Here is a 243,408-nt window from a genome sequence, read left to right as displayed (position 1 = left end):
CTTTTATTCCAAGTAGTATAATGAAATTACACTCTCAGAGATTACTGGTAAGGATTTAAAGTCAAAAGCAGAGACTGTTTCTCTGTCTTCAGTCTCTTGACTTTACAGTAACATATGTCATGCCTCTGGCAACTGTTTCCTATATTAACTATGATATTTGGTCACAAGTGACCAAAAAAAAACAACTAAAAATTGCTTTCGCAAAAAGAGTGTATTGGCTCATGGAACTAGGAAGAACAGGGGTGTGTCTATTCTTAGTCAAACTGATTCTATAAACTAATAGAGTTCTTGTCATTCCGCCATCTTTTCTGAAGTCAGCTTCCTTCTGTGTGTCACTCTTTCCTAACTAGAAGGGATACTGTCCATTTGGTAGAGAATATGACTACTCACAGCTTAAGTCATATTCTTACAGTTGGTGACTCATAGGGAAAGAGAATTTCTCTTTTCTAGTAACTCTGTAAATCTCTAGGAAGGGCTCTCCTTGGGCCTAACTTTGACCCATCAAAGCTCACGTCCATCCATCCCTATGACCATGCGGCAGTGCGCAGTGATTGGAAGCCCCAACAGAACCATGTAGAGTTGGGAAGCAGGATGTCAGTCCCCAAAGGATTCGGAGAGAGAAGGTGAAGGGTGTCGGGAAACATTTCTTTGTTCCTAATTCCCCTTTGACATCTCTGATTTCTTTTTCCCAACTACCGCATTGTCTTCTCATCTTCTTCTTACCTCCTGCCTCTCATTTAGACTTAACATTCTACTCTTTTAAAAATCTATGTTCTCTCCCACAAATAGCTCATCTTAACACACAGTTTCAACTAGTGTCTACTGAGAAGCATTGTAAGTTTATATTTTTACACATCAGTACAATCACCTTCTACTTGTCACACAAGAGCATAGGTGTGTATTACAAGTTTACCCATCCTCTAGAAGATTATATGCTATAGAAGAAACTCAAATAGGCAACATCCATGATAAGGTTAATTTTTAATTGATTTCTTAAATCTTAACAGAAAATTTTATGAACCACATTTTACTCTTTCCCAGCACTGCTGAGACTTAGATATGGAATTGGCATTCTTACTAACAGTTAGGTAAGAACTGTTTTTCACATATCAGAAGCATTAAATGCATATACCTTCCCAAAAAACATCTGGGAAAACTAATCTCTGAAGGAGAAACCTTTGCAATATATTCTACACTTATCAAGTTTCCTCATTCCAGCACTCTACTGAATCTAGTGACCCGAGTCCTTTTCACTGTCTACGTTAGTCACATCCTCAGTTCATTCCTTCATACAATAGAAGCAGACAGAAAATCCCTTTTAATATATCAGCAAAGTATAACTTTGAGAAACCAGCCTAACTGTTCTGCTAACAGATACTGCTCATACCAGTGTCTGTACAAAAATGGACCACCATGGGGGAATGAAGCCTGCATTCATTTGATTCAAGGTGGTCAACTTGACATCACGTGTATCAACCTTTACAGGGCAGCTAGAGGCAAAATGTGGCAAATGCCAAAAGAAAGGAAGCAAGTGTAGGGGAGTAGAGAGGGAGGAGAGATTATTCTTTGAAGGGGCAGAATAGATGGAAAAGCAAATTAGGGAAGAATATGTTTGTTGAACATTTTCAACTTTGAGAAACATCCATCCAGGAATTGAAAATTGGAATTTAGGTTTCAGGAAAGATTTCTGCTGGAGTTTGAAATATGGGAAGCATTTAATTAATCAACTTCTACAAATGTTTACCCGTGTGAGTGAGCAAATAATTTCTCAGCTTCCCAGTTTCCCTATCTTCAAAGTGGGGAAAACAATGTATAATTATTAGGATTTCTGTGGGGATTAGGAATTTATGCAGGAAAATGTTTTTGTCCCGTTCTTATTAACTAGTAAGCCACTGTTATCAGTATCCCACTTGCCATTAACAGTGTGCTTGTCTCTGTCATGCTGATGGGAGTGAATAAAGTTGTCAAGAAAGTGAGTTTAATAGAAAGGACCACCATATTTGACCCTTCTGATGACTGCATTCGCTGGCTATTTTTCACTTTGTCCTGACCCTCTTTTGTTCATCTCCTAGGACCTTTATTCTTTGTGATTCATTCCTTCACTTTTTTTTGGATTATTTATTTATTATAGTTTTATTTATTGTTTTTGTTTTATTTATTTTTTAATTTATATTTTATATTGAAGGATAGTTGATTTACAATGTTGTTAGTTTCAGGTGTACAGCAAAGTGATTCAGTTATATATATACTTGTTTTTTTTTTTTTTGAATTCTTTTCCCATTTAAGTTATTAGAGAATATTGAGCAGAGTTCCCTGTGCTATGCAGTAGGTCCTTGATGGTTATCTATTTTAAATATAGCAGTGTGTACATGTCAATACCAAACTCCCAATCTATCCCTGACCCCCACCCATCTCCCTTGGTAACCATAAGTTCATTCTCTAACTCCGTGACTGTCATTCTATTTTGTAAATAAGTTCATTTGTATCATTTTTTTTTAAGATTCCACATATAAGCGATATCATATGAAATTTGTCTTTCTCTGATTTACTTCACTTAGTATGATAATCTTTAGGTCCATCCATGTTGCTGCAAATGGCATTATTTCATTCTTTATTATGGGTTAGTAATATTCCACTGTGTATATGTACCACATCTTCTTTATCCATTCATCTGTTGATGGATATTTAGGTTGCTTCCATGTCTTGGCTATTGTAAACAGTGCTGCAATGAATATTGGAGTACATGTATCCTTTTGAACCATGTTTTTCTCCTGATATATGTCCAGGAGTGGATAGCTGGATCAAACAGTAGCTGTATTTTTACTTTCTTAAGGAACCTCCATACTGTTGTCCATAGTGGCTGTACAAATTTACATTCCCACCAACAGTGTAGGAGGGTTCCCTTTTCTCCACACCCTCTCCAACATTTATTGTTTGTAGACTTTTTGATGATGGCCATTCTGACCAGTGTGAGGTGATACCTCATTGTAGTTTTGATTTGCATTTCACTAATAATTAGCAATGTTGAGCATCTTTTCATCTTCCTCTTGGCCATCTGTATGTCTTCTTTGGAGAAATGTTTATTTAGGTCTTCTGTCCATTTTTTGATTGGGTTGTTTGCTTTTTTCATATTGAGCCACATGAGCTGTTTGTAAATTTTGAAGACTAATCTCTTTTCAGTTACATCATTTGCAAATATTTTCTCCCATTCTGAGGGTTGTCTTTTCATTTTGTTTATGGTTTCCTTTGTTGTACAAAAGCTTTTGAGTTTAATTAGGTCTCATTTGTTTATTTTTGTTTTTACTTCTGTTTCTCTGGGAGATGGCTTGAAAAAGATCTTGCTGTGATTTATGGCAAAGAGTGTTCTGCCTATGTTTTCCTCTAACAGTTTAATAATATCCAGTCTTATGTTTAGGTCTTGAATCCAATTGAGTTGATTTTTGTGTGTGTTGCTAAAGAATATTCTAATTTCTTTTTTTTACATGTAGCTGTCCAGTTTTCCCAGCACCATTTATTGAAGAGACTGTCTTTCCCCCATTGTATAGTCTTGCCTCCTTTGTCATAGACTAATTGACTGTAGGGGCGTGGGTTTATTTCTGGGCTTTCTATCCTTTTCCATTGATCTATATTTCTATTTTTGTGCCAGTAACAAACTGTTTTGATGACTGTAGCTTTGTAGTATACAAACTTTAGTATCTGAAGTCAGAGAGCCTGATTCCTCCAGCTGTTTTTCTTTCTCAAGATTGCTTTGGCTATTTGGGATCTTTTGTGTCTCCATACAGGTTTTAAGATTTTTTGTTCTAGTTCTGTGAAAAATGCCGTTGGTAATTCTGATAGGGATTGCACTGAATCTGTAGATTGCCTTGGGTAGTATAGTCATTTTGAAAATATTGATTCTTCCAGTTCAAGAACAGGGTATATCTTTCCATCTGTTTGTGTCATCCTCAATTTCTTTCATCAGCATCTTACAGTTTTCAGAGTACAGGTCATTTGTCTCCTTAGGTTGGTTTATTCCTAGGTACTTTATTCTTTTTGATGTGATGGTGAATGGGATTGTTTCTTGAATTTCTCTTTTTGGTCTTTTGTTGTTAGTGTATAGAAGTGCAACAGGTTTCTGTGTTAATTTTGTATCCTGCAACTTTACCAAATTCATTGATTAGCTCTAGTAGTTTTCTGGTGACATCTTTAGGATTCTCTATGTATAGTATCATGTCATCTGCAAACTGTGATAGTTTTACTTCTTCTTTTCCAATTTGGATTCCTTTTATTTCTTTTTCTTCTCTGATTTCCATGGCTAGGGCTTCCAAAACTATGTTGAATAAAAGTGGCAAGAGTGGACATCCTTGTTTTGTTCCTGATCTTAGAGGAAATGCTTTCAGCTTTTCACCATTGAGTATGATGTTAGCTGTAGGTTTGTCATATATGGCCTCTATTATGTTGAGATAGATACCCTCTATGCCCACTTTCTGGAGAGTTTTTATCTTAAATTGGTGTTTAATTTTGTCAAAAGATTTTTATGCATCTATTGAAATGATCATGTGGTTTTTATTTTTAATTTGTTGATGTGGGATATCACAATGATTGATTTGCAGATATTGAAAAATCCTTGCATTCCTGGGATAAATCCCACTTGATCATGGTGTATGATCCTCTTAATGTATTGTTGGATTTGGTTTGGTAGTATTTTGTTGAGTATATTTGCATCTATGTTCATCAGTGATATAGGCCTGTAGTTTTCTTTTTTCGTAGTATCTTTGTCTGGTTTTGGTATCAGGGTGATGATGGCCTCATAGAATGAGTTTGGGAGTATTCCTCCCTCTGCAATTTCTTGGAATAGTTTCAGAAGGATAGGCGTTAACTCTTCTCTAAATATTTGATAGAATTCGCCTGTGAAGCCATCTGGTCCTGGACTTTTGTTCAGAGTTTTTTAATCAGTTTCAATTTCAGTACTTGTGATTGGTTCATATTTTCTTTTTCTTTCTGGTTCAGTCTTGGGAGATTGTTCCTTTCTAAGAATTTGTCCATTTCTTCCAGGTTGTCCATTTTATTGGCATAGAGTTGCTTGTAGTAGTCTCTTTTGGTCCTTTGTATTTCTGTGGTGTCCATTGTACTTCTTTTTCATTTCTAATTTTATTGATTTGAGCCCTCACCGTTTTTTCTTTGAGTCTGGCTAAAGGTTTATCAATTTTGTTTATCTTTTCAAAGAACCAACTTTTAGTTTCGTTGATCTTTTGTATTGTTTTCTTTGTTTTGGTTTCATTTATTTCTTCTCTGATCTTTATTTCTTTCATTCTACTGATTTGGGTTTTGTTTGTTCTTCTTTCTCTAGTTGCTTTAGGTGTAAGGTTAGGCTGTTTGTGATCTTTCTTGTTTCTGGAGGTAGGATTGTATTGCTATAAACTTCCCCCTTAGAACTGCCTTTGCCCCGTCCCATAGGTTTTGGGTCATCGTGATTCCATTTTCGTTTGACTCTATGTATTGTTTTTTTGAATTTTATTTTTTTTACCGAGCAGGTTCTTAATAATTATCTATTTTATACATATTAGTGTATATATGTCACTCCCAGTTTCCCAATTCATCCCACCACCAGCACCCATACCCCCGCTTTTCCCCCTTGGTGTCCATATGTTTGTTCTCTACATCTGTGTCTCTTTCTGCCTTGCAAACCAGTTCATCTGTACCATTTTTCTAGATACCATATATATGAGTCAATACACAATATTTGTTTTTCTCTTTCTGACTTACTTCACTCGATATGACAGTCTCTGTGTCCGTCCATGTTTCTCCAAATGACCCAAGTTCGTTACTTTTTATGGCTGAGTAATATTCCATTGTACATATGTACCACATCTTCTTTATCCATTCGTCTGTGGATGGGCATTTAGGTTGCTTCCATGACCTGGCTATTGTAAATACTGCTGCAATGAACATTGGGGTGCATGTGTCTTTTTGAATTATGGTTTTCTCTGGGTATATGCCCAATAGTGGGATTGCTGGGTCATATGGTAATTCCATTTTTAGTTTTTTAAAGAACCTCCATTCTGTTCTCCATAGTGGCTGTATCAATTTACATTCCCAACAACAGTACAAGAGGGTTCCCTTTTCTCCACATCCTCTCCAGCATTTGTTGTTTGTAGATTTTCTGATGATGCCCATTCTAACTGGTGTGAAGTGATACCTCATTGTAGTTTTGATTTGCATTTCTCTAATAATTAGTGACGTTGAGCAGCTTTTCATGTGCCTCTTCACCATCTGTATGTCTTCTTTGGAGAAATGTCTATTTAGGTCTTCTGCCCATTTTTTGATTGGGTTGTTTGCTTTTTTAATATTGAGCTGCATGAGCTGTTTATATATTTGGGAGATTAATCCTTTGTCCATTGATTCATTTGCAAATATCTTCTCCCATTCTGAGGGTTGTCTTTTCATCTTGCTTATGGTTTCCTTTGCTGTGCAAAAGCGTTTAAGTTCCATTAGGTCCCATTTGTTTATTTTTGTTTTTATTTCCATTACTCTAGGAAGTGGGTCAAAAAAGATCTGGTTGTGATTTATGTCAGAGTGTTTTTCCTATGTTTTCCTCTAAGAGTTTTATTTTGTCCAGTCTTACATTTAGGTCTTTAATCCATTTTGAGTTATTTTTGTATATGGTATTAGGGAGTGTTCTAATTTCATTCTTTTACATGTAGCTGTCCAGTTTTCCCAGCACCACTTATTGAAGAGACTGTCTTTTCTCCATTGTATATCCTTGCCTCCTTTGTCATAGATTAGTTGACCATAGGTGTGTGGATTTATCTCTGGGCTTTCTATCCTGTTCCATTGATCTATCTTTCTGTTTTTGTGCCAGTACCATACTGTCTTGATGACTGTAGCTTTGTAGTGTAGTCTGAAGTCAGAGAGCCTGATTCCTCCAGCTCTGTTTTTCTTCCTCAAGATGCTTTGGCTATTCAGGGTCTTTTGTGTTTCCATACAAATTGTGCAATTTTTTGTTCTAGTTCTGTGAAAAATGCCATTGGTAGTTTGGTAGGGATTGCATTGAATCTGTAGACTGCTTTGGGTAGTAGAGTCATTTTCACAATGTTGATTCTTCCAATCCAAGAACATGGTGTATCTTTCCATATGTTTGTATCATCTTTGATTTCTTTCATCAGGGTCTTATAGTTTTCTGCATACAGGTCTTTTGTCTTCTTAGGGAGGTTTAATCCTAGGTATTTTATTCTTTTTGTTGCAATGGTGACTGGGATTGTTTCCTTAATTTCTCTTTCTGATCTTTTGTTGTTAGTGTATAGGAATGCAAGATATTTCTGTGCATTAATTTTGTATCCTGCAACTTTACCAAATTCATTGTTTAGCTCTAGTAGTTTTCTGGTGGCATTTTTAGGATTCTCTATGTATAGTATAATTTCATCTGCAAACAATGACAGTTTTACTTCTTTTCCAATTTATATTCCTTTTATTTCTTTTTCTTCTCTGATTGTCATGGCTAGGACTTCCAAAACTGTGTTGAATAAGAGTGGCTAGAGTGGACATCCTTGTTTTCTTCCTGATCTTAGAGGAAATGCTTTCAGTTTTTCACCATTGAGAATGATGTTTGCTGTGAGTTTGTTGAACATGGCTTTTATTATGTTGAAGTAGGTTCCCTCTATGCCCATTTTCTGGAGATTTTTTATCATAAATGGGTGTTGAATATTGTCAGAAGCTTTTTCTGCATCTATTGAGATGATCATATGGTTTTTATTCTTCAGTTTGTTAATATGGTGTATCACATTTATTGATTTGCGTATATTGAAGAATCCTTGCATCCCTGGGATAAATCCCACTTGATCATGGTGTATGATCCTCCTAATATATTGTTGGATTTGGTTTGCTAGTATTTTGTTGAGGATTTTTGCATCTATATTCATCAGTGATATTGGTCTGTAATTTTCATTTTTTGTAATATTTCTGTCTGTTTTTGGTATCAGGGTGTTGGTGGCCTCATAGAATGAGTTTAGGAGTGTTCCTTCCTCTACAATTTTTTGGAAAAGTTTGAGAAGGAAAGGTGTTAGTTCTTCTCTAAATGTTTGATAGAATTCACCAGTGAAGCCTTCTGGTCCTGGAGTTTGTTTGTTGGAAGATTTTTAATCACAGTTTCAATTTCATTACTTGTGATTGGTCTGTTCATATTTTCTATTTCTTCCTGGTTCAGTCTTGGAAGGTTATACCTTTCTAAGAATTTGTCCATTTCTTCCAGGTTGTCCATTTTATTGGCATAGAGTTGCTTGTAATAGTCTCTTAGGATGCTTTGTATTTCTGTGGTATCTGTTGTAACTTCTCCTTTTTCATTTCTAATTTTATTGACTTGAGTCCTCTCCCTCTTTTTCTTGATGGTATATCAATTTTGTTTATCTTCTCAAAGAACCAGCTTTTAGTTTTATTGATCTTTGCTATTATTATCTTTGTTTCTATTTCGTTTATTTCTGCTCTGATCTTTATGATTTCTTCACTTCTACTAACTTTGGGTTCTGTTTGTTCTTCTTTCTCTAGTTCCTTTAGGTGTAAGGTTAGATTGTTTATTTGAGATTTTTCTTGTTTCTAGAGGTAGGATGGTATTGCTATAAACTTCCCTCTGTTTTTGTTGTCATTTGTCTCTAGGTATATTTTGATTTCCTCTTTGATTTCTTCAGTGATTTCTTGGTTATTTAGTAATGTATTGTTTAGCCTCCATGTGTTTGTGTTTTTTACATTTTTTTCCCCTGTAATTGATTTCTAATCTCATAGCATTGTGGTTGGAAAAGATGCTTGATATGATTTCAGTTTTCTTAAATTTACTGAGGCTTGATTTATGACCCAGGATGTGATCTATCCTGGAGAATGTTCCATGTGCACTTGAGAAGAAAGTGTATCTGGTATTTTTGGATGGAATGTCCTATAAATATCAATTAAATCTATCTGATCTTTGTGTCATTTAAAGCTAATGTTTCATTATTAATTTTCTGTTTGGCTGATCTGTCCATTGGTGTAAGTGAGGTGTTAAAGTCCCCCACTATTATTGTGTTACTGTTGATTTCCTCTTTTATAGCTGTTAGCATTTGCCTCATGTATTTAGGTGCTCCTATGTTGGGTGCATATATAATTGTTATATCTTCTTGGCTTGATCCCTTGATCATTATGTAGTGCCCTTCCTTGTCTCTTGTAACATTTTTTATTTTAAAGTCCATTTTATCAGATATGAGTATTGCTACTCCAGCTTTCTTTTGATTTCCATTTGCATGGAATATCTTTTTCCATCCCATGACTTTCAGTCTGTATGTGTCCCTAGGTCTGAAGTGGGTCTCTTGTAGACAGCATATATATGGGTCCTGTTTTTATATCTTTTCAGTGAGCCTGTGTGTTTTGGTTGGAGCATTTAATCCATTCATATTTAAGGTAATTATTGATATGTATGTCCCTATTACCATTTTCTTAATTGTTTTGGGTTTATTTTTGTAGGTCCTTTCCTTCTCTTTTGTTTCCCACTTAGAGAAGTCCCTTTAGCATTTGTTGTAGAGCTGGTTGGGTGCTGCTGAATTCTCTTAGCTTTTGCTTGTCTGTAAAGCTTTTGATTTCTCCATCGAATATGAATGAGATCCTTGCCAGGTAGAGTAATCTTCGTTGTAGGTTCTTCCCTTCCATCACTTTAAATATATCATGCCACTCCCTTCTGGCCTGTAGAGTTTCTGCTGAGAAATCAGCTCTTAACCTTATGGGAGTTCCCTTTTATGTTTGTCATTTTTCCCTTGTTGCTTTAAATTATTTTTCTGTGTCTTTATTTTTTGTCAACTTGATTACTATGTGTCTCAGTGTGTTCCTCCTTGGGTTTATCCTGCCTGGGACTCTCTGTGCTTCCTGGACAGGGTGGCTATTTCCTTTCCAATGTTAGGGATGTTTTAGACTATAATCTCTTCAAATATTTTCTCGGGTCCTTTCCCTCTCTCTTCTCCTTCTGGGACCCCTGTAATGCTAACATTGTTGCGTTTAATGTTGTCCCACAGATCTCTTAGGCTGTCTTCATTTCTTTGCATTCTTTTTTCTTTATTCTGTTCCACAATAGTGAATTTCACCATTCTGTCTTCCAGGTCACTTATAAGTTCTTCTGCCTCAGTTATTGTGCTATTGATTCCTTCTAGTGTATTTTTCATTTAAGTTATCATATTGTTCATCTCTGTTTGTTTGTTCTTTAATTCTTCTAGGTTCTGGTTCTTTAATTCTTCTAGGTGTTTGTTAAACATTTCTTACATCTTCTCGATCTTTGCCTCCATTCTTTTCCTGAGGTCCTAGATCATCTTCACTATCATCATCCTGAATTCTTTTTCTGGAAGGTTGCCTATCTCCACCTCATTTAATTGTTTTTCTGGGGTTTTATCTTGTTCCTTCATCTGGTACATAGCCCTCTGCCTTTTCATCTTGTCTGTCTTTCTGAGAATGTGGTTTTCATTCCATAGGCTGCAGGATTGTAGTCCTTCTTGCTTTTGCTGTTTGCTTTCTGGTGGATGAGGCTATCTAAGAGGCTTGTGCAAGCTTCCTGATGGGAGGGACTGGTGGTGGGTAGAGCTGGGTGTTGCTCTGTTGGGCAGAGCTCAGTAAAACTTTAATCCACTTGTCTGCTGATGGGTGAGGCTGAGTTCCCTCCCTGTTGGTTGTTTGGCCTGAGGAGACCCAGCCCTGGAGGCTACAGGTTCTTTGGTGGGGCTAATGGCAGACTCTGGGAGGGCTCACGCCAAGGAGTACTTCCCAGAACTTCTGCTGCCAGTGTCCTTGTCACTGTGGTGAGCCACAGCCACCCCCTGCCTCTGCAGGAGACCCTCCAACACTAGCAGGTAGGTCTGGTTCAGCCTCCTATGGGGTCACTACTCCTTCCCCCGGGTCCTGATGCTCACACTGCTTTGTGTGTGTCCTCTAAGAGTGGAGTCTATTTACCCCAGTCCTGTTGAAGTCCTGCAGTCAAATCCTGCTAGCCTTCAAGGTCTGATTCTCTGGGAATTCCTCCTCCCCTTGCCAGACCCCGAGGTTGGGAAGCCTGATGTGGGGCTCAGAACCTTCACTCCAGTGGGTAGACTTCTGTAGTCTGATTGTTCTCCAGTTTGTGTCACCAACCCAGTGGTTATGGGATTTGATTTTATTGTGATTGTGCCTCTCCTACCATCTCCTTGCAGCTTCTCCTTTGTCTCTGGATGTGGGGTATCTTTTTTGGTGAGCTCCAGTGTCTTCCTGTCAATGACTGTTCAGCAGTTAGTTGTGATTCCAGTGCCCTCGCAAGAGGGAGTGAGTGCACGTCCTTCTACTCCTCCACTTTGAACCAATCTCAGTTTCTAGGTTTTTTTTAAAATTTCATCTTTGATTTCTTCTGTGATCCATTGGTCGTTTAGTAACATATTGTTTAGCTGGCATGCGTTTTTGTTTTTCATAGGTTTTTTTCTTATAGTTGATTTCTAATCTCATAGTGTTGTGGTCAGAAAAGATGCTTGATAAGATTTCACTTTCCTTAAATTTACTGAGTCTCGCTTTGTAACCCAGCATGTGATCAATCCTGGAGAATGTTCCATGTGCACTTGCGAAGACTGTGTATTCTGCTGCTTTTGGATGGAATTCTGTCTAAATATCAGTTAAATCCATCTGATCTAATGTGTCATTTAAGGCCTGGGTTTTCTTATTGACCTTCTGTCTGGATGATCTGTCCATTGAGTAAAGTGGGGTGTTAAAGTCCCCCATTGTTATTGTGTTACTGTCGATTTCCCCTTTTATGGCTGTTAGTATTTGCCTTATATATTGGGATGCTCCTATGTTGGGTGAATGTATATTTACAATTATTATATATTCTTGTTGGATTGATCCCTTGATCATTATGTAATGTCCTTCTTTGTCTCTTGTAACAGTTTTTGTTTTAACATCTATTTTTTTTGATATGAGTATAGCTACTCCAGTTTTCTTTTGATTTCCATTTGCATGGAATACCTTTTTCCATCCCCTCACTTTCAGTCTCTATGTGTCCCTAGACCTGATGTGGGTCTCATGTAGGCAGCATACATATGGGTCTTGTTTTTTTATTCATTCAGCCATCTATGTCTTTAGGTTGGAACATTTAATCCATTTACATTTAAGTTAATTATTGACATCTATATTCCTACTGCCATTTTCTTAATTGCTTTGGATTTGTTTTTGTAGGTCTTTTTTCTTCCCTTCCTTTACTTTATGTTTGCCTTTACCAGTGAGCTTTTCCATTCATAATTTTCTTGTTTCAGTAGTGGACTTTTCTGCTTAGGGAAGTTCCTTTAGCATTTGTTGCAAAGCTGGTCTGGTGGTGCTGAATTCTTTTAGCTTTTGCTTGTCTGTAAAGCTTTTGATTTCTCTGTCGAATCTGAATGGAGCCTTACTGGGTAGAATATTCTTGCTTGTTGCTTCTTTCCTTCCTTCACTTTAAATATATCATGCTACTCCCTTCTGACCTGCAGAGTTTCCTCTGAGAAATTAGCTGATAACCTTACGGGCGTTCCTTTGTATGTTATTTGTTTCTTTTCCCTTGTTGCTTTTAATATTTTTTGTCTTTAATTTTTGTCAATTTGATCACTATGTGTCTTGGCATGTTCCTCCTTTGGTTTATCCTGCCAGGGACTCTCTGCACTTCCTGGACTTGTGTGACTGTTTCCTTTCCCATGTTAGGGAAGTTTTCAGTTATTATCTCTTCAAATATTTTCTCCAGTCCTTTCTCTCTCTCTTCTCCTTCTGGGACCCCTATAATGCGAATGTTGGTGTGTTTAATGTTGTTCCAGAGGTCTCTAAATGGTCTTCTTTTCTTTTCATTCTTTATTCTTTATTCTGTTCCATGGCAGTGATTTCTAATATTCTGTCTTCCAACTTCCAACTCACTTAATCGTTCTTCTGCCTCTATTACTCTGCTATTGATTCCTTCTAGTGTATTTTTTATTTCAGTTACTGTATTGTTCATCTTTGTTTGCTCTTTACTTCTTTTAGGTCTCTGTTAAACATTTCTTGTACCTTCTTGATCTTTGCCTCCATTCTCTTCCCTAGATCTTGGATCATCTTACTATCATAACTTTGAATTCTTTTTCCAGTAGATTGCCTATCTCCACTTCACTTAGTTGTTTTTCTGGTGTTTTATCTTGTTCCTTCATCTGGGATATATTCCTCTGCCGTTTCATTTAGTTTAATTTTCTGTGATTGTGGCTTGCATTCTGCAGGCTGCAGGATTGTAGTTCTTCATGCTTCTGCTGTCTGCCCTCTGGTGGATGAGGCTGTCTAAGAGGCTTAAGTAGGCTTCCTGTTGGGAGGGACTTGTTGCTGCCCCCTGGTGGGTGGACTTGGATCTTATCCCTCTGGTGGGCAGGGCTCTGCTCAGGAAGACTTTAAGCAGCCTGTCTGCTGATGGGTGGGGCTGTGTTCCTGCTCTGTTGGTAGCCTGGAGTCTACAGGCTCTTGGGTGGGGTTAGGTCTTGGGAAGGGAATGGCAGCCTCCAGGCAGGCTCACACCAATGAGTACTCATCAGAACTGCTACTGTCAGTGTCTTCGTCCTTGCAGTTAGCCACAGATGCCCCCTGCCTCTGCAGGAGACCCTCCAATACTAGCAGGTAGGTCTGGCCCAGTCTCTTATGAGGTCACTGCTTTTTTCCCTGGGTCCTGGTGCACATGATACCTTGGGTGTGCCCTCCAATAGTGGAGTTTCTGTTTCCCCCAGTCCTGTGGAAGTCCTGTGATCAAAACCTGCTGGCCTTATAAGCCAGGTTCACTGAGGTCTCCTCCTCCCATTGCCAGACCCCCCAGGTTGGAAAGCTTGATGTGGGGCTCAGGACTTTTACTCCCATGAGAGAAATTCTGTGGTATAATTATTTTCCAGTTTGTGGGTCTCCCATCCAGTAACTATGAGATTTGATTTTATCACCATTGAGCCCCTCCTACCATCTCATTGTGGCTTCTTCTTTGTCTTTGGATGTAGGGTATCGTTTTGGTAGGTTCCAGTGAGATTTTTGTCGATGGTTGTTCATTGACAAGCAGTTACTTGTGATTTTGGTGTTTTTGTAAGAAAGGGTGAGGTCACATCCTTCTACTTCACCATCTTGCCAGCAAACCTCCAAGAATTTGCCTACATTCTTTCACTTTTATATCTTGAATCTCTCTATTCACCAATACTGGTAAGCTATCATATCACAGATACGATTTTGTTGTATTACTAATAATATGAAGCATAGTTTACATTTACTAAGTGCTGACTAAGTAATCCTTGTAACCACTCTATTAGGAGAAAATTGAGCCAAACTCATATCAAGTAACTGACCCGTGATGCAGAGGGTAAGTGACAGAGACAGACTCTGAGCCAAGATGGTCTGAATTAGGGTCCCTTGGACTTTACCACTTCCTTAAGCTGCCACTCTTTATAAGGGAAGTAGTTGCACTCAGTCATCTCTGTTCAAATTCTGCCCATTATGTGATACTTATTTCCAGTCTCAGAAAAGCATTTCCTGAACACAGTGGCCACTGATGGTCTTCTCTATACCTCAGGGTTCACACACAACATCTTCCCCAGGAATATGGTTCAGAAAGTTGAAAGTTCTATATGAGATACAGTGATTGTTGAAAATAGTAGGATAGTCAGAGTTTGCAAAGGTGGAGAGAAGGAAAAGAATCTATTAGGCAGAAGTATGGCACAAGCCTGGGTACCACTCAGGAGTGAGCATGGAAGGCCATAGGAATGGTGAGGATCCTCCTGAGGTAGAGGAAAGCAAAATAAAGGTAAATAAAGAGAGTGAGATCAGAGTTGTGAATGACAGGTGGAGGATTTTCAATTTTATCTTAAATGAAGTGGTTAAACAGAAAATTTTAGAAAAGAAACTACTAATAATTCAAGGTTTCAGAAAGACCAAATCCATGCTTGGTTTTGATAATGGATTGTAAAAGAATACAAAGCTAGGAAAACTGGTAGAGAAGATTTTGCAACAGTCCAAGTGTAGAGTGTGAGTGCCTGGAATGTGGTGGTAGTGGGGAGAATGGAGAGAAAGTGTGTGGATTCACAAAACATTTGCAGGAAGACACTAAGGAGCTTGATGAGTCATGGCTTAAAGTCAAGAGGATTGGGAAATAGACTAATTCACATCCACTTAGGCTGGTCAAATCTATTTGCCTCTTTGAATTATTTTCCTTTCAATGAGGAATAAGCAACTGAGGAATTTTGTATCATTATGTCCCTCTTGACTCTGCTTCTTACCCTGAGGTGTGGATTTATTCTAGTAATAAGAATTGTGATTTTGTCAGTTTTTGAAATCTTACCCATCCTTGTCCAGCATACTTTTTGCCAGCTGTCTTAATATTAGAGGATCATAGAATTACTTTAGAATTCTAGCCCTAACAAGTCTTCCCTGGGTGTTCAGTGAGGGAAAAGAAAACAGGGGAAGGAGAATTAGGGCGTTTCATGAATTATGTGATATTATTTATTTTCCAATGTTTAGCCCAGTAAGGTGTAAGCTCTGTGTTCAGGATGCCTCTCTAACTTGGAAAAGCATGGGTCTACTTTGACTTAATCCTATGCCTCCCCAGGCAGAAGTAATTGAGTCTCTCCTTAATTGTTTCTTTCTATTATTTCCTTATTATGACTTTTACCAACATTTCTTCTTAATGAGGTACACAATTGCAGTCACTACCATTAAGTTTTGAGTCCTCAGGGACAGTATTTACACCTGGAAGCCAGACTTTCATGGTTAGTTTCTCAAACTTATTTTAAGAAGGACATGGAGAAAAGGAAAGAGGAGAAAGAGAAAAAGGGTCTGGATGTAGGAAGATACAAGTGTTTATATAAGTATAAATGTGCACAAAGAAGAGGAGACTTTTGTAGTAATTAGTAGGAATTGCACATAGTTTATACACTATGCACACACAGACACACCTGTCTATTAAAAGCTTGAGAAATTATCTATTAAGCATGTTTTATTTTTAAAAATGTGCCAATACATCTAGGGTATTGACAAAGTTTGAGCAATAACTTTTTGTTGCTTTTTTTTTTGCTAGTTTTAGACATAAGCAGATTCCTCCTTGAGCAATATGATATTTTTTTTATCAGGAATAAAGCTGATCATGAAGTGATCACTTCCTGTAGGCTTAATGACTGAGCCAGGAGACAGTGACTGTAAGGCTAGAAATGAGTTACTGGGTGAATAAAATATAACTCTTTTAAAAACATTACAGCCATTCAATGTTTTTTGTTTATGGGTATTTCTGAGACACCCCAATATTTTCTGTGTATATAGATGCCATTTTACATTGCATGGTTTCTCTCTTATGACCCCTTATGAACTCTTGTGCTTACTGTTAAATAATTCAAGGCAGAATTATTTTTTATTGTTTTGAAATTCCTCATAGTGCTTAGTTCAATCCCTAACAGCATGTATTTTTATATAATTAATAAATATTCATTGTAGGTACTACCAAAAATCTGTTGTTTTCTGGGTTTTTTTCTTTTCATCATTTTTGATCAACATGTACTAACAGAATACATTTGTCCAATACTGAGATAAGTTCTAGAAAAGTTTTTTTAAATGATTGAAAGAAATACAAGAAAACATGGTCCCTACTCTCAAGGAACTAACTCACCTGTCATATAATGTCAATGCTATCTCAATTTTTATTTGCCTAGTGGGTTTCTACTTTCAAAGACCATTTGTCTACATCTGGTTTTTCAGACTTTTATTATTCTCTACAGAGTGGAAACCTAACTATTTTTGTAGGAATTGAAATATTTGCCTCCATCTGTCATTTCTACTTTCATCCTTTATTTCATCTTTTCTATTTAAAAGAAAGATGCAATTGAATGATATCTTTAAATACTAAGATGACAAGTGAAATGATGAAAATTCAGAAGAAGCAATAGTGTATGTGACAGTCCATAGTACCAAAGCTAAGGTGTCAGTGTCTGAGAATATTTGTTTCATGGATCCGCATTGCTTCTATACCTCAGAATTGTATAATGGCTTTAAAGAATAATTTAGGGTATCTATTTAAGATAGATAGTCATCAATTAAGAAAGAATTCATAACATTTGAGTTTGTACTACTATTTGAATTTTACTGCTGAAAAGAACTCATGAGCTAACCAATTCTGGTTAGATACTTTTACAGATGAGGTAATATCTGCACACGTCCCAGTGACAAACTTACAAGGTAAAGGCAGAACTTTGCACAGAACCCCAAATCCATGACTCATTCAATCTGGGGATCTTTGTTTTAAACTATGTTTCTGAAAAATAGTGTGTGATATATTTTACCATTTATGCCACATACATCTTACTGTCATAGCAATTCTAACACAATTGGATACGTAAGGCTTTGTCCACATGACACTAGATGAGCTTACCAAAAGGAACAACATTTTAAAGTATCTATTTCATTCATTCATTCATTCAGAAATATTCAGAGTGCCTACTATGGGCCAGGCACTTTCAAGCTATAGGAACCCGGAGCTCTAAGGTAGACATAGCCACTGACCTCTGAGTGGTTCTTGTACTGTTTCTCAAACTGATTCTTAAAAACCTGTAGTTTCATGAAAGTATATCAAGGATTAGGTAAAAACAAAGGTTTCCACAAGTCAATAAAAAATTTTAAAGTGAACTATTCCTTGATACTTATCTATTTTTCACATGGTGTATGGGAGGATTTCACTTGAACAAAGAATTCTAAATCTAAACCAGCAGAATCACGTAGCTTATAGAAGACAGAATAAGCTCTATTTTGGATAAAAGAAGAGTATGTCACCATGCTTCCATAATAATAGGCAATATATTAAAATGTATTGTAAACAGATTTCTGATTTCACCCTATATATGTCCCTATTTTCTTTTTTTGTAAATTGAAGTATAATTAACATATAACATATTAGTTTCAGGTGTACAACATAATAATTCTACATTTATACATATTGTGAAATAATCACCATAATAAGTGTAGTTAACATCTGTCACCATACATAGTTACAAATATGTTTTCTTGTAATTAGAACTTTTAAGAGCTATTCTCTAAGCAACTTTCAAATATGCAATACAGTTTTGTTAACTATAGTCACCATGCTGGCATTACATCCCATGATTATTTTATAATTGGAAGTTTGTACCTTTTGACCACCACACATTTTGCCCACTCCTTACTTCCTGTATCTAGCAACCACCAATCTGTTCCCTGTATCTATGAGTTCAGTTTTTTTGTTTTTTTAAATTTCTATATACAGTTGAGATTATATGGTGTTTGTTTTTCACTGTCTGACTTATTTCACTTAGCATAATGCCCTCAAGGTCCATTCATGGTGTCACTAATGGCAGGATTTCCTCTTTTGTGGCCAAATAATATTCCTGTGTGTGTGTGAGTGACAACTCTTTTATAAATTCATTCATTGATGGACACTTAAATTGTTGCATATCTTGGCTATTGTAACTAATGCTGCAATGAACACGGGGGTGCACATATATTTTCCAGTTTGTGTTTTCATTTTCTTTGGATACATATCTAGAAGTGGAACTGCTAGATCATATGGTAGTTCTATTTTTAACTTTCTGAGGAACCTCCAAATTGTTTTCCATAGTGACTGCACCAATTTACATTCCAACCAACAGTGCACAAGTGTTCCCTTTTCTCCACATCCTCATCACCATTTGCTATTACTTGTCCTTTTGATAATAGCCATTCCATTCTGACAGGTGTGGGGTGGTATCTCATTGAGGTTTTGATTTGCATTTCCCTGATGATTAGTGATGTTGACCACCTTTTCATGGACGGGGTGGCCTTCTGTATGTCTTCTTTTGAAAAATGTCTATTTAGGTCCTCTGTCTAATTTTAAAAAAAGATTTTTTTTTTGCTATTGAGTTACATGTTTTCTATATATATTGGATATTAACTCCTTGTTATATGTTAAATCATATGATATATGATTTGCAAATATTTTCTTTGAATTTTTCATATTTTTTCGATTATAGTTTATTACAGGATATTGAATATAGTTCCCTGTGCTATATGGTAGCACGTTGTTGGTTATCTATCTTATATATAGTAGTGTGTATATGTTAATCCCAACCTCCTAATTTATCCCTCCACCACCTCTTTTCCCCTTTGGTAACCATAAATTTGTTTTCGATGTCTGCGAGTCTGTTTCTGTTTTGTAAATAAGTTCATTTGCTCATTTGTTCATTTCATATTTTAGATTTCACATATAAGTGACATGATATGATATTTGTCTTTCTCTGTCTGACTTACTTCACTTAGTATGATAATCTCTAGGTCCATCCATGTTGCTGCAAATGGCATTATTTTATTCTTTTTTATGGATGAGTAGTATTCCATTGTATGCATACCACATCTTCTTTATCCATGTTGAGTTGATTTTTGTGTATGGTGTAAGATAGTGGTCCATTTTCATTCTTTTGCATTTGGCTGTCCAGTTTTCCCAGTAGTATTTATTGAAGAGACTGTTCTTTCTCCATTGTATATTCTTGGTTCTGTTATTGTTAATTGATTGACTACATATGCATGGATTATTTCTGGGCTCTCTCTTCTGTTCCATTGATATATGAGTATTTTTATACCAATATCATCCTGTTTTGATTACTATAGCTTTGTAATATCATTTGAAATCAGAAAGCTTGATGCCTCCAGCTTTGTTCTTTCTCAAGATTGTATTGGCTATTTGGGGTCTTTTGTGGTTCCAGACAAATTTTATGATTGTTCTATTTCTGTGAAAAATACTATTGGCATTTTGATAGGGATCGCCTTGAATCTGTAGATTACTTTGGGTAGTATGGATGTTTTACAATATCAATTCTTTCAATCCATGAGCATGGAATAAATTTTTGTGTTTCAATGCCTTATCAAGTGTCTTATAGTTTTCAGTGTATAGGTCTTTCACCTCTTGGTTAAACTTATTCCTAGGTATTTTATTATTTTTGATGTAATTATAAATGGGATTTTTTTCTTAATATCTCTTTCTGGTCATTATTAGTGAATAGACACACAATGGATTTTTGTATGTGGAATTTGTATCCTGCAACTTTACCAAAGTTGAATTTTACCAAATTCATTGATTTATTCTAACATTTTTTGATAGTCTTTAGCATTTTCTATATATATTATCACTTCATCTGCAAGTAGTGACATTTTGACTTCTTCCTTTCTAATTTGAGTGCCTTTTATTTCTTTCTTGCCTAATTGCTCTGGCTAGGAGTTCTAATATTACTGTTGAATAAACATGGTGAGAGTGGGCACCACTCTCTAAATATTTTCACTATTTATTCCCACAGATATTTTTTATAATTTTAATAATTTTGATACTCATCTGATCACCATGTTGAAGAAAAAGCTAATTCTCTATAAATGTAAAGTTTTGCATTTAAGAGAATGCCTTCTTTTTGAATGACATGACAGTTTTATTTTGCAGTTGATAAAGGGTTAAAGAATTAGGCATTTGCTATTTAGGCCTTTGATGTTAATTACATGAGTGCATATTACTGAACATGTTGACTACTGGCTGAAGCAACATTATTTAGACTATGAAGTTACTTTGGTACACTGTACATAATTGGAGTCTCCTGACAAGATGTCTTAGAATTCATGCTCTTATTAACACACTTCCTGAGTGGAGAGGTCTCTCTCCTTCATTTTGTGCTATTGTGAAAATTGATTCCTTTTTTCTAATGGGACATAAAATATTCTTTTCTAGAGAGCTCTTGAATTTCTCAGCTACATAAAGTCATTTAGCTTATGGCCCTGCAACACTATCCAAGGTATTTAAAATCACACAAAAACTCACAGGTCGTATTGCTTTTATTTACTTGGTGACTAGCTGACCTTCAAAGATTCATCAGGAAAGTAAATGACATCTTGGGTTTATATTATGAGACTAGGTAGTTTTTCATCAACTAAAAGAATCCAGAAATTATCATACCATATGATTTGTTAAAAGGCTGTAAGTTTAATTTTATTTACATCTTGCAGAGTTGGGGGAATTTCAGTAGATTATTCAAATTTTGCATCTATTACAGGCCTTTAAAATAAGAGCTAAGCAATGGGCACAATGAAAATATGTTCATTATAACTATAATTGCTAATTCTTTGACCTATATAGACTGTATTCTGTTGATGATATCAGCAGAAAGAATTTTGTTTAAAACTTTTTGATTTGGTTATGTAGTCCTTTGAAAACCTAGGTTTTCTGTTATTTTCTGCTACAAAACTTAGAAATAACATTTGACTTAGAAATAACATTTAAGGAATGGTAGAATAGCAAGTAATGTCTTTAAGTAAGTCAATAGCTTTGAATATTATAACTATTTAAAGAAATTTTGCTATGCATTCAATATGATAAATTCATATTCTGCAAATATGTTCTACTGTTAATAAGCATTCACAGTGTACATGGATAATGGTTCCCAAGGAAATGTTATAAGATATGCTCTGAATATGTATGAAGAAAAATAGACACATGTATAGGTTCAAAAGGGTCCTATAGTAAGGGTCCAAAAGGTGGAATGTATGGTTCTATTAATACTCATTCACTGAAAATACTGAAGAAACAAAAAAAAGACACATTACAGTAAAGTCTGAATACATATTAAATGTGTACCACAAACTTAGCAAGCCTTTATGAGTCCACTGATTCTACACAATGTGATGGTGGTATTTTTTTTTACAAAACATTAGCTCATCCATAAACATAGAAAATGATTTAGATTGGATAATACAGCTCACATTTTAATAAGATTAAGTGCTTAGAAGATATTTGCACCTGTGTTCCATTGATCAAAGTATAGGCTTGGTGGTTTTGCTACCCTTATTGGGGAATAAACTCCTGAGAGGCTGACCCTCCCACAGAGTAGAGCTATCAGTTTTGGAGAAAATACAAAAACAAAAACAAAAACAAAAAACCAACTACCTGAAGGCTATGGATAAAGGCAAAGGACAAAAGCTAAGAAATTTTGGGGGGGAGTCAAAACTTGAATGAAAGAAATGGCATGGTTTGAGTTTCTGGGTTTTGCAAGCTTTGGATTAAGGGCAAAAAGTTGAAGCTCCAATAGAAAACCCATGATATTTTTGGTCTAAGGAATCAGGAGACAGCTCAAGGTGGCCACTGCTATATGAAAATGACAAGTAGCTCTGAAAATAGCCAGAGAAGGGTAATCTCAGGTTCTATGTATAAATTCTGCCCCAGTCCCTGAAGAATACATAAGGACCAAAAATTAAACTGAAATTTGAGATGCCATAGATGAAGCAGAGTTTTCAGTTTGAAAATCAAATCAAGGTAATTACCTGCCAAGACAAAAATAACAACACTCTTTAAAGGAATATAAAGGTATCTAGTCTCCACAACATAACACTCACAATATCCAGCATACAACACGTATAGAAAAAAGAAAAAGATAAGAGTAGAATTCAATGAAACAGACAAGCAATAGGGAAAATCTAAAAGCCAAAAGCTGGTTCTTTGACACAATCAACAAAATTGGTCATCTACTAGATAGTATATCAAGGAAATAAAGGGGAGGTGGGGAGGGACGGAGACACAGATCAAGACTGAGTAATGGATGGTCATGGCATCTCCTACAGATATTAAAAGGATAACAAAAGAATGTTAAGTATGACTTTTTGCCAACAAAATTAACTCCTATAAATACAACTTACCAAAATTGACATAAGGTAAAACAGAAAATCTGTAACCTCAGTACAGGCAAACATTTCTTAGAACATACACACACACACACACACACACACACACACACACACACACACACACAATTATACTTCAGGGAGGTTGTTAAATAAAATACAGGTTTGGGAAATAGATACTTGGCATTGTATTTTCTAACTATAGTGCTTTAGAGTCTTTGAACATGTGCATAGGGAAAACACTAGAGAAATGTTATTATGCCTAAACACACTGTAGTAGGAAGCTTTTGACATGGTTCACAATGAGCTCTATCTCTTGGTATTCACTCCCTCATGTAATCAACTTCCATTTAGTGTGGCCTGGGCCTAGTAACTTGCTTTTAATCAATAGAACTAGGTGACAAAAGACCATGTCTTCTATCTTGCTAGCACCCTCTGTCTTGCTGGTACTCTCCTGCCCTCTTGCTTGCTGGCTTTGATGAAGCTAGGTGCCATGTTGTGAGATATCCTATGAAGAGGTCCAAGTGGCAAGGGATCTTGTAAGGGCTGTAGTAGATAGCACACGAGGAACTGACACATTAGTCCAACAGCCCACAAGGAACTGAATTCTGTCATCAGTCTCATGACTAAGCTAGGAAGTGAATCCTTCCCAGTGGATCCTTGAGATGACTGAGACCTTTGGAAAGACCCAGAGCCAGAGGATCAAGTTAAACCATTCCTAGTTTCCTAACTTACAGAAACTATTAAATAATAAATATTATTTTTAATCTGCTAAATTTGGGGGTAACTTGCAGCAACAGAACTGATACACACAAACATACAACTACCATACGTTACAAATTGGAGGATAAAAGAAGAACGAAACAGGTTTCTAATTCTGAATATTCATGAGTAGAAGTTATAGAATTTGGAAATTTTAGAGAAAGTGGTCTTAAAAATCACTTCCTGAAGCCATTTCCTTTTATTCGCATGAATAGTAAAGTCAGTAGGTGATTTTTAAGACCACTTTATCATTGGATTTATCATTTCTATCTTTTAAAAAATCATTAGTTTGTCTTTATTTAAGTCTATCTAATAGTTTAAAAGATTTGTCGTCTTTAAAGTTCCTTAAAACGAACACTGTTTTATTTTTTATCTTTTAATTTTATTAATAAAGGCATTTAAGGCTACACGTTGCCCTCTGAATACAGCTTTTCCTATATTTTCTAGCTTTAGATTCAAAATGTTCTTAATTTGTGTTCTAGTAAGTTCACAATCTCACTTTTGATTTCTTCTTTTATTTAATGATTTCCCAGGAGTATGTTTCTTAACTTTAAGGTAGTTTGGAAAACTTTGATCACTGTCTTATTACTTTTTTTTTTTTTACTACATTTTAATCAGTTATTTATCTACATAATACTAATGAACAATGGGAAATTGAAATTTTTAAATTCCATTTAAAATAACATCAAAAAAAAGTAATATTGTTGGGAGACAATTCTCTATTCGTTTCTCTCATTTCTGCATGTCTCACCAGTTCAGACACTGCCTGTCTTTGTTCTGGACCATCTTTTCAAGTGTGCTTGTGTCACAAAAAACATTGGAAGACAAAGATAGTGCCTCCCTACAGAGCAAAGGGTAGGCTTGCTTATTGTTTATTATAAAATGTTTAGGTCCCTAAGCTTGTGCAGTTATCACAAGAACTTTTTTGCATCATCCCATAGGAACTGGGGTTTGGGGACGTGGTGCAAATGCTGATACTCTGGCTTGTGCTATCTCTGTGAGTACTAAACTGTCTTTTGTCTCTGAGCCATAACTCAACTGTCTTCTGCCACCACCCATGTAACTGTGACAGGCTAACTTGTTAGCTTGCAAGTAGGGTAAAACTTCAGAAAGATCATAGTTCTTGACAAAAACACTTAGGAATAAATCTAACAAAACATGTGTTAGACCTTTACATTCAAATTATAAACATCAATGATATTAAGGAAAACAACTAAATGGAGAGAAATAACATTATTGTTGATTGAGAGACTCAATATTGTTATGATGTTCATTCTTCCTATACTAGTTTATAGATTCCATGAAATCTTTTTCAAAATTTCAGCAGGTTATTTTCAAGATATATGACAGGTTATTCTTAAATGTATACAGTAATTCAGATGATTTAAAATCAAACCAGTTTTTACAAGGAACACTGTTGGAGGACATGTACATATGATTTCTAGACCTAAGATAAAAACTGCAGCTATAGTGTAGTATCTGGGTAACACCAGGAAAACAAGTTGATGGAACAGAATAGAGAGCCCAGAAAGAGACTGACAGATTTATGGTCATTTGATTTTTAATGAAACTGGCAAATTAGTTGAATGTGGAAAGGAAAGTCTTTTCAACAAATTGTGCTGGAACAATTGGATATCAATATGAAAAAAAGTGAATCAAGATCACTCTTTCACTCCATACACAGAAAGAAGAATTTGAAATAGATAGTAGACCTAAATTTAAAACTCAGAACCATAAAACTTCTTAAAGCATAGAAACCCACCTTTGTAACCTCAAAGTAGGCAAAAATTTCTTGGACAGGTTGCAATAAACACAAACCATAACACTTTAAAAACAATAAATTGAACATTTTCAAAATTTAATATTTTGGCTCCATCAAAAGGCTCCATTAATAATATGAATAGACAAGCTGCTCTCTGGGGAAAAAAATTACAGCAAATATATCTAACAAGGGACTTTTACCCAGAATATAAGTACACAGACACACACATACATGCAAAGTAACAAATTCAAGCAACTCAGTATAAAAATGGGCAAGATATATAAATGGTTAATAAATGAAAAATGTACAACCTCATTGATGAGCAGAGAAATTCAAATTAATATCACAATGAGACACCACTTTTACCTACTACAATGGTTAAAATTTTAAAAAATGCTGACAACATGAGATGTTACCAAAGATGTTGAGCAAATGGAATTATTCTGTATTGTTTATTGGATTGTACAGTGACATAAGTTCTTTGAAGAACTCTTTGGCAGTTTTTCATAAAGTTAGCTATATGCTTACCCAGGTATCCCACTCCCAGGTATTTACCCAAGACAAATAAAAATATATGTACACACAGACTTGTATTCAAATGTTCATAGTAGATTTATTCATAATAGGCAAAACTTCAAATAACCCAAATATCCATCAGCAGTTGAATGGATAAATAAATTGTGGTATATCCACATAAATGAAATAATTCTCAGTAATTATAAAGAAGAAACGACTGACACATGCAACAATATGGATGGCTATGAAAATTATAATGTTAAACTAAGATAACCCAGACAGAACAGAATACACAGTGTCTAAATCCATTACTATGAAATCCAGATGAAGGTAAAACTAATCCATGTCAATAGAAATTAGATAGTTGATGAGGCGGGTAGTAATCAGTGAGGAAGAATAATAACAGGAAAAAGGCAGGAAGAATATTTCTAGAAGGATGGAAGTATTCTATAGCTTGTTTTGGGTGATGGTTACATAGATATACCCAATTGTTAAAACATCAAATTAAGCATGTATAATCTGTGCATTTTATTGCATATTATATATCTCAGTTAAAATGTCAGAATATCTGATGCTTTAGGGAGGTAGAAGAATTCACTTATTTACCCATAGGTATGATAGAAAAAATTCAGACACTAACAGAATAGGCACACATTTACCCTTTGTCTGAAGGACAACGCTTGTGTTTATTTGCGTTAAGAAGCAAACAAACAATGATCCTGAAACATCAGCTTAAGTGCTGGGCACTAAGGCAATTGCCAAGGCTTAAACTCTCTCTTTATAGTTCTGAATGGTGTTCTTTTGTACTCTGTAGCTTTAGAAAGAAAAAAAAAAAAGCTAAATGATTGTGTTAGTTATCTACTGCTTCATTACAAATTACCCCAAAATTTATTGGCTTAAAACAACACCCATTTATCATCTCATGGTTTGTGTGGTGAATGAATCTAGGCAAGGCTTAGCTGGGTTCTCTGCTTCAGAGTCTCTCACAGGCTGAAAGCAAGGTGACAGTTTGGGCTGTGGTCTTATCTGAAGGCTCAAGTGGGGGCAGATCTGCTTCTAAGGTCACTCATACAATATTTTGCAGGATTTGGTTCTTCAGGGGCTTCTGGCTGGGGGCCACCCTCAGTTTCTTGTCATAGAGGGGAGAGAGAGAGAGAGAGAGAGAAGGTGCTAGCAAGATGGAATATTCAGGCTTTGTAACCTAATCATGGAAGGTGTATAACATCACTTTTGCCTTATTCTGCTCATTGCAAGCAAGTCACTTGGTCCAGCCCACACTCAAGGAAAGGGACTACACAGAAGGTGAGGATCACTGAAGGTCATCTTAGATTGCTGCCTGCCAAGACACTTACTAAGGTGTCTAGCATAGGGGATACTAAGTGTAAGGTACTATTTTATAGAAAGTTGTATTTTCTGGTCTTCAGTATGCATCTTATATTATTTAATAATATTGAGAAATTCACATGATGCTAAACATAAAATATAACAATCGTTAAATATACTTTCATAGTGTATAGTTCTAAGTGCATAATACAAACATTGATTGACAAGATAATGAAGTAATCTTTCAAAGTTATAAGTGATTAAATTTGCATTACAATTTGTAAAGTATCAAAGGGAATATGGTTTAAATAATTATTTTAATTCAATTTTGCTAGTCAACTGGTCGTTTTCAGAAATGTAAATTTGTGCCTGGTATATATTTTTTTCTTTTTTTTGGCGATGCTGCACGGCATGTAGGATCTTAGTTCCCTGACCAGGGATCAAACCTGCGCCCCCTGCATTGGAAGTGTGGAGTCTTCACCACTGTACCACCAAGGAAGTCCTAATACTTTTTATAATATGGTAGCTATAACCTGATTGTTTAAACAGTTGATTAATTATTGGCTTGATATTTCAATGACAGAACTCATCCTAAACTATCAAAAATAATTATTTAACTTTAAAGGTGGCTTTCTAAAATACTGATTTTTAAAAATTTATTAAGCACACTATTATTATTCATTTAAAATAGCTAGGGAAACAAAATGATTCAAAAATATTTCTAATATCAGAAAAAACTCTCTTTTATTCAATATTTTGAAATTACCATTGATCTTCTACTGAATACACTGAACTACATACACATAGACATGTAAAAATTTTTATTGGTATATTTGAATCAAGCTTCTGTATCATACAGAAGCAAGATTCTTATAAGTAGCAAGATTCTTATAAGTAGAGGAAGCAAGATTCTTATAAGTAGAGGTTATCACTTTTTGGAGAAATTTTAACAAACCAAACGAATGATGTTAAGCTTGTCAAAGACCAAAAAAATGGATTTCTTTCATTTCATCTCGCTTAAAGAGTGCAGTTTTTAATGTATCTGTTGCCCTGGGTCAAAGACAACTAGGGAAATGTTTCAAACTGCTGGTTGTTTTACTATAGTTTTTATCTTTCTCTTGGATTAAGGTTTCAAATTCTCTAATTGAAAGTCTTCTCTTTCCCCCCTTGCCCTGTTGTCTATCCTGATTTGAGTGAGGGGCGGGGGGAACATACATGGCTCCTTGACTTAAGAACCTGTGAGTCTTGGAAAGCATGACTTTAGCAGAGCCCAAGAAGGGAGTGACTTAGCTTCTTTATGCTGAACTAAACATCAGAATCATAATTTGAGTTATTTAAGAATCTTCCATAGCTTCATTTCTAAGGTAGTTTTGCTAAATTTGGGAATTATACTCAGTTTTTTTAATGGCTTTTAAATAGTGATGCTAAGAAAATCCCAGGCTCTCTCCAAGGATTGATTTATCAGGAAAAAAAAAAAAAAATGGTCCTAAGAAGTTGCTTCCTTCTGGTTGTGCAAATATTCACATCCTTGTGTGAAAGAGGTTTAGTGTCTGTAATGCTGAATGATCACAGACAATGTCCGTCAGCTAGTATCTAAGGAAAGAGCACTCTGGGTCCCAATGCAGACTAAATGAAATATTCTAATGTTATTCCAGCAATTTTAAATGTCATGATTTCATTTTGTAATGGTTTGTTTCAACCTTACCTTTCTTATCATCTTTGGCCTTAATGATTATGTTTTACATGATTCAGAGATTTCCTTTTATTTTCAAACTATTTTATAATCATACCTTTTATAAGCACCATTCCCTCTTTTTTTTTGTTTAAAAAATTAACTTTAACTTATTAGTAGGATTTCCAAGTACTGCCTTCTTGATTACAGAGACTCAGGAGATAGTTCTTCAGAGTCTAAAAATTAAAGACTCTAAGATGAAAAGAGACAGATGACACCAAAGGACTCCAGCCAATGTCATATTCCAGCAACACTGTGGGCAAGATTATTCTACTATTGGTGGTATTGGTGGTGCAGTTTATGATATAAATACAAGTGAGCCTTCTAAGCATACTCTTCTTTTTTTTTTTTGTGGCTGTCAGGTGGATTTCTTTTAAAATTTTTATGGGGGTATAGTTGATTTACAATGTTGTGTAAGTTTCAGGTGTACAGCAAAGTGAACCCGTTATATATATACATATATCCACTCTTGTTTAGATTCTTTTCCCATGTAAGCCATTACAGAGCATTGAGTAGAGTTCCCGGTGCTATACATGTCATGTGAATTTCTGCCAGCACCACATAGCCAATAGCATCTTCAGCATACTTCAAATGGGTTTTTGTTTGATCAGCTGGGGGAAATGTAATAAAGAGTCTCATTGTTAGAGAGGAGAAAACTCAGTCTAGAAATCCCTCTAATAGAATTCTGAGAAGAATAAAAAACTTCTGGAATGTATAAATGAGATCCTAATTTGATATAGGCATATATGTTGTAAGAAATGTGGTAGAACAGGTATAAGGTTTGGCGTTCTCTGAATGCCCACTTCACCTTCTCCTGTAACTTTGCACTTGCTGCTTCCTTTCTCTTTCCTCCTCACCTTCCTATCTATGGTTAAGTCCTTCTCATCCAGGCTCTTCTCCAAACCCATTTCAATCTTCAGACTCCTCTCTCTTAGGATTGGGTTTGTTGCTGCCTCTTGTGTCCCATCATGGGGCCCAATTCCTACTTCAAAGTATAAATCCCATATATTTTATTCTTCTCTTTACTTGATCCTTTCCCTTACTCTACTTTTAAGTTCTTTTAGAGCAGGGACTTTGTCTCTAATTCTGTGCCCCTCTTACACACACTCACAGCATGCCATTGTTCTTTACTAACCACAATTTGTACTTAGATACTTATATGTGTGATTATTTGACTAACGTCTACCTGTCCTAAGACTAAAACTTTGTGAAGACCAGGACACGTGTTTCACTTTTCATTTTATTCCAGTGTTTAGCAGAGTATTTGACATCTTGTAGTTGATTAAAAAAAAAATGCTGCCAGGACCTAACTGGAGACCTGGGGTAGAGCTTATATTCAATAAATATCTGATGAATAATTACATGAAGATTTCAGTTACAGTCTGAGCTTTTCAACTTACTACTTAATTTTTCTCCGTTGAAACTCTCTCAAACATTGTTTCCTTATTTTTATAGAATGGGGATTATAATATTGTACATTTAATACATATCAGAAAGGGTTATCCCTAAGATAAAATTGAGGATGCATGGTAAAGAATGTGTAAATTTTAAAGGACTTGGTATATGATAGTCGTTATAATCAATTATAAGCGATGGGCTATACTTCTGGAGGTATTGGACATATGTCAACCTGGAAAAGGCTTTTGATAAAAGAGTTGAGTCCCTTCAGGGATTCAGAGTAGATTGCTTTTCCCTTTGATAGTGAGCGAATAGAAAACATCAAATAATTAATAGTACACTGGGCCTAAAGAGCTTCAATTTCACTTTTTCTAAAGACAGTTGTATTAGTTTTCTGTGGCTACTGTAACAAATTACCCCAAACTTGGTGACTTAAAACAACAAAAATGTATTCTCACAGTTTCAGAAGCCAGAAGTCTGAAATCAAGGTGTTTACAGGGCTGTATTTCTTCTGGAGGCTCAGGGCGAGGATCTGGGCCATGACTCTTTTAGTATCTGATAATTACCACCTTCCTTAGCTTGTGGCCACCTAACTCCAATCCCTGCATCCATCTTCATAGTGCCTTCTCTTGTCTGTGTGTCTGTTATAAGGACACTTGCTGTATTAGATAGGATTCTCCAGAAAAACAGAACCAAGAGGAGATATATATGACTTATTGTAAAGTATCAGATGGAGGCTGAGAAGTCCCAGGATCTGCCATCTGCATGCTGGAGACCCAGGAAAGCATGTGGAGTAGTTTGAAGGTTGAGAGCCAGAGAGCCAATAGCACAGATTCTAGTTTGAGACTGAAATCTTGAGAACTAGGAGTGCCAAATGTGACAGAAGATTGATATTCTAGCTCAAACAGTCAGAGCATGAATCCAATCTTCCTCTGCCTTTTTGTTCTTTTCAGGCCTTGAAAGTTTTGGATGGTGCCCATCCACACTGGGGAGGCTCATCTGCTTTCATCAGTTCACTAATTCAAATGCTTATCTCTTCCAGAAACACCCTCATAGACACCCCCGGAAGTAATATTTAACCAGCTATGTGGGCATTCCCTGACTTAGTCAAGTTGACACCTAAAATTAACCATCACACCTGCTGTTGACATGAGGGCCTACCTGGATGATCCAGAATGATCTCTTCATTTCAAAATAATTATGTCTGCAAAGGCCCTTTAACCAAGTTAACCAAGTAATGTAACATTCCTAGGTTCTGGGGATTAGGATGTGGGCATATCTTTTTAGGGGCCAATACCAGCAGCCTACAACAGTCTATATGAGAGTGAGTAAGAAAACATGGCTTTGTATAGATGGGCTGTTGTAACCAAAGTGTTCTGGTGTTGCTGTGTTATCTTTAACACAGGTAAATTAGGTAATCACCTCTGTAGTGATTTTAGAGATATATGTAAGATACGCCTCTTTCAATATATATCCTGTAACATCTTCATTTCTTGTCATTTTATTGCATTGCCTGGTAATAAGACTTGCTTGAATTTTTGTTTGGTAGATTATTATTACTTTATTTATTACTTATTTATTAATTAATTATTGGCAGTAATAGTTGTCATGGTTTTGGACCTCTAGAGCAGAGAATTGAGTTTATCAGCCCCTTGGTACATGGCACGTTATCATGGTCTGTCCAAGTCCCTTTTCTTGTATGTATGCTTGTCTGCCTCTATGTGTTCTCTCTGATTCCTATTCTTTTTTTTTTTAAACATATTTATTGTAGTCTAATTGCTTTACATTGTGTTAATTCCTGCTGTACAACAAAGTGAATCAGCTATACGTATACTTATATCCCCATATCCCCTGATTCCTATTCTTCACTCTTTTCCTTCCTCCCATTACCATTCTAAGATGTTTATGTAAGTCCTTTTTCTTGTGTGTGTTCTTATAAACTGTGCTCTGTTGTTTTGTGTGTATATAATTTTAATTATTAATTGGTGCTGCACTAAAATCACATTGTTTCTTACTCTTTTCACTAAATACAATGTTTTAAAGATCCATTTTGTGGCTAACACGTGCATATAATCTGTTTCTTCTAGTAGCTACACAATACAGCATCCTCTGCCCCCACCCCATAAACTTCCTGCTCTCCCAGGGACGGCTGCCCAGGTTGACTCCGACTCCCTGCCACCGAAATAATGTGGCAACAAATAACCTAGGTCCCTTTATGGGCCTGGATAACATTTTAGGGGGACTATGAACATGGGAACAGGTTTGTTGCTCCTAGAATTAGGAACACTATGAGTTACTAATATTTTCGTGTTTAAGGTTGGAAACCTGAGTCAGCAAGAGAATAGAATGGGGATCCAGGTGCCTGGGGAGGAGAAACTGTTCAAAGTAGGAGAGAGGAGAATAATGGGAGGTGGGAGAATATTCAAGAAAACTTTGCCTTTTTCCCAGAATAGATTATAGGTCCCAGGATTGAATGAACAATATAATCAATCTGTAATCCTGCATTTTTTATTTAGCGTCTATTTCTTAACAGAAAATTTGGAGAAATAGAGGCATTGGTTTAAATCCCAGAGTTGAAAGTTCCTCTCTTTACCTGAGACGTTTACCTATAAACGAGTTTAGGGACCATGGTGACAGAAAGAATCCTCATCTTCTACATTATTTCAAATATCTTTGTCTGGATCATCATGCTAAGATTATTTCTAATTGTGATTTTAACACATCAGTCGTCATTTTCAAGGACCTCTTGTATTTACTACTTTTCCACAATACCTTATATATCCAGGTTCACTATCTACATACCTTCTTGTTGGCTGCATATGATAGAAGCACATTTTCATTTCTACCTTCACTCTACTCGTTCTCTGACATGTGCCACTGTCTGCCTTAACCTCTCCCTCCCTTCCTTCAAAACACAAGCAGCAAAGTACAGTGACAGCAAGGAAATACCCGAAGGCCAGGGCCCCAGGCCAGAGGAGTCAGACAACCGAAAGGGGCACTAACTGAGAGCTTGGAGGGAAGGACAAGTCAAGCTAATTCAGCAACAGGAGATTCTCTGCTGCATTCTTTGGTCACACATTTACAACAGAAAATCGTTGGAACTCCTGAATGGAAGATCAGATATGCCCTAGCTTCACCATCACTTAGAAGTGATGGATTCATTTACGCGGCTTATCCAGATAATCAATCAGAGCAAGAAGCCTGGACGTTTAGAAACTTAGCTCTATAGCAAACCTACAAAAAGGACCTTTGCCGAGTCATTTAACTTCTCTGGGGCTTTCACACTTCTCTGCTTTGTAGGCATTATCTCTTCAGTCTGGAATTCCCTAAGCATTTTGACAAGCAAACTTTTACTCATCAGCAGTACTCAGCTTGGTATCGTCTTCTTTCTGAAACATCCCCTGGCTCTCCCCGCCCACGCTCGAGCAGTTAGGCGCTGCTGCCTTCAAGTTCCTGCTGTATAGTCATTATTGACGTGAATGGCCCTCTCCCACTCTGCCCTCTGCCCATCTCTTCCCTCACACACTCTGAGCTCCCAGTCTTTCCTCTATCTTTGAACTTCTGATGCCCAGCATGTGGTTTGGCATATAGTAGATTCTAAGTATATGTTTGTCGAACCTAATGAATGAACTTTATGTCTTTATATTTCTTTATATGTTAAATGAAGGAGCTGGGCCTTTCGGTAGTTTTCAAATGTTCAGAAAGTGGAAGAACCAGTTTTCTCAGTTAAATTTAAGGGAAGGGCCTATGCATTATGGAGAAAAAGAACAAAGTGCTCTATTTGAAGTAAGGATGGAATTCCAGAAATCTGTCCACTTGACCTCTCCTCTTCAAACAGAGCACCAGGAGGTGGAGAAATACAGTTACAACAAATTGGCCTAGAATCATGATTGCTCATTTCCCTGGCAGCTATAAAAATGTAATCCTGTGAAAGTTATTCTTTCAAGTAGCAACATTTTCTTATGTGAACTTTTTTTTTTTGGTGGAATTTTTCCTAAAACGTAAAAATACTGACCTGCCTCCTTAAAAAACAGAATGCAGCGCTAACATAACTGAATCCTTCCTTAATGACTCAGGCCCTCATTAGGAACAGTCCATTTCACTGAGTTGAATTCACAAAGGCATTGTTATGACGTGTTTATTTCCCTGTATCTTCTCTGTCTGTCAGCTGTCATTTCTTCTGCTGTCACTTTTTTCTGACCTAATAGCTCCCTGAGCTAATCTCTTTTCCTCAAAGCCCCTGCGCCCTAAATCTTCTGTGAGGTAAAACAATAGAAAATAAAGTTTGTTGAAAAGTATATGTGCACCAAAAAAAATGAGTAGAGTTTGAGAAAGTCGATGGCCATTGTGTTGGCATTATGTGAAGGTCATGGAGGTTACCTGAGGGTACTAAGAGACTCAGTTTGTATGTTTGTATGTCCTTGGGTTTGGGGATTGCTAAAGTCATGTTTCTACCTAAATGAGGTAGGTATATATGTTTTGTAAAAAAACTAACCTTGGTACAATCTGGGTGAATGTACTGACTGAATGTACCTTAAATGATATAAAGCATTTAAATCATTTTTTAACCAAGTAAGCAGTAAAATACTTTTAAGCGTGAACCCCTAATTTATATTTATTTATAAATTATACATACTTTTGTACTAATACTTTGTATAAGTTTTAAAACATACTTGAGAATTGAAATGACAAATGATGACATAAAAACAAATATAAATACTCATTCTACTGTTTCCTCCTCACATTCCAGAGAATTGTCCTGTCTACCCCCTGGGAAGTATGCACAATAGCACACCCCAGTTGTAGACCTCTGCTTAGATAACTATGCAAAGATACTAACTTCGACGTTTGCTAGGCAGATAGGTCTCTACCCAACTGAAAAGTAACTTAGCTGCTTTTCAAGACATTAAATCAAACTAAAAAAAAAAATCTCCAGAAACTAACATGTGGCCTAGAATATAATAGGTGCACAATAACTGTTTGAATGTTGACTGGGTGATGAAGATGTGGTAGTCCACAAGGATGCTTTATAAATCCTTTTAATTAGTTCATTTCATTTGCTTAGCTCATGTCAGATCTCTTTCACAACGTGTTTACGTATCATTACATCATCATCAGTGTGTACATCACTAGGCAGGAATGGTTGTAAGGCACATTGGGATTTCAGTGGCAGAGGGCTTTGAGCCAGGGCTAGGGTATTTAATTGTAAAGGAAGACTGGTCCCCAGGGAAGGTTTCCATCTATCAAGATGACTATAGTTTGAGACATGATCAAATCCGGTTTAATCAGGACCATCAGGTGATACACCTGGGGCATCTGGGCTGGTGGAGGGGCACAGGCAGTAGTGGTACTAAATAATGGTGATTCTCGAAGCTAGTCAGATAAAAGTATTATCGCATTGAGAACGGTTTGGAGAAACGGAGAGGGGCCAGTAAGGACACATTTGGATTGAGTTTCAGGGCATAGCTGTGTTTTAGGCCTTCTCTTCTTACACAGCATGCTCACCTTGGGTACTCATGACCTCCTTGCCAGTAAATACCATCTATGCGCTTGTATTCCAGACACCTATCCAGCAGCCCACTGGATGGTTCCAATTAGCCACTTCACAGGTTTCTCAGACACTACATCATCCACATGACTAACTCAGCAGCTTTTCCCCAAACCTGCTTCTCCTGAATGTTTCCATCTCTGTAGGTAGTATTACCCCCATCCATCAAGATGCAGAAAACTGGAAGTCACCCTTGATTCCTCTAGCTTCCTTATCCTTTATCTCAGCCTATTTGGCTCCATTCCCACTTCTATCATCATCCCTTGCCTCCTAATCGGACTTCCAAGCTCCAATCTCAGTGCCTCCAAATCATTTTACATATTATACCAGAGTGGCTTTTGTAAATAGAAATTTGGAAAATATATCCTCCTTGTTCAAAGTTGCTAAGACCTCTTCTCTTCATCTTCCATCTCTCTCCCCCTCGCATTGGGTTATCCTCTTATACTGAACTTCTCTCAGTTCTTCATTGATGCTAGGCCGCCCTCAAACCTCTGCACTTCCACCCACACTGCCTAGACTGGTCTTTTCTCTCATCAATTTCTTCTTCTGCTTCCAGGAGAGACATAACTTTTTCCAGAAACTTTTCCCTGATTCCTAGACCAGACTGTATCTCCCTGTGAAAAAGAATTATCATGGCATTCCAGAACTTTCCCTGCCATCCCATTCAGCGACTGTTAAGTGGTTGTGTGTCCATATTTCCTTCTAGACTGAGTTCCATGAAGGCAATGGCCATGTTGATCATCTTCACTGCTCCATCCCCAGCACTCATGACAGTGCCTCCCACTTCCATACATATTTGTTGAATAAAAGAACGAGAGGATGAGGGCACTGGAGTGCTCTTCAGGAACCGAGCTAAGTGATGAGTCAGAAAGACTGAAATACAGCAAGGGATGGGGTAAATGGACAGCCTGGGGAACACTTAGGAGCCCCCACTTAATTGCTGGTATATCAAATACTAAGCTTATGGACTTCTAGGTGCTCCTAGAAGGAAGACCTGAGTTTACCTAAAGACACAAGATAGGCTTTCAGTCAGACAGACTTGAGCTATAAATCCTAGCAGTGTAATCCTGGCAAGGTACTGGTAGGGCTGATGTCAGAAGTCTTTGAGATAATTTGTGTAAAGTATAGATTGCACATGTATACCAGGCATGGTTACCTGGTATTCTCATGTGGCTCCTGTGATATAGGCATTATGCCATGTTCAGCACTACCCATCAAAATGCTTCTGCTGAATAATAATAATAGTTAATATTTTTGAGTACCTTTCCTCATAGCTGATATTCTTCTGAAAATTATCTTATTTGGTCCTTATGGGACCCTGTGAAGAGTTTCTTTTATCATTCTCACTTACGAAGCAACCAAGGCATAGAGAGATTGACTGACTTGCTCAAAGTTTTGCTGAGCAAGATAAAGCATTTGACTATCTTGGTGATTCTACCACACAGTCTCTCATTTGTTCCTAATATTTTTATTTGAATCTTATTTCTTCACTGTCAAAGAGTAAGATGTTTACATTTAATTCAAGGAGTATTTATTGAATCACCTACCATGTGTGCAACATTAAGTACTGTGTGAAATTAAATTAACAAATATTTACCACTGACTATGACTTTCTAGAAGAGTGCTGTAATTTCCTAAATATTCGTGGAGTTTAACATCTTAGTGAGGGTACATTTTTTAAAAAGGCAAGGCAATATATAAAATAGGGATAAAATAGTATCTAGGCGTGAAGCTTCCTCAAATGTTTGCTCTCTAATGGTAATGCAGTTGCCCTCAGAATTGATCTGTTTTCATCAAGCAGATTCCAGATAGTTCAGGCCCCCAGACAAGTTTTCAGAGAGTTAAGGCACTTTTATACACCATTCCCGAAATCGCTAAATTTAAAAAAAAAAAATGGCATTTGTTAGTCACAGGTCGTTGGGCAAAATGTCATTCGTCTTTTGGGGCAGAACATGGTCTGAATAACTGTCAGCAGAAACTTCAAAGGCTGTGTTTTTCAGGTTTAATTGAAAGTAAGTTTGGTTGCACCAATTCTTTAAAGGTAAGAAATAGGACTTCTCAGTCAATTGGAATCAATTCCAGTTGGTTTTTTGAAGAGATGCAATTCTTGGGATATTATTGATACCCCTAGAAGGAAGATGTATCCAATGTACATTTTCTCCAATTTTGAGAACATTACTGTCATTACTCTTTTTAAAAATTAATTGATTAATTAATTTTAATTAATCAATTAATTTATTTATTTTTGGCTGTGTTGGGTTTTCGTTTCTGTGCGAGGGCTTTCTCTAGTTGCGGCAAGCGGGGGCCACTCTTCATCGCGGTGCGCGGGCCTCTCACTATCACGGCCTCTCTTGTTGCGGAGCACAGGCTCCAGATGCGCAGGCTCAGTAGTTGTGGCTCACGGGCCTAGTTGCTTCGCGGCATGTGGGATCTTCCCAGACCAGGGCTCGGACCCGTGTCCCCTGCATTAGCAGGCAGATTCTCAACCACTGCGCCACCAGGGAAGCCCACTGACATTATTCTTGTCCTAGAAAGTCAGAGAATGAGTTTGTTCTAGCTTTCTACAAATTTTGCATTTCATTCACAATGAAATAAAGAGCAAAAGTTATCTGAAATACTTTACATCTGCAAATTATTTTATACTTGTTATTCTTGGCTCATCAGATTAAATTGCAATCGGAACATCTCCTTTATAAATGGAGAGCTGATCAGCTTTTTACTTCCCACCACAAGTTTATCTCACCACAGAAGTCATCTGTGGAGGAGGCATTCCGCCTGTAACAGGCTGGGCCTGAGGCCCTGGGCCAGCGCATCCTCAAGCGTGTCACGCTTGCCTGCCTGGACGCCTCCAGGGTCTTCATGCAACTGCAAAAAGTTTTTCCTTATCCGGGATCCTGTTTGACCAATACAAAGAAAGAAAGAACTGAAAAACAGAATAAAGGTTACTTTAGAGTCAGAGATGAAGAGATTAAACACTGAGCTAGGGGTCAAGGTTTCAAAACCACCCTGACTGTATTCCCCCAGGAAAGTCTGATACTTTTTTCGTCTTGCATTGTTCACCCTAAAGGCTTCTGCTTTCCTCAGGGCACCCCCAGAATGTCAGTGGGTCTGAGGCAGGGCTGGGAAGAGGAGTAGGGAGAGGGGATGCGGTGACTCTCTGGGTGGGGGGCGCTCTGGGGCAGCCAGGGAAGAGCCAGCTCCCTCCTTTCCCGCCCCGGGCGGCGTCCCCCCTGCCTCCCATCCTCCCCAGCGCCGGCCCTGTAGGGCTTTGGCCTCCTGACCCAGACAGAGCCGGGCGCTAGGGAGCCTGCGGCCGAGCCCGGGTCGCGCCGCCCCCAGCCTCGGGGCCGAGAGCCAAGAGTTCGAGGCCTCCCCGATCCGGATATGATGAAAAGGAGCCACAGAGGGAGAAGAGTTTCTGGAGTATAGGCGCGCTGTAAGGGGGAAAGAGAGGCAGAGGGGAAAGAGTCCCCCTCGGAGGGGAGCCAGCGGGGCTGAGCTGGCTGGAAAGAGGAGGCGGAGAGCGCCGAGCGAGAGGAGCGGCGGCCGCCGCCGTTGCCGCCACTGTGGTGTACGCTGAGCGGGCGGGAGGAGGGGAGGGACACCCAGGGGTGGCCGCCGTCGGGCCAGCGCGACCCACGGCCCCTGCCGGAGCCTCGCTAGCTTTCCGAGGCGGAAGAGGAGGAGGAGGAAGGGGCTTTGAGTGAGTTGGGGGGATGCCGAGGTAGGTGGCGGTGCCCCGGGCGGGAGGAGGATGGGTTCTGATCCCAAATCCGATCTCCCTTCCAGCCTCTCCCCCTTGGGTCCCCCCGCCCCACTTCGACCCCCTTCGACCCCCTAGGACTCACTGCTGTCAACTTGCTGGGTAACAGTTTTCCTCCCGGGTTTCAAGTCAAAACTTCCCCGGGGTGGGGTTTGGGGGAGGGAAGCAGAGGGGGAGGGAATGTCCTGCAGGGGTGGTGTGCTCTTCTCTCAAAACACTTTTTTTTTTTTTAATCCCCGCCAGGAGCGGTCAGTTGCCTGCACCCAACATCTCCGAGCCCTTAGTGCGTCCGCCCCGCAGGGCGGCGAGCTAGGCGGAGGCGCGGCGAGGGCTCCGTGAAGCGGCCCATGTCCGGCGCGGGTGAAGCCCCCGCTCCCGGGCCCCAGCTCGGGGCCGAGGCGGGCGGTGGCCGGCTGGGCGCCGCGGCCCAGGGTGAGTGTCGCTTGCACGTTGCAAGCTCCTTTGTCATTGTTGCATTTTAAAATGTGTTCGCACATTTGCTGCTTGGGGTCTGTGTGTGGGGAATCGGTGCGAGGACCGAGCCAACCTCGTCCTTGTGAACTTTTGCATAGTTAGCATTACTCGAGCAAGTTCTCCAGCATTGCAGCCCTAGATCAACAACCGGATAAGAGGGCGGGATCCGTTGGTCCCTCCACTCCCCCCTTCCTTTGGCTGCGGAGAAACAGGATGACAGGATCGCTTCTTTCTTAAGCATATGCATTTCAGGGCCTAAGACCCGACAGTGTGGGCTCTGAAGCATTTCCCCACTACTTCTCTTCAGTTCCGTGCCTTCATCAGATCAAGGACTGCCGCAGCTTTCTGAACAAGCCTGCACTCTCCCTTCATCTTTCTGTTTCTTGTGGGCTCGTCTGCAACTCTGATAATCCAGGTTTCTGTGACCAATTGCTTTGGGATGGCTCATGCATACGTTTTCCATAACTGTTTTTGTTTTGAAATACACAGGCTTCAAAAGAAATGCTTTTCAAGAATGAATTAGCTCTTTGTGTTCTTCCAAAGCGTAAACACATTCAGCCTGTAAAGAAAATACTTCTGTTTCTGGGAAAATTCCACTGTAAGCTTATTAACAAGTCAAACAGTGTCTTTTTTTCTCTTGAAGGTAACATACTTCAGGTTTTCATTGGTGACAGAGAGCAGGGATCTTAATCTCCTGATGTATTTTCCTCTTAGGGTGGTTCTGATTTAAAGAGTTCTGACACTGATACAAACTAAATAATTTTCCAGGGCTCCAAAACCTAGTTTACTTTTTCTCTTGATTTTAAGCCTATCTGATACACGCCCCCCGCCCCCGCCCCCTTTAGCAATAATGTAATGAGCTTCTTGGGATTCTTTTTGTTAAGGCAGTAAAGAGTGGAAAAGAAGAAGTTAATGTCGAACCCACAGTAGGTAAAAGCAGAAAACATCCATGGCTAAATTAAAATGTGGCATTCAAGGGCTGTTAAATTGAATTATCATTGGTTTTTTTTTTTTTTTTGCTTCTAAACAGTGAGTCATATTTTCTAAACAGAGAAAATCAGAAAATCAGAACTAGAATGATAAACACGTTTTCCCAGAAGCAGCCCATGTTCCTCACACTGTATTGCCAAGGCAATCATTTTCTTGTCATTAGGCATGCCCTCAGTAGTCATATCAACTCCTTGATGGGATGTTTAGGTTCACACTTGAGGTGTTCATCACTATTGTTAACAAATGCTTATGTCAAAAATCAACCTCAAACACACTAGAAAAACGATTTAGAACTAGTGATATCTACAATGTCCAACTTTAATAATACACATTTTTAAAGTCAGTAGAAGCTGCAGTGATAATGCACTGTACAGATGTAATGCTGTAAGGTATCACATGATCTGACTTTAAGAAACCAGCATCTAGAATGGTCTGAAGGAGAATGTGGACTGCATACAACACATTATCAGTGTGGAAACTCTTGGGTTATGTTTTACCTGAAAATTGACTTAACCTCAGCAACATTTTTTTTTTTAGTAGTTTAACTTTGACTCACCACATCCTCTAAGTGGGCATCAATTTAATTGTAAATGTAATATAAAGTTAAGTTTTTAAAAAAGAAAATCCTCAGAATCTTGTTAAAAGATTGTGTCTCGAACAAGCAGATTTCATAAGTTGAAAGAAAAAATGTTTTGGAGCAAGTGGGTAGGGAGAAAGCTTCAAGATGTAGCTGCCATGGTTAGGGTGGTTTTATTGGTAAAGACGTTAGCGAAGAACCTTTGCCCGCAAGCCACTCTCCTCTTAAGCTCTTCCTCGAGTTCTTTCATCCTCATCCTTCTGTCCTTGGGTTATTGATCACCTTTTCAGAATAATAGTTGAATAGTACTCTGGTAAGATAAGGCTGCTTGGTTAATAGAAACCTAATTTTAAAATTTTATATATTAAAATCAGTGAGAAAAATGGAATGCTCTATGAAAGTTAACAGAAAATGTCTTTTCATGAAGGGGAAGGATAACATCAAGTCTTCCGCTGTGAACAAAGCACAATATATATGTGTATTAATATGTATGTGCATATATATACATATTATATCACATAAAGACATACGATATAATCTATACATATATTACTGTGTTGTGATGCACTATCTGTACTACTAACCAAAGGCATAGAAAGTTAAAGATGAAAGTAATTTTAGGGGGGTCTCTAGTCTGAACTCCCCATCAAATCTAGAATTTCTTTCTACATTCTTTCAGGTGGTTAGTTAAGACACCTACAGTGTAATGCATTCTCCTTATCAGCATTCATAGTTATGAAAGTTTTTCATATTGAGAGCATAGCTCTCTCTCTTTACAGCTTCTCCCCTTTGGCTGTGATTCTGCAAGCACAACTCTGTTGCTCTGAAAGCATTAAAAGTCTTATTTGTGCATTCTGAAAATTGTTACAGATCAAGGACTTAAGCTCATATGCCCCAGGCTGTCAGAAGGAACCAGCATGGGTGTGGGAAGGCAGGGAGCAGTGGGGACTGTGGCCTACTGTAGAGCTCAGGCCCAGGAGACGGTACTTCTCAGCTCCAGCTCATTGTTGCCATTTGGGTTAATATCTTCCGGTATTTCAAGAGATACTGGAAATACGGATTTTTATGTATCATTGCTCCCTTTTAAAAAGTTGGCAACTAATTAAATTCAATTTTTATCCAGGCCAAACAAAACAACCACACCTGCAGGCTGGAAATGGCCTGTATGCAGCTGATTTGTGATCTCTATTATAGAAAATAGAAAGTAAACCTGTGATTTAAAACTATTTCCCTGTTTATGACAAACTTGTGAAAGATTGACTTGATCTGCCTTCTCAAGCAAAGTACCTGTATAAGTGTCTCGATAAGTGAAGGACAATTTGGGCCAAACTTATTTTTGTTTTAAGAGAGAATGGATCTTGTATATGGGGTTCACCTAATTCTCATTTTTTTCTTTTTTGGATCAAGCATCTTAAAATTCATTGTGTTATCAACCCTGATAGGTATTTGCTTTTTTGTGCAAAAGTTATTAGAATCCATGTGGTCGAAAGAGCCTTTTAATTAAGTGCGTCCATATTTGTGACTTGTAACTAGAAGGTTCTTTAGAAATAACTTAGTCTAACTGGCTCACTTTCTAGAAGGGATGTCCAAAGACTTTAAGTGACTTGCCCAAGGTCTCATACACAGTAGAAATCAGGGTGTTTCGTGGTAAATGTGGTTGAAGCAGAGAATGAATACAGCTTTTTTCCTGTGGATGGATGAATTGAAGATAATCAGCTTTGGATACTGCGAATCGCTTGAGCCTGTTCCGGCCCCTGCAGCCCCCCTCCCTCCCCCATTGCATTTGCCAAGATTTAGACTGTTGGACTGTGTGCTGGAATATTCTTTAATGTGATAATGTGTGATTTAATGCACTCTTCTCTCTTGGGGGAGTCCTCTGAGACTATTAGGCGGACTTTTCATAGCAGGATGCAAAATGCCAGTAAAGTTAATTAAAAATAATTTAAAATAGAAGCTAGGGAGAAGATGTTCAAGTTGAAATTACACAAGAAGAGCTTTGACTTAGAAGCTTAGCTGATTTGTCAGGAATTTATAGTGGCTAATCAGGTTTCCTGTATGGGAAGCCTGTTTATTTCAATTATACCACGTATGCTCGTAATATCCATATTCTTCAACTTTTATCATATCGTTTTACCCTTTTGATTAAGAATGGCATTTCTCAAAGTGTGTCATCTTTGGGCAGCTTCTATCTCTGGTCCTCAATCGGGGACGATAGTGCCTTCCAGGAGACATTTGGCAACCTCTCAAGACGTGTTTGGTGGTCGTAACAGGGGTGGGGTGGCTACTCTGGGGATGTAGTGGGTGGAGGCCGGGGATAACGCTAAACATCTGACAGTGCACAGGACAGGGCAGCCCCTCGCAACAAAGAATTATCTGGCCCAGAATGTCGATGGTGTTGCCGTGCTATCCTAGTCTCTCAAGGCTACTGACATCTTTGGCTCCACTCCAGAGTTGCAGAATCAGCATCTTGAGAGTAAGACTCAAGAATCTGCATTTTTAACAAGCTCCAGGTGCTCTTTATCTCTAGTTGAGAATCATTGTTTTTAGAGGCTTTTATCTGTAGAAAGACATGCTATATATGTATATTTGGTAGAAAGCCTTAAAAAAATCTTGAGGAAAGTCCCCTTTTCAAATTCCAGACTTTAAATCATATCACTCCACGTGTACCATCTCTTAGAGCTCGCCAGCATTTTTATCCCGTATCCCAATTAAGAAAACTAGGCCTGAGTATTCATCCTCAAAAAAGTTTCCTGTCAAGATTATATGTACTATAGTACAAATATATTGTGAATATTAGAAAAGAAATATATGAATAAAAATTTAAAAGGATGAGATAAAAATAAGTAAATAAATAGATCTTTTAATACTTTCTTCTGCCACCTCAGTAGATATTTTTGTCCCACCACCCTACACTTATCTCTGGGGATCCCAGCATTATGCAATAATAAGGAAAGAAGTCTCTAATTTGCATGTGAGCTGTATTCACTTGTCAATTGGATTTTTGGAATCTGAATTATCTTTTCTCATAGACACAGAACGATAAGTTATGTTTACCTCCATAAGCTCAAAAGATTGTTGAAAATTTTATTACATTTTATATATTTACAATGATAAATTGTAGAGAACATACTCTTATGATTCTGGCAACCACATACAAATAACCAAGAACAAAATTGAGTGAAACATTTTGAATACAGATGCTTGAGAAAGAACAGGCTTAACTGGAAAACTATAAGGAAACTTGTCTAGATTTGGAAGAGGATTTGGGGGCATTTTCAAGCACCTTGGACTTTATATTCCCAATTCTTTTTTTATGCCTAAAGGAACTCATGTTCATTTTACAAGTTTAGTTAGAGAAGTGCAAGCCTTACCAGCTAGGCATAGTCATTTTCCCTCTGCTAAGTAAAAGAATCAAATGCGTAAGAGGAGGATGTAACTGGGAAAAAAACTAAGAGGGGAGGGAGGAAGGAAGTGGTTAAAAAAAGGTACGACTAAAAAGCGTTTGGAGAGGTTGAAGTGTTTGAGTTGAGAACTGCGATTAAAGCTCTAAGGGATAGCATGGTATGAACTGAGCTGGAGGGGACCATGTTAACAAACAAGACGGTGGCACAAAATCTTGAGAGAGGGAGCACTGCTTACCTTGAAGTAGGGCCCTAGTGTATATTTGTGGAATAAACGATTGGGTAAATGGAGGGCTTGATTGCTGTCCAGAACAAGTGTGAGTCATGGCAGCAAAAGGCAATGAACAGCATCGGTTTGGGGGTCAGGGTGGAGGATGGGACTAGGGAAAGCTTTTATATGTTTGTGTTTATAATTCAGGATACTTGTATAGAGGATAAATTTTTTTTAAAATTATTTATTTATTTATTTATGGCTGTGTTGGGTCTTCGTTTCTGTGCGAGGGCTTTCTCTAGTTGCGGCAAATGGGGGCCACTCTTCATCGCGGTGCGCGGGCCTCTCACTATCGCGGCCCCTCCCGTTGCGGGGCACAGGCTCCAGATGCGCAGGCTCAGTAGTTGTGGCTCACGGGCTTAGTTGCTCCGCGGCATGTGGGATCTTCCCAGACCAGGGTTCGAACCCGTGTCCCCTGCATTAGCAGGCAGATTCTCAACCACTGCGCCACCAGGGAAGCCCGAGGATAAATTTTTAATACCGATTTTCATCTCTACCATAGCCTTTTTGTTTGTCTTCACATTGTTTATTTCTGCCTTACTCAGGTGCTCTGTGAATGTTCCATCATATACATATATCTATATATAGATATATGTATATGATGCTATATGACAGATACAGAGAGAAATAGATTGACGAATGAAATCTGGGACTTGCAGGGTGATGGGAGAAATAAATAAGTTTACACATACCTATAATATAAGGTAGATGGAAAGGTTATAACAGAGGCACAAAGAAAATAAAGGCAGAACATGGGAGGGAGAAAGCATCTCTAGCTGGGGCATTTGGAAAAACCTCAAAGAAAACTTTTGATTTGAGTTGGACTAAGAAGTATAGTCAAACTTGCCTTTGTGGACATGGATGTGAAAAGGAAGACTTGGAAGGGACTGTTACAGAATGTGGAGGACTTCACTAAGACCATTGTGTGAGCTGTATTAAGGAGCTGAGAAAAAGGTAAAGTTGTAAAGATAAGCTAAAGTAATTTTGAGGAGGGCCCTGATTTTCCTGCTGAGGAATTTGTATCTCCTTTCTGTAGGCAATAGAGCCATTGAAAGTTCTTGATAAGGGTAAGGATAGGACCAAATTGGTGTTTTTAGGAAAATAAATCTGGTGGCAGTTCAAAGGATGATTTTGGAGGGAGAGGCAAGAGTGAAGGCAGTGATTTTCCAGGAGGCTATTATAATAGCCTGGCAAAAGATAAGAGGACCTAGGGCAGTACCAGTGGGAGTAGAATTGAGAATATGGATTTAAGAATGATAGCAAAAGTAGGATAGAGCTCTATCTTGCTGTGAGAAATTGTTCAGGGCATTGATTTTTACTTATTCATTTTTTTTTTTTAAAGTATAGTAGTTTTTTTTTTTAAATTTAATTTATTCATTTATTTATTTATTTTTGGCTGTGTTGGGTCCTCGTTTCTGTGCGAGGGCTCTCTCGTTGCGGCAAGCGGGGCCACTCTTCATCACCGTGCAGGGGCCTCTCACTGTCGCGGCCTCTCTTGTTGCGGACCACAGGCTCCAGACGTGCAGGCTCAGCAGTTGTGGCTCACGGCCCTAGTTGCTCCGTGGCATGTGGGATCTTCCCAGACCAGGGTTTGAACCCGTGTCCCCTGCATTGGCAGGCAGATTCTCAACCACTGTGCCACCAGGGAAGCCCACTTATTCATTTTTGAATCTCCTAAAACCAGGCACAGTGTCCAAATTTTGTTCAATGGAATTGATGTGGTTGGGCAAAATATTTAATATGGGAGAAGGTGGAAAGGTAGAAATTTAAGGTAATCCACAGTTTTGCTTTTTAGCCTGAGTGGAAACATGGGAGGAGCTGCTGAGTCTTCTTTAGATCATGTTGGTTCCATGGAACTCATCCTTAAGCCAGGACAGCCAGTAGGCCACTGAAAAAGAGAATTTGTTACTAGGAGAGTGGTGAGGGTCAGGCGCACAGACTGAGAGTTCACCACCAAGTAGCTGATGGATGGGCACAAGAACGAGAGAGAGAGGGCTGAAGACAGATTTGGGAGAATGGCTGCCCTTTTGGGAGGAGAAGGAAAAGAATACAGAAAGAGAGTCCATAAGGATTGGTCACAGAAGTGTTAGGTGTTTAGAGGTCATGGAAGATGAGAAGAGTTCTGGTTTGTTAAGGGAGAAGCAGGGGGTATAGAAGGCTCCTTTTGGATGGGCGGATTTTGAGCATGTCCACCACACACTAACGGAAAGAAAGCCAGGGGATAGAGAGAGAAAAGATGAAAGAGCATGGGGGTGGAGCCGTGCTGCAGTGGGTGTTTGTAATTGAAAGAGTAAAATTGTAGGAAGGAAGGAGATGATGAGATCAGTCTTAGGAAAGTTGGGAATGTTCCCCTTTGAGATGGGGATGGGAGAAAAGGATGAGTGATCAACTAGAGAAAATTGCATGTGAGAAAGAGATTATTGAAGGCCTAGATGTTCTCAGCAAAATAGATGTAACATTTGCTGAGAGCAAGGGGTGGGGGGTGTTAGGATGAGTCAGGAAATTTGAGATGTGTAGAAAAGATTGGGAAGAATGAAGAATTCAAGAGGGAGTCAATCTGGGGCAAACAAAAGAACTGCTCAGTAACACTGACGGCTTAACAAAGAATGAACGGCATGAATTTTTAGTGGACACGGTCAGCATGGTTGATTGCCTTTCTCAGCAAGAAGCATTCGGGACCTTGGGAATAGAAGCAGATAGAATGGATTTTTGGAATTAGCGTAGGGTTGGAAGTTGGTAGAATGGAAGCAGTGGAGGGCCTGGGGCAAGGGAGGAGGATTAGGCATGTATGGGAAGAGTGTCTTTGTACCAACTGATCTTGTGTTCCAGGCTGTATGGGGAGCTGGAGAGACCAGCAATGCAATTAGCAGGCTATGATTTCTGGCCAGCAAGAATCATGCCTGTTGGCTTTGTTTGGTCAGTTCACATACAAGGATTTAATATACATAACTGAGTGATCTTTACAGGGCTGCTGGGGAAGCTGTGGTATTTTTGGGTGTGTAAGAGCCTTTCCTGTTTCTTTGAACCTCATTTCCTGGATCTTGGTGAGGTGATTTCATGGAAAGTTCTAATAACAGTGTGCAATTATTTTACTAGCATTATATTTTTATAATAAAAGATTTTGGAGAAAAGGAAACGCATACATTGTCACAGTCTAAAGTTAGGCCATTTGCAAATGGAAAATTAGTTAGAACAACAACAAACAGAGGAGGGAAACAGTTCAACCAAATTGTTTTTCTGAGTCAATGTAATTATTCTACTGTATAAAGGCATGGGATGTGATTTTTATGTTTCTATTCCGAAAAATCTTTACTCAACTTTTATTAAGGGGGGATTGATTCTGCACTGGCTAGAGTCTAGATGTTTGGATAGGTGAACTTTGGTGATTCATTGGAGCAGATAAAGATGCTGCAGCCCTTCCTGCTATCTTAATCAGTCCTGGGTTTTAGATGATTTTCCCTCTCTGTCTTTACCTTTTTCTCTCTGTGTCTCTCTTTTTCCCCCTCCTCTCCCTCTTGCCATTAACACTTTACTGAAGTTACTTAAACTTTTCATATTTTCTTTTGACATTAGCATACACATCCTGAAGGAGGTAAGCTTTTTTACTGTAAGTTTTTGAAACTGAGTTGTATTTTATAGATTCTAATCGCTTAGTTCACTAAGTAGGAACTATGAAGAGTTATTTTAACATTAATTTCGTTTGTGGTTTCTACTTGAAGTCCACTTCTGTTTTCAGATTCACACCCACATGATCTGAAGTAAGATGATTCATATGCGTGTGCCCGATTTTTAAGTAGTTTCAGGAATAAAGTCTGAAATACATTTTCATGCTAGCATATATATTTTATCAAATATATCGACATATTTGAACAGGAAACCCTGTCAACAAATATGTCTTGTGTGGCTACTAGGTAGAAAATCCTGTGACGATTGAAAATGTATAACACATAGTTCTGCCCAGAAGGAATTTGTAAACTAGGTGAGAGAGAGGATGATGTTTACATGTGTGCCAAATTAAATTGTAATCCCTTGTCTAAATATCAATTCAAGATTACGACAAGCACCATGTGACAGATGAGTTTATGGGCAGTTGCCAGCTTACTGGTACAGTTCTGGCTTCTGGAGGTTGAGAGCGAATCTCAGAATAACGAGTCAGTTTTGTCTGGGTTGGGCTGTGAGTGACCCCAGCTGAAGAAGGCACAGTTTGTAGGTCTTCTTGGTTTGGATTATTCAGAGTTGAGCACCAAAAATAAGGCACCTTGTGGTTGAGCAGGTGACAGGCCCTCTGAAGGCAGGTGGCAGAGGGCAAAGGAACCAGCTTCCTCTCTTCACTTTCTCTACTCCAAGAAATGGTCCTCCTACTCTTTTTCATAGGGGATCAGTCTTTAATCTTCTGGGTCTCTATGAATATAGACCTACCCTGTTCTTATTTTTTCCATCACATCATCCAAGCAACCTGTAGGATTTTAGGAAAAATTTCTGAGGGGTTTTACTCTTTATTTCTTACTGAGATACAAGCTGAAATTATGGAGCATGGGAAAGGTGTAGGAGTTTACAACCTTAAAATATGTACAATGTTAAAATAACTATCAGTTTTTCATCCATATGCAAAATGAATTTAATTCTTACTGAGCCAAGGAGTAGCATGTTCAATCTTTATGTTAGAAAAATATTTCTGATTGGAGCAGAAAAAGATGGGAGGCCCTGGTAGTGGGTATGGGCGAGAAAGTAGAGATTTAAGAGAAATTGGGATGCTGTAACTAACAGGATCTGGTAATTGATTGTTGGGGCAGGGGAAATAAGGGGAAAATAGAGAGCTAAAAGTGATTCCGTGAATACCATTGACCAATATACAGACTACAGTTGGAGAAATAGGCGGGGACTGAAGAGAAGTGGTGATGAATTTTGGGAAATGTTAAGTTTGAATTGCTAAAGATATAGTCGTGTAGAGTTGAAACTCCAAATCTACAGGTCAGGGCAGGAATCAGGGTGAAGGTAATGGATCTACAAGTTATCCTCCTGGAGGTGACTGAGACTGTGGAAGTTAATGAGATTGCAGAGGTTGTAAAGCCAAAATGGGTTGGTGGTCTTAAAGGAGAATTTAAAGTAGGCAGTGCCCCAAAGAGATGGTCCAGAAGGTCAGAGGCTGTGTTGGTGAATTAAATGAGAGGCTCCTGGTTTTGTCCTTTAGGAGAATTACCAGAGAGGAAGCATCCCCTGACTTCTAATTCATATCCGTCATTCTAAGTCCAAGAAATCAATTTCAATATACTGCAAATTCTCTTATTATCTTATTTGTGGCTTCACCACTATTTGAAATGCTCTTCTCCATCCTCTCTGATTTATTTCAAGATCAGGCTCAAATCATAGCTTTGAAATGCCTTTACAAATTAAACAACTTCCTTTGGTTCACTTTTGACTTCCATTGGCCTTCCTTCTTGTAATAGTGCCAAATAAAGGTTTATTCCTTAACCAGAGAGATTGGGGCAGAAAGTGTTCTTGATAAAATCACTCAGTTTAACTGAGAAGTAACAGAAAAGTTTTAAAAATTGTGGCACTTAGAATAATGATGATGCTAAAAAACTAAAGATGGGTGTGTACCCTTATTTTAAAAAAGGGGAAGAAGGTAATATCCTCAATTCCTTTTTATATTGTAACAGGGTTAATTGACTGCTGAGTAGAGGAACTGCTATAGATATGGTATCTCTGGATTTCAACAGTCAGTAAGGCAAATTCTTTCATGATAGCTTTTTAGATAAGAGTAAGAAGACTATCGTGCTTATAAAAGTGGATAGAATATGGAAGAGGGAAGATTAGGTTTTGATTGCAAAGAGCAAAATATGATGAATCAGTGAAAATTATAAGTAGATTTTAGACAATTGTGGGGAAGTCTTTGAATAATTAAGGCGTCCTAAGTTGAAGTAAGCTGTCTTCTGAGGCCGTTTCCCTATCCCTGGAAGTATTCATGCCTACTCTCCTTGGCTTATTCCTGGCGATGCTGGATGTTGATTGTTTTCAACTGAATTCATGTTTTCAGGTTGGGCTAAGAGATCTTTATGAGCCCATGTCACTCCAAATTCCGTGAGCCTATGAGAGTTTGGCTTTAATATGAGTATATTTGCTGGTAGAAAGAACACAATTGAACTTGTATCTGAGGAGGCAGGAGTCAGGGGTCAGTTATCCTGAAAATACATTTTTAGGATGAGGAACTTTAGATTTAGATGTAAGAGGTGCAGGAGATTAAGATGACTGAGATAATGTGTCCTGGTCCCCTGTATCACCCTGCCTTTATCTAACCTCCCCACTACTTTTTTTTTTTAATGGAAAGTGTCTAATTCTTTCTCCCCCCATTTATTTAGAGCCCAGATTATTGAGAGATTATTTGCACTACTGCTGCATTTTGCACCTATTCATTTGCGTGTCTGTATTCAATTGCATATTCATGTAATTTTTTTGTAATTGTTTTCCACTTTGCTGTGTATAAAACCTGTTGTTCTCTACCCACCCACAACCTGTAAACTAGTTGAGTCAATGTCATTTTTCTCATTCTTTTGAATCGAAACACCATAAGCTTCTAAATGCGTAAGAAGCCCTTTGAAGGAGTAAATTTAGATTTTGCTCAGAATCTTATTATTTTTCAAAGTAATGGTAATAACAATTAGTTGATTAAGTTGATTTAAGCATTTAATTCATTCAACAAACATAGTATATCTGAGTATATAATAACATAAAATTACGAAATTTTGTGCATATGCTCATTCATCTGTTAAAGATGCTTTGGTTATCTTAATATGTTGTTTTGGACAATGAGATTTTAATCTGTGTTAGAACATTAGGCTAAGCAGGTAGGTTTTGCAGTGTTTCTTAAAGGTCATTAAGCTTGAGGGATTTTTTTTTTTTCCTTTTTTTGTATCAGTGAAGAAGTAAAATTCCAGAGCCTCAGGTCTTCCTGAAAGCTGCCTTATCTTTGGTTTTTAAAGGTTACATTTGGGAAACATTTGTAGATTTCCACATTGTTCTTAGCCTCTGGGAAATAGAGACCCAGATTTTTTTTTTTTTTTTTTTTTTTTTTTTTTACTTTTCCCAGACATTTTAGTCTCAGATTACTTGAGATTTCATAATCCGGAATACACATAGATGATCTGAAATAATGCTGGTATTTGGAAGAGTAAAAATGAAATGGTTTAAAGTTTACAGATAAAGGAGGTATGAATATAGATTGCATAGCAGTAAGAACATACATATTATATAGATTATAAATGATTTATCATAGATTAAAGTCAAATATTTAATTGAAGTAGATCTAACATGCAACAGTCCCAAATTTTAAGCATGAAGAAAGCGGCTAACGCTCCTTTCTATAAGAACTGAGTGAATTGTATACTGATTAAGTTTTATGAGGTTTTATAAGGATATCTGCCAAGGACCATCATTTATATTAGTTCTTCGCAAAGTAAGCATATAAAGTACGGATAACAAGTAGACCAATGTACTTGATGATTGGCTCGTGCATTTACACCTACCTCTGCCTAGTTCAAAAGAACATTTGAGGTAACTTATAAGAGTACATTTTTAAAAAGAGATTCAAACAGAATAATGGGAAGTATGGGTAGCCCAGGAGATCCAAACCTGAGGGAAAATAGAAATGTACAGGTATAACTGTAGGGTCCAACCCGGTTACTCAATTTTGTCTGCAAATTTGAGGCAAAAAGAAAACATTTTTCCCTCATATGATTTTCATTGTCCATAAGGAAAAAAAAATAACATATAGCTTCTCAGAGGAAGGAATAGTTTTCCTTATATTCAGTCTGGAAACAGATTTCTAGCACAGTTTCTTACATAGGGATTACTGAATAGATAGATACTGTCCTCAACAGTATCCCTAAGGTTTTAAAAAGGTGCTTATTTTAATGACACTTAATGTAATACTAATAGCAAGTGTGAATGAGCTCTTATGGTATACCAGACATTCTGCTTTCCAGGCATGGTTTCATTTATTTCCGCATCCACCTTCTGATGTAGGTACTGGTGTTATTCCCATTTTAAAGATTAAGAATCTGACAAAGGTTATGTAATTTGCTCAGGATTCACATAGTTAGTGGTGGACCCAGGCACTCTGATTTTAAATCCTGTGCTCTTAACCATTTCTCCAGTAAAAAGTACAGTTTAAGGATAGTATTTCTGTCCCAGAGAACCTAATGAGAGTCTTTTTATTTATCAGGAAGGATTCAAATATCTGGACTTTTAGGTGACAATACTATCTCTATTTCTTGGAAAACCATGGCATGAACAGTATTGTACATGTTTTAAAAGTTCATTAGTAACTTTGACAAACTCATTTCATCCTCATACAACATTACTAAATTCTTCTGTTCCTCTTATTTGTTAAAACCATTTAACTATTGAGATAATAAATGTGCTTGACTACAAACTGATGGAAAAAAAATCCCTCTTCAATAATTTGAATGATTGTCTTATAGAAGTAAGTTTAAGTTTATTATTTCTACCTACAGTGGGCAGAACTAGAACTAGTTAAAGATCACCTGTCGCTGTATTTGTGCTCAAAATAAAGAACAACTTACTACTGAATCAAACTGACGAAGAATAGAGTATGTTCCTTTATGGGATATCATTCCTTGGAATTTTGGAGAAAGACTGAGAATTGCAGGGGGCTTTCTATCCTGGGAGGGATATGAAATTAGCTGAGCTGCAAGATCCTTGCCAACTCTGCATTTCATCATTCTATTTCCAATTGAATATCTATTTCTGAGACTTACTCTGTAGTCTCATCAGTAAAATTGAGCTAACGTTTTCTTTATTGTATGGTTGATGGGTTCTGAAGATCAAATAAATATTATATATTAAAGTCCTTTGAAAATTGCTAATACTGTAACTATAATAATTCATTAATTCTTTCAAGAAAAGGAAGCATTTTTTTCTTTTCTTCTTTTTGTCTTATTTAATGATTTCATACCAGCTGAGTGGCCGTTATATAGCACATATAATATTTTACATATATTATTATCCAATTGACTTATTTTTAATACATTTAGGTTTTTCTCTCTTGTTAATCGCCATTCACTTATTTTATTCCCCAACTGCCTGAGATAAGTGAAACTCTCAAAGTTTTAAATTTAGATAATGCCAACTAGGTAAAATACTGTACAATTTTAAATCAAATGGAAATTCTGTTTACCTGAATCTGTCTCATTGTCCTTTAGCAAGAAAAATCAAGATTGGAGACGGATTGCTTCTCACCATCATGCCCTTCTTTAGAAAAATAGCAAAAAATAAAGAGTATTGATCCTGTAAGGTAGACAGTCATTTCTGAGTAGGACATATTATAGTTAAATTGATCCTTTAGAACTCTTACTTTTTTCCTTTGACTCTTTGGTGTAATTCATGCTCATCATTTTCTTTGAAAATTAACTCAAATCCAGTGCTTTATAGAGGGTTTTCTAGGTTTTTCTCCACTTCATTCTAAACACCCTACAGTGTGTATATGAAGTTTTGGCTCTGTTGCTTAGCCCTTGCGCAGACTCAGATTTACAGATTTTTAGAGCCAAAAAAGTTCTCTGCAACCATCCAGCTCAGTGCCTTCATTTCTGGATAAAGAGAATGAGACCCAGCCCCAGTCACACAGCTGGTCAGTTTTTGAGCCAGAATTATGACCCAGGGCAGTTTTCATTCCCTTCTGTTTTGTAGTTGTTTGATTGTTTTGTGTGTATGTTTGGTCTCCCCAGCTAGAGGATTCGTTGTCAGGGGCCAAGCTTTTTTCCCCTCTTCCAAAGATTCTTCTGCATTGTCCCTATTCAGTGGACGCGCAATAGAATGCTGGGAAGCTAGCCTTTTGGTAGCAGATGCCAGTGGTATATGACTATCCTTTGCTCTAGTGCTATTTTTAAACTGTCTTCAATTTTTGTATTAATATTGAAAGCATATTTCTTATATGTTTATCTATTAGTGGGACTGTTTAGTGTTATATGTAATTCAGGTTTGGTATTCTCAGAGTTGTCCTGACACAGAGACAGAACTAAATACCTCTGTATTAATTACTGATTAGATAAAATTGTACTTTCTGATAACTTGGAATACTGTGATAAAGGGGATGAGAAGCAAGGTCTGTGTCTCAGTGTTTGATGGGCTCTTCTAAGTTTTCTCTAAGTTGTATAGTACAGAAGAGCTTACCTAGCACAGTGCCCCTCAAACCTGGCCATATATGATAATGACACCCCCCTCCCCCCATACCACCTGAATTGGGACCCCTGAGGTTGGGACCTGTGTATCTTTATGTTTAAAGTGCCCTGTGGTAGAGAACCATTGGCGTAGAAGAACAGCATCATTGAGATAAGGTCCCCTGTTAAGAAAAAGTTGCTAAGTTGGGAAGGAGTGCTTGTATATATATAGTTGGAGAAGAATGGATGTGTATATAGAAATCTTGTAGAAAGATACAGATTGATTTTTTCCATCATTGAAATTACTTGATTGCTTTTGGGATATGTCTTTTGGGCCCACATAGCAGTTGAATTGCAACTACAAACCTTCATAAAGCCAGAAAGGAATTAACTAAATAAGGACTATGGCTTCTGCTGCTGCAATTCAGAAGTGATAGACAATCTACACTGATAACAGAAATCTGTTATAAGAAACTGCTATTTTGTCATCTTAATGAGTAGTGGCTAACCCAAACCTATTGAAAGTTGTAGTAAGATTGGTTCTGTGGCTGGACATCATGGGGCCCATTTTACAGTTATCTGTCAATTAAATCTCACTTTCATTGCATTTATTCAATATTAGATATAACTGCACACCATTTATGAGGCTTCCATATTGGTATTCCATTAAATATTAAAGAGATGTTAATAAAATAAAAATAGATATGTTAGGAAATCACAGAACACTCAAGTGGTCACAGAAGTTTATAAAAGTGGAGAATTGGCAGGTCAATTTAAACTTGGAATTTTTTCTGAGCCTTGCTTTGGGCTGGGTTCTATGGATTATAGCAAAAGCCTGAGACCAACTTTTTTTTGTTTTTTAATTTAATTTAATTTATTTTTTTGTACAGCAGGTTCTTATTAGTTATCCATTTTATACATATTAGTGTATATATGTCAATCCCAGTCTCCCAGTTCATCCCACCACCACCACCACTTTCCCCCCGTGATGTCCATACGTTTGTTCTCTGCATCTGTGTTGCTATTTTTGCCCTGTAAACTGGTTCATCTGTACCATTTTTCTAGGTTCCACATATATGCGTTAATATACGACATGTGTTTTTCTCTTTCTGACTTCACTCTGTATGACAGTCTCTAGATCCATCCACGTCTCTACAAATGACCCAATTTCATTCCTTTTTATGGCTGAGTAATATTCCACTGTATATATGTACCACAACTTCTTTATCCATTCGTCTGTTGATGGGCATTTAGGTTGCTTCCATGACCTGGCTATTGTAAATAGTGCTGCAGTGAACATTGGGGTGCATGTGTCTTTTTGAATTATGGATTTTTCTGCGTATATGCCCAGTAGTGGGATTGCTGGGTCATATGGTAATTTTATTTTTTAGTTTTTTAAGGAACCTCCATATTGTTCTCCATAATGGCTGTATCAATTTACATTCCCACCAGCAGTGCAAGAGGGTTCCCTTTTCTCCACACCCTCTCCAGCATTTGTTGTTTGTAGATTTTCTGATGATGCCCATTCTAACTGGTGTGAGGTGATACCTCATTGTAGTTTTGATTTGCATTTCTCTAATAATTAGGGATGTTGAGCAGCTTTTCATGTGCTTCTTGGCTACCTGTATGTCTTCTTTGGAGAAATGTCTAGGTCTTCTGCCCATTTTTGGATTAGGTTGTTTGTTTTTTTAATATTGAGCTGCATGAGCTGTTTATATATTTGGGAAATTAATCCTTTGTTAGTTGATTCATTTGCAAATATTTTCTCCCATTCTGAGGGTTGTCTTTTTGTCTTGTTTGTAGTTTCCTTTGCTTTGCAAAAGCTTTTAAGCTTCATTAGGTCCCATTTGTTTATTTTTGTTTTTATTTCCATTACTCTAGGAGGTGGATCAAAAAAGATCTTGCTGTGATTTATGTCAAAGAGTGTTCTTCCTATGTTTTCCTCTAAGAGTTTTATAGTGTCCGGTCTTACATTTAGGTCTCTAATCCATTTTGAGTTTATTTTTGTGTATGGTGTTAGGGAGTATTCTAATTTCATTCTTTTACATATAGCTGTCCAGGTTTCCCAGCACCACTTATTGAAGAGACTGTCTTTTCTCCATTGTATATCCTTGCCTCCTTTGTCATAGATTAGTTGACCATAGGTGTGTGGGTTTATCTCTGGGCTTTCTATCCTGTTCCATTGATCTGTACTTCTGTTTTTGTGTCAGTACCATATTGTCTTGATTACTGTAGCTTTGTAGTATAGTCTGAAGTCAGGGTGTCTGATTCTTCCAGCTCTGTTTTTTCCCCTCAAGACTGCTTTGGCTATTCAGGGTCTTTTGTGTCTCCATACAGATTTTAAGATTTTTTGTTCTAGTTCTGTGAAAAATGCCATTGGTAATTTGATAGGGATTGCATGGAATCTGTAGATTGCTTTGGGTAGTATAGTCATTTTCACGATATTGATTCTTCCAATCCAAGAACATGGTATATCTCTCCATCTGTTTGTATCCTCTTTAATTTCTTTCATCAGTGTCTTATAGTTTTCTGCATACAGGTCTTTTGTCTCCCTAGGTAGGTTTATTCCTAGGTATTTTATTCTTTTTGTTGCAATGGTAAATGGGAGTGTTTCCTTAATTTCTCTTTCAGAGTTTTCATCATTAGTGTATAGGAATGCAAGAGATTTCTGTGCATTAATTTTGTATCCTGCAACTTTACCAACTTCATTGATTAGCTCTAGTAGTTTTCTGGTGGCATCTTTAGGATTCTCTATGTATAGTATAATGTCATCTGCAAGCAGTGACAATTTTACTTCTTCTTTTCTGATTTGGATTCCTTTTATTTCTTTTTCTTCTCTGATTTCCATGGCTAGGACTTCCAAAACTATGTTGAATAATAGTGGTGAGAGTGGACATCCTTGTCTTGTTCCTGATCTTAAAGGGAATGGTTTCAGTTTTTCACCATTGAGAATGATGTTTGCTGTGGGTTTGTCATATATGGCCTTTATTATGTTGAGGTAGGTTCCCTCTATGCCCACTTTCTGGAGAGTTTTTTTATCATAAATGGGTGTTGCATATTGTCAGGAGCTTTTTCTGCATCTATTGAGATGATCATATGGTTTTTATTCTGCAATTTGTTAATATGGTATATCACATTGATTGATTTGCGTATATTGAAAAATCCTTGCATCCCTGGGATAAATCCCATTTGATCGTGGTGTATGATCCTTTTAATGTGTTGTTGGATTCTGTTTGCTAGTATTTTGTTGAGGATTTTTGCATCTATATTCATCAGTGATATTGGTCTGTACTTTTCTTTTTTTGTAGTATCTTTGTCTGGTTTTGGTGTCAGGGTGACGGTGGCCTCGTAGAATGAGTTTGGGAGTGTTCCTTCCTCTGCAATTTCTTGGAAGAGTTTGAGAAGGATGGGTGTTAGCTCTTCTCTAAATGTTTGATAGAATTCACCTGTGAAGCCATCTGGTCCTGGGCTTTTGTTTGTTGGAAGATTTTTAATCACAGTTTCAATGTCTTGTGATTGGTGAGACTAACTTTTGAGCCAAGACTTTTAGTTTTCAAAGGAGGCAAAGTTGGATATACATGATTGTGATTTAATAGTAGTTACGTATTTATAATTTCTTGAATATAATGAGACAGAGGATGATAATTTTTCTTTTCTTTTTCAACTTGAGGACTCCTGGGATCATCTAATTCTAGAATTTCACGGATAAGAAAACTTAAAAAAAAATGTGATAACTGTCTCTTAATAAGTATTCAGAGCAGGAAGAACTTTATTTTCCTCTTAGTAGTAGGTCACTACTAAGTTATGTGTGTACGGATCACACGGCATTTTCATTTAGTCAATGGAGAGTTGAGAGGGTCTGTGTTTTAGCACTTGAATATTGGACATGATTCAAATGTGAGTCAAGTGTGTCTAGAGGCTTTATTCATACGTATTTTCTTTTAGTCAGCAATGCTTCATAATGCCCTGGTTTCATGAATTAATTTTAATGGAATTAAACTTGAACAGCTCAAAATTATATAATTAATTTCATTCAGCTACAATTAGAGTTACTAATTGAATCAAGCCTACTAGCATGACACCTGGCGGCAGTCAGCTACATGACAGTAGCAGCAAGTATGTAGGACTCTGCGGTGAGAGAGTTCCTGTGTACTAGTGAGTTGGTAGAAAAAATCTTTTCTATTGATCATCTCAGGAAGGCGTTGGGTTGACTGTAGCGGTGGAAAGATTTCTGGAGTTGTTTAAAAAAGTCAAGATTTTAATTGAAAGTAACACATCTCAGGAAGATTACATTTTCTCTAGGATAATGCTGAGTAAATGTTACATAAATCTAGAACATATTGGTTTAGCATGCTTCTAATTTATATTTTACTGCTATCTGAATATGGTTTTGCTTTCTAAAAATACTTAGCATTGAAGACCCTATTTTTTCAGAAATCTTAGCCTCTGGACTTATTCCTGAGTGTCCGTCTATTTTCATGTGTTGAAATGTGTTTTATGGCAGAACTTTTCAATTGTGAAATCCCCATGGTACATGAGAAATTTCTGCACATGCAGAAATTTTTTCCTTCCATTGGAAATGTTAATACAGTTGACTAACAACTTCTGTTTGAATCTCTTTCCTTTCCTTGCTTCCATGGCCTGACATTATCTAGTTTTTCTGCCTTCTCTGACTCCTTTCTAATTGTACAGACCCCCCCTTGATAGTCTTCTTTTAATATACTCACTCTTTTGGTGAGTGTATTCATTTGAATGGCTTCAGCAATCAGGTTTAGGAAGATGACTGTTTCTCGCTATATGTTATTTGTGACTTGCAGATTCAAATGTTCAACACTAAACTCATCCACTAGACTGTAAACTCCATGAAGGCCTGGGCTGTGTCTTGTAACTGATTGTATCCCCACTGCATAGTATGATGCCCAGACATCTACCATGTACAAATATATATTTTAAAAATTATTCTCCTGGTCTCCAGGTTTTTCCAGTCGACTGCAGACTAAGAGAACTCAGTCAGCTCCAATCCCATCTTCTCTGATAATCTGTGAATCCTCTAGTTATTTTCTCACAATTACCGCCTCTCCCATTTTTTATCCAGTTGTTGAAACTCTCATCAACTTCTGCCTGGACTGTGCTAAGTTTCCCTTTTAGTTTCCCTTACTCTGCTCTCCCTCTTAGATGCATCCATACTCCAGTGATTCTCAAGGATGTAAGTATAGTAGAATCACCTAAGCCCCCTTCCCCCAAATTAAATTAGAATTTTAGGTCATGGGGCCCAGGAATCTTTTTTAAAAAGTCCCCTGAGTGAGTTAAAGTACAGTCAGGATAGAGAACCACTGGTGTGTACAAGTTCGTTAATTTTTCTTATGTGTGGCTTTGATTAGGCAAGTCATAAAGATTCCGTGGCTACTGTCACTTATTTATCTCACTTTGAAATAAGGTTCAGATTTTTCACCTTGGTATTCAAATATCCATAGCATGTCCCCATTCAAACTTTTACCATCTTATTTCCTAATATCCCTCTTTAAGTACTTCACAGTGCAGAAAGTTGGAACTTTTGCACAGGTGTCTGCTTTTTGAGTTCACCCATGCTGTTTTTCCACTTGGAATGGCCTTTCTCCCATCTCTACTTTGAGAATTCCTGCTGATCTTAAAGACCATCCAACGTGCACCATTTTCTATAGCGCCTTTCTTGAGCTCTCAATCCTGATGAGTTTCTTTTTCTTCCTTTGAACCTTTTTTTAAAGTGCTCTAGACCTCTTATAATGTTAATTTTACCTTATGTTATAATCTGCTTTTTGCCTGAGTTATGTTCCTAATAAGACATTACTTTTCCTTACTTCTTGGCTTCCCCCTTGAGAACCCATAAACCCACATATAAATCTCTCATCTTCTTTGATGCTTTCCCTGCCACCCCTGCCCTCTGCGTGTATGGACTCACTTCCATCCTTGATGTAACCGTTCCACATTTTTCTATTATGGCAGATCATTTGCTGTTTCAACGACTTCTTTACAATAATCTTAACATAATTTTTACAGTAAAATCTTCAGTGCTAGCCATATAGTAGGTGCTCAGTAAATCTCTGCTATTGAGTCAATAACATATGCAACAGTTACTAGAGATACTAGTTACTAGAGATACTGCTCCCATTTCTTTAAATTATGGCAGATTTAGAAGCATTTAGAAAAAAATCTATAAAATGAAAAAATAGAGAAAAATATGTAACATTTAATGATAATAAATATATATGTATTTTTTTTATTTAGAAAAATGTGATAAAGAAAATACTGAGAGAGATATAACTCAAGCCACTGATAGCTGCTTCACACATGGAGAGATGCAAGACCAGTCCATTTGGGGAAATTGCTCGAATGACGAACTCATCAGAAGTAAGTATTTTTGGAGAAAATTGGAGTGCTTTGGGGACATGACTATGATACTATGCTCTCAGTTAATCGTCTGATATAATTCTGCTAGAAATCTGTAAATCAACAGAGTTCATCTGAAAGTGTTTTTCATGAGTCTTTTAAAATGCAGAGCTAAAAGTAGGGTATAAATAATACTATCGGTCAGCTTTCATCCCATCTTTAAAAAGGAAGAATTGACCTATACATTTTGGACTCCATCCTCAGAGGGATTTAAACAAAACTTAATACCTTCTTGAGCAGTGACTAAGTAGAAGTCAGACAGTTCTAAGTATGAACAGACTGTGAAACTAAAAAGATAAAGACGGAGGTAAAGGACAATGAGTAGTACTTTGGTAATGCCATGTGGTCCCTGTTCTTCTGGCCAAATGATTCCAAACTGTTTTTTTACAGTTAACACTTTTATCACTACTTGGCTTCTTTTTATTCTCTTTCTCTTCTTAAAATTGCTCTGTAGAATATATAAGAAGCTTTGGTTTAGTTTTGTTTTACTCTGGGAATGCACTGAAATGTCAGTATCTTTTGAGTGCTATTCAGAATGCCTGTCAATGTCAGGTTTTACTTGTTCTGGTCGCTAAATTCCCCCAGGTGGATTCAAGATGAATTTGCCATATAATGAACAATTTTCTGTAGTGAACGTGTAAGTAGAAAGAACACTACTATGCCACACCTGGAAGGGCATAGGAGTACTACATCTTTTGAAATTCTCATTCATGGTAACAGAATTATCGTGTCACTTCTCAGTTTTCCAGAGAAGACAGAGAAGAAGTTTTATTCTGGGAATCAAGTGTTGTTTTACTTTATTTTTTAAAATTTAATTCTTCAGTTCAGACAACTTCATAATACAGACCCTTTTTTGTGTTACATATTACATTTACTTTGAATCTTGGAATATTGCCTTTCCTCTCTAGAATGCCCAGTATCTGTCCCTAACTGAAACCAAACAGAAAAAAAGCAGATAGAAGGAAAAAGCCAACTTTGTAGAAAACAAAAAATAACAATAGAAACAGTACTGAAGGAGACTTCAAATTTTCAAACAAAAGTTCTAAAAGTGAGTGTGTGTTAGTTTAATTTTAGAACCATTTTGGTTTTTTACACTTTTCTATTTGAGAAGGGAATAGAAAGGAAATGAAACTCAGGAATTTGTGAGGAGCGAGATTTATATAGCTTTCTCCAAAGCATCAAATAAACATTATTTCAAGTAAACATTTATCGCCGAAACATATATTGGTTGTCTTCTATCTAAATATTGGCTCTACTGTTGTGAAACTTAAGGTTTTGTGAGATACTGGCATATTTTATCTGTGATTTCCCAAACAACCAGAGAGAGCGAGAAGGGGTCTTAGAGACAATTTTAACTTCACCTTTCGGGAGGCATGATTGTTTGCTCATTTTTTTTTCCCCATAGTCACAGAATTTTAAGTGTGTGTGTTTCATTTAATTGATTTACTTCCCTAATCTCCCTTCCCAGGGCCCACACTAGGAAAACGTGAGTAAGAACTCTTAGGACAAAACCCAAAATATAAGTACTGTTGTGTAAGGATGTGGCGAGTCATATTAACATGTTAAAAAATTTTTGTGCTATTTGATGAAGCTCATTTTAGTTGCAGAATTCATACCATTAAAGGGAATGGATTTAAAATGAACTCCTCTCTCTATTGTCTATACTGGTTACATGGACAGCAATAAAAAGAAAATATTGTAAAGTGCATGAAATAGATTCTTTATTGAGATGACGATGCAGCCTGTACCAGGGGGCACTGGAGTATTTGGGAACAACTGTCTAGTTGCCTACTAACATGCACTGAAGGAATGCAGAGAGAGAGGTTTATGGCCGCCTCTGAGAGGGCTGCTGGGAAAACTGACAGATGAATGGATATTGAAAGATAATGGCCAAAGACAGTACTGCTGCTCTGGCCCAAAACACGTTGCCAAGAATTTCCAGATATTTGTGGGTGACTTTGAACTGTGAATTCTGATGACAGAGTTCAAAAACTACATTTTTGTTATTTTCCTGGTCATACTTTTCTAGACAAAGGCTACTCTGTTGGGTCTACAGAAGAATTTGATATCTCGATTTGCTGGGATGGAGCATTTTATGTCATCTTTAAAACCGACTTAAGTCTGGATAGCATTTGCAAGTTTGATAATCTGATAGCCTCTGCTGTTCCAACTCCCTGATACTGAACTCTGCAAACCTAGCCTGACTTTCCATCTTTGGCTTTCCCCGTTGAGTCGTTGGCCATCTCTGCGTCATTTAACGTCTGTCTCTCTTAACCCTGCAGTTAGGGAGATGTGTGTTTTCCTCTTGCTTCAGCATCTAGCCCATTTTGGGGGCCCAGTGAGTCTTTTGTAATAACAATAGGCCCTGGAAAGAAGGCGGTGGCTCAGAGCTGCATGGGGGAGGAGGGGAACATCTGTGGTGAGTCAGGACTCGGCTGGCTCCTGTGCCAGAGTCCTGTGTGGCTCGCTGAGCACCGTGGAAGAGGCGGACAGCTTGCTCTCATGGAATTGATTTTACTTTCCCACTGTAGTGCGAGGTTGGCTGGATGGAGACATCATCAGAAAAATGAGGCCGGCTGGGGTGTGGGAACATTTTCAAATGTGCAACCCACTGTTTTTCCAAGCTTCCATGGGACAGTTCAGCTGCACAAGCAAGAAGTGAAGGGGAGTGACTGTTTAATGGGACTTCTTTTTCTTATCTATTCTTGAGAGTGGCGAGTGAGGGCTGGCCGCTAATGTCTCTGTTGTCCCAGATGCCTGCTGCCTCCTTTGTTGGATGTTTAAGGCATAATTTATAGGGGACTGTTAGCTGTCAGTGTGATTAGGCTGTTTTTACTTTTCTGAGAATAACCGGGCTCTGGAAAGTCAAGGGAGTGGCCGCTTTGGAAATTGTATTCTAATTAAAGGGTGTATTCTCAGGCCTCATAAACGAGATCCAAGCTGAGAATAATTTCCAAATTATTCTGTGAACTTTAACCCTGACCTCAGTGGACCACCCACTTGTGGCTCAAAGCTGGTGCAGGCTCTACACAGGCCTTCCAGCTTTGTGTGCCTTCTCTGGTCCTTCTAGAAAACATCACAGGTGGCAGACCTGAGGTGTTAGGCTCTCAGGGCCTGGATTTCAAATTGGTTGCCCTTGAATTGCTGACTTATTAGAATCCTTTCTGGAAGTTATAAATAAAAGAGAAGAAATCCATATGGAATCAAACATTTCAAATAAATAGGCCATACACAATCTGGTCAGGGAATGTGCATTGTGATTCTCTTTCTTATGAAATTTAAATGAAAAAGATGATTCCAACCACTTAAATTTGTTTAAAAAAAAAATCTAAATCCAATCAGTAAAGAATTAAAAACACATGGAGGTTTTGTGAGGAAATTTTATAATTGGAAAGGTTTTATTTACTTTATAAATTTTTATCCTTTTTACAGTTTAAAAGTCATTCGTATTTGGAGAAAATATTGTGGTGTATAATTTAATTTCTGGAATGGGGCTTACATTTTAGAGTTTGTAAGAGTATCTTTCTATGGTTAAGGCTGGCTTTTCCCCTCAATTAGCATATATGGGACAGTATATAATTTGGAGCTATGCCTTGTTTTAATAATCACTAGTCCTCTGACTTAGTGGAATAAATGTTGCAGTGAAGTGACTTCCTCAATTAATATTAATTTTTCTATTTAACCCATAATATGCATAAACTGATAACAGGCAATAGGCAACATTTCATATTTTAATTAGACTAGAAAAGGAACAGAAGTAACACTTCATCTCAGTCTTTGGGGGGATTTCTAAGGTAGGAAGGAGTGTGTGTTTGTGTGTGTGTGTGTGTGTGTCTGTGTGTGTGTGCATGTGTGTGTGGGTGTGTTACTGTGCTTATACTCATAGGCATGAGTAAATTTTCCTTTAATTTAGGTCAAATTCTACTATTCTAATTATTTCCTATGGAGAGAGAGCTTACATTTTTCTTTGTTCTTCTTTCTAAAATGCCTCAGGTCTCTCAGTTTTTTCTAGGTCTTTCTGAAAATTCTTACTACTTAACTTTATCCTTGGACATTGCTTTTTACATAAACGCCTCCTAATTCTAAATGTCATTACTTCACCCTAGAAATTTTCCTTAGCTTCTCTTCCGAAATAAATTTCCCATTAAATGAAACTATTTTGCTCAGCCAGTTCTCTCCTTTGTGATTTTGTAGAATTCCCATGATCTGAAGCAAAGTTAGAATGCTCTACTTAAATGGTAATCCCCATTCTATTTAACCCATTTATTCATTTTGAAGAGGCTTTAGCTCTCATAATAGTAAGCACTTAACTGGTAGGAGAATGCAAGCCCTCGTTCTCTAATTCACACTCGCCTCCTCTTTACGGAGCTGGTGCATCATGCTTTCTCACTCATGCTTCTACTTGAAACCTTCCTCTTGGCGTCCTCTGAGTTTCCTCTCAACAGGCTCTGTTGTTAGGAACTCTGTCATTTCTTTTACTAGCCTTTGCCAACTTACTGCTGATCACCCCTTAATGAATACCATTGCATCACATTAGGGAATGCTTCCTCTATGTAAAATACTGAAAGAAAGGCAGAGACTACTCAGATGTACTATTTATATACTTAGAGCATTTCTCACTTTGACTATAAGGAAAGAACACTGAGAGGTCGGGATTTAAATCTTTTCAGTGGCTCTCACGTTTTAATGCACATCTCAGTAAGTATTATTTGGTTTTCTTTAGAATTCACTTTATATAAAAGAGGCCATAAACAAGCACCCCACCCCCTTTCCCCCCAGGTAAGTACCACCCAGTAGGTCTGGGAGATGTGGCTTTCCTGCTATGTTTCTTAGGTAATCTGGGAGTCTTTCCCTCACATCAGTACTTCATGCTCATTCATTTGGGAGCAAGTCATGGTGACTTCTATCTTGCTTAGTGTCTAGTCCTCTGTTTGTCTCTCAGAAAAATTCTCTTTTTTAATATGCTGACCAAATGGTGATGTAGCTACAGTTCGGATGCTTTACTTGTTGCTATAGCGAGGAATCTTTAACCATCAATCAATCCAAAACCCAACTCATGGTTTGATTTTAGGGTTGGGTGGATAATCATAAGCCGTTTTTGATGGCTATGCATATTTAACACATTGGTCAATGATAGCCATTAGGCTGTGTTCTAGAATGGAGCTCAAGTTCCCTGACACACTTTTTCCTCGTGGTGCGTTACCCCATGCTCATCTGGGTTCTGCCCAAAAAGCTTGGGAGAACCATTGTCCATGTTTTGTTTTCAGCATCTTAGATTCAGGGACCTGGAGACCAATGAAAGCTGACTGCCAGGGTTCAGACCTTGGACGCATCATTAGTACTGGTGTTGAGCAAGTTCCCTAAACTCTATGAGATCAAATTTCTCATTTTTAGAATGGAGGTCCTAATTCTGTATACCTCATTGTGTTATTTTACAGGTTATACAGGAAAACGCATTGTGTGCTTAATTAGCACAGAGCTAAGTGGGTAAACACTCAAGTGAATTTATCATTTTTTATTATGATTATTCTTGGGCCCAAGTATCAGTTATAAGGCTTTTTTTTTTTTCTCTCTCTCTCTGTGGTTCCAATGGGTTACACGTCCAGACATCCTGGGTACAGAGGCCAGCTCTTTCTGAGACCATTGATATTTACGTCCATAACAGGAGCCAGCATAGTGGCTGCTACATGGTTTCTGATGAATAAATGCTTGATTACTTAAGTGTATTGAATTAATGAGAGGAGGGAAGAGATTCTTCACCCGTCTTGCTTCTCTCATTTCAGACTTTAAGGTCCTATAATGAACATTCTAAATCACCGCATTTTTCCTCTTAGTCCTTCTAGCCCCCTTCTTTCTCCCACACCTGGTTCATTGATGTCAAGTTCCATATGGAACTTCCAACTTCCATAGATGATGTCAAGCTATCAAGTCCTAAGTTTGACTGCTGTTCACTGATAAGGCTCTCCTGAAGTGTTTTCAGTGAACTATGGCAGTGCTCTGGATAACGTTTATTGTCTGCGTAGGTGGGTAGGGATGACACTTTATGTAGGGCCTTTTTTGGTCCCCAATTCCTTATTTTTCTTGCCTACCTACAAGAAAAAAGCTTGAGACTACTTTAGTTCCCTTCCTTCCTTCTTTATCCTTCCTTCCCTTGCTTTCTCCCTACCTCCCCACTCTCCTCCCTTCTCTCCCTCCTTTCTTCTTATATCTTTCGCTGCCTTTCTAAGTTAGTTTTTATGTTTTGTATTCATAAAATACAATATTTTTATTATTCTTATTATTCCTATTAATATTATCATTTAATCTATTACTTTACCTTTCACCTTTATCAAATACCATGACTCATTCAATTTCCAATCTATATCCTACTACACTTTCGTTAAAGATTTTCAGATATTCCTAAAATCTTTTGCTCTTTACTGGGGGAGGTGAGATGGTATTGAAGTACAAGTGGTGGACGAGGGCTCAGAGAGGGAGACAGATTTATTCCTTTCCCATTTGGGAGTTCTTTGAGCCTCAGGGAGGAGCTGAGGCCTGGGAACTAGCTTAGAGGCCACCCTGAAAATGCTAACCACTGAAGAAATAAATAACCTTTAATGATCAGGACCATAAATACTGCGGTCTAGATAATTTTAGTTCTCAAACCTCAAACTTCCTGGATCTGAACACTGTGAATTTACTCATAGATTATTATTTGTAGAACATGTTACTATAATGAACTTTCAGGATTAGGTATCAAAATATAACTTTGAAAACTGAATAAAAAAATCAGTTACATTACGATGGAGTGCTAATAGTGTGCCGACATTGTGTTGTGTTGGATACAGTGATGAATAATACAGGTGCGGTCTCCACATTCAGAATTTACAGTCTGGTGGAAGAGACAGACATTTCATCTTGAAATGATAGCGTGTGTTTTGAATGCTGTGATGGGGAAGTGCAGGCGGCTGTGTGTTCACATTTGAGAAACACAAATACTCAGGTAGGGGAGAGTCCAAGAGGGCTTTCCAGAGGAAGTGGTGTCTGTTTTGACACCTGAAGGAGTTGGCCAGCTCAAGCAGAGCAGGGGAGGGAGTGGAGCCAGAGTGTTCCAGGCCCAAAGAACAGTACACCCACAGGTCTAGAGGCAAGAGAGAACGTGGCCAGCTTGAGGAGAGTTGGAGAAGTTTTGTGTAAGCTGGGATGTAAAATGTGAGATGAGGGGTGGAAAGATGGAGGGAAAGAATCTGTTAACAAGGGTTGAGGGAAGATGGAAGGTATTGAAGGGAGAAGTGACTTAAATTTATATTTTAGTTTGGCTATATTTTAGGATGATTGCTTTTGCAATAGTTAGAAAATAGATAAGAATGGGAAGGACTGAAGGCATTAGGAGATCAACTGAGCCTGTGGTGTTAATCCAACTGAGAAAAGAAGGTGGCTTAGACTGGGGTAGTGGCAGGTGGGTTTGCAAGAAGTAGATGGATTCAGCTTTTTATAGGGTACAATCAATCAGTAAGACCTCTGGGGAAAGGGAATGGCAGGTGCTGGGAAGGAGGCCAAGGTTTTTAGTTTGGACAAATGATAGTTGTGATGAAAGGACAGTGGGGCAAAGGAGTTAAGGACATTGTCCAACTAGGGCTTGAAGTGATGGGCTGTGAATGACAGATGGGTAGGGAAAGAAGTGAAGACAGGAAGGATCTTACAGATAAGAAAGAAAAACCAGTGAGACTAATGAATCCCTAAAGATTTCTGTTTTTTGTTTTTTTAAGAAACTAAACAAAAGAGGTATAGATTCAGTAAGTGAATGGGATAAGTGGAAAGAGAAGATGGATTATGAGAATGGGAAATAGGAATTTAAGACTTCTGAAGTGGAACAATCCCAGGTGAGGACAAGGACCGAAGTGTGACCCTGAGGATGGGCGATGGAAACAGCTTTTCCTAAACCCAGAGTACTCGATTGGGAAGAGATTTTGGAAGCTTCATAAAAATTGCCGTATTTGGCAGGTGGGGAAACAGAAATCCAGATGTTTCCTCCAATCAACATGGCAAAGCTGGGGCTTTATCTATGTTTTTCTTGCACCTCAATCTCTTGAATTCCTCACCAAACCTTAGTGGCTAAGAAGAAGGCAGCCAGTTTCCATGGTTCTTGAGAACGTGTCTCTGGGTCTTTGCTGCTCTGTGCTAAGGTCAGTCACCTGTCGTAGATCAAAGAGACAGTAGTTCGATATTCTCTAAGCTGAGGACCCTGAAATGAGCAAAAAATAATACACATGGTTTGAAGCTGCTGGTTTTCTTTACTGGAAGATTCTAAAGGATCTTCTCCATCTAGTCCAGTAGACATACAAAATAGGGACTTAAAAAAAAGATGAATATCAATCAGTGTGTGCGTATCAAATTATATGTGTGTGTGTATTTTTTTTTTTTTCTTAATGGAAGATGTCTCCTCACAATAGTTATCTCTAGACAGTACTGTGAAATTGAGTGAGGACATACTGGTGAAGAAGACTTCCATTTAATATGCTGTATGCTATCTTCTGCATTGTATTTTTTCCCCCCATGAGGTGAATTATTTTATTGTATGAAAAGCAATAATATTTGAAAAAGAAAATTCTCCCATATAGCAAAAAATGATCAGGGTGAGGGCCTAGCTTCCCAAAGCTGCATTAGAGCCCAGTTACCTGTAGGAAATGCTCAGGTCACAGGTAAGCCAGGAGATTCTGCTTCCTTCAGGTTCTGCAGAAGACAGGACCAGCTATATCATTTTGGAGGTGGACAGCAGTGTAAGATGAGAATGCAGGGCCCCTTGTTGGAAACTTATGAATTTCACCGTGGCAACAGCAGAGCGTTAAATGAAGTGCACTGGTCCTTTTAAGCTTGGGGCTCAGTGCTCTTGCACGGGTCACATGCCCATGAAGCTGCGCCTGGCTGGAGCCTTGAGAGAGCAGGGATTTAGTTCTGGTAAGCAAAAAAGGTATACCTTGTACGCATTTTATAATTTTTTTAGTACGTTCCTGAAATTCAAGAATGAAGGAGTTTTTCTGGGCTTGTCGAATCAGTTGGTATGTTGTTAGTCAGAAGCATGAGTAGCTCCGACAGCTACGTGAAACAGCTGCCACGCGGCAAGCTCTCAAAGGGAGACAGTGGCTCCCAGCTCTTATCCAGCCATAGAAGGGGTGAGATCTGCTTCCAGCTTTACCTAGGCTCAGTACTGAGAGTGAGGGGCTGCATCGGATTGAGGAGCATTGGTGGAATTCCCTCTCTGCTCCTTTCAGGAGTTCCATTGCCCTTCAACTTAGCACAGCTGGGAGTCAATACTGTGACTTGTCCCGTGCTTCCTTCAAGGAGTCCTTCAGGACTTGGTGGTAAATCCGAGCTCCACGATTCTCCACCGGAAGCTGGATTCTTCCCAAGTCCCTGCGTTCTGTAGCAAGAGACACAAAAGTCAGGGAAATCTCTTTTGAAACCCTCAGATGCTGGTTTAGAGGGTGAAATTGCATTAAGTGAACCAGAGAAGAGAGTGGGTGGAGAAATTTGTTCTGCTTTGGCATATTATATTTAATTAAATACATTTTCCATGGTTCTTGAGAACTTGGGTTGGGAGATTTAAGATTCCCACAATCTCGAATTGTCACAAATAATTGATTCATGCTGGTGTGATCATAATAAGACCATACGTCTCATCTTTGGATGCTGCCCATACGTTACTTGTCTTTATGAAAAAGATATTTGCCTGTCATCTATGTAGAGGCCTGTCTTTGCAGGTTATCTTCTCCATATTCCTTCAACATTACCAAGGTGCTGTCATAATCACAAAGGTGAGTGATAACATAGGTTGCAGCGGCGACAACAACACACCTAGTGAATAGTGTGACCGTGTGTAATTAACATTGTCTCACTAGTCCTCCGAGTTAGGCTTTTCTCATTGCACTTCTCCCATATGCAGTAAACTTTTTAAAGTCTTACCAAATAGCTCTGAATATGAAAATTTACTACTGGGAATGTAAAATTAAACCCACATTCTTACATATTTAGGGCTTCAATATTTTTCACTTTAGCCAATTTAAGAGGGTCAACTTTAGGTCTGGCTTTTTGAAAGAAACAGAACAAAAGCCATTTGGTATTTTTTATTTAGATACGCATGACTTGCCTTTTAATTTTTTAAACAAAAGATTCCTTTTTAATTTATTAAATTTCAAAGATTATACATATAGTGTATATATAAATATACATGTGAGTCTGTTTTTATAGAGGGTTGAATAATATTTTTGCCATGAAGTCCAAATCTGTTTGGACTAATTCAAGGCAGGGTGAACAATTAATTTCAGGCTACAAAATCTTCTCATCATTTCTACATTAAATTTGAGCCTAGTTGCCAATCTGGTACCTGGAAAGTTGATGTGACGGGGTGTTGGTAGTACATTAATTTCCTGTTAACGTTGCAAATCAAATGGCAGAACCATAGTCAGTCGTTGTGTGAACTGGTGTTGGGTGTAACATAGCTGTGACTCTTTATTCATGCCGTCAGCTCCACCTTCTAGCATAATCAATTTTATGCTTAACTAGTATCTTGTGTGTCCTCTAAGTCAAGGTTTCCCAGTGTTTGACTGATATAGAGCTTCTTTTAATTTCCTTGAAATCACATCAATTCTTGCCTTCTTTAACTCTAAAGACTTTATGTCTATTTCACTTTAGCCACCTTACAAATATGGACACACCTTGGACCTTGCTATCAATGAGATCTGCTGTATTCTAAGATTTTGAAATCAGAAATTAACTTTCTCATTTCTTCCTGCACTTTACCTTAATAATAATTATGCCTAATCTGCTAACTATGTTCTTTTCCCCCATAGTATCTCACCTCCTCCTTCACTTCACCTACCATTTTTTCATGGCCATCTGGGACCTGCAGATGATCCTTCATTATCCCCTAAATTCTACAACCTTATGCTGTATCTGCCAAGCTTACACTGAAACTAAGGTAGCCGACCATACCATCAGTCTTCTCACTTCACATTCCAGGGGCTGTGGATCATAGACCAAAAATGTTGTGTAGCGGACGGAGCAGCTCTGGTATAAATACGTGGTCTCTAATCTCAATTAAGGCATCTCTGCTAGTACTAGAGGTACAGTTTCTGGTTGATTTCCACTTGTGGTCCATTCTTGCCTTTTTATTTTATGACATTTTTTAATAAGGACTCAGATTATGTTCTAATTCCTTCATCACGGAGACATGTTATGTTCTATTTAAACACCAGCTCCTGGTATTCAAAGCCTGTTCTGGTCTGTATAGCTGATACTTTATCCTTTCTTGATCTGTGTTATGGAAGGGTTAAATACAACTAAAATAGGCTTCTTATAGGTCACTTTTCTCAGTCCAATGGCCTCTTCTCAGTCCTCATTTTTTTCTGTAAAATTTGATAGGACATGTTTCCTTCTTGAAATTCTTCCTCCTCTTGCTAATCTTCCCCCTCTTTCTGCCTCTGTAGCTATAACTGGCTTCCTTTCAGTCCCTCAGATGCCCTGAGTCCCTTTCTGTCTCTGGGCTTTTGCATTCCAGATCTCACCCCAGGCTTAACTGTCACTTCCAAAGGGAGGCTTTCCCAGACCTCTCAATCTAAAATGGGTTTCCCTGTTTCTCATAGCACCTTTTCCTTCCTAGCCCTTGTCACAATTTGTAATTGATTTTTGCTATTACATGTCTAATATCTGCTGGCTTTACGTTGCATTCCTAGCAATTAGCATTACTCTAGGACCACAAGAAACTTTCAGTAAACTATTTTGGATGAATGACTGTGGGAATAAAATAAATTTTACTTTGTGCTCCACTACTTCCTTTCCTGAACTTTTCCCTTAGTTAAAATACGTTCCTTGCTCTTCCCTCTACCTGTAGAGTATTTTCCTTCTCCCAAGCTTCACTTGTGTTACCTGTCTTTCCACATCTCCAGTCAGACAGCTGTGATTTCTCCCTCATTTGGACTTGCAGAGTATTTATCTTCATCTCTCCTAAAGGACTCATTAATTTCAAAGCTGTAGTGCATGTGTGGATGGCCCTCTTCCCTGTCACTGAGCTGAAGGCTCCTTCAAGGCAGTATCGGCATCTCATTCAGTTTTGTATCCCTCACAGTGTCTAGCCCAGGGCCACGCATGAGAGTTTTGTTCCCAATACGTACATGTTAATTGTTGAATAAATGAAAATCAGTACCTTTTGACTGCACTTAGCTTCTCTGTAGGAGTCTGACGGCTTTGAATTGGTTAAGCTGTAGTAATTTGTCTTAAAATGTGGACTGACTTTCTTTGCTTCTCTTAAGGAGCTAATTTTCTGTCTACAGTTCATGCATATCAAAGGATGCTTTTTATTAGTTATATTAACAATGTTATTACTTAGAGCTTTTTATAGTTAATGAAATTTTTCATATTGATGATCTAACTTGGCCTATCAGCAACTTTATCAGGCAGGTGGGGTAAATATTATTATCCATAGATGAGATTGAGCTCAGAAAAGTCAAGCAGTGTGCCTAGGGCTGCACAGCTAATATCCCGATTACCTAGCAGTGATTCTCACATGGGGGGTGGAACAGAGGAAAGGGTAAGGACTTTGTGCTGTTTGTGGTCCCCTAGAGAATGCATTAAAATCACAGGGGGAGATGACAATTTTCCCAAATTATAAGCATATTCCAAGCTGAAAACTCTAATCCATTTCCTAGTTGGGATTTATTGCCATTCTACCACTATGAATGATATGACTGCATCCTGCCTTTGTCTTAGGTCAGAAAAAAAGTTGGGAAAATTACAATCATACTCCTTTGGAATGTCATCTTTGTTGTGATAAATTCTAGACAATTCCTGGCCTTAATATATACTTGATATCTTAGAAAAAAAGGCTTCTTTACTTTTCAGAACTATTTACTCATTGCTTCCATGAGAACTTGTTCTCATTTCAGGAGATGGGCAAAGAATCTTGGCATCTGCCATTCTTTTTGTGGTATGAAGATAGGCATTTTCCTTCTGCAACAAAAAGAGATCTTACTAATGGAAGCTGAAGATCTGGGGGATGGGGATGGGCAGGAGTTTGATTCTATAGTCATACCCCTTTGTGCAAAGCAATTGTTCTCAACTCTTCACATTAGCTTAAAAACAGGCCCTACCCCAGACCAATGACCTCAGAATCATTTAGGAGTAGGGTCTAGGCAGTCTTAATTATTAAAAGCTCCCCAGTTAGTTCTGAGGCGCAGCTCAGACTTAGAACTCGTAAAGCTTTTAATCAACTATGTTGCCCTACAACAAATAAGCTTGTATGATAAGCTGACAACTAGTTTTTTATTTGAACATTTAAAGACTTCTTTTTTTAAAAATGGTTCCTTAATAGTTGTGACCATAAGACCCAGAGGAACTGATGGATATGGCTGCCTACTGGGGAGAGTCCAGGTGCTGGCTACCTGTCTTAACCCTTAGCCTTTGGGGAAGTTGTTTTCTCAAGAGATGTTTACATTGTTCAGAATGTGTGTTTCTTTTAATTTTGCTATGTAGCACTTTAAGTTTTATTACATTGGTAAAGAACGATTATAATTTGTACCCCTAGCCTTGTTAAATGAAAAGACTTGAAAATCTAAAATTTGATGTGACTATAAGGAATGATGGTGTATCTTAGGATCTTGACATTTATGAAGTCAAAATCGAAGTTTGTTACGTAAGTCAAATGTTTCAAGTATGAAAATGCTTTTGCCTGGTTTTTTTCTGAAGAATTACAAATGCTTGCTTCTTTCATCTGCTTTAGACACTATGTTCCGAACTAGAGTAAGCTGTCTCTTTCAGTTAAAAATTTCTGGAATAAGCAGCCTTCCAAACACTATATCTAAGTGTCTTGTAGATATATTGGAAAGAATATCTCCCTAACTATTAAAGCTAGAGTTTGTTCTTAGAGTAAAGCAAAGTCTCTTATAATAGAGATACAGTTTACCTAAGAGTCATATTAATAAGTAAAAAAAAAAAAAATCAGCTTTTTGAATAATATATGAATTCATATGGTATCAGTGGTATCTAGGCATTTGGGACAAAACATAATTAGTTTCAATTCCCTTTGAGAGGGAGATGTGGATGTTAAAATAAATTGCTGATGAAGCATATACTTTGGAGAACAGTGTATTTCAAAACTTTGTGCAATATCAGCTATTTCTTTCAATGGTATGGAAGTATAGCCCAAGACTGAGAAGATTTATTAGGGGCGGTTTTAAACCATTCTTACTATATAGAAGTTCATAGTTTGCTACTTAGAACTGGATACCGAAAAGAAGAATAATAGCAAATATTTATAGGCCCGCTTGGAAAACATTAATTCTATACAACTTCTGGCACCATTGTTTGTAGCCAATAAACCAAATACTAATCACTTGCTTGTATAAGAATAATCAGTATCACAATATGTAAATATTCAAAAGGGCTTGGTTATATAGTTATTACGAGTTACTCCTTTACAAAACACTGAATAATGGACCTACTCCAGAAAAATCAGCACTTACAGAGTAAGAAGACATAGATTTGTGCAATAAATATATTCTGAGGGAGGAAAGGAGGAATAGAGTTTGGAATAAATTGACTTTATTAAGTAAAAATGAAGAAACTACCTCTATGGAAGGAACTATTTTGCTACCAGGAATAAATATTCCAAACTTGCACAGTAGAAAATCTAATCATTCTAACCTTGAGGGACTTCTTTCAAAGGTTTCAGTTTTATCATGGAAATTAATCAGGCTATGATATATGTAGTATGTGTAGTATAAGACCCTATGCAAGCGATTTTCCATCGACTCTTAATTTTTTGAGACACATAAACAAAATACTGTACCTTCTCATTTTTTGCGCAACTCTTTGAAATTTGCACTCTGGGAAATTAGCACAGGTTATCATCCTTATTTTAAACATGTTCAAGAGTCTTCCTGAGAAATGGAGCCCATTACTTAGCCAAGGATTCATCACTCTGCTCCTCGTCTTTTTCAGGTTTGCTTAGTTTGATAAACACTGGATTCATGATCAGCTCCTTGTCCGCATTAAGCCTCCAGAAAATGAGGGGTTTGTTACAACACTCACTGGGAAGAACTTTTCCATTTAGTTTGTTTTTCTGATGACATCTACAGTGTGAAAGTAAAAATATTTAAACGAAACCATTCACAGAGTGCATACTTAATGTGCTAAAAGCACAAATGTGTGGGAGTATTCATTTTCTTTCTTTCTTTTTTTTTTTTTTTTACTAAAAACAAACAAACAAAAGCCCAACCACTACTTCTTGGATCTAAAAAATAAAATAGGATAACCCAGCTTACAGAGTCAGGATCTACCATTCTAGGAGGCTGAATAGCTGCGATTATAGCTTGGTCAGTAATAATGACAGATTTTAGTGTCCATTTTAGTGTATGAAACACTAAATTACGAGTTGAAAAACAGGTAGTTTATAGTCCTAGAATAGCATTTCTTGGAGGCTGTGGATGACGTTAAGTCATTTCAGGGTGGTTTTCTTTTTTTCCCTTTTAATTGCAGGTACAGTGTTGTTTTCACTTCTTTGCATATTAATACAAATATGAAAATATTTGTTGATGGTCTGTTTGGAAAAGAGGCTTATTACTATGTACATAGTATTGTACATAGTAATTGTATCCTTATGATTTTTTTTTTTTTGGCACACAGTATTAAAACTTAGTCCTTTGGAAAATGTCATAAAGAAGTTTCATTATTCAGATAACTTAATTTAATAAGTCTTCATAAGGGCTGCCTCAACCTAGAGAGTTTCCAGTCAGTTGGGCCTGACGCAATCCACTCTAGTATGCCTTGCAAACTAACAGCTGAAATCGCACATACTGTGAATGATTATGTGTGAAGACTCTGGAAGAACTGGAGGTGTCACTGGCGATGGATACAAACATAGCATAATGCTTTTTTAAAGTAGGGGAAGGTATACATGTGGCAAGCCAATTAGCTTGACTCCCAAATTCTAAATAGACAAAGCATTTGGAGGAAAATGGAATAATGGCCAAAAGCTTGACTGACTTGTTTCCCAGCTCCATTTTGACAGGAGTGAGCCTTCTGGTCAGACATAGTAAAGCAGCAGCATGTAACACTGGTGCTTAGAGAAAGGCTGTGTGTATGTAGAGAAGGTAAAGGGTGGAGTCCTATGATTTGGATTCTAATCCTGCCTAAAACTCATTAGCTGTGGGGCACTGGGTAAGTCACTTGTCATCCAGCTTCAACTTCTGCATCTTTACAATATAGATGGGAGGAGTACCTTCCCTCACTACCTCATGAGGTTGGTGAAGGGTCAAATGTGGAAATCTAAGTGGAAATATTTTAAATCTAAGTTTATAGATGGATATTAGTTATATATAATAATGAGAATAACTAGTACCTGGGTTAAAGTTCGAAGTGCAGGACCACTTTGAGTTATGCCTTGAAAAGAATGAAATCTCTTCCATAATTGCATTTTTAGGCTGATCCAGAGATACTAAGCAGAGAACCAGGGAAGAAAATGGGGTGTGATTCTCTGAATGCTCTCACTGGTTATCCAGCGTTGGGGGAAGAGTCAAGTACACATATCATGGCCTCTTTCATATGATCTTAAAAATAACCACCCAAAACAGATCATCAAAAAATGTGCACTGGGGCTTCCCTGGTGGCGCAGTGGTTGAGGATCTGCCTGCCAGTGCAGAGGACACGGGTTCGAGCCCCGGTCTGGGAGGATCCCACATGCCGCGGAGCGGCTGGGCCCGTGAGCCACAGATACTGAGCCTGCGCGTCTGGAGCCTGTGCTCCGCAACGGGAGAGGCCGCGACGGTGAGAGGCCCGCGCACCGCGATGAAGAGGGGCCCCCGCTTGCCGTAACTGGAGAAGGCCCTCGCACAGAAACGAAGACCCAACATGGCAATCAATCAATCAATCAATCAATCTTTAAAAAAAAAAAAAAAAAAAGTGCACTGAATAGGCCCCTCTTTTATTTAAAGCTGAAAATTAATTTTAAAATAAATGAAGTCTCTCAGTCAGATAAAAATATACAACAGAATATTCTTCTACAAAAAGAATACTCTTTTTGTCCTTGATTTCTGGTAATATCCCACTGTATTAGTGTTTTCAGTATAAAATGATGCTTCTACCTAAGTTACTAATCAATAGGAATTTACTTCTGTGTGGATTTATGTGCTTAATAAATGGAATTCTGACTTTTCTTAACACTAAATTAACTACTTTAAAAATGGAAAACAAAGAATATGCAAATACCAATATAACAACCATGCTCAGATTTAACAAATGTCAACATTTTGCCAAATTTTCTTGTTTTTTCAGTTTGTTTTTTAAAAAAAAAATAAATTATGTTTTGTTCAACATGGAGCTTGAATATATATATTCCTTTCTCTTTGGAAATCTCCCTTAAATGATAGTAAATTAATAATATTAAAAAAGACAAATTTAAATAGAGAGAGAACAGACAAGGACACAACAGTGGATCAGAAATGTTAAGAATTTTCTGGATGATGGAAAGTAGATGGAAAAATAATAACTGAGTTTGTAGCACTGAAAGCCAGAACTGAAGTGTCAGTATAATGCAATATGGTACTTAATACCCCCTAAAAGTTCAAGATTTGGAGACACCTGGGATCTTGGAATCTGGGGTGAAATTTGGACTGAGAAGAAGAGGGTAGGTGGAAAGTTTGCATACACAAGGCTTAGACCATCAGATCCCTTCCACCCACTGAATCTGAGCAGCTGTGCTACTCCCACTCCCACTCCAACCCTCACAAGACACAAAAGAGTGAAGCTCTAGAGAATTTAAGCCAGGAAGGCTCCAGACCTTGGACACCTGGAATAGCAGAGCATGGGAGCAAGTGACATACTGATCACAGGGTGCTTGGTGACAGTTAAGTCCCTGCATGACAAGACACAGACACAGTCCCAGCCTCCTTTCCCCTTAGTCATTGATGGTCATGAACCAAATATCACAAACCAGAGAAAAGTACTTACTTTATATTTTTCTTGCTCATTAGTTTTCCAATTTTGGAAAAAAAAAATGGAAGAGATTTCATCTTACCTCTTGTCGGTTACCATAGTCCCTGGTAGCATTCCTGAGCTCCCAACGACTGGCTGAGAGCAGAGGGGCTATGAACCTAGTTAAATTAGTCATTGTTGGCTGTAGGTGGACAGAAAAGTGCTCAACCCCTACTACCACTCCTTCAGGTTAATCTTGCTCCCAGTGAAGCTCCCTCCATTTAAGGTGTCTTACCTTCTCCCCGCCTCATACGTCTTTCTCTAGAAAAAGGAGAAAATTTTAATAACTGTGTTAATAGATATTATCCAGGTGGCTTAGATTTTAAATGACAAGGTCCTAATGAGGTGGGTACTTAAACTGATTCTTTTTGGATTGTTTTCTAGATATCATGTCATATATGCATTGTTTTTCTACATGTTGACAGTGAATCATGCATCTGTACTCTTGTAATATTAAAATTAAGGAAGGTGCCTTAGAGATCAGTGCGTTCCACCTCTCTTTTTTCAGTAAGCAGAAAGAAGTAAACAGTTTGTCCAAAGATAATCAGGTAGTTAGTGGCAGAAGCAGGGCTATAATTTTTGAAAATGATCTTTGATTATCAATGAGAATATCTAGTTACCCCTTGCAATTTGTAAACCACAGTGTGGGATTTGAAAGGCCATATTAATAGAAAATAATTACTAGAAATTAATAGGAATTTTAAAGTCCCCAGGTAGATACATTTATTCAATTCACTGTCCAGTTGCCCATTTTGTTCTCCCCTAAGAGTTTACCTTCATGATAAAAATTGCTTTGGTCAGCATTCTACCCACCCGTGGTTCCGGTATTAGAATTCTGATTCTTTCTCCAGTGGAATGCGTGAGGCAAGAGACAAGGAGAATCCCTGGAGGGAGAGTATGTTTTTTGGAACCTCACCAAGATGTTACTAAAGCATGTGTGTTGCTCAAATAAACCCTGTGGAGTTGGAAAAAGGTTGAGACTTACTGCTAGAGTAATGGAATCTGATTTAGGAAATTGGAATAAAATATGAAGATTAGTACAAATCAGAGTGATAGTGTTATTTCTAAAATCTGAGCAGATTCATAAGAATAGTAGCAAGATTCCCTCACAACCATTCATTTTACTATTAAAGAACATCAAATAATTCATGCTATTCTCTTTAGCCTCAGAACAGTTTTCACCCAATTTCAATATAAACAGATTTGTGCGTTTCAGGGAAATGGATGTATGTGTTTTCTTTCTTGGAAGGTAATTAAAGGATAAGATTTCTATAAATGTTTCCTAATATTCCAAATTGTGATTGTATTTTACATTTATATACAGTTGATGGCCCCTTTATGTAACTTCCTAAGAATGCTTTTATTGAGAGTGTCTTGATTCACAGTAAGTATTTAAGCCAATTTCTGGTCAGTTATACCGAGAGTGGTCTCATAAGTGAATAATTTTTTATAATAATGGCTTATATAGTAAAGAAGCATAATATCTGGAAAACTATTGTCAGGAATTGTTTATGGAAGCACAGTCTATGATTTTTCTAATATATTTGTTTATAAGTGGAATTAGGCAATAAATATGTGGTCCAAAGGGCTGTGGAATATTCTCCAGCCAAACTGGCTTCTCATCAGTTTAGCAAATGTGCTGAGCCCTCTTCTGCTTCAGGGCTTGTCATGAGTTGTTAACCTGGCCTGAAACCCTGTTACTCCTCTTTGCAAGGCCCCTTCCCCTTCAGATCTCTGTAGAAATGCCATTCCTAGCTATCCAGACCAAAATAGTTTCCCTTGTTATTCTCTCTGGTAGCAGTACTTTTCCTTTATAGTACTTACCATCATTTTAAATTGCATAGTCTATTTATTTTTATTTAATGTTTAAAGTCTTTTTTCACCTCTATTTAGTCTCAGCACTGTGTCTGATACATAGTAGATGTTCAATAAATATTTGGAAAAAGCATGCATAACACATAAAGAAAACATAATTTCATAGATAATGAGCATTTCCACCCACTCTTTTATCTTCAAGTGCTAAGATAACAATCTTAGTTTTTTTCTACTGGCTCCAGTTATTATTTGTGTGTTTTTGTCTACTATTGGAAAACAGAGCATCGTTCTTTTGATTAAATTAATATGGGGTCAGTGGTGATGAATAAACTTGACATTCTCATTTTTCCAATTCTTTTGAATTACAAATAATAATTGGCCGTTTAAATGTGTGGAATAGTTGTGGAGCTTTGGAGGATGAAGATAGTTGCTACGGGTTCTAAAAGTCATCTGGATTAAGTAGAAGAAGTCATTATATCAGGGAGGTATGGGAGAAGGCAATTGTGCTTATGTTTCCCTTGTTTACTTTTCTAGGTATACAGTATGTACTTATTAAGATTTTATTTAAATGGCTGAAATTGGGAGCTGTAAAATGAGCATTATTTTTTCCTTGTGTCATTCCTTCATTTTTTCTAAGTGACCACTGTTCAAAGTGCTGGAGCAGATATTCTGAAGTGATGGGCACTTCAGCACTTAATAAACGCTCATTGAGTGACTATACAAGTGCATGAATGACATGTTTCTTGCTATAGAGGAGCCTGCAGTCTGGTCGAGAGGGCAGACCTTTAAACAAATTTTGCTCTAGGGGCAGAGAGGAAGGAGATTTGGGGTCAGCATGTGATGCAGTGCTAACCAATGAAACTTGAGGGATGTCTCCTGGAGGGTTTCTGGGAATGCTATTTTTAGATTCTTAAAAGGGACAGTTGGAAAGAGCTCCCTCTTTTTTTTCAAGGACTGTCATCGTCTCTGGATATGGTGCCTGGATCGGTGTCAGGGAGTCTTGTAACTATGAAGGGAACAGTCAGATGGGAAATTTGACATGCCAAGGATGGCAGTGAAAATATATCGATAGAACCTGTGAAATTAGTAATACTAGAGCTACCGTGTTTGGATTTCTTTTTATGCCAGATAATGTGTATCTGTAAGCTCTGTGAGGGCAAGGTTTTTGTACATTTTGTTCACTGTAAATCCCTTATGCCTAGAACAAAGGCTGGGACTAGAGTATATACTCAACAAATATTTTATAATAACCTATTTAATTTATCAGTAGTATGCAGACAAAGGTACCTTGATGGATTTTGTATGTTTTAATGACAAAATTAGAGGAAGAAATGTTTGTATAAATGGTCTCAATCATATTCATCTTTAAATGTGGTTAATGAGTTTGTTCCTCTGTGTTTAGTTATTTCCTGGTGCTTATGTTTGGGAAACATTTTATTCTCACAGAGGCTAAAATTGTCTTGATACATTGGTGAGGACAAGAATCTAAAATTCACATTCCTCCAATCAGTCTCCAAAAATTTAAAGCAGCCCTGTAAGGAGGTGGGGGGAGAGATTTTATCTCAGGAGGAGACAAGATAATGAGAAAATAGTGTTACTTTCACTTATTCACTTGCATATTGAAACCGTTCCAATATGTTTAAGTTTATAATATGTTCTTCACATATAAGAAAGAATTTTAAATTCATATATGTGAATCTACCTCTGTAGGTTTAGAAAACTGTATTGCACCATTATTCTGAATATTGTTGTTAGTTAGTTTCTGGGATAAGCAGCTTATTTATTACTTCCTTAGGGAGGAAACTCACAGGATCTCCTATTAGGGTTGGACATAACAGTTAGGACCATCCCAGTCTTAGAGTCAATTCTGAAAACTTTGCTTGGAGACCTATTTTCAAATTATGTCAGAGACAGCATCATCTATAATGAGAACTGCTATTAAAAGTTAAGTACAAAGGTTTCCTTGTCTTGGGCCATATCTTAAAAGAATTTGTTGAAGAGTGAAAAGCCATACTAATAACAAATACTCACCAATGAACTTTGATGTTTATGTGCTCTATTAAAGCCCTGAGGAATTCATAGTAACAGAATTTACTTTTTTTTCTGATTCACTTGTATAAGCTATTGGAAATAAATGAACTTTTTAAACATTCAGTTAGCAATTCATAGTTTCTTCTGCCTAACTTCATATCTCCTAACTGGAACTTCATTTGCATTGCCACTCCTGTAATCTCAAGGAGATACCAGTTTTACTTGTACATTAAGTTGGATTTACTTTTATTACAGGGAGGGGGAAAAACTTTTAGCTCTATAATTTGGTACTGACTTTTCTTAGGCTGTTTTCAAAAAGGTCACTTAACTAGTATTTTTGATGCATTTCCCTACACATAGTTTGATATCTCTAACTGAATCTTTAATTCCCTTGTTATAACAGAGTTTCTTGAATCCTTGCTATAGCTTCACCATCCTTATATTATGCTTTTACAGCAATTCCCCAGACTCGTGAAGGTGAAGGATGAAGTTTATAATGGTATTGAATACCAAACTGTTGCTTGATTTATTCAGGAAGGTTGTTATATACTGGGATCAAGTGACAGCTTAAAAGCTAGTATAATTTATCATCATCAGTTAATTTTCACTGGGTGTCCACTGGGTGCTGAACATTGTACAAGGCTTTTTGTCAGCAGGTATGTGCCTGATAAGGTTGATGGAACTCTGAGAAGACGGAATCTTGCCCTTAAGGCACTTGCTGTATAATCAAAGGCAAGTCAGCAAATGCCTAGAGTTGCCAAGCTCTGTGTACAAAACCTATGTAACTGAAAATATTAGGGTTCTTGTCAGCAAATGGAGGTCCCGCTCTCATTAATACCTACACAGCCACCAGAAGAACGGGGGCATTGGGTGGACCAAGAATAGGTATCTAGTATGGTCCAGTCCCTGGTTGACTGGCACACATTTCTGTGTGTGTCTACACAGATACATTTTTCCCCCTACATATCATTTCAAAATACTCCTACCTAATGAGATCCAGTTATCTTTTGAACAAACATTATGTACTCTGCCTCTGCCTAATGAGAGACAAATCAAAGTCACATCCCGATGATATATCTAGAGCTAGTGTCATATGGCTATTCCACAGATCTCTGGGTGATCTTTATTCCTCTGGAATGATCCAGAAATCTGATCTCAATCAAATTTGGATGTAGTGACTCATGATCTTGGAAATTATGGCTTAAAACGTATCTGATTGTATAATGGTGAAGGAAGTATAGGATAGCTGCCATGTAAAGTCAGTTACAGTACTGGTCTAAGGAATATCCATATTCCCCTGATTCAGGATAGTCCAGAAGATGCTGTGGCCAGGGACTATCATAGGCATCTCTATTAAGTTTCTTCCCTAACCTTGGGTTCTGTGGCCAGTGGATGTGTTTACCCGAGGATTATCTGCTAAGAAGTTTTCCCTTGTTGGGTCACCTTCATGGCCATCTCTGAGAAGGGCTTTGGGGAGAATTCCCTTGCAGGGGCCTTAGCAGTTTTTTTTCTTGTTGGTAACAAGGACTTAGATTCAGGGATTGCCTTAGGGTGGAACAAGGCACAGGTCTTTATTTGCTAGGCTAGGGAATTTTTTTTTTTCTAGCAATATAAATTCTTAAACATCTTTGTTAGGTGCTTATCAATATCCTTTTTTTGGAGGTAGTGGTGGCATACTTCATTTTCTGGTAACTGGCACAAAAGTTGTGTGTCAAATAATGATCTTTGACTCTGGTCCCTTGCCTTGCCACTTTTGTTTCAGAGTTCAGGGATCCCTCTGTCTCCTTTAGTCTTGATCTAATGGCTTCCTGTCACTAGCTCTACTTATGTGCGTGGTGAAGCTTGACCCAGGCTGTATGCTTCCCCAGGCTCCTTCCCCAGGCTGTATCCCTTGTGAATGAGTTACATGAACTGCTTAGTAGGAAAGGCACTTGAGAGAGCCTGGAGTTTCAGGCTTCTGCAGCTCTTGCACCTCCTTAATATCCCCTTATTCCATTTTCCAGCACTTCACATTTACCCAGTCAGCACACTGCATTCAGACTGTAACAAATAATTTGGCTGCTGAAATTCAGGTAACATATCTGAACTTTAGTGGTCCAACATTACTGGCTACCAGGGCTATTTCTTATGGGTTTATATCTGTGAGTTGCACAAAGGCAAGTGGGGCCCAAAATCTAGCTCTTGCTCTACTCACCAAGGTTTGCACTCAGGCAAGGAAGGCTTTTTGAAATTTGTTTCTACAGAGGGCAGTGCCTTTTTCGGTTTACAGAGTAGCAAATTTATTTGGCTGTGTTGCTTGCAGGTAAAAAAAGCTTTCTTTAATAAAACTGTCCGCATTTTCTAGTCAGCTTTTATGTTGGCCAGTTAGAATGGAGTTTGTTGTTTTATTGTAGCAGCTACTGAAAGCCAGGAGAAATCCAGTATACCAATATACGAGTAGATTTCTGCAGAGTCCCCTAAAGCTCCAGCCTTCCTGTGCATGCAATCTGTGTCCCAAGGACTGATGACTGCTTATTTTAACTAGCTACTTTGCTACTGTTTCATACTGGCAGCTTATTTTCCAGCTAGGATGGAGTGATCCTCATTTTCCCCAAACTTGTCTTTACTTAGTTTCCCATTTTAATAAGCTACTCCGGATGCAGGTTTTTATATTATATCACAGTCCTTCGTTTCAAGGTTTTTGACTTGCACCTTGCCTTACCAGAGAGCCTTATCATATAGAGAAGGGCTAAAGGCACCCAAAGGCAGGCTGGGTCGAGGACCTACATCAGAAAGCAGTCTGCACCTATCCAAGTGTGTCAATGTGTATATTAAGTTAAAACCTAAGAGTGCTGCATGCTTCTTAACGGGATGTCTTCTTACATGCTTTGTGGTCCTTGAAAGCTATAATCAGTGTGTAAAGACTCTGGGTGAATTCTGAAGTTTCAAGTGTTTGGGATTTTCAGTATTTGCTTTTTTAGTTGCCAACTACCCTAATTTTACTATAGTATACGTCGCTTAATGTTTGTAAATGGTGACTTGGTTAAGCATTTCTGATGTGTTATTTAAAAAGGTAATACTTGAATATGTTCTATCCCATTGTGATAGATGATCAGGTGCTTTTAAAGTGATTACTTCTAAAAACAAATAATAGTTAAAAAAAATCTTTTTCTATAAACCTCATGGTGAAACACTAGCAAGGTCAAAGAAATGTTTAACTAATGGTCTGAAAATTGAAGTGAGGTGTAGCTACTTAATAATTCCTGACTTGCTATTGTTTTGAGAATTCTGAGGAAAACTATTTGTTGAAACATAACACAGTAACAGTAGGACTTTTCAAACTTCTGCTTGCCCACTATTGATCTTAAAAACAATAACAACAAAGGAAATGCCTTTTTACACCTAAAAAAAGTATATGTGATATATATATATTTGTCCTGAATATGCCCATTATTACCTATTAGAAAACTCAGGAGTCATTCTTCAAAAGAACATGAAGGCATTACATTCCTTTTAAAGTTACCATATTAAAAAATATTTCAGTATGTAAAATAGGTTTTTGGAAGATTGTGTCTTTGTGCTATTTTTTATTAATATATTTTCAGTCATACAAAAAACACTATTGATTTTCTGCAAAATATAAGCACATATACATTTATTTAGATATTTATTATACAATTATAAATAATTGTGCAGAGGGCACTTTATCAGTTGAATCAAATGAGGGAAATACCTATTGAGTCAGTGAACAAAGGAGACCACAGCAACCAGAGGTCTCATCTTCACTGCGGGATTAGATGGGAGGACGATACGCTCTTTTAATATATAAATGAAGCTTGTAGACAGCAATCCATAATGAAAGCTGCTAACTTAAACTGAAAATATTCTATTTTCGAATATATGGGTGGTGGGCTCCTATTATCCAGATAAGTTAACTAGAAACTGATATTCAATAGCTGGCGTAAAGTAAGGCCAAATTTGTCATCCATTTGAGGATAAAAACAAGCATGAGAGAAAAGCTCCACTTGGAGGGGATATAATAAAATTTGTGTTATTCATCGATGTACTGTCTGGGGACTTTTCAGTAATACATGCAAATATTAAAAGAAAGTGTAGCTCGCTTTCTTTAATGTTCTTTATTGTTGAATTTATTTTTCTGTTTGTATATTTATTTGAAGCCTGTTTATTTACAAGAAGGTTTGGGGTTGATTTATAGGGGGGAAAAAAAGCACCTGGTAACAGAGAATAAAAAATAAAAGGCAAGTAATAAATCAGAAAGAAATGGCGGGGGAGGGGATTAAGTAGGGGAAAGTGAAGAGGGAGAAATCAATGGGGTGGAACTGGGAAGATGAACCTCCCCAGGCCCATGAAGATCTGTCATTTTGCCAGTGAAGGTCCTACTGCCCAGGGAGATGAAATACCTTTCTCAAGCTCACAGAACCAGGAAATACTGACTCCAGAATTCAAACCCTAGTGGGTCTTTTTTGTCAAAGCCTGTACGCTTCTCACCATCTGTTGTTGGCAGTATCTTGTTGAAGACAGTTGTGTACCAATTGCTCCTGATATAAAGGAGACTGACTGGTTCTAGCTTGCCTGGGACTGTCCTGCTTTTAAAACCACTGTTCTACCTTTCAGCACCTCCCTCAGTCCTGAGCAAACTGTGGTGGATGGTCACCCTGCTGGCTTTCCTTCCAGCCACCGTAAAGGAAGAAATTTGACAGAGTTGTATCACTGTCCTCGAATGGCAGCTGAAGGCTGGGGTACTTTTCCTACAGAACTGCGTGATGCATGATTATCCCTCAGTGATAGTCGGCTCCTGTGTTATAAAGCTGAGCTGCTGCTTTCTAAGATCCACCAGAGGCTGTGGATTTGGCAGTGGTCTTTCCACTGCCACTAATATATTGTTTTGTTTCTTTCTTGCTAGGGAAGTGTGGTGTCTTTCGGGTCATTTGGGCTAGGGGCAATTTACATATATTGTATGTTGATATACTATACATAGTTGTTCATAGGCTTTGATAGAAGCTATGAATGTTGTATAATGAGTCCCAGCATTAATTCCATGGCTAATTCAAAGTTTCTTTTTTTTTACTTTTAACATCTTTATTGGAATATAATTGCTTTACAATGGTGTGTTAGTTTCTGCTTTATGACGAAGTGAATCAGCTATATGTATATATATATCTCCATATGCCCTCCCTCTTGCGTCTCCTTTCCACCCTCCCTATCCCACTGCTCTAGGTGGTCACAAAGTAACAGCTGATCTCCCTGTGCTACGTGGCTACTTCCCACTAGCTATCTATTTTACATTTGGCAGTGTATATATGTCCATGCCACTCTCTCACTTCGTCCCAGCTTACCCTTCCCCCCTCCATATCCTCAAGTCCATTCTCTACGTCTGCGTCTTTATTCCTGTCCTGCACCAGTTTCTTCAGAAACATTTTTGGTTTTTTTTAGATTCCATATGTATGTGTTAGTATATGGTATTTGTTTTTCTCTTTCTGACTTACTTCACTCTGCATGACAGACTCTAGGTCCATCCGCCTCACTACAAATAACTCAATTTCCGTTCTGTTTATGGCGAGTAATATTCCATTGTATATATGTGCCACATCTTCTTTATCCATTCATCTGCTGATGGACACTTAGGTTGCTTCCATGTCCTGGCTATTGTAAATAGAGCTGCAATGAACATTGTGGTATATGACTCTTTTTGAATTATGGTTTTCTCAGGGTACATGCCCAGTAGTGGGATTGCTGGGTCGTATGGTAGTTCTATTTTTAGTTTTAAGGAACCTCCATATTGTTCTCCATAGTGGCTGTATCAATTTACATTCACACCAACTGTGCAAGAGGGTTCCCTTTCCTCCACACCCTCTCCAGCATTTATTGTTTCTAGATTTTTGATGATGGCCATTCTGACCGGTGTGAGATGATATCTCATTGTAGTTTTGATTTGCATTTCTCTAATGATTAATGATGTTGAACATTCTTTCATGTGTTTGTTGGCAGTCTGTATATCTTCTTTGGAGAAATGTCTATTTAGGCCTTCTGCCCATTTTTGGATTGGGTTGTTTTTTTTGATATTGACCTGCATGAGCTGCTTGTATATTTTGGAGATTAATCCTTTGTCAGTTGCTTCATTTGCAAATATTTTCTCCCGTTCTTAGGGTTGTCTTTTCGTCTTATTTATGTTTTCCTTTGCTGTGCAAAAGCTTTTAAGTTTCATTAGGTCCCATTTGTTTATTTTTGTTTTTATTTCCATTTCTCTAGGAGGTGGGTCAAAAAGGATCTTGCTGTGATTTATGTCATAGAGTGTTCTGCCTATATTTTCCTCTAAGACTATTATAGTGTCTAGCCTTACATTTAGGTCTTTAATCCATTTTGAGTTTATTTTTGTGTATGGTGTTAGGGAGTGTTCTAATTTCATTCTTTTACATGTAGCTGTCCAGTTTTCCCAGCACCACTTATTGAAGAGGTTGTCTTTTCTCCATTGCATATTCTTGCCTCCTTTATCAAAAATAAGGTGACCATATGTGTGTGGGTTTATCTGTGGGCTTTCTATCCTATTCCATTGATCTATATTTCTGTTTTTTGTGCCTGTAGCATACTGTCTTGATTACTGTAGCTTTGTAGTATAGTCCGAAGTCCAGGAGCCTGATTCCTCCAGCTCCGTTTTTCTTTCTCAAGATTGCTTTGGCTCTTCGGGGTCTTTTGTGTTTCCATACAAATTGTGCAATTTTTTGTTCTAGTTCTGTGAAAAATGCCATTGGTAGTTTGATAGGGATTGCATTGAATCTGTAGATTGCTTTGGGTAGTATAGTCATTTTCACAGTGTTGATTCTTCCAATCCAAGAACATGGTATATCTCTCCATCTGTTTGTATCCTCTTTAATTTCTTTCAACAGTGTCTTGTAGTTTTCTGCATACAGGTCTTTTGTCTCCTTAGGTAGGTTTAATCCTAGGTATTTTATTCTTCTTGTTGCAATGGTAAGTGGGAGTGTTTCCTTAATTTCTCTTTCAGATTTTTCATCATTAGTGTATAGGAATGCAAGAGATTTCTGTGCATTAATTTTGTATCCTGCTACTTTACCAAATTCATTGATTAGCTCTAGTAGTTTTCTGGTGGCCTCTTTAGGATTCTTTGTGTATAGTATCATGTCATCTGCAAACAGTGACAGCTGTACTTCTTCTTTTCTGATTTGGATTCCTTTTATTTCTTTTTCTTCTCTGATTGCCGTGGCTAGGACTTCCAAAACTATGTTGAATAATAGTGGTGAGAGTGGACAACCTTGTCTTGTTCCTGATCTTAGAGGAAATGGTTTCAGTTTTTTCCCATTGAGAACAATGTTGGCTGTGGGTTTGTCATATATGGCCTTTATTATGTTGAGGTAGGTTCCCTCCATGCCTACTTTCTGGAGGGTTTTTATCACATATAGGTGTTGAATTTTGTCAAAAGCTTTTTCTGCATCTATTGAGATGATCATATGGTTTTTCTCCTTCAGTTTGTAATATGGTGTATCACATTGATTGTTTTGCATATATTGAAGAATCCTTGCATTCCTGGGATAAACCCCACTTGATCATGGTGTATGATCCTTTTAATGTGCTGTTGGAATCTGTTTGCTAGTATTTTGTTGAGGATTTTTGCATCTATGTTCATCAGTGATATTGGCCTGTAGTTTTCTTTCTTTGTGACTTCTTTGTCTGGTTTTGGCATCAGGGTGATGGTGGCCTCTTGGAATGAGTTTGGGAGTGTTCCTCCCTCTGCTATATTTTGGAAGAGTTTGAGAAAGATAGCTGTTAGCTCTTCTCTAAATGTTTGATAGAATTCGCCTGTGAAGCCATCTGGTCCTGGGCTTTTGTTTGCTGGAAGATTTTTAATCACAGTTTCAATTTCAGTGCTTGTTATTGGTCTGTTCATATTTTCTATTTCTTCCTGGTTTAGTCTCAGAAAGTTGTGCTTTCCTAAGAATTTCTTCATTTCTTCCAGATTGTCCATTGTATTGGCATATAGTTGCTTGTAGTAATCTCTCATGATCCTTTGTATTTATGCAGTGTCAGTTGTTACTTCTCCTTTTTCATTTCTAATTCTCTTGATTTGAGTCTTTTCTCTTTTTTTCTTGATGAGTCTGGCTAATGGTTTATCAATTTTGTTTATCTTCTCAAATAACCAGCTTTTAGTTTTATTGATATTTACTACTGTTTCCTTCATTTCTTTTTCCTTTATTTCTGATCTGATCTTTATGATTTCTTTCCTTCTGCTAACTTTAGGGTTTTTTGTTCTTCTTTCTCTAATTGCTTTAGGTGTAAGGTTAGGTTGTTTTTTTCAGGTGTTTTTTGTTTCTTGAGGTAGGCTTGTATTGCTATAAACGTCCCTCTTAGAACTGCTTTTGCTGCATCCCATAGGTTTTGGGTCATTGTGTTTTCATTGTCATTTGTTTCTAGGTGTTTTTTGATTTCCCCTTTGATTTCTTCAGTGATCTCTTCGTTATTAAGTAGTATATTGTGTAGCCTCCATGTGTTTGTATTTTTTACAGATCTTTTCCTGTAATTGATATCTAGTCTCATAGCATTGTGGTCGGAAAAGGTACTTGATACGGTTTCAATTTTCTTAAATTTACCAAGGCTTGATTTGTGACCCAAGATATGATCTATCCTGGAGAATGTTCCATGAGCACTTGAGAAGAAAGTGTATTCTGTTGTTTTTGGATGGAATGTCCTATAAGTATCAATTAAGTCCATCTGGTTTAATGTATCATTTAAAGCTTGTGTTTCCTTATTTATTTTCATTGTGGATGATCTGTCCATTGGTGAAAGTGGGGTGTTTAAGTCCCCTACTATGATTGTGTTACTGTCAGTTTCCCCTTTTATGGCTATTAGCATTTGCCTTATGTATTGAGGTGTTCCTATGTTTATGTTGGGTGCATAAATATTTACAGTTGTTATATCTTCTTCTTGGATTGATCCGTTGATCATTATGTAGTGTCCTTCTTTATCTCTTACAATAGTCTTTATTTTAAAGTCTGTTTTGTCTGATATGAGAATTGCTACTCCAGCTTTCTTTTGATTTGATTTGCATGGAATATCCTTTTCTATCCCCTCGCTTTCAGTCTGTATGTGTCCCTAGGTCTGAACTGTGTCTTTTGTAGACAGCATATATATGGGTCTTGTTTTTGTATCCATTCAGCTTGTCTATGTCTTTTGGTTGGAGCATTTAATCCATTTACATTTAAGGTAGTTATCGATATGCATGTTCCTATTACCATATTCTTAATTGTTTTGGGTTTGTAATTGTAGGTCTTTTCCTTCTCTTGTGTTTCCTGCCTAGAGAAGTTCTTTTAGCACTTGTTGTAAAGCTGGTTTGGTGGTGCTGAATTCTCTTAGCTTTTGCTTGTCTGTAAAGGTTTTAATTTCTCCATCAAATCTGAATGAGATCCTTGCTGGGTAGACTAATCTTGGTTGTAGGTTTTTCCCTTTCATCACTTTAAATATGTCCTGCCACTCCCTTCTGGCTTGCAGTTTCTGCTGAAAGATCAGCTGTTAACCTTATGGGGATTCCCTTGTGTGTTATTTGTTGTTTTTCCCTTGCTGCTTTTAATGTGTTTTCTTTGTATTTAATTTTTGATAGTTTGATTAATATGTGTCTTGGCATGTTTCTCCTTGGATTTATCCTGTTTGGGATGCTGCACTTCCTGGACTTGATTGACTGTTTACTTTCCCATGTTAGGGAAGTTTTCAACTATAATCTCTTCAAATATTTTCTCAGTCCCTTTCTTTTTCTCTTCTTCTTCCGGGACCCCTGTGATTGGAATGTTGGTGTGTTCAGTGTTGTCCCAGAGGTCTCTGAGACTGTCGTCAATTCTTTTCATTCTTTTTTCTTTATTCTGCTCTGCTGTAGTTACTTACACTCTTTTATCTTCTGGGTCACTTATCCATTTTTCTGCCTCAGTTATTCTGCTATTGATTCCTTCTAGAGAATTTTTAATTTCATTTATTATGTTTTTCATCATTGTTTGTTTGCTCTTTAGTTCTTCTAGGTCCTTGTTAAATGTTTCTTGTATTTTCTCCATTCAATTTCAAAGATTTTGGATCATCTTTACTATCATTACTCTGAATTCTTTTTCAGGTAGACTGCCTATTTCCTCTTCATTTGTTTGGTCTGGTGGGTTTTTACCTTGCTCCTTCATCTGCTGTGTGTTTCTCTGTCTTCTCATTTTGCTTAACTTACTTTGTTTGGGGTCTCCTTTTCGCAGGCTGCAGGTTCGTAGTTCCTGTTGTTTTTGGTGTCTGCCCGCAGTGGCTAAGGTTGGTTCAGGGGGTTGTGTTGGCTTCCTGGTGGAGGGGACTGGTGCCTGTGTTCTGGTGGATGAGGCTGGATCTTGTCTTTCTCGTGGGCAGGACCATGTCCAGAGGTGTGTTTTGGGTGTCTGTGACCTTATTATGATTTTAGGCAGCCTCTCTGCTAATGGGTGGGGTTGTGTTCCTGTCTTGCTAGTTGTTTGTCATAGGGTGTCCAGCACTGTAGCTTGCTCATCGTTGAGTGGAGCTGGGTCTTAGCATTGAGGTGGAGATCTCTGGGAGAGCTTTCGCTGTTTGATATTATGTGGAGCTGGGAGGTCTCTGGTGGACCAGTGTCCTAAACTTGGCTCTCCCACCTCAGAGGCACAGGCCTGACACCCAGCCGGAGCACCAAGACCCTGTCAGCCACACAGCTCAGAAGAAAAGGGAGAAAAAAAGAAAGAAAGAGAAATAACATAAAATAAAGTTATTAAAATTAAAAATTAAAAAATTATTAAAAATTAAAAAGTAATAAAAAAATTAAAAAGAAAGAGAGAAAGAAGCAACCAAACCAAAAAACAAATCCACCAATGATAACAAGCACTAAAACTATACAAAAAAAAGGAACAATAAAACAAACAAAACGGACAGACAGAACCCAAGACAAATGGTAAAAGCAAAGCTATACAGACAAAATCATACAAAGAAGATATATATCTTTTGGGAAGTCTGAGGTCTTCTGCCAGCGTTCAGTAGGTGTTCTGTAGGAGTTGTTCCATATGTAGATCTATTTCTGATGTATTTGTGGGGAGGAACGTGATCTCCACGTCTTACTCCTCTGCCATCTTGAAGGTCTCTTTTCAAATTACAGGTGTAGGAGCAGGTTTTGTTGAGAGACAGGTGGAGAAGCAGGTTGGCATAGAGCAAGCCAGCTTGCTGCTGCCCGCAGTCCGGCCCTCGGTTGCCACGGCCATTTGTCGGTCCCGTGAGCCTTGGAGGGAGGACAAAAGAGGTGTCCCTGTGGCTGGGACAGGCTCTCAGTGAGGCGATGGGAAGGACCGGAGTGAGGAGCTGAGGTGACTATGGCCGTTCCTGCCGCGGATGCTGCCGAATCCCCCCGGCTGGAGGTGTCAGAGAGGCCATGTCCTCAACATTGTGGCACCCAGAGCACAGCGCTCACCTCAAGGTTTATTTCTTATGTAACAGTATGAGATGAGTATTTCAGGTCACTGAGAGGCTCTCTTCCCTGATGCCATGCAGATTCCTTCTGTTTGGTTTCTCCAACATCCCTTAAGATATTTCCCTCAGCTGTGGTCAAAGCTGGGTTGCCCAAGTGCAAGAAAAATAGTATAGGGAGGACACACCCAAGTCTTAAGGCCCTGGCCTAGAAGTGGCAAGAATAATTTCTTCTCTCAGTCCTTCAGAGCGAACATGGACACGTGGCTGAACTGAACTGCAAGGGAGGCTGGGAAATGGGTTAGCCCCATGCCCAGGACAATGGGGAGGATGGATCTGGTGAACAGCTAGCAATCACCCTCTTCCAGGCTCTACTTAAAGATGTTTAACTACTTCCTTAATGTTCCTTATGAAATGGAGAAAAGTGCTCAATTCTCCAAACTTCTAAAAGTTGTATTCTGTTGTTTTGGGAAGAAGTACATCTAAGCCCTGACATCTGGTGATTTATTTTGCAATACTTAAAAAGGAATTACTGTTAAAAATGCTAACCATTGTGATAGCATCATAAGACAATCCCCTCCATCCTGTGAGGCCTCAGTCATGTAGTTAGAATTTAATTGGGCTTCTCAAATGATCAAGGTTCCAAAAAATTACAGTTCCAAAATATATCTCAATATGTTAGTATACACATTAAATAAAATGAAGATGGAAAATCAGAAGGCCCTTGGAGGGGAACTAAGGACACAGAGATAGAAAATGCCAGGAGCTTCCAGAGTGTGTGTTTGTTAGGATGCTGGGTCCACCCAGGGTCTGCACACTGAGAAAGGCTTGCATCAAGCTGATACCTGGTTGTCTAATAGCACATTTATTTTAGTTGATTTTAGCCTAAATTTACATTATAACAATAAAGTAGTATAGTTGTGTCATATTAGTGCATATTGAAGTAAGAAACTTTTAAAGCTATTATTGTATGTAGATGCATATTTTATGTATATATAATAAAACACTATTTTGTTATAGATATGTATAAATAAAGTCTACGTGTGTGTGTGTGTGTGTGTGTGTGTATGTGTGTGTGTGTGTCTGTCTGTCTGTCTCATAGTGACCGTGGAGTAGCATAGTACTTGGTACCCAATAAAAGCTTTGTAACTATCCCTAGGAAGAGTAAATTCGGTTTACACCAAGTCAGTTTCCCCCGTCCATATTCTGTTCTCCATATTCTATTTTGTTCATGCTGTTACTGACAATTTTAAATCCTAAGCATTTAATTTAGATTTGTTTTTATATGTGTACAACAACCATTTAAACTGACTAAATGGCATGAGAATTCTTTTGTAATTTTATTAAATCTGACTTGTGTAAAGAGACCAGCGACTGAAGATGATTTGCACATGCTAATAGATTATACGCTATAGCAGAATGTTGCTTTATATTGCTACTCCAGCAGCTGCAGTTTCAAGTATAGTTATTACTAGCTCCAATATCACCCAGTTTTTTTAAAAAAAATTTTATCAAAAGAAGTTCATGCTATTGACTCATTACTCCCGTATTTATTATTATTGAAAATCACTAGATCTAATTCTATTGGTTTCCTTCCTGATTGAAAACATTTGAACCTAGAAAGCACAGTATTTCTTAAGACATTTGTAACTATTCATCATGGATATTAAAATTACAATCATGGTGCATTGTGTGAAAAATGATTAAAAAAAAATTTTTTTTTACACATATGGTAAGCGGGTGACCAATGCTATCCAGGTTTGGAGATGTTGAATGTTCATATGACTGGTATTTGAAATTGTGATGTGTAATGCATTTGTTACTGAATATCAAGAATACATTTTTTTGCTCATATAGAGTAAGTTTAAAATGGGGTCTTTTGTAGAAGCACCCATCCTGTTTAGAATGATATAACAGATGCTGAATGTTCACATATCAAACAAAATGCCAGCCTTCTGTAGAAAAGAGGTGTCAAAAAGTTTCTTTGTACCTTTAACGCATGTGATTATGTAGTACAAAATGCAGAGTTTGTAAAATTTCTTGAATATACAGGCAAAAAAATGAATAATTCAAAACAACTCATAAGTTCTACATTCTATTGTCCCTTTATAACGCAGGCAGAAGATAGCAGTGCACTCCCAATAGAGCTGAATTTGCACAAGTTACACCTCTGAAAATGCCAGATGGTCTATGGTCTACTTTTGAGAGCTGTCACATATGTAAAGATTTGAAAAAAGAAAGACAGCTGAATGAGAGCAGTGGATCATTAAAGGGAGAGTGAGGGTCCCTAGGCATCACTTGTGTTTTAAGGAGCATTGTGTCGTTCCCATATTAGTGTGCTTTTTCTTTTTTTTTAAGCCATACACAACTTTTACACAATAAGGAAAAGAAATCTGCTTAAAGCCAAGTAGTTATGGTTTAATCAGTCAGACGTTTCTGTTCTTTATTCAAGAATAAAATCACATTCCTGATTTGGTTTTAGTTGTACTTTTACTGTAAGATTTAATTCACATCTATGAAAAATTATCAATGAAGTTAAATGTCTTTTAAGATAATTCATATATCTAGGGTTTATCCAGTTTTGATTTGACTTATATATTGCATGCATCTGACAAAATCATAATGTTAAGAAACTGGAGTGAAGAGATAATACTTGGTTACTTGACCCATAATACAAACTACACTAAAAATAATTAGGTGGCAGTGAAACAAAAATGAATGTACTATCATTTATCTGCCAACAGAAATAGATATCATTTTGAAGATTGAAATGTAGATAAATCATCAAGGATATGTGTAAATATCACTCTGGCCATACCCAGTAATTTGCAAATAGTCAATTTTGATAGTAGGAAAAGGTCAGACCTGTCGGTTTTAGGATTTGGTGGCAAGACCTGATGTCTTTTGCCACCTTTATTTTTATTTATGGAGAATGTTTATTACATAATAATTTTAAATTGATCTTGGATTATAGAATATGACAGGGCCTTTTTGATTGATAAGTCTCCCCAGCATTGGTCAGTAACATTTCAACTTAACCCAGCTCTCAGATTGCTTGAATTATTCTTTTCAGAGAAGAAGTGGCCCAAAACATTCCATTTATTTGGTGCGATTACTGGAGGGAGCTCTGAAAAGAACACCAAATTAGGTTTAACTGTCTTCTTTGGCATCCCATTAAATACATATGCATAACTAGCTTTATGTTCAATAGCAGTCATTAGGATGTCATTCTAGTTGATACAAGAAGTTACAGGAGCAGCAAATTAATCTCTGGATCAAATGATTGCACACCCATAAGAAATAGATCTCCTGCACAAGCCTTGATTGTTGATTTCAGTTTTGAGAAGGGCATATATAGCTAGTAAACAGAGAAGTAACCTTCTTTTTTTCTTTTCACCAGAAGTTAGGAGAAAAACAGAACATTTTGATAAATTTTATAGCTGTTACTTTGTGTTATTCCCAAATAATAAATGTTTAGAAAACTATTCTCCTTTATCACTAAAAAACTGAATAACTCTAAGAGGAGTTCATATATTAGTTTTATAAATTGGGTATTATTGTTAATAGACTTGGTATGAAAGGATGCTTTCATTAAGCAGAAAAAAACCAAACTTTTTTTCTTACAATATGCACATTCATGAGTAAAATATTCTGGTATGTTAAGATGTTTTTCCTTAAGAGACATAGGATATGTGAACAAGAATGGAAGTAAACAATGTGTGCTAAAGACTTACTCAAATGCAAGCTGTCTTCTTTGTCAAAAATATATACCAAGTCTTAGGTAGTCCCCAGATGACAGATAATTAGTCCATTTTAGACTTATCAGTGCCATGTATAACTGTTACAGTTTTTCATGAAATACTTTTACTAAGTCAAAGACGTCTTAGTATTCAGATTTAATTTACATTTCCTAACTGTCCATAATCATAAACAGAAAAGACTAAAACAGCAGCTTCAGATTTTAAAATTCCAGGAAATTATATAATAGTAAAATCTGACACGGAACGTTTTTTGTTGTTGCTGTTGTTTTGATGAAATGCTACGATTGGTAACTCTGCTTAGGAGCTACACAAGCAAGGTAAATGTTGATTTTAAGAACCTCATTACTTAACCAATGTAAACAGATAACATTTTGGGTTGAGATCAGGGCTCTAAGCTGCAAAAACCAGAATCCATGTTAGCTAATTTATAGAAAATAAATGTATTAGTAGCAATAGACTCTCCCAAGAGTTACACAGCCAAGGATCATGCCCATCCATTCAACGGGGCTTCCCTAAGGAAAACCCCACTAATACTGCACCCTCGGCCCACTGGTCTGCTAGGAAGTGGACACCAGACACTGCACCCACTGCCAAGACCAACAAATGCCTTCTTCGCTGTCTGTGCGAGAGGCTCCACGACCCAGGTATGGCTGCCATCTTGCATTGGTACTTCTGCATCTTCTGCACTTCTGCGTACTTCTCCTTGGTAGAATGTAAGTCACGTATGTGCCCTCTAACTCAAGAGGAATGTAGGGAAGAGTTAGAGGACGTTATCAAAAGCTATGAGGGTGTTCAGAAATGCTGGGCAGACAGATGATCACTAGTCACCCACTTGTTTTGTGATTTGTTGTCCAAAGAATCAAAGTAGTTTGCCCTTTTTAGTGTCATGCTAATAAAATGTTCTTTTATAATTTTCTTTTAAGCTCTTCATATATAAACATTTAATACATCTGAAATTTCTTTGTATGAGAGATACATGCATTTGCATGTACATATGTATACATTTTGGGGACTTTCTCTGCTGTTCCATTGGTTTGTGTCTATGCCTGGACCACCACCGTACTGTCTTAGTTACTGTAGTTTTAAAATAAGACTTTATATCTGGTAAGTCAAGTCCCACATTTGTCTTTTTCTTCCTTAAAATTTCCTTAGTGATTCTTGTACTCTTGCTTATAAATTTTGGGATCAGCTCGTCAAGTTCCACAAATAAGCCTTTTGGAAATTTTATGGGAATTACATTAAATAAATTGGGGAGAATTAACATATTATCAGAATTAACATATTTATACTCTCTCCATTTATTAGGGTTTTCTTTTATGTCTTTCAGTAATATTTTGTAATTTTTGCCACGAAATCTCTGCCGCCTTTTTTCTAGCTTAATTCCTAGATACTTATAGGGTTTTTTGTCTGTTGGCTTGTTTTTCTTTTTTTGTTGCTATGAAGAGTTCAATTTTTCTTGTATATTTGCTAGTTGCTTACTGTTGGCTTGTAGAATTTGGTTGATTTGAATATGGTTCATCGTGTATAAGTCTTGCTAAATTCTTAGTTTTTCAGAATGTATAGTCTCTTAGATTTCCCCTGGAATATTCAATTACGTACCCATCTCAGAAATTTTGTTTCTTCCTTTCCAGGACTCATCCCTGTTTTTTTTTCTTTTTGGTGTTTATTGTTTTTGTCAGTGTAATGTTGCATAAGAGGGTGAAGGTGGGCATTCTTTTCTTGGTCCTGACCAAACAGGAGCACTTCTCCAGTGCTGACTTCTAATTTTGATAGATGCGTTTTGCCAGATTAAGGAAGTTCTTTTCTATTCTTATCTTTCCATAAATGGTTTATTTTAAAATCAAATTAAAGAATATGGAAAAGGTTTTCTTCTTCAGAATTTAAAGTGGAATTAAAAAGAAAAACAACTATCTCGTTCTCTCTTATCCAGCTTTGATAACCTGACCTCATTGTTCCTTGCCTCTTATCTCAAAAGGTAATTGAGCAGTTTATCATTTTCAGGGATATTGCTTGTCTATGGCACCTAAAAAATGACCTGGGACTTCGAAAACAATCCACATTTGCTGTTGAATGAGTTCTGAATGAACGTTTTTCAGATTTGCAACTTAAATTTTTTAAAGAAAAAAAATACCTTTTTTTCTCCTCTTTTTATATCCCTTGTGGAAAGTCACCCTTGATGACCCCCTTCTCATTTTCCCTTTTAGTAATTATGCTTTCTCTATGTTCATGTTTATTCATGTTTTCCTTTTTTTTTTTTCCTCTTCACTTTTAGGATCATGGGTAAGATCCAAGAAAGTCTGTTACTGAGTCTATTTTGATTATTTTCAAATATTCGTTTTTTTAACTGGATAAACTTTGCCTGTTTTTTTGACTTAGCCCAACCTCAGCGCTTGCCTCAGCTTCAAACTGCAGCACAGGAAGGTGAGGAGGAAATAAGCAAGATAAAGAACGGCCACCCAAGTCTGAGCAATGGAAATGGAATCCACCACGGGGCCAAACATGTATCTGCAGAGAATCGAAGACTTTCAGCACCCGTTTCTCAAAAAATGCATAGAAAAATTCAATCCAGCTTGTCTGTAAACAGTGACATCAGTAAGAAGAGTAAAGTAAATGCTGTCTTTTCTCAAAAGACAGGCTCTTCACCTGAAGGTAAGTGTGAAATATATGCATATTTTATTTGACCAGATGTAAAATCATATTCACGAATAATTATTTGATCAAGCAAACATAAATGAAGAATCTTGCTTATCCTCCAAACAGGAATTTTGGTAAAATGCAGCTTCCCCAAAGGAAAGCACAGGCCGGGAACGGAAGCGTTGGCAGCTGACATCCTGCTTTTAGATTGTCCTCTAGAGTGAATAGTCATTACTTTAAATATAACTGCTATACCTCTTTTTTTAATACCACCTTTAAAAATACAAATACAACGTTTTGGTGGCATATGAATGTATGTAGTTTTTTCGTCCCTGATTCAATATGTTATGCTGTGGTTCAGAGATACTCGCTTGTATTTTTGTCTTGCAAATCAGTTTTTAAATATGCAAAACTAAAGCAAAGATTTGGTAATTTTCATGCTTTTACCAGGGAGTGGGCTAGGTGATCTCTGTTGCTTGATGGACCAGCATCTTCCAGCTACCAACCAGTGCTGCCCTGAGCAGCTCCCCTCCCCCAGCCCTGCCTCATTCCAAGCTCACTGTGGTCTGGCCTTTAGCCCCTTCCCTAGAGGCACTAGGCTGCGTTCTCTGACCTCTCAGGAATTAGTGATTACCTTGTTAATTAAATACTATGAAGCTGGAAAAGCTTTTCTTTATTATAACACAAACCCATCTGGTGACGTTGGGTTTATAACCTACAGATTCCTTTTATAAAAATGGCGGTGGTGTTATGTCAAAAAAAGAATAGCTTTCCCTCAAGTTTAAGGTCCCAGATTTCTCCCAGCATATATGCATCTTCCTCTGCTCTACCTCTTCCCTCCTTTCAGCAGTTTGTGGGCATCAAAAACTCAAATCTTTTTTTGTTTTTAATATATATATATGTATTTTTTCTGGTTCAGGTATTGTGTTTGTGTGTATATATATATATATATATATACATTCATATAGATAAAATATAAAATATTTTTCTTATTCCCCTTACCTATTTTAATTGTCATGAAATCTTAAAGAAGGGAAATTCTGGGGATGCTTCTGTGAAGTTGGCCATGCTTATTCATAGAGAGAGAAATTGAGTTGTAAATAGGAAATTGTATTGAGAGTTACCAGTAACGAGTGGGAGAAAGGATATTACATTTTGGCTACAGGTGTCTCAAACTCAACTGAGGTAAAGTGTTAGGTTGATCAAATGATATGATAATAAATGGTCTGCATAGTTCCAGGTCAGTGACACTACTTTCCAAACTAATTAGATTGAAAGGGACATGATTGACACTTTAAAATGAGTTTGACATGTAAGCTGCATGGTCATCTCTGAAGCATAGGTAGGCTGTTAACTAAACTGGCTCTCCAAGGAGTTGGGAAGGCAATGCAATTTTCGATAGAGAATCTTTGCTTCTAGGTGATTGGGTGAAATAATTGAATGCAATTGAAATCTTCTTGTTTTATACATTTGACTTTTCTTATTGTGCCCCTAACCTCTAATTTTCCATTTGATATTTACTGATTTTAAATAATGGTAACATTTGCATATCCAACTTGAAATAGCTTATGGAATTTTTATAAAATTTGTTATTATTTGCTTATTTTTAATACCATGTCTGAATTGATTTCTAATGGAAGAATGCAGCTTTGTAAGTAACATATGAAGGAAGAGGAAAACCAGTAGTTATATAAATGAAGTAATATAAATGAAATATAATTCTACTCTCCCTCTCTCTCTCCTCTTCCTTGCTTTTTCTCTTCCATCCTCCTCTTCCCCCCTCACCCACACATACTTATGGCTGACTACAAAGGTGTGGATAAGGGAAGTCCCTTGTAATCCTTCTTTTATTACAAAATCTGTTCCAGATTGGATCGGGGGTATGAGGAGTAGGAAATGCCAATGGAGTTGTCTGTCTAAATATATTGTACAATGTCCTACCCATTTACTTCACTCTTACACTATACAATTTAGCCTGATGGTAGGTTCCTTTTATTGTGATTGATTACTTGAATTTAGATGAAAATTCCATTGTCCTACTACATATTTTCTCAAAGATAGACAGACATCTTCCTGCTTTTTGCTGCTATTTAAGGTTGTGCCTTCAAATTTTATTGTTTCTTCTGACTTTCAGTTTTGAAGGAAAGTTTAAACAAACAAAAAGCACAGAACTGGTAGACGGCAAATTAAAAGGAAAAGGACCTCAGCTCTGCCACCAACTAGCTGGGGCACTTGGGTCTGGGGCTGCTTTTTTCTAGAAAATGCCTTGGATTAGAAATCTAAAAGGTTAGGTTCGATTCCAGGATTCTGTGGTGCTTTCTTTATAGCAAAGCTGCTTCACTCTCAGAACAGGTCTCTTGGTGTATAGACTATGTGAATTCTGGGTGAGTAGAAATCTAATAACTAACTGCTGAACAGAACAGGGCAATGGCAGAAATTTTTTTAAATTATTTATTTCTTTTTATTGAAATATAGTTGATTTACAATGTTGTGTTAGTTTCAGGTGCACAGCAGAGATTCAGTTATATATATATACTTTTTTTTTTTACATTCTCTTCCATTATAGGTTATTACAAGATATTGAGTGTAGTTCTCTGCACTATACAGTAGGTCCATTGTGTTTATCTATTTAATATGTAGTAGTGTTTGTTTATATTTTAATTGCAAACTCCTAATTTATTTCCCCCCCCCCACTTTCCCCTGTGGTAATTTTAGATTCCACATATAAGCAATATCATATAATATTTGTTGCCTATACATACAATATTTGTCTTTGGCTTATTTCACTTAGATGAACCTAGAGATTATCACACTATGTTGATGCAAGTGGCATTATTTCATTCTTTTTTATGGCTGAGTAATATTCCATTGTGTATGTATTCCACATCTTCTTTATCCATTCATCTGTCGATGGACACTTAGGTTGCTTCCATGTCTTGGCTATTGTAAATAGTTTCGATAAAGAGAGATAGCATCTGGATTTCAGGAGGCCTATATGTCAGAACAGTAGGTCTTGAACAGGCTTGATTTGTGATACTATTAAAAATGGATAGAAATTATTTTTTAAAAAACAATGGGGGATTTAATTACTAGACTTTTCTCAATTTTATGTTTTTCTTTTTGTTTCACGTTTTTCTTAAGTCTTCATTGTCTATGCCTGTTCTTATAGCAAAGTGAGCAAATGCTAGCAAAACAAACAATATTCACTGAAAACCTTAAAAACAGTTAACCTTGCCCAGTTTGGCAATGTATGTTTTTTTCTGGATAAATGGTGCTTGTGGTTATGATTTTTGTATTGCACATAAACAATATTGATAACCAGAGGGACATTTTTCTGGTTCAGATGGTGGAATTAAATGTATAACTAACTCTTTCACAGTCTTTCATTAAGGGCACTAAGGGCTACTTTGCTGACCAAGTTTGGAAAACACTGCTATGATGTGTGTCCATTGCTTATACAGAGGTAAGGATGGACCCAGACACATAATTGGGTCAGTGGGTTGGTGACATCTTTTCATATGTCTTTAACTGTGGGTTATTTAAGGCCTCAGTACAAATAGATGACATGTGTTTCATCAGATTCTCTTTTTAAAGCTATGTTGATTCATAGAGTTAGTTATGTAGATTCATTCTGTATACCAGGTACTGTTCCACCTACTTCACTCACATGAACTCATTTAATCCTCCTAATAGCACTATAATTCTATGAACTGTATGTAATTATTTAATTATAAGTGAGAGAACTGAGGCACAGAAAGGTTAAGTGAACCTGCCAAAGTCAAATTAGTACATAATAGAAATGAGACTCAAACCCAGATCATTCTGGCTCTATAGTCTATGCTCGAAACCACTATGGTATTTTGCCTTAAAGTTCTCTGAGGAAAAGGTAATTTAGTGGCCATTCTAACATCACATGGGATGTTGATATCATTGCAGCTGTGCGTCAGGCAGGGATCTTCTGATTAGTAAACATTTGCCTTCTTTAAATTATTCTAAAATTTTAAAAACAGTTCTCACACCTGTGTTTCTGTGTCCATTTTCCTTCCCTACTAGACCATAAATTTCTGAAGAGGCTGGATTGGGTCTGAGTCCATTTTTAAAAAATTTACAGTGGTGTTCAGTACTATAGCGTCATAGAGTTTCCCACGAGTTAATAAGTGATGCAGTTTTATTCCAAACCACTTCCTTGAAACTAGCACTGGAAAGTTAAAATATGTACTCATATCATTAAGAACGATGTTCTTTAAAAAAATTCCTTTTATGCAATAGAGAAAAAAAAACACCCATGTGGGAAAATAGTGTACATTTTATTTAAAGATTATTAAATTAGTAGATGTCTACGTGTTTTATATAATTAAATATTTTCATACATACTTCAATTTCCTGATTGCATCACCCAGGTAGAAAGTTTTAAGACTAAATGTTTAAGATTCTTGACCTTTGAAATAATTATAGTATAATTTAGTATCTTATAATATTCAAATTACCAAGGGTTTTCATTAGCCTCTAAGATGATTTTTCTTATAGGAATAGTAAATCCTAACACATTTTAGGTGTGCCAGTTATAGCTATATGTTTTTGTAAAAATTAAGTTTCAACGAAGATATTTTTGGAAGAGATTTTTATACTTTTTAGGAATATTTATTTGAAAGTTAACATACTTCATATTAAAATATAGATTTTGTACTTATAGAGGAATTGCATATCCCATCCCAGCAGCTCATTGAACATAAATGCTGAACAAAAGTGTCAGGAGCATTGCATACATGGCAATATCTAGGGAACAGTCTCGTTTTAAATCATAGAGGGAGCATAGCCTGGTAATTAGAGCACAGACTCTAGAACCAGTCTTCTTGGGTTCAAATATTGGCTTTACCAGTGGCCCATGTTGTATCCTCGGGTAGGTTACTTAATCTCTTTGTGCCTCAGTGTCTTATCTGTAAAATGGGGATAAGATTAGTTACCTGTATCATAGGATGGCTGTGAAGAGGAGTTGAGTTGATGTGGCACTCAGTTGAGTTAGAACAGAGCCTGGCCCGGATGAAGTATATGCTAAGTGTAGCTTCTGTTATCATCATCATCATGAAGGAGCACACAGGGAAGGAAGGGTCAGGAATGTCCGCTTTCTGGACAGGGCCATGCCTGGATGGAGACCTGAAGGATAAGACAAGGTTAGGGAGTTGAAAGAGGCATTCAAGGCTGAAGGGGGCTTGTGAAATAATGTGTTTTGTTCAGAGAACCATAAATAGTTTTTTGCTGAGGAGTCAAAGTAGGACAGATGAGACTGGAAAGGACCAGTCCATAGGCAGCCCTGGGATGCCCTGTTCTTCCAAAACTATGTAGCCAGATATTTACAACTTCTCTGAAGGACATCGTTTTATATCATGAAACGTATTTCTTTTTTCTCCATGATGCAGAAATTCTATGGTTGCAATTATGTAAACCCAGAATACTGCTATAGATTAAGCATCTGTACTCTGATTGCCTTTATAATCTTTTTGTATTTTAGTAATGAACTATTACCATAGATAAAACGATGAATTGGTTTTAGACTTGTTGAGCTGGGGATGCTAACAAGTTCTTTAGGAAGGCTTTGGACCTATAGGGATGGACTTAAGCCCAGTCCTCCCATTTTACTCGTTCTCTCTGCTTCCCTTTCTTTAAACTAGTCTCTTGGCTTCTTACCTTTTCTCGGTCTTGTTTTTAGACTCCTGTTCCTCTTCTTTTCAGTGTATTTCCCCTTGCATTCATAGTGTAGCCGTATTTCACAACTACCATAGGGACAGGCATGTCATCAGTAGGAGGAGTACAGCCATGACTGGGGGCCAGTCTGGGTGGGGCACACAGCCTTCAAAGGAGACAGCACAACTGAGCAGGACAGTTTGAAAAGCCCACTGGGTGATTCAGATAGATCCCTCCCCTTCCTTCCTTGACCTCACCATTTCCCCTTCTCTCCTCATCATCTGCAAACCCTGACTTAACTCCTTGCACTTGAAATTGTGCCTTCTCTGCATGCTTGAAGTTCCCTGCACACATGGTTAATGACACAGCTGAATGCTTTTGCTGCTTATCTTCCCTCATCCTGGAATGTTCTTATAACTTACTTTGCCTTCTTGACCTCTACACATTTTTTTCAGAACTCAAGCATCATCTCCTGATGCCCCAGTTTTGGGCTAATTGCTCTTCTTTTGGGTCCCCATAGTATCCTCCAAACACAAAATGATACTGGAGTTTGTTTCTTTTACTCTCTATCTTCCTGCACTAAAACGTAATCTCATTGAAGGCAAAGATTCTGTTCTTTTCATCTTTTAGCTTCGAGCACACAGCCTAGTGCCTGACTTATCATAAATGTTGAAACATAACATTTTTCAGGTAAGGAACATAAGTTGGAGAACATAAATACTTATTCTTTAACGTTTCACAGACATTATGGTTGAAACCTCAGGGATTGCTGAAAGTCTTAAGGGAGATAATAAGGGGAGATAAAAGGGAGAGCAGATATTTGAGCTAAAAGAAAGGCAAAAAAGAAACTCAGCTGAGGCAGGACAGACTTGGAACTCAGAACTCCTGTCTTCCAACCCCATCAAGTTTTCTCATTATTCCGTATGGTTTTTCGGTCAACTATACGTGACCAAATCCTAAAACCAGAAAAAAAAATTAGAAAGGTAAACTTGGAATTGAATGGTTCATTCTTAGTTTTAATAGTATTGTAAAATCTTATTCACTTTTTCCCCCATAAAAAATTCTCTTGTAGAAGTACTAGTATTTTAGTGGAATGATAATAATAGGACTTCATGTTGTGACCATAGTATTATAATCTGAGATTCCAGAAACAAATTTCCTGCGACTTTGGCAAGATATATTGCTGCATCCCTCAAAATACTTAATTTGCTTGGATGATGTTGTGTTTTGTTTTGTTCTGTTTTCTCAGGCACAGTGCCTTCCATTCCATGTCAGAATAATTGTGTGGGGAAAAGGTTTAGAATTCTGCTTTCCGATGCAATATTTGCCGGTCCATTGGAAAACAGGATTTTAATAAATTTCATTGCTCAGCCAGCAAGCTAACTGGAACAACAGTAATACAAAGAGAAACGTGTGTGAATGTGTGTGTGGAGAGCAGGCATGATCAACGTTGACTATGTCATTCTGCACATATAAATCATTGCATCTTATTTACTTGAAATATCGAATCAGCTGTCCTTAAAAAATTAAAACAATTATCTATCAAAGTATTTATAAGTGCTAAGTGTTACTTTAGGACCGAAAGTAAATATTTACGTACACTTCCTTTTGAGTTTAGGTTAACTTTGTAATTTATGATCTATAGTAAATTATTCTCATATCCATGCATTTGATGAAAAGCAAAGATTTTACAAGGTTCTGAAATATATATATATAAATTTGACATTTGAAACATAGAGACACCTCAAAATATGCCTCAAATCTTGGAGTGCTTCTTTTCTAGTAACTGACAGCTTTGTGGGCCATGTTAAAGAAGAGATAGACACAGCTATCCACTGTGTGTGGACTGCACCTTTGGTGTTTTGGTTTTGTAGGCACGCTTAGACCACTGCTCTAAGAATTTAAATTAGCTTAGCATTCACTCAGGAGGTGGGTGGGGAGGAAATGAAACAATGGAGATACAGATAGACTGGCCAGGAAGCATTGGGGTGTGGGGAAGCTGAGTGAAGAGACTATTTAGAAACCCAGCTTCAGAATAATAGGCTAAGTGGAAAGAAGAATTGAATAAATCTAATGACCCTATTAATATATCCAGGTTTTAATTTTTTCTTTATCTGGTGATGGTAAGTTTAGGTGATGTTTTATTAGGTGAAACAGTAACAGCTAGGTGCAGCAACCAGGCTTGTCCTGGATTACTCAGATTACAGTCTGTTTTCAACCCCAAGGGTTGTGCCAGGTGTGGGCAGTGAAGGTTTTCTTTAGGGTTTCAGGATTGAGTTTAGTGGTCCTGGCCCAGGACTAAAGCTGAATAGACCTGAAGCAGCAGTCAGATGTGCATTCTAAGCAGGACTGCCATTCATCGTCTCGTTCAACTAGTTGGGAAAATGAATAGAAATTAGGAAATCACGAAGAATAGCTGAATATAGTTTGAGGCTGACCATGAGTTGAGTTTTAGACCTGTTCAATTTCAAATAATGCTATACAATCCAAGAACATTTGGAAATATACCACTGGAGCTTCAGCAAAGGAGTTAGGAGCAAGCATACTAAATTTATATTTGTTCTCATAGAGGGGATATTTGAAACGATGCCTCTGGATGAGATTTCTTAAATAGAGATTTAAGAGCAAAGGGCACATGGCTGAGAACTGAGTGACTCAGGGCTCACTGGCAGCTAGCCAGCTTGGTGGGATGGGAGCGTGGATTCAGCTTGAGCACTTGGGAGACAGTCCCATGGAAAGTTCAGACTTTTCTCCAGAGGTGACGTCAGAGTGAGGCCGTGGCACTGATAAGATAGCCTGGGGAAGGAGAGGTCAGAAAGAAGAGAAAAGGAAGATGATCTGGCCCAGAGGAATCAGTAAGAAAGGTGAGAGAAGAAATGTTTTAACTCGAGGAAGAGACCTGCACCCAATATTGCACCAGTTATTGCTGACAGCCTCAGTGGGATGAGAACTGAAATAATTCTGCTGGATTTAACAATGTGGATGTCACTTGGTGACCTAATTAAGAGCCATTTTTATGGAGAAGCCAGAATGATGGGGGTTGTGGATGAAACACACTGATGACAATAGCTCTAGAAAGGCCAGAGTCCACAGAAGGTTGTTTTGTTTTAAGATGGGAAAGGTTTGTGTGTGTTTACATTTGGATGGAAAGGATCCAGGAGAGAGGGAAAGGTTGAAGATTTAAGAAGGTAATAATGGTACCCTTATTGACAAGCCAGCATGTCATTTCTTTAGAGTTTAGATCTAGAGTTCAGTATACTGAATTATGTAAATGCACATCCATTATCAAAGCATGAGAACTGAGCAACCAGAGAAGCATTTACTGAATTGTTAACCTAGGTAACTCCACTTTTTATGGGTTGTACGGTTGATTAATCTTAGAAGCTTTTTGAGTAACTTCTATGGAATACGTTGGTATGAAGAAATGATTAAAAAGTCTATCAAGTCCCCACTCATACCTCATTCCAGGAGCATTAATTGCATTTGAATGGAAGACATTGACAGGGCAGACATTTATGATTCTGAGTTCCAAATTCCTGACTTGTGTTTGGGACCATAAGTTGATGGAAGTTGATAGCTTCTTATACTTTAGATTGCTAAAGCCCTTGATTGAATTTAATCATAGCTTTGACACACAGTATAGTATAAGACAGGAAATAGAACATAAACAAGTAAACACGCAGTTAAAGAGTTAGAAGAAACGTGTAGGAAAGATGAGTAAGGAAACTACTGCAGAATCCAGTAGCTTAATTTTTAAATGTTTTGAAAGTAAATTTGTATTTTAATGTGGTCAACTCTTCACTGAATTGCTATCACCAGCAAAGGCTTTAAAAGGTTAAGACAATCAAAATTCCAATTAATTTAATTGTGATAGTCTCTTAGAGAGTGATTCTGATTATATTTGGTTCATGGGCTTCTTTGAAAATCCAACAACAGTCATAACTGTTCTTTCCCTCAGGTTTCTAAGGTAGTAACAAAATCCTGTTAGATCTTGTGTTATTCCTGAAGGTAACAAAAGACCCTGGATACCTTCAGGTGTCTTATTCTAAAATCAAATATCTCTAAGAACTAAACAGTAAAGCGAGGAGCAGATTATGGGGAACCTAATGAGCCACCATAAGGATTTTGATTTGAGTGAGGTGGGAAGCCAGTGACAGGGTTTGAGCACATGACTGACATGACCTGACTTACCATTTTTAAGTATCACCTGCCTTCTGTGCTGAGAGTAGACTCCAGGTACCCAGTGGCCAAAAAAGGGGGGGCCTGCTGTGTGACTCTTGCAGTAATTCAGATGGGAGATGATGGGGTTGGATCAGGGTGGCAGTGGTGAGATATTGTTGTATACGGATGTATTTTGAAGGCAGAGTAAGATTTCTTGAAGGATGATATTTCACTGTGAGAGAAAGACAGGGATTAAGGATGACTCCAGGTTATTTGGCCTGAGCAATGAAAGTATGGATTTACCATTAACAGAGATGGGAAGAACAGGGTTTGGTTTGAACATGTTGGATTTGAGATGCCCATTGTCTTTCCAAGTGGTGATGTGAAATAAGTGGTTGGATAGAGGAGTTTGGAGGTGAGAGGAAAGCTCTGCATCCTGAGATGTTTTGTGAGTCATCAGGGTACAGAATGTTCAGTGGATGGGATCCCCTAGGATTTTGGTTCTCAATTCCAGCACCTGGGTACCTGGAGTAAGAATTTCTGGGCAAAGGGAGTAGAATGTGCAATATCACTCTGGGTATAGACCCCAGAGGATCTAATTCATTTGTGGTGGAGTGGGGCCAAGGCATCAGCATCCTTTAGAAGCTCCCCACGTGATTCTAATATACATGCAGGGTTAAGAACGACTGCCCAGGAAGTAAAGTTGATTAGTATTCCAAGAACTGAGCTATGGACCAGTCCAATGTGTAGTCGTCAGAAAATGAAGAGGAAATGAAAAAAATGGGATGAGTAGTCAGCAATGGAGAAGGAACCAATAAAGAGGGGGCCGCTTGGAAACCAAATGAAGAATGTGTTTCAAGATGGAGGGAGTGATCATGTGTCAAATGGCAACTGAGAAGACCAGTAAGATGAATAAGAAGTGACCATTGACATTGTCCTGTGAAGGTCATTGGTGACCATCATACTTTTGGTGTTGTGATGGGGACAAAAGTCTGATTGAAGTGGGTTCTAGAGAGAATGAAAAGAGAAGAATTAACGATTGCAAGTCTAGGCTACTCTGTTCAAGGAGTTTTCCTAGAGGAGAATAGTAAAAGGGCTGTGAGCTAAAGGGGAATATTTTTAGAAATGGGATATATTGGTTGAGTGTTGTTGTTAATGAGCTAGTAGAGGAGAAGAAGTTGGTAGATTCTGCAGGACAAGGATGTCCTTGAGTAGGTGAAGCAGAAGAGATCCATTAGAAGGTGCCTATCTTGTAGTTACTGATATCTGTATCTATTTCTTATCACCCCTCTCAGATTTTACATCATTAGCAGAAAGTGGCCACATTTTGACATAATCTTTTACAGTGCCTTCTTTAGTAGGCTTACACATATGAGGCACTTTGTATTTATTTAACTGGTGATCTTTCAAATGACCAGTAGGAGTTGACATTGTGGATTTACAGTTTTGCAAACCTTCCATCTAAGAAGCTATTTTATCATTTGTAATGACGCAAAGTATGCTAGAAGTTTCCATTCATTTTAGAAGGATTTCAGAATATTATTTCCTAGTTATAATAATAGCACTAGACACTGCATAATACTACAATTCCCAAAGGAAGAAGTTTTGGGAAGAGATGCAGGATGTTTTGAATCTTCTGACAAAAACTGGCTGGTGACTCATTAGTCTCTTGTAGTTTATGAAGTATATACACAAGAAAAATAGTATCAGAGAGCATTGTTCATTTCATATAATTTGTCGTCAAATATTTGAGGTGACCACCTAGGGTAAAACTTTATCTTAGATGCTCATGACAAATCAAAATATTTTCTTTATATTTTGTGTTTCACCTTAGCCTAAATTTTTACCACTTTAGCGAAAGTGTTTTTTACTTTTTAAAAATTAGTTTCATTTTTAAGGATTTTTTTAAGGATAGAAGAATAAAAATATTTACCTCAGCTGATGAACTGAAGAAAATACTGATGTATAATTTGTACCTTAGTTCACGTCTAAATGCCATGTGGTCTGCCCGTTGACAGTCTGGAGGAAAGAGAAAATTCAAAATTTTAAACCTAAATAGATTATTCACATACCTTTGTCTTTAACTAAAACTGTTTCAGTGATACTATATTTTTTTATTGTTGTCTTTGGTGCTGTTGTAAATTTCCTTCTTTTTCCCCAGTGTTTTATTATTAGATTTTTTTTTTTCAATTCCTTCCTTTGTGTGCCTGCCACCGCTCTCTCTATACACTTAAAGGATCTAGTGTTTTATTGGCTAAATAGACACTAAAATGTTTATGAATAGAGAACTGTAATATTGGAGGGAAATTAACTTTGAACAAAGAATTTTTGAAAAAGAAGATTCTTAAGGAACAGGAACACGTCTAGAAATATGTCTGTTTTGTACACTCATCAGAGAAGCTCCCACCTTTAAAGATCTGGCCTGCAAGCCCAGAATTTTGGTTGTCTTATTTTGGTTGTTATTCTAAAGCATACCTTCTGTATCTTTGTCCACCTGTCTGTCAGTCTTTCAACACCCTGCCTCCTCATTTCTTTTTCTTTCTTTCTGTCTTTCCTCCCGCCTGACTCATTTCAGTTAGAACTTTTGCATGATTTCACTCAACAATTTACTGCAATTTAGAGGAACTCAAATGGCAGTGAGTCATGATATTTTCAATAATAATGTTTTAATACTCTTTTCAGATAAAACTATCTGAAACTATTCTTAGTTTGTATGTTTGTGCGTATCGGTATATAGCTTAAAAGAAGCATCTCCAAAATTCTCTAAGACCCAACACTTTTAACGGTGATTCTTTTCTAGGTTGAATTAGATTCTCATGATATTTGAGTTGATTTCTTTTCTTTCAGAATACATACTTTGCTTTTTTTAAAAAACCTCATTCTTAAATGACCCTGCCTGAGTCCTAAAACTAATTGAGGTAACACAAAAAATACTAGCTTCTCTTAGAAGTTTTCTCATTAATTTTAATACTTACATATAGTGTTAAACTATGACAGTTTTGAGGACCTTTTATAGTTAATTTATATAACTCTCAACTAGTATAGTATGAAATAGGATAGAGGGGAGCTCATGGTATAAAGTTGCCATATTTCTGAAAAACTCTTGTAAGATGAAAAATTTTTTATATAGAAGGGTTCAGTTGAATACACAAGGAAGCTATTTGAAAGATCCACTTACGATCCTCCAGTTGAGGAGTTCTTAGCTTTGGGGGGAGCCCATGACTTTGATGGGGAAAAAAAAAAGTCAACTTAATGTCAGTAACCTCTAAACTTTGAAGGAAATGCTAAATTTTACTTAATTATAAATGAAAGCAATAAACTTAAGTAGAGTTAGTAGTACTTGGGACTTTGATATTTTTACATTACATTACAGTTATTTCAGAAATCATGAAATATTATTTATGTTAGTCACTACTTTAAAATTATAGTAGTTATCAGATCATCTCTAGATCTTGTTTTTAATGTGTTAAGAAAAGAAGCAGATATTTATCTCAACTTTTAATACTATGATAACTATTCCAGCATAATTGGTTTCCATTGAAATCTTTTATATTTCATTTTACACGTTTAAAAATATTATTTTGTGTCCGTGGCACTTGGAAATAAACAAGGATCCCTGCTCTAGCTCCCTTTGCATCCTAAGCATTCTTTGTAGTATAACATTCTTCGTAGTATAAATTTCTTTTGTAACATACTTGTTTTGTAAACTTACATTTCTGTGTGCAGTTTTCATAATGCAGAGGACACATTTTTGTAAATAGCTTTTTAATTTTTGCTCATATTAAATTGAGGATGTATTCAAGTTTCTACCTTAAAAATTATATTAAATAGTAAATTCCTAAGTTACTGCTGTACTTATTTTTACATTTTAATGATATTCTTTTACCAAGGCATTGTCAGCAATACCAGGACACAGAGGCATGGAGAAAATTAACTTCATGGTTTTGCCTGCCACCATTTGAATAATCTTAATGTAACTCTCCATAAATAAGTATGGGAGAAAACAGAGGAAAGAATCAAAGTCAACAACCTGGTGAAAAATGTTTCAGACTAATCAATCTTCTGAAGGGATTTTAATTGATATACAGCAGAGTGTGGTCTCAGGCCCCCTCCCAGCACAGGTCCTTGGTAAGTTGTACAGGCTTCCCTACTTCTTGTACACTTGACAGAAGGGAAAATGGAAGGTGGTAGACCTCTCTCAAGTGGATATAGGAAGCAATTAGAAGAAAAAAAAATCGAAAAATTATAAAAGTTTGCTCAGGGAAATTAATCATTTCCTATTTTGAAGGGAAAAATATTCATACAAATAAATAGTAGTTGTCTCCTAAAGATTGAGAAATCCAGGAGTTTGGGGGAAATGTGAAGTTAATTGAAAGAAAAGAGCAAAATGGATTAATAGCCTTCTTTTCCAACCATGTATTAAACCTGCCTAAATTTCTACTCTGACTTCTCTTGGGAAATCAAACTGGAGGAACTGGCCCTCTTGGGGAATAACATCCCATAACATAACATAATTTAAAGTTGACACAGGAAGTTGAAGTTTATTATTTTCCTAATAATTATGCTCAGTGAAGGATGCAGAAATTGTATTTTGGAATGACAGAAGAGTAGTTACTTTAGAAAGAACTTTTTAACATCTATGGTAGCTATCTCCTAGAAAATGTGTTCTGTAGAGTGATAGGAGAAGTGAAAGTAAACCCAAAAGGAATCTTTGCCTCAGGCCCTACAAACGAATTTCATCAAGTCAACAGGTATTTATTAAGGGTCTGCCATGTGCCCAGGCTTGTGCACTAAATTCTGTACAGCAGTGCCATTTTATTCTTTAACCTAGTGCCTTTGATTACTGTTGTTACTTTTTTAAAAAATATACTTTTAGTCAGAAATAAATATGAACATACTGGCTCTTGAACCCCAGTTGACCATTTTATTTTATATATATATATATATATATATATATATATATATATATATATATATATATATATATACACACATATATATATATACACACACACACACATAATAACATAATAGTATCTATATAATGGCATTTAATATATATGCAAATAATATACATTTTAATATATTCTTTTTATATGTATTTGGAATATATATATATATATATATATATATATATATATATATATATTTGGAGCTCTTGACGAATCTCCTAACTTGCTTGAGACCCTGCCATTCTGACATACTTGTCTTTCAGAACCCCAGATCTACACTGTCTTTTCACCTTCTCTCTATACCAAGGAGCTGAGCACTAGTGAAGAAACCTTGATGTCCATAAAAACCGCTGTCACTACCCATGTGTGGTCTTGGGTCTCAACTGGATTCTCACAGACCCTCAGGTACCAGGATACAGCAGCAAACTGTGCAGACCTGCCCTCTCCCATTTTCCACAATGACTGCTTCATTTTGTTGCTACTCTTTCAACAAAGCTCTCTGAAACTTGCCCTCACTCTGCCTGGGGAGAAGAGGCCATCCAGCATTTCCTCAGGATCTCTCCACCTCGAGCCTCTCCCGCAAACTTACCTAAATAATCTGAACCTGTTTTTACCTCCCATCTCAAAGGAACAGACGGCTCCCTTCTGCTGCAGCACGTCCTGTTACTGCAGGTCCTGCCATCCACTTAGTCCGCTGAGTACCCCTTCCCATATTGTTTTAACTCTTTCAGTTACGCAAGTCTTTCCTGTCTCACGGCATATATGTTGTGAGCGTATGTCTCGTCCTCAATTCTGCGTCCCTTTGTAGTGCTTCCTCAGGTTTTTCTTTCCCTTCACAGATTTCTTGAAAAGCTATCTGCATTTGTAGTCCTTGCTTCTCTATTCAGTCGTCACTCCTTATCTCACTGCTATTCATTTCCATCCTTGAAAGTTCTCTGCCTAAACAGAGTTGACACCAGAAATATTTTTCTCTCTTGCTTCCAACGCACATCCCTTCCCTGGAGTTTCCTGCTCCTTTGTTAAGTGCTCAGTTTCCTCTGCCTACTCCTCTTCCTCAGTCCTTTCCTTAAATGCTTTTGGGACATTCTCCCTGGGCTACTTGATTTTATTCACTCTTAATAGTTTCAGCTACATCTTACTCCCTAGCCCAGCTCTATCTATCTCCCAATCTCCAAACCTGTGTCTCCAAGCCACCTCTTGGACATCTCTATTTGAGTGTTCTCAGGCTCAACCTGTCTTACATTCAAAATATTTTAAACAAAACTAGTTTTCTTCCTCTATTTCTTTCTTGGTAAATAGCTCCAGGAAGTCACACTTGACTCTTCTCTTCCCATCACTGCCTCTCCAGGGTCTTATCAACTCTTACTAATCCCATCTTCTTTAATATTGCTCAGCGTCATCCTGCCTGACCCACACTGATCCCATGTTATTACCACTGATGCTGTCCCTGCCTCCTCATTTCTGAAATAGAAAATTTAAGGCTTTCTACCTGGTTTTCCTGCTCCAACAATACTGAGCCACTCTTACCTCTAAAACTATCATATTCTTGCCTGTGTGCCTTTGCATAGCCTCCCCACTACCTGTATCCACCTTTGCTTTCTCTTCACCTAACACACACACATGCTATCTGACCATCTGCTCCTGGGACTTAGCTGGCTTGGAGTCAACTTCTGTTCAGCACTAATTAACTTTCCACTGTGCTTTGACCTTTGTGTTAATCAAGCAATGGCTCTCTTCAAGGCCAAGAAAAGACCCTGAGCTTTAAAATCTACTGTTTGTTTATAGATAATAGATTGTATCATCATAGAAACTTAGTGCTTGAAAAGAACTTGGAGATCATTTTCCCCCACATTCTATGCATATGGACACTGAGTGAAATGACTTGCTCAAGGTCACTGAGCCTACTAGTGACAGAGTCAAGACTAGAAAACAGGTTTTAATTTTCCAGATCCTGATAAATAGGATAATACTTGGCTGTCTGTGCCACTCATGAAGATGGCAGGGTGATCATAAATGGAAACATCTTTGGTTTTGATGAGGCTTCCAGCAACAGGGAAATAACATTCTTGGGGGCACAAAACCAGACATACAAATAGCAACCACCACCACAGACACTTACAGCATTTCTTTCGGTAGCTCTGCCATTTGCTGCCTGAATTGTCATAGTAGATAATGAGCTGTGACTCAGGGAAACCTCAGCTGGGGGGGGGGGGGGGTGGACCTGATGAAGTGCAGAGGATTGGGAAGCAGCTAAGTAAGAGGGTTTTTATCTTCTTTTTTCCACAATTTAAAGTATTACAACTAACAAGGCTACACAGTTATTTTTTGTATGAGAAAACCAGGTTTACCTGCTGTTGTCAATTCTAGCGTATTGCAAACAACAAGATCATAGATTTTTCTTGGCTCTGGAGTTGTTTGTACGCTAAATTAAGGTGGAGGTATTTATACCTTATAATTTCAATGTCCTGTTCATCTAAGACTTGTAGTGGTGCCTTAAAAAAAAAAAAAAAATCAGATGGTATTAACAGATAACACGGGTGGAGAGAGTGCGACGTGGAAAGAAGAACAGTGGCATCATTGATTCACAAATTAATTCCATAAATAACAGGATTTACCTCCTGTGCACAGCTTTGAAATGTGCTTTGGTATCTCATTCGGCCCTAACGTTTTGCTCGGCTTGTTGCCCTTCATCTTTCCTGCAGTGTCTGTTGACTGCTGTGCCTCTTTGGTTGGGGCCTGGCTTTTCTGTCTGGGCCACGGGGCACATCCTGGGCCTTCTCAAGTGAGGCTCCCCCCTGCCTGCGTGAGGCCTGTGCGTCCCGCTGGGGATGCCGCCCTGCCTCCATGGGGGCCCTGCAGGAACAGTCACTGCTGGGGCCGCTCAGCCCTTTGGACTCTTGCTAAGGAACGCTCAAGTGCCTGGAGAGCTGTTGTGCCCGACCCCAGCCTTGTGTGTACTGTCAGCTCCCTCTTAGTGTGTTTGTTTACTCCGACGCTGCCACAAAAACTTCGTGTCACATGGCCAACCCTGGGGGCTCTGTAATAGTCACTGCTATTAGCCTAAAAAATTCTACACGGGGAGTTCCGGTTCAAGAAGGTGACACAGGAAGATCCTGAACTCACCTCCTCCCAAAGGCACACCAAATCTACATAGGGGACAAGTTCCTCTTTAAAAAGAACCCTAAAAACTAGCTGAGCAACTCCTACACCTCAGGCAAATGAGAAAAAAAAAAAAACCCACATCAAAGAAGATAAGAGAGGCTGAGACACAATCTCACCATAAACCCCACCCCTGGTGCAGTGACCCACAATCAGGAGAGAACTCAAAACCTGGAGTTTCTCCCTGAGGGCGAGGGGATCAAACCTCATATCAGAGACACCAACTTTTAAGACCTGCAAGGGAGAGAGGAGCTCCCAAAACATCTAGATTTCAGTACCAGTGGGACTCATTTCTGTGAGACCAACAAGGCTACAGTGACTGAGAAACAGCTCTTAAAGGGCTTGTTTGCTGTGACTCACCTGGGACCAGTGCAAAGACAACCAATCCAGAGGTGCCAAACATTATGTGAAAGAGACTTATTTGCTTAACTTAAAGTATCAACCTGAGGGGCAGGCATCTAATTTAACACACATCTAGGGGCCTACTGAAGTTCTCTCTGGGGACACAGGTGGGCAGGCTCCATCTCTGTGCCCCCCCCCTCCCCGCCTCCCTCCAGTTCACTGGTTATCTCCCAGAAAGGAACCGGTACCCTCCTCTAGCACCCTGATTCTTATGGTTGCTGCCCAGGGATATCTCTAGATCACCTAGCTCTGGTGGCCACTGGGGCTTATGCTCAAGGGTCCCGGAAGACCATCACCAAAGGACGAAGAGTTCTTAAATAGCCACCACTGCCCCCTCCAGACACATCAAGAGGCAATAGTCTAAGAAAATCTTTCTGTGAAAGAGGCCTATCTTCATAGCTATGGCCTGAGGGGCAGGCTTCCAATTAAACACACATCTAAGGGCCTGCTATGTAAACCTGAGGGCAGGCACTGTCTGTGTGCTCTTCCTCCACTGTGCTCTGGAGCACCCATATATCCGCCAGGGGAGCTTTTATACACATCTGGTGGCCAGTTTTTATGGTTGCCACCCAGGGGCCAGGGAATGCTGCACGATCGCCTAGCTCGGGAGGCCAGCAGGTCTTGCATTCCTAGGTCCCACGGTATGTAACAAATGGAGAGACAGTTCTTGGCTAGCTATCACTCCCAGGGCACTTCACAGACAGAAGACTAAAACACACCCCCAGTGTTTTTGTGAAAGATGCCTGTTTGCTTGAACTGAGCTTTGGCCGGAGGGGCAGGCTTCTGATTTGGCACTTATCTAGGGGGCTGCAGAGCCACACTTGGGGATGGAGGTCAATGGATGCCTTCTTTGCGCTGCCTCTCTTCCTTGCTGCAGATCACCAGTATCTCCTGGAAAGGAACTTGTAGACTCGTCTGCCCTGATTTTGTGACTGCTACCCAGGGGATACCTCTAGATTGGTGGCCAGGGGACTTATGCTTGTGGTCCCACCGAAGTGTAATATATTTAAAAGCTGCTAACTGAGGTCTAGCTTCTAATCATCCTGGACCTAGGTGCTGACTGAAATCCTCCTCTTAGGGACACTGTTTGTTAGGTCTTGGCACACCCTCAAATACCGGGAGCTGCTAAAAATAAAATAGGCTGCTTCAACAATCACAAAGGTTTGAGAGACAACCAAAAGCTAGGGCAGGATTGAACAGTAAGGTTTATCTCCTATATGAGGCTACTCCTTCAAGACTGGGAGAGGTGGCTGTTTTCTCTAATTCACAGAAGTCAACACAGGGTGTCAAAGAAATTGAAGAAAGAGAAATATGTTCCAAATGGCAAAACGAGAAAGAAAAAACTCTCCAAAAAAAGCACTTAATGAAGAAGAGATGAATGATTACCTGATAACAGTTCAAAATAATGGTCATAAAGATGCTCACCAAACTCAGGAGAAGAATGGATGAACATAGTGAGAACTTCAACAAAGAGATGGAAATATGAGACAGTACCAAATAGAAGTCACAGAGCCGAAGAACACAGAACTGAACTGAAAAATACACTAGAGGGATTCAACAGCAGGCTAGATGAAGTAGAAGAAAGGGTCAGTGAACTCAAAAACAGGCAGTGGAACTCTTTAATCAGAGCAGCAGAATGAAAAAAAAAAAAAAAGGGTGAAGATATTATAGGGGTCCCAGGAGGAGAAGAGAGAGGGAAAAGCATGGAAAATTATTTTGAGAAATAATGGCTGAAAACTCCCCTTACCTGGAGAACGAAACAGATATCCAGATTCAGGAAGCCCCAAAATTTCCAAATAAGAGAACCCAAAGAGACCCACAAGACACGTTATCATGAAAATGTCAAAATTTAAAGACAGGGAGAGAATCTTAAAATAGCAAGAGAAAAACAACTTGTTACTCATAAGGGAACACCCATAAGACCATAAGCAGATTTTTCAGCAGAAACTTTGCAGGCCAGAAGGGAATGGCACAATGTATTCAAAATGCAGAAAGAAAACTTCCAACCAGGACTACTTTACCTAGCAAAGTTGTCCTTCAGAATTGAAGGCGAGATAAAGAGTTTTCCAGAAAAGCTAAAGCAAAACAAGTTCATCATCATTAGACTGGCCTTATAAGAAACATTAAAGAGACTTCTTTAAGCTGAAGAGAAAGGGCACTGATTAGTATCAGGAAAACATATGAAAATATAAATCACAGTGGTAAAGGTCAATATATAGTAAAATTCAGAATAATCTAACATTGTAAATGTGGTAGATTAATCACTTATAAAGCAATTACGAGGTTAAAAGACAAAAGTAGTAAAACTAATTTTAAGTACAATAAGTAGTCAACCCAACAAGAGGATATGACATTTGTATATATTTATGCACCCAACATTGGCGCACCTAAATATATAAAGCAAATATTAGCAGATCTAAAGGGAGAAATAGCAGTACAATAATGGTAGGGGGCTTTAATCTACTTTCATCAATGGATAGCTTATCCAGACAGAAAATCAGTATGAAAACATTGGCCTTAAACAACATGATGAACTTAACAGATATATTCAAAACATTCCATCCAAGAACAGTATGGAGGCTCCTTAAGAAACTAAAAATAGATCTACCGTATGATCCTGCAATCAGCCATAAAAAAGAATGAATTAATGACATTTGCAGCAACATGGATTGGACCTAGAGATTATCATACTAAGTGAAGTAAATCAGACAGAGAAAGACAAATATCATATGATATCACTTATATATGGAATCTAAAAAAAAATATACCTCTTTATAAAACAGAAACAGACTCACAGAATTAATATTGTTAAAATGGCACTACTACCCAGAGTAACCTACAGACTTAATGGGATCCCTATCAAATTACTCATGGCATTTTTCACAGAACTAGAACAAATTATCCTAAAATGTATATGGAACCATAAAAGACCCAGAATTGCCAAAGCAATCCTGAGGAAAAAGAACAAAGGAGGAGGCATAACCCACCCAGACTTCAGACAATACTACAAAGCTACAGTAATCAAAACAGTGTGGCATTGGCACAAAAACAGACATACAGATCAATTGAACGGGAATAGAGAGCCCAGAAATAAACCCATACACCTATGGTCAATTAATCTTCAACAAAGGAGGCAAGAATATAAAATGGGAAAAAGACAGTCTCTTCAGCAAGTGGTGCTGGGAAAGTTGGACAGCTGCATGTAAATCAATGAAGTTAGAACACACCCTCACATCATGCACAAAAATAAACTCAAAATGGCTTAAAGATTTAAACGTAAGACACAACACCATAAAACTCCTAGAAGAGATCATAGGCAAAACATTCTTTGATGTAAATCATACCAATGTTTTCTTAGGTCAGTCTCTCAAGGCAATAGAAATAAAAACAGAAATAAACAAATGAGACCTAAACAAACTTACAAGCTTTTGCACATCAAAGGATACCATAAACAAAACAAAAAGACAGCCTACAGAATGGGAGAAAATATTTGCAAACAATGCAACCAACAAGGGCTTAATTTCGAAAATATACAAACAGCTCATGCAACTCAACAATGACAAAAAAAAAACCTAAACCAAAAAACGGGCAGAAGACCTAAATAGACATTTCTCCAAAGAAGACATACAGATGGCCAATAGACGCATGAAAAGATGCTCAGCATCACTAATTATTACAGAAATGCAAGTCAAAACTACAATGAGATATCATCTCACACCGGTCAGAATGGCCATCATTAAAAAGTCTACAAATAACAAATGCTGGAGAGGGTGTGGAGAAAAGGGAACCCTCCTATACTGTTGGTGGGAATGTAAATTGGTGCAGCAACTATGGAAAACAGTATAGAGGTTCCTCAAAAAACTAAAAATAGAGTTGCCATATGATCCAGCAATCCCACTCCTGAGCATTTACCCAGACAAAACTATAATTCGAAAAGATACATGCACCGCTGTGTTCACAGCAGCACTATTTACAATAGCCAAGACATGGAAAAAACGTAAATGTCTATCAACAGATGAGTGAATAAAGAAGATGTGGTACATATATACAATGGAATACTACTCAGCCATAAAAAAGGAATGAAATAATGCCATTTGCAGCAACATGGATGGACCTAGAGATTATCATACTAAGTGAAGTAAGTCAGAAAGAGGAAGACAGATACTATATGATATAACTTACGTTGATTTGTATCGTATTTTAGATTCCACATATATCTATGAAACAAAAACAGACTCACAGACATAGAGAACAGACTTTTGGTTGCCAAGGGGTAGGGGTGGGGGGGATTAGGAGAGGGAAGGAATGGGAGTTTGGGATTAGCAGAGGCAAACTATTACATATAGGATGGATAAACAACAAGGTCCTACTGTATAGCACAGGGAACTATATTCAATATCCTGTGACAAACCATAATGAAAAGCATGAAAAATGTCATTTGCATAACTGAGTCACTTTGCTGTACACAAGAAATTAACACAACATTGTAAATCAACTATATATATGTATATATAAAACTGGAATATTCACAAATGTGTAGTGATTAGACAACATGCTATCAAACACCAGAGGGTCAAAGAAGAAATCAAAAGAGAAATAAAATACCTTGAGACAAATGAAATGGAAATACAACATATCAAAACTTATGGGACAAAGCAAAAGCAGTTCTATATGGAAAATTTACAGTAATAAATGCCTACCTCAAGAAACAAGAAAAATCTCTAACAGCCTAACTTATACCTCAAGGAACTAGAAAAAGAAGAACAAACAAAGCCCTAAGTTAGTAGAAGGAAGGAAATAACAAAAATCAGAGTGGAAATAAGTGAAATAGATAAACAAAATTGATAAACCTTTAGCTAGACTCATCAAGAAAAAGAGAGGTGACTCAAATAAAATCAGAAATGAAAGAGGGGACATTATAACTGATACCATAGAAATACAAGGGAACATAAGAGACTAGTACTATGAGCAATTATACACCAACAAATTGGACAACTTAAAAGAAATGGATACATTTCTAGAAATATGCAACCTACTAAGATTGAATCAGGAAGAAATAGAAATCCAAAAAGACCCATTTTTAGGAATGAGATTGAATCAATAATAAAAAACAAAACAAACAAAAAAACCCGAAAAAACCCAAAACCTTCTAATAAACAAAAGTCAGGACCAGATAGCTTTATTGGTGAATTCTGCCAAACCTTTAAAGAAGAACTAATACCAATCCTTCTCAAAATCTTCCAAAAACTAGAAGAGGAGGGAAAACTTCCAAATTTTTGTGAGGCCAGCATTACTCTGATACCAAAAATAAACAGAGACACCACAAGAAAAGAAATTACTGGACAATATCCTTGATGAACAGAGATGCAAAAATCCTCAACAAAATATCAGCTAACTGAATTCAGCAATACATTAAAAGGATCTTACACCATGATCAACTGGGGTTTATTCCAGGGATGCAAGTATGGTTCAACATCCACAAATCAATCAGTGTGATACACCACATTAACAAAATGGAGGATAAAAATCATCATCATCTCAATAGATGTAGAAAAAGCATTTGACAAAATTCAACATCCATTTGTGATAAAAACCCTCAAAGTGGGCAGAGAGGGAGCGTACCTCAACATAATAAAGGCCATATATGACATGCGCACAGCTAACATACTCAACAGTAAAAGCTGAAAGATTTTCTTCTAGGATCAGGAACAAAACAAGGATGCCTACTCTCACCACTTTTATTCAGCATAGTACTGGAAGCCCTAGACAGAGCAATTAGGCAAGAAAAAGAAGTAGACATCCAATTGTAAAAGAAGAAGTAAAACTGTCTCTGTTTGCAGATGACATGATCTTGTAGAAAACCGTGTAAAGACACTTCCAAAAACTGTTAGATCTAATCAATGAAGTCAGTAAAGTTGCCGTATCCAATATTAGTATAAAAAAATCTGTTCCATTTCTATACACTAATAACAAACTATCAAACTTAAGAAAATAATCCCACCTATTGGCTAAACAGAGGTCGGAATGGGCACGACTACTACGATTACCACCAGCGCCACCACGATGAGGATGCTGCGATTGGTCCCTGGAGCCCCTATGGCTTCAGGCACGGAGCCAGCGTCAACTACGACGACTACTGACCATCACTCAGGCGGGCTCGGGGCCGCAGGCTCTGCACGATGCCTGGGCTGTGTCTGCTGCACCTGTTCTCGGTTCATCTTTCCTACCCGCTTTCTGTGGCCACAAAGGAAGAGTTAAAGCAAAGAGCGTAAATGCCTTTCGAGGTTTCATGCAAGTACCTAACAATGCATTTCATTTAAAAATAGAAATAAAAGCATTTTGTTAAAAAAAAAAAACAAAACTGCATCAAAATGAATAAAATACCCAGGAATAAATTTAACCAAGGAGATGAAAGACCTCTACACTGAACACTCTAAGACACTGTTGAAAGAAATTGAAGAAAATAAATAAATGGGAAGATACTTGTGCTCATGGATTGGAAGAATTAATATTATTAAAACGTCCATACTCTGGAAAGCAATATACAGATTCAATGCAATCCCTATCAAAATTCCAATGGCATTTTTCACAGAAATAGAACAAACAACCCTAAAATTTGTATGGAACTACAAAAGACCCAGAATAGTCAAAGCAATCTTGAGAAAGGAACAAAACTTCAGAAATTACGTGCTCTGCTTTTGACTATATTACAAAACTATAGTAATCAAAGCAGTATGGTATTGGCATAACAAACAGACACATTGACCAATGGAACAGAATAGAGAGCTCAGAAATAAGCCCACAGATATTGGTCAATTTATGACAAAGGAGCCAAGAATATACAATGGGGAAAGGACAGACACTTTATAAATGATGCTGGGAAAACTGGATAGCCACATTCAAAAGAATGAGACTGGACCACTATCTTACACCATACACAAAAATTAATATAGATTGAAGACTTGAATGTAAGACCTGAAACTATAAAACTCCTAGCAGAAAACATAGGTAGTAAGATCCTTGATATAGGTCTTGGTGATGATTTTTTCAATTTGATCCAAAAATCAAAAGCATTGCCTCTAAAGCAAAAATAAACAAGTGAGACTACTTCAGACTAAAAAGCTTATTCAAAGCAAAGGAAACCATCGACAAAATGAAAAGGCAGCCTACTAAATGGGAGAAAGTATATGCAAATTGGGATTAATATCCAAAATATATAAAGAACTCATATAGCTCAATAGCAAAGAAACAATCTGATTTAAAAAACCACAATGAGATATCACCTCACACCTGTTAGAATGGCTGTTTTCAAAAAGACAAGAAATAAGAAGTGTTGGGACTTCCCTGGTGGCTCAGTGTTTGGGAGTCTGCCTGCCAATGCAGGGGACATGGGTTTGATCCCTGGTCCAGGAGGATCCCACATGCCGCAGAGCAACTAAGCCCGCAAGCCACAACTACTGAAGCCCATGCGTGTAGAGCCTGTGCTCCGCAGCAAGAGAAGCCACCACAATGAGAAGCCTGCGCACCGCAATGAAGAGTAGCCCCTGCTCTCTGCAACTAGAGAAAAGCCCACGCACAGCAATGAAGACCCAACACAGCCAAAAAAAGAAAAAATAAGAAGTGTTGGTGAGATCGTGGAGAAAAGGGAAAACTTGTGCACTGTTGATGGGAATGTAAATTGGTAGTCACTATGGAAAACAGTATGGAGGTTTCTTAAAAAATTAAAATAGAACTACCATGTGTGGGCTTCCCTGGTGGTGCAGTGGTTAAGAATCCACCTGCCAATGCAGGGGACATGGGTTCGAGCCCTGATCTGGGAAGATCCCACATGCTGCGGAGCATCTAAGCCCGTGCGCTACAACTACTGAGCCCACGTGCCACAACTACTGAAGCCCACGCACCTAGAGTCCGTGCTCCACAACAAGAGAAGCCACTGCAATGGGAAGCCCTGAGAAGCTCACGCACGGCAACGAAGAGTAGCACCTGCTCATCGCAACTAGAGAAAGCCCGTGCACAGCAATGAAGACCCAAGGCAGCCAAAAATAAATAAATTAAAAAAAAAAAAAAGATAAGTAATATTAAAAAAAACAAAAGAACTACCATGTAATCCAGCAATTCCACTTCTGGGTATTATCTGAAGGAAATAAAAACACTAAGTCGAAAAGGCATATGCAACCCAGTGTTCATTGCAGCGTTATTTACAGTAGCCAAGATGTGGAAACAAGTGTCCATCGATCAATGAATGGTTAAAGAAAATGTGGTGTATATGATACCATGAAATATTATTCAGCCATTAAAAAGAAGGAAATCTTGCCACTTGTGACAACATGGATGGACCTTCAGAGCATTATGCTAAGTGAGATAAATCAAAGACAAATATCATTATGATCTTATATGTGGCATCTTACAAACAACAACAGCTAGGAGCTATAGATACAAGGACCAGGTTGCTGGTGGCCAGAGGCTAGGGATGGGGGTGGGCAAAATGGTTGCAGGGGGTCAAAAGCTACAAATTTCCAGTTATAAAATAAATAAGTCATATGGATTGACTATAGTTAGTAATACTGTATTACATATTTGAAAGTTTCTCTGACAGACATTAGATCTTTAAAGTTTTCATCACAAGAAAAAAAAAAGTTGTAACTAGGTACAGTGATGGATGTTACTGAGACATATTGTGGTGATCATTTTGCATTATATACATATATGGAATCATTACATTGTACACCGGAAACCAATATGTTGTATGTCAACTATACCTCAGTAAAAGTGAATAAATAGCATCCCATATGGCAAAGGTATTATTTTACTATCATCACCATCATCACCTTTTACATGATCACCCAACTGCGGTACTACATGGCTTTAAAAAAAAAAAAAGGCTGATTTTTCTCATAATATACCTTGCACAATATTTAAACAAGCACGAATCAGAAGTGAAATTGAAAGGTGAATTGTTAAATAAACACAGTTGCAAAAGTAAAAACAGGAAAATATTAAGTTAAGCTTTTGGGAGAGATTTCTTACATCATTTTTATACAAATATATATTTTCCTTAAACCTAGAGGATTTACTTATTTTTTGTCCTAACCATAGATGATAGTGTGACCAACTTTAGCAGACTGTTTCTACAGTGACTCTTTCTAGGAAAATGCTTTTAAGATCTAAAGTAGATTTTGTTATCCAAAAGTTATATTCAACCTTCCTATTAATTAAACTTTTTGGATTAGAGATATTTCAACTGGCCAACTTAATAAAATTACCATTGAGTAGGTTCAAGTATGGTTTTCCTCTGTTTTTGCTTTCTAGCTTCCTGAGAAAATAAATGGATAATAGTTTAAATATGGAAAACGATTATTATTTTTAAATCTTCTGTCATAGCCAAACATAAGATTGACTAAATCTTTCTGGGCAGATTCTGCTCCACTCTTCTGCAGATTCTGTCTCTTAGAACTACCTTCTTGATTCTCTCTTTTTAAGTATTTGAACTATGAACAGCCTTTTATAAACCTCCTTAGGTTAAAATAGAATGGCCCTATTTTGGTGAGGTAATCAGAGCGAATGAAACACCTTGAGGTAGAGAGTTGTACCCTCTCTAGAATAAATATTTTGCCATTATCTTTGTTGCTATCACAGTAATATTAATAAGTATGTACATGAATTCTTTACTGAGTACTTTATATACATTGTCTCTTTTAATCCTTACCTTAACCCTATGAGGACAGTACTGTTATTACCAGCTATCAAATGTGTGATTTTAAAGTACTGTAGAGATTCAGTAAACTCATATGCATAATACTTGCACCATTGCTATTTTTTCACTTTTCTTTCCCTGCCTCTCTGTCCACATACTAACTTTGCATTTTAAGTGTTTTAAATAAACACCTCTACTAACTGAGTGTTTACTCCCTGGCAGATTTCTGTGTTAAGCTCTTGGGAAACAAAAGGCGACCTGATATATATGTTATCTTCCTAGACTTTATAAAGTGTGACTCTTCAGAAAGGAATACTTGAATCAGTGCTATAGTTAAGTCATGACCAACAATTACTGGATCAAATCTCTCTTGAGAGTTCGGAATATTTAATGAATCAGCAACAGATCAGGCAGCAGGGTAAACAAATAAGAGAATCAAAAAAAATCTGTGCTATCCACTTACTGTAATTTAAAATATGAATGCACTTCCCACAGGAGGAGGATGGATTCTAGGATTTGGACGCGTGTTAGGTATATGATTGAGGAGTCCTTTTGTGGGGTGTGGGAGAATGGTACTGTTTTTTTCTATAGTTCTTTTGAGTTTATTGAGAGGAAAGATAATAGTAAAGGTTATTGTTCAGTTTCTCTAAGTGTGGTCTTCTTTGTGCTGCAGTGGAAAATGTAGCTCCTCTCTTTCTTTTACCTCCTGACCTATCTCACTTTCTTCCCTACTAGGAAAATGTTGACTGTGTTTTGGCTAAGATGCATGGCCTCGCGGGGACAGCAATGTGCCAGAGGGCTCTGTGTGGGAGGCGTACTTCGGGCCAATTTATGCAAGCAGCAGGTCATTCTAGGGCTGTAGGCCAGAATGCTGTGCGTCCTCTGGCTTGAAGACATGCAGCTACTTGGAGCTAAGCTACCGTGCCGTCTTAGTAAATATTTCCTGCCTCCGTGATCACTTAAGGAGTAGAACTCCCTGGAGATGTCTGTGTCTCGTCCCTCACAGCTGGCTTTTCACAGAGGCCAGATCCTGGCTGCGATTCAGGATGACCAAAACCCACTTTTAGCCTGCTTTTTGATTTTGTATTGAGAAACAGTTGCAGCAAAGCAATATCTGGGAAGAGGAATGCCTCTTGCTCTGCATGGTGAGTCCCCCTGTGCCCTCCCAGGGCGGATGTGAGCCTTAGCAGCTAAAGACATGGGGACACCTGTGGTTTCTCTGTGGCTTTGATTATAAAGCTAGAGTCAGGTTTGATCGCAATACAATTTCCTAAATTACTAATTACGCATAACTGACTGCTCATGCTTTAACCTGCATTTGCTCTTTGGCATACTGTTGACCTGTTGAAAAAAATAATGAACCCCTGTTTCTTAGTATATAGTCTACATGATGGGGACCTGATTAAGAAAGTATTTTCAAGCATTTTCAGTCATAGGAAATGTTATTAGAGATCAGTCAAGATAAGACACATACAAATCTACCTTCGCTTAAAAAAGGGTTGTGGGTTATTCTCAGAATTCACTGTTCTTTGCCCTTCCCTGTATTCTGCTGTACAGTGTCTTTGTTCCAAGAAATTCAAAGCACCTGTCATACCACATCTTAAAAGAAGGAAACTAAAAAAAATAGACTTATTTAGAATACAGCTGAGTTTCCTGTGCAAAGAGTTTTCTGATGGTTCTTAGGGTTCCTTTCACTATAACTGCTTTCCTCACATTTGCCTAGTATTTTGGGCCACCTATGATTGGGTAAAACAATTTGGGATAATTTTATTATTAAATTCGTGTATGCTTATAAAAATAAGTCTTCAATCTCATTTCAAGAGAATAAAGGCCCTCAGATCAGTCACAGATATTTTCACCAGTCATCGAAGATGCTGTTTAAAAGTAAGTTTCAGTTGTTACCTTCAGGGTGTTGGGAAGCTAGACACTTGCCAGATATGCCAGCTGCATGGATTTAACATTGATGACCTTTCAGAGGACTCAGAGATTTTGTTTGGGTTTGTGTCTGCAAGTAATTCATAACAGTTTTTTTAAGAGTCAAATGTTGTGCTAAAGATTTCCTTTTATGCTTTCTTTTTAGCTCCTTGGCTGCTGGTATGTTTCTTTGTTTTCCTAAATTTACAGTAGCTGTCAGTCTTGTGCTGAGTTCTCCTCTCAGTAATACACTGAATTGTGCAATTCTTTTGGGCCTAGTTTGGAACAGGCATTCTTCCCAGAACCTAGTTGGCTTCTCAAAGGTTAAACACTTTTGGCAAAAAACTGCAAATATGACCGAATAAAACCATAAAAACGAAAAACCACAAGAACAGCAGGAAAAACAATTATTTCTGACAGTGAACTACATGGATGCAGAGGACTTGTCTCTTTTAAAGTTTGTTTCTCCACTTAGGTCTTCTTAGTTTGTTAATTCTTATGATCCTCTCTTTGCTTCAAATAAAACCAACAACATAATGCCTTTTATGATTCTCCATCCCCCTGGGGGTGGGAGGGGTGGTAGTGCCAGAAACTGTACCAGCTATTTCTTCTTAGTTTATTTTAACCTTTTCGTTACCCCAAGTCACAATCAAACTACTCTTTCTAGAACACAACTGAAAAGAAAAATGCTTTTGGAAAGGAATACAAACCAGATTATTAAATTGAGTTGATAGAATTTAGGGATTCATTGTTTGGTGTTTTTTTTTTGTTGTCATGTCTTAAGTATTTTTCTACTTATAAAGTACAGAAAATGAATGTGTTTCTGGTAGATGTTTCTGTTAAGTGCACCTTGCTTAATATCACTTGAATCTCTAAAATGAATTTTGGTTTGTGGCTTCTTTACGTGCCCTATTCATAGATTTGATTTTTCAGAGCAGCCCAAAGTGCTTGTCTAGTAAATTATTTAGGACCTATGTTTTAAGAGGATGACTATTTTTGGAAATTTTAATATTTACATAAAGGGCTTCTTCTTTTGAGAACTCTGTCATAACCGTATATTTTACCAGTAGGGTCCCTATGTAATCTCTACAATGCTCCTGTTCATATAAATATGAACCTTAATTTTTAAGTTTTAAATTTAGATTTCTTTTGATTGACACATCATCTCTCTCTTGGCTGCCTACCATCTTATGTCTGTTTCAACAATGTAACTGGAAGTTTATGAGTTCTCCAGCTCATCAACTTTGCTCTTAACTTGTTGAAGGATAACATTTACTATCAAGTCTTCATTAAAACTAAAATTCAGAATCATCTTTAGGAAAGGAAATGTGAATCGAGGCTGAAAACAGATCAGCAAGACAAATCAGCAGAAATCAGTTGGATTTATAACTGATCTTCTTCCCCCCAGGAAGATGAACTAAGTGTTAGAAGTGACCCATCCCTGTATTAGCAGCATAGCATGCTGGATTAGACCATGGATTACAGAGGCAGATTGTGTGGGTTCTGACCCTGCCTCTACTACTTCTTGACTCTGTGACTTTGAGAAGATTTCCTAAGTTTTCTGTAATCTGTCTGTGATAAAATGGGGATAATACCATTACTGCTTCTTAGGGATGTTATTTGAATCAAATGAATTAATATTTGTAGAGCTTAAAACAGAATTTAACAGAATTACAAAGTTTCTTAAATAGTTAAAAAAAGTGAAAGGGTGATGAAAATATCTCTTCTCCTAAGATAACACATTTCTTAAGTAATAAATGCTTTTTTCTTCATTAATGCCAGGCTTCTTATTCTCTGTAAAACCACCACTTGTATCTATTACACAAATTACACTATATGACCCAGCAATCCCACTACTGGGCATATACCCAGAGAAAACCATAATTCAAAAAGACACATGTCCTGGATTGGAAGAATCAACATTGTGAAAATGTCTGTACTACCCAAAGCAATCTACAGATTCAATGCAATCCCTATCAAACTACCACTGGCATTTTTCACAGAACTAGAACAAAAAATTTCACAATTTGTATGGAAACACAAAAGACCCCGAATAGCCAAAGCAATCTTGAGAACGAAAAATGGAGCTGGGGGAATCAGGCTCCCTGACTTCAGACTATATTACAAAGCTTCAGTAATCAAGACAGTTTGGTATTGGCACAAAAACAGAAATATAGATCAATGGAACAGGATAGAAAGCCCAGAGATAAACCCACACACATATGGTCAACTTATCTTTGATAAAGGAGGCAAGCATATACAGTGGAGAAAAGACAGCCTCTTCAATAAGTGGTGCTGGGAAAATTGGACAGGAACATGTAAAAGTATGAAATTAGAACACTCCCTGACACCATGCACAAAAATAAACTCAAAATGGATTAAAGACCTAAGTGTAAGGGCAGACACTATCAAACTCTTAGAGGAAAACATAGGCAGAACACTCTATGACATACATCACAGCAAGATTCTTTTTGACCCAGTTCCCAGAGAAATGGAAATAAGTACACAAATAAACAAATGGGACCTAATGAAACTGAAAAGCTTTTGCACAGCAAAGGAAACCATAAACAAGACCAAAAGACAATCCTCAGAATGGGAGAAAATATTTGCAAATGAAGCAACTGACAAAGGATTAATCTCCAAGATTTACAAGCAGCTCATGCAGCTCAATAACAAAAAAACGAACAACCCAATCCAAAAATGGGCAGAAGATCTAAATAGACATTTCTCCAAAGAAGATATACAGATGGCCTACAGACACATGAAAGAATGCTCAACATCATTAATCATTAGAGAAATGCAAATCAAAACTACAATGAGATATCATCTCACACCGGTCAGAATGGCCATCATCAAAAAATCTAGAAACAATAAATGCTGGAGAGGGTGTGGAGGAAAGGGAACACTCTTGCACTGTTGGTGGGAATGTAAATTGATACAGCCACTATGGAGAACAGTATGGAGGTTCCTTAAAAAACTACAAATAGAACTACCATACGACCCAGCAATCCCACTACTGGGCATATACCCTGAGAAAACCATAGGTCAAAAAGAGTCATGTACCAAAATGTTCATTGCAGCTCTATTTACAATAGCCAGGACATGGAAGCAACCTAAATGTCCATCGACAGATGAATGGATAAAGAAGATGTGGCACATATATACAATGGAATATTACTCAGCCATAAAAAGAAATGAAATGGAGGTATTTGTAATGAGGTGGATGGAGTTAGAGTCTGTCATACAGAGTGAAGTAAGTCAGAAAGAGAAAAACAAATACAGTATGCTAACACATATATACGGAATCTAAGGGAAAAAAAAAAAAAAAAAAAAAAAGGCCATGAAGAACCTAGTGGCAAGACGGGAATAAAGACACAGACCTACTAGAGAATGGACTTGAGGATATGGGGAGGGTGTGGGGTGAGATGTGACAGGGTAAGAGAGTGTCATGGACATATATACACTACCAAATGTAAAATAGATAGCTAGTGGGAAGCAGCCGCATAGCACAGGGAGATCAGCTCGGTGCTTTGTGACCACCTAGAGGGGTGGGATGGGGAGGGTGGGAGGGAGGGAGATGCAAGAGGGAAGAGAAATGGGAACATATTGTATATGTATAACAGATGCACTTTGTTATAAAGCAGATGCTAACACACTATTGTAAGGCAATTATACTTCAATAAAGATGTTTGAAAAAAAAAAAAAAAAAGACACATGTACCCCAATGTTCATTGCAGCACTATTTACAATAGCCAGGTCATGGAAGCAACCTAAATGCCCATCAACAGGCGAATGGATAAAGCAGATGTGGTACATATATACAATGGAATATCACTCAGCCATAAAAAGGAATGAAGTTGGGTCATTTGTAGAGACGTGGATGGACCTAGAGACTGTCATACAGAGTGAAGTAAGTGAGAAAGAGAAAAACAAATATCGTATATTAACGCATACCTGTGGAATCTAGAAAAATGGTACAGATGAACCGGTTTGCAAGGCAGAGATAGAGACACAGATGTAGAGAACAAACGTATGGACACCAAGGGGGGAAAGCGGGGGGATGGGGGTGGGGTGGGGGGTGGGATGAATTGGCAGATTGAGATTGACATACATACACTAATATGTATAAAATAGATAATAAGAACTTGCTGTATAAAAAATAAATAAAATAAAATTCAAAAAAAAAAGAAATTACACTATGTTGTTGAAGACAGTCTAGAACACGAGTATTCGATGTATTTGCACTAAGAATTTATTTTTTCATGTTCCTTGTTTACTAAAAATACAAAGTTTAACAGACTTAAATTACTTTGTAGATCTTGTTGGCTAAGAGTAGGAGTTTGGAGAGATTCTATTCTTGGCTTAGGGCTTCTGATTTTTGTATAACAACCATCATTATTGTCTAAGATCTGGAAGGGACTTTGATTCTCAAATGAATATGTTCTATGAGCACCAATGAGTTGTTTAGTGGGAAATGTCACTCCCATTCCTCTTCATCCTGAGGGCAGCTGATTTCACACGTTACATTCAGTCCCTCCCTCCTGATTACTTATTGTTTTCCCCTCCCTTTCTGTATATCGGAATGGCTGGACTCCCTTGTTTTGAATCAAACGCTAAAACTTATTTCATTCTGCTACTGAATCTTGTTAATGCCTCCTTTCCTTTTCACTGACTCATTTGCCAAACTTGGCTATCCGCCACTTTACTTCCTCAGCCATGTTATCCCATGTTGTATCTTCAGCTAAAAACAAGATTTGATTTGAATTTCTCTTCATCAGTTCAAACTCTCAAGGTCTAAACGTTAACTCATCTGTATCTTATTTCTTTTAACTACAAAAAGCCATATACTGAGAAAGGACAATCATATTTGACAAAGGACTGATGTCTTGACTATATCAAGAACTTCTACAAATCAATAAGAGAAAAAGGCAGTTCAATAGAAAAATGAGGGGAATACATGAACACCTGTTTCAAAGAAGATGAAACATGAATGGCCAACAACATGATAAGATGTTCAAACTTATTAATAAACAAGTAAATGCAAAGTAAAACCACCATGAGATGCCATTTCACACTCAATGAATTGGCATATATGAAAATATGACAGTTTCATAGATTGGTGAAGATGCGGAACAATGAGCATTCTCATACTTGGTTGGTGGGAATACATTTTGGAGCAATCACTTTGAAAGCAAATGTGGTATTACCTAACTTGATTAAACATATGCATATCCTGTGGCCCAACAATTCTACTGCTAGTTATTTGGCATGTGTACTCTAGGAGACCTGCACAAAACTGTTTCAAACATTAATGTTTGGAATAGCAAAACACTGGAAATGACCAAAATATTCCTAAGTAGGATGAATAAATAAATTACAGTGTATTAAATCAATGGACTACTGTACATCTAGAAAACAAGTGAACTTTAGCTACATGAATCAAGAAGGGTAAATCTGAAACACATAATATTGAGGAAAAATGCTACTTATGGGAATTTATATGGTATCATTTCCTTTCTGATAGATTATGTAGGGATATTTACACATTCACTGTTGTATAAAGTACAATGAAAAGCAAGGGAAGAGGAAGATGATTTAGGAAGGGACCAAAGGAGGCTTCAAAGGTATCATTACCCTCTATTTCTAAGGCTGGGTGGGAAGGCCATTCTTTTCCCTTTAAGATTGATAGATTCACTACATACAGTTCAATGTATATTTTATGATTAATACATAAAGAATCTAATGCTCTATAACTATACTTAATGTTTTTCAGTATCAAGTGAGTTTTTGTGGATTCCTCCTCTTAGTCTTGAAATAGAAGCATTCCACAGTGGAATACAAAGTTAAGGTTAGAAGTGTTCTTAGAATTAGTTAATATGGATATTTGTTTGAAGGCATATTGAATAGAACTGGGTTGTTTGCCAGTTAAACACTAGTTTCTTAATAGGAGTAATAATAATAAAGGTAGCTCTTTATAACATTTCAGATATTTTACAAATCACGATGATAACATAATCCTGGAAAAACTCTACTGAACAGATACATATAAGGCATTAGGATAAAAATTTATAGAAAGAATGTAGAAAGAGGGAAACTATAGACTCTCTAGAAACAAAGAACTTTCCAAGGCTGTGGACTTGGATCCATGAGGTTGATTTTACTGTTCTCCTAATATGACTGGATATAGTAATCCCCACTTATCTGTGGTTTTGCTTTCCATGGTTTCATTTACCCACAGTCAACTGCAATACCAAAGTATTAAATGGAAGACTTTAGAAATAAACAATTCATAAGTTTTAAATTGCAAGTCGCCCTGAGTAGCATGATGAAATCTCATGCCTTCCCACTCCATCCCACGCGAAACATGAATTATCCCTTTGTCCAGCATGTTTCGCCTGACCATCACTTAGCAGCCCTCTTGGTTATCAGACTGACTGTCACAATATTGCAGTGCTTGTGTTCAAGTAACTTTTATTTTACATAATAATGGCTCCAAAGCACAAGAGTAATGATGCTGGCAACTCAGATATGCCATAGAGATGCTGTAAAGTACTTCTTTAAATGAAAAGGTGAAAGTTCTCAGTAAGGAAAGAAAAAAAATTATATGCTGAGGTTGCTAAAGTCTATGGTAAGAATGACTCTTCTATCCATGAAATTGTGAAGAAGGAGAAAGACATTTGTGATAATTTTGCTGTCGTACCTCAAACTGTAAAAATTATGGCCACAGTACCTAATAAGTTTGTAGTTAAGATAGAAAAAGCATTAAATTTGTACAAGATATTTCAAGAGAGACTACATTCACATAAATTTTATTACAGAATATTGTTATAATTGTTCTCTTTTACTAGCAGTTATTATTGTTAATCTCTTTGCCTAATTTATAAGTTAAACTTCATCATTGGTGTGTATGCATGGGAAAAAATAGCATATATAGAGCTCAGTATTATCCGTGATTTCATGCATCCACTGGGGGTCTTGGAATGTATCCCCCAGTAATAAAGGAGGACTACTGTACTACTAAACACATTAGGGGAAGATGGAGAGAAACTCACAGACTTACAGTTCTGTGATCTTTTTCCAATTGCTCCATAGACAATTTTACATGAGAGTGGGCTTGGCACTGAGAAGATTGGGAGGAAACATTGGTGTGTTTTTTAGCTTTTTTTTTTTTTTTCCACACTGCATGGCTTACGGGATCTCAGTTCCCTGACCAGGGATTGAACCCGGACCATGGCAATGAAAGCCAGGAATCCTAACCACTAGGCCACCAGAGAACTCCTAGACTTTAATTCTACAGCCAACTCTGGAGTTTTCCTTTTTGAGTGTTTTCTGACTCTCTCCCCTTTTTGCCATCTGGCACGTAGAGTATGTATTTCCCACATTTCCCCCTTTTACAAAGTTACAGGCTCTCTACAAAGTTAGAGACTGCAGAGAAACAGGGGAATGCTCAAGGAGTTGGGGAGTTTATGATGGAATACACAATTTGATGAAACTCCATCAAAGGCACTCAGTCGGTAAAGCCAAATACAGAAACACACAAGTCATGTGACAGTGGGATGCGGGTAGGGATTGTTCCGTACTGTTGCTGTTGTTGGAAGCAGAATCCCCTCACTAAAGCTTGCATTGTACGAAATTTAAAAAAAAGAAAAGAAAAAGAAGGAAAGGAACACAAATACAAACCCAGAAATAATCCTGCTAAAACTTCACAAATATTTCTGAAAATAGACAAATGTCTTATAACATTGGTCTTAAATTATTTTATTGCATGTGTTAAAGCCCTCCAGAAATAGAAATTTTCTTCAGTTGCTCCTTTTACTTGCCCCAAAATTCTACAGGAAAGAAGTTTAGAACATGGTGTACTAAATTTATTAGATTGTAATCCATTTGATTTCTCACTTTTATATCAGTTCATGAAATTTATTGTTTAGAGAGGCATCACTAGCGATGTCTCAGGAAATAATAGAAATGTAAAGTACTTTGCCACACAGGAAGTGGAAAAGCAATTTCTATTTTCTGAAGGACTATAGTGTCCTGGAGTCATTTAGCAGAGAGCAGTAGATAGGGAAGATGGATGAGACGCATAGAAAAGTGGAACCCAGGACCAAGGACCAGTGCACAGTGTGTGAGTAATTCTCTAACCCACATGCACACACACTTATACACAAGTACAATTTTTTTTTTCCAGATCCAGTATCTACTTCTAAAGATTGCTCATCTAGAATTTAACTTGTTTCTTTTTATGCTTCCAGCCCACAAAAGACTACTAGGACTGCATGTCATTAGGTTCTGGATTACTTAATTATTTTCATCAATTCTTATTATTCAGTATATTGATGATTTATATATTTTGTGTTCCTCCTTTTTCTGATTATGTGGCCTCCTCCCAACTGAAAATGAAGATTGCTGTGTCCACTGTATCCTGGCCTGCCTGTTCTGTGAATTCCTGACCCTCTGCAATATTGTCCTGGGACAAGCTTCGTGTGGCATCTGCACCTCAGAAGCCTGCTGCTGTTGCTGCGGAGATGAAATGGGAGATGACTGTAACTGCCCTTGTGACATGGATTGTGGCATCATGGATGCCTGTTGTGAATCATCAGACTGTTTGGAAATCTGTATGGAATGCTGTGGAATTTGTTTTCCTTCGTAAATATTTATCTTCTGTTTGCATTAAAACTGGAGAGTGTTTTAAAATTTTTCTTTTAAGGGGAAAGGAAAGCACATGGTAAGATTCTCATCAAACAATCCAGTATTTGCACTGTTAACTCATTATTTTAGGAAATCTCTGAGAGCCTTTTTTTTTCCTCTAACCAAATCTACATGGTTTAATATGTGAAATTTTAACTACTTTTAGACTTCTTAATAGGTTACAATGACTGAGGGACATTTTGGCAAAACAGAAAGAAAGGAAGGGAGGGAGGGAGAGAGGGAGGGAGAAAGAAAAAGAAAAAGACAAAATGTCTCCTCCTTTTTATACTTATTTCTATTTCTTTTAACCATTCTTAGGAGCCCCTTGCTCCAAATGTATTATTTCTCAGTGGTTATTTAAATCAGACAATTTATTTGTGATGTTTATTAATGGCTAAACGTAAGTATTCTTTAAACTTTGGGAAACAAACCCACACAGTTGTTGGGGACCCAGTGTTCATCTCCATGCTGTGTTCTCCACTCGCTCAGCAAACACTGAGTGCCTACTGTGTGTAATCTCCTGCTGCAACACAGAGATGGATGTCATTCAGCTCCAATCCAGAGGAGCACAGGAAAGTTGAGAAGAGGAAAGAGACCTGTAAAGAATAAACCAGCCCACAAGGCATATTGAAGTGAAGATTATGAGAGAGAGAAACTCAAAAGGCTATAGGAATACACAGAAAGGAAAGCTAATGTCTACTGGAATATTCAGAAGGCTTCAAGGAGAATGTGGCATTTGAAGGAGGCCTCTTAGGATGAGTGATTCATCTGCTGCTTGAATGAATTAGATTTAGGACCAAGTTTTAGGTGACTAGCCCGAGCTGTGTGTGCCCTTGAGCATTTAGAAGAAAAACGCCTTAAGTAGGTATTTTCTTTTTTTAAACTATAAAATTAACTAATAATATGCATTTTTTACATAATTTAGATGTTATGATAAAGTTTTGATTAAAAACAATGCTTTAGTAAAATATCTATATTTTTTAAAGAACGTGGAATACTTTTGAAAAGTTGTACTTAAATTAGGAGATTTTTTAATATTAAAATCTCAGCATTCTGATTTTGATTTATTCAAAAGCTTTTCTTTTTGAGAGCTTTAAGTCTTTTGCGGGGGGGTTGTTAAGAAACAAACCGAACCCCCCCCCCACCAATATTTATAAACACAGTTAATCTTAAATGCAAACCATTCTTTCCAATTCAGTGGGAATCTTGACATCCACTACTATGACCGAATTTCGGTACTGCAACTTTATATTAAATTAAACCATTATGGCAGGTTGTAAATATCCTTAAGTATAAAGAAATGAGTCAGATACAAGACTTACTAAGTGTTAGCGACTTAGTAAGTTACAAAGTTACTAATACATAGAGACTTTGTGTGATGCAGATGAAAGGGAGAGTAAATTTTCATACTACCGGCTCTCCTACTAAGTTTGATGTCCCCAAATTGTAGTTTGGTTTGATTTAATGTAATTCCTTGTAGAAATTCTGAAAGTATACCTTTGGATGAATAGTTATTTTTGATTCTTTCAGTTGAATATCAAATTGATAGTGAAAACAAATGCATACTTTTAGGAAGCCTTTTAGCAAATTTAGGCTTTTAAGAAAGATTTTAAACCTAAAGCATGGGTATGAGACCGAGGGTTTTTCCTTTGAGATGAAACTTAGTTTCTACTTATATCATTACTTAAAAGGTTTAAAAAAGGAAAAAAGTTAGCAGACTCTTGAATCCCCCTTTCAGTGCTGTTTACACACACACACATACACACATACACACACACACACTGTTAAATTGTCCGGTTTAAATAGAGTTCTAGTAAACAGCTGTCTTTCGGTTCCTTGTCTAAAGAGCGTCTTTGATGTAACAAATGAAATATAAGAACATCTTTCTACTATTTCATAGTAACCAGAGTCTGAGTATTTACATATACCCAAAGTTAACATATGCATATATATTAGGATGTGAGAGTATCAACTTTATATTGACATATAAAACCTCCTAATGACCTGGAATCATTAAAATATTATACTTTTTGTCCTGCAAAAATTTTCAGCCAAATGGTTTGACTAATATTTAAGTGTATTCTGCTACTATTTGCGATGATGATATTAGCACTTTTAAAATAATGTTTCTCTGTAACAGAGAGCATTAGTTGATAGCAGAATTTTATTCTCATATTTATATTCATAGTACTTTTGCTCTATTGTCTATTCTGCAGTCATTCCATAAAGTACCATGTATGATTTTTAAAAAATAAATGAAAAAAACAAAAGTAGGCAAATGTGAAAATAGTTTCAATATGTATTTTAGAATTTCTGTATGTAAAATGTTTTGTTGAATTATATGGCCATCATGACTAAGTGCTCTAGCTTACAGTTATAGATTTGGTCTCTTTTTAAATGTGGAAACTTAATCTTAAATATTTTTAAACTGGATCTGTATTATCCCAAATATATTATTTTGAAATTTAAAAAATGACTTCTCTATTGTTCTTTAGCCTATTTTCAATCTAATTGATACATTGATATTTAAACGAATTCAACTATAATTTAAAACCTTAAGCTTTTCTTTTCTCCTTACATCCCTCTCTAAAGATTTCCTAGTCTCATTTTGTAAATCACATGACTCATGCTCATAAATGAACTATGAAAGATTCAGATCAGTTTATACTGCAAATCATAGTTGACAAATGATTTCAAAACATAGTTTTCTTTTAAAAATTCACAATAGAGCAAAATGCATGTTTTGTACTTTTTTTAGTACATTGCTTTTACTCATTTGCTTTGGAATTATCTCCCAACTTATAAAAACTGTGGTAGGTTTTTTTTAAATATGTGTACTGAAATTAAACACAAAGTAGCTGTGAAATTGGGTATTAACTTTAATGAATTTCACCCAAGAGTAAATCATCAGAAGTACTTTCAACTAGGGTCTTTAGTGTCACAAATTTTAAGTAACAGGAAATGTTTTACTGTTAGTATTTAACCCCCCAAATCACTTTATTTAGGAGAAGACTTTTTACTTAGGAATATAATAATTTTATTTTTGTGTTCTTATAGTATATCGACTATATCCATTTTCCTCACCTGAAGCAGTCAGTGCTTCTCTGAACAGTTCAAGGAGTAACCAAGACAACCTTATGTAATAACTTTTCATTCTTTATCCATACAAACTCTATCAGTGCCCTAGATTCTAATGTTATAAACGTCAAACTCACTGCCTAACATAAATAAGACTTGAGTCCAGAGTCTCTGTGGCTTGCCTTCTTGAATTCCAGTTTAAATGCCTAGATTTACCCAACCACCTAATGAATAAGTTTATTTATTAATAAGATTATTTTTCAAATTACTCAAGACCTTTATGACCTTGCCAATTACTTGTGATTTGTAGGCCTGTAGGTTTATTACATCTAATCTGACAGGCAAGATAAAATTTCATCAGATACTATAATATCCATTTTTCTCTTATTTTAATACTAATATAGGAAAGCATACCATTTTTGTTTTAAACAGCAGTTAATACAGGGATAGGGTTTATTCTACACTATATTTTAAAATCGAGGATTAGGTACTACAAGGCAGTCTTTTTAACCCTTCATCTCCATGTCCCCTATAACCAATACATTTATAGTGACTATTTTCTCTAAGCCCCTCAAGGGAGTCAAAAAACCCTCAGGATGTTTCATCCTAGGGAAGAAGTTTGGCACTTCCCGTGAGAAAACTGTTAGTTCCAACAGTGAGGCTACTGATATTTACTTGCTCATTTCAGATTACGTTTAGAGATTCTGGTTCAAATGGGAGGGGTTGTGGAGAGGGGATACCGTTATGATGCAGCCCTAATGTAGAGGGTGGTTTTTGCAAACACTGGCATTGGTAACTAAATCCACCACGTATTTTCACACTGCAAAATTCCCAGGGAACAATGGCTGCTCCTCTACTTTAAAGGACTATGAATCAGTATCATCCGAATGATCAAATTGTAATAAAGTCAACCAGCAATCTGTACGTGAAAAGGATTCTAAGCAAAGCCACATCTGAGCCTCACCTGGAAAGCAGGATCTCTATCTAGGCAAGCAGAAATCTGCACCACCTCATTCTTTATCAAACTGGGACAACCATGTGACATCTTCCACTAGGGCAACAACTATAGCCCCTAAGCTGCCAAATGTCAACCTGAGTAGTTCCCTGCCTTCCAACTGAACAGCGGCCACTAGTTCCAATTCTGTTGTTTGTCCATTATGTATGCCCTTGATCCCTCACCTCAGCCCTTGCTAAAAGAGAATCTTGAATTTATTTGTGGGGTGACCATGAAGAAATCACTTTAGATAACCATGCCTGGACATATTACCAACATCGAGTATAGCTATATGTGTTAAAGACAAAGTATAGCTCTGCAATTAAGTGTTCACTTTCAGGCAGGTCTTTGTTTGAGGTTCAGTGGAGAATGTAATTATTAGGAAAATAGTGAAAAGCAAATTCAAACAAATTCTAAGTTTAGCTTGAAAAACTGAAAAGGTTCTTAAGTTCTGTCTGATGCATAAAGGGGTAGAAGCAAAGGAATTACATTCCAAAGCCAAGAAAGAGGGTGTACAAAAGCAGCTGATCCACTTGACATAGTTCATAGCCTTTTGCAAAGGAATAAAAGCCCGTTGAGCAGGGAACCAAAAGATCTCATTATAGGATGAAGCCAAGCCATATTAAAGCTTGTGCACTAGTAACTATGTCTAAAAACAGCCTGCTGTTTTATATTGAACCAATACATTTCTTAACTTGGTAGGTTGCAGTGTAAAGATGTACAGAGCCTGTCTGCTGGATGCTATGCCAATTACAGATGTGGCGGAGTGGTGTCAAACACCTACAAATAGTTAGGATCTCAAGCAATCTTAGAGAGAAACAAAAGAAGTGTTAAAATGTCATCTCAAAACCTAGATAGCACAGTTCATCATATGTGTCTGACTCTCAGAGTCTCGAGATCACCTTTATTATATAATTTAATGTGGACGTCATATGATCCCTCAATCAGAATGCACAATTCTTTCAAGGACATGAATAGTGCCTGAAAGATAAGGAGAATATCTTTTAAAAGTAACACCTTCAGATGACAAGGCACCTGTGATCAGCTCTGCAGGAACTGCGTTTTATTGGTGTTGAGGTGAAGGAGGAGGGAAATGCCCATGAATACATATTATATTAGATTTTGTTAGATCATCAGAAAGAATAATTGGGCATATTTACACAATTACATTTTAGTAAACTATTACGCCAGCTTAACGATAATACATATTCTGGTAAAAGTACATTAAATGGCAATCCTAAAGCAATTTGGCCGCTGAGGACATTATATTTTTTTATCTAATTATTCACAAATTAATGAATAAAATTAAATTCAAATCACTGAAGAAAATGAAGCAATGGTGAGAATCAGAACTACAGATTAGTTAAAGCAAAGATATGCAATGCATAACAGAATTAAAGCATTTCTTTTATTCAAACTCGGTGCTTAAAAAAGAACAAATCCATCATCTTGAAATTTGACTTGTAGCTTGACATTAAAAATAATATGAGTAGAATTTTCAGTGGGGTAAGCACAAAACTAGTTCAAGTTGTGTCACTCTCAATTACTGTACTCAGGTGGTGTGCCCATTAAAATTCCCACTTGTGGGTTCCGCTCACTATGCAAATGGGGTCATTACCTGGAGAATTTAATTGGTTATGACACTGGGAGTAGGACTTCTCCTTTCAAAATAAACCTACTTACACATATTTTCACTAGAAATTTGATTGTTATATATACTTTGGATTGTTTTGCCCTATAAATATTTACTAAAATTAAACTGCCTTTGCTTACTTATTTCTTACAAATAATTCAAAGTGGTTCCGAATTACTTTGTGCATGTGGTTTTATTTGTTTCTCTATAAGGCTAGTTAGAATGATCTTTTGTAAATCATATTGCTAACAAAATAGTATTTTAAAAAATCTTTGTATCTTTCACACTACCCATCACATGTGGGTACATTTCCAGTGAAGGTTTTCATCATTGAATAGTATCTGTTTTCTCTTTCATCATAGTTCTAAATATTCACTTTGAGGGGCTTCTTCCATTTTTCTCCTTTTTTGTCACTTACAACTTAAAGCGTTGACCTGCCCTCTTGGGTGTATAGTATACATAGCATAGCCGAGAAGCCATGCCTGTAACACTTGCAAGGCCCTTATATTCACTGATAAGACCGGGTGAAGATATTAAGTTGTTTGTCAGAATTAGTTCTAGAGACAGTTTTACCAAGAACCACGAGATATTTAAAAATTTAAAAAGAACAAACAATAAATCATCATGAAAAGTACAGTTCTCTATATACCTACCATCCATTTCCACTAACTGTGGCAATTTCAACTGGAAAAAAACCCGAGTTTACAACTAGATAACAAGAATATTGATAATGGCCTGAATTTACAACAAACGCTGAAATTACAGTGTGGTTTAGTGAAATGTAATATTAAACTGGACACCCAGGAATTTAGTTCCTAGACACTGTCTCAACCAGCAGTTCTCAGAGTGAACTTGAAGTGGGAACAGGATTGCTGTAAGTATTAATGATATACTCTCAGGGAAGTGCTAATAGTTCCTTGGAAGAGAGACGGGTTTGCAGTCTAAATTTGTATTACAATACCAAGTTGTACAACAAGCCCAGATTTTATCACTAGCTTATCTGGACCTAAAGAGAATATTTTTCCTTTAATGTAAAAAACAATATTCTAAAATCGGAGAAAAAATAATTCTAGGGATGATAGAAGAAGAAATACTACAAATTTGTAACTGGACCATTGGGCAGGATTTTTAACATCTGTAACTATGGGAAATTTCCCATAGAATATCAAACATGGATCCAAGTCTCTACATTCATTTTTCTATGATATTTCTAATTGTGCCCAGAGGATAAGAAGGAGTTGGTGCATCCAATAAATATAATCATTTACATGCACGGAGCTCCCTTTGAAGTTAATAGGACCTATGGAAAGGGGAGTTATGCACCACGAAAACGGAGTTCAACCTGAATCTAGTTCTTTCTTTTTAACATGCAGTGGTATTGCCAACACATTTGGATTTTCTTACTGCTTATCTTTTCTTTGTATGTGATGTTTCAGTTGGAGTTGAGTGAAGTGCTCCATGTGTAGAGGAAAGATAGCCCAAAAGAGAGGATGTGATGATTGGCAAGCTTATACTCAGGGACCAGCTTTATAAGATAGTATCCAAAAGTGATAGGGCCTGACGTTTGTAGAGCTTGTTTAACTTTTCAAAAGGAAACCATATACATTTTCTCATTTGATCTTCACAACCCTATGATTTATCCAAGACATACATTTTTACCTCCACTTTACAGATGAAAAAACTGCGACAGACTGCTTAACTTCACTTCCTAAAGCCACACAGTTCCCGATAGAATGTAGGAAACCTGATTTCTATTCCCAGGTCTTTCCATTAGAAAGGTATATTCTTTTAAGCAATCTTATATATAACTTAATATAATAAAGAGATTCAGCTACAACGTCTCTGATTGAAACTGGAGTGAGGAAGTTGGGATCTGAATTCTTACCTGCCTTGTTCCTTGTTTCCCATCTTTCCTACCTTCAGCAGATATCCTGGCATGGGCTCCAAGGGAGACTGAAAATCATAGCTACTTATCTGAAGATACTTATATGTGCTACTTATTTCTTATTATACACATTGACCCCAAAGTCAATCAACTCACAGTATTTCACTGTCCTGTTCCTACTTATCAATGAGTCCTTTTTTTTTTTTTTTCCTAGATGGATGAGGAGTCAAGAGTTAGATGTTCTTCATGAGACTGTTTGCTGGTCATTCTCCATAGGTCCCTGCAGATCTGTTCTCTGTCTCTGCCTGCATTGTGCCAGGATCCCTTGCTTTCTGATTTCTAATTGGCTTTGGCTGATGGCAAGCACTAAAGGGAAATCAGAAGGTGGGAGGAGAGAGAGGTCAAGGTACTAATTCCCACTGTGCTCCTAGGCCCCCTTCCTGCCAGGCAGTGATTTTTAACAACTCCATTCCTCCATATAAGGTGATCTTGTGCAGTGACCCCTGTCCCATAGTTACAGCTCTGTGATCTTGCCCCCTCCGGCATGGGGAAGTAATATTTCCCACCTCTGCCGGTCCCTGGCACTTCAAAAATCCCTGTTTTGTTACCTTTCAACTGATTGTTCCTCTGTAAACTGTCCCTTTTATTAAATGCTCTTCAATTTAGCCCTTTGAGTGAACCATCTGTTTCCTGCCAGTGCTCTGACTAATGAGTAAAAGTGAGTTTGTGTGTGTGCAAATGCACACGTTGTCTGAATCCAATACTGTTATCATGTGTTTCTAAGATTTATCAAAGTAACATAAATCCTGGTGGTCTCTTAGATGTCTGTCTCTAACATGGACAGTCTAATCTAATATCGCAAGAACTACACTAGACACTCCAGAAATGTACTTGACAACTTCAGGTTCAAGGATCACACCTCTCCATGCTAATATTTGAGACTATAACAAGCTGAGGGTGGGAGACGGAAAGAAAGAGGGTATCATTACCATGAATGGTCCAAAGTTTATTGAGTTTATAAAGCTTTAGGATCCCTAGAGATAATGAGGTTTTCCTGTTTCCCTACAACCTAAAATGATTCAACATTATTGTCATAAGCAGACCCACAATAGAAACCTTAGCCTGGAAATGAATCCCTCCAGAAATGTCCTATCTGGGGACTCTATGTGAATGTAACCAGTGGTAATAAAACAATTGAATATGGCATCTGTATGCCTTCAGAGTCAAACAGTTCTAAGCTAAAGTAGGTCCAGTATCAACCTTGGTCCTCCAGTTCAACCCCCAAGTTGGTAAACTGACAACATTTTAATTGATGCCTCAATATTCACCCAGTTAGTCAAGGAGACTTTACTGATAACCTGTTTGTTCCAGACCCTGTGCTGGGAATAGGGATAGCAAGACGTCCATTTACGAATTCTCAGTTTAGAGAGAGAATGCAGATTAATTTGATAGAATTAAAGAGTTATAATAGAGACAGTATAATTGCTAAGAGAGGGGAGAAATGGAGGCTGACTAATGCTCCCCAGGAGAGCCAGGAAGTTTTCCTAGAAGAGGTAATTTTGAACTGGGATTTGGAGAAAGTAAATAGTTACTGGTGCATTCTGAAGTTGCAGTAATGTTGGAAAGGATAGAGTTGGTGATTATGGGAAGAAGCAGAACTGAGTCCAACAAGGCAGCACTTTAACTGCTTTGCTGAAGTCTTCTGAACTCTGACCTGTAGGCAAAGTGAAGCCTTCTGAGGATTTAAATCAAGGAAATAGCAAGATCAAATTTATATTTTGATATAATTTTATTGGGGCAGCAGAGGAATGATGGGTTAGAGGGGACTGAGGATGAACGTGGGTCGGGAGTTAAAAGATTGTGTGTTCATCTGCACAAAAGATGGTGAGGGCCTGACCTAAGGCATTGACTGTAGAAACGGATTGGTGGGGGTGGGGGGGCGCCATGGGGAGGGACTGAATTAAACACATTTCTGAAAGAGAATTGAAAGACTATTCCAGGTGAATGAACATGTTAAATGTGTCCTGTGTTTGCATACAAAACCAACTGTATGAATGTTAAATCAAAGTCAAATTCATAGAAATGTTAAAGTATATACATGTTTCAGGCCACCAGTGTCATGTCTTCACTAGTGAGTTAATGGATCTGATAGTACTTGTAAACAGTTTCACCAATATTAGGAAACTTTGTCAGAATTCCATTTAGGGTTTACATGATGGGAATGGTAGTATATGTAGTGTTCAGGTGGGTGAACCAGTGAGAAAAATGCTAGAGTAAAATTTTCCACTTCCCTAGTATGCTAGGGGTCTATGCTAATGGATGTAAGCCAGGGGTTGACAGGGAGAAGTGAGAGAAAAACAGAAGCAAAGAGACATGGACAAAGGATCTCCAGAGTGCCTGGCATATAAGAGGTGTTCATTTATATATTTACTGAATTAATATGTGAACAAATGAATAAATAAATGAACATATATGTATATGTATATCATGAATAACAACGTGCAGAATTGGATTTGTATTACTACAACACACTGGATGAAAATTACGAGCATAATAACTGAAAAAAAGGGGAAATTTTCACTGTGCTACGCACACAAGGGATGGGTCGTTTTTAACTAAATCGACAGATCCCTAACCAGTTACTGATTACTGACTGGTTACATGAATCATTCTTTAATCGGCTTAGTGAGTAAGTCCAGTTCCCATCATGTCTTAGGTCATACGTTACCTAATACATTGTTTCCTTAGTTCTAACTAATAAAGTGACCCAAACCTGCTTTAACTATTTTATTCTTCGCAAAAAATTTGCAAAAGGATCATAGAATTAAATTCTGTTTTTTTACAAAATAATTACGTTAAAATGTAAATACTTAAATTCACCTTGCAAATACTAATGAATTTTCAAGGAGGTCTTTAAAATATAGGTGTGTCCTAAGGATCATAAGGGAGAAGGAGAGTCACCAGGGCAAAAGGAAGCCACTTGTCCCTGGTGGTGGAGGCTGGTACTTGAAGGGAATCACAATACAGCTGCCCAGGTGGAAGTTTGACTTGCATCTGGCAACTAGATCATAAAATATGAACTGAGGGCTTTTATCTGTCCATGAAAATATTTATTAATTATTGAAAGTATGGAAGACAAGGCAATGGAAATCCAAACCAAAGCTTAAATTGGCTAGATTCTTAAAATGTTTATTTTGATTCCTTGAGTGTTTTTGTTTTCAGAGATCACATCATAGAATAAAAGGAGTCATATGCTAAGGCTTTTCATATATTATGAAGTCAAAAGGTTGCCATTTATTTAGATTACATTTTCCTTTAAACAAAGCTTTTTGTTGTTTAGGTTCTTAGACCTAAAATATGATAAATTGTACTGAAGTATATAGGTGGTACTAGTAATTAGTCAGAGGCTAGCTCAAAACATGTCTATTTTTAAAATATTTCAGTGCATAATATTGGCATTTTAATCATTTCTTCTTTAAAGAAGAGTATCTGCCTGGGACAAATGACTATTTCCATGGGGAGTAAAGTTCATATTTAATGAGAGAAAACATATTACTTTTATGCTTTCTTAATTTTCAACAAGTGTCTGATTTTGAAAAGTATCAAATGCCTGCATATATTTGTGACAAAAAAGTTGTATTCTTTCTATATTCACTCAAAATTTCCTGTCATTTGGAAGATGGCAGATTGTCTTCAAAAAGTTTTTCTAAATGAAAAATATGGTGGGATAATACACTGCATAATTACATTCCACGTTTGCATTAATAAAGAATTATACTTGTAAGTTTTACAACTAGAAGTAGCACTGTGGTTGTCATATATTACAGCACACACAATTTGATTGTTACAGAGTAGACATCTGCCAGAAACATTTCAGTTTAGCATGATGAATTTACCTTAGCCCTGTCAAGAATCGCATTACAATGCCAAAGTATTGCTTTGAATATATGTTGAAAAACAGAAATAAATTTGTTGAGGTAGGGTTTCAAATCCCCTCAGAATCATGTCATTACTGGTATTGTGGCTAGGCACACATGAGCTCAAGTTACTCCAGGGGGGATTTGCCAATAGTGAATGTCTCTCATTTAATCAGGACAGCTAAAGAAAAGATACTGTTGACTGTAGATGATAGAGGAGTTTATCAGCATCACAGCAAGGATGCTAGCATACTCAATTTACATAAAGGTATAAGAATATTTAAAACAGAATCCCTTTCTAAGCCATTTAAACACATTTGCATGGGAAGTGGTTTATCTGCAGCCCCCTTTTCAGCTTAATGGTAAACTTCTCTGAAAGGTTTAACTAAACTCTAATAGAGACCATATTTATCTCAAAACACTTAATTGTAGGCATTGTTGGTTCAAATGGTGGAATTTACACTTTCCTTGTGTGTGAGATATAAGATTATAAGGTAGACAGCAGGAGATGCAAACAATTGGTAGATTATTCCCAATCCACTCAAGAACTATTGATAAGTCTATGTCTATGGTCTTTGGGAGCCTAGGTAGACCACAGTCTCCTCTACAGCCAGCTTCGGAAATGCCAGGCAAAGTTTTGCTCTAATTTCTTGAAAGGCCTATGAATTCTATCAAAAATTTGCTGCATACGTTGGAAAGATTTTATGGTGTAGACATGACCACATGATAGGTTTCTTATATACACAGCAACTTTTAAAGTCTAAGATACAAAATAAAGACTACTGCCTTAATAATACCAAAGGGCCACATCCACACAGGCAAGATTGTGTGCAAGTTTCACAGTTTAACTACCATAAAATTTAGCTGCTGCTTTCATTTGAGAAATGTGGCAGATAAGAGCAGTTTCAATATTGCACCACTGCATTAATGTAGATGTAGCACAGATATATTAAATTTTTTCCTCTCAACACCATGCTCTAAGAAAGTAGTAAAAGTATTATGTTTGCATGATACTGATTTGACATGTAGTCTGAGAAATATATGAAATGTTGTATTTTTAAAGGACCGGGCTTATGAAAAGTCTTATTTGAGGGAGTGTGGAATCAATTCGCAGGGATAGTTTATGGTCTAGAAACTCCTACAAGGTAATGGGAGAAACTGGTATATATGTATTAAAAAAAATCTGACAGAAGAAATAGTAATAACCTATATTGAACTTCATCAAGGAAAAATAAAAATCATACAATATCTAAGTTTATATGTGCAACATATCAATAGTATTCAGTTAGTCTAGAAACAGTTTATATCATTTTTCAGTTTGCCTTTTGTATCTTCTGATTGCTTCCAATTCAGCTACAAATACAAATTTCTATCAGTCACATAAGCTAAGTATAAAAATATGATTTAAGTATAAAGTAATCCCAGAAGTAAGCTTTTTATGTTGTGTTGATAAAAATATATGCGTGTGTGTGTGTTTGTGTGTGTATCTCCTTGTTTGATGTAATCACCTATATATCCTGGAAGAATAACCAGAATAACTGTTTTGAAGGTTTGCTGACTCTTCTCCAGCAAAATCTGACTATATTACAAGCATTAGAATCCTAGTTGTCTCCTTCTAAAAGGAAAAACTCATGGCAAAATAGCCCAGTTAAACAGAAGACATGGATAGGAAGAGAACAGAAAAATACAATCATACTGTATTAAGAAAATAGTAACAGAGACCATTGACAGTGTATCCAAAAAAAAAAAAAAAAAAGGATTCACGGAACATCGTATCGTGGCACAAAGAATATCATGTCACTGCAAGACAGCAACAAAGAATGCTGCACTCATAGGGGAAGTTCTTTTTATTAGAACTATGAGAAATCCTTTTTCATATGAATTCAGAAATCTCGGACAGTCTAATAGATCTGGTATCTCTCCAACATATCTTCTATATTAAAATCAAAAAAAGTTTCAAATCTTTTCTACTTGCTCGATATAGTCTAGCAAGGGGAATTAACACTATAAATCAAATCAAGTTCTGCTGAACTTACTTGTATGATGAAAGCATGTCTAGTTTTACATTTGTGAAAATTTCAGAGACTTTTTGGCAGCCCGATACCACTGCTCATTGGGCTCCACCTCTGGCTTTTACATCAGGAAAAATACGAGATACTCAGAGTGATACTCAACATTCTGATATAGAAGCCTGGACCATCCAGATTCTCAAAGGGAAATTCCAGAATGTAAAATATTTTCAAAATAGAAATGATCATTTAAATCATTTAACATTACTTTGTACATGTTGTCTTCACATAGAAAACTTCTAAAGAATAAATTGAAATCTGAAATTAAATTAACCCTGAGAGTACCACAGTTTGTATAAACAATAATAGTACTGAGGAAATTTAGCGCTAATAACCTGTAGGATATTTTTTTAAACTACAGCAACAGCCCTGAACAGCTGTCTGTATCATCTGTATCTCTCTTCTCTTTGCATTCTATCTGCAGACGTTTTTCTTCTTCTGACTTTCCTTTTATATTCAAATTCCATTTTCATTCATCATTCTTCACTGCTTCCTCCAAATTGCCTGTTTATAATATCCTCTCCTCAGCCCATCATCCTCTTACCCCTGTGCTTCTCTTCAATCTCTCTCGACATTCTTAGTACCATTCAGCTAAGTTCAGCACACCTTTTTTTAAATTAATTAGTTAACTAATTAATTTACGGCTGTGTTGGGTCTTCGTTGCAGTGCACGGGTTTCTCACTGCAGTGGTTTCCTCTTGTTGCGGAGAACGGGTTCTAGGCGCGCAGGTTTCAGTAGTTGTGGCTCGTGGGTTCTAGAGTGCAGGCTCTGTAGTTGTGGCGCACGGGCTTAGTTGCTCCAAAGCACGTGGGATCTTCCCCCCACCAGGGCTCGAACCCGTGTCCCCTGCATTGGCAGGTGGATTCTTAACCACTGCGCCACCTGGGAAATCCCTCGGCACACACCTTTAAGTGGCCACTTTCTACTATGCACTGGGAAGACAAGCTAAATCAGAGTTGCCTCCTGCATTTCCAGAGCACACGGTAGACCGAGGGAAACGAAGACGTGAAGACATTATGAAAATGCATTATGAGATTTAGAGAAATGTGAAAACTGTTTGGGACTGCAGAAGACCAAGGTTTGGGAGGAACGAGAATTAGGTTGGAAATATCATTTGAGCCAGTTCTTGAAAGATGATTTCACATTTCCCAGGCAGACAAGGAGAGGAGGGAGGACAGTTCAAGCAGAAGGAACAGCATCTACAAATAAACGAAGCTGCGAAGAGCATGCATGTCCTAGTGAGACCAGAGGATGTTCAAGTGGCTAAGAAACAACTTACGTGGGAGCGACAGGGTGTTAGATGAGACTGAGAATACAAGCTGTGGCTAAATTGGTTTTTATGCTGTGCCAAATAATTCAGATCTTATTCTATTTGCCATAATTTTAAGCAGGAAAAGGCAGTTTCAGATTTGTGTTTTAGAGAGGTCATTTAGGCAAATAGATGGGAAGATACTGGAAATGAGGGAGAGAGAAGGAAGAAAGCGAGACCAGATATGCTGGTCTGTTGTTATAGAGAGGTCAACGATGGTCCAATACTTAAGGCTCCTAGGTCTATGGTAGAGGGGTTAAAGGATGGGGGATGAGACATTCAGGAGATAAACTGTTGATTGAATATATGGGACTTAGTAAGAGGATATGAGAATGAGGAAGAGGAAAGAGTCAAGGATGACACCAAAGGTTTTATCTTGAACCGCCTTATGATCATGTCAGTAACCAATATAAAGAAAGTTTGATGAATGCAATGTGCTAAGAATAAGGGTCGCATACGCATGGAATAACCAGGCAGCCTGACACCGGGAACGGGAGTTCAAAAAAGAAGTCAGGACAAGAAAAGTAAATTTGAGAATTATTTTAGTTTGGATAGCATTGCTCTGAAAGCAGAGTCTGAAGCAAGAACTTGTATTTAATTTATTTGGGAGGTGATCCAGAGAGCAGGATTGAGAGATCAGGGGGAGAGACACAGGTGAAGAGGAAAAACCAATTTAAAGGCGTTACTGGGGTCGTCACTGTGGGCAGTGGGTCTCAATTCTGCCGGTACCAGCTAAGAACGGCACAGAATGTTTCCAAGAAATGTGTATCTGAGGACAAGAGGCCAGGGCATTAATCTATAACATTCTATTCCATTGGCTGACATTCCCCGAGGGTATCGACACCCACACTTCCAAGCTGTGCTTGCTCTGGCTCACCTAACTCTCACAGGTCTGAACTAGGAACTCTGGTGCAGAAAGCCAGTAAGGGGTTACTTGATGCCAGATTTGGTCAGCATGAGATAGGTAGAAGCCCCGCGGAACTATCAGCCCCATTCATAGCTGAAAACAGAGGTGTCACTTAGCAAATGTGAGTCAGGGCACCAGATGGATTTGCTATAAGAGATAACCACAAATAGGTGCTAGTTGAAGCTCCTCAACTTAATGAGATCACTAGAGTAAACACACAGACCAGCACCTCTTGACATGGTCAGATTTCACAGTAAACCTATAAAAAGTATGAAATATATTTGTATTTATTTTTAGATAAACTTTTCTAAGAAATAAGTCCAAAGCTTTCATCAAACTCTCAAAATATTCCTTGACCCAGAAAAGTTTAAGAAACACAAATTTGGAGCAAGAGTGAAAGTACAAGAAAAGAAGTTTTGGAAAATAACATTTAAGGGTTAGAGAGAAGATGGGGAAAGAAGTGTCAGTGCCCAGGCTTTGGGATCATAAAGGCTTGGGTTTAATCTAGGCTCTATTTGAATTTGAGCAGATGATTGCATTCGTTGATTCTCATGAGCTCCTTTGTAAAACAGAGATAACATTTAGATCACAGGGGTGTTATGAGTATTATAAATAGGAAATGTATGCAAAGTACCTAGGATAACATAAATGCTCATTAAATGATGAGTTACTAGAAAAGTAGAAAAATGCCAGGAAGAAACTATGTAATAGAATTCAAGAAACAGTCACAGAAAAAGAAGCAAATGATAATTTTCATCAGGCAAATATATAAGAGGACTTTGAAAAGAGTTCATTGAATTTTTGATGATTTTTGTCAAGAACAATCAAAATACATTGGGTAGAGAAGGTCAGGAGAATAGTGGGTTGAGAAGTAAAGTATTGGATTATTAAAGCAGACTCATACAAATCTGATATCTCACCCAGTATCAAGCTTTATAAATAATTTTAAGGATGTCCTCGAAAAGAAGCACAGATGAAACAGAGAGGTCTGGGACTTCCACATAGCTTTCCAAGTCATTCCTCCTGCAATAGACATCCTATCTCCAGCCCCAAATAACATAAGGCCTCCAAAAAAGGTTTTACAGAGTTACCTGACACAATCAGGAACATATAAGTTATGAAACATCTCCATTTTACACCCAAGAGAATTCTATAATTTATGGGACATTCTCCAAGAGTCATGCCTCATAAATCCATACATAGATCCCGGACTTATTTACTATAGTAATCCTTTAGTCAGGGGCATCTTGCTGAGAGAATTCTGTGAATAAGGTCACTTTCTTCCAGCAAATGTTATTAGTCTATTTACATGTAAGTCCAGCTGATAAGGAGATTAGATCAATTCACTTTTCCTCATTTTCTTTTACCCAGGGGTGCTCCCCACTCCAAAGGAGACTGAATAGATCATAAGCCAACTGCTTGAACTTTTCTCCATAGCACCCTATTCATTGCCCCACCCACCTTTAACTCAAACGCCTATCATACTTCTCTTCCAGTAGATAAGTAATCTTTTAAAAATTATTTTCTGTATATTCTTCCAGAATTCTCTTTAAATATTTACGTTCAATTTGTGTATGTTGGGCTCAAACATGGGCTTATACTCTACGTGGTATGCGTGTATTCGTATATATATTCTTGTTCTGTTTTGTCCTTCACAGTATGTCTCAGAGATCTTTCCACATCATTTTATAGGGACTTAGTTCAACTTTTTAACGATGTCCGCAGCTGTGAAGGGTCTGAGACTTTAGTCTATTTGCAAGTTAAATCTAGCTTGCCACAATTTCATGGATGCTGGTAGACAACAGACACCTTTGTTAGAAACAAAGAACTTTTTAACAGCGAGAGCAACATCCAGAGTATCAGCATTTATACGAATTTCCTGAACTCCAACTCCCACAGGATAACACAAAGAAGAACAGGCAATGCTTGCATATGCAGAAGATTGAGTGACCCAAGCTTAGCGAACCCAAATCTTTATTAATCAGCTGTGAGCAAACCAGCTATACTTTTTCCCTGGAGGAAGATATTATGTTTATTATACTGGAGAGTAAACAAACATGGCCTAGCTCCAGAGGGAGATACGATCTCTATCTTCCAAGGCTATTCATTACACAAACATTCTTGCAGGACACGCAGAAATGTGAGCAGTGCCATGGAGGGCTGTCTCCCAACAAACAAGCTTAAATAATTTCATAGACATTAAATATTTTCCTATTAATGGTCATTAACAGGAAAGGTAGAACAAGCTTTTATTTCTTGAATAATTATTTTCCCGGGGTTACTTATTGAATGAACCAAACTTTTTAAGTTATTGTCAAGTTGTTCAATTATATTTATTTGATGTGAATTCATTTTCTAAATTTGTATTTTGTTTGTGGTCTTTCTTAGTGGCAGTTTCTCATGTGTTTTGAATGTTTATTCTGAATCTTCTTCTTGAATGCACTTTAATTTTTTTTTCTCTCTAAGTTCCAGGTCTTCTTCTCTACTGTCTAAGAATTTTTGAGTTGTTCCATCTGGTCCCCTAGGGCCACCTTGTCAGAATCAGGTCTTAGGCTGATGACTAGCTGCTCCCAACTGGGGATATTTCAAATTGATTAACTGAGCCGATATCTGGTTTGGGTTCAGGCCTGACTTCAAATCTGAGTTCCCTCCCTCCAGTCTCTCAAAGTATGTGTCATCTTTTAAATCACAGACCTTAGTGATCCAAAGCAGCTATTTTCATTGTCCTCTCAAAGCACAGTGGGAGCAGGGGGCACGGATAGGAAACAATATCCCAAACCTTTGTTTTAAGAACTGAGGCTGATGTAATATTCATTACATCACAGTAAGTGAACCTCCTGTTGTCTTGACCTGATCTGGGTGCAGAGCCCAGCACGCCCCCAGCCTCAGCTTTACTTATACTATGTGTACCTGTTCCAGTAGTCTATTCCACAGAGCCATTCAGCTTGCTATGAGCTCAGATACACAAAGGAAGCTATATATGTGTGTGTATAAAAGTGTGTGTGTGTGTGTGTGTATATATACATATATATATATATATATAGTTTCTTTTTCTAAAAATTATATTTTGTTTTCCACATTGCTATGTATTTTGAGCATGGGGAACCTCAAAGGATGAACTTAAAATGCTACCTTGACCACTTGACTGGAAGCAACTATAACATAATAAAAACGAATTTATACAACTGAAAAGCAAAAAAACCAACCAACCAAAGAAAAAAAACCTCAAAATGCAAAAAAAGCCCCAAGAATTTGATTAAAACATGGGCAGAGGATCTGAATAAACATTTTCCTGAAGAAGACAAGCAGATGGCCAACGGGTACATGAAAAGATGCTCAATATCACTAATCATTAGGGAAATCAAAACTTCAATAACATATTACCTCACACCTGTTAGAATGGCTATAATCAAAAAGATAAATAACAAGTGTTGGTGAGAATGTGGAGAAAAGGGAACGCTGTGCACTCTTGGTGTGAATGTAAATTGCTTCAGCCACTATGGAAAACAGTATGGAGGTTCCCCCCCAAAATTAATAATAGAACCAGCATATGATCCAGCAATTCCAATTCTTAGTATTTATCTGAAGGAAACAAAAATACTAACTTGAAACGATATCTGCACCTTCATGTTCACTGTAGCATTGTTTACAATAAGTAAGACATGGAAAAAACCTGTGTTCATCAATGAAAAAATGGATAAAGAAAATGTGCTCTATATATATATATCACATATATATTTATATGTATATTTTTTTCAAATATATATCTCACACACATACGCACACGTACAAAAACGGAATATTATTTAGCCATCAAACAACATGGGTGGAACTTGAGGGCATTACGCTAAGTGAAATAAGCCAGAAAGAGAAAGACATACTGTATGATCTCACCAATTTGTGGAATCTGACAAAACGAAACCAAAAAAAAAAAAAAAAAGCTAACTTGAATTCATAGATACAGAAGAGAACAGATTGGTGGTAGCCTGACGCAGGGGGTGGAGAGTGGGCAAAATGGGCAAAGGTGGTCAAAAGGTACAAACTTCCAGTTTAAAAAAAAAGTAATTTATACAGAATTGTGGAAATGCATATAAGCCTTTTATAAGGTTATAAATTGACACCTAAAGCTTAGGATTATTTTTGAGCTGGGTTTAAATCAATAGAATTTTTCTATTAGAAGAGCAACTATTCAATGTACTTCCAACCTCAGAACTTTCTTCCATGCCCTAATAACCTGATGACCTTAAAATACTTACATACTTGCCATATATAAAATATTATTATCAGGTCTACCAAGTCTACCAATTACCCAGAATCTAGACCCAGTTTTCTGGGAGGTGGGGACCATGGAGGCAGGAGAGATGGGGAATCAGTATGCTTAATTTTTAAATGTATCAGTTCTATAAATATTTTAAAATGAACATTTTTTTCAGGCCAATCATAACTATCTGTGGATCCCAAATAAAACAATTAAAAAATAAGAAGTAATGTTTGAATAAAGCTCTGAATCCAGTGAAAGCATTTTACCATTTAGAAATCTGAAAAATATGTAAAAAAATAATTTGTCTTTTAAGAAATATGGTAACTCAAAATAGAATAACATAGCCTTTAATTTCCTATTGCTATTTATAAATGGTGTAAAGCATAATTTTTAAAAAAAAACTTTCAAACTTTCAATAAATTGTTAGGCACAATTAATGAAGGACAATGCAATCAGATTTTGAAGGACTTTTTTCTCTAATATTGTGTACTTTTTACTTAGATTGTCACTTACCTAGTGACAATGTGAATTAAAATAATGTATATATTTAAAAATAGCAGACCTACATATTCATATGGTAAATAATTAGATAAACCTAAAAAATTACATCCTTTAACTAAATCTTTATCTTAGCAAAAAACCTAAAATCTATCCCCAGCCAATTTCCCTGTTCTACAAATAGATGAAAACCATGCCGTTTGAGAAGATAAGATTTATTGAGAGGTGTTTTTTACCTAATTCTTGAGAGAAGTTACCAGAATTATAAGACATAAAACTTGTGTTGCTATTTCACACATGTAATATTTAAATTAATGATGGTGCTTATTGAAATGCAGTTCCATACCAATATTTTGTACATTTTTTTTCTGAATTTCTCTAGAACTTTGTAGTATATAGAAGTTTAAAATCAGACTTTTGGATTTCTTAGATCAGTAAAACTTCCAGAAACGGTTGTGAGAACAAACATAAGATTTTTCAACTATTTTATTTTGTTAAGAAAAAACATTACAAGAAAAACCCTGTTAGAGCTTCCCTGGTGGCACAGTGGTTGAGAATCTGCCTGCCAATGCAGGGGACACGGGTTCGAGCCCTGGTCTGGGAAGATCCCACATGCCGCGGAGCAACTAGGCCCGTGAGCCACAATTACTGAGCCTGCGCGTCTGGAGCCTGTGCTCCGCAACAAGAGAGGCCGCGATAATGAGAGGCCCACGCATCACGATGAAGAGTGGCCCCCACTTGCCACAACTAGAGAAAGCCCTCGCACAGAAACGAAGACCCAACACAGCCATAAATAAATAAATAAATAAAAATTAAACTTAAAAAAAAAAACCCTGTTAATATCATCAAAGATTTTAACAAACAAAATTAATCAAAGACATAATGTCAAAATAAATTACAAGTTTTCTCAAGAAATAGTGGTTGGCAGAAACAAATATATATTACTTGCATTTCTTGTTTTAAAGTGAACCCATGAACACTTCATTGTTGACTTATTATTCAAAAAATATTTACTAGAGAGCAGTGTGCTAGGTTCTGTTCTAAATGCTAAGGAACAGCAGTGAACAAAACAAAGTCCCTACTTTCAAAAAGATTAAATTCCAGGGAGAAGAATTAATAAACAAATGTACAAGTATAGATTTTCTCCATCTGACGTTATAGCAGATGGAGAAAAATAAAGCAGAGTAAGTGGAATAAGGCTTGCCAGAGTGGGACAGGTGGTTATTATTTGATATAAAATGGTCAAAGAAGATCTCTTTAATAGGGTGAAATTTGTGCAGAGGCCTGAAGAAGTCAGGGAATAAATAAGGCTGCTATCTGGAAGAAGTAAGTTCTTGGCAGAGAAAAAAGCAGTGCAAAGGCCCTGAGGGAAACACATGCTTAATGTGTTAGGAACAATGGCAGAGAGCTCTGCATGGCTGAAGCAAAGTGAGCCAGGGAAAGACTATAAAGAAAAGATAATAGAAAGTTCATGGGTAGCCAGATTAGATACGGATTGTTAAATACTTCAGCTTTGAGTGAGATGAGTAGCAAATGGAGAATTTTGAGCCGAGGTGTAAAATGATGTGCCTTTTTAAAAATTTTCTCTCCCAATAAACTTTTCACTTTGAAATAATTTTAAATTTACTCAAGGTTTGCAGAGATAGCAGTGGGAGTTCCCATACATGTACATCTCACTAGTCTCCCCATTGTTAACATCTTACGTGGTTTCTTTGTCAAGGTAAATAACCAACATTTGTGCGTTACTATTATCCACATTGCAGACTTATTTGGATTTCATCAGTTCTTCCATTAATGTCCTCTGTCTGTTCCATGATCCAGGCCATGCTTTGAATGGCTTTAGGTTGGCATGTCCCCATGGTCTCTCCTGGTCCATTGTAGTCTCTCCGTCTTTATTTTTCATGACCTTGACAGTCTTGAGGAGTAGTGGCCAAATTATTCTGTATAATATCCCCCATTCTGGGTTTGTCTGATGTTTAGCTCATGATTAGAATGAAGTCACCCGTTTTTGGAAAGAATTCCCAGAGGTGAAGTGCCCATCCTGTCATGTCATATCAAAGGGTTTATGATATCTGCATGACCTCATTGATGATACTGACCTTCATCATTTGGTTATGGTAGTATTTGCCACATTTCTCCACTTAACAGTTACTATTTTTTCCTTTCTAGATGTCATGCTTTGGAAGCATGATTTGTGTTTTAAAAGGATAATTTTGATGACTATTTTGAGAATAGAGTAGATGCAAGGAGACAGTTGGGAGGCTGATGCTGTAAACAAGGAGAGAGCGTGATGCTGCCTGCAGTGCCTTCAACTGAAATGAACCTCCATGTAAATTAAAAGAAGGTGACTTTTCACTTGAGAATATCTTTGAAGAAGCAGTAATAATGATTAGCAGTATTAAATCTCAACCCTTAGGCACAAGCCTTTTAAAATATACTGCTTGACAAAATTAGAAGAACACTTCTGCCTGCTGCAGGAAAATGATTGTCTTGAGGAAAAACATTTGTATGATTGAATTGTGAGATGAACAAGCCACTTTTTTCATGGTACGCCATTTTTTACATAAAAGAATTACTAGTAGACAAGCTATTGTTATCCAGACTTGGGTATCTGGCAGACAGTGTCTTGAAAATTGATGAACTAAATCTGTCACGTCAATGAACACAACTGGTGGTATTTGTTGCCAATAACAACATTTGAGCTTTCAAGTGAAAATTAGAGTTTTGAAAACTTGTATCCAATACTCAAAATCTTTTTTTAAAAAGATTTAAAATTAAATCAGCCAAGATAGCAATGAATGTAATTTTTTAAAATATTTTATAACGAAATGTGTCAACATTTGGAAGATCTTATAAACTCAGGGAGCCAAGTTTTCCAAAGACCAATGAACGATGTTTAAAAATCATGTATGGGTCAAAACCATTCAAAGTGTAAGACAGGTCAATGGATTTTAATGTGACAGTACAAGAAGTTTATTGATATGGCTTTAGATTTCTCATTGCAACTAATCTTTAAGAAATTACTACTACTTGTAATTTTCTCTTTTTTTTTGGTGAGGCATAAAAAAAAGAATACCCATGATTATATGAAAAGGCTATTATAAGATAAAAGAGTATAAAAGAGATAAAAGAGTATAAGATACTCTTTTTTTCCATTGACATATTCATGTGAGGTTGCATTTTCTTCCTATATTTCAACCAAAGACCATATTGCAACAGACTGAATACAAAAGCAGGTATCAGACTCTTGCTTTCTTCTATTAAGTCAGGCATGAAAGAGATTTGCTAAAGTGTAAATCAATGAAAGTTTTCTTCCTGAATAATTTTCTCTTGGAAAATACTTCACAAAAACATGCTATATGTGTTAATGTATGAAGGCTTACTATTGCTATTTTTGGATGAATTAATAAATACAGATTTTTTAAATGTCTTGATTTTAATTTCTAACTTAGAAACTATTGACAGATATAATCAACATAAATACACACTCTTTGGAAGTAAATGTTAGAGGATTGTTGCTCCAAAAGACATTTCTGAACAGGTCATACCTTTTAAGTAAATCTTTAGTGACTTAGGCTTAAAAGCAATGGAGAAATCATTAAGAAAAAGAGCAACTGATGTGAATGCACAAAACAATGAAATGACTACGACTCAAAAACACATATACAATTATTAGGCAAAATGTGTAAGTGAGAAGATTATTACAACAAATATTTACAGGCAAAGTATCACTATCTTTTATATAGGAATACATTGTTTTCTTTCATTTTTAACAGTCAATCCTCAATTTCATAAAATATTCTCTCTCTTGCTCCCCACCCCCATCTTGTTCACACTTTTCCTCTGTCAGGAAAATATATACTTAAGAGTGGTTGTCTCTAATTGGTGAGATTAGGGTATTTTTAATGATTTTTTTTCTTTTTTTTGTAATCTGTATTTCCCAAATCTCTAGTTTTTAATGCCGGGAAAAAAATGCTAACAATGTTTAGAAGCCAGATATTTTAAAAATCATTTTTAATCTGATGATTCATTTATACTGGTATTCTTTATGCAAAACCGAAAATCACTTATCCTCAATCATTAAAACTATTTGAATAAAACAGTAAGATTGCTTAAATTCATTGGTACATGATTTCCTTATGGACACTAATAATTATAGATGTTTTTGATGCTTCCTTCAAGCACTTAGCACTTTGTCAACAGTGAAATATATATAACTTTCAAAAACAGTCCCAGTTGTTAGAAAATTTATAAATGTCATTGATTATTAGCAGTTCTGATATAAAAAAATAAATATACTTGATAAAAGAAACATGGAAAACATTGGTTTAAATAGGTTTGGGTAATGAATATTGATTTTATTTTTTCTTGTCTTATCAGCCCCCTATTACTAAGACAAGTCAAGAATTGTTACTATCTGGTTGCATATGATTTGAAAGATTGGTCCAATAATCTGAATCGTAGAAGAATTTGAGTAGTTTGTTGTGTTCATTACATTCACTTTCATTTCATTACAAGATAAATAAGGAAGAATATTTTGAATTCTTAAAATTTTATCTTATTTACATGTTTAACATTTTAATATTTCCTTAATTTTTAACAATTTAAAAGTTAAAATGAAAAAAATAAAACATTTTATTTTATGTCTTCTTTGCAGTGGAGTGAGATTATAACATTTTTGTTCCACAAACCATCAAACCCATCAGCAGAACTTCTGTGTAGTAGCTTAAAAATGTTGGATAATGTACGGTTTTAAGTTTTTTTATTTCTCCCGAAACACAATAACTAACTAAATTTAACCAAACTTAACCAAAGTCAACCTCTCTCTTCCCCAAATGGTTCATGTTTTTAAAAATGTGCTTTCAGAGGACTTGAAATGAATGGTTTGGCACTATTCTCTGACATCTTCAAGTACTCTAGTATTCTTTGAGAAATTAAATGGTGAGTTTAATAATAGTATCCTCTATTTTGAATTTCTTTTACCTGCTCCAAAGTCTGAAACACAGTTGAGCTTCTAGTGATCATGCCCATGAAATTGCCTTTGTGAGAGTTGTCTTTAGAAAGACTTAAGCTACACTCAACACCCAACAGAATATTCTCTTACGTGATTAAATTTACAATAATTATACTTGCTTCTTTTTGTGTTATCCAATAACTAGTGCTTCCATATTTCCATTTTTACTAGGCAGTAAGGTATCCATTTCTACTGTAGCTTCCTATAGTTATGAGCCAGAAGAAATATCTTAACATTTGAATTTCTTCTCTTAATGCTGAAATACAGCCTCCGTTTCTTCCCTTTGTTTCCCACTGTTCTTCCATTTCTCACTTGCTTTTGGTCTCTTCTACTTGTTTGCATCATTATTCATCTCTTCTTTTGAGGAGACTTCCTCAAAATCGATTGCCATTAGGTCAGAAGTCACAGCTTCCTTTAACTTGAGTTCACTTTTCAGCTTCCTTAACCAAGCCCACGAGCAGATGGTCATATTTGTTGTTGAACAAGTTAGACAACAGTACAGAAAAGAACTACTTAGGGGTAGTTCAACCCTTGATGATAATTCTCCTAAAAATAAAAATCTTGAGGCAGTTGAAGGGAAGTTGTTATTTCTCCTTTTATCTTACCGTTTGGTTTGATCAATTTGCCTACTTTTGCAGAGGTATTGAAGAGGTCTCATTTTTGTGTTTATTTCTCCCAAATGGAATAAAACTTTTGGCATGCCTTTATTCAGCTTTGTTCCGACATATATTTTTATTTTAATCGAAAGCTTTCTTGGAGTAAGTGAAGGCCAGCTACGGAGCTAGTTTATGTCTTTTAAAGCTTTGTTTATCACAGAGAGTGATAGTCTATCATAGAGGATTCATTTTGGTTCAAGGACATATTATTGTCTTGATTGGGCTTATACATCAAAGGGAAGAATTAAAGGGTTCTGATGAAAACTTTCCACCTGACACACAGGTGGCTGAAAGTATGTGCTATCCTTTCTTGGGTCCTTTTGTCACCTTTCTTAGCTTTCTTGTTTTGAAACATGATAATAGTAGTATTTGAGTTTTCTGGGGATTTTTGTTCTATATTGCATGCTGTGAAAGGATTTTTCTAGGTTCTGCTTCCGGGCTCCCTCTGATCTTGTGATGTTAAACACACTGCTGTCTTCCCTCGGCATTACTCTCATCATTTTCTTCTCCACTTGTTCCACTTCTGTCCTGTGTATGTGGGAGGGGGTTATATAGAAGATGTGAGAGGAAATTTAGTAGAATGGCAGAGTAGGGGGATGTCAGGAAATCACACTGCTGAAAAAAAGGCCTCCACAACTTCTAAAAGAAAAAAGGATAGGCTGTACTGGTCTTTGCATTTTTTTTTTCCAATATAACCACAAAAGTTAAACTTTTTCCAATGAAGCCTTTAGAAAAGAAATACTGTCACTTATCTTTGAAGTTTGATACCATCTTGTTCCTAGAGTTGTGTCCCAAATTCATGAAAATTCATGGTTTGTTTTCTAAACAGTAGAGAATGATTTATGCAATGCAAATCCCATATTTTCTAGTAAGACCAGTGTCATTTTGACCTTGAAGAACTGTGCGAATTGTTATGAGGATAAATATTTCAATAAAGCATGACATCATATCTTGATTCATTTTGCATTGTGTGTGATTAAGGAAATATTAGAACTTCCTTCTGATAGTTTTAATACCTTGGGAAATATGTTGACTTTTGCTTTCTGTCTTGACCCAGGTCATGTTTAGAAATTCCACTTGGTATTAGAACCAGATTTAGTCAGTCAACAACAACAGAGGAAAAGAATATTGGGTTTTTTTGGACTAGGTATTACTTTTAAAATATTTTTCTTCTGCCAGTCATTTTGGTAAGAAACATATACACAGATGAACGCAAAGGGAAGCAAAATGTTGACAAACACCTTGAAGAATAATTTAATAGGGATCAAATTTCTTGCACATAGGATCTTTCTAGTATCACTTTCTGCTATTCAGGGCTTCAGTTTAATCTTTCTTTGATATCATTTTCTGGAATGACTGGCTAGAATTATAAAATTAAAACAATCTGCATGTGCTACCATAGATTTGATTGTTCTAGATGTTAGGACTAAATTTAGTACTAACCATGATAAGCTTTGATGGTTAAAGAAAAAAATAAAATCAGTTTTGGGGAGTACTTCATACTTCATCATCATTAGAAGTATTTTACATTCATTAAAGAGATTAGCATAGCTTTGGGAACATAGTAGGATACAGAAATAGATATAGACATAATTTTGATGAATGAATACATGAAGATATATATCAAGTGAATTAAATAGCTAACGACTTCAGAAATTTTCATTCTAAGAGACTCAATGCTTAAAAATAAACATGTGGTGGATAACTAAGACAATTGGAAAATAAAATGAGCAAATGGTAAACTGACAAAATTAACTCTTTTCTCAGTTCCCTAGCAAAACGTAAGTGCATTTGTGAGTAATAACAGGAATGTTGCTGAAATCTCAACTTTGGCTCCTACCTCCTTCATTCAGTAATGCACACAGTGTGATGGATTTACATTTTAAAACTTCTGAGGGCAATTACAATTGCTCTTATTAACATATTCAATATAATGAAAACCATTTGCTGTAATTAACACATTGTTTTATTCTCTCTCTCTGTGTCAGTCTCTCTCTCTCTCCTGTTCTTTCTCCTCTCTCTCCAGGTCCAGGTATATTATAATTAGCTCAACCAAGAGACTTCTTTAGATTCATTTATCGTTCATTCACTCATTCATTCATCCATTCATTTTCATTCATTCATTCATTCATTCAATTTCTTTTATCCACAGCCCCCACTCCCCTCTGCCTCAATCATCTTAATATATATATAAAAATATAAATAAGTATACATATATGTAGTATGCGTGCACATATTTTAAGTGTGTCTTTTTTCACATATAGCTTTTAATTATAAGTGCTTATTTACTATCCAATTATTGCACATTGGATTATTTATATTTTCCACTCAGATCAAGTTTTTAGGATCCAATCATGCTGCTTATACATATCTCATCCATTGCTCCTGCTCTCATACTACCAGTTATATAATAATGAGTAAATGACTTAAACTAAGCCTCATTCTCTTCATCTGTAAAATGGGAGATGATATGTCTACCTCGCAACTTAATTAGAATTAAATACAATTAAAAATTCATTTCCTCTGTTGCACTAGCCACATTTTACCTGCCCAGTCATGTGTGTCTGGTTGCTACTATATTGGACGGTCCAGATATAGGACTTTCCCATCATTGCAGAATGTACCATTGAGACCAGTGTTTTAGGAAGCTCATTCTAGTGGTGGGCATGGAAGATGCATTGGAAGGGAACAAGACTAGAGTCTAGAAGAACATCTTGGGAGTCCAGACAAAGGCCTCTATGAAACAGAAGCAGTAAAGATAGAGAAGATGGGATAGATATGAAAGACATTCTTTGTAACTAATTCTTTGAAAAAAATATTTATAAACATATTTTTTCCTGAAATTCTCCTTAAAAAATTAATAGAACTTTAATTGTACTGCCAGTGGGATTTTTAAAAAGCTCTCAGGTGGCGGCGGAGGCGGCGGAGGCGGCGGCGCCTGCGCGTCTTCTGTCAGGGTCAGCAGGCGGGTCACCTGGGCGGTCCACCTGCGCGTCGCGGAGCCGCGCCCTGGGGGTCGATGGCGATGAACTATAACGCGAAGGATGAAGTGGATGGTGGGCCCCCGTGTGCTCCCGGGGGCACCGCTAAGAACCGGAGGCCGGATAACACGGCCTTCAAACAGCAACGGCTGCCGGCTTGGCAGCCCATCCTTACCGCCGGCACGGTGCTCCCCACCTTCTTCATCATCGGCCTCATCTTCATCCCCATCGGCATCGGCATCTTCGTCACCTCCAACAACATCCGCGAGATCGAGATTGATTATACCGGCACGGACCCTGCCAGTCCCTGCAATAAATGTTTGTCTCCGAACGTGACGCCTTGTATTTGTACCATTAACTTCACACTGGAACAGTCATTTGAGGGCAATGTGTTTATGTATTATGGACTGTCTAATTTCTATCAAAACCATCGTCGTTATGTGAAAAGCTCTCAGTAGGTATTACCAGATTGCTTTATAGGAAGGTTGGACCCATTTGACCCCCCCTCCCCACCAATACCCATTAACAATGAATGTCATCACTGAAAACAACTTTTGATTATGGAAACATGGAATCTCATTTTTAAAAACTTTTACGTTTCCTGGTTTCTGTCTCTCAAAGCTTTTTTGATATGCCATAATATTAATTTTCATACAACCAAAACTACTGACTTTTTCTTTTGTTGTAACAATATTTATACATTTAATGTTTCTTCTTCTTTAGATGACACGTGTATACATTGTCGACCACTGAAGTGTTCTGCATGTCAATGAAAATAGTGTTTATGAGAGTCTTCGGTAGGATCAAGTAGGATGGAAGGGGTAACACTTGGGAAACCATTACAATAATACAGGGATGAGATGTACTTTGTTTTAGGTGATGGATGTAGGAAAGAGAAGCAAGAGATACTCTGAAGGAATCATTAACACCTTTCAAAGACTGCCTAGGTATATGGGATCAAAAGATAGGAATCAGAGTGTCTTCCCATTTTAACCCAGAATAACTGACACATTTGTGGACTCCTGATTAAGACAATTAAGTTGTGTGGCGACAAGGTAAGTTTAGAAACACTGATCTGGGGAAATAGGCACATGACCAGGTGGAAACTAGCAGGGTTGGAGGCAAGGAATAATAGCTCAGTTTGGAGGTAAGAACCAGCAAAACGGCATTGGATTCAGAGGAGGAAGAAAGCACTTGAATTAAGAAATGGATGGACTTTCTGAAGCAGATGTTTAAAGAGAGAGCAGTAAAATCTCCTGGTTTGGTCAATTCCTTTCCTCCCTTCCAAAATCCACACTGTTTTTTATGTGTGAAGGAGAAGGAAGGAGAGTCTTCGGTAGGATCAAGCAGGTATAGGTAACATACCACACAACTCTCTCCATTCCCAGGTGAGCAGCTCAGAGCACATCCTTATGAAGGTGATGCTCTTTTTTTCCTATACTGCCATAGCCTCCAAGCAGGTTACCTTGCCCCACTCCCAGTCTGTTCTCAGCATGGAAGTTCTAAAGCCTCTGAGCCAATCACGGCACTCCTCTGCCTAAAACCCAGAGTGAAAGCCAAAGTGTTTTCCAAGATGTCCTCCAGGTTCAACTTGATTACACAGTGTATGCACACCTACTTGCTCTCTGACCTCATTGGTTGCTACAGTCTCCACCCAGTTTTGCTTTTCCAGCCATTAGGCTCCTTTCTGTCCCACAACATGCCATGCACACTCACATCTTAGGACTTTGGCTCTATCCGTTCCTTCTGCCTGGAACATATCTCTCCCCTTATCACTTGGCTAATGCTCTAAGATTTTAAGTCTTTGCTTCCATTTGAATGAATCTTACCCTGACCGTTCTGTCTGTATCCTCTTTGAGTAAAACTGAAACTTTAGAGCCATACTTTATTTCCTCTTTGTATTATTGCATATCCCCTTTTCATGTACAAGTCTAATTTACTACGTTAATTTTCTGTTTTTCTTTCTCCAAAATGTAAGCCCCACCAAGGCATCTGAAGGATCTGAGCACAGTCTGGCCCATAGTCGAGGTTCAATAAATATTTGTTGAATTATTTCTTTCCTCTACACTGAATAACTTCTGTTCTTTCTACTTTTCCTGTTAAGTAACTTGGCCATTTTTACCAGAACTCAGAACCATGTTCTTAAGAATTCTATTTTTAACCTTGTTTTTCTCAAAGTAACCTTACTGAGGCAGCCATCCCAATGCTAAATTTTTTAGCATTTGCATTTTATATAATCCTCTGGCCTGCTTGTCTAAATGACATGTGTCAGGAAAATGGTGCTTACCAGCCACTCACACCTGTCTTGTTAATGTTTGATGACTTGGCTTATTTTGTCTGGTTCACTTCATAATTTCTTGAAAAATTTGGCAGAGCCTTTCCCAATGGTGTGAAAGCATTTTCTAAGGGTTTGCTGATGCTGTGACTATTTCCCTCTGGTGTTTAAGCTTTTGAGTGGCTTAAAATAAAAGACTGAATTATTCCTCTACCTGGCAGTATTTATTGCTGCACTTCATCAACCCAATCCTACTAAATCATGAATTTATTTTACTGACATGCCTACACAGGCATGGTGAAAAGGAATCTGCATAAATGCCACAAAATAAAGTGCCTTCTTTATTTCATCCCTGGCATTTGTATAGAGCAGAAGACTTCTCTTGAAAATTCTCTTCAATTTTTCTATAAAACAAAAGCCTGCCTCCCTAAATTTGAAAATGGCAACAAAATCAAAATAAATTAAAAAAAAAATATTTTAGAAAGGCTTTGAATTGGTATCATGTTTTCAGGTACTTTCACAACATCAGTGGATGAAGAAAGGCTCAAGAACAATTCTGACTCATCTTTTCTTCTTGGATCCAGGCCACCGTCTCCTCATCTTTCTAGAAATTCAGTCTGCTACTTTTCCTTGATATCTTGTTACACCCATCCTCCTGAAAGTGTCAACTCCATATTGAATTTTGAACTTTAGAATGCAAAAGAAAACTAAAAAATTATTTGTCTAATCCTTGCATCGTTTGAAATAGACTGAATTTCAAAACACTGAATTCCTCATCCAGTGCTTTTTTCCATACTATTTCACTTTCCATTCATATATTTTTTACCTTGAAGACCTACAGTAAGGGGGAAAAGTCTGGCTCAAATTGTTGCTGTCAGACAGACAAAATATTATTTTCTTCAGTTTACAGATAAGGCAACTGAAATCTAGAGATTTTATAAAACTCTCCCAATGTTACAGTTAAATTGTTGCTGGAATTCATGCTGCTCAGTTCTTCAAGCCCTCCAATTTATAATGACATAAACAAAACTACTTAACATTAAGCATAATTGCAACTCATCTCAATTAATTTTCTACTCAAATGAATTGTTATTTTGTTTATAAATATTTATAGAATTTTCGGCACTGGTGATAGCCTGAGGTTTGTATTTCATATTTTGGAGGAATACCTATTCTTCAAAATATAGGCACTGTAATTTTTGGTTGCTCATGAAATATTTATTAATGTTAATGCCAATAAAAATAATGCCATGGTGATTATGCTCTTCAGTCATTAATGCCCTGAAAGAAGTAATTTGCAAATTGGTATACTGTCACTCAAAGTATTAATTTACCACATGTGGGTAACAAATTACTTCTGGAATCAGGCTAGGCACAATTGTCAAGGCTCTCTGAATGTGAATGCTACAGGGGAGAGAAATTTCAATCAGTTGCCAAATCTCATAGATCTGTTTCCACAATGTGTCTCACATACATTCCCTATTTCCTCTATTGTATTTCAACTGTTAACACCTCAGTTCAGGTGGTTCTTACTGCATTAGCAATAGGTTGCTTTGCTGTCATTTGACATCTACCCCAAGCTATCCTATGCAGCTGCTAGATCAGCCTTCTCAAAAGAGGTACAAAGTATTAGGTATAAAATAAGCTATAAGAATATATTGTACAACACTGGGAATATAGCAACTGTTTCATAACTATAAATGGAGTATAACCTTTAACAATTATGAATCACTATATTGTATACCTGTAACTTATATAATATTATACCCAACTATGCTTCAATTAAAATAAAAATTAAAAAAAAACACAACATGGCTTCACTTCTTGATTGGTTCCTGAATGAAATCTAAACTCTGGCTCTGACCTTTTGCACCTGCAGGTACACACACACACACACACACACACAGGTTCTCAATCTTAATGAACTTTGGAATCTTCCAGAGAACTTCAAACATACTGACTCTGAGTAGTTGAGGAGTGTGGTCTGAGCCTTCGGGTTTTATAAAACTCCCCTGGTGATTCTAATGTGTACTCAGGGCTGAGAACCACATTAAAAACAACATATTAAGAGAGATAACTTGTTGTAGAAGGGAAAATAATACCTCCTAAGAGCCAGGAGACTAGTGCTCAATTCTGGATTTTGCCATTGAACAAAAGATATCTAATATGTCAAATAATTCCACTAAATCTCACTTCTTCCTCTATAAATGCAACATGGAGGAATTGGACTAGGTTAATTTAATGTTAACATAGCACTTATGTACTCAGCTCTGTATTTGAAGCTGAAAATTTAACATTGAACAAGAAAACAAGTCTCTAATCAACTTTATGAAGCATGAGATACAGTGAATATGTTAAAAAAGTAATTACAAGTTACCATAAAAACTGTGAAGGAAATAATTTATGATATTATGAGAAAAACTTAGGGTGGGGATGAGCAATTATAGTAAAAATAGTCAGAAGTCATGATTCTCACTTTTTAGATGATCTTGGTCTCAATTTTGTAAAAGTTAACAAGGTAGACCACATCAGTAGAGGAAAACAATAGATTCCTGAAGGTCTTCCTATTTAATGCGTAGCATCTCATAGACTGAAAATTCTCATGCGGCAGCATTAAGAGATTCTGCTTCATTGTTTCCCCCACTTTATACACCCATGTTTTGATAAAATAGATATAATCTACCCTTTCAGACTCTTTAAACATAACAAAAAATTAGATTAGGATGATTAAACTCAAAATAAACAATTGTCCATACTGTACAATAAGGCTCTAATGCAAATATCCAGTTCTTTACTGGGGATTGAGGAAAACTGAGTCCCTTGTTCCTGAAGCACAGTCTCTGAGCAAAAATGGTTTTCTCAACATTATAAATTGCCCAGATATTGGTAACCCTTGGGTGTTTGTCCACACTGACAGTGCTGAGATGTCACTTTCCTTTCCTGGGGCCATCTTTGTCAGATCTCTTATGGTGGGAATTCTAAGGACCCACTTAGGGCTGAGAGAGGCAATACTGAGGGCAGTTTCTAGTGTTAGGAAGTCTTGTGCTTTATAAGCTATTCATGAAGTAGACAATCTGGATCCTTGTTAACAAGTCCAAATGGAATAAGACAAGAAGTGTGAGCCAAGATTCCAAGCCAAGTGAGTCTGGAAGCAAGAGTTGGCTGCCATCTGGAAGAATTCCACAAGTCAAGGAGCAAGCAGATTATGGAGGCTGAAGATACAGATGCATCTGAAAGTCTAAGGAAAAGCTGAAACAGTGATACTTTTTATCCAAGAAAATTTATGTAATTTTGCTCTGGTAGTCCCATCCCCTTTAAGTACAAACTTTTTTGATGCTATTCTTAAGGAGATTTGATTTCTCTAATGCCCTTGAAAAATTCTCTGGTTATTTTTTTATGTCCTTGTAAATGGCTACTCTGTCTCTTTAGTCATCATCGTCAACATCGTCAAACTACAACTAGCATTTATAGAAGACTTGTCACCTGTCTGGCACTGGGCTAAGATCTTAACCCTTTGGCTTCTGCTCTGCTTCTAATCTGAAAGCTAAGCCTGAACTAGGATTTTAAAAAGGCTTTTTACAGCCAATTGCTTTTGGCAGAGAGAGCAGGTGTGTTCTCTGATGCGTTCTCTCTGTATGTTTTTTGGAAGACTAACAGCCTCCCTGCTCTCAGGGTTTTGCCTGAAGAATTTCATGTCTGTGATTATGCTACATGCCTTATGAGGGTTACACAGTCGAAACACTGTCAAACATTATGGGCAAGAAAACAATAAACTTAGGCTGATTGGTTCTGCTACCCTGAAGCCAGGTAGCAGGGTCAGGGATGGGTGCTGAGAGAATAACGCAGCAGGGTTCTGGGGTCTGAGGTCTGAGAAATCAGAAGAGGACCAAACTTCACAGTAATTGTTCTGAGAGTCCCACAGAGCAAGTGTAGCCTTCTGAGTTGGAGCAGGAAGTGCCTCAGGAGTTACTGTATTCTCATTACTCTTGTCTGTTGTTTTTTGTGGGTCACTTTCTCTGGCCAGAGAAGATCTGAACTACTTGGGGAATCAGGCACCAAATCCCTGATGCTCTCACCTCTGCCACCTTCCTCCACAGACTGAGGAGCAGCCCAAGTCACAGAAATCTTAACACCTATTTGCTTTGTGATTCAGCGTGTGAACGCCCTTTCAAGTCCACAGGCCCCACTGCTTTAAATATATTTAAACATTATGTATAATATCCAGCCATTATATATAATAACTGCACAGGGGCCCCAAACATCAGACAAAGGTAGAGGATACGTGTGGGCAGCCTCACTAAAAAAAGAAATGCAAAAGAGCAGCACTTTCTCTAGGGCAGACACTGTTATACAGACTGTAGATATATTAACTCATTCAATCTTAAGAAGCTTATGGAGTAAGTTCTATTATTATTCCAATTTTACAGACGTGGAAACTGAGACAGAGAGAGATAAAGCAACCACCCAAGGTCACAGAGCTACTTAGGGCAGTAGCAGGACTTGAACATAGGAAAGAAATTTGGCTCTACCAGCTGTGTTCATAACCATTACACTCCGCAGAAAGTTTTATCTGAATGTAATTTATAAATTTCACCCTGTGTTTGTTTTATGTAGAGTGTTTCATAAGGTGGGTGAGGTGAGGTCTTCCACAGCCTGCCACTTAGACACAAGATTAATGTGTTGAAGCAACACCAGGGTCAACTATCATGCTGTTTTGTAAATTAACCTTGGTTGTGCTTTAGTCAGGCTGCATTGGGAAATGAAAGGTTTTTCATCTTGGGTCTTCCTGACTTACTCACAGGCAATGCCAGCTGTGCCCCAAGTGGCTTACTTCTTGACTGTAATATCTAATGGAACATTGCTATAAGATTACAGTGATTTTATTCAGAAGATTGAAATGTGATTATATAGGCTTGGGGGGTACAAAAATACAACAGGATCTGGTGATGTTTGGGAGCATAACTTAAAGAAAATGCTCAAAAATATTCAGTGAGAAGGATGTCAGGGTTCTTTAGAAAGCATATGCCTGTAAGACCTTTTGTGCTGTTATTTCCGGAAAAAATAGGTTGTCTTGGACACAAAGGGCATCGTTGTTGTTCAATTAAATGCCTCAGTAAAAGAATTATGAACTGCTTCACTCCACTGTGCCTCACTCTAGCCAAGGGTGGCTACTCTTTTGTTGTTGTTGTTGTTGTTTGTTTGTTTGTTTGTTTTTGTTTTTTGGTTTTTTTTGGCTACTCTTAATAGTAAACAATTTATTATTTTCTAAGGAGTAGCAAGAGAGCAGTTAGCACATGTAAGTTAAAGAACTGCCATCACAAACACAGGGGCAGATAGACAGGTGTGGAACTCTAGTTTATAAACCGGACATTAAAGAGCTTAATGTATGTCTACATAAATAATTTGCATTAGGCTCATGGTGGTCTGCCCTTATTTCAATCAAGAAACTTTACATATGTTTATTACACCCATTAGTCTCACTTTGTAACCTATCTCATGCCCTGCCAAAAGACCCTCAATCTGTGATTATAAATCATATTACCTTTAGAGTGGTTCCAAAATGACTCCCTCAGGATGCCACTTTCCTATGCATGTTTCATAGGGAACTGACATTCTTCTGCTTGAATATGATGATACCTCTTTCCATTGGTAGTATTGTATTCCATAGGACAACTGAAATTTGTTCAGCCATGAGAAGCTGAGTTGGAGTCAATAAGATGCTCAGATTTATGTAGGACTGAATTCATTCTGTAAAGCTACTCTTCATCAGTTTTGGATGCTTTTGCCCAATCGGTTTTACCTTAACTCAAAAATTAATACATAAGTAAATGAGAGATTTATAGCATTCAAGTCAAGAAGTTAGACACTAACAAATTAAAACTAAAGAAAGCAGTTGAAAGAGATTGTTTAAAGTTGAAAGAGATTGTTTAAAGGTAGAAATTTATGTTTTAGAAAACGGTAAGTTTTTCAAGTAAATACAAGCACTTATTCTCTGAAAAACCAATAATATAGACAAACCATCAATCCTCGTTATCAAGAAGTAAACACAGAGAGGGACCATACTATACTGACTATTTGTAATTTACCTCAACACCTTCTCATGACATTAGCCCTGATTTTCACTTAATGAGATACCTTCCCCCACCACCAGTTCAACAGCTACTACCCAACCCTAAAGAAGGAGCAGGTAACTTAGATCCAAGCCAGTCAGTGTTGCCTATAGTAACCTGGATATTATACAGTCACATGACTGATGTTAGTCCTGAGAGAAGCACTCAGGATATTTGCTGGAGCAAAAGCTCCTGCTGTTGTATGCTTTATTTGAAGCTGGACATATCTGTTCTTGGGAGATACTGGCTTCCACATTGTCACATAAGAAAGCCTATTTGAGTCTAGTCAAAACAGAGGCAGTCGATACAAAAGGACAAAAAACTTTTTTTTTGGTAACATATTTTGAGCCCCAGTATTCAGTAATGCCTGAAGTGAGATCTAACTGAACTTTTAGCAATGAAAATCAATGAATTGCCACTTTTGCTTAAGTCAATTTGAGCTGGGATTTTCTGTCACTTGAAACAAAAAGCATTCTACACTAAATATATTCTAAATTAGGCAAAGACACTAAATCAGAAATGAGATGGGAAATAAAACCACAGACTTGGAAGATATTTTTTAAATTAAAAAAGTGAACATGGTGCATAAAATTGGAAAATCTCAGTAAAATTATTTTCTTAGAAAATATATAATTTGCCAAGATAAACTCAAAGAGTACAAAAATTGGACCAATAACCAAAAAAATAAAAAAACACAATAGAAAATGAAGAGTACAAATAGGAAATTCAAAAAAGAACACAAGTAATTAGTAATTAAGCGAAATCAGTAATAACTAAAATTTAAATGGAAACCATGAAAGTTATTATTTTTATTATTTTATACAAAAAAAGGCATATGTTTGGTGTTAAAGAAAAAGAATGCCCTTCTTCAGTGCTGGTTTGATTATGTAGATATAAGCCCTCTCATTCAGTGTGGAGTATAAATTGATACCACTTTTCTAAAGGACAATGGAGAAAATTGAATCAAGCCCTAAGGAAACATATAGTCCTTTGAAGCTATCCCCCCAAAATATTCAGAGGCACACATAAAGATTACAGAGAGAAGGATGCATATCACAGGGTTCGTTACATTTATGATGAATTTATAGCAGCCTACTGCTCTGAAGTAGAGGATTGGTTAAGTAAATCATTTTACATTAAAAAAAGATGCAACTTTATGAATCTTAAGTTGCTGATATAGAAGAATATGTACTGGTAAAGGAAAACTGTCTTAAAACTTCTGTCATTAAGCCTGGAAAAACAAACAGAAATGCAAATAGGTTTTATAAAAGGAGAATATAATAATGAATAAACATTTAATTTTCTGTGTTTTCTATATTTCTATTGCGTATGCATTATTTTTTTAAAAAAAGAAAAACACAGGTTAAAACTTAAGGTTCAAAATTTTGGCTTGCTTTTTTATCTTACAGGGTTTAAAAATAGCAGATAGATATAACTGGAGCATCTCTTTGTAAAGTAAACTGACTATATATATACTCTATCTAACAGTGAAGTACTCCAAATTGTGTGCATCTAGTCTGTCAGATTCCAGGGAGGAAAAAAATCTCTGAAATTGACATTGTTGTTGAGTATTGACCACCCTCAGGTGATTCCCACAGGTTCCAGGTTGATAAACTGGGAAGGGTTAAAAAAAAAAAAAAAAGACCATCCTCTCCAAAGTATTAATTTATCCCTGAAAGTGTTTCAGTGGATGTCACCTGGATAGAGAGCTCTAAAAATGAAAGCTGGCTCTATTTAAATATTTACCACTTCAGGTGAACATCTGCTTTTCCCTTTCTTTTTTGCCTCATTCCTTTTTTTCCCATTTCTTTGCAAACAAAACAAAACAAAAGCTTCATGTTACAATTTTTCTAGTCATAAATACAGTTGACCCTTGAACAACACAGGTTTGAACTGTGCCCAACCACTTATATGTGGATTTTTTTCCAATGAATACATACCACAGTACTACACAATCACAGTTGGTTGAATCTGCAGATGCCAAACCACAGACATGGAGGGCCGACTGTAAAGTTATATGTGGATTTTCATACCAGCGTTCCACACCACTGTTACCAACCTTTTCGCTGCTTACTCATAGTTCGCGCATTGAACACCCCCGTCCCCTTGTTTTTTGTGGGAGAAATACACAAATATTTTCAATATACTGTTGTATTACATTTCAGAAATAAATAGGGTGCTTTGGGAGCCCAGATGAGGGGCACTCAAATTAGTCCGGTAGTTCTGATAAGGCTTCTTGGAGAAAAATGCTTGAGCTGAATCCTAAAAGTGGTAGAGGAGTTCGCTAGTAGGAAAAGACATGGCTGGTGCTGGTATGCTGACCTCACACCCACAGGAGGTGGGTAGGTCATGGATCTGGCCAAGGGAAAGTCCAGCTACATAATTTGCAAAGCCCAGTGCAACTGCATGGGCCGCATACCCATAAAGCTTGCCCTGGCAGAGAGCGATGTATGCAAGTTCTCCCCCACACACAGCTTGAGAGGCGGGGGCCGAGGCAGCTTGCAGAGCCCACCTGTACCTGAAAGGACAGCGTAGACCAGTCTGAGGGTAAGCAGGCCCCATGCTGCCAGAACTTCTGCTTCTCCAAGAGAAGCTAGAAACTGAATGGTGAAAGTTTAACTCTTACGATTTGAAAACATTTAGCTCAGTTAAAAACAAATTAAGATACACTGCGCAAGACAGAACAGCAATGCTGCAGGCCTCACCTGGCAGGCCACTGGTTTGCTCCTCTGATCCCAGAGCATTCTTCCAGCCAAAAGTCATTGACAAATCCTAATGAATGGAAACATTGTCCAAGAGAATCTTTTCCAGGTTTATTTTGAGGAATTGTTAGAGTTCATAAATAATAAAGGTTTAGTACAATATTGAGAATGTACTTGCATGTTCTGAATGCTCAGCAATGTTCATAATACTTAAAAAGGTGCTTCCTTTCTTATACATTAGTCCAAAGGACCTTAAAGAATGATGATGCCACCCAGAGTCACCTATGAAACTTTAAAAATATAGATATCAGAGACCCACCTCAAGCCTACTGAATCAGAATATACAGGAATGTAGACCTGACATCTGTGCTTAGAAAAGATTCACGCACATAGCTGAGAACTACTTAACTATATTAGTCTTTGGGATGTTTCAGTTATATTTTGCTATTAAGATCAATGATAAGTGTAAATATTTCTATCGAGTTTCTAAGTAATGTGGTGATATTCACTATTTTATAGTTAGTAAACGTTTCACATAGATTAAAGAAATAATACAAATACATGGATTATGACTAAAAATAGAAATGGGACAACTTATTGACAAATATTAATACACACTACACATATGAATAATGTATTACATAATCATTAAATTTTATACATTAAAATTATATCGTATGTTTGTGATTCCAAGCAGTCAGAGAAACAGTAAGAGTCACCTAAAATATTGATATCCACCCCTCCACTAAGATCCCACTTAATAGGTATAAGTATAGGTGATAAATAATTTATAGATTCCTGCCTAGCTATACGAGATGCATATTTTTGTCAATATAAGTTTCTAGATATGCATAAATTACTGGAAAATAAATTTAAATATACTAGATCCAGTGCAATGCTGGAAATAATTTTCTTAATAGTAATAAGTAGTTGGCCTGTTAATTTTTAAAAGGATCTGAGGAAGTAATTCTTCTAGAAATCCTTTGGAACATTCTGGGGACAATTATAATCATGTAACATTTTAACAAATGGCATTGTGCATGCATGATTACCAAGTTAGAGTAACTTTTGAAGAAGCACCCTTCTCTTAAATGTTTTGCAGCTTTGGTTGCCATAACAACGCAATATTGGTCCTTTACTCCTGAAAAGAAAATTTGCTGTATTTTTTTCTTATCCTTGAAGAAGCTTAAAAAATGATAGGTGAAATATCACATTTAATACTACCATATTCGGTGCAATGTAGAGAGACACTTGGGGAAACATTATCTATAGAGTTTCATTAACCATGTTAATTCCCATACCAGGGTACTTCAACATGTTTTGTCAATACTGCATCGTATTTTAAAGTTGTAAAATTATTTTGCTTACTAGTACCTATATTTTTAACAATATAATCTTTAATCCAAATAATTGTCATGCTAAATTATATTTAGGAAATTTTATATATATAAATACAGTTGACCCTTGAACAACACAGGTTTGAACTGTGCCCAGCCACTTATATGTGGATTTTTTTCCAATGAATACATACCACAGTACTACACAATCACAGCTGGTTGAATCTGCAGATGCCAAACCACAGATACGGAGGGCCGACTGTAAAGTCATATGTGGTTTTTCAATTGTTCAAAGGATCAGTGTCCCTAACCCCTGCATTGGTCAAGGGTCAACTCTATAGTTGTTTGCTTTAAATGAGGTAAACCGTCAAAAAGCTGAGACCCAAATGTCTCTCCCATTCAGAACCAATCTTTCTCCTTAGCTGAGTCACTTTAGATTGCTTATGAAGAGAAGGTTGTAGGTTAAATAGCTAAGAACTTAAAGCGCAAAAGATCATTAAAAATTAGGTTTAGTGTTGTGGAAATTTAACTAAAAAAGCTAAAATTCAATAAGTAAGGAGAAAAGGAATATTGAAATAAATAGAAACCCTGACTGAAACCCACGTCCCTTCTTTGTAAGTCCCCCTCTCATGGCCCCTGTTGAAAAGGTGAATCCTAGTGACCAGGCAGGCACTGTGTGATCCTGATCTGCGGGACTAGGTTTGAATATTCCCACTATCCATATTCAAATTCTCTAAAATGAATCAATTTCCTTGATGCCAATACTACAAAGAAATATGTTTTTGTGGGATAATTACTACTGCTGAATGGTGATGCAGAATAAGGTATAGTGGCCACTCTGAGTCAGTATTCCCCCCGCAGACCTGCATACCACTGAGATCTCCTGGGAAGGGAACTAGGTGTCCAAACCACCATCCACTGGCTCAAAGAAAAAAACCAAAAAACCAACAAACAAAAAACACCCATATGTTAGTTTTGACTCTTCCCCTCCTTACACCTCTGACATACAATTCTTCTACAAGTCTTGCCAAATATATGTCAAATTGTTCCATTTCTTCCAATTTCTGCCACCATCATCCTTTTCCAAGCCACACCATCTCTTTTAGACAATGGCAGTAACTTCCTAACTGACCTTCCTGCATTCATTCTTGTTCCTCTTAAAACCATTATCTACATAGCCATCAGAATAATCTACTTAAAACAAATCAGACCATGTTATTCCCTGGCTTTTAACTCTTCAATGATTTCTCATTACTTTTCAAGTAAAATACAAAAGCTTCAGGGTCAGCATCATCGAGAGATAAGGCAAGGATACACCTGATTCTTTCACCACCATGAGAGAGATACTGGGCCAAAGAGTAATGCCGAATATGTAATTTGGGTCTATATTACAGTGGAGAAAACTTGTCCCCTCAGTTCTCTCCCTTTTAATAAGTCAGGCATTAGAGCAACCTTATTAATGAAGGACATCAAGCTGTCTAGACCCAAGAGAGTATCGATTTGAAGGGCCAGTGTTATAAAAATGGGAATTGTCTATGAACTTCAGGTGACAGCAGATGAAGACCCTGGGGCTCAGGTGGAGAAGACTGATTTCCTGTTGAGCTCAGAGTCCGATCCTCCATTGGAAGAAGGGGCTGGTCCCGGCTATCTTGTCCACGTTCAGGCAATCCAGAATGCACACCCAGGCTATTTGTGGACAGTCCTGCTCATTGCATAACATCCAGATACTCTCTCCTATAATTTCATTTTCTTCTGAACATTTATCAGAATCAATCTTATCTCATTTATTTAAAAAAGAATTTAAAAGTATTTATTCATGCCTACTCTGTGTCATTATTCTAGATGCATACTTGTTTACTTATTAATTATCTATGTTCTTCACAAAAAGGTAAACTCCTTGGGCAGGGAGTTTTCTGTCTTGTTCAAAGCTTTATCCTGAAAATAGGCACTACATAATATTTTTTAAATGAACTAATGAATGAATTACTAATTGCCAATAGGAGTTTTTTAAGCCTAAAAGAAACATTTTATTTCAACTTATCAGGTAACATTAATTTAAAAAAGAGGTTTAAGTTCTAAACTTAACCATGTCTTTCCAAGTGACACAGTTCTGTCCTCTTGTTTAACGAGTATTCATAACATTTATCATTCAAAATGAATTACTTTTGAGAGTGAAAGGGAGGCTGTTTAAATTATGCCAGGACACAGAGGAACTGAATAGACATTTTTCCAAAGAAGAATCCAAATAGCCAACCAAGTACATGAAAAGATGCTCAACACCACTGATCATTAAGGGGAATGCAAATCAAAACCACAATGAGATATCACCTCACACCTGTTAGAATGGCTATCATCAGGAAGACAAGAGATAAGTGTTTTTGAGGATGAGGGAAAAAGGGAAACCTTGGGCACTATTGGTAGAATGTAAATTGGTGTAGCTATTATGGAAAACATTATTGAGGCTCCTCAAAAAATTCAGAACAGAACTACCATATGATCCAGCAACTCCACTTCTTGATATGTATCCAGAGGAAATGAAAACAGGATTATCAAAAAGATACCTGCACTTCTGTGTTTAATGCAGCATATTCACTACATATTCACTTGGTTATTATTCACAATAGCCAAGATACTGAAACACTTAAGTGTCCATCAAGAGACAAATGCATAAAGAAGATGTAGCATATATATAATGGAATATTATTCAGCCACAAGAAAGAAATCCTGCCATTTGTGACAACACAAATGGACCTTATGGGCATTATGCTAAGTCAGACAGAGAAAGACAAATGCTGTATGATATCACTTATATATGGAATCTAAAAAAGCCAAACTCATGAAAACATAGACTAGAATAGTGGTTTCCAGGGGCTGGGGGTGGGGTGAGGGAATTGGGGAGATTTTTTTTTTTTTTAATACAGCAGATTATTAGTTATCCATTTTATACAAATTAGTGTATATATGTCATTCAGAATTGGGGAGATTTTGTTTAAGGGGATAAACTTGCAACTCATAGGTAAGTTCTGGACACACACAGCACAGTGTTTATAGAGTCAACAACACTGGATTATAAACTTCAGAATTGCCAAGAGACTAGATCTTAGTTGTTCTCACCATAATAAATTATAATTATGTGACGTGACAGAGGTGTTTGCTAACACTATGGTGGTAATCATATTGCAATATACAATGTAGCAAATCAACATGTTGTACACTTTAAACTCACACAATGCTATATGCCAATTATACTTCAATTTTAAAAAAGTGTTCCAGGACAACAAACATACACCGAGATTGTCCTGGGCAATCCCAACTGCATGGTTAGCTGACTAAATTATATTCTACAGTTACAAACTCTGTGTTTCGAGCCACTAAAATAATTTTCAAATTAATACATGACATTTCTAGTAATCACATTATTTCATGTATGCTCTTAAATTTTGGAAAAGTAAGTTATATTTTGGTAGTTGTTACCATGATAAAGATAAAAATGAACACATCATGCTTACTATGTACCAGGTGATACCTAAGTGTTTGACTTATTTTCGTTTAATCCTCACAACAACCTTATAAAGTAAGGATTGTTATTATCTTCATTACAGAGATGAGAAATTGAGGCACAGAGAAGTTAAATGATTAGCTCAAGGTCACACAGCTGAGTGTGATCATTAGTAGTGGAGCCAGGATTCAAACTCAACCAGTTTCCTCTGTAGTTCATGATCTTGTTCATCATGGTTTCGGGGCACAGACAGAAGGCAACTTACATTCCGTGTCTAACTGCTCTTCTCCACAGAGTAATTTGTATGGGGGTAGACTATGCAATGGTTTGAGAAATGCTTAAGAACTTGACATAGGCAAAGCACTGACAGGGAATGTCAGGCATGCTGCAAAACATAGTTTACTTGCCAAGAACATTCTCATTCTGGGTAGGTCTTAGTTAAACATAAAGAAAGGGAAAAAAAGAAAGAAGATCCTGTTTTTATGTTAGAAACATATCATCTGTTAATTTTTCAAAGAGTAGGCTAAAAATAAAGAAATTTCAGGTCATAAGCGATGGGAAATGAGAAGAATAGTCTTGAATGAATTTATTAATGGAATAAGAATTTGGTGTCAGGTAAATGAAATTAAAGTCTGAAAGACTTTTAAATCTATTATCACTGACTCAAATATAAAATATTATTCCTGATTAAGAGATTAAAATCTTAGATGTAAGTTGTAGCATGTAGGAAACCAAAAAAAAGCCTCAATGTAGACGTTTTATGAAGAAGTAATATGATTTTCACAATTTTTAAGGAAAATTATTTTATAGATTAAAAAATAATATATCCTTACACAATGGTATCAGTTGTAATGTGATTCACTTATATTTTAAACTTCAGTAGTTTTTCAATTTCTTGTTTCAGAATTACTTTTAAAAATAACATACTAATTTTCCATGTTTTCATGTAAGGCAATTAGAAGTTGCCACTCCATCCTAACAAGTGAAGAGCTGAACAGACTGAAGAGTCAACGACTCTTCTTGGGTTCTTAAGAGAGGGGAGGACACAGGGCAAACGGATGCTGCCAAGGTTGCAGGTACAGACAGGAGACTACATGGAGTAAGGACTTAGCAGGGCAGAGACTCAAGAGCAGACGCCACCACAGGAACCAGCGCGAGGGTAGGAAAACCTGAACTGTAATCGACAAATTGCTAGAGGCTCAGCATGGGCAACTCTGACAGTTAAAATCTCCAGGGTCACCCAGTCATGGTGAGGGGGCTGCGCAGTATTATAAGATTTACCTCCAGGAGCGTGACCAAGTTCCCACGTTGGAAAAAACTTCTCTCCTGATCCAGCAAGGGGAAGGGGAAAGGAACCATTTTGAAATACACTAGAGCATGCAGGCCTCCTTAATAAAGCCTGCCCTCAGGGGAAACTAATTAACCTGCTGGGGTATTATCAGAGCCTAACTGACCTGGGGGAAGGGAAATACCTAATTTAAGCCAGCTTTAGCCTTCCATGTGACAGAAAGGACAAAAGCAACTCCAGCCAATACTAGCCATCTGGTCCCACCCAAGGAGAGAGAAAAAACTGAGAAACACCTGTGAAGTTCACGGTCCAGAGGCATAGTTCACTACAAGGCTGAGCCCCAATCACAGGACTATAGAACACTTCTCCCTCCCCCAACAGCACATTACTAAAGCCCTATTTATAGCTGTTCCTTTTACTGGGTATATCTGGTTATCAAGAAAAAAATTACAAGGCATACCAAAAAACAAAAACACAGTTTGAAGAGTATCAGGATTATCAGACAGGGAATCTGAAACAACTTGTTGGGCTGCACACCAGAGGCCTACAAGGCCTGCACCTGCCCAGCTTTAAGACCGAAGAAAGAGCCTGGAGTCAGCAACAGAGATGTCAATGGTTTAATGGATGGGGGAGCCTACACGTTCAGCCTATACGTCTGAAGCAAGGTCCTGGAGCGACACCCCACTGTGTGCGCGGATAGCGGGCAAGACATGGCGGCAGGCTCTGCTCCTGGGGAAAGGGGAGATTACCAGTTTATAGGGGAATTGACGTCAGGTGGGCTCATTAGTTACCAGGGAAACCAGTAGAGGGGCAAGCCCCTCACCTCCTCTTTGATAAGAACAATCACTAGCTGGGGCCTGGGGCAAGTACATACGAAGGTCAGTCATGTGTGTAGGGTGTAGGTGAAGCAGGTACTGGTCGAGCAGGGGATGTACAGAGTGCAAGAGAACAGCCATCTTGAGTGGCCTGACCATACACAACTATAATTAATATGCCAAGGGCTCTAATGGATAAAACAGATAGCATGCAAGAACTGATGGGCAGTGTAAGTAGAGAGATGGGAATTTCAAGAAAGAATCTAAAAGAAATTCTAGAGATCAAAAGTACTGTAACAGAAATAAAGAATGCCTTTGATGGGCTCATTAGTAGATTGAACAATGCTGAGGAAAGAATCTCTGAGCTTGAGGATATATCAATAGAATCCTGGAAAATGAAAAAGCAAAGAGAACAAAGACTGAAAAAAAAGAACAGAATATCCAAGAACTGTGGGACAACTATAAAAGGCATAAATTACACATGATAGGAATAACAGGAGGTGAAGAAAGAAAAAGAAACAAGAAATATTTGAAACAATAAATGATAGAGAATTTCCCCAAAATAATGTCAGACACTAAATCACAGATCCAGGAAGTTCAGAGAACATCAAGGAGGATAAATGCAAAAAGCCAAAAACCAAAACACATCTATGTATATCATTTTCAAACTACAGAAAATCAAAGATAAAGAAAAAATTCTGCAAGAAACCAGAGGGAAAGAACACCTTACCTGTAGAGGAACAAAACTAAGAATGACATCGAACTTCTCAGAAACCATGAACCATGAAAGCAAGAGGAGAATGGAGTGAAATATTTAAAGTTGAGAGAAAAAGACCAACAACCTAGAATTCAATACCCTATAAACTTATTCTTCAAAAGTAAAAGAGAAATAAAGACTTTCTCAAACAAAAATTGAAAGAATTTGTTGCCAGTAGACCTACATTGCAAGAATGTTAAAAGAAGTTCTTCAGAGAGAAGGAAAATAATATAGGTCAGAAACTTGGATCTATATAAAGTAAGGAAGACCACCCAAAAAAGGAATAAGTGAGGGTAAAATTAAACCTTTTATTTTGTTATTCATAATTGATCTAACAGATAACCATTTGTAAAAAATACAAACTGTTTACCGACTATGTATCTATGCTTATCTATCACATATATCTTATGTGCATATATATATATATATATGACTTATACATGCTTATAAATAAGAAATATATGACAGCAAGGATGCAAGGGATGGAAAGGAGAAATTAGGATTATTTTGTTATTCACTATCTGTAACAAGGTATAGTATTATTTGAATGTGGACTTGGGTTAGCTGTAAATGTATATTGCAAACTCTAGGTAAACAACTAAAAAAAGTAAAAAATGAAGCATAAACAATATGCTAAGAAAGGATAGAAAATGGAATACTATAAAATGCTCAATTAAAATGATAAAAGGCACACAAAAAGTGGAAGACAAATAGGAACAAAGAACAAAGGCAACAAGTAGGAAACAGTAACAAACATGGTAGATATTAATCCAACTATATCAATAATCACTTTGAATTTCAATGGTCTAAATATACTGATTAAAAGACAGATTGTCAGAATGGATCAAAAATTAGGGCTCAACTATATGTTGTCTATAAGAAGCCCATTTTAAATATAAAGACACATTAAAAGTAAATGGATGCAGAAATATATCTCATGCTAACGCTAATTAAAAGAAAACTGGAGTAGCTGAATATTAATTTCAGACAGAGTCAACTTCAGAGCATGGAAAGTTATCAGGGATAAAGAATAACATTTTAAAGATAAAGGGATCAATTCTCCAAGAAGACATAATAATCCTTAATGTGTATACACCTAACAACAGAGTGTCAAATTATGTGAGGCAAAAAACTAATAGAATTGCAAAGAGAAATAGAGGACTCCACTATCATAGTAAGAGATTCGACACCTCTCTATCAAAAATGGACAGATCGCACAGGCAGAAAATCAGTAAGGACATAGTTGAACAACACCATCAATCAACTGGATATAATTGACATTATGGTCAATACTCTATAGATAGACTACTTCATTCAACAACAGAAGAAAACACATTCTCCTCAAGCTCACATGGGACATTCACCAAGATAGAGTACATTCTTGCGTGTAAAACATACTTTAGCAAATTTAAATAAATAGAAATCAAGCACTGTATGCTCTCAGATCCCAATAGAAAATGATAACAGAAAAATAGCGAGAAAATCCCCAAATATGTGGGAATTAAATAACACATCTCTAAATAACACATGGGTCAAAGAAGACAGCTCAAGAGAAATTAAAGAATATCTCGATCAAGTGAAAATTAAAACACAGCTTATCTAAATTTGTGTGATGCAGTGAAAGCAGTCCTTAAGGGATATTTTGCATATATTAGAAAAGGAAGAATATCTAAAATCAGTAATCTAAGTTTCAACTTTAAGAAACTGAAAAAAGAATAGCAAGTTTAATCCAAAATAAGCAGAAGAACAGAAACAATAAGAATTAGAGCAGAAATCAATAAAATTGAAAACAAGATATCAATAGAGAAAATCAATGAAACAAAAATCTGTTTCTTTGAAAAGATCAATGAAGTTGATATGCTTCTTTCCAGGATGACTAAGAAAACAAGAGAGAGGACACAAATTACTAACATCAGAAGTGAAAGAGGTAATATAACTACAGATCCTACGGACATTAAAAAAAAGATAAAGGAATACTTTAAACAACTCTATGCCCATATGTTTGATAATCAGGATGAAACTATCAATCCTTGAAAAAGACAGTATGCCCAAACTCACAAGAGAGTAGACAATCTGAATAGGCCTGTATCTATTAAAGAAATTTAATCAATAATTAATAACTTATCCAAAACAGAAAGTACCAGGCCCAGATAGGTGCATTGGTGAATTCTACCAAACATTTAAGGAAGAAATTTTACCAATTCTCTATGATCTCTTCCAGGGGAAAGAATCAGAGGGAATACTTCCTAACTCATTCTTAAGGCCAGTGTTACCCTTATACCCAAACCAACAAAGACATTACAAGAAAAGAAAATTACAAACAAATATCTCTCATGATTATAGGAATTGCAAAATTCCTCAACAAAATACTATCAAATCAAATCCAACAATGCATTAAAGAATCATATACCATGACCAAGTGGAATTTATCCCAGATATGCAAGGCTAGTTGTTCAACATTCAAAAATCAATTAGTGGGCTTCCCTGGTGGCGCAGTGGTTGAGAATCCACCTGCCAATGCAGAGGACACGGGTTCGAGCCCTGGTCTGGGAAGATCCCACATGCCGCGGAGCAACTGGGCCCGTGAGCCACAACTACTGAGCCTGCGCATCTGGAGCCAGTGCTCCGCAACGGGAGAGGCTGCGATGGTGAGAGGCCCGTGCACCGCGATGAAGAGTGGCCCCCGCTCGCTGCAACTGGGGAGAGCACTCGCACAGAAACGAAGATCCAACACAGCCAAAGATAAATAAATAAATAAATAAATAAATTTTAAAAATTACCTTTCTCTTCAAAAAAAAAAAAAATCAATTAGTGTAATCCATCACATCAACAGGCTTAAAAAAATCATATGATTATATCAATAAATGCAGAGAAAGCATTTGACAAAATCCAACACCCATTCATGATAACAATAATTGTAAACTAGAATAAAGGGGAACTTCCTCAAGTTGACAAAGAATACTAACCAAAAACCTACAGCTGACATCATAGTTACTGGTGAGAAACTTGATGATTTTTCACTAAGATCAGGTACAAGGCAAGGGTTTCCTGTGTTGCCACCCCTTTTCAACATTGGACTAGAAGTTCTAGCTAACACAATAACGTTAAAAAATGAAATAAAAGGTATACAGATTGAGAAGGCAGAATTAAAACCATCTTTGTTCTTAGATGACATTATTGTCCATGTAGAAAATTCAAAAGAATTTTAAAAACCTGGAAAAAACAAGTGATTATAGCAAGAGTGCAGGATACATGGTTAATATACAGAAGTCAATCATTAACCTATAAACCAGCAATGAACAAGTGGAATTTGAAATTAAAACACAATACCACTTACATTAGCACACTACAAATGAAATATTTAGGTATAAATCTAAGAAAATATATGTAAGATCTGTATGAGGAAAACTAAAACTGCTGATGAATGAAATCAAAGAATTAAGTAAATGGAGAGATATTTCATGTTCATGGAAGAGAAGACTCAATATTGTCAAGATGTCAGTGTTTCCCAACTTAATCTACAGATTTAATGTAATCTCAATAATAATCCCAGAAAATTATTTTATGGATATCAAAAACCTGATTCTGAAGTTTTTATGGGGAGGCAAAAGACCCAGAATAGTCAACACAATATTGAAGGAGAAGAACAAAGTTGGAGAACTGACACTATCCAACTTCAAAATTTACTATAGAGCTACAATAATCAAAACTGTGTGATATTGGCAAAGGATAGACAAAGATCAATGGAACAGAACAGACAGCCCAGAAATATACCAACATAGACAAGTCAGCTGGTGTTTGACCAAGAAGCAAAGGCATAATAATAGAGAAAACTAGGCTTTTCAATAAATGGTGCTGGAACAACTAGACAGCCACATGCAAAAAAATAAATCTAGACACAGAATTTACACCTTTTACAAAAAGTAACCCAAAATGGATCACAGACCTAAATGTAAAACACAGAATTATAAACTTCTTATAAGATAATATAGGAGAAAACTTAGATGACTTTAGGAATAGGGATGACTTTTTGGATATAAGACCAAAGTCATGATCCATGAAAGGAATAATTGATAAGCTAGACTTATTTAAAAATTAAAATATTTTGCTCTGTGAAAGAAAATGTCAAGAGAGTGAGTAGACAAGCCAGACTGGGAAAAAAATATTTGCAAGAGACACATCTGATAAAGGACTGTTATCCAAAATATACAATGAACTCTTAAAACTCAACAAGAAAATAAACAATCCAATTAAAAGATCGGTCAAAGACTTTAACAGATACCTCACTAAGGAAGATATACAGATGGTAAATAAGTATATGAAAAGATGCTACACGTTATCTGTCAGCAGGGAAATGCAAATTAAAACAACAATGAAATACCCCTACATCCCTATTAGAAAAGCCAAAATCCAGAACACTGACATTACCATATATGGGTGACAATGTGGAGCAATAGGAACTCTCATTCATTGCTGATGGGAGTGCAAAACGGTACAGTCACTTTGGAAGACACTTGGGCAGTTTCTTACAAAACTAAATATACTCTTACCATATGACCTAGCAGTCGTACTCCTTGATATTTTTACCCAAAGGAGTTAAAAACATGTCCACACAAAAACCTGCACATGGATGTTTACAGCAACCTTATTACTAATTGCCCAAACTTGGAAGCAATGAAGATGTCCTTCAGTAGGTGAATGGATAAATAAACTGGGGTATCCAGACAATGGAATAGTATTCGGCACTAAAAAGTAATGAGGCATCAAGCCATGAAAAGACATAAGGGAAACTTAAAGGCATTTTACTAAATGAAAGAAGCCAATCTGAAAAGGCTACATACTGTATGATTCCAGTTATATGACATTCTGGAAAAGGCAAAACTAAGAAGACAGTAAAAAGATCAGTGGTTGCCCAGGGTTGGGAGGGAGGGACAAATAGGCAGAGCACAGAGGATTTTTAAGGCAGTGAAAATACTCTGTATGATATCATAATGATGGATACATGCCGTTAAACATTTGTCCAAACCTATAGAATGTACAACAGCACGAGTGAATTGTAATGTAAACGATGGACTTCGAGGGATTATGATATGTCAATGTAAGTTCATCAATTGTAATAACTGCACCACTCTGGTGAGGGATATTGATAATGGAAGAGGCTATGCAAGTATGGAGGCAGAGGGCATACAAGAAATCTCTGTACCTTAAAGTCTTAATAAAAAATGACATATTTTAACTATAAATTATTCACTCAAAATAGAAAAGAATGAAGTAAAAATTTGACAATCAAAATCTAACCATCTGAAGTAACCACTGTTAATAAAATTGAATATTATTTAACATGTGGCACATTTACTTATAGAGGGCTGGATAGATAAATATTTTATAACAAAACCATACTATTTTTAAAATAAAAATATATAATTTCAATTTTGATTGCATTTAGCAGAATTTAAAAACTGAAGTGGAACTGATGGGATTTCTGAACCCTAGATAAAATTTTATCATCACCAGTGATATAATTTCCCAAATGGTCTGCCTTAGTTTAAGACAAATATGATGAAAAACACTGAATATGGAGTAAAATTTTAAACTATGTTTCAATTTTTTTCTCTTATGGAGTGTGTTCTGTGGAATGATTAAAAATAAACACTCAAACATGCTCTCACCTGTCCTCTCCTGATCCAAATTACTGGAGAACTGGGAGCTTCCGATCTTGAAAATTCAGCACTAAAAAAAAAAAAAAGAAAATTCAGCACTGATGACTTCTATATAGGAAACTATCTTGGAGGAGTGGTAAGTGAAAATAGCTAAAGAGCTATTTTCTAGAACATCAATTCTTGTCATATTTTGTAAACCACCTTGTTACATAAGATGTTACGGAAAAACCCAAACAAACTTTTTGGCCAACCCAACACATTATCCAAGTTAATAATACGATTTTTTTCTGATTTGTACATTTTAAAATCTTTGTTTTATATTTAAGTGCATTCAAACTCGCTGACAGTTCTTTTCCCATTGTCGGTTGCATTGTTTCTCAGTTTTGAAATTCAAAAAAAAAAAAAAAATTCACCCCTTGGAACAGGATTTTAGGAAGTAGTTTTTTTGTTTATTTTGCTTGCTTTATTTTGTTTTTGTTTTTTTCTAGAAAGATCATGCCTGCTGCATTCCCTCCATGAAATTCTGTTTCCCTGGTAGTTGGATGATAACTTGCTTGAGTATGCATTTTTGACTCATGCTTTTTTTTACCTCACTGCTTTGTACTTACGGCTTCACTATCTTTGGGTTTTGACAGATGCCTTTCTTCTTTTACCTCAGCATCTCCCATCAAGCATTGTTAGTTGGCTGGCTTTTTAATATCATTTTAAATATTTAATATTTCTTTATTTTTCAGAAGGGGTTCATGAGATATATATTCTGAGTATTTTGTCTTTGTTGCCATTTTTTAATTCATAAAATATCTTCATGTTGCCCTAATATTTGTTTGACAACTTGATTGTACGTAATAATCTTTAGTTACACTTTCTTTCCCATTGAATGTTGCTAACATCTGTTCCCTTGTCTTCTGATGTCTTCCTGCATTAGATTAGGTTTGGTATAGGTCTGGAACCAGTCTGACATTTCACCTCTTTTTATTCCTACACGCATATACATCCACATGCATGCACACATGCACGCACGCACACACATGCACACACCACACACACACACACACACACACACACACACACATTGGTTTTGACTGAAGAATTCTTTCTTTAACCTCCACAGTTTAAAACTTCATCAGGATCTTTCCTAGTGTAGATTGTTGTCAAATATTTTCCTACATATGCTTCGGCTCTGCAATTCAATTCTTCCTTATTTTGCTTGATTATACTTTGAAACCTTTTTCTGTGCTTTTGTTGATTTCCTTACTTTAGGGACACTAATTTAGATAACTGGCGTTAAGTCTGTCTATTCAATTTTAGTCCAAATTTCCCCAAATTGGGGTGGGAAGTACAGTATTAGGGGATAATCTTAGGAATTGTAAAGTTATCTTTTTTTCCTAATACTGGTAAGTCCATTTCAGTATTCTGTTGTATTTCAGTATTCAGGAATTCAATTTTCCAACATAACCAATGCATTTATTTGTCCTATTCCCAATATAGGAATTTATAAATGGTATATGATCTTATTTATTAAATAAGTATGTAAAATGGTACACAGCCGTAGTGTGCAATACAAACAGAAATACAAAAATATTCAATAGATGAACAGAGACAGAAATATTCATGTGTGATATCATTTGATATTTCTTGATTTGCAATGAAATACTCTTACTCTAAACTAAAGACCTAGTTGGAGGCTTTTCCAGGAAAAAAATTTACCCATATTCCTAAAATTCTAAAAATTCTTTACCGTTTTCATTTGTGCTATACGCTGTGATGCATACTACATAATAGTAATTTTATGAACTAGAAAAATATAGCTTTGGAATACTTTGGTGTCTTGAATGATTTTGGTGAATGTTGTGGGTAGAGAACAATAAAACTCTGAAGTGCTTATGCACAGGCACCTCACTTACTTGGTTCTCATTTGAACTTCTCAAATTACTTAATTTTACGTCATTTCAAAATTGCCTTAATTGATTTTCAGATTTTAAGGGTCATCACTGGGATATATTTTTATTTTACTGCTTTGTCTCTGCTTCATTGTTTTTCTCAAAACTAGCCCATTGAGATCTCTTGATACAGGCATTTTCTTCTGAGCCATATCTTATTGAAATGTCAACTAGTAGTAGAGTTTTCCTTTCCCTGGATTTTTGAAGCTCAGGGTGATCTTGGCTTTTACATGATACTTGAATAATGTTGCCAATCCCCTGATAAGTTGTTCATATCAGCTATTTAACCCTGATACCCATAGCTTGGGAATAGCAATGATTCTCTTCATATTCTCCTTCTGCATTCCAAGAGTTATGAATATTAAGTTTTACTTGCCCCAAAGCAAAAGTATATTCACCAAGATATTTGCTGAGATCAGGAGTCTCTGTGCCTCATCTTAAAACAGTAGCATTAATAAGCATGAATAAGAAAGCAACACAAAATGTATGGCATTTGAAAAGTAAGAGAAACAAGAATTCAGAATTTTTAATAAAGTTAAAAAACATCCATTGGTTGAAAGTTACTCTGTGTAATGTAACAGAGCACCTCACATGAGATGGATGTTGAATTCTCTCTTTTAAGAAACGATTCACAAGAGTGAAAGGATTCTTGGATTTTGACACTTACTACCCTTGGATTGCATTTGTATGAATTTCCACAAATTTTAAACTTTTTAGGCAGTAAAAATTTCAGAAACTGATTCTATATGATAAGTTACATTTATATTTTATTTAAATCATATAATAATATTGTTTTCAAAGTAAACACCAACCTAAACATAAAAATTACTTATTCCTGTTGAAAGACCTGGCTAATATAATTACAGCATTATACTAAAATATTGTAAATTTTTTTTTTAAATAAAGAAGAATCGATTTCAATTCCAATTAGAGTTTTTTGATCAGACCCTTTTTTCCTCAGAGACTGTAACAAGATAGCTCATCCAGGAGGTTAAAGGACTCTGGCACTGTGATAGAGGAAACTTTGAATTTTGCTTGCCTTCTTCGAGCTAATGTGCATATTTACCTTATTCAACTTATAAAGGAACAACTGGGACTACGTCTTGCAATTTTTTTGTCCAGCTTTTGAAAGAAAGCAGACTGTTGATTTGGAAGGTTCCCCAGACACAGATGCAGAGACTGAAAGATCTCTAAATTTAAATTCCAAAGCATGCACACTGTGCTGGACAGTGGAATAGCAGCAGCAGTATGCCATAATCAAAATTTTGAGGCAAGTCCAGATCACCTGCTCTCAGGAGCTCTTAACTCTGTAAACCTCCTTCAACAGGAGTGTCTCCCTCAGCCATGGTTTTTTTTCTTTTCTTTTTTTTTTAGTTTTCTCACACTCAGCAGGGAGAAATCTTTAGAGCTTCTGTGCTGCTCTCAAACGACTACTCTCAAGTCTCAGATCGAATCCAAAAGAAGTTCAAATAACCTATAAATTAGCAAAAACCAAAACAGAATGGAAAAAACTTTTTTTAAAAAGAGAATACCAAAACTCAGCCAACTAAACTGACAATTTGGCTCCAGGTCAACAACAGCAACAGCAAAGAGAAAGCTCATATCTTACCGAAAAGACGTAAGCGGCAGGGACTTTAAAGTGAGGCAATTAAAACATGTTAGGTCCAATAACTGCATTCCACAGTTTTAAAACTTTAATAGTTATGAATTGCCTATGAATTGAATCCAGTCCCTGGTTGGATTGATGTTTAAGGACTTCCAAAAGTTGGCAGCAACCGACTTTTCCAGCCTCATTACACCAAAATGCTTTGTAAAATGTTCCATCCAAGTACCTCTATTGCCAGCGAAAATCATGACATACCCCAAGGGTCTGAGATACCTAATATACTTCTATCTTTGAAATGTGTGCATTTTGTTTTAATAGAAAAAAATGCTTTTACTTACTTGTCATTTGAATTAAATCTATATTCCCAGAAATGGGCCATATTGACCCTGTAGCTCAATCTAATTTCTAGTGCACTGCCCTGTGGATCGGAAGATATTAGCATTCCTGTCTGAGAAGATGGGACGTGGAAAGAGTCAGAGCCTCAGGTTCTAGTCCTGGGCTGCCATTAACTAGTTATGGGATGCCGGCTGGGCCTCTTGTATCGATCTTGGCACCCGCTTCCCATCTAAAAAATGAAGCCAGATGTGGCTAGTGGATTTCTTTTCTTTTTTTTTTTCTTTTTATTTTGTGACCCAAGTATGCACAACAGAAAATGTGGAGTTCTTCGGGAAGTAGAAGCCAAGATAATCATACAGGCACTTCTGGGCTATGAGGTTTAAAATCACAGGACTGGATGAACTGCCTGGTCCTTCTCTTCTTTTTTTTTAAATTTTTTTTCATTTATTTATTTATTTTTGGCTGCATTGGGTCTTCTTGCTGTGCGTGGGCTTTCCCTAGTTGTGGTGAGCGGGGGCTACTCTTCGTTGAGGTGCGTGGGCTTCTCATTGCAGTGGCTTCTCTTGTTGTGGAGCACGGGCTCTAGGCCTGTGAGCTTCAGTAGCTGTGGCACACGGGCTCAGTAGTTGTGGCACACAGGCTTAGTTGCTCTGTGGCATGTGGGATCTTCCCGGACCAGGGATCAAACCTATGTCCCCTGCATTGGCAGGCGGATTCTTAACCACTGCACCACCAGGAAAGTCCCGGTCCTTCTCTTCTGATTATACTTTAACAGCATTAGTTTTCATTGTTTTTTCTCATTCTCCTTGCAATATTTGCACTCTCCCTAAAAGCGCTATAGTCTCCCCATATCTCCATGTTTTTCTACCTCCTTGCCTTTGGGCTGAATTTCTTCTATACATACTACTCTCCCATTTGCTATTAAGATTCTATCTATCTCTCAATAGTGTGTTTCGTTACTATCTCCTGAACACTTCACTTTCCTCTATCAGAAGAAATCCCTCACCCTAAATTTCAAGATACTTTGTGCTTCTTCTATTTTACTGTCTTGATCAGTTATATATGTATGGATGGTCCCCAACTTACAATGCTCTGACTTTCCATTTTTTGACTTTATGATGGTGCTAAAGCAATAAAGCATCCAGTAGAAACCACACTTTGAATTTGGATCTTTCCCAGGCAGCTATACAATCACAAGGATAAACAACTGATACACTTACAACCATTCTGTACCCATACAACCATTCTGTTTCCACTTTCAGTACAGTAATTAACAAAATACATGAGGTAGTCAATACTTTGCTATAAAACAGGCTTTGTGTTAAATGATTTTACCCAGTTGTAGACTAATGTAAGTCTGCTGAGCACGTTTAAAGAAGGCCAGGCTAAGCTATGATGTTCAGTAGGTTAAGTGTATTAAATGCATTTTCTTTTTTTTTTTTCATGTTTAACAATCTTTAATTCAAATGTGAAAGTTCAATACAAGCTGTTTGTAGGGCTTGGGACTCATTCTTTAAAAAACAAGAATGGAGGAATGCAGCAAAATGATCTTTCCTCTTTTTCTTCAGAAACTTTCAAGGAAAGGATAGATCACAGGGCCATAAAAGATCCATTTAAGTCATACCCACCTTCTCCCCCTACCAGTAGTCTTACACCCATTCCATAATCTTAATACACATTCCTGAATGACGATTTACAGTTCAGGTTTGCTTACATAACCATTTAAAAATACTTAGCACCGGCTTGCTTCCTATAATGCCAAACAAATCAAATCATTAAACTATTCAATATGCATTTCTTCTTTTTAAAACTAGGGGTTACTTAAATATAGAAAGCAATACTTAGCCTACAAATACATTTCCCAGAAATGGCATATGCCATTCAAAGGCCTAGACACTCTTATGCTTTCCAAGTGGAACACCTAGCCTAATGTGCATAGAAGTATGAATGGCAAAGTTGAAGATCAATATCATAACGATTTTTTCTATTTATTTGAAGCACAGTAAAAAAAAAAAATTGGTAAACTTTGGAAATTCAGTGGCACAAGGTATACTGCCATAACTTGAGGGACATTATACAGTATAAAAAAAAAGGGAAAAAAAGGAAAAAAAATTCCCCTGCTTCAAACACTGCACTACATAATTTTACCTGCCCAAACATAAATGCATTTTCGACTTAGTAATATTTTCAATGCACGATGAGTTTATAAGGGACGTAAACCCATCGTAAGTTGAGGAAGTATATGCTTTCTGACCTGCTAGATTGTGACCTCCTTTAGCAACAGAACAGTGTTTTAATCTGTAGCAGGAAATAATAAATTGCTGCTCCTTACCCCCCAAATTGTCAGATCTAACAGAAACTGATGTACATCCCAGAAAACTAAATGAAAGCAATTTATAGTTAATGTAATTGTTTTAATGTAGGTTAGGATCTGGAATGAGTCACATCCTCTACAGGAAACTAAAGCTCACCCTGGTGAGATTTGCTTTAGGGCCACCTCTGGGCCAGATTGTGCCTTTGAGCAAATAAGAGGTGCCCCTGTTGGTGGACATAGTCCAGTTATAAGGCACGTGCTGGAGAAGTCAGGTGCAGGCTGGAGTTCAGCCTCTACCTGCCCTTTCAGCTGGGTGATTGTGCAGAGCGCAGCTGGTATATCTTGCACAACTTTGTATGTTGACCCTGAAGGCTTCCTAGGTAAGTAGTGAGAAATTTAACTGGTAGAGTGAACTTGAATCGTACTTGCTCTGCTACTGTGCAATAGTAAATTCTCATTTCCAAGAGAACCTCTTAGAGCTTCCAGATAAAGCTTGAGTTCCTCAATTTGCAAATTATAATTAGGGCAGAGTTGGGGTAGAAGAAGAGAACGGAGTGGGACATTGGTTTGTGAGGTGGGGCAGGTTGAAAGAGAAAACTAAGTGAGGGAATTGAAGCAAGCAGCCATGAGCCAGGGAACAGTGAAGGAGTGTGCTCAGCCTTTTCTAGAAGGCCCCAGTCTTAAGCTTGAAAGACCAAAAATGACCCACATACTTGACTGCTCTGGTAAATTTTACTCTGCTCTGCTATAAATGAAATTTGTATTCTTCTACTAGACCAGCATTTGGTCCTGGAAACTTGGTGAAGGAGGACTCATTTGGGTATGGTAATCTCCTATTAGAACCAGGTGAACTGGACATGTTCTCACTCCTCTGACTACTTGGCTCAGTAACCATTGGTTATTTAAATGGACTTGGAGACCCAAGAACTAAGAGTAGCAGAGATGACTCCACTGGATAAAAAGGTCAGATGTTACTGTGAACATCTTTTGTTGAAGGTAAGAATCGGCACCTCTCACACTTCCTGGTTCAATAAACTTTTCTTCAGTGAATTAATGAGCCAAGGTAAATTACCTATCTTATTCATTCTTAGTGTTTGTAAATTATAGCATGATTGAACTTTGATTTCTTCTAGAACTGAGGCGACAACTCCAAACTTAAACTGAATCTTTTACCTTACAATTTAAAATTTTCTCAGGATACATTTCTGGTCTAGGGTAATAGCCCCATCTACTCAGTCACCCTAGCCAGAAAACCTTGTCATTGATATTTATCCTTCTTTTTTCTCCAAATTAAATTCTTAATTTAAATTCTTGCTTTTGAACTTGCTTTACATTCTTTAAAGGCTTCTCATCACTCAGAACAGAGAATCCCAACCTGGCATTTACAACTACCTATATAAGAATTACTTGGTCATTGCTTAAAAAATAAGTCAATTAAATCCCCACAGCCCTGCTCTAGAGGCATCATGAATCAGAATCCCTGGAGTCTTGGGATCAGGAGTCTGAGGGTCATTGCTTATTTTCCCACCCTCATAGCCCTCATCCTCTTCCCCTTCCTAGCTTCCATCCCTTTCACATCCTCTGTTCCAATGTTTGCAGCCTTAGTTTCCTAGAAATTTACCAATTTAGAACATTTGCCACTCTCCTCTTTGTCATATTCTTGGTACGCTCCTACTTATTTTTTAAACTCAGCAAAAATATTGTTCAGAAATGCTTATAAACCCATTCCTCACATTTTCATAGAAAGCAAGGGACTTCCTCTCCACCTGCCAGGAGGAGACAGTATTAGAAAGAAAGATTTTAATCCCTCATCATACCATAAGAAAGATGGAGTGATATACAGTCATGAACAAGTGTTTCAGGCCTTTTGGAGCTATAGTGCTTTGTTTTAGACCTACCTGGCTAAAGTATGTGTGGCTTTTTCTTCTCCTTTTGGATCCCAGTTCTCTGAGGTCCATGAGAGCTAGGACCCTCTATGTTGCAGCCTGGGTTGGTATCCACTTTGTAGGTCCTATTTTCCTATAGGGTGGAAGCCAAGGTCAAATATTAAGGAAGAAGGTAAGGAAGTTGATTCTGGCTATAGTTGTAAGCCATGATCTACAATCCACCTTTAGCAAATAAGTCATCAACTTGATCTCTCTCTGACTTCCCACTCATGGATATCTTACTTAGCAAGCATTTAATATACATTTTTTTGATGAATAAATGAATGAATGATGTTGATTTGTTCCAATGCTTCAGAGCAGCATACAGAAAACACTCTTAGAAGCAGCTCTTCTGATATTCTAACCTAAATTTTCTCAGTCATAATCACACTAACCTGACAGAATTAAATAAAGGAAACATCTTCTAATGCCTGTTTCCTTTCCTCTTATCATGAACCCAGTAAGCAGTTTCTTCTATAATCAAAGGACCACATCTACTCGATAAACTGTCTCAAGCTTTCTTCTTTTAATAGAGCTTACCAGCTCTTGGATTTGCTCATTTCTTTAAATGCAATGATTGGTAACTTTCCTAGAGCTCCACATAAATTATCCACTTATATCCCCAGACAATCACTTTTAGTAAGAGTTTGTTTGGGATTGCCAAAAAAACAGAACAAAACAAAACACAAAAACAAAAACAAAAAAACACAATGAATACCTCAGAACATCAAAATTAAGCAAAAAACGTTATTTTATAATAATATATGTATATAACTTATTTATTCTTAACAACAGGTAATTTTAAGCAAAACTATTATGCACTTTTGCTATGTTCCCTTTTCTAAATGATAAACATTCAACAACATTTTATGGCCATTACTTTATTATGACAATGATTGTGGATTCCTGGTAAGTCTTAGATTATCAAATTCTAAATTTGAAGTTGAGCTGTAAACCATGACACCACTTCAACATTTCCTCTGACCCAATCCAGATAACATTCCAATATCATGAAGCACTTTGGCAGTGTTTTGACTGTTGCCTTTTCTCAATTGCATTCCCAGCCTAAAGTGCTTTTATTTGACCAATCCAAACTTTTCAACTTTCACTTGCTAACAATAGATGATTGTTCTTGTCAAAAAATCATGTCACAATAACTAGGCATTAAATTCTTAACCTGGCTGATAGTTGCATATGAAGAGCTGTTGGAACTGAAACAATCCTGCTGTGGAATAGAAGTATTTAAAAAATTAGCTTAAAATAGGTGAAAAACATCTGCTTGTTAGCTCTCCTTTTTTTCTCAGAAAGTAATGTTTCCTGTTGTATTTCTAGCTGAGGTGTCATCTTGTGAGTGGATTAGCTGTGAGATAATCTGCATTTCCACCAACACTTAACTACTGATGGACAATTTTAGAGGTCACAAATAAGGTTCTTTATCAAATGAAGGAGCAAAATAAGTTTTACGTGGTTCCGAAGAAGCAGGGAAGGTAATCACTATTCTTGGCAACAATATTAATTATTGTTACAGGAACTATGTTTTAGTACCTGTTTCTCTGTGTACCATCCTGAGTGCATTACCTAATCTAATTCTCATGACAACACTGTGAAATAGAAATTATTCTTCTCAATGTACCGATAAGAAAATCTTGCAGAGAAAAAATATTTTTCCCATTTTCACACAGTCAATAAATGAAAAGATTACAGATGGAATATCGTGCTTTAACTACTGCTCCTTTCCTGAACAGTTTCCATAGTTTTTTGTTTTCATTTTTTCTAAACAGTTCTGGCGTTGGGACCGAAAGAGTTTTCCCCTGTTCTGAGATGCAATAAAAAAACTCCTGCATTAAGAACAATGACCTATTTTATGACCAAAAGAGTACTTTAGGCAACACTGTTTTAGTTAACTTTGGATTTAGTGAGTTTGGCATCAAATATCCTCTCCTACTGCTAGATCCTCTGAAGGGCTATCCCAACTGTTAGTTTGGAAAAAATGGCTTCCATAATCATAACCCTAGAATACTCAGCGAATTTGTCGAATTGAACAGAAGTAAACTCATCTCCAGCAGAGGTACTTTAGTGGATATTTTGGGATGTGTTTCATGGGGGCTATTTGTAGATCCATAAATTATACTTTGTAGGTGGCTATCAACTCTGCTCCTGGCCCCAAAGCTATAGTTTTTCTGAAAAAATTAAAGAGTTTCTGGAGAGTAGAAAGGGGAGGATTTGGGCTCTTGAGAAGTGAGAGAAACCAAGCAAGAACCCTGCTCACAGGACAAGGGGCATAAGTCAAGTCAAAGCGTTTCAAAGCTTTTTTAGATCCCATATGTAAGTGATATATAGTGGTAATCGTACTGCAATATATAAATGTATCAAAGGAACACACTGTACACCTTAAACTTACACAGTGTCATATGTCAATTACAGCTCAATACAAATAAAATTAATTAATTAACTTAAAAAAGTGTTTCAAAGCAAAGATTTACACATGCAGGGACAAGACAGAAATCCATTTCCTGGATCCAGAGACCAAAGGCACGTGGGGATATAGCATGGAGCTGAGCTTCTGAGTTATAGGTTCAGGTTTCTTAAACACTTCTTGAAAGGGAGAAAGGAAAGTGCTTAAGGTTGTATTTCTGTGTGTGTGTGTGTGTGCTGGTATGTCAAGCAGAAATGGAATGGATTTGTTATATTACTTAAAAGTGGTTTTTCATGGAAAAAAAACCCTTTTTATTTTCATAAATTAAGATTATAAGGTAGATATCCTGAAATTTCTCTTCTTCCTCATAGTCATCGTCATATCACGTATAACAGTGGTTCTCAATCTTAGCTGCTCACTAGAACTACTTGGAGAGATTTAAAAAATCTCAGTGCCCAGGCCACACCCCAGACCAATTAGCACAGAATTGCTGTGGAAACCAGGCAACAGTATTTTTTAAGATCCCCAGGTGATGCTGCAGTCAAGCCAAGGCTGAGAACAATAATCATTACTTTGTCATTTTTCCATCATCATTATCACATAATTTTTATTTGATGTTTAATTGTCCAAGACATCAAGGTACAGGACACATAAGGAAAATTTCTTAAAATGGATGCCTGCTTTGTAGCTCCTCATAATTCAGAAGTTACCATTCCTTTCTTCATTTATTCAATAATAAACATATTCAATAAATATTGACTAAAGGCTGGATGCAATGCTAGATGTTAAACCAACAGTGGTAAACAGAGTAGAAATAGCTTCTGACCTCTCAGAACTTCAGCAGAATAGACATAGAACATAGAGGGGACCATAGGAAATTTTCTAGCTATATTCCTGATGCTGGCCGAAAGCAACCACCAACACCACCGCCAAAAACACTTCTGCCTAATACGTTAAATTTGTACCTCTTGACGAAAATCTTGGGCAGTCATGATGTATCTTTATTCAATGCAGTAACAATCATAGGAAAAAGACTAATAAAAACCTGAATTCTTTGTTAGCTGACTGTCTACGGTTCTGTATCCTTCAAAACATAAGTGGTCATTTTAGAGATGTTAAAATAGTCACTTCAGGTGAAAAATACGTTAAATTGATCTATTAAACAGATGCACAGAACATAATTAAATTAGCAAAAATGTTAGAAGAACTTATACTGAACATAAAGCTTTTGTTAAAGACGAAATTGTTCTAACCGATTTTTTATAAAGTTTTGATTATGTTTCCTGGTCAAATATCATTAGCATATAATAAAGGTATCATGTGGCATACATCTGTGTCAAAATTACTGTGGGCTTTGGGGTTTCCTCGCTGGGACTAATACATAGTTGAGCTAATTAGTCTTCTATTGTTCTTTTAACAGCAAGGCCAATGAGATATTCTTATTTAAAATGGCAACATAAGAATTCTTTTTTTTCTCCAGTGGTCATATTTCATAGGAGGTATTTTTTTGAGCATGATATTTTAAAATCAGGTATCTTTTAATAAAGCTAATTTGTAGGTAATTGTAGGACTATATATGTACATGGTAAATTATGAATGCTAGAATATTAATGAACAAATTATAACAAGTTTCTCTTCCTTTTATTAAGCATTAAAATGAGGGAAAAAATCCATAACAATTGTGATGGTTATGGCTGATGCACTTTTGACTGTTGCAATTTTGAAGATAACTTTAGTCAGCTGGAAAGCATATGTTAAAAGGGAATAGCTCAAGTGAAACAAATTCTTCTTGCTTTTGTCTCCAGGTGAACTGCACTGTGAAAGGACACAAAATGCGTATGCATTGCCTGAGAGAATTGCAGTATGAGATAAGGTGTATCTGTCGGGTAACTGAAAACCTCTTTCTACTACCAGAAATATTAAAAAATTGGAAAAGCCTGTTAATTTTTTTTTTTTAACAAGTGAAACAAGTCATTTGGTTAAAAAAAAAAAAAAGGAATGTATATTCCTTCTTTGTAGGAATATACATTTTTCATGTGAGTTGTCCTGGTAGATTTCCTAAAAGCTGATGCTAGAAGGCAAATATTGCTACATAAAGGAATGTATGACTACTCAGGTATGTGAAATGAAGTGCAGCTAAAGCACAGTTTTAAAGAAAAACCGGAATCTAAGAGATGAAGTTCTTCATTATTTTTTATCTTATCTATTAAAAGTTTTCATTACAGAATGAAAATGGTTCATTGCTTCGCTTTTTGCATTGCTTTTCAATGTAGTTTCTCTAACATGATCTGGTGACCCTTCTTCCACCTTCTCCCCTTAGCTTGAAAGATTCTACTTTATATTTTATACATATATATATATATATATATGTGTGTGTGTGTGTGTGTGTGTGAAATATATACATATATTTATTAGAGTAGAGACAGGTCACTGCTTTCAATTTGTTAAGAAATGTTTTCATGAATTGAGATATCAAAGTATCTGTACATAATGCCAGCTTTCAGTAAAGGTCACATTTTACAGTCAGATTCTGAGAGGAAATGTACAGCATAACTTCACATATTATCTGTTTTCACACAGTAGAACGTGATATTACGTTGCTTAGGTAGAAAACACATCTTTGGTAAAAATTGCTTTTGTTGATGAAAAATGCAATAGTCCAGGAACTTGGGATGTATATGTTTCTTCATTGGATGAGCATTAAAATATGAATTACTGGCTATTGGGGGAAAATGTATTTTGAATATTCTGAATTTTTAAAATTAAAAACAATGCAATAAAGGGCTTCTCCATGTTCGAGGTAGGTAATCATGCTCTGGTTCTGGTGCTTTAAATTTTTAATACTGATTTCCAACACCTGACAACTAAATTTAGTGTTCCTTTCTTATTATCTTTCCTTTCACTGTTCATTTTCCTCTTCCCCTTGGCCATGATTTATTTCTACTCTTCTTCCATCTTATATAGTCTTTCCTCTTTTCCCTCTAACTACATAAACAAAAGCAAGGTTAAAATTATTTAGGGAAAACTTTACTTTTACTTCATATTTTCCTACACAAGACATAAACATTTCTAAGCAGTTAAAGGGCCTCTTCTGTCTTAAATCCAGAGAAAAACTGGGTACATTTATGTATTTTAAAGCAGAGTGTATGTACCTAGGTTTATTTTGCTACACTGGAATACTGAACAAAGAAACCTATGAATTTTTTTTTAGACTATAAATACATATTTTAAGTGATTGCCAATGTGATCATAGGGTAAAACTTAATTTGCACAATTCGCTTTCTACCAGTACTTGAAAAATAACTCAGAACCACTGTCCTACCCTTGTGGATCAGTATCACTACCTTTTCTTGTGCAAGATGATATATAATCATTAAAGAGAGAAAATTTCATAATTATTTTTCTTGACTGACAGTCTTCCAAATGGTAGTAACTTAATACCAGTATATATTAAACACTTTTAACACAGGACATATTTTAGTTTATCTAGTTCTCTGAATTCTAAATCATGATTTGTACACTCACAGGTGACATGTTAACATGAAAATTTCTCATTCATTTTTTTTTAAGAAAGCAGCCAGAACCACAAAGTAATTTTATAGTCTATCTTGATACCGCTTATTAGCTTTCTGTATTTTATCAAAATCAGCCAACTTTCTCAAAAGAAAATATAAGCAGAAAATGTGACATGTCAAATACTAGATGTTCAAGCAGAGAATAAATCCTTTTTAACTTTGAAAAAGGAATTAAACAATGTCAACTAATAAATTAGAGTTCACCTTTTATTAAAAATAAATCAGCTAGAGTAATTTTACAAACTGACATACTGATAATTATAAGGTAAATATAGAGAGATGAAGCTTACTTTTCCTTGAAATATTCATGCATATCTCAAAAGTTACTCTCACACCTAGCCATCAGCTATTGATATCAATTTTCTACTAGACTCCCACTAAAAACTCTCACTTAAAAAGCCTGAGCTCAGTTGCTAAAAAGCAATAACAACATTGAAAATAAAGTCTGATGGGTGCCCTAAAACCAGATTCTATAAGAGTTTTTTATTAATTATAAACAAAGTATCATATAAATCATATTCATCACCCCACACTGCCTTGACCCTCCGTCTTCCTGGACCGCATCATCTCCACCTGGGGCAGCCAACAAGTCACTGGCCACTTCTGTGCAACCAGGCAGACCAGTCCTACATGCCAGACTTTTGGTTTCACCTGCAATTCCTGGATCTGAATAAAATACACACTTCAGGCATTCTAAACAGCTGCTAAAGGATACAGATGATGCAACCTGGAAGTGGGGGACAGTTAATTCTCCCATGAGTAAACTTTGTTCAATGGAAAGTGAAATACAAGGAAGAGTATGCAAATAAACCCCACCTTCTCCCTCCATTTCATGAACTGCTCTGAGGACGTTTGTCCATAAAGCTCTCCTGAGACCTTGAACGTGCCCAGCAGAGGCACCTGTTGAGGGGCTGTTGTGAAGCAGTTGTCAGTGTGAGAATGTATGACTTTGCACTACTTGGCCTCCTTCATTACCTCACTTTCCTTATACCTCACTCTTGCTGTCCTGGGTTCATGCAACCCAAATAATCCTTGCCTTGGGCTCTGATTTATAGGGAATCTGGGATGAACCACACATGTGGCTGGATTGAGAAAGACACAATTAGACATTCCTAATTTGATACTCCTGGCTTCATATTATGTAGCAATTTTTTTTTTTTTCTTGAAGAAAAGGTATGTCTACAACAAGATTCAAATATTCAGAAAATGTATTAACTGGGTAGTTGGGGAAGTGTTCTGCTTAATGTGGGTCAATCAGACTTAGTATCTACTCTGACTATACATTCTACTGAAGAAGAGAGAAAGAGAGAGAGCAAATCCATGAATACACCTGGACTGGTGTGGAAGGAGGTAGGAGGGTGAGTAGTACTGACAGTAGCCGTACTGTGGAATAGTCACCACAAGTAAAACTGGAAAGATAGAGGAGGAAACATGAATAACTTTGATAGAAGAACATGCTGGCAGGAAAGTCTAAGTTTTCATGTACCCTTTACGTTCAGAAGGACAGATACCAGGAAGTAGGAATACTGAAATATTTCATCATAGAAGACAACTAGTAGAAATCTTTTTGGAAACTGAGAAATAGACCGGGAGCTGAGAAAATAAATTTACCCTTGAGATGTAGCAGAGAGAAGGATATTTGTCACAGAAGAAGAAAACAAGAAGATTCAAAACAACCCATACACTATATCTAATGGGAGATATGGAATTTGAATATAGTACACTATTTTGGGAGATATCTTAAAAGAAAATGAAATCCCACTATTGAACTGAGGAACAAGGTAATGAAAATGATACTTATAAGACTTAAAAGCAGAAAATATCTCTGAAAATTATCTAATAAATGGCCAGAAGAAAATTTCAGGAAAAAAGCATGGCATCTGCAACAGATTGCCAGGAGGCATGGCGTTTATGAAACAGGAGTTGGGATTCATAAAAAGAAAACCGAATAATATTAAAAGGCAACAAGATAAGAGGGAAAGACAAGTTGTAATCAGGAAGGACTGCAAGGAAATAAAAATGGAATAGCAGCCCTGAGCAGAAGTGATATTGCAGAAAATAGAATCAGTGATATAAAGGATATATTTTAACAGCTCTCCCAGACATCAAAGGAAAAGGAAAAAAATACACAAAACAATAAGAAATAAAATGATAGATATCTAAGAGAAAGACTGGAAAGCCAGCATACAGATAATTGCTGTGTTTGAAGAAGAAACTAGACCAAACAAAAATAATGCAGTAATTGATGACAAAATATGAGAATAAATCTCCAAGCCAAAGAGAAACTGTGGTACAGATTGAAAGAGGGTCACTTCATTCCAAACCAAATGAATGCAGAGACCCCCAGGCATATCCTAGTTAATGTTTTGATCATTAAGAATAAAACCAATTCAGGGGAGATTAACCAAGATGGCGGAGTAGAAGGACGTGCTCTCACTCCCTCTTGCGAGAGCACCAGAATCACAATTGGCTGCTGGACAATCATTGACAGGAAGACCCTGGACTTCACCAAGGAGGATACCCCACGTCCAAGGACAGAGGAGAAGCCACAGTGAGACGGTAGGAGGGGCGCAATCAGAGTAAAATCAAATCCCATAACTGCTGGGTGGGTGACTCACAGACTGGCGAACACTTATACCACAGAAGTCCACCCACTGGAGTGAAGGTTCTGAGCCCCACGTCAGGCTTCCCAACCTGGGGGTCTGGCAACGGGAGGAGGAATTCCTAGAGAATCAGACTTTGAAGTCTAGTGGGAATTGATTGCAGGACTGTGACAGGACTGGGGGAAACAGAGACCCCACTCTTGAAGGGCACACACAAAGTAATGTGTGCATCGGGACCCGGGGGAAGGAGCAGTGACCCTGGGGGACACTGAACCAGACGTACCTGCTGGTGTTGGGGGGTCTCCTGCAGAGGCAAGTGGTGGCTCTGTTTCACCGTGGGGATAAGGACACTGGCAGCAGAGGTCCTGGGAAGTTCTCCTTGGCGTGAGCCCTCCCAGAGTCTGCTATTAACCCCACCAAAGAGCACGGGTAGGCTCCAGTGTTGGGTTGCCTCAGGCAAAACAACCAACAGGGAGGGAACCCAGCCCCACCCATCAACAGTCAAGTGGATTAAGGTTTTACTGAGCTCTGACCGCCACAGCAACAGTCAGCTCTACCCACCACCAGAGCCTCCCATCAAGCCTCTTAGATAGCCTCAACCACCAGAGGGCAGACAACAGAAGCAAGAAAAACTACAATCCTGCAGCCTGTGGACCAAAAACCACAGTTACAGAAAGACAGAGAAGATGAAAAGGCAGAGGGCTATCTACCAGATGAAGGAACAAGAAAAAACCCCAGAAAAACAACTAAATGAAGTGGAGATAGGCAACCTTCCAGAAAAAGAATTCAGAATAATGATAGTGAAGATGATCCAGGACCTCGGAATAAGAATGGAGGCAAAGATTGAGAAGATGCAAGAAATGCTTAACAAAGACCTAGAAGAATTAAAGAACAAACAAACAGAGATGACCAATACAATAACTGAAATGAAAACTACACTAGAAGGAATCAATAGCAGAATAACTGAGGCAGAAGAACGGATAAGTGACCTGGAAGACAGAATGGTGGAATTCACTGCTGCGGAACAGACTAAAGAAAAAAGAATGAAAAGAAATGAAGACAGCCTAAGAGACCTCTGGGACAACATTAAACACAACAACATTCGCATTATAGGGGTCCCAGAAGGAGAAGAGAGAGAGAAAGGACCAGAGAAAATATTTGAAGAGATTATAGTCGAAAACTTCCCTAACATGGGAAAGGAAATAGCCACCCAAGTCCAGGAAGCGCAGAGAGTCCCATACAGAATAAACCCAAGGAGAAACACACCGAGACACATAGTAATCAAAGTGGCAAAAATTAAAGACAAAGAAAAATTACTGAAAGCAGCAAGGGAAAAACGACAAATAACATACAAGGGAACTCCCATAAGGTTAACAGCTGATTTCTCAGCAGAAACTCTGCAAGCCAGAAGGGAGTGGCATGATATACTTAAAGTGATGAAAGGGAAGAACCTACAACCAAGATTACTCTACCCAGCAAGGATCTCATTTAGATTTGATGGAGAAATCAAAAGCTTTACAGACAAGCAAAAGCTAAGAGAATTCAGCACCACCAAACCAGCTCTACAACAAATGCTAAAGGAACTTCTCTAAGTGGGAAACACAAGAGAAGAAAAGGACCTACAAAAACAAACCCAAAACAATTAAGAAAATGGTCATAGGAACATACATATCGATAATTACCTTAAACGGGAATGGATTAAATGCCCCAACCAAAAGACATAGACTGGCTGAATGGATACAAAAACAAGACCCATATATATGCTGTCTACAAGAGACCCACTTTAGACCTAGGGACACATACAGACTGAAAGTGAGGGGATGGAAAAAGATATTCCATGCAAATGGAAATCAAAAGAAAGCTGGAGTAGCTATACTCATATCAGATAAAATAGACTTTAAAATAAAGAATGTTACAAGAGACAAGGAAGGACACTGCATAATGATCCAGGGATCAATCCTAGAAGAAGATATAACAATTATAAATATATATGCACCCAACATAGGAGCACCTCAATACATAAGGCAACTGCTAACAGCTATAAAAGAGGAAATCGACAGTAACACAATAATAGTGGGGGACTTTAACACCTCACTTACACCAATGGACAGATCATCCAAAATGAAAATAAATAAGGAAACAGAAGCTTTAAATGACACAATAGACCAGATAGATTTAATTGATATATATAGGACATTCCATCCAAAAACAGCAGATTACACGTTCTTCTCAAGTGCGCACGGAACATTCTCCAGGATAGATCACATCTTGGGTCACAAATCAAGCTTCAGTAATTTTAAGAAAATTGAAATCATATCAAGCATCTTTTCTGACCACAACACTATGAGATTAGAAATGAATTACAGGGAAAAAAACGTAAAAAAGACAAACACATGGAGGCTAAACAATACGTTACTAAATAACCAAGAGATCACTGAAGAAATCAAACAGGAAATAAAAAAATACCTAGAGACAAATGACAATGAAAACACGACGACCCAAAACCTATGGGATGCAGCAAAAGCGGTTCTAAGAGGGAAGTTTATAGCTATACAAGCCTACCTCAAGAAACAAGAAAAATCTCAAGTAAACAATCTAACCTTACACCTAAAGAAACTAGAGAAAGAAGAACAAACAAAACCCAAAGTTAGCAGAAGGAAAGAAATCATAAAGATCAGAGCAGAAATAAATGAAATAGAAACAAAGAAAACAATAGCAAAGATCAATAAAACTAAAAGTTGGTTCTTTGAGAAGATAAACAAAATTGATAAGCCATTAGCCAGACTCATCAAGAAAAAGAGGGAGAGGACTCAAATCAATAAAATCAGAAATGAAAAAGGAGAAGTTACAACAGACACCGCAGAAATACAAAACATCTTAAGAGACTACTACAAGCAACTTTATGCCAATAAAATGGACAACCTGGAAGAAATGGACAAATTCTTAGAAAGGTATAACCTTCCAAGACTGAATCAGGAAGAAACAGAAAATATGAACAGACCAATCACAAGTAATGAAATTGAAACTGTGATTAAAAATCTTCCAACAAACAAAAGTCCAGGACCAGATGGCTTCACAGGTGAATTCTATCAAACATTTAGAGAAGAGCTAACACCCATCCTACTCAAACTCTTCCAAAAAATTGCAGAGGAAGGAACTCTCCCAAACTCATTCTATGAGGCCACCATCACCCTGATACCAAAACCAGACAAGGACACTACAAAAAAAGAAAATTACAGACCAATATCACTGATGAACATAGATGCAAAAATCCTCAACAAAATACTAGCAAACAGAATCCAACAACACATTAAAAGGATCATACACCACGATCAAGTGGGATTTATCCCAGGGATGCAAGGATTCTTCAATATACGCAAATCAATCAATGTGATACACCATATTAACAAATTGAGGAATAAAAACCATATGATCATCTCAATAGATGCAGAAAAAGCTTTTGACAAAATTCAACACCCATTTCTGATAAAAACTCTCCAGAAAGTGGGCATAGAGGGAACCTACCTCAACATAATAAAGGCCATATATAACAAACCCACAGCAAACATCATTCTCAATGGTGAAAAACTGAAAGCATTTCCTCTAAGATCAGGAACGAGACAAGGATGTCCCCTCTCACCACTATTATTCAACATAATTCTGGAAGTCCTAGCCACGGCAATCAGAGAAGAAAAAGAAATAAGAGGAATACAAATTGGAAAAGAAGAAGTAAAACTGTCACTGTTTGCAGATGACATGATACTATACATAGAGAATCCTAAAACTGCCACCAGAAAACTACTAGAGCTAATTAATGAATATGGTAAAGTTGCAGGTTACAAAATTAATGCACAGAAATCTCTTGCATTCCTATACACTAATGATGAAAAATCTGAAAGAGAAATTATGGAAACACTCCCATTTACCATTGCAACAAAAAGAATAAAATACCTAGGAATAAACCTACCTAGGGAGACAAAAGACCTGTATGCAGAAAACTATAAGACACTGATGAAAGAAATTAAAGATGATACCAACAGATGGAGAGATATACCATGTTCTTGGATTGGAAGAATCAACATTGTGAAAATGAGTATACTACCCAAAGCAATCTACAGATTCAATGCAATCCCTATCAAATTACCAATGGCATTTTTTACGGAGCTAGAACAAATCATCTTAAAATTTGTATGGAGACACAAAAGACCCCGAATAGCCAAAGCAGTCTTGAGGCAAAAAAATGGAGCTGGAGGAATCAGACTCCCTGACTTCAGACTATACTACAAAGCTACAGTAATCAAGACAATATGGTACTGGCACAAAAACAGAAACATAGATCAATGGAACAAGATAGAAAGCCCAGAGATTAACCCACGCACCTATGGTCAACTAATCTATGACAAAGGAGGCAAAGATATACAATGGAGAAAAGACAGTCTCTTCAATAAGTGGTGCTGGGAAAACTGGACAGCTACCTGTAAAAGAATGAAATTAGAATACTCCCTAACACCATACACAAAAATAAACTCAAAATGGATTAGAGACCTAAATATAAGACTGGACACTATAAAACTCTTAGAGGAAAACATAGGAAGAACACTCTTTGACATAAATCACAGCAAGATCTTTTTTGATCCAACTCCTAGAGTAATGGAAATAAAAACAAAAATAAACAAGTGGGACCTAATGAAACTTCCAAGCTTTTGCACAGCAAAGGAAACCATAAACAAGACGAAAAGACAACCCTCAGAATGGGAGAAAATATTTGCAAATGAATCAACGGACAAAGGATTAATCTCCAAAATATATAAACAGCTCATTCAGCCCAATATCAAAGAAACAAACACCCCAATCCAAAAATGGGCAGAAGACCTAAATAGACATTTCTCCAAAGAAGACATACAGACGGCCACGAAGCACATGAAAAGATGCTCAACATCACTAATTATTAGAGAAATGCAAATCAAAACTACAATGAGGTATCACCTCACTCCTGTTAGAATGGGCATCATCAGAAAATCTACAAACAACAAATGCTGGAGAGGGTGTGGAGAAAAGGGAACCCTCTTGCACTGTTGGTGGGAATGTAAATTGATACAGCCACTATGGAGAACAATATGGAGGTTCCTTAAAAAACTAAAAATAGAATTACCATATGACCCAGCAATCCCACTACTGGGCATATACCCAGAGAAAACCGTAATTCAAAAAGACACATGCACCCGAATGTTCATTGCAGCACTATTTACAATAGCCAGGTCATGGAAGCAACCTAAATGCCCATCAACAGACGAATGGATAAAGAAGTGGTGGTACATATATACAATGGAATATTACTCAGCCATAAAAAGGAACGAAATTGAGTCATTTGTTGAGACGTGGATGGATCTAGAGACTGTCATACAGAGTGAAGTAAGTCAGAAAGAGAAAAACAAATATCGTATATTAATGCATGTATGTGGAACCTAGAAAAATGGTACAGATGAGCCAGTTTGCAGGGCAGAAGTTGAGACACAGATGTAGAGAATGGACATATGGGCACCAAGGGGGGAAAACTGCGGTGAGGTGGGGATGGTGGTGTGCTGAATTGGGCGATTGGGATTGACATGTATACACTGATGTGTATAAAACTGATGCCTAATAAGAACCTGCAGTATAAAAAAACAAACAGGGCTTCCCTGGTGGCGCAGTGGTTGAGAATCTGCCTGCCAATGCAGGCGACACAGGTTCGAGCCCTGGTCTGGGAAGATCCCACATGCCGCGGAGCAATTAGGCCCGTGAGCCACAATTACTGAGCCTGCGTGTCTGGAGCCTGTGCTCTGCAACAAGAGAGGCCGCGACAGTGAGAGGCCCGCGCACCGCGATGAAGAGTGGCCCCCGCTCGCCACAACTAGAGAAAGCCCTCGCACAGAAACGAAGACCCAACACAGCCATAAATAAATAAATATTAAAAAAAAAAAAAAAAGACAAACAAAACAACTAATACTAAACTTTCATTGGGTTATTTGTATGGAAATATGTTAATATAAATGTTTCAGACATTACATGAAATTTCTAAAAATCTTATATTTGTATTTGTATGGAAATATGTATGGAAATATGTTAATATAAATGTTTCAGACATTACATGAAATTTCTAAAAATATTATATTTGTATTTGTATGGAAATATGTATGGAAATATGTTAATATAAATGTTTCAGACATTACAGGAAACTTCTAAAAATCTTATATGTTCTGGTATAATGTTATAAGTAATAATCCTAGTTATTACTTTAAAATGTATATCTCAGAAATAACTAATTTTCTTGTCAACTGCATTATTATGAACTTTCATCAAATCTTTAACCATGGTCATTTTTAAGTCTTTTGTCATTTACAGACAGTTCTGGGTGTACTCTGATGATTTTGCAAATATGTTCCTATAAAAGGGTTTCATCTTCAAGAAATTCATGGAAAAGACTCTGACAAGTACAGGTTTCTGGTAACTGACTGTACTGCTGAACTGAATGAATAAGCATTTTCAGAACTCTAATCAAAAACTGATGAACTCATAAAAGTGCTAACAAAAGATCAAGATGAAAAAAAAATTAATTACATGGGACTGAGTGAACTGATGAGGATGAGTATAATTTTTGTGACTTTCTGTCTGAATTAAAAAAAAAAATCCCACAAGGACTCAGAGGCAAAGAATATACAAATCAATTTTCACTGCAAAGTAAAGGAGCTGTTACAGTGGAGGATTACTGGACTGAATGTCAATATTATGACATAGTATGAGTGTGTTTCATGTTTGGTAATTGCAATCATTGTTGCTTTTGTTGTGGTCATCCATGTACAATGCTTGGTGTCAGTCTATTTATCTCTTGTAAAAATAAAATACAGTGTGTGTGTGTGGAAAAAAAAAAAAAAAAAGAATAAAACCAATTCAATCACCATTCAAGAGGAAAATGGACTACCTACAAAGAAACAAAAAATTTTAGCCTTCAAACTCTCCTCTACAACACTAAATTCCTGAATATTATAGAATAACAGCTAAGGAATTTTTAGTAGAAAAACTATATAACCCAAGATTTTTATAAATACTAAAGTTGTAATTTGTTAGCAAAGGCAAGAGAATAATATTCTTGGAATTCAAATGCACAAAAAAGTATGCAAAAATATGATGTTGAAATTATGTGAAGATTAATTCCAACCTACCAGGAGATGAATCAAAATTAAGAGCTTAAGAATTGTGAGGACATTGTGTGCCAAATATTAACCTTGTCTCTCAGCTCTAAGCCCAGCTTTCTATAACCAGCTTTATAATTCTGAAGCTGGGACTCTGCAAACTACATTTCTCCTTTACTGGGTGGCAATGCCAATAGGGGGCGCTTGAGGGAGACTAGGAAGCTGGAGCAAAGAGGAGGGACTTGTTTCTTCCTGTTTGCTTATTGTTCCTGTCAGCGCCTCTCAGAAACATCCCTTCACCTCAGAAAGGGCAGATGGTTCTAGTAGGCTGTTTCATTCCACATTCCCAGACCAGCCTCATTTGGCCACAGAGGGACCCTCCTCAGAGGTCTGAATCCCATCTTTGGTGGGATCCTTTCTCTGAGAAAATGGAGTGTTGGCAGTAGTCAAGAGTGCCATCTCTTCAGAGGTCAGGGTCCTAGCTCTCCAGGTTCAGATGTTTCCAACATCTTTCTTTTGTTCTTCTGGCTTAGAGTTGGTTGCTGCTTCCTGCCATTACTAATTCACATTGCCTCAGTGTTCTTGTTTACAGTTGTTCTAGTCTCCAGTGCCTGTGTAACAACTTTTCCTATATTACATTCTTTCAGTTAAAATAGCTAGTGTGATTTCTATGTTCCTGACTTGACTCTGACTAATATAGTACTTGCTATCACATCAGAATGGGATTGCTTTGTTGTATCCTTGATCTTGAATTCAGTGCTGAGCTCCTGCCAACTGGACATGGGTATACCATGGCACCAGGACTAATCAAATTATCACCTATCACTGGTGGTAATGGAATGCTTGCTGACAAAGTATTTTGGGGAATCAAGCAGCTGCTGAACTTGACTGTTACAGAAATAATATGGCTATAGGACGAAGGAGTTGGAGAGTTCTTTTGGCTATATTAGAGAACCTACAGAAAGAAAATGTCAATCTCAGAACTTTAAGTTCCCAGTTCAAGCCAACATCAGAGAACCAAGGAGATTCTGTGATGACCCTAAAAGAAGTTTTATTTCTTATAGCTACAAGCCCATCCTCATTGAAAATTAGACTCAAGATTTAATTGGGTATGTTGCATAATTACAACATAGAATGAATTCAAACTTGCTAAGATTTTCATGCAAAAGTTTGGGCAATTATATTTGGAATATCAAAGTTGAGGACACATTGGGGGACTCAGAGGAAGATGAGACTCTTGAACATCCCAAGGCTCTCTCGATTTCCCTGAACAGTAGAAGCTATCTGTCCTCCTGTATCTTATCTGAGGATACTAGCTTTTGTTGCTTGAAGACCCAGTAATAAGCTCCTTTGGGGAAGTTGCTCTGCAAGGGGAATCATGATTTTCTCAAGATCCATTCCAACCCTCTTTGTTGTTTCTAGATATAAAACTAGAGTCCCATGTTGGTTATTCCAGCGGGAAAAATGCAAACGTTAACCTGGGGGGAATATGTATGGGGATGGATTCTAAGGGTCTTAGACCAAATGGAGGAAGGAATATAATGCTGGATTGGACCAAATTTCTTGATATGGGTGCATTTACTGACATTTTGAATTTAATGGATTAGCTTATGCAGCTGAAAATGGCTTCAAAAGTTTACTTGTTTAGATAACCAAGACTTGGATTCAATACTGACCAAAGACCTAAATGTAAGGCTGGGCACTAAAAATCTCTTAGAGGAAGACATAGGCAGAACACTCTTTGACATAGATCACAGCAATATCTTTTTTGATCCACCTCCTAGAGTAATGAAAATAAAAACAAAAATAAACAAATGGGACCTAATTAAACTTAAAAGCTTCTGCACAGGAAAGAAACCATAAATAAAAGGAAAAGACAACCTATGGAATGGGAGAAAATATTTGCAAATGAAGCGACAGACAAGGGATTAATCTCCAAGATATACAAACAGCTTGTGCAGCTCCATGTCAAAAAAGCAAACAACCCAAACAAAAAATGGGCAGAAGATCTAAATAGACATTTCTCCAAAGAACCCATACAGATGGCCAAAAAGCACATGAAAAGATGCTCAATATCACTAATTATCAGAGAAATGCAAATCAAAACTACAATGAGGTATCACCTCACACCAGTCAGAATGGCCATCATCAAAAAGTCTACAAACAGTAAATGCTGGAGAGGGTGTGGAGAAAGGGAACCTTCCTACACTGTTAGTGGGAATGTAAATTGGAACAACCACTATGGAGAACAGTATAGAGGTTCCTTAAAAACGAAAAATAGAACTACCATATGATCCAGCAATCCCACTCCTGGACATATATCCAGAGAAAACCATAATTAGAAAAGATACATGCACCCCAATGTTCATTGCAGTACTATTTACAATAGCCAAGACATGGAAGCAACCTAAATGTCCATCAACAGATGAATGGATAAAGAAGATGTGGTACATATATACAATGGAATGTTACTCAGCTGTAAAAAAGAACAAAATAATGCCATTTGCAGCAACATGGATGGACCTAGAGATTATCATACTAAGTGAAGTAAGTCAGATAGAGAAAGACAAACATCATATGATATCACTCATATGTGAAATCTAATTTAAAAATGATACAAATGAACTTATTTACAAAACTGAAATAGACTTACAAATATTGAAAACAAATTTATGGTTACCAAAGGTGAAACATGGGGGAAAGGATAAATCAGGGGCTTGGGATTAACATACACACACTACTATATATAAGATAGATAACCAACAAGGACCTACTGTATAGCACAGGGAACTCCACTCAATACTCTTGTGATAACCTATATGAAAAAAGAATCTGAAAAAGAATGAATATATGTATATGTATAACTGAATCACTTTGCTGTACAACTGAAACTAACACAACATTGTAAATCAACTATGCTCCAATAAAATTTAAGAAAACACAAATGTTTAGGGATATAGGAATATTAGAATAAATTCATCATGGGAAGGAGGAGAGGGGGATGGCTAGGAGTGGAAATGTATTGAGTCAGGGTGAAAAAAATGGCTCAACCAAGATACCCCTCCCCCATAAGGAGGCCTCCTAACTGTGGCCCCTGTGCTAGGAATACAGATATACACACAAGCATGTTCTGGTCTTGAGGGGTCTGGGGGCCAGCAACTCCCTCCAGAAAACTGTAATGCACTGACAGTGCACCAAGTCTGGTGTGGGGAAGGAACATTTCCCCCATGTGGTCAGACAGAGCCTTTGTAATTGCCTATGGTTGGGCCTAAAAGATCACATATAAGATTCTGACCTGGAACTGAGCTTCTCAGAGACCAGTGTCGATCCTCCCAATAGAGATGAGCCAGACACCTGGTTGTAGGTTTATTGTACGCCTTCTGTCTTGGCTGGGGCAGAGATCTGCCCTCATTAGAATACACCCTTATTTTGGATATGGATTTTTTTCCTTGTCCACAAGGCTTCTACAAGCCCCATTATTCATAAGCTTATAAATGCCTTATTCATTGCCATGGCATAAGCAACACTGCTCCTGGCCAAGGAACTCATTTCATAGCAAAATAAATGTGGCAATGACTCATGTATATGGAATTCACCAGCATTATCATAAGCCCTGTAATCCAAAAGCATCTGGTTAGATAGTCACCCAATGATCTAGTCATGGCACTAGAGGGGTGATAGTAACCTGACATTTTTGAAGATTAATCTTACACGATGTAGTATATACTCAGAAACAAAGACCAATCGCATTGTTTCTCTCAAAGCCATAATATGTGAATCTAGGAATTTAGGTATAGAAGTGGAAGTGGAGCCTCTCATTATTAAAACTAATAACACACTTGCAGAATTTTTGCTTCCTCTTCTCCAATTTTGATCTCTGCTGATTAGAGATTTTAGCTTCAAATGGAGAAATGTTTTTCACCAAAGGACACAGCAAAGGCATTGACTGGAGGTTGGAAATAGTAATGAGTATTAGTAGCAATTAAAGGGTTGAAATGATTAGATTATATATAAATCTGGGTTTAAAACTAAATGTAATAGAGTAATTACTCTTAAATGAAAATCTATATTATTAAAAATACGTAATACCTATAATCAGTACCAGAAATACCAGTAATATTGTCAAAGCTTGAGTAGTGTGTATGTGTGGGGAATTATCGGGAAGGGAGTAAAATTTTCCTGATTAAAGAAGACTCAAACAGGGGCTTCCCTGGTGGCACAGTGGTTAAGAATCCACCTGCCAATGTAGGGGACATGGGTTTGAGCCCTGGTCCGGGAAGATCCCACATGCTGCAGAGCAATTAAGCCCGTGTGCCAAAACTACTGAGCCTGCGCTCTAGAGCTCACGAGCCACATCCACTGAGCCTGTATGCCGCAACTACTGAAGCCTGCGCGCCTACAGCCTGTGCTCCACAACAAGAGAAGCCACCGCAATGAGAAGCCCATGCACCGCAACAAAGAACAGCCTCCACTCGCGGCAACTAGAGAAAGCCCGTGTGCAGCAACGAAGGCCCAACGCAGCCAGAAATAAAATAAATAAATCTATTATAAAAAAAAGAAGACTCAAACAATTAAATAAACTTTAAAATGCTCCTGAGAACTTTGATATCTTTTATAAGGATTATAAACTGTACACATTTTCTAAAGCATTGGAGAAAAAATTTTAAAATGAATATAAAAGATATATATAATATATACTCATATATATATAATTATTTTCCTCACATAAAATGAGAGAAATAATAAGAAATAAATATATTTACAAATTAAGAATATAAATGATTAACCTAGTAAAGGTATATCCCTTTAAATTACAAATGAAATTGGACTTGACTCATCAAATTTGTTCTAAGATTTGATTTTAAAAATTAAATTCAACTACATGTTGTTCTTGAGACATTCTAAAAATGACACACAAAAATTCAAAGTAACACAATAGTCAAATTATGTCAGGCAAGTGTAATCAAAAACATAACATGTATTCATATTACATTGAGTGTATAATATGTAAAATGAGAAAAAGTCACTTTATCTTATAAGGAGTATAATTCAAAGTTATGATATGACTATCATGGACCACTGCATGTGAAAGAAAATTAACATATACATACTATCAATATACATTCTTGTAATGATATATATCATATATCCATTATATAATATGAACATTATAACAATATTAACATAACATAGTATATTATGTCATATTTATTCCAGTCACTTTAGCTGCTTCAAACTCCTATCTTTGCCTCCTCATCTCATAGAGGACCACGATGCTCTGCTTGAAGTCAAGTTCCCTATACTGGGAAATTAGGAAATTATCCCTTAGACCAGCGGTCCCCAACCTTTTTGGCACCAGGGACTGGTTTCGTGGAAGACAATTTTTCCATGGACCGGGGTGGACCGATGGTTTTGGGATAGTTCAAGTGCATTACATTTATTGTGCACTTCATTTCTCTTATTATTACATTGTAATATATAGTGAAATAATTATACAACTCACCATAAGTACAATCAGTGGCAGCCCTGAGCTTGTTTTCACTTGCCACTCACTGATCGGGTTTTGATATGAGTCTGCAAGCAATTGATTTATTATGGTCTCTGTGCAGTCAGACCTCTCTGCTAATGATAATCTGTATTTGCAGCCGCTCCCCAGCGCTAGCGTCACCACCTCAGCTCCACCTCAGATCATCAGGCATTAGATTCTCATAAGGAGCCGCAACCTAGATCTGTCGCATGCATGTGTAGTTCACAGTAGGGTTTGAGCTCCTATGAGAATCTAATACCACCACTGATCTGACAGGAGGTGGAGCTCAGGCAGTAATGCGAGCCATGGGGAGCGGCTGTAAATACAGATGAAGCTTCACTCGCTTGCCCAGCGCTCACCTCCTGCTGTGCAGCCCGGTTCCTAACAAGCCATGGACTTGTACTGGTCTGTGGCCTGGGGGCTGGGGACACCTGCTTTAGACAGAGAACTGGAACAAGCATGTGTTCACCTTGTGAATTTCTCTGCTTCAGAGATTGTGCTCTTGTGCTGCCTACTGTCCAGTGCTTAAAGGAGTTGGTTCGTGTGTTTTGTCTAGTTTCATAGTTGTTGTTTTTTTGGTGAACAAGTTCAGTACCAGTTCCTCTGTTCTAGCTAAAGCAGATAATTACCACAAGTGATTTTTAGTTTCTTCCTTTTCTTTCTTATTGATATTTTCTTACTGAATATATATATTTGTAATTATATGTTTTAAATTACCTCAAAAATGTTATGCAAATCAGAAAGAAACAACATCCTACTAAATTTCACAGAAATTAAAGAACACATTTTCTGAGATAATATTGTACTTCATTAGGATATGCTTTTATTCGTCAGCTTTGAATTTTGCTGAACAAGAAAAGAACTAGAAAGGTGATTAAAAAGGAAAAAAAAAAAACTTGGAAAGGAATAAGGAATATTTCAATTCCCCAGAATAAAATATACTAATGTTTAACCAGTAGCTAATCTATAAAACTCATTTTTCTAACTCCTTGAATTGAGGACTACAGATTTTAAGAATTTGTACGTAATGTTAAATATACTCTGAAATACTAATAGGCATAATGATTTCTGTGTTGATATACATCATTCACTTAGTACTCGCCATATGTCAGGCACTGTGCTATATATACTATAGGTGCATCATTTTATTAATCCTCATCACAACTACAAAATGTAGGCAAAATTATACCCATTTTAATCCCATGAGGAAACAAGCATAACACAGTTAAGGAAGTTACTAAAAGTCATTTCCTTTGATAAAGTAATTATGTCCTTCTGGAGATATATCAGAATTAATATATTTATGTGCACATGCACCTGAGGAGGCTAGTGGGAAGGTTACTTACAAGACCTCTAACTCCCTCTCCAGATGGTCCTGTTATTCAATGGATTTCCATATTCCAAATAATACTAATGGAAGCTTCTTTATATTTATACTTAGCAAAAGTACAAAAGGTTCAAAGTGATTCTAAGACTTAGGCATTAAAGCGGTGACTACATCCATTCTCCTATTACGTTATTCTCAATATACTTTACAGGTGGCCTTGATTATTTTATCTGTTACAAGCTACACAGTATGTGACTCTGCCTCAGGATGAAGAACATGCTTTGGATTCTAAAACCACATTAGAAACAGAACAGAAGCACCAGTCTTCTGGTGCTAAATTTATTGTCCAGACTATATGGATAAATATCTCCACATGTGCAAAAGTCAACAATTATTTGGACCAGGATAAGTTGAAAAGGAGTTTCAGAGATGATTGTAGAGAAGAAAAAAAAAAAAAGAGAGAGAGATGATTGTAGAGAAACTTGAGTGAGATGATTGTAGAGAAACTTGAGTGAATAAAACCATCGCAGTCAGTGGGAAACCTTAAATATCCAGTTCCCAGATGAAGATTTATTAAAATTCTTTCTGACTTTGGCTGATAGAATGAAAAACAGATTAGAGAAAATAATTGTAGGTATTTTTAGAGCCTACATTAATTGGACATAGTCTCATAACTCTGTGACATACTATTATTGCCAGCCGCATTTTACTGGTGGAAGAAATGAGAATTAAATGGTATATGATGTATCCAGGGTTATACACATTGTAGGAAATGAAGCTAAAATCTGGATCCAGGTAGCATGTAGTACTCTTAACCACTACACTGTACGGCCCTGAAACTCATTAAATACAGGAATTGATAGATTAAAATTTTTATGTCTTTTTCGTTGTTTATGTTATCAACTGAGATAAATTCCAACAATGTTGGGTAGCCACTCTGGTGATAAGCTTTTAACTCTCGGTAAATGTTTTCTTAGGCAATTATTTGCTAATCCTTTCTTCCCCACTGGTACCCTGCCCTTATTTCTAGCCTCATTTCTTACTACACTGTCCTACTTTGAGCCGTCTGAGAGCTTCCTGGAACCTATTCTCCAAAAAGCATAGAGAGGAACCCTACTTAGTCTTGATTTATTCCTTTTTTAAAGGTGTTTTAGGTTTGAAAACTTTCAATTATGTCATGAATGGGGAAACCTCTCTTAGGACTAGAAAAGAAAAAATACAGTGATTTTAATTTTTTTGCCTCCTAAAACAAGAAAGAAAGAATAAAATTATTTTTCAATTAAAGGCTCTATCTTGGCCTAAGGAGTTGAGACGTTCAATCTCTGAAGAATTCAGCTTCCCAAGAGTGGGAATGTCAAATTTAGGTTATAGAATTCACTTGAATTAAAGCAAATTAGAAAATTCATAATTTCACTGGATTTATGTCATTTTGTTTTGACAGAAACTTAGTTATATGCAACTGCACGCTTTCTTCGTACCACAGTCACACAATCATTTCTCATTAAAGTAACTGGATAGTCAACAATTTTTTTTTTTTTTTTGCATCATGGTAACAGTTATTTTAATTAAATTAATCCAATCCCAATCACTGATTCATTTGGGAAACAGTAGAGTCACTTGCCAAACAGAAAACAAAAAAGTGGCGGAAGCATTATATAATTAACTAGGGCATTAGTATTGGTGTTGTTAAAAGAAAAACAACAAAAGAGAACTATATTGGGATATCAGAGTACATGTTTCTCTGCCTAGGTCGGTGGTCTTTGATCACTTTTTTCCCTCATTCAGCCATGACCTATGCACCTTCTCTCAGATTCTCATGTCTCACCTCTTGTTCCCAAGCCAATTCCGGCAGAGGCGGGTAAAAATTAAGGCTCCTTAGTAATCAGCTTTCCCATTCTCCAAGTCATGTGACCACATAATACGTCATTCAAACTTGGATGTTTTGTCTAGGACAATTCTAAATGGAATGGGACTCTGAGATAATAGGCAAAATGAGGACAAACCCGGACTGTCCCAGGCAAACCCTGGATAGAATTTTAGCTGCTATTTTGTATTGTACAATTTTGCATTGCATGGGCCCTACCATGTGCTGTTAAAAGTCCCTCACTGATCCCTCTGGAATTTGGTTCCTTCAGTCTCAGTGACTAGATATTTATGTTGCTTCCAAGTCTCAGTTCTTTTCATCTCCATTTTGTCAGCTTAAGCCATTAATACTGAGTTTTTGCCTTGACCTTTACCCTCAGATTGGGTCCAGGCACTTTATGTTCAGTGACAAAATCTTGCTGGGAACCTCAGCCTAAGAACTTGCCATCTTGCCTTAAAACTCAGTAATCTGCTTTTGCACTAGAACTTTATACTTAAGTACCAACCCAGAGGCTGAGACCTGTCCCCTCTGACTAGTCACTTGCCTGAGACTTGAAGCACTGTGTATCCTGGTTTCTGTTGTTATTGTACTTTCTTTTTTTTTGTTTTAACACCTTTATTGGAGTGTAATTGCTTTACAATGGTGTGTTAGTTTCTGCTTTATAACAAAGGGAATCAGCTATACATATACATATATCCCCAATCTCCTCCCTCTTGTGTCTCCCTCCCACCCTCCCCATCCCACCCATCTAGGTGGTCACAAAGCACCGAGCTGATCTCCCTGTGTTATGTGGCTGCTTCTCACTAGCTATCTATGTACATTTGGTAGTGTATATATGTCCATGCCACTCTCTCACTTCGTCCCAGCTCACCCTTCCCACTCCCCGTGTCCTCAAGTCCATTCTCTATGTCTGCATTTTTATTCCTTTCCTGCCCCTAGGTTTTTCAGAACCTTTTTTTTCTTTCTGACTTACTTCACTCTGTATGACAGACTCCAGGTCCATCCACCTCACTACAAATAACTCAATTTCGTTTCTTTTTATGGCTAAATAATACTCCATTGTATATATGTGCAACATCTTTTTTATCCATTCATCTGCTGATGGACACTTAGGTTGCTTCCATGTCCTGGTTATTGTAAATAGAGCTGCAATGAACATTGTGGTACATGACTCTTTTTGAATTATGGTTTTCTCAGGGTATATGCCCAGTAGCAGGATTGCTGGGTCATATGGTAGTTCTATTTTTAGTTTTTAGTTTTTTAGTCCTCCATAGTGGCTGCATCAATTTACATTCCCACCAACAGTGCAAGAGGGTTCCCTTTTCTCCACACCCTCTCCAGCATTTATTGTTTGTAGATTTTTTGATGATGACCATTCTGACTGGTGTGAGGTGATGCCTCATTGTAGTTTTGATTTGCATTTCTCTAATGATTAGTGACGTTAAGCATCCTTTCATGTGTTTGTTGGCAATCTGTATATATTCTTTGGAGACATGTCTATTTAGGTCTTCTGCCCCTTTTTGGATTGGGTTATTTGTTTTTTTGATATTGAGCTGCATGAGCTGCTTGTAAATTTTGAAGATTAATCCTTCGACAGTTGCTTCATTTGCAAATATTTTCTCCCATTCTGAGGGTTGTCTTTTTGTCTTGTTTATGGTTTCCTTTGCTGTGCAAAAGCTTTGAAGTTTCATTAGGTCCCATTTGTTTGTTTTTGCTTTTATTTCCATTTCTCTAGGAGGTGGGTCAAAAAGGATCTTGCTGTGATTTATGTCATAGAGTGTTCTGCCTATGTTTTCCTCTGAGAGTGTTATATTGTCTAGCCTTACATTTAGGTCTTTAATCCATTTTGAGTTTATTTTTGTGTATGGTGTTAGGAAGTGTTCTAATTTCATTCTTTTACATGTAGCTGTCCAGTTTTCCCAGCACCACTTATTGAGAGGCTGTCTTTTCTCCATTGTATATTCTTGCTTCCTTTATCAAAGATAAGGTGACCATATGTGTGTGGGTTTATCTCTGGGCATTCTATCCTGTTCCATTGATTTATATTTCTGTTTTTGTGCCAGTACCATACTGTCTTGAATACTGTAGCTTTGTAGTATAGTCTGAAGTCCGGGAGCCTGATTCCTCCAGCTCCATTTTTCTTTCTCAAGATTGCTTTGGCTGTTCGGGGTCTTTTGTGTTTCCATACAGATTGTGAAATTTTTTCTTCTAGTTCTGTGAAAAATGCCATTGGTAATTTGATAGGGATTGCATTGAATCTGTAGATTGCTTTGGGTAGTATAGTCATTTTTACAATGTTGATTCTTCCAATCCAAGAACATGGTATATCTCTTATTATGCTTGTATCCTTTTGAATTATACTTTTAATGAGCTGTTGGATTCTGTTTGCTAGTATTTTGTTGAGGATTTTTGCATCTATGTTCATCAGTGATATTGACCTGTAGTTTTCTTTCTTTGTGACATCTTTGTCTGCTTTTGGTATCAGGGTGATGATGCCCTTGTAGAATGAGTTTGGGAGTGTTCCTCTGCTATATTTTTGAAGAGTTTGAGAAGGATAGGTGTTAACTGTTCTCTAAATGTTTGATAGAATTCGCCTGTGAAGCCATGTGGTCCTGGCTTTTGTTTGTTGGAAGGTTTTAAATCACAGTTTCAATTTCAGTGCTTGTGATTGGTCTGTTTATAGTTTCTATTTCTTCCTGGTTCAGCCTTGGAAGGTTGTGCTTTTCTAAGAATTTGTCCATTTCTTCCAGGTTGTCCATTTTATTGGCATATAGTTGCTTGTAGTAATCTCTCATGATCCTTTGTATTTATGCAGTGTCAGTTGTTACTTCTCCTTTTTCATTTCTAATTCTATTCATCTGAGTCTTCTCCCGTTTTTTCTTGATGAGTCTGGCTAATGGTGTATCAATTTTGTTTATCTTCTCAAGGAACCAGCTTTTAGTTTTATTGATCTTTGCTATTGTTTCCTTCATTTCTTTTTCATTTATTTCTGATCTGATCTTTATGATTTCTTTCCTTCTGCTAACTTAGGGGGTTTTTTGTTCTTCTTTCTCTAATTGCTTTAGGTATAAGGTTAGGTTGTTTATTTGAGATGTTTCTTGTTTCTTGAGGTAGGATTGTATTGCTATAAACTTCCGTCTTAGAACTGCTTTTGCTGTATCCCATAGGTTTTGGGTTGTCATATTTTCACTGTCATTTGTTTCTAGGTATATTTTGATTTCCTCACTGAAATCTTCAGTGATCTCTTGGTTATTTAGTAGTGTATTGTTTAGCCTCCATGTGTTTGTATTGTTTACAGATTTTTTCCTGTAATTGATATCTAGTCTCATAGTGTTGTGATCAGAAAAGATACTTTATATGATTTCAATTTTCTTAAATTTACCAAGGCTTGATTTGTGACCCAAGATATGATCTATCCTGGAGAATGTTCCATGAGCACTTGAGAAGAAAGTGTGTTCTGTTGTTTTTGGATGGAATATCCTATAAATATCAATTAAGTCCATCTTGTTTAATGTATCATTTAAAGCTTGTGTTTCCTTATTTATTTTCATTTTGGATGATCTGTCCATTGGTGAAAGTGTTAAAGTCCCCTACTATGATTGTGTTACTGTCGATTTCCCCTTTTATGGCTGTTAGCATTTGCCTTATGTATTGTGGTACTCCTATGTTGGGTGCATAAATATTTACAATTGTTATATCTTCTTCTTGGATTGATCGCTTGATCATTATGTAGTGTCCTTCTTTGTCTCTTGTAATAGTCTTTGTTTTAAAGTCTATTTTGTCTGGTATGAGAATTGCTACTCCAGCTTTCTTTTGATTTCCATTTGCATGGAATATATTTTTCCATCCCCTCACTTTCAGTCTGTATGTGTCCCTAGGTCTGAAGTGAGTCTCTTGTAGACAGCATATATAGGGTCTAATTTTTGCATCCATTCAGCCAGTCTGTGTCTTTTGGTTGGAGCATTTAATCCATTTACTTTTAAGGTAGTTATCCATATGTATGTTCCTATTACCATATTCTTAATTGTTTTGGGTTTGTTATTGTAGATCTTTTCCTTTTCTCTTGTTTCCTGCCTAGAGAAGTTCCTTTAGCATTTGTTGTAAAGCTGGTTTGGTGGTGCTGAATTCTCTTAGCTTTTGCTTGTCTGTAAAAGTTTTAATTTCTCTGTCAAATCAGAATGAGATCGTTGCTGGGTAGAGTAATCTTGGTTGTAGGTTTTTCTCCTTCATCACTTTTTATATGTCCTACTCTAATTCTTACCCATCATTTTTTTAGTAAGTTTCTATCAAATATTTCTCTCTCTCTCTCTCTCTCACACACACACACACACACTTCATCCATCGCATAGGTATCTTTGTGGGGGCCATCATTCGACTCACAGAGTGACAACTTTTACTAACAACTTTCTAAGATTATGGTAGGCATAGTTGGGAATATAGAGATAAATATAGATTCACTCATGGCAGGATGAAACTTCCCTGACAACACCCAGGGTCAGTTTTTTTGTTTGTTGATGGTTTCTAAATGTTTTAACTGGTTAAACAGCCTGGTTTAACTGCATGAGCAGAAGAGCATAAAATCCTCATTGGGAACTTCTGCTTTGAGTTTTCCTAAAGACAACATTTCTCCCACAGATCTTTTTCAATTTAGATCCAAAGTACAGTGCTTGTGTGTAGAAGGACATTTGGGAGCTAGCGTCTGGATGTCTTTCTTACCCCAATGCTTGCTTGTACTTTCTCTTACAGCACTTTATCTTTTGCCTTTATATTAAGGCCTTACATGAGTATGCTTTGCAGAGTCTGCAAGTTATTTAAAAACCTATAGATGGAAAATCTTTGCATCTTTAATCCTTAAGAAAACTTCCCATATGCAGATCTTAGTCTCAGAGTCTGTTTCACAGGAAACCCTGATCTATGAATGTAACAAAGTTTGGAAAGTATAGTAATCAGATCAGCTCTGAAGTTTTTGACAGCAGGGAAGTGGAGATTGTTTATCTAGGGTTCTCTAATCTTTTTTCATCTTCTTCATCTTTGTTATCGGTTGAATTGTGTATCTCCCCCCAGTTCACATGTTGAAGTTCTAACCCACAGAACCTCAAAATGGGACTGTATTTGGAAACAGGGCCACTGCAGTTATAATAAGTTAAGATGAGGTCATACAGGAGTAGAGTGGACCCTTAATCCAACATGACTGGTGTTCTTATATAAATGGAAAATTTGGGCACATGCACATTCAATCACACACACAAAAACACACATAAATACTTACACACAGAATGCTATGTGAAGATAAAAGTAGAGATCAGGGTGATGCAGCAGAAGCCAAGGAATACCAAAGATTGACAGCAAACCACCAGAAGCTAAGAGAGAGGCATGAAACAGATTTCTCCCTCACAGACATCAGAAGGAGCTAACCCTGCATGACACTGATCTTGGACATCTAGCCTTTAGAACTCTGAGACAATAAATTTCTTCTGTTTAAGCTACTCAGTCCATGGTACTTTGTTACAGCAGCCCTAGCAAACTAACACAGTCTTTGCTGAAGATTTGAATTCACAGTAAGGTAATTCTGATTTGTTTACTGGTCACACAAACAAAAAAGTAGCTATACCAGAAGCCAAGGTAGCAAAGTGTCAGAAATGACTTTGAGATTTCAGGCCTATTGATTAGGATAATGATGATTCCCTTAACTGGAAAATGGAACACTGGAATTGAAACAAGTTTTATAGATAACACAAAGTTTTGTATATTTGAGTTTGAGGTAGTGATGGGCTGCCATTCAGAGGATTCGAAATTTAGGTTTAGAGAAGGGCTGAACTTAGAGAGGTACATATGAGAATAATTTTTATAGAGGCAAATTTTGAAGAAATCGGATTGTTAATCATTAACTGTGGGCTGGACCAGGAGTGAGCCCAACTATAATTTAGAGGTAGTATCGTAGCAGGTTTTAATGGTTTCTGTGGGTAGTGCTAGAGGAGTTGGGGAGATGCAACTACTGCCAGTCAGCAGCTATAGTTTTCCAGCCATTAAGGAAGAGAGTGATTTACCCAAAAATGTTCAAGAACCAAATTTCATAGTGAGAAATAATGTAGGTTCTAAGAACTTGGAGCTAAGGCCAAAAGCATAGTATGAAAAGTTCAATAGAAAACTCAGGTTAAAATTAATTGGTGCCAAGACAGTTCAATGGAGCAAAGAATAATCTTTTCAACAAATGGTGCTAGAACAACTGGATATCTATATGCAAAAGAATAAAGTTGGGCCCATATATTACACCATATGTAAGCATTAACTCAAAATGGATCAAAGACCTAAATATAAAAGCTAAAACTATTAAACTCTTAGAAGAAAATATAGGCATAAATTTTTATGACCTTGGATTAAGCAATTGTCTCTTAAATATGATAGTAAAAGGATAAGCAACAACAACAAAAATAGATAAACAGACAAAAATTTAAAACCTTTTGTAGTTTAAAGGATACCATCAAAAAAGTGAAATGACAACCTACAGAATGGGAATAAAAACTTTGCAAACCATATATCTCATAAGGAACTTGTATCTAGAATATATAGGGAGCTATTACAACTGAGTAATAAAAAGACATAATTAAAATATGGGCAAAAGATCTGAATAGACATTTCTACAACAAAGAGATACAAATGGCTAATAGGCACATAAAAAGATGCTCACATAATTAGCCCACATAATTTCTATCAGGGAAATGGAAATCAAAATCAGAAGATACTTTTGCATAAATTAGAATGAATACAATGAAAAAGAAAAGTGACAGTAAGTGTTGTTAAGAATTGGAGGGGGCTTCCCTGGTGGTGCAGTGGTTGAGAATCTGCCTGCCAATGCAGGGGACACGGGTTCGAGCCCTGGTCTGGGAAGATCCCACATGCCGCGGAGCAACTAGGCCCGTGAGCCACAACTACTGAGCCTGCGCGTCTGGAGCCTGTGCTCCGCAACAAGAGAGGCCGCGATAGTGAGAGGCCAGCGCACTGCGATGAAGAGTGGCCCCCACTTGCCGCAACTAGAGGAAGCCCTAGCACAGAAACGAAGACCCAACACAGCCAAAAATAAATATAAAAAATAAATTAATTAAAAAAAAAAAAAAAAAAAAAGATCTGAATAAACATTTCTACAACAAAGAGATACAAATGGCTAATAGGCACATAAAAAGATGCTCACATAATTAGCCCACATAATTTCTATCAGGGAAATGGAAATCAAAATCAGAAGATACTTTTGCATAAATTAGAATGAATACAATGAAAAAGAAAAGTGACAGTAAGTGTTGTTAAGAATTGGAGGGGGCTTCCCTGGTGGCGCAGTGGTTGAGAATCTGCCTGCCAATGCAGGGGACACGGGTTCGAGCCCTGGTCTGGGAAGATCCCACATGCCGCGGAGCAACTAGGCCCGTGAGCCACAATTACTGAGCCTGCGCGTCTGGAGCCTGTGCTCGGCAACAAGAGAGGCCGCGATATAGTGAGAGGCCCGCGCACCGTGATGAAGAGTGACCCCCACTTGCTGCAACTAGAGAAAGCCCTCGCACAGAAACGAAGACCCAACACAGTCATAAATAAATAAATAAATTAAAAAAAAAAAAAAAAAAGAATTGGAGAGGGCTTCCCTGGTGGCGCGGTGGTTGAGAATCTGCCTGCCAATGCAGGGGACACGGGTTCGAGCCCTGGTCTGGGAAGATCCCACATGCCGCAGAGCAACTGGGCCCGTGAGCCACAACTACTGAGCCTGCGCGTCTGGAGCCTGTGCTCTGCAACAAGAGAGGCCGTGACAGTGAGAGGCCCGCACACCGTGATGAAGTGTGGCTCCCGCTTGCCACAACTAGAGAAAGCCCTCGCACAGAAACGAAGACCCAACACAGCCAAAAGATAATAATAATAATAAATAAATAAATAAATAAAATAAAATAAAATAAAATAAAACAGTAACATTAAGAAAAAAAAAAGAATTGGAGATATTAAAACTCCTACACACTGATAGGAAAAAAAAGTAAGATGGTACAGTCACTTTGGAAAACAGTCTGGTATTACCTCTAAGGGTTAAACATAGAGTTACCATATGACTCAACAATTCTACTACTAGGCATATAACTGAGAGAAACAAAAACATAGTTAACATAAAAACTTACACAAATATTAATAGTAGCATTATTCATAAAAACCAAAAGTGGAAACATCCCAAATGTCCACTAACTGATGAATGGATAAACAAAATGTGGTATATCCTTACAATCAATGCATTTGACAATAAAAAGAAATCAAATACTAATTCTTGCTACAACTTTGATGGACCTTTAAACATTACGGTAAGTGAAAAAGTCATTCAGAAAGGACCACATATTCCATTTATATAAAATGTCCAAAATAGGAAGATATATGGAGATAGAAAGTAGATTGCTTAGGGTTGGTTGCCTGCAGGGGGTGATGGGGATGGGAAATTATGAGTAAGGAGTGTGGTATTTCTTTTTGGGGTGATGAAAATGTTATAAAATTGCTTGTGCTAATATAAAATTGTACACAACTCTGTGTTATACTAAGAACCATTGAATAATATATTTTGGGTGAATTGTATGGTATGTGAATTATATCTCAATAAAAACGTTTTTAAAATTTAGTCAAGAATGGAGTTATAGTGAATGTAGACACAGAGAGCAGGTTTCAGGAAGGGGGTCTGTGAAACAACAGGGTCAGATAGACACCAAAGACATAGTATTATGCTGCTAATTGACAAGGAATGTGTAAGAAAATATCTCTTCACCAGCAAAGAGACACTGCTTGTTTTAGTCCATTCAAGCTGCTATAACAAAAATACCATAGACTGGGTAACTAATAAACAACAGGAATTTATGGGCAGATTTGGGGTCTAGTGAGGGCCACTTCCTGGTTCTCAGACAACTATCTTCTCCCTGTGTCCTCACATGGTGGAAGGGGGAAGAGAGCTCTCTGGGATCTCTTTTAGAAAGGCACTAATTCTTTTCATGAGGGCTCCATCCTCATGACCTTATCACTTCCCAAAGGCCCCATCTCCTAATACCATCACCTTGGGGATGAGGATTTCAATGTATACATTTTAGGGGGACACAAACATTCAGTCCATAGCACTGCTTTAGTGAGTAGTCTCAATAAACATGAAAATTATATCTTTTAAAATAGATGTCAACTGTTCTATATTGAAACTCCTCCCTCTTGCCTTTCCTAAACAGGGTTTTAGCCAGATTCTATAACTTTTCTGCAATTTTTGGCTATTAGAACAGTCTATTTCTGGCGTTCAAGAATTAGCCACTTAAGTTTAAAATGTAAATCTCACACCCAATGCCAAGCTATTCTCCTCCTTTCTCCCCAGAACAGGCTGGAGCTGGGAAGGAAGAAGCTGTTGTCTGGTTCTCAGAATTTTTCTCTTCCTCTTCCCCTTTGACCTGTTTTCTACCCCTCCTCACTTCTCCCCTACCTCTTCCCTCCACGTTTTAGTTGTGGCTGTCTTTGGGGTGGTGATGAAGGAAATGAAGAAGGAGCAACTGTGCCATGTTTCAGAGAAGATTCCTAGGTGCAGAAATGAAGAGCCTCAAGAGCTTGCCCTTAGCACCTTGATGAGGACTTGACCTGCAGAAAGGTTGGGTCATTTCCTGCCCATGTGAACTGGCCTTTATTTACCTTTTCTCTGGTCTCTTCCCAAATACTGGTATTGGCTTCTATGCCCAAAGGGTCACAATCTTCCTCGCCTTGTGCTGAGCCTTGACCCTTATTCCTTATGTTATTTTACTCAACTCTTTGGGAAAAATGTTTTATTTAAGCAATCTCCACTCTATTCCCAATCCTATGACTTAGATATAAGCTGTCAGTTGTTACAGGTTGTTAACTCTACCAATTTATTGTGAGGTTGCTACATAGAAAGCATTGTACTTGCAGAGTTGACTTTTCCTCTTCCTGTTTTGTCTTAATTTGGGGGGTGTAGAAACTGAATTGTCAAAGACATCAGCAGTTACTGTCACTCCCACCTCCCATCCTCTTCTTTGTTCCTCCTTCTTCTTAATCTGCTATTTTCTCCTGTTTTTCATTGTTTTCTTCAAAATATCAGATTCCAGCTGAAACCCTATTCAAATCCAATGAAATCATTGGCAGCTGGAAACTGTGTTTCTGTGTGTGTGTATTTTCTGATTAATTGCTTCTTTCAGTAGAGTTCAACCACTTTATCCTGGTGGTGGCATGTTGAATACAAAGGCACACTAAGTACTAAATAATTTATTTCTAGCTCTTTCAAACACTACCATGTTCTCTGGTGACTTGGGCAGCAGTGGTGATTATATTTGTAGACTTGCCTTCTTTGTCAAAACTGGCAGTGGCTTTTTTGACACCACTAAAAATGACACTGACAGTACAGAGTCCTTGGGGTGGCCCACAAGTGTTTTGTTTTGTTTTGTTCTGTTTTTTTAAGAAAATAAATGTCACAGTACTGTGGAAACAATCACACTACTGGCACTTAAAATCATACCTCAAAATGCCAAGGTAAAAATAACTTGGGACAACAGATCTGACTTTAATTAAGAATACTGTGGGAAACAGTGAGATTGAAAATATACATTTGTAAATTCTTCCACCTAATTCTCCCAGGCTACCTATATAGGGTGTAGCTACTCAATTTACGAGCTGGACAGGCATGAAAAATTCTTGTTTCTCTATGCCCTCTTTTAGTAGACAACTTTGGATCCACAATTGGTAACTTCTCCAGATGCCAGCCAACACAGATTTCTGGACAAATTTCAGAGCTACAGAGGAAAAGTAGGAACCCACAAAGTGGGAAGGGACCCTTCAATACCATTTGTCTTAAGATTCTGAAGTATGACTCTCACTAACTACCAGCCAGAGAAGGCCACATGTTGGAAGAGGCACACAAATGAAAAATGAAAAGACTTTTACTTATTTGCATTCCATATACATGTGGGCAAAAACACTTTATTTAACCATTCTTGAGTTTACCTGACCATGATAGACATAACTGGAAGGAGAAAATGAATCTTATTTTTATAATTTAGTACTAATTATTTTTACCAAAGTAAAACAAGGAGAATGCCAACCCAGATGAAGAAATTACACCACAGCATGAAATATACTAAGCTCTTGAAATTGGGTTGCACCTTCAACTATTGACCATGTTTTCCAACTAACTGCCCTTCTAAGTGCATGAAAAGAACAGGCCTGCATGCACTCTGAGGAAGTAAGGTTAAGAGTGTGGGCATGGTTACAATAAATCTTTTATTTTCCTTAAGGGAAAGTGAGAACACAATCACCCACCACCACAAACTATGAGGTAGAGTTTCCCACATTTGGAGAAATTGCAGGGTTCGGTATATCTGGAGTGTAATGCATAAACCTCACCCTGGGAAAATCACTCTCATGATCAGGTAAGTATCAATAAGTCCTTTTAGTTTTCCAGACTTGAAGTCATACCTTTATATCTTCTTTGGGACAGAAGAAAGTCTACTACCTCACTTTATCCCCAACCCTGGCTCATCATGGCTAAATATCCCAGATGTTTCTAACTCATCTATCTTCTTCCACTTTCTTCTCTCTCAATCTTTCATTTTCACCCTGTGTATCTATGTCAGGTAGACTAGCTTTCCCGAACTCCACCCATCTTAACACTCCTATGCTTAAGAATCAAATATGGCTCTTTGTTGTCCATCAAATCAAGTACAGTCATGTTAGCCAGGCACTTTATTTTTCAATGGTCTCTCTATCTACCAGCACCCCTTTCCACTCCCATATCTTCACCTTATTCCACACATTTCAAGGTCTTTTCCACTTTCTCTCTCTCTCGCCTCATCTCCACCGGGAGTGCATCTCCATCTACTTTGCTCCCTCCTCCAGTGTTTCTCAACCATGGTACCAAAATTTCTGTTGCCTGGAGAGATTCTGATATGCCCCTCTTTCCCTCACCCCATTAAGAATCATAGTTTTTGTTTATCCTACTAGATAGGGATTTGTAAAGCTTTACTTTCCTTGATTTGCATCATGAAAGCCAAAGTCACTGGTTTTGATCTCTTCTTAAATATAAAATTGTTGTAATATCGAAGATGTTTTTTTTTTCATATAACACCCTTCCTCTACACTTCGAAAAGGCTGATATTCTCCCTCTTTTGAAAATCACAAACATATTTAAGTCCTTGCATGTCAGCATAATCTCAATCTTCCCTAAATGTCATCTTTATTCTCCCTTCTTTGAACTTTTATAGCACTTATAAATGACACATACTTATTATTTATTTCAGGTGTGTTATTTTTAATTCTTCAATGAAATGAGTAAACTTCTTAAAAACAGCAGTCATGTCATATTTCTCAATATTTCCTTCTAGCCTAATGACAAGCATATGATAAATATTAAAGTTCATATTATCGATTATTCTGCTCAATAATTGGAAATAGCTATCATAAAAATGTGCCTGTCTGAATTATGACTGCTCACTAGTGTTTGTAAAAACCAACCACACAGATAATCCATGTATTTATGAAAGGAAAATTACAGTCTTCAGGCTCTGGGCAAATTTTTTACACATGCAAAAATACTCAGAAAAATAACATTAGGGATAATGAACTGTATGTTTCTGAGTTGGATGAGGTTTTCAAAGTAATCACTACCATATATTTAGTGACAAGTTCTCTCAGTGCCTAACAGTTTCTGGGAATCTGTGGATGGTTTACTCATTAAACTGTTGCTTACAATCTATTCCCAACTTGTTTTTCCTACACTAATTTATCCCTTCACAAATTATCCCTTGTTCAGAAAAAAAATGTGTATGAGAAGTACTTTCCACTCATCTTGCCAAACCTGTTAAGAAACATTCCATTTGTTCTTCCAAAGCTAATGTTTACCTTTTCTAATAGACATGACTTTCATCTGAAGTCTGATATTTTACAAGTTTTCATTTACCATTTTAGAAGTAATATTTTGCCCATGTTATATAGGTATTCACCACCATTACTTTCACTGAATTCTGTATCAAATATGATTATGAAACAAATCACTGGAATAAACTGATAAGAAACAAATTATTTTCAAACTACTTTAGCATGCACTTAGAGTACCCTGCATTTTTACAGGTATGTGGAAAATTCTACACTGTTGGAAGAATTTTTTTTTTTTTTTTTTGAGAAAACAAGCTTTGTTTTCTAAAGAAAGTTTAATAATATATTCAGAAATGATATTCTCCTATCCTTGGTTTTCAAGTACTTAAGGAAAAACAAATGAGTTCTGGAATTTTGTTTACTCACATGGGTTTTGAAATATATTACTCAGTAGGGCCTTTTTTCCTTTTTTAGGAAAAAAAGTAAAAATTTTTCATTTCTTGATAATTCAAGCACACTTAAAACACATTCACTTGTTCTTTCATAGAGCACTAGGTTTGACCTCATATATGTGTAACACATGATCTTCCAAGATAATGAATGTTTTTAAGCATTTTTTTGATTTATGTTGTTGGCTCACCAACCATTCCCAGGGAAAATGAGGTGGAATACCTCCAAATATGCCCTTCTCACCTTCCTCTTCACACCTCTCTTTCCTGCCAAAATCTTGTTTTCACAGTTGTATTTTGTTACTGATGTTCACTCTGTGTGGTCCCTTTCTAACAAGAAAACAGAGAAACACCCTGATTGATTTTCTTTCTTACTGTAATTTGAGACCCTTGGGAATTTGGAGGGCCAGTGATTTGCTCTCCATGGCCCCCTTTCTTTTTCTTCCATAGAGCTCAGCTTATTGGATGGATATAGAACATCAGGTGCTCATGACTGGGGGATGGAGCAGATGCTTACCCCAGTGCTTTTCTCTAGGTGTGTCCACATGTGCAGTCCAACCATTATGGATGAATTGTCAGATTAGTCAGTGAAACAATTTGCTCTTTCTAATGAATTAATTGGCTGTTTAGTTAAAATAGCAAGCCACAGTCCTCAACTGATAGGGTAAAATGGTGATTTGTATAAGGATAACCTAAATTATTTATCAAAAAATGTAGAGCAGTGTCATGCTCTGTATGCATCCTGGAAAATACAAACGTAATGTCATCTGGCTCTGCCATTGCACAGAGAGCATGTTAAGTGGACGACATTCTTGCTTTTAATTTATCACTCAGACATACTGTATGAGTGAAGCTTTAAGTGAATACTTCTAAAATATTACTGTGTTGAAATACAGATCATTGGAACAGGATAGAAAGCCCAGGATAAACCCATGCACCTACGGTCACCCTATCTTTGATAAAGGAAGCAAGAATATAAAATGGAGAAAGACAGCCTCTTCAATAAGTGGTGCTGGGAAACCTGGACAGGTACATATAAAAGAATGAAATTAGAACACTCTCTAACACCATACACAAAAATAAACTCAAAACGGATTAAAGACCTAAATGTAAGGCCAGACACTGTAAAACTCTTAGAGGAAAACATAGGCAGAACATTCTATGACATAAATCACAGCAAGATCCTTTTGGACCCACCTCCTAGAGAAATGGAAATAAAAACAAAAGTAGACAAATGGGACCTAATGAAACTTAAAAGCTTTTGCACAGTAAAGGAAACCATAAACAAGACAACCCTCAGAATGGGAGAAAATATTTGCAGATGAAGCAACTGACAAAGGATTAATCTCCAAAATATATAAGCAGCTCATGCAGCTCAATATCAAAAAAACAAACAATTCAATCCAAAAATGGGCAGAAGACCTAAATAGACATTTCTCCAAAGAAGATATACAGATTGCCAACAAACACGTGAAAGGATGCTCAACATCACTAATCATTAGAGAAATGCAAATCAAAACTACAATGGGGTATCACCTCGCACCGGTCAGAATGGCCAGCATCAAAAAATCTACACACAATAAATGCTGGAAAGGGTGTGTAGAAAAGGGAACCCTCTTGCACTGTTGGTGGGAATGTAAATTGATACAGCCACTATGGAGAACAATATGGAGGTTCCTTATAAAACTAAAAATAGAACTACCATATGACCTAGCAATCCCACTACTAGGCATATACCCCAAGAAAACCATAATTCAGAAAGAGTCATGTACCACAATGTTCAGTGCAGCACTACTTACAATATCCAGGACATGGAAGCAACCTAAATGTCCATCGACAGATGAATGGATAAAGAAGATGTGGCACATATATACAATGGAATATTACTCAGCCATAAAAAGAAATTGAGTTATTTGTAACTCAATTACAAATTAATTGAGTTTATTGAGGTGGATGGACCTAGAGTCTGTCATACAGAGTGAAGTAAGTCAGAAAGAGAAAAACAAATACTGTATGCTAACACATATATATGGAATCTAAAAAAAAAAAAAAGTTCTGAAAAATGTAGGGGTAGGACAGGAATAAAGACACAGATGTAGAGAATGGACTTGAGGACACAGGGAGGGGGAAGGGTAAGCTGGGACGAAGTGAGAGAGTGGCATGGACATATATACACTACCAAATATAAAACAGATAGCTAGGGGGAACCAGCCACATAGCACAGGGAGATGACCTCGGTGCTTTGTGACCACCTAGAGGGGTGAGATAGGGAGGGTGGGAGGGAGATGCAAGAGGGAGGGGGATATGGGGATATATGTATATGTATAACTGATTCACTTTGTTATACAGCAGAAACTAACAAACCATTGTAAAGCAATTATACTCCAATAAAGATGTTAAAAATAAATAAAATAAAATATTACTGTGTTGAATGAGATTCAAATTTGGAAAAAAATCGATTCTTTTAAAGGAGCAGGAACATTGGAAGTTAAAAAAACAAAACCCTAGAAATTATGAGTTTAGCTTAAAACTTGGTCATTAAAACATCCCTTTGGAATATAACAGAGAATAATACATTCTCACATCGCTACAGTGCCCTTGGTTCTGCAATCCTAGAGCACTTAATAAGAAATACAGTTCAAATTAGCAACATAGCAATAGATTTCCTAAAGGAATTACTGTAGACAAATTAAAGGAAAACAAATCAGCTTAAAGTTTAGATTGAAGAAATGAACCATGGGGCTTTCTTTATTCAATTTGACAATGTCTTCCAAGTCAGAGGCCATGTGACTACAGATATACAACTGAGTTAGAAGCCGGCTGCTAAGAACAACCACAACATAACTGATCTTCATATTATGCACTATGTACAGGCACCAAGAGCTTAGTGTACATTAACTTCTTCAGTCCTCACAACGATCCTGTGACACAGCGTATTAGTTTCTTTGCGATGCTATAACAAATTGCCACAAGTTGAAAGCTTAAAAAACAGAAACCCATTTTCAAAATTTTGGAGGCTAGAGCCCTCAAATCCAGCAAAGATGCACTACCTCTGAAGGCTCTTGGGGAGAATCCCTTCTAAGGATACTTGTCATCGGATTTAGGGCTTACCTTGATATTCCAGGACTATCTCCTCATCTCAAGATCTTTAGGTTAATTATATCTGCAAAGACCGTTTTCCAAATTAAAGTAACATTCACAGGATCCAGGGATTAGGACGTGGACATATTTTTTGGAGGCCACCATTGAATGCACTACAGGTAGGTAGTATTACTACCTCCATTTTGCAAATGAAGAAAATGAAGCACACTAGCCAACATTTACTGGACTACATGCCAGGCATGATATTGTTTTATATACACTATACTGTCTATTTAATGTTCATAAACATCCCATGAGGTAGGTGCAATTCTTATTATTGGCATTTTACAGATAAGGAAACTGGGGCTGAGGGAATTTGCTTAATATCTCACAGCTTATAAATGATGAAGCCAGGATTCAAATGCAGGAATGCATGATTCTAGAGCCTACAACACTCCAACACTGAGCAACCCTATTCCTGCAACTTCTACCATGTACATTAGGAGGATCAAAGGGGGTGGGAATATCACAGGGTATTGAGATAAATTATGAGACTTCAAATTGCTACTCTGCTACTTACTTGCAAGCACAATGACCTTTTGGAATTAGTTTCCTTAAACATAAAACAGAAATGTTAATTATAATAATTTACCTATCTCACAAGTTACCC

The 243,408-nt window shown here is 37.1% G+C and overlaps 2 protein-coding genes across 5 annotated transcripts; both read left to right on the top strand.

The window, feature by feature from the left end:
- Positions 1-38,845: 38,845 nt before the first annotated feature.
- On the top strand, positions 38,846-145,920 carry MDFIC (MyoD family inhibitor domain containing). 4 transcript variants are annotated; one of them, XM_057550227.1, is made up of 5 exons: positions 38,846-39,133; positions 39,704-39,892; positions 61,613-61,735; positions 101,194-101,466; positions 139,815-145,920. In XM_057550227.1, exons 2-5 carry the CDS (start codon positions 39,808-39,810, stop codon positions 140,060-140,062), a joined length of 729 nt encoding a protein of 242 aa, XP_057406210.1. In that variant the 5' UTR covers positions 38,846-39,133; positions 39,704-39,807; the 3' UTR covers positions 140,063-145,920. The 4 variants fall into 4 exon arrangements, with proteins under 4 accessions (XP_057406210.1, XP_057406209.1, XP_057406207.1 ...); XM_057550226.1 differs by having other exon boundaries at positions 39,116-39,400; XM_057550224.1 differs by having other exon boundaries at positions 39,118-39,421; positions 139,815-145,919.
- Positions 145,921-169,233: 23,313 nt separating this feature from the next.
- On the top strand, positions 169,234-169,760 carry LOC130708561 (cell cycle control protein 50A-like). The gene has a single exon (XM_057549644.1). The coding sequence runs from the start codon at positions 169,341-169,343 to the stop codon at positions 169,758-169,760; it is 420 nt and encodes a 139-aa protein (XP_057405627.1). The 5' UTR covers positions 169,234-169,340.
- Positions 169,761-243,408: the final 73,648 nt, after the last annotated feature.

This window comes from Balaenoptera acutorostrata, chromosome 7, assembly GCF_949987535.1.
Source record: "Balaenoptera acutorostrata chromosome 7, mBalAcu1.1, whole genome shotgun sequence".
Lineage (NCBI taxonomy): Eukaryota > Metazoa > Chordata > Mammalia > Artiodactyla > Balaenopteridae > Balaenoptera > Balaenoptera acutorostrata.
Note: the sequence above shows the minus strand (reverse complement) of the source record. Positions and strands in the feature narration are given on the sequence as shown.

Coding starts and splice junctions, on each gene's coding strand:
- MDFIC (XM_057550227.1), top strand. CDS start 39,808: ATGTCCGGCGCGGGTGAAGCCCCCGCTCCCGGGCCCCAGCTCGGGGCC. Junction 61,736..101,193: donor GAATGACGAACTCATCAGAA/GTAAGTATTTTT, acceptor TTTTTGACTTAG/CCCAACCTCAGCGCTTGCCT. Junction 101,467..139,814: donor GACAGGCTCTTCACCTGAAG/GTAAGTGTGAAA, acceptor CTGAAAATGAAG/ATTGCTGTGTCCACTGTATC.
- LOC130708561 (XM_057549644.1), top strand. CDS start 169,341: ATGGCGATGAACTATAACGCGAAGGATGAAGTGGATGGTGGGCCCCCG.